Genomic DNA, 288358 nt, shown 5'->3' on the forward strand with positions numbered 1-288358 from the left:
ATGGGTATTGAAAAACTTTTAGATGGTATAGGATTATGTTATCTAATCCTATAATAACCTATCTTAGTTCTAGGATATTCCAAATGGATTTAATTTGGAACAACATCTTTTTTGATGCAAAAACTTGCAATATTCCTCAATGAATTGGTGCACTAGTGCACATCTTTCCAACCATTCATTGTGGTATCAATTTGGTTGTGTCATTATCTCTAGAAGGGATGATGAACCCTATTTACAACCTTATTTCAACCGAAAAGTGTCTATAATGTTTGCCACCACCATGCACCAAAGTGTCCCCAAGGTGTACTAAGCATGATTCAGCTACAATCTTCTAAGGGTCATAACTCAGAGCTCATGAGGGGTATTGAAAAATTGTTAGATAGTATAGGATGACAATTTTGAACCCTAAAATAAAATATCCAAAGTTTGAAAGATTCTAGACATTTTTAATTTGGCAAAATATTCTTGCTTGATGCTAAAACTTACAGTTTTCCTCAGTGAATTGGTGTAACAGTGCATATATTTCCAACCATTCATCATAGCATCAATTTGACTATGTTTTTATCTTTGGATGTGTGGGTGAACCCTATTGACCCTCTTATTTTGATCATGGAGTCTCTAGAACATTCATGACCACAATGTAATAAAGTATCTCCAACATGCACTAAGCACGATCTTTGATCTATGACCAACTTAGAAGTAGACATATAAACATGTTCATTGACCTCTGATCTTTCCGTAAGACGTCAACAAAAGAATAGTATACCATGAAAAGGAAAACATAATTTTAGATATCTCACCTCAATTGATGTCACCAGTTTTGAAGATTTCCTCAAACTAGACCTCCTTGTGTTGTTATAGTTCCTATATGAAAACAAAAATCTAAACTTCAGTGATAAGCTCAATAGATACCTTAGAAAATAGGTGCATTGAAACACAAATTAAGTTGATCTTATAAAAAAAATATAGAAGAGATGACAAAAAATAAAGCATTCTAGTTGTCAAAAACCATATCAAATCCATCTTGATTTAAAAATAGTATTTGCATCAACTTGATACCTTTGTCCATTTACACTAGTCTGTTCTTGTTATGTCCACTTTGAAGAATTTTTTGAGTTAGGGTTCAATGGTTTTAAAGAGGCTTCCTAAGAAATTTAAAAGAGAAATTTATTTCACCAAACAACACTATTAACATAAAACTGACATTAATAAAGAACTACTTACCCCATTAACATGTAGAGTCATAACTACATACTTCAACCCAAATACTTATACAAACATTTGTTACAATGGAAACATGCTCAAATACAAGTGACAAAATGCTTGCAACATATGAAATTAAGTGTACCACATAGGATAATGATGGTTGCATTTCCATGCCCTCCAGATATGGTGGTGGTAGCATATTGACAGGTCATAATGATTCCTAAGATTTTTGAGACTGGAAGACCTTTTTAACATTCACCTTGGTTGCTTAACACATGGTATAACTAAAACTTGTGATAAAGTTCACACCTACAACTAATAGACTTTCATGAAAATTTTTACCTCTCTTGTTTCAAATTTATTTTTTGGTTACACATGCATACAAGTTTGTTGATGGGATTTTAATTTAGAAGACAATTGTTGTCTATTTATTAATTATGTCTTCATTGCTTTCATTAATTCGTAGACAATTAGTTGTTACTTTTGTCGAGTAATGTGATTTATTAGTGTGAACATTTTTACAACTTTTCTATACAAAATTTGGCATCTAAATATGAACATGTTACATTTTTACAACTTCTCTATACAAAATTTGGAAGCTAAATATACACGTTATATTTTTACAACTTATCTAATAAAATTTGGCCTTCGAATATGCACATGTTACATTGTTACAAGTTATCTATACTCAATTTGACATCTAACTATGCACATGTTACATTTCTTCTCAATTCCTATATACAAAATTTGGCTTCTAAATATGCACATGATAGTAAAGTTACAATATTTCTCATAAGTTATACACACAATTTTCAAAATTATTCTACTAGATAGTGTAGAATCATTACTCTGGATGACCCAAAATCAATCAAGATAGCTTTTTGGATCAACTCTAATCCTTATTATGTTAGGTATTGCCTCATGATCAAATTCACAAACTTTCCACAAATTATTGTTAAGAGGTCTACCACAATATTCATCAAATGAATATTTATTATAACAAGGTTAGAGTAATGAAGAATATGTCTATGTGTCTCAAAATCCTCAAACAACTAGACATTAGAATTCTTGATAAGTAGGAGATTATTTCCATAGCAAGTCAAATTGTGATATTACTATCAGGATTTAACTATGTGATTTTGAGTCAAACTCATTGACCCATGTTTCATGAGTAATGATTCAAAATGAATCCATCTCTCATGAGAATAAATGGAATACTTAGCACTCATTGGATCTAGGTGATGTTCATAGGGGTGAAGCACTAGGACTTCCCAGAAGGTCACCCATCCTAATATTACTCCAACTTGAGCATGCTTAACTATGAAGTTTCCTACATGGTTAAACCCAAAGCTTGCAACCCCATTTGTAAAACCTTCACCAAGTGTTGTGCCTTATGAACCATTCATTAGAAAGCCCCTTAAGCTCATCAATTGATAAGTAGGAAATAATTTCCACAGCAAGTCAAATTGTGATATTGCTATTAAGATTTAACTGTGTGATTTTAAATCCATCTCTCATGAGAATAAATGAGTTTGACTCAAAATCACATAGTCAAATCTTGATAGCAATATCACAGTTTGACTTGTTGTAGAAATTATCTCCTACTTGTCAATTGATGAGCTTAAGGGTCTTTCTAATGAATGGTTCATAAGGCACAACACTTGGTGAAGGTTTTATAAATGGGATTGCAAGCTTTGGGTTTAACCATGGAGGAAACTTTTTGGTTAAGCCCGCTCAGGCTAGAGTAGTACTAGGATGGGTGACCTCTCAGGAAGTCCCAGTGCTTCACCTTGGTAAGCATCACCTAGATCCAGTGAGTGTTAACTTTTCCATTTATTCTCATGAGAGATGGATTCATGTTGAATCACTACTCATGAAATATGGGTCAATAAGTTTGATTCAAAGTCACACTGTTAAATCCTGATAGCAATATCACAATTTGACTTGTTGTGGAAATTAACTCCTACTTATCAATTGATGAGCCTAAGGGGATTCCTAATAAATTTTTCATAAGTCACAACCCTTGGTGAAGGTTTTTTAAATGGAATTTCAAACTTTGGGTTTAACCATGGAGCAAACTTCATAGTTAAGCGCACTCAGCTGGAGTAGTACTAGGATGGGTGACCTCCTGGGAAGTCCCAGTGTTTCACCCCTGTGAGCATCACCTAGATCCAATTAGTGCTAAGTGTTCCATTTATCCTCATGAGAGATGGATTCATTTTGAATCACTACTCATGAAACATGGGTCAATGAGTTTGACTCAAAATCATACAGTTAAGTCCTGATAACAATATCACAATTTGACTTCTTATGGAAATTATCTCCTACTTATCAATTGATGAGCTTAAGGGGTTTTCTAATGAATGTTTCATAAGGTACAACACTTGGTGAAGATTTTACAAATGGGGTTACAATCTTTCGGTTTGACCATGGAGGAAACTTCATAGTTAAGCACGCTCAGGGTGGAGTAGTACTAGGATGGGTGACCTCCTGAGAAGTCTTAGTGCTTCACCCCTATGAGCACCACCTAGATCCAATGAGTGGTAAGGTTCCACTTATTCTCATGAGAGATGGATTCATGTTGAATCACTACTCATGAAACATGGGTCAATAATTTTGACTCAAAATCCCACAATTAAATTCTTATAACAATATTGCAATTAGAATTCTTTATGGGGTACTTGCATTTGATCAAAAATATAATTTATTGCTAATATTAATACATGTAGTTTCATAAAATCATTTTTAGTTCAGTGTTAGTGAAACTAGACACAATAATAGTACCTTCTAAGCCATGTACTTATAATGACAACAAATCTTATTGGGTAATTGATACCCTCATTATTAGTAACTGTAGTTGTCAATTTATTTTTGGCCTCAATATAGAAAAACACAAATTAGTATGTTCCTTCTTCATTATTCTCATCTATAATAACTGCATATACAAGACCTATGTTTAATACAAGGATATGTGAATACCAAAAATAATGGAGAGCACAATTTTAAAGAAGTGTTAAATTGACAAATTACCTGACTCAACTAAGTTAAGTACATGGTCAAAATTTATTGATACTTCAATATGGGTAAATTGTAGTTCTCTAGGGAGTTCATATGAATCAAGAGGTATCAAAGGGTTACAAGACCAATGGTCAACCCAGTTCCTTGATTCACATTTTCCCATGAAAAATGCATACATGGGGAGAAGAAGCACATGAGATGTCTAGTATAAATTTCTAATGATGTTGCATTTGAACTTATAAAAGAATTAATTTCACTTAATACCCTAAGTGTACAACAATATTGCAAGGTTTCAATGTCATCTTCACGTATCAACTCAAAATAGAAACCAAAGACTTACATGCATTACCTAGTTTCGTAATAGAGTTACACCATTTCTCTTTTGATGTTACATCTTCTATCACTACACCACCTTCATACTTCAATTCCTCTCTGGTAAGTTCTCTTTTAACACATGCTCTTTCACCATCATGCTCTCCCTTTCCATGCCGTACCTCAATGAAATTCCAAAAATGGTTGACATGAGTTGTCACGTGCATCCTAGACAACTGGTAGAAAATCCTTGCATTCTTGAATTGTGTCACACAATTGTCTGACCATATCTGTGTTAAATGTAACTAACATATCTTTCTCTTAAATTGTCATAGAATTTTATAAAACAACCTCGCACAAACTCTGACAAATGAGTTTGATCATCACTAACATAGAAGTGATACTCTCTAATAACCTTTCTATCTTCATTTGTTCTGTCATGTGCATGAATGAATGCTATGTGCATAAAAATTTATACTTTTATAGAGTGGTTGTGCATTTGTTGATCTAACTTCAGCATATAATTTTCTGAAAAATCAACAATGAAAACAATTGTTCCCAAGGGAAAAGTGTCCTTACACATCTTAAATTTCTCATCTAACCATCTATATCTACATGTATGACATATGTACTCATATACTAGTTTATCTTGTAACACTTTTGTAAAATCAGCCTCGTGTATATCCTTTTTCACTAACTTGCACCTCTTTAATTATTTTCCTTCTTTAACACCATACATAACCAACTTATAATTTCCAAAAGAAACTATTTTTTGACCAATTTCATGTGTGCTATCTATATGTGGGTATGTTTGCAACTTTTTTTAACCACCACATTTATAACAAGACCCTTTCAAATACATCATCTTATAATAAATTTTGTTATCACCTCATGTGCATAATATACTTATAATAAACTCTCTCAATGAATTTGGAGGTTCTTTTAGATCACATTCTTGCAAAACATCATTAGTGTGCATGATACAACATATAGAACGATAAATATCATAATGCATGGAAAATTCAACATGGATCCTACAAAAACACATAGTTCTTTTAAATTGAGGAAACCTTTAAAGAAGAAAATCATAAATTTGTGTTTGAGTCATATCTAAAAAGTGCTTTGGATGTAGGTCAAGGTTTCTACTCCCAATTTTCCTTTTGATAACATCTTTTTTGGTTTGGTGAAACCCTTGCACTGTCAAACCAAAACTTTACAATCAATGTTCTTAGTGCATCAACAACAACCTTGTCCTTGCATGGGAATCTACTTGAGAATGACAAAAAATTATCATTACTGTTAGTATCCTCAATTTTCTCTCACCTCTCTAAGGCTTTGTGTAATGTTTTTCTACTTATCCTTAATGATTTGCTTGTTTTGCTTATTATGCAATTTTTTCTCATTTCCTTTCTCATTATGGTTGATGTGAGGAAACATCGAGTAACATTAACATATTTAGTGTGTGATTTAGAACCAATTACTTGATACACATCAAAAAAATTTCTCACAATGGTTCTTTCACTACTATTTCCAAATGTTCTTAACCCCAAAATTCTTATCGTCTCTCTAAATTTTAGATTTTTAATCATTTCAACAACTACTTGACATCTTCCACTTACATTTAAATTTTCAAAATAGTTATTCCATATCTTTTTAACAGTTGTCCTACAATTTATTTTTGATATTTTTTCATGCATTGGCCTCAAAGTATTTTTATCAATGCCAATTAGAAACTTTGGCTTTCTATTATTTATTCTAGGAGGTGTAGGTAATGGTGCTCTATGTACATTAGGTGCATTAGGTGATTTAGGTGCATTGTGAGCATTAGATGAATTAGGTGCATTAGGTGAATATGGTACATTAGGTGAGTTAGGTGCATTAGGTGTTGTTGAATTTCATTTGCTACATAGGTGCATTAATTTCAATTGTTGTGTGCTCCTTAAGTTCATTTTCTACATTAGGCACATTCATCATTTTAATACCAATTAGTGCATTCTCACCACTCGCATTGTGTGTGTTTGATTCTCTAGCTTGACATAATCTCCTCATACACTTGCTATATCTTTCCTTCATTGTCTCTTGTCCCTCAATTGATCTCCTACTATTCTTTCCCATTGTTAATAACTTACAAAATATGAAAAAATTATTACATTTTGTTATAATCCTAGCTAAAATTGGTATAATAATATGAACTTAAACTAAAAAAACAATTTAGTTCAATAATTTTATGAAAAGGTGCAGTTGCAATGATTATAAAAACATGAACAAGATACCCAATAAACATGAAATTTTTTTCATTTCAAAGAAATAAGACATGAAAAACATGCACCTATTGCAGAAAACCATGTGATACAATATGGTACCTTGCAACGAGTTGCAATGGTTGTTTAAGGTTGATAGGAAGTGAATATATGCATAATGGACAAAAGATCATTGCATTATGTAGAGCTAAACATTATGTTCTAATTTTCCCTTAACATGGTCGTGTTTTATTCCTAACAAAAAACTATCATGTTATTAAGAACTAAAAACATTGCATCTAGTTCTCCATAACTACATCAAGTTATGCGGAAATAGAAGCAATGAGAGAGATTGAGAGTGGTGTGTGTGTGTGTGTGTGTGTGTGTGTGTGGGTGTGTGTCTAGAGACATATTACATACATATTTCTATAAATATATTTATATACATTTAAATATAAATGAAATATAAATATGTCAGTATGTGTGTGTGTGTGTGTGTGTGTGTGTGTGTGTGTGTGTGTGTGTGTGTGTGTGTGTGTGTACACATATAATGTCAACAACAAGTGACGATTCACTTTACTTTTGCACAGATATATAACACAATCATATTTTGTTAAACATAAAAGTGTGATCACATTTAAGCTTGGTAATAGGCCTTTTAAACTACCCAAAGGATTTGGTTGATGTTTTCCCTCCATTTTTTGTTGCTTTAGACATTTTTCATCTTCTTAGATCAATTCACATCTTTCACTTCATCAGGTTTGCTAATGGCAAAGTGGGTATCTCTAAAATTACCACCACAATCTCACACATTCTCTTACCTTTTTATCCATATAATTTTTTAATTTTTGGACAACATTAGCATTGTGAAGTTAATTTTCTGTATTAGTGTCATGATAGTCCTCTCAGATATACATCTACCATTTTTGTAATAAATTTTTTTAAAAGTGTTGATTTTAAATTATTTTGATGTAATTTATGCTCAACACATGAAGAGGTACCAAAATTTTAGGATGGGTGACTTCAAAAATTCATAGAAAAAAATACTTGTTAGAAAATTATGAAAAAAATACAAAACTTCCAGATCTCACTATTATCTATCATCCTAGAAAAGGGTTTTGTTAAATACTAAATATAACGATATATTTTGTGGAGTGCGTGGAAATATCTATCTTATGTTTTTTAGCAAAAAATAGGAACTATTTTTAGTGTGTGTGGGGTTTGACCCTCTTAATCTTATCCATTTAAAAAAAATCTTAGTAGTTAAAAGATTAGATTCAATGTACAACAATTTTTGTGTTTCACACATTTTATCGTTTTGAGTGCATGACCCTCAAGTGTCTCTTCCAAGATCATGTTTACCTGATTTCAAGAAAAAAAAAGGTGTTATTTTATACCCCTATTTTGCACACCATCTTGGTGCACTTACCCCCAATATTGTACATAGCTAATGCCAAGGTATTTGCACCACATTTTATATGGCTCCCCTTTTGCCAAATTTGGTTCCCAGTGTCATTGATCAAACAAACATAAAAAAGGGATTAATGCATAAGAAAAACATATTAAGTCAAATGAAAGAAGAGAGGAAGTTTGTTCAATCTTAAAATAGGGAAATTGGGTGAGTGCACCACGATGGTGTACAAAAAAGGGGTATAAGTGGACACCTTTTTCATGAAATTAGGTAAACTTGAACTTGGACAAGACATTTGAGGGTCATCCACTAAAAATAACAAGATGTGTAAAACATATGAATTGTAGTACTTTGAATCTATTTTCTAAACTACTAGATTTTTTACAAAATAGATAGGATTAAGTGGATCAAACACTACGCACATGAAAGAATGTTCCTAGTTTTTTAAGAAAACATAACATAGTTATTTTCGTGTGTAGCACAAAAGACCAGTTATATTTAGTATATTGCATATCCCTTTGGTAGGATCATAGTTAAGATTCATATTTAGAAGTTGTGTATTTTTTTGTAATTTTATAATGATTTTTTTTAAAATTATGAATTATTGAACTGACTACATCCTAAAATTTAGGTACTTGTTTGTGTGCTGAACATAACTTGCATCAAAATAATAAAAAATGATTTATTTTTTTAAAAGTGTATAGAATCAAGTGTAGAATAGTAATATTTAATTTATTTTGAATTTAGTTAAGTATATAAAAAGTTATTGAAAAAATGGTAGACATATGTCTGTGAGGAATGTCAAGGCATTGATAAAAGTACTTAAAGTTTACAATGTTAATGTTGTAAAAAAAAAGCAAATATCATATGGTTATAAAGCTAAGAAGATGTGTAAGATTATGGTGGTGATTCTAGAGATACCCATTTCACCATTAGAAAAGCTGATGAAGAAAAAGATGAGAATTCATCTTAGAAGATGAAAAACATCTAAAGAAAAGAATGGAGGGAAAAAAATCTCCCAAGCCTTTGGGTCACTTCCCTAGTCTATCACCAAGCCATAACCTGATAAAATTATGAAAATAAAAAATGCATTTGGAACACAATCAGGTTCTACAAAATCCAATTGGGTTCTACAAAATCCAATCAGGTTCTACAAAACTCAATCGAGTTTTGTATTACTATTTCACAAGGTTACATTGAGTGTGTGTGTGTGTGTGTGTGTGTGTGTGTGTGTGTGTGTGTGTGAGAGAGAGAGAGAGAGAGAGAGAGAGAGAGAGATCAGCTTAGATATTCTAATAATAAAATGTCTATCATATCCCCCAATCCTTCTCTCCATCCCATCCTCTCTCTACATCAATCCCTCTCTCTCATTTTCACTCTTTATCATATCCCTGTCTCTCTTTCTCCTATCCCCTTCTCACTCTCACTCTTTATATCATATCCCCTACTCTCTCTCTCTCTCTCTCTCTCTTTCTATCCTTTCCCCAAATTTCTCTCTCCCTCCCTCACTCTCTCTTGCTCTCTCCCTCTCTCTCTCTCCCCTAATCTCTCTCTCTTGCATCCCCTCTCTCTCTTTCTCCTATCCCCTAATCTCTCTGTCTATCTATCTCACACACATATCCCCTCTGTCTCTTTCTCCTTTCCCCTTCTCTCTCTCTCTCTCATTCTCTCTAGCTCTCTCACACTAGTTCTATATCATTATCCCTAATCTCTCTCCCTCTCACTATTTCTATCATATCCCCTAATATCTCTCTCTCTCTCCCTTGTTCTTCACATATATATATCCCCCTCCCTCTTAGTATCTCTCTCTCTCTCACACATAAACACATTCATACCCCCCCTCTCTCTCTCCCTCCTATCCCCTTCTCTCTCTCACTCTTTCTATCACATCCTCTAATTCTTCTCTCCATCCCCTCTCTCTCTCACACACATTCATATTCCATATCTCTCATCTCTCTCACTCTCTCCTATCCCCTTCTCTCCCTCTCTCTCATTCCCTCCATTTCTCTCTCACTCTCTCTATCATATCCTCTAATATCCCATACTCTCTCTCTCTCTCTCTCTCTCTCTCTCATATCCCCCTCTCTTATCCCATAATCTCTCTCTCTATTATATCCTCTAATTGTTCTCTTTATCCCATCCTCTCTCTCATTCTCTCTGTCCTATCTCCTCCCTCTCTCTCTCTCTCTCTCTCTCTCTCTCTCTCTCTCTCTCTCTCTCTCTCTCTCTCTCTCTCTCTCTCTCTCTCTCTCACCCCCATTCACTCTCTATCTCTCTTATTCACTCTCTCTCTTTTTATCCCCTTCTATCTCTTTATCTTATCCTAGCCCTCTCTCTCACATTCTCTCCATCACCCCCTCCCTCCTTCAATCTACCTTTGTGGAGTAGTAAACCCTCAATCAAGTTATTTGTCCATATGGATAATGAAATTAGAACTTAATAACCCGTTCAGGTTATTGAAAATTGTAAATAAAACAACATGCCAATGGTTATTATGTTGTTTCAGTGTAGTTTGGACCATATTCTATTGTTGTTCATATGTATTTGTATACCCGGTATGCAAGTGTAAGGTTTTTTGTGCTTGGAAATGCTAAATTTAATATTTTTCATGTGCCAACATCTTATTTTATGTTAGTATCTTATGATTGAGCATGAAATAATCATGTTAGTATCTTATTATTTATTTTATTCATTTTATTATTTGTAGGGTAATTTTCATCTACAATCATGGTAAAGAATAAGAGAGGGACAATTTAAAAATGAAAGGCAGCAAAGGAAAAAAAAAAAGGGAGCGTATGAGGAGATTACATGAAGGTACATCATCAAATGCCTCCAATGTAAGTGATGAAAATATTGATATTGATGTTGAAAAAATACCTAATTTGACAAACAAAAATGTTCAACATACCCCAATTGAAACAATTCTCACAAATACACTTACATCACCTGATGCCCCTAATGTGACATCTCAAGTTGAAATGATGAATGCACGTGATATAACTAATGAAAATATAGAGCATGCATGTACAAAATATCTCCTAAAATAATTCATAGAGAACCAAAGTTTCTAATTGACATTGATGAAAATATTTTGAAGCCAATGCATGATAAAATGTCAGAAAGAAATTGTATGAGAATTGTTCAAAAGATTTGGAATAACTATTTTGAAAATTTAAATCAAAGTGGAAGATCCAAACTTCTTGTTGAAATGGTTTAAAATCTGAAATTTAGAGAGACAATGAGAATTTTGGGGTTAAGAACATTTGAAAATAGCAGTGAAAGAACCATTGTTATAAATCTCTTTGATGCATACAAATCCATTGGTTCAAAAGCACATACTAAAGATGCTAATACAACTCAATGGTCCTCACATCAACCATAATGGGAAAGGAAATGGGAAAAACTTTTATGGTAAGAAAAACAAGTAAATCATTAAGGATAAGTAGAATAATGTTAGTCAAACCCTTACTAAGACGAGAGAAAATTAAGAATTCTAATGAGACTTCTTTATGGTCATTCCAAGGTAGACTCCCACGTACGAATAAAGTTATTGTTGATGCACTAAGAACATTAATAGAAGAATTTTTGCGTGACAATTCAAGAGCTTCATCAAACCAAAATGATGTTGTCAAAAGACAAATTGGAAAAACAAACTGTGAGCCACATGCAAAATATTTTTTGGATACGACTCAAAAATTTTTTTATGAAATGTTCCTTCAAAGATTTCCTCAAATTAAAATCAGCCAGAGATTTTTTGAGATGACAAAACTATTCTATGTTAAGATAAATCATACACACACTACATGTTGTTTTAGGATTCATGTTGAGTTTTCTATGCATTATGATGTTTATCGTTATATATGTTGTACTTTGCATACTAACAAAATATTGTAGGAATGTGGTCTACAATTACCTCCTAAGTCACAAAGAAAATTTATTGCAAGTGTACTATGTAAATGATATGATGGGTGCATTTATTATAAGACCATGTGTTTGAAAGGTTTTTGCCCTCCATTTTGTGGCTTGCAAAAGTTGCATAGATGCCTACATCTAGATAACATACATGAAATTGGTAAGACACAATTTTCTCTTGGGAAGTAAAAATCAATTATATATGGTGTTAAAAATGGAAAAAAATTGAAGAGGTGTGAATTAGTGAAAAGTGATGTATGTGTAGCTGATTTTATGAAATTATTTCAAGAGAAAATAGTTTATGACTACATAGGTCATACACATAGAGCTAGATGGTTAGATGAGCAATTCAAGTTGTGTAAGGATACTTTTCCCTTGAGTACAATTGTGTCGATTGTTGACTTCACTAAAAACTATACACTAAAACCTCAAAATCAAGTTCAACCAATGTATTACAAATCTATACAAGTGTCAATTTTTGTATACATAGCATTTATTAATGCACATGATAGCACAAAGGATGATGGAAAAATATTAAGAGAGTATCACTTCTATATCAACAATGATTGAACTCATTCATCAAAGTTTGTGCCTGGATGTTTTAGCTTTTTCCATGACAATTTGAGGGAAAGAGATGAAAGATACATGTGAACTCCAGAATTTGCACCCTAAAACTAAGCACTAAAGCACTTAGATATTTTGGATAACATGGGAACAATCACGAGTTTGTGGGTAAACTATAAAAGTGACTAAACCTCTGGATTCTAGGCCGGTCCCTATTTGATGTTATGTGATGCCTCACCTAAACTATTGAAAACTGTAAACTTGTGAGGAAAAGGGATAGGAAGTATAGAATGAAATTTTTCTTAAACCTAAGAGGTGATGCACCCAGACAAGATAAGGGATTTTGATATTTTAGCAACACAATGATAGGAATACTGACAACAATAAGATACAACTTTGACGAAAACCTTTGCATAACAGTGTTTCAAAAGAAGGCTCAAATGAATAACATCAAAAAGATATAAACCACAATTGATATTATTTCCATTAAGACGCACAACTTATGACCTATGCATGACAATTTTACTAACTCAAATAGATGCAGAAATGAGACATAAACTTAAAGGTTCTTTAGAAGAACACAAAAAATAAACATCAATCATCAATTTTGCACACAAAGAATGAGTCCCAAAGTAGATCCAACTCGCTATATTATTCCTTCAAAGGCCAAAAGCATCAGCTCCCAATGATACAATCCAGAAAAGATAAATGCAGAGGACCATAAAAATGGCACAATAGCCTTCTCCTTCTCCAAAACTGAACCCCTTTACAATCATAATCCCCAGACTAAATATCAACCCCTTAGGGTCGAATCCATGACAGAAAGCCCTAAAAAAAAGCATGCAAAACCTATCCAAATGAATGATAAGTGACTGATGAAGTGCGCCAAGTCATAGAAGAAACTATGACACACTCATGATCACCCAGAAAAACACTCCACCTAACCACAAGGACTCCAAGTTACCATTACAAAGCTCAATTTTGACCCATTATGAGTCCACACAATACTCTTTAAATGACTCGAAAGCCATTAGTTAGAACTCCAAGTTCTCCCAGCTAACAACTAGGTAATTAGAGTGCTCACCTAGTTAACTTAATTTCAACGCGAAATTAACTCCACCTCCATTTCACATTGCATTAAAAATTTATTATTAAATAACTGAATTATAATTGGTCAATTAATTTAATAATAATTACAATTATTATTGTGCAAATAGTGAAATATAAATAATAAAAGGTTTAAGAATAATCCTTAAATCATATTATGACAAAAAAAAATCAAAGCAAAAAGAAAATGTGACTTCAAAAAATCACTTTGTGGACCCGAAATTCCTTTAGAAAGGAATTAATTTGCAATGTCAAATTTCAAAAGGCAAAAGGAAGTCTTCATTTTCTCATTTTCAAGCCCTAAAATGCAGACATATAGGGTTTGAAACCCTAGCCGCACTCCTCACTCCTTTGGACCTGCATGTGAAGCCGATTCTGTATTCTTTCAATGGAGGCACATATATTTAGCTTGTGGTTCACTTTTCTGGCTGCATTTTGCACATACACTGGGCTCTATTTGCTAGGCACCGCTTCTTCACTATTCTGGCTTGTTTGCTAGAGCCGACTTTGCATTTGTTGTTGCCATGAGTTCTGTTTGTTGGGAATAATTTGATGAGGGCATTCATGGCATAGAACTGTGAGAAATGCCATGTTGAAGACATGGCATACACTTGTAAGTACTCCTGTCTTGTTGGTTGCATACACGACATTAAATATGTAACTAGAAAACATTTCTTTTGCTGTTGATATTATTATTGAGGTTGCCATTTTTGCAATCATTTTCATCAGATCTTGGAAGGAAAGAACTAGATGTTTTAGCTCCTATTTGTAGGTTTCATTTTATTGTGAAACATCACCCATGGGGTTCAAGCACGGGCTTGTGACTCCCATGGCCATATTCATGACATGAAGCTCATTTCCTTTTAGCATGTTTCCAATCCTTGTCCTTCAATAATAGTCCTGTTCACCATTCATCAATCATGCATACTGTATTTGTTATCTGAAAATATATAATAGCATTTTAATTGACTATTATTTTGTTCTGATATTTTTCCATTATATTGATATCAGTGATAATCGTGCAATCATGGAAGTTTGATTAATGCATGTTGTTTTTAGGCTTTCATGTATTTGCTTAGATCCAATTGGATCTAACAACATTTCTTCATGATGCAGGACATGGGAGACATAGAAGACCTAAGACGCAAGACAAGGCCAAGAACATGAAGATGAGACAATGCATCTAATCAATTCATGAATGTAGAAGACCTCTTACAGGCAATGCATGGACCCCTATACCTCATCGTGCATTAATCAAACTTTCTTCATTGTATATGCACTATAATATGTAACCTTGAAGGGACTCTTGTTTACTACATTCAATTTGAATGCACAATGTAATGGTCACTATGAATTTGCAATCTTGAGCATGATCAATACTTAGAGTACATAATCTGATAATGTAAATGCATTGTAATGTTTAATTCATCTTCATAAGTTGAATAGTAATTTTGAAGAGGTGTACCTTTTTGTACTCTTTTAATGTTTATGGTTATCATTCTGTATTTATATACTTCATTTTTGCATCAAAGCCATTCTGCAATATAGGACAGCAACTATTAAGTTCATATTGCAATTTAAAGGTGAAAGCAACTTACCAATTTAGTATGAAAACTAAATAGGTAACATTTTTGGAGACCTCTCAAGGGTGTTTGCCTACTAAAAAAAATAGACCAGTTGCCTTTTGCAATCCATTGTGTACAAAATCTTTGAACTTTGATAAAACTGAAACCTTCTTAAACCTTGGAAAACCTGTTTGCCTGCTAGACACCTTATCCAGTAGCCTTTGATACCCATTGAGCATGGAGTCTGAAAATATGCATCCTGAGAAGTAAACCTAACACGACACGACTCTCTAAAGTTGTTGGTTGGGTTTGGAATGCATGAATAAACCTAATGAGACCTAGACTCTGATTGAGTTGATTGATGCATATGACCGAACTCAAGTAGCAACTTTAGGAGCCGAAACTTTCATAGTTGGTCATCTGATATATGCATGGGTGAACATGTGTATTGAATGAATGCATATGAATGGTAGATATGTGGGTATACATACATGTATGGTTGGCGGCATGAACCTAGAAGGCTGCAACTTTATATGGATGCATATGCATGTGTGTATTTGATATGTATGCATTCAACACATACATTGATGTATGCATGTGTGAGATGGGTGGGTATGGAAATGTACATTGAACAACCCAAACCAGCAACCTGACTAACCTGAAACTTAAGGAAAATGAGAAACTAACCTAAGAAAGGAAACAACTGACATGTGCCTGGACAACACTTAGGAAAACTTAAACTATTATGCAAATGCATTTATTGAAAGCATGAAACCTAACATAGCATACACAAGATTGGGCTGATAGATCATACCTCAAAGCATGGCTTGAGCTATATCCCATTTATAGGGATAGGTAGAATATCTCCCTCCATGGTAGCAAGTTGAAATGCATTGTGCTCTTTACATTCAGCTATCAAGAATGGACCAGCCCACATATGATCAAACTTGTTATGGTGTCCTGGCCTGCTCTTCAAAACATCCCACTTCAAAACTAGATCACCCTCCTTAAATGACCTTGCCATTGCTTTTTTGTCAAAAGTACGTTTAGCTTGCAGCTGTTGATACTCCATTGTTTGCAATGCTTTCCTTCTTTCTTCCTCCAATTCAGTTAATTTAGCATATCTTAGATTTAGAGGATCGTCTTTCTCAAACAATAGTAATTGATCAGCCAACTCAAGTAAAGAAAACTCAGTGGAAATAGGTAACCTTGCTTGTTTTCTATAGACCAGGACATAGGAAGAATTACCAAGAATCTGCTTTGGGGGTAATTCTATCCAGCCATAAGGTTGATCTTAGCTTTGCATGCCAATCCCTCTTATTCTCTTCCAATGTGCTTTTGATAATGCACAGGAGATTCTTATTAGTACTTTCAGCCAAGCCATTACCCTGAGGGTAATAATTTGACGAAGTGTTCAGATAAATGCCATTTCTGAAACCCCACTCAGCTATTTTAGCCCCCACAAATGCTAAGGCATTATTAGAGATAATTGATTCTGGAACCCCAAAACGGGTGACCAATTCATCATAAAAGCTTAAAACAGAACTTTCATTGGCATCCCTTAGTGTAACAACCTCTATCCAGCGAGTAAAGTAATCTGTGGCAGTTAGGATCCATTTGTGACCAGCACTGGAATTAGGATTTATAGGCCCCACAAAATTGATACCCCACCTCATGAATGGTTGTTCAACCAAAATGGGCTGCAAAGGCATAGCTGCCAGCCTTTCTTTTCCTGCAAACAATGCACATTGCTTCCACTTTCTTGCCCAGGAATGGGCATCTTTGAACAAGTTGGGCCAAAAATACCTAGCCCTCATGATTTTGTAAGCTATTGTTTTAGGTGAAAAGTAGCCACTTGCTTCATGAAACTGCTCTAAAAACTTGTTGGTCTAATTATTATCAATACATCTGAGCAGAACACCATTCAAATCCTTTCTAAACAATATATTGTCAATTAAAACATAGGGTATAGACTGTAACCTGAAGTATCTTCGCTTGGCTCTATCAAGCAGTGGAGGACACTCTCCTATTCGTAAGAAATGGACCATTTCCTGCAACCAACTAGCTATTTGTTCCTCTGCAACATTCTCATCACCATTAAACAGAAAATTTTCATCATAAATAGCTAGAACATTATTTACCAGTGCATTTCCTCCTTCTTTTCCTAAAATTTCAAATGAGTAATCTGCCATATGCTCACACAACCCTTTACCTCTCACCAGTTTAGTAATTTTGATATCAACATCACATTCCATCACCTTAGTTAACCACCTAGCACGCTTCTCATTAATATCTCTACTAATATCTCTACTAAGAAAGAAATCTTCGACACTAGGATGTGAGACCATTAGGTGTACCTTGTAGTTTGACAACAAACGCCTGAACTTTTTGAGACTTTTAATGACTGCAAATGCATGTTTCTCCACAAAACTATAACGTTGTTCATAGCCTTCAAGCCCTTTGCTGTAAAAAGCAATAGGTTGTTCATACCCTTCATTATTTTTCTGTACTAGAATAGCTGAAATAGCATCAATAGATCCATATGCATATAAAATGAAGTCTTTGGAAAAATCAGGATTAACTAACATTGGAGCTGATGATAGGGCTTCTTTTAACAACTGAAAACTTTTTTTACCTTCCCTAGTCCAAGAGAAAATTGCATTCCTTTTAAGCATTGTTGTGAGAGGCTTAAGTAAGGCAGCAATGTCAGGCATGAATCTTCTTACAAAGTTGATTTTTCCAATGAAACTTTGTAAACCTTTCTTATGACTAGGTAGGGGTAAATCCATAATTGCTTTAACTCTTTCTGCATCAATTCTGATACCATCCTTCAAAACAATATGGCCCAAAAGCTTTCCCTCGTGTACTGAAAAAACACACTTCTTCGGATTAAGTGAAATCCCGAACTGTTTGCACCTTTCAAAGACCTGCCTTAGATGAGAAAAATGTAAATCTACAGTCTTAGAAAAATCAGTAATATCATCTAGATATACAAGAACCATTTTATACAACAACCCTTTAAAAGACATATCCATTGCCCTTTGGAACGTGGCACCAGCGTTGGATAAGCCAAATGGCATTCTTTTGTAAGCCATGGTGTCGCATTTTGTAGTAAAGGTTGTCTTATATTGATCCTCGTTTTTAACCAATACCTGATTATATCCTAAAAAACCATCTAGAAGTGAAAATATCTTAGATCCAACAACTACTTGTAGAATTTGTTCCATAGAAGGAAGCGGGTAATGATCTTTTAAAGAGGCTCTGTTAAGATCTCTAAAATCAACACATAGCCTAATCTCCCCATTCTTCTTCCTAACGGGAACAAGATTAGAAACCCAGTTGGTATGTTTGATTTCATATATAATACCCCCCTCAATAAGCTTGGTTAATTTCTTAAACATTAAAGGCTCTAGCTTTGGATTAAGAGGTCTCTGCTTCTACTTTACAGGCTTGGCATTAGGAAGCAATTCAATTGTATGTTGGGCTAAATTTGTGTCAAAACCCTTCAAATCTGAGTACTCCCAAGCAAATATATCAGGAAACTCCTTATACAGTTCAATAAATTCAGACTTTTCTTGCTGTGTACAGAACTTACCAAGCTTGAGGAACTTACCATTAGCCACCTCAAGCTCCTCATAATTATCCTTTTTGACTTGCATACTTGTTTTTCTCCTTCTCAATTCGTCATCCCTGCTAAAAATAGACTCCAAAGTGACTAACCCTTTTGGAAGTTTATTGGATTTGAGTTGAATAATTTGATCATCGTAATGCTTTTTCAGCTTGTTCTAATTTGAAACCGAAAAAACATCCTCTTCTAGCAAAAAACTAAGTATTTGCTCATCATTATCAAAAACTTGCCAATTAGTGTTGTTATCAGGAATAGAGGGTCTTACTACAATCTTGACATGCTGCTGGATATTCTCCTTACTGATTTCTGCAGGTATGTCAAATTGTGCACCAATTGTTGCCAGTCTATCTGCGTGCTGATTCTGATTTCTTGGAATAGAGACTATATTGAAGGCAGAAAAAACTTCTATGATATCCCAGACTCTATGCTTATACAGCTTCAAGGTGTCATTTTTTGTTGTATTCAAGCCTCTCACCTGCTTGACAATCAATTCATTGTCCTCGTATACCTTGATACATTCAATTCCTCTTTTCCTAGCCCATTCCAATCCTTGAACTAACCCTTCATATTCTGCAACATTATTCGAGCATGCAAAAGAGAAACGAAAAGTAGAAAAATATTTTTCACCATGAGGTGATACTAACATAGCACCACCACCAGCACCGTTTTTACTCTTAGATCCGTCAAAAAACATTTCCCAAAGCTGATTCAGCTCCTCTTCAACCAAATTTTCTGACTTGACCAAGTTTGGAATGACTACATCTTGCTCCTGAATAACATAGTTACCTAAACCAGTATGATAAAAATCTAAATGATGATCTTCAGTAGTATGACTTGCTGCCCATTCATCAAGGAGGATATCTGGAATATCATCCAGATGGGCCTTATCTTCAAAATCACCAGCATGGTCTTCTTTCTCAAAGGAAACTAAGTTTGCATTTATAGCACAAGGTACATAAGGCTCTATGTGATCTTTTGCGAGCGACTCTAACTTAATTATGACCTTAGTCCCGTACCTAGTCCTAAACAACATATGTGACCAATCAGATGATAAATACCCCCCAATCGTAGCAGTAAAGTCTCTAGATAAGCACATGGCGAAGTATGGAGGTAAATCTATCACATAAATATCCTGTTGAATGGAAAAATTAGGACAGGCATGAAGGGTAAGATTTGCATCTTTGATAAAACCCATAGTATTAATAGTTGTTCCATCAAGCTGAAGAACTCCTTTCTCAAGAGGTTGATAATTAAGACCTAACTGATCTGCTGCCCTTTTAGGCATGACCGAACTCGTAGCTCCACTATCAACTAAACAGTTATGAACTAGCTTATTGCCAATAATCAATGAAAGATAGAAAGGAGGAGGCTTAATACTCTTACTTGATTTACTATTGACCTCCTTAGCACTATCTCCTATTTCATCATTATGGTCAGCATTGGTCAGCACAACTTCATGAGGTTTGTTACCCGTCACCTTAGGAATCACTTCATCAGACAAAGCCTTTCTTAGAAGATCAGTCTGCCTTAGAATTGCCAAAGTATCCCACATAGACATAGTTATATTCAACTTCTTCATATTGTCCACTATGTTGAAAGGTACAACAACATGCGATTTTTGATGTATTTTAGCAGCAACAGGCTCAGCTTGCTTGTGAATAGGATCCTTTGTGGCAAAAGCAGGAGTAGCAGCCTTAGCATTTGTAATAAATGATGATTCAGCAACATTAGTTACTTTGTCTTTACTTGATATTTGCTCCATCTCTAGAGCCCTCTTTTTTGCTCTAGTATTAGCTGATATTGGTACATCATCATTTAGTGTGCAAAACTCCTCTTTTTGCCAATTGAGAAGACCAGTTTCAGGAGCACGTGTATCATGTTGCTGCTCAGGTACATCAGTATTGACATTCTGTTGTCCTGTTGTGATATTTTGTACCATCAAGGCCTGATTAATCATCCCATCCGTACAAGTGGATTGACTATGTGGTTCATTGCAGGGGTAACACCATTCAAAATCTACTACCAGGTTATTTTGCATAGGAACGATGTCCCTTACTTGTTTAGCAGCATTAAGTGGTGTTGGGTTATAAGGCCTAAAAGGTCTTTGATTAACATTTTGCCTATAACTAGTTGCATTGGCTGGATATGGTTGTCTATTTGCTTGAACTTGGCCTTGGTTATGCTGCTGATCAGGCTGATCCAAACCTTGACTTTGCTGTTGATGAGGTTGTCTAGCTTGAAATTGCTGCTTTTTCAGATTTATCAGTTCATTGCTAAAGGTCTACATCAAATTCTAAATCTTAAGCTGACTACTCTTAATTTCTTGCAGCTCTTGTGACGGGCCTGGTATAACTGTTTCTTGGCTATGAACAGTAGGCAGAGCGTTTAGAGGTGGAACTATCAAAGGCATATTTGACTGAATGTTTGGAAAAATAGGCATTGGGGGTCTAGGGGCTATTTTGCCTACTTGAATAAGACTGTTCTTAGCTCTAACAACGATATTATATGCTTGAGGCAGTGAAACACCTCCCATAGATTGGATCATTACAGAAATATCATTGTTTAAACTTTTTAAGTAATATAGATATGCATGATCTGCTAAGGGTCTTACCAAAATAGGTATTCTTGTCCATGTCCTTTGGAATCTATTGTTGAAATCCATCATTTGTTCTTGAGGAGCACGCTTTATGGTTGTGAGCTGCTCTACCAGAGACAAATGATCAAATTTGTCTTCAAAATGCTTTGTCAACGCATCTCCAAGAACATCCCATGAGTCAATAGATCCAATGGCCAAACTTCTAAACCACTAAAGCACTTTTCCTTTGAAAGAAGTTGCAAGCAACTTGACCGCAACATCTTCTTCTGTGACGTGATGAACATTACATAATGTTGCCACGTCTCTTATGTGCTCAAATGTTGTAGTTTGAGTTTCACCAGTGAACTCTGGTAAACTCTTCAAGGCAGCCAAGGGAACGTCATGGCATTGTACAAGGTTCAAGGGACTCCCTTGATCAAATGGCACAAACGTAAAAGCTCTTTGTGCATCCATTTGTTGTTGTTGAGATGAATGAATTTGTTTCTGTTGTGCTAGATTTGCACTTGTTGTTGACACAATAGAAACAGTTGAATTCCTAGATTCAAAGTGCTTGGTTCTGCAAGTCAGGCTCGCTGAATGCCTGGTATCTCTTTTACTTGACTGATTTCTTCTTTTGTAAACTTGAATACTAGGAACCAAAAATTGTGTCCTTTCGACTGACTTTGTCCTGGTAAGAGTTCTACCACGCCTTTTTGGAGTCTCCAACTATAAATATTCAAAAGAACTGGAACTCTTGGTCTGAACTTTTCTCATAAACTTTGATTATACTAGTCTTTTGATAACAGAGTCGCCAGATACATAAAAACTTGCTCTTTTAGCTGGTAATACTTTGTTGTTTGTGTATTAGAACAGCAAGCAACTTCAGAACTGATCAAATGCATCCCACCGGGTGTGCCAAAACTGTTAACTCCAGAATTTGCACCCTAAAACTAAGCACTAAAGAACTTAGAGATTTTGGATAACATGGGAACAATCACGAGTTTGTGGGTAAACTATAAAGGTGACTAAACCTCTGGATTCTAGGCCGGTTCCTATTTGATATTGTTATGTGATGCCTCACCTAAACTATTGAAAACTATAAACTTGTGAGGAAAAGGGATAGGAAGTATAGAATGAATTTTTTCTTAAACCCAAGAGGTGATGCACCCAGAAAAGATAAGGGATTTTGATATTTTAGCAACACAATGATAGGAATACTGACAACAATAAGATACAACTTTGACGAAAACCTCTGCATAATAGTGTTTCAGAAGAAGGCTCAAATGAATAACATCAAAAAGATATAAACCACAATTGATATTATTTCCATTAAGATGCACAACTTATGACCTATGCATGACAATTTTACTAACTCAAATAGATGTAGAAATGAGACATAAACTTAAAGGTTCTTTAGAAGAACACAAAAAATAAACATCAATCACCAATTTTGCACACAAAGAATGAGTCCCAAAGTAGATCCAGCTCGCTATATTATTCCTTCAAAGGCCAAAAACATCAGCTCCCAATGATACAATCTAGAAAACATAAATGCAAAGGACCATAAAAATGGCACAATAGCCTTCTCCTTCTCCAAAACTGAACCCCTTTACAATCATAATCCCCAGACTAAATACTAACCCCTTAGGGTCAAATCCATGACAGAAAGCCTTAAAAAAAAGCATGCAAAACCCATCCAAATGAATGATAAGTGACTGATGAAGTGTGCCAAGTCATAGAAGAACCTATGACACACTCATGATCACCTAGAAAAACACTCCAGCTAACCACAAGGACTCTAGGTTACCATTACAAAGCTCAATTTTGACCCATTATGAGTCCACACAATACTCTTTAAATGACTCGAAAGCCATTAGTTAGAACTCCAAGTTCTCCCAACTAACAACTAGGTAACTAGAGTGCTCACCTAGTTAACTTAATTTCAACGCGAAATTAACTCCACCTCCATTTCACATTGCATTAAAAATTTATTATTAAATAACTGACTTATAATTGGTCAATTAATTTAATAATAATTACAATTATTATTGTGCAAATAGTGAAATATAAATAATAAAAGGTTTAAGAATAATCCTTAAATCATATTATGACAAAAAAAAATCAAAGCAAAAAGAGAACGTGACTTCAAAAAATCACTTTGTGGACCCGAAATTCCTTTAGAAAGGAATTAATTTGTAATGTTAAATTGCAAAAGGCAAAAGGAAGTCTTCATTTTCTCATTTTCAAGCCCTAAAATGCAGACATATAGGGTTTGAAACCCTAGCCACACTCCTCGCTCCTTCGGACCTGCATGTGAAGCCGATTCTGTATTCTTTCAATGGAGGCACATATGTTTAGCTTGTGCTTCACTGTTCTGGCTACGTTTTGCACATACACTGGGCTCTATTTGTTGGGTGCCGCTTCTTCACTATTCTGGCTTGTTTGTTGGAGCCGACTTTGCATTTTTTGTTGTCGTGATTTTTGTTTGTTGGGAATACTTTGATGAGGGCATTCACGGCATACAACTGTGAGAAATGTCGTGTTGAAGACTGTTAGTGTGGTTTTCTTGATTTCTCCTCTTTATAGAAATTTTGTTGTGATTGGGTACCTGATCTGGCCTTGTTGCCAGGACCCAATTCTCTTTCATAGCTGTGCTAGGTTAGCTTCCTCCCAAGCTTCGCTTAAGGGGGGGTGTTAGAGTAATTATTTGTTCTAACTTATTAATTAAATCACTTTGATTTAATTAATTAGTTTTGCCTATTACTCTAGTTTTCTTAAGCTATCTTGTAGGTGCATATAATTAATATTTTATTAATTATATTGTGCAACCCTAGCTTTTTTAGGATTTAGTTTCCCTTTCCAGGTTTCGTGATTCCTTTATAAGGATTTACCTCTTTGTATTTTAAACATTCACTTATTGGATTATATGTGATATTGCTCTTTGCATGTCCATAAGATGGATCTGGCTTTTTGGCCTCCTTGATTTTTCCTTGCCTCTGTTCTTTGCTTCATCCATGTGACAGGGTTATGCATGCAGGTGTTCTTGGGAGATTAGTTTTTCACCTAATCTTTCATGGGAGATTATTTTGCTTCTAGCATTTGCATTACTCTCTTGGAGACTAACTCTATGATGCTATTTTGATTTTGTATCATTTGCATTCATAGTTTAGATATTGACTCTTTGCACTAGTTTTTTGGGTTATTAATCTTTTCAGATTCTAACATGGTATCAGAGCTTTTCTATGTGCAAGAGTAGATTTTAGTTTCCTTATTTGAGAGATTCGGGAGGGGCAAATAAACTTTATTGTAGTTTTTTGAAAAACGAAGTATGCTCTTCTCTTGCATCTTTGGATGATCTTGAGAATCAGAAAAGTTTTGACAAAAACAGTTTTTCTCTAGGGTTTCAATCTCAAATCTGACAACCAACTTGCATATTTGGAGTTTTCAATCAGTTTTGCAGGTTCCAGCATGCCATTGATGGACTTAAGAAGCTGATCCAGCATTTGCATGTTATATTTTGGTTGCTAGGGTCATTTATTGATTTTTGGAGCCGTTTTTTACTGTTAAAGGCGTCTGATTTACACTACAGCAACATCTTCTGTACATCAGCAAGAAAAACGCTTTCTGGGTTTTGTTTGCAGACCCGAAAAACCATCTGGGTATCTTTTAGATTTTGCATGCAAGCTATATATTTTGCAGAATCGAGCATGCAAAGCTACAGCCATACCCCTCTCCGTTGGCAGTCGCAGATTTGAACGCAGTTTTCAATTGTCTCATTCTTGCTCATACGGACTCCAATTTTGATGATTCTTGTTATGAACTTTGCTATTTTTTTGTGCTCTATCCACTAGTGGAGTTGTTTTATGATTTTCATGCATGAATTCTTCAAAAATTGCAGATTCTCAGTCGTGACTGTGCACAGTTCTCATTTTGGAAACTTCGAAAGATCATAACTTTCTCATACGACCTCGTATCGAGGCGATTCTTTTTTTGAAAGTGCATGATTTTTCGAGTAGATCGCAGTGGTGCTATTTTTTTCCTTGATTATTGTGCTCAAGTTTCACTTTTAGCATATGCTCTTCATGAGAAGGCCTTGTCGGTTTTTCTTCCGTAACTTGAGCATACGGACGTATTTTTTCGATCTAAAAAATGCGTTGGAAAGCTGGTTCTGAGATGGAGATGATGGTATAAGGTTTTTTGATTTTTGCTACAGTTGAGTTGCCTATTTTGGCAGTCAAAGCCAGATGTTCTATTTTGCCTTTCGGGAGCCATATCTCGCTCATTCAGTCTCTTTTCTGGGCTTGCCAGATATCGTTGGAAAGTTGGTTCTATGAGTTATTCATCTGCAGAGGTCTTTTATCCAGATTTTGCTCCAGGTTTTTTTTCCTTCCAGTTTTGCACTTTCGCACTCTGGCGGATTACTTGGATTCTACAGGTCATGGAATCTCTTCTTCTGTTCTTTTGGCTCACTCTTCTTTCTAACTTTTGAGCATTGTATGATTCTATTCTATTGCATTCCTTTTTTTGTAAACGCACTGAGATAAAGTGCATGCTTTTGCATATCTTGGATCTTGTACACCTTGTGCTTGTTTGTACTCGCACTCAGTTATAAAGTGCCATGGGGGGTCATGATGTTTTGCCATTTTGTGCTCATCCACCTTTGTCAAGTGAATTTTTCTTCCACGACATTAGCCCATGCAGTGTGTCGGTGACACCACCCTTTATCCTGTGCTTGTACTTCTATTGCACTATTGGTGTTCCTGATTCTTCTTCTTGCAGATGTTTTTGGCATTGCATTTCAGTGTTCCTATCACCCCTCTCCCTGTTCAACATTATGGGGGGGTTCACTTGTTGTTCTATGCTTCTTTGGTTGATGGTTCGTGCCTTCTATTTCCATGGAGGTTCTACAGATCAGCATTTTGACAGAGTTTGCAGCTTCATGCTTCGGAGATGCTTCATGCTCTTTTTTGTTTCTCTCTTTGGGACATTTCCTAGATTGGAGGCTTAGTTTCCTTCATCTAGTTCTTTTTCTTGTATTGGGTACCTGATCAGGCCTTGTTGCCGGGACCCATTTCTACATCCACCTAAGCTTCGCTTATGGGGGGTTGTTAGTGTAGTTTTTTATTTTTCTTATTTTATTTTTCTTATTTTGCTAAGTTTTTCCTACACTTTTAATAATCTCGCTTAGGTTAATAAAGCATGTCTTATTAGGTGAATGGTTGTGAGGTGTCACCTTCCTACATGTGAGCATCAATTAGCTATCTTGGGAAGATACTTTGCTATCTTTAGTCCGATAGATGGTTGCTCCTCATTGGTTGGTGTTGCCACCTCCTCCCTCTTCCTAGCCTATATAAGCATGCTACCTGGCTTGTATTTGTATCTCTTGTTTTTGCATCCTCTTAATGCTATTTTGCTTCTAGCATTTGTATTATTCTCTTGGAGACTAACTCTATGATGCTATTTTGATTTTGTATCATTTGCATTCATAGTTTAGATATTTACTCTTTGCACTAGTTTTCTGGGTTATTAATCTTTTCAGATTCTAACAAAGACATGGCATACACTTGTAAGTACTCCTGCCTTGTTGGTTGCATACATAGCATTAAATATGTAACTGGAAAACATTTCTTTTGTTGTTGATATTATTATTGAGGCTGCCATTTTTGCAATCATTTTCATCAGATCTTGGAAGGAAAGAACCAGATGTTTTAGCTCCTATTTGCAGGTTTCATTTTATTGTGAAACATCACCCATGGGGTTCGAGCACGGGGTCGTGACTCCCATGGCCATATTCATGACATGAAGCTCATTTCCTTTTAGCATGTTTCCAATCCTTGTCCTTCAATAACAGTCCTGTTCACCATTCATCAATCATGCATATTGTATTTGTTATCTGAAAATATATAATAGCATTTTAATTGACTGTTATTCTGTTCTGATATTTTTCCATTATATTGATATCATCAATAACCGTGCAATCATGGAAGTTTGATTATAGCATGTTGTTTTTAGGCTTTCATGTATTTTATTAGATCCAATTGGATCTAACAACATTTCTTCATGATGCAGGACATGGGACACATAGAAGACCTAAGACGTAAGACAAGGCCAAGAACATGAAGATGAAACAATGCATCTAATCAGTTCCTGAATGTAGAAGATCTCTTACAGGCAATGCATGGACCCCTATACCTCATCGTGCATTAATCGAACTTTCTTCATTGCATATGCACTATAATATGTAACCTTGAAGGGACTCTTGTTTACTACATTCAATTTGAATGCACAATGTAATGATCACTATGAATTTGTAATCTTGAGCATGATCAATACTTAGAGTACATAATCTGACAATGTAAATGCGCTGTAATGTTTAATTCATCTTCATAAGTTGAATAGTAATTTTGAAGAGGTGTACCTTTTTGTACTCTTTTGATGTTTATGGTTATCATTCTGTATTTATATACTTCATTTTTGCATCAAAGCCATTCTGCAATATAGGACAACAATTGTTAAGTTCATACTGCAATTTAAAGGTGAAAGCAACTTACCAATTTAGTATGCAAACTAAATAGGTAACAATATAATCAACACATTATATGGTCCGACAGTTGCACCTCACAATTCAAGAATGCAAGGATGGTCTATTGATTGAGTAGGATGCATGTGACAAGTGGACTGCAACATTTTTAGAATTTCATTGAGGCAGGACATGGAAAGGGGGAGCATGATGGTGTTGGAGCATGTGTGAAAAGAACCCTTAGTAGAGAAGAATTAAAGTATGAAGGTGGTGCAATATTAAAAAATGTTAAAACAATTTTCCAATGGTGAAATTCTATGATGGGATTAGGTAATATAGGTAAGTCTATGGTATCTATATATTTTTGGTTGATATGTGAACCTAACATTGAAAATTTGCAAGATTATTGTACACTAGCAGGATCAAGTGAGATGCATTCATTTTGAAGTTCAAACATGTCACTAGCTATTCATATTAGAAAGCTTGCATGCTTTTTCTCTTTGTGTATGCTTCATTTATGGGATGAATGTGAATCAAAAAAGTGGGTTGACCAATGGTCTTGTAGAGCTTTGCATCTAATTGATTAATATCAACTTCCTACAACACTACAACTCAAACAAGTTGAAGCATCAATAGATTTTGAGCATGTATCTAACCTAGTTGAACCAAGTACTAAGTTATCAATTTAATACTTGGTTAAAATAGATCACTTTCAATTTTTCCATTAACATATCCTTCTATTTAATGCATATCATGTATATGCAATTATTTCATATGAGAATAATGATGAAGGAACATATTACTTTCTATGTCGGTGTATTAATCCCAAAAAGAAATTGATAGTCGCAATCATTGATGGTGAGGATATTGAGTACCCAATAGGATCCGTCGTTGTGATAGGCACATGGCTTAAAAGGTAGTATATTTTTTTCCCCTACCATGAATATCTATTTAAGTCAAATTTTCATGTATAATGTATTGAAATTCTAATTTTAAATTGTCTTTAAAATTAAATGTAGGTACCCCATCAAGAAATCTACCACATGGTTATTTGAGGATTTTGAGACACACAGAAATATTCTTCATTACTCTAACCTTATTGTTGCAACAAATATTCAATTGATACCATATTGTGGTAGGCCTCTTAACAAGAAGTTGTGAAAAGTACGTGAATTTGATCGTGAGGCAATACTTGATACAATAAGGGTTAGAGTTGATCCAGAAGGTTCCCTTGATTGATTGTGTGCTACATAGCTGAATCATTCTACATATGGTAGAATAAATTTGAAAATTTTGTATATATGTTATGTGAAATGTTGCAACTTCGTAGTAATGTGCATATGTAGATGCCAAATTTTGTATATAAAAAAGAGAAGACATGTAATATGTGCATGTTTGTAAGCCATGTTTTGTATAAAAATCCAATAAGAGATGTCATATGTGCATATTTAGATGTCAAATTTTGTATTAAAAAAAGAGAAGACATGTAACATGTGCATATTTGTATGCCATTTTGTATAAAAATTTGATAAGAGATGTCACATGTGCATGTTTAGATGCCAAATTTTGTATATAAAAAAAGACAAAACATGTAACATGTGCATATTTGTATGGCATATATTCTTTTTTGTAGGTTTGATGATATCCTTAAAAAAATATTTAATTATGTTCAACTTATATGGATTTAGATTGTTGTCCTCTTGCATTTTTCTTCCAGATTTCCTAAAACACCAAGAAAATAAATTATAGATTTGGATACTCATTTGGCTTCTCTACAACATATGCAAAGCTTGGACAGGGTTGTTTTGGACCATGTCCTTACCGTCACACTATGTCACCCCTTTTTAGGCTTAAAATAGCCCTCTAATTGGCACAAGGCATGATGATGATGTCATTATGATGTCAATAAGTTCCATGAAGAGTTAGGGTTATGCTTTTATGATAGATAAGGTTTGTGGTTAAGTTTAAGGTAGGGTCAATTTGTAACTTTTTGCAAAAATTGCAAAAGTTTCTCAAGCAACTTTTTGAGCAATTTTTTCTCTTGACATCTTTTGGTTGAATGGGTCCATCTAGGACTATTCTAGGATCCTAGTTAAGATTCCTAGGACATATTAAGTAACCTAATACCTCAGTTTCCCATCCCTAACAAATTTTAACCTATTTAACAACTTTTGGCTCATTAAGCACATTTTTTACCAACTTAGGACCTAATCAACAATTTTGGCTTTTCCTAGCAATCCAAAACTACTTCATTAGCTCCAGTTGGTCATGTTTAGCCTAGGACCAACCTCATTTGAGCCACAATGTCCTTCCAACAATATCAATCACACTAAATAGAATGTCCCTAATGGTCTCTAAGCACCATCAGGCTACGATCTTTGATCGAGCATTTCTCTGAGCTCATGCAAGGTCTTGATAAATTATTAGGTGTTATAGATCATGTTATCTAGGCTTACAACAACCTATCTCAATGTTTACAGATTTGACTTTGTTTAGATTTGGCATCGATATCTCACATATTGCCAAAAGTTACAATATTGCTTAGTTAAAATGAACAAGGTTGTGTACATTTCAAACTATTGGTCCTATGATCAAATTGTTTGCTTCGTTAGCTCGAGTTGGTTGGGTTTAGCCTACAACTGACACTGTTTCAGCCATAATGTCCCTCCAATGGTATTGACCATATTGAATAGAAGCATCCCTAATGGTCTCTAAGCACCATCGAGTTGCGATCTTTGATCAAACATTTCTCTGAGCTCATGTAAGGTACCAATGAACTATTAGGTGTTACAAGATCATGTAATGTAGGCCTACAACAACCTATCTTAGATTTTAGAGATTCAATTTTGTTTGGATTTGGCATCCGTATCTCGCCTATTGCCAAAAGTTATAATGTTGCCTAGTTAAAATGAGCAAGGTTGTGTATATCTCAAACTGTTGGTCCTAGGATCGAATCATCTACTTTGTTAGCTCTGGTTGGATGAGTTTAGCCTAGGAACCTCATTTCAGCCACAATGTCCCTCTGACGGTATCGACCACACTGAATGGAAGTGTCCCTAAGGATCTCTATGCACTATCAGGCTACGATATTTAACACAAATACAAAAATCATGACATATTTTTACTTTTATGTCTTATTACATCAAAATAAGTGACATATGATTACATGTTATAATGAATTTGATAAACATGTTACATTTTCTATATAAAATAATGAAAGTCCATATGTTTGATTTATTGCAAGAAAGTAAGTTGAAATACAATTTTGTATGTACACATTGTACAAGTTGGATGGAAATCCAAGTTTAATGTATATCAAAATGAACAATATATTATGTCATATCAATCATATAGTTACAAAAAAGATGTTATGTCTCATCGATACAATACAAAAATTGAATACTCGACAAATTCCATATGTGTACAATAGAAATGTCGAATGTGCACAATACAAATATCAAATATATACAATACAAAAGTTGAATACTTGATAAATGTCGAATGGGTACAATATAAACATCAAATGTACACAATACAAATCTTGAATATATATAATATAATATTTGAATATATGTCAATGTCATGTGATGACCACAACTACATATGTATATCACTATCAATATCTATGACTATGCAAAATCATCAAAATTGAGCCTCTTTGATGCAGTTTGTGGCTCGCCAAGTATCTGTAGAAGAAAAATTAAAATACACTATCAAATATCTTATCTATAAGTAAAATGAAAATAACTAGAAATTGGGTTCTAAATTGTCAATAGTTGAGTTGTTCCTTACCTCATCCCTTTGTCCCACAATTGGACTGAATGATAGTAGTAATGGGTTCCTTCATCGATGGGTGGAACTCCTCACAAAATGATGAGGTAGAGTGATGATGGAAGACACAACTACTAATGAATCAATGCTCACAGAAGGCACAACCTGTATGATAAGTGATAAAATGTTAGCATTATAGAGTGGCATTAGGGATTACAAATAGAGTAAAAAAACAAAAAAATGTACTGCAGTGTAAGCTAGATCTCTTGTGCTAGCAGGAGGTACAAGCATTGATGAATCAATGTTGGTATGAGGCATAACCTATATAGTAAGCGTTAAAATGTTAGAATTGTAGAGTAGGCGTTAGGGATTTCTATCACACACACAAGCAATCCAAATTGAGATCACAAAAGGGCTTCAACTATGACTCTACATACATACCTCTAGTCTTTATTGTGTTTGACCCCATCTTTGACACTCGGGACTCATAAAAAAATGAAATGGGAAAAATTTGCACGAAGTCTCATAGACTGTTGTAATATGTAAAAGATAAATAACACATGTTAATAAGATAATTTTTTGATAATTATTATAAAATTGAAAAAAAAAATGTACTCATTTGTAAATGCAACTATTTAATATGTATATAGAACAAATGCATACTATGACTTAAAATTTTTGAGAAGGAAAATATGAAATTTTACCTCTTCCATTGCCTTGACATCGACATTCTCGAGAGCATTCATCAACTCTACGAAAGTAAAGTATTTCTACATATATTAAACAATCAAGTCAACATGTATTCATCAATATTGAGTACATGTATATATATTCATTCATAATAAATTTCAAAAAATAAACTTGACTTGTATTTAATGCCTTTTTTTGTTTTATTGTTCTTGTTGATTTCTCTCCCTTTCCTTGAGACCTTAAGCTATGTGGAGTACCCTAAAGAAGAAACAAATATAACATAAGAGGAATCAATAAGACACTTCACAAGTTTAACTCAAATCATAAACTTGATATGTGTGAAAGTTATGATACCACATAGCTCTCAAGGCCAAACTTAATAGCAAAAAGTGTGACATTATCAATTTGAGAAATTTCAGCCCCCAACAAGCCCTATAGAATAGTAAAGAGTATTTTTATAAATATGAGATAATGTTATAAATGGAAAGAAGGCACAATAACAACAAGAAGATCATAGGAGGGAAAGAAGACAAAATGACTTGAAGGATGATATTGAAAGGATAGTACAAGGCCTAGAAATTGAAAACAAAGAGATCGAGAAGGAAAAGAGAGATGCGAATGAACTTTTGGCACCTTCTTAAGAAATAAAAGTGGAGATTCATGATCTCCACACTCCTTCAAGACACCCTATGTGATATGGAGATTCTTCAATGTGGATGGGTATATGGAGGATGAATTCACATGAGGTTCATTAGATGGAGTTTGGGTATGCTAGGAGCAAGATAAGTGGATGGGAATTGGATGGATTTGATGAATTTGGGAGTGTTTCAATGATGGTAGGAGATGGAAAGGTATTATTGAACTTTTAAGAATACCAATTAAAAAACAATATTTCAAATCCAATGTATTATTTTACCTTTAAGAATATTTTAAAAACTTTACCTTAGGTGTTCTTGCTCCTAGCCTCGCACCTCTAGCAGAACAAGCACTATGCGGTGTTCTCATGTTGCTTATTGCACCTTGCATTACATATTGTTTAAACATATCAATCTAAAGTTATCTATACAAATTTTTTAAAAAATTACTTTTAGGATATTCATAGGTGATTAAATAATATCATGTCAAAACTCATGAGGTTAATTAGATGGGGCTTGGGTAATGCTAGGAGCAAGAGATGTTAATGGGAATTGGATGAATTTGATGAATGAGAGGGTCTCAATATTGGTAGAGATGGAAGAGGATCCATAAGTGGGTTGTTAGTTTCATACCAATTAAGAAACAATATTTTAAAGCCAATGTATTATTGTACTTTTAAGAATATTTAAAAATATTTACCTTAGGTGTTCTTGCTCCTAGCCTCGCACCTCTAGTAGAACGAGTACTCTGTGGTGTTCTTGTACTGCTTGCTACACTCTGCATTGCATATTGTTTACATATCAATCTAGAGTGATCTATAATTTTTTTTATTAACTTTTATGATATTTAGGTGATTAAATAATATCATGTAAAGACTCAAACAAACAAACAAACCTATGTCCCCTATCCACCAAAGACCATCACCATCAAATCATCTGTGAGTGTGAAATTCCCACCCCATATGAATAGCAAGTATGCCCACAATGTACACATGGATGAGATGACATTCCATCCTAAGTCATCTCCATATCAATCCCATCACACATGCATTGACAACTAAAACAAAAATTTTGATTAGGCCCCAAAGACTGTAATGATGCACATGATGACGATGCAGGTGGCACAAGTGAGGATGACAGCTAAAACACAAATGTTGATTAGGCCCCAAAGACTATAATGATGCACATGTTGATGATGCAAGTGGCACAAGTGAGGATGACACTGGTGGTGCAAGTGACACAAGCAGAGATGACACTAGTGGTACATGTGACATAAGAAGAGATGACACTGATGGTGCAGGTGATGGTAATGGAGTTGTTGTAGACTGTGATGACTGAGGTGTCATAAGTGATGATGATGGAGTTCTTGCATGCTGTGATGACCCTGGTGCCATAGGTGATGATGATAGAGATGTCACATGTTGTGATGATCCTAAAGGTGCATCTGATGATGGTTGGGGTGCCAGAGGTGAAGAAAAACCACCTAACTATGAGCCATGTTGAATGATAACATCTGTCAATGATGCAGCGCATGAAGAGTCTATAAATCAATAGACTCCTTTACAATTGATGGGAGCACAACATGAGTTATAGTTTTTTGTGTTGTACGTCTACTCTCATGTTGTGGTACCACCCTATGAGCCCCAAGTCTATCCTACGCAGAGCCTCTCCCTCTACCTTGGAATTGATAGATGTCAAAGTAATTTGGCTTCTCACCAAGGATGATTTCACAATATAGCTTTCTCAAAAAATATAGAGGCACCTCATAATTATTACATGGTGGTAGGTCAAATACCATATACCACCTATATTTTGAAAAACATGATCTCATCCTAGCATGAGTGCACCAATGAATAGGAAAAGTTTTGGTTGTGTGTAATAGGAAGTTGTCAGATATAGGATCGGTGAAAAGAGTACATATAGTACCTTTTTTTATGTCTTTATCTTTCACTTATTGATATGATGACCCATTGGCATAAAATACACGAGACCTATCCCTCCATGTACCCCATTTTGTAACCTCCCTAGACACCCCATTTCCATTTTTGGCTATATTTTCAAGTGTATTCACTAGGTTTGAGTGGTGATCAAGTGTAGATGACCGCAACCTATTGACCATTTGGGTAATATTAGTGCTATTTTGTGAGAGGTAGTTTATGAGGTCCTCTTGTGTAGTAGTTAAATGATGTAATTGTATGCATGGAGGGTTTATAGGAGGCGGTGGTTGTTCAATGGGAACATTGAGTGGAGGTTTTGTGGTTGTGTCACTACGGGTGGAGGGTTTTGTGGTTGTGTCATAACAAGGCGAGTGTTTTATGGTTGTGTCATGATGGGTGGAGGGTTTGATTATGTAGGAGGTTGTCTTTTTTCTCTCCCTCGTTTTCTTAGATTCCTTGATACATCTACATTAAAAAAAAAAATTAAAAAATTACAAAACTTATAAATTATAAAACCAAATTACAAATTTGATAAAAAAAAATACATAAACAATGATTAGAATAAAAACTTACCTTGTTTGTGGGGCACCATAAATGGAGATGCAATCGAAAATAATTTTCTATGGTAAACCCAATCAAATTTTGGTGTTCGCCTACACAATTCACATTGTTGTTGTCGTTTAAGGGTATAAAAATGCCCTCAAATGCAAACAATAGTAAAAATATATACTTTAGAAAATTTGATTGAGTTTTGTAAGGTATAATGGCCAGGCTTGGATACCAAGCCTGGCTGACATTTCACTTTTAAATAACTCGATTGAATTTTCAAAAACCTGATCAAGTTATTAATTTTTTTTCTTTTTTTGGGGGGTGTCCACTTTTTTGTACACCATCTTGGTGCACTTACCCAATTATATACATTGGTGCTGTCAATCATAGTATAAATGACAATAAAATGGGAAGAAAGAATTTCCAATTTACAATGCCTCTAAGAATATAAAGGGGTCTGTGAGATCTTCTAGAGATCTCCACTCTTCCAAAGGACAACACTTTCCACACATCATCTCCATTATTTTCTCCACTCCCAAAATGAAAATGTTGAGCAAGACTCTGGCTTTCTTAGAGCATAAATTCCTTTAACAAGTTATCTATCATTGATCTGTAATTAATCCACACATAAATCTACATTATGAAAAAGAATCATAGGGATAAAGGCTAAAAAGTGTTTCTCTTTCCTAACAAAGCTAGAAAAAGAGACCCTTTGTCCCAAATGAAAGCTAAAGCACATTCTTTTTGCATCCTTATTAAATCCAAAGGAAAAAATTTCCTTGATGAGTTTTAGATTATTCAAGCTTAAAACTCCAAATAAAATTAGGCCAACCTTCAAGGAGTGAGAGGGAGTGATGGAGAGAAGGGGATAGGAAGAGAGAAAGGGGATATGATGTAGAGAGAGAATAGGGGCTATGATGGAGAGAGTGAGAGAGAGAGAGATGAAGAAAGTGATGGGTACAATGGGATATAGAGAGAGAGAGGGGGGGGAGGGGTGTGTGGTAAGGGGAGAGAGAGGAGTGATAGGGGCAATGAAGGAGAGGACGAGAATGGTAGATAAATGATATAAACATATTTTTATATGTATATATAGAGACATATTGTGTGTTTGTGTGTGTAATGTTAATGACAAGTGACAATAGACTTTACATTTACACAGATATAACACAATTGCATTTTGTTAAACATAAAAGCACAATCACAGTTAGACTTGGTAGTAGTCCTTTTAAACTACTCAAAGGTTTGGGTTGATGTTTTCCCTTCATTTTCATTTCTTTAGAAATTTTGTCATCTTCTTAGATCAATTCTCATCTTTAACTTCATCAAGTTTGCTAATGATGAAGTGTGCATCTCTAAAATTATGACCACAATCTCACATGTTTTCTTACCTTTCTAACCATATATATATTTTAATTTTTGGACAACATTAACATTGCGAAGTTAATTTGTCTATATTAGTGTCTTGACTGTCTTCTGAGACATACATCTACCATTTTTTGTAATAACATTTGGTTTAATTAACCAAATGGAAAATAAATTACATGTTATTGTTCTAGATTTGATTCTATACACTTTTAAAAAAAAGTGTTCATTTTAGAATACTTTGATGCAAGTTATGCCCAACACACGAAGAGGTACCAAATGTTCAGGATGAGGTCACTTCAAAAATTCATAGAAAAAACTACTTGTTAGAAATTATGAAAAAGTACACAACTTCTATATCTCAATGCTATTACTATCATCCTACCAAAGGGTTTTGTAAAATACTAAATATAACTATTATTAGACTAATAAAGTATTTTCTTATTAATTAAATCATATTGATTTAATTATGAAGTCACTTATTATCTCTAATTTACTTTTAAGCTAGACTTTGGGCATATAATAATTAATTATTCTCTTAATTATTATCATGCAACCTAAGTTTTACCTTTTAGGGTTTTGATCTCCTTTATAAGGATTGATCTCTTTGTAATAATTCATTCAACTTTGATTATAGAAATTTCTCTTTTGGCTCATCAAGAATGTCTCTTCCATGGACCTAGCAATACCAGCCTCCATAGCTTTTGCTTCTTTCTTTTTGTGATAGGTGTTTGCATGTAGGTGATTCTTGGGAGCTATGGGGCTGATCTTTCATCAAATTCAACATGGTATCAGAGCTCTAGATCTCCATGCCCCTGTTCTATTTATAAGAGGTTTGGCTTGGCTTTCAGATCTATGTGTCTGTGAGTGTGTTTTTTTTTTTTTTTTTTCAGTGGGTTTTGGTTCTTCATAACATTTTTTTTGGATCTAGAGGGGTCACTATTTTCAAAGTTAGTTTGAGCCCAGAAAGATATCATCATTGAGCTTAGAGTGCCCAAAAAACCCTATTTCTATATAAGGCACATCCAATTTGGAAATAGTTGCAATTAAGGAAAAAAATTCTCCCCAAGGCCTCGACACACAAATTGAGGCGACCTGTGCATTCAGCCACAAAAATTGAGCTTTTTTTGGCACATAAAATAAGATTTTTTGGCATAGAAACTAAGATTTTTGACACAAATTAATGTGAGTTGGCACAAAAATTGAGGTGATCTATCATTGTTGGTACAAAAATTAAGGCATATTTATGCAGAAACTGAGGTGAGTTGGTACATAGATTGAGGCAATTTGTTTAGAAATTGAGGTGCATTTGCATAGAAACTAAGGCGAGTTGGCATGAAAATTGAGGTATGTTGGCACAAGACCTAAGGCACTTTAGCATTGATGAAGGGTGCTCCCCTTAATACCATAAACTCATAATAGAAACAAAGAAACAATAGCAAATGTGAGATTAAAATATGGACTTCTTATTTGTGTCACAAATGCAAAATTATAGAATTCATAAGTACAATATGCTAACCCACATGGGCGCCTTCATTACAATAATCTGCAAACTATCACCCAGAGCTATTCTAGACAATGTTCGAGTCTTTCTTAAATAGGTAATTTTATCTTGCCTGAGAAGGTTCTAGATGCTCAAACTTAATACCTAGGGCTGAAAGACCCTAACAATACATATAGAGTTGGCCAAATACATCTTTGACATTTATTTTAAAAATTTTGGTAGCCCAATTTCGAAAGGCCATAACTCTTGAACCATTGCTCTGATTGGCTATTATAAGCACTTTTCGGAAATGCCAGCTCTTGGTCTACAGGCTCAAAATTGTGCAAGTTCCCTTCCATCAAGTTTTCAAACCTCATCCAGGCACTCTAAGACCTCCAACGGTGAGCCTAAAATTTTTTTAATAAATTTTTCCACTAAAAATCCACAATAACTTCTTCGATACTTATGCTTGAGCAATGAGATTTTTATGGTAGGGTTACAACTCTAAAATGAACCTTCCTATAGAAAATAAGAACATTTTGAGCTCATACCAACTTCAAAAGGCCATAACTCTTGAACCATTGCTCTGATTGGCTATTATAAGCACTTTTTAGAAACACCAACTCTTGGTCTACAGGCTCAAAATTGTGCAAGTGCCCTTCCATCAAGTTTTCAAACCTCAACCAGGCACTCTAAGACCTCCAACGGTGAGCCTAAAGATTTTTTTATAAATTTTTCCACTGAAAATCCACAATAACTTCTTTGATACTTATGCTTGAGCAATGAGATTTTTATGGTAGGGTTACAACTCTAAAATGAACCTTCCTATAGAAAATGAGAACATTTTGAGCTCATATGACAAACTTACTAAAAACAACAAGTTCCCATAAATAGTAACCACCCTATCTACCAATCCTTATTAAAATAGAAAAGACTAAAAATAAAAATATTTTTGAGTGATGCAAGATTGCTCTTACACCCAGGATGCCCTACATCCGACACCCAGGGTAATTTGAGAAGTGACCCCGTCACGTCTCAGATGTTCAGAGGAAAACCAAGACGATTAACCTCCTCCTTTGCTAGCCATGATGAATCCTCAACTGGCCTCCCTTTCCATTTGACTAGATATTCCTCATAAGTTTTGTTCTTGGTACTTTTGTCAACATGATCATCTAGTATCTCCTCAATCTCCTTTGTAGCTGAACTAGCTGCTAGAATAATCCACTGCACTTCTGCAACTTCATCTCCATTACCTCCTTCATAATATTCTGTCAAGTCTGAAATGTTAAATACTAGTGAAATATTCAATTCAGCAGGAAACTCCACTTCATACGCATTTCTAGAATCATGCCTTTTCACTATCTTACACGATCCAAACTTCTTCATCTTTAGCTTATTATACGTACCCACTGGAAAATGCTCCTCTCTCAAATGAACCATGACTTCATCTCCAACCTAAAATTCCTTATACCTCCTTTTCACATCTGCCTTAGCCTTATACTATGTATTCATCTTTATGATGTGCTTCCTCACCTCCTCATGGATGTTCTTCAAATATGCAGCAAAATCTTTTGCCTTAGCACTACTTATCTCACCTTTAACCAATTGCCTCAATTTAGAAGCATTTTTGGAACTACTCCCATATACAATCTAGAATATTGATTTACCAGTATTTGTATTGACATAATTATTATATGAAAATTCCACCTGTGGTAAAATCATATCCCATCCTTTTGGCTTGTCTCCAACCAAACATCTTAACAAGTTTCCCAAACTGCAATTCACAATTTTTGTTTGTCCATCAGTCTGTGGATGATGTGATGAGTTGAACTTCAAATCTGTCTTCAACTTCTTCCACAATGTATGCCAAAAATACCCAAGAAATTTGGTATCTTGATCTGAAACTATACTCTTTGGTAGACCATGTAGTCTCACCACTTCTCTGAAAAATAATTCTACTACATGAATAGCGTCACTAGTCTTCTTGCAAGGAATAAAATGTGTCATCTTTAAAAACTTGTCAACCACCACTAAAATAGAGTCATACCCACATTGCGTCCTCGGTAATCCAAGAATAAAATCCATGTTGACATCCTCCCACAAATTCTCTGGTATAGGTAATGGCTGATACAACCCTGTATTTTTCTTCACTCCTTTTGCCATCTAACATACTCTACAACTCTGTACAAACTTTTTCACATCTTGCTACAACTATGGCTAGTAATAATTCTCAGTGACCAAAGGAATGGTCTTATCTTTGCCAAAATGTATAGCCAATCCTCCACTATGCTTTTGCTTGATGAGATTGTCTCTTGTTGAACTTCTAGGAATACACATTTGGCTTCCTTTAAACAACATACTAACCTAGATCATGAAATCCAAACACTTTGTCCTATCAAGTGTAATATTTTCTATACAAGCCTTCCATGCTTCATTAAAATTAGGATCATCTTGATACAAAGTATTGAGTTCCTTGAACCCAACCACCTCTATCTACATTTCTGTTAGTAAAAGTTATCTTCTTTTAAGAACATCTTCAACTCTGTTAGACTTCCCACTCTCGTGTTTCAATACAAATGTATAACTCTGCAAAAACTCAACCCACTTCAAATGCCTTTGGTTTAATTTTCCTTGACTATTCAAATATTGCAAAGCTTGATGATTTGTATGCAAAACAAACTCCTTAGGAAGAAGATACTGTCTCCACTTCTTCAATGCTTAAACTATAGCATAAAATTCCTAATCATAAACAAAATATTTTCCTTTTGCATCATTCAATTTCTCATTGAAATAAGCAACATGTCTACCTTCTTGGCTCAAAATAGCTCCTATTGCAATACCACTAGTGTCACAATCTACTTGAAACACCTTATTAAAATCTAGAAGTGCTAAAACAGGTTGCTCAGTAACTTTTTGTTTCAATAGATCAAAACTCTTATTTGCTACAACAGTCCACTTAAATTCTCTCCTATCCCCTCTCATTGTTTCAATCAGGGTTCCATAGATACTACTAAAACCTATTATGAACTTACTGTAAAAACTAGCCAGTCCATGAAAAGATTTTACCTCGGTCACACTCCTTGGAGTAGACCATTTAAGGATACCTTTCACTTTCTCTATGTCCATTTTCAAACCTTCTACTGAGACTACAAATCCCAGGTACACCAACTCCTTTACAAAACTACACTTCTTCAAGTTTATCAGCAACTTTTCTTCCCTCAACTTATCAAACACCTTGCAAATATAAATCAAACGCTCTTCCAATGTCTTACTAAAGATCAATATATTATCTAGGTAAATAATGACAAACTTACCCATAAACTCCTTCAGTACCTCATTCATGAGCCACATGAAAGTGCTCGGTGCATTGGTTAGCCCAAAAGGCATGACTAACCATTTGTATAGTCCTACTTTGGCCTTGAAAGCAATCTTCCACTCATCACCTTCTCTGATATGAATCTGATGGTACCCACTCTTCAAATCTATCTTTGTGAAATACTTAGCTCCACTCAAATAGTCTATAATATCATCCATCCTTGGGCAATGGAAATCTATACTTGATTCTTATCTTGTTGATAGCATGAGAATTTGTGCATATCCTTCATTCTCCATTCTTCTTTGGTGCTACAACACATGGACTCAAACTCTCTTGAATCAACCCCTTCTGCAACAACTCATGAACTTGTTTGTTCAACTCTTCACTTTTTGTTGGTGTCATTTTGTGCGCTACCTTGTTTGACAAATTGACTCCTAGAACCAAATCCATCTGGTGATTGATCTTTTTCATTGGGGGCAATCCATTAGATACATTATCTGACACAATATTAGAAAACTCTCCCAACATATCTACAACTTCTGCAGGTACCTCCTCTACTTCTTCTTTACTATCTTTAGGAATTATAGCAAAACACATATGCTCATGCTTCATACCTTTAAGAAATTCTTTTCCATCAACAAAACATATTCTAGTAGTACTACATACCTTTTCTTCTTTATCATTCAACAACTTTAACTTATGTTTCACTCCATCCTCGGTTAGAGTGTAGGTATTTTCTTGCCCATCATGTACAGCATGCCTGTCAAACTGCCATGGCCTACCCAACAACATATGACATATGTCCATAGGTATGATATCACATAGTCCCTCATCCTGGTAGCTTCCAATCTTGAACTTCACTGAACACTGCTCATTGACCATGACCTTGTGGTCATCTTGCACCCAAGAAATATGGTATGGAGGTAGGTGTTTCTATCTCTTTAGCTTCAACTTGGTGACCATCATATCTAATACCAAATTGTCAGTACTTCCACCATCAATAGTCACATCACAGCATTTCTCTTCACTTTTATACCTTGTGCGAAACAAGCTTCTTCTTTGATCAAGTTCATTCTCACCACTCAATAGGACGCTTCTGTTAACTAGAACTTCTCCTCTTTTAGCATCTATAGCATGTGAGGATCTGGCATCTTCATCAACATGTGCAACTCTAGTCTGGCCTTCTATTATGTGATATGTCCTTCCTTGGTGTTAGGTACATTCAAATGCTCTATGTTGTTCTCCTCCACAATGAAAACATTTCCCACGAAAGCCTCCTCTTCCAGATCCTTGTCCTTTTCCTCTTTCTCTCTAATCTCTATTGTTCTAATCATGGTTATGATTGGAATTGTCACCCCTCTAGTTCTGACTGCTACTTCTAAACTCATCCTTTTTCTTCTAATCATTATTATGACCTCCATAAGATTATCCGCTAGATTTCCCACCGCAACCTCTTCCACTATTCTTGTTGTCAAACTTCTTGCTCAAATTTTCCCTGACTCTTAGGGAAAACTGGTATGCCTCCTCAATATTGTTCATTCAAACTAGACTCAGCTCGTCTTGAATGCTTGGCCTTAACCCATTAAGATAACATGCAAATTTCTCCTTATCAGCTTCAACATGGACGGTTATGATGAGAACTCAATAAAACTCTTTGGTATACTCTTCAACAGATTTTTTTGCTTGCTTCAACCATTGCATCTTCTTCAATAGATCAAGCTCATAATCCATGGGAATGAATTTTTGCTTAGTTTAGCTTTCATTTGATCCCATTTGGTGATTTTATCCTTTCCCTTTCTATTTTTCTCCAACTAAACCTCCTGCCACCAGATGTTCACATGTTCCTTTAGTTTTGCCTTCACAAACTTGACCCTATCAGGATCCTCAATATCTTCATACTCAAAGTACTCCTCCAATTCATTGATCCAATCAATCAACTACTTGGGGTTAAGATTTCCCAAAAATGTGGGAACTTCAAACTTAGGTCTTTTTCCAATCTTGGAAGTGGCCCTAAAAAGCCTCTCTTCCTTTGAGTTTAGAACTACCTCTGTTTAGCATTTTCTTCTACTTCATCGTCATCCTCACTTTCATCTCTTACAGGAAGATTCATTCCTCTACGTATTTGTTCTTTCAATGCTTGGATCTTTCTTTAGAGGGCTCAAAAACCCTTAGGTGTAACACTTATAACTCTTCTACCATGCTCTCTTCGTGGAGGCATTTTCACACTTTCACTAAAACCCTAGTGCAAACTGCTTCACAATTAGTGATCAATCTACACGCTCAGCCCAAACCACGGTCCTGGTGCGAATTGCCTCACAGTTGGTGATCTGTCCACACACTCAAGAACTCTAGCTCTGATACCACTTGATGAAGGGTGCTCCCCTTAATACCATAAACTCATAACAGAAACAAAGAAACAATAGCAAATGTGAGAACAGAATATGGATTTCTTATTTGCACCACAAATGCAAAATTAAAAAATTCATAAGTATAATATGGTAACCCATATGGGCACCTTCATTACAGTAATCTGTAAGAGAAGTTGCAAACTATCACCTGGAATTGTTTTAGACAATGTTCGGGCCTTTCTTGAATAGGTAATTTTATCCCACCCAGGAAGGTTCTAAATGGTCAAACTTAATATCTAAGGCTGGAAAACCCTAACAATACATATAGAGTTAGCTAAATACATCTTCGACATTTATTTTAGGAATTTTGAATAGCCCAACTTCGGAAGGTCATAACTCTCAAACCGTTGCTTCGATTGGCTATTATAACCACTTTTTGGAAATGCCAGCTTGTGATCTATAGGCTCAAAACCATGCAAGCACTCTTCCATCAAGTTTTTAGACCTCATCTGGGCACTCTAAGGCCTCCAATGGTGACCCTAAAGATTTTTCTGTAAATTTTTCCATAAAAAATTTACAATAACTTCTTCGATACTTATGCTTGAGCAATGAGATTTTTATGGTAGGCTTACAACTCTAAAATGAACCTTCCTATAGAAAATGAGAACATTCTGAGCTCATATGTCAAACTTACTAAAAATAACAAGTTCCCATAAATAGTAACCACCCTGTCTACTAGTCCTTATTAAAATAGAAAAGACTAAAAAGAATTTTTTTTTTGGGTGATGTAAGATTGCTCTTACACCTAGGATGCTCCTGCATCAAGCATGTAAATCAATGCACTTTGGCATAGAAACTGAGGCATGTTGGCATGGAAACTAAGGTGTTTCACCTCTCCTTGTCATTCTAACTTTGTTTGGACCTACCTTCACATTTTTGCTCATATCTCAGGCATATAGACTCCCTTTTTTACAAATAAGATATCATCAGAAAGCTTATTCTGAGTTGAACACATTCGCACAGGATTTATTGGTAATATTTTCTAGAATGGTACCTATTTTTGCTATTGAATCAAGGGTTTCTATTTTGCACTCTAGGAGACATATCTTGAACATCCGATCTTCGATTTGGGAATTCTTTATATCATTGGAAAGGTCTTTTTGTACTATTTTCATTAATGCTGGCTATTTTTCCAAATTCTAATCCAGACATATTCTATTCTATTTTTATTTTTATTTTGCATTATGGTGGATATCTTGGTTGTTCTAGTTCTAGGGATCAATTTTTTACTTCAGATAATTTGTCATGGTTTGTACTATCTATTGGATTAGCCCTATATCTCTTCTAGTTTATTTAGACATCATTTGTATGTATTCTTGCAAACACACTGAGATAAAGTCATGTATTGCATTTGTATTTTTGTTTCAATAGTCTTGCCTTGTTTTACCTTCTGATTCAAGTAGTGTCATCTAAGGACACTTATACATATTATTGTATTCTTTGGGTTCACCATATCTTGTGCCTTATTTTACATGTAGTACTCTAATTAAAGTGCCATGGGGGGTTGATATTTTACCTTTATTTGTCATCTTCCTTTGTCCAGTAAGTTCCCCTTCTATGACATTAGCCACATGATGTATCTAAGATTGATCACCTCGACACACATATATATTCTTTTGCGCATCTTGATCGTGGTTCTTTGACATGAAATTCTTTTGGCGCACTTCTCTAGTTGCTTGTCGCCTCACCCTTGTTTGCATGAGGGGGGGTTTTTCTATTGTTCCCCATGCTTCCTTGGTTCAATTGAGTGATCTATGTATTCAATATTTGTTTCTTTGTAGTAGGCAGAGGCAATGGCTGGGTACCTATGCATTTTAGTGATATGGATCATTTACTATATAGACACTCTTCTTTTTGTTCCTACTCTAGATGCAACCTTCCATATTCAATTGATAAACTCTTTAGGCTTTGGTGTTTTATACCATTTACATCTTCAAGTTCAATTGTTTGCCTCCTTACTTGAGTAGTATCTTTTGAGAGCACTCGTGCAAATTATACTCTTCTCTACCTGGTTAGGTTCTATTTCAGTGGAGGTTCTTCATATCAATAGTTACTTTTGACAAAACTTTGCAACTTCTACATGCTTCAATGGTGTTCTTCATAATCATTTTTGCTCCTATCTTCTGGGACATTCCTTGATTTGGAGGCTTCTTCAATCCTTCACTAGTTCTTTTCAACATTATTTCCATCTCTTTTTGGAGTAGGGTTTTTCCCATGTGGTTTTCTCTATTTCTCCTATTTTCAAAGATTTGGTTGTGCTTAGGTACCTCATCAGGCTTTCTTGTTAGGACCCAACTTTACTCTGGCTAGTAGCTTCTAGGTTTTTAGCTACTCCCTAAGTTTATCTTAAGGGGTGTTATCTAGTAATAAAGCATTTTCTTATTAATTAAATCATTGATTTAATTATTAAGTCACTTATTATCTCTAGTTTACTTCAGCAAAACTTTGGCCATATACTAATTAATTATTTTATTAATTATTATCACGCAACCTAGGTTTTACCTTTTAGGATTTTGATCTTCTGTATAAGGATTGATCTCTTTGTAATAATTCATTCACTTTTGTATATAGCAATTTCTCTTTTTGTTTATCTAGAATGTCTCTTTTGTGGATTTGATAATTCCAACCTTCGTAGTTTTTGCTTCTCTCATTTTGTGATAGGTGTTTGCATGCAAGTGATTCTTGGGAGCTATGAGGTTGATCTTTCATCAACTTCAACAACTATATATTTTATGGAGTGCACAAAAAATAATTATGTTATGTTTTTTAGAAAAAAAAAAATGAACTATTTTCCATGTGCATGGGGTTTGATCCCCTTAATCTTATCCATTTTTGAAAAACCTTAAAAGTTTAGAAACTAGATTAAGAGTAGTAAACTTTTTATGTTTTACACATATTCTCATTTTGAGTGCATGACCCTCAAATGACTCGTCCAAGATTGGGTTTACCTGATTTGAGAAAAAAATCCACTTAAACCCCCCTTTTTGCGCACTATCTTGGTGCACTTACCCCAATATTGTAGAAAGCTAATGCCAAGATATTTGCACCACATTTTATATAGTTCCCCTTTTCCCAAATTTGGATCCCATTGTCATTGACCAAACAACCTTTAAAAAAGGGATTAATGCATAAGAAAACCATTTTAAGCCAAAGGAAAGAAGAGAGTAAGTTGTTGAATCTTAAAATAGGAGAATTATATGCATTGATGGTATCAATCATGGTAGAAATGACCATAAAATGGGATTAGAGGATTTCCAATTTTCAGTGCCTTTGAGAATATCAAGGGGGTTGTGAGATCTTCTAGACATCTCTACTCTTCCAATGGACAACGCTTTCCACACATTCATCTCGATTATTTTCTCCACTCCTAGAATGAAAATGTTGAACAAGACTCTAGCTTTCTTAGAGCATGAATCCCTTTAACGAGTTATTTCTAACTTATATGCAATTAATCCACGTATAAATCTAAATTATAAAAAAAATCATAGGGCTAGGCTAAAAAGTGATTATCTCTCCCAACATAGCTTAAAAAGAAAGCCTTTAATGTCCTGAATGAAAGCTAAAGCACAATCTTTTTGCAACCTTATAAAAACCAAAGGAAAACTCTTCCTTGACAATTTTTAGATTATTCAAGCTTAAAACCCAAAATAGAATTAGGCCATCCTTCACAACATACTAGATGTGATTGGCGTGAAATTTCTAAAGCTTGGAACATATGTTATCATTGCATAAGCATTATATCTTGAATTAATGGAATGCACTTATCATATTGAATTGGGTTTTACCCATCAACACATTACATAACAATGTTCGCATTAACAATGATAACCAAGAAAAAATACTTATAATGTTAATTAAATCACAAATAATGAGAGACACGGCTATCTGAAAGTTATTAGAAGTGTGTGAAATCATACACTTTTCAATTGTCGAGACACAATGAGAAGAAGAATACCATATTTTGATTAGACAAAGGTGAGACATAAACCATCAAATGTAAGGTCCAACCATAATTGTACAAGGAGTTATATAATGTGGGTTAGGGTTAAACTCAACATTTTCTACCTTCACAGGCAAGTAGACAACCAAAAATAAAACAAACAAAAAAACAACATAGACTGCCTATATTACTTTCATGTCCAATATATTCTTATTTAAGAAGAGAAGACAAAAATGGTAAACAAACATCATGATGATGGCTACAAGAACTAGTGTGAAATTTTCAATGTACCCCATTGTCAAATCTCTAAGTAGAACTCTTGATGAGAGAACCAAGGGAGTATTAACAAATGTTTTACAAAATGTAATGTTTAATGTCCAAAGAAATAACTAGATTATGCTAGCCTAGCTAGAAAGCAATAGGTGTATATGACTCTACCGAAATATGAATTTACAACATAAACTTGCAAAATATCATGAATTAAGCTTTTGAATCTTTCAATTATTAGATTTCTTTAATTAGCCGATAGGCTTTCCCATTGGGATTGCTTGCAATCGCGATTTGTCTCACACCAAAAATATGGAGTCAGTTAATAGTGTTTCAGATAGTTAATAGTTTTTTAGACAATATTAAAAACTTTTCCTCCTACGCTGGCAACCCAAGATTTCAACTCACGTCAAAGTAAATGTATAGGTGGGAAAGTAAATGCTAATTCAGGTCATCATAGAAATCATTGAACCTAATCTAGTGATATGACTGCTAGCGGCCAAAAATCTACTCAAATCATGAGCTCGATCTCATTTATGGGCATCATGAGTTATTTACAGCACTATCGCAGGCTCCACGTTATGGAAAGCCAAGAATATCATTAACTGTTGCATCTAATATTCACCCATATATTAGCACGACTATTTCTTAATATGGATATCTAAACTTTATATAAGTTAGATGCATACAAGATATCCAATTTATTTCTTAAGTAAGCTGTATTGAAATCTAAACATGGATACAAAATTGATTGGACTGCTCCCATCACGTAACAAAGCCCATCACGTTAGGATGGATCATCATGTAATAGAGTAATTACAGTAATCCTGCTTTTATGACTTGGTGTGATAGCTCTTTACTATCATTAATGAGAGTTAAATACTGTACTCAAGTGTTAGCGCTACCATAGGGTCTTTAAATAGTGAAACTTTTTTTCATATTTCCAATATCCACAATCAGGCACGAGATTATTGCATAAGACTTCTGGCAAAATTTGCAACTTCAGGTTGACATTTATAATTTTCTATTTTAGTTTTATGTTTTTGTCAAATTTTTAGATTGAAAAATACTTTTGTAGATTGCAGATTGCTTTAAATTTGAGTTGGAATAGCTTGTTTTGGAAGATAACAGTTGAATTAGGTAACATAAGTTTGTTATGATCTATATATCTCAATAATAATCAATTTTTTTTATCAACTTCCTCCTTCATTCTGTAAGCTTTCAAGTTTTATAGTATGCAATTTTTCATACAGTAATCTTATTAGGCTCTAATATGACCCCTGGACCTACTGGATTCACATTGAGGGATTAACGTGGGCACTCAACAATAGTTTTAATTTTGTACTTTCCGTTATTGAAAAAAAAAATCCATGAATCATCCCGGGCCTTTGTTTATCCTCTTAATAAACTACATCATTACCTTTTTTGGATCTCCTTATTCTAGATGTATTAGCAGTTGTGAACCAATGATCTCATTATTATCCCATTTCATCATATTAAAAAGAGGGAAGCAATGATTTTGCTGAGTGAATTCGAGTTCTTGTATCATTGCCAACCTCAATGGACAGGTTCTTAAACATGGTCATTTACAATTGCAGGTATTACGAATCTGTCTTTTACTAGACTAATTTTCTAACTGCTACTCTGTTTATAGTTGGGTTACTCTACATTTTGATTCACATTTACAACAATTACAATTGAAGATCTCGGACCTTTCTATTTTTGGTTGGTTTTTCAACTAAATCCTTGCTGGGTTCTTCAGTCATTCGAATGGTCACATTTATACACAAACTGTTGCTTAGAGAAGTTTCTAGAGCCCATGCATTACTGCTATAACATCTTTTAACATTTCTGTGCCTATCTATATGCAGTATTCTCAGAAGGTATTGGTTGTTATGTGGGCTCTCGTGTATAGTACCTTTTTGGTGTTTAGTATGTCTGACACAAGCTATTTGTTTCGCTCACATTCATACGAAAGGGAACCCATGAAAATTTTAAGCTCAGTTAGATCATATATTGGTGTGTTGGAGGGGGTAGAAATATCATGTTATAATTTAAGAAGTCTTGGTTCCTTTTGCTATAGTACTGGCCATCCAAATAAAGATAACATGTACTTCTATTATTCCTTAGTTTTAGACCTATGAAGCTATATGTACTAGACTAAAAGACTGATTAGGTGAGTTCCTATATTTAAGATATATTCTCCATTTTTTTTTTCAAATCTTTTATTCATCACTTCAGGAACTCTGTAATGACAACAATTATGAAGTAACTAAAATATCAGTGGGCCAAATCATGGCAATAGCTGTTATGGTAGTAGGAAAAATTTCACAGTTTATTATTGGTAGCATTTGGTTTTTTTCTTAGGCATCCAGTGTATATGATTATCCCTTTTGAAGGCCGTCATCTTGTTACTTCAAAGGTTTATTTTTTCCCACAAGCGAGATTTATGCACTAAAATCTGGTAAAATCCACAGATAATCTGATGATTTTGGCAATTAAAACATGACAATTCTCTACTATTTTTGCTTGCAGATTAAGTACAAGTTGTTTAATTGAATGTTGAATCATGTTGATTGCTAGAGTACTAACACATTTCATGTTTAACAAATAAATACGAAACCATCTTTTATATCTTATTGAACACAATTTCCAAAAAAAAAAATTACTTATGCATTTTCCCATTCAAAAATACACATGCCTGTATTTTCTAAAATATGCATGCATTTCCCCGGTAAATAAATAAACAACATTTAGATTCTTAATAGCTACAATCTTCTCTAAAATTAGATACATTTTCTTCCAATTCAATGGGTAGCAAAATCCATAGTTATATTTGAATACAGTTATATCGGTGGCACAAGGGGATTCTAAAATTCTAATTAGTTGCCTATGTTTGAATCATAGTTATATTTGAATATTTAAAAAATAATTATATTATAGTAATTTAATTATATAATTTATGTTATTAAAATATTTTATAGAAAAATGTTTATACTAATAGAATTTATCATATAAATTTATTAATAGTTTTTTAGCTATTTCTGAATATTTTATTATTTTATATAATAAAACTTTTAGTTAAAAAATATATTTTATTATTTTTAAGTACAAATACTTATGTTATTATAAATTAAGTTTTTAATTATATGTGACAAAAATGTTTTAATGTCAAGCAGCCAACACACTATTATGAAACACTACCACACCTTTTCATTTTATGATATTTTAATATAGTAAGATGATTTTAACTATGATACATTCAAAGAAAGAAGTTCTACTTGTTATAATTTTGAGCTGCGGAATTTAAATTACAATGTTATGCTTCAAAATTTAACATTTGTAATTGTTGGTTTTGTTTACCATGTGTTTTGGTTTATGGCATTCTTAACTTCTATTTTTTTAGCTATGTACGTAATAGATACATACATACATACATATTCTGTATATACTATTTTATTTTTCGTATGAATGAAAGATTTGGACCAAATTTGATCCAATTTTTATTTTTCTTTCTTTATGGATGCAGCTTGGGGTTTGTGTTTGTTTGCAAATTGTTATAGTTTGAGTTTTTGATAAACTAGTTCAAGTTATTTTGATAAATTTGAAATCTTGTTCAAATATTTCCATTGTAAAGCATTTGGTTTCATTCTTAACCATTTTCCCTTTATGTACATGTTTTCTACATGTTTTTTGCTCACCAACCACAAATAGGGGACTCAAACTATTAATTTTAGTACTTATACATTACAACCCAACTCTTTAGAATAGCGTTCATTCATGCATTTACACTTATCTTTCTTTAAAAATGACACTCATGCAAATTAGTTATGATATATGGATAAAATTAATTTCCATTCAATACTATCAATGTTCCTATTGGTTCTCTTTTTTATATTTAACATTTGTTTTGGTTTTTTAGGTCATGGCTAATCCTCCCCAACCTCACCACATAATAGACATCTCGAGTAGTACATCAAAGGTCAATACTCCACAACCATCTACGGGGTCTAATGGGTCTATCAATTGGAATGGGTATCCCCAAACTAAAATACAAAGTCTTGCAAATTGTGCTTGTCAAAATTGTGCTCAACTATATGCACAAATGAAAGTGGCAAGCATACATACATGTGATGTTCAAGAATTTGAGATCATTAGGGTTGAGGAAGTTTTACAAGAAATCAATTTACAACAACTTGATTACTATCATTATTGAAATTATCTAAGGGAAATTCATGCTAACGAGTATTACAGACCAGGGAATGCACCTATTATTCGTCATGCTTTTCAAGACTATCTTAACTGTCCATAAAGCACGCTTCACTTGTGTTATCCCTTTTTGGTGATTATTAGTGGTTACTCTATTACAACTCTCCAAAAAATAGGGGTTTTTTGATACTTCTCCTATTACTGTAATACACGAGTCGACCTTATGTTCCTCCTCTATTATGTCACATGTTGATTGAAACTTAATTTATACACACTCGGTTCTATTTTGAATACAACTATTCATTACATATATCTCCAACAACTATTCACTTTTCTTCTTCCTTTACCCTTACATATTTTACTTTTCTTAAAGAGATGCCACATTTGTTTGATATTATACAGTGAGCTACAATATCTATGAAATAGCTCATATATATTTAACTAGAATGATTTTTTTTCATGGCACAATGTTTTATATGCTATTATGTCTGTCACATCTTCATGCATCTTTGCACACTTTTGTCTTATTTTTACATTTGCACACTTTATAATACAAGTTTGAGCACTCTTTTCAATCTAATCTCACACTTTATTCGACAAACTTGGGCTTCACCAAAGCAATTTTGGTGTATCGTTTCCTTGTATGTCCTCTTATGTTTAGACAATTGCCACACATATATGTTTTGGTTTGAAAATAAATTTAATAGATACGATTAGAACTATCTCTTTATTATAAATTAATATCATGTTCCTAAGTAGTTCTATATACTAACATCAATAAATGATATTCTACCCTTTCTAAAAACCAACTATTCTTTTCAATCATACTAACCACTTATGGAAAACATTACTTCTCGTACAGGAAAATGCTTGGCAACAAAAAATGTGTATCTGAAGAAATTACTTTTGCATTGCACATTCCTGGTATGCCTTCTTACCTATATTCCTTTTGCACATGTACATGTTTTTCTATATAATTAAGAATATCCGAGTATGCCTTGCTTTAGCACAGAGTTAAATTGATGTTACCTTCCATTTTATTTTGCTTAAATTCATAGTGGGAGTTCACTATAGTTACTAATTCATTTCCCTCCTACACTTCACCATAAGAATTCTTTCAACCATATCAAAGTCACCTATAACTACTCTTATTATACTATGACCACTATGTTCCCATGCAAAGTGGTACCATACTATAATGCTTAGGTCCAACCCTACTAATGTAATGTGGCCTATTATGACATTGACAACCACATGCTCCTCTAAGTTGACCACTTTTTCTGACTACTATGTTTGTAAATCTGAACAAGATAATGATAGTTATCTCTCTCAGTTTAAAGGGAAAATTCAATCTCCCCAAATGGTGTCTCAAACTCTTATGGAAGATGCTATCAGACTTATCAACAATGAAAACAATTAGTTGCACCTGCATCTCCAAGTATTTGGCATTGCACCGTTTGGACAAGGAACTCAAGCAATGAATAGATACAAGTTAGAGTTCTCTGATGGCCTTCACCTACAAAAATAAACCTTGCCAAGGAAATTTAATGATCTTATACTTTCAGAGGAAATCCAAAAAGGCTCTATAATACATGTCACCCACTATTCTATTCCCACCATTTGCGAGTCGAGGTAATTCCACTTCCACTCCACTTCTATTTAATGAATCCCTTCATGTTTTATTATGCAAATATGTACCCTTACTAATATTATTATTTTACCTACCTTTTTAGGTGGATTGTAATCTCTGACTTAGAGGTTTTGTGCACAAAACATGATATCATTGGTGTTTCCATCTTCTTATTCAAAGAGCCAGAGAAAACTATAAACCAGTCCTTTGTTAGTCCATTGAGCACAGGAAAAAATTTTGATCAGATAAGCTTGAACCCATATCAAACAATGTGGACTATTAAAGGCCGTGTGACCATGAAAAAGAAAAAATACCAATTCAAATCAAAGAATGGGAAAGGTCATATGTTTAGTTTTGACATTATCAATACTAAAAGGAATGAAGTCCGAATAACTTGCTTCAATGATGTTGTAGACCTCCACTTTGCTAAAGTCCAGGTTGGGAGTGTCTACACATTGTCTGGTGGTACCATAAAATCTGCAAACAAGTTCTACAATAAATTAAACAGTAATTTTGAAATCACCTTAATAGAGGATTCAACACTTTCACTATGTGACGATGACCTATTAATTCCAATACTTCAATACACTTTTACACCCATTGCAGAGATTATGAATATGAATATTAATTCTACTCTTGATCTCATTGGAATTGTCATTTGCGTGGATCCTGCCTCTACGATAAGAAGGCGAAATAGAACTGAGGTTGTAAGGAGTCTCAAGATGGTTGATGTTTCTACATCCACTATCAATGTAACTTTGCCAGGGACATGCAATTATGAAAGAAGGTGCACAATTACAAGAAATGTATCATCTACAAAAGTCAACTGTGCTTGTTATAAAGGGTGGTCGTTTGGCAGAATACAATGGTAGGGTCGTAAGCACACTTGCCGCTTCACAGATACTTGTAAATCCTAATATTGATGAAGCCAACCAACTACAGTCTTGGTTTTTTGAACATGGGCATACGTTTCTTGCAACAACACCCACCCTAATAGATTCGCCTCTGATTTTAGCACGAAAAACCATTACCAAGATTGAAGAGGAATGTCCAACTTCCTCAAAACCTCTCCAATACATTGTTAAAGCAATTCTTATTTTTGTTGTGAGGAAGAAATTTTGTTATCTAGCTTGTCCCCTTGTAATAGCAAGAAAGCAATGCAAGAAAAGGGTTGAAAAAAATAGTGATTGCAGGTGGTATTGCCCAAAGTGTCTAACCACCTTTTCAGATTGTGATTATAGATATGTACTTCAAGTCAAGATTGAAGACCATATCGGATCATTGTGGGCAACTACTTTCAATGAAACTACAACTAAACTCCTTTGTATGCCTGCAAAAGAACTCTATATGCTACAGTTTGATGATAATGAACCTGACCGTGCAGAGTTTTCTATATGAACTGCTCAATATAAACCAATTTTTATTCACAATTACTAGCAAAATGGAACCATATAATGATGAGTTGCGTATGAACTCAACGATCCTAGAAGTTGCTAGGTTGGACTTAATAAGTGAGTGCACCTCACTCTTTGATGGAATTATAGCCCCTGTGCCTGCAACGGAAAAGATAATGCACCACACATGAACACCCATGACTTCCTTTTTTTCAAACTACTATTGATACATGAAAATGACATCTTTTTCGTGTAAGTATATTTTATATGAATCACAAATTTTGGTGTTCTCCTTACTATCCATTCTCTATTCTTATCGCCTCCTCTTTGTTGTATTGACTACTATCCCCAATAATGTTTACTCGTCAATAGGGTTTCAAGACCCCTTCAAAACTTGTCTTTTAACCTTTTCCTAGAAAACATTTATAGGTTATGTTTTTCTTATTATATCTATTATTTAATGTCTTTCAATGACTTACTTTTCTCTGCAAATTATGTACTCTTTGTTATACTTGTACCCAATGTTTAATTTCTATTTGCAACTTCATTATTATCTAATATGTTTTACATTTGGTAATACCAAATACGTTCTATAACAATAATCAACCCTTTACTTAGGCTATTTTAACATTTGTAAAAAGAGGTCCAACACAACTACTACTCTTACTCTTCAACTTTTTTTTCCACCTATACAACTTCTATTTAAGGGTGGTTACTCTTTTGATATTATTGTTATTATTCTTGCAATTCCTTGCTTTTGTAATTTTATAATGGTGATAGAAATGCATTTTTCTTCTTACTATACAATTCAAGATATGGCTCCCGTTGTTCCTAATCAAGATAGACAACCCATCCATAGTAATAGTGTTGCTATGCAATCACGCAAGAGAAGTTATGTATACTATGGCTGACATAAAGAAGAAATTAGAGCACATCGTTGCATTCAATGCTACCAACATTTGCAGGCAACATTGAACCAAACATTCCCCTACCACCTGCACGATTCTACAGATTCTCCTACACCAAAACCTTCCATGAATGCACCACCAAATCCTAATGAGAAAATCCCTCCTTGTCAACAATCAATGAACCACATCGATTTCCTGTTTTCCTCTAAATATATAGATGCAACCCATAGATTTAGAACTAGGATAGATGCTGTCTCACAATTGAAAACATGTACTACCTGTAAGGAGTGTTACTCTGGTATGAATGTGTGTACATCAAATGGAGTTATAACTTGTAAGAGATGTTTTTTTTCCAAAATGGGAATACATTGCTTCTTAGAAGCCAACAACATGGACCCCTCTGAGCAACCAACTGTGTTAAGAGTTCTCACTCAGGTAGAGGAGATGTTGATTGCATGTGTTACTCCCATCTTGCAAGTAACCCATGGTCATGGTGGGCAGTACAAATATAGTGGCCACACAATAAGCTTTCCCCAAGATATTCAAACAATTACAAAATATTTACCACTTACAATTGACCAACTAGATGTTTTAATGGTTCGAAGACTAAATACAAGTGGGAAGAATTATGATTGCCATGTTAGTAGAAGCCATGTTCACAATGCACTCTCATACAAGATCAAGTTTGACCCTTACTAAAAAGATGTAGAAATAGACAGTTTGGCATTATCAATGCTTCCTGCTTGCACTACTAATATTTGGCAAATGCTACATACAATTGATGATTGTAGCGAACCTCTACCTTCGACAACTGCTTCAGTTGAAAACATACAATGTGACATGGAAGATGCCTCCCAATATTCAACATCATTTATTATGAGCCTACCAAACAAATGTCGTCAACTACAGATCATAAAAGATTCTTTACAAATGGAACAAGAGATAGATGCCATTGTGGTTTGGCCACCAATAGATTCAAACCCCATTAATGAGTATACTACTGAGGGCTTGTTTGACATGGCCTTCCCCAAACTTTTTTCAAATGGTACTGCACTACCCATGCAACCTCGCACTAGAGAAGTCAAAATCCATGAATATGTTGTGCATCTTATTCATTACCATGATAATAGGTTTGGCCAACATCCACGCTTTAGATACTTCCTCTTGAATCTTATGATGTGTCATCGTAGCCAGTCTATTGCATCTGTATTTATTAAATGAAAAGTGGAAGACAATACACTAGCCACTATAGAAGACCTTCGCTCCCACTTAACTAACCTCCCTGACAATCAACTTGCAGAAGAACTGATGCACTTTGGGTCTACTTTACGAGGGACAAGAGCATTTCTGGAATACACGTCGTATGGAGTTAACAAGTTTGATAACCCAAATAGGATCTCCAACATTCTTCTTTACATTGAGTGCACCAGACACTAAATGGCTTGATTTGCATAGTGTTCTTTCCCCAAATGTACCATCTTCATTGCTTACCAACAAACAACATATTGATAATGTGATTAATAACCCACATACAACATCACTATATCTACACCAACGCTTCAAAAAATTTCGTGAAGAGATCATTGAGAAACTCATGGAGGCAACTAATTATTGGTATCACTCTGAATGGCAAGGAAGAGGATCTGCGCACATACATGGTGTCATTTGGATTAAAAATGCTCCAAATATGGACACACTTGATTGGGAAAACCCTGAAGCAGTAGAAAGGCCAAACAATTCTTTGAGAAATATGTTTCAGCTATGAACCCTTGCTCAAAAGTAGACATAAACAACTTTCAACATAGGGCTCCAACAGAAGATCCATGTCTTCTAAATACAACTGAAATAACTTCTATTGATCCTTTAGTTGATTATGAAGAGTTGGTTAATCGTGTTCAAAGGCACACTCAATGTACTGAGAAGACATGCCTATGTGTGAAAGGTAAAGAAATGAAATGTAGATATAAAGCACCTTGGAAAGAATGTGAACAAGCATCATTATACCATAATGAAATAGGGCACAAATGCTTTGAACCAACTAGAAATGATTGTAGGTTGAACATTCATAACCCACATATGCTATCAATATGGAGAGCAAATATTGATTGCCAACCTATTACATCTCGAGCATTAGTTCTCAAATACATTGCTAAGTATGCATCCAAATCTAAAAGAAAAAGTGAAAACTGTGTTCAAATGTTGGCTAGAATTTGCTCAGATTCAAATGTAGATGATAATGCCATCAAAGCATACTAGAAGTTTATGGCTGAAATTGTTGCCGAGAGAGATATTAGTGCACAAGAAACATGTCACATGCTTCAAAAATTGCCCCTTGTGAATTGCAATTGTCAGTTTATGTCTTTGAATCCGGGGTGAAAAGTTTTGCACTGCCTTAAACAAACAAGTGCTGGTAGGAGAATAGAATCTAGCTACATACAAGCATACATGGAACATCCAACTGAGCTTCAACAACTTACACTAATTGAATCAGAAAGATCATACACATATGTTGCATCTCTCAAATGAGATAAATGGAGAATAAGAAAGGAAATAGCAATAGTACAAGTGTATCCAAAATATTTTGCAATTCCCAATGAAGACTCTAAGCATTTTGAAACCTTTTGTTGGACTGAATTGATCTTGTACAAACACTTTTGTGATATCCGCGTAGATATAGGTGTGGACAAAGATGACATTATTAGACATTTGAAGCAATTAAAAATAGAAAAATATAATGTTTGGCATGTAGACCACACTGATCAAGATGATGAGATCTTGGAAGAGGAGAATGATTCAGATGGTGACATGGATATACAAGATTCATTGCAACTGAATGAGTGGGAATTTCTATCCCAACTAGGCCTTGCCAATAGTTCTAACCTAGATGATCTTGACATGTTGGGACAACATGACTTTGACAACAACCATCCATGGGAAGACCACAATGTTCCTTTGAATTTGCATGACCATGCCATTCAATTTATACATAGACAAAAAAATGTTGGCTCGATTGTTTGCCCTTCTACCTCTGTCTCTGCCAACCGTTACACTTTATCACAACATCAACAAATTGCACTTTCTATCATTAGAAAACACTTTGCATCTAATTTCTCCATGGAACCTTTATACATGGTCATACAAGGAACTATTGGAACTGGTAAATCATACCTTATCAACTGCATAAGAAATGCAATACACAACTCAATGCCAAATACAATAAATCCACTCCTTGTTCTTGTACCCACATGCATTGCAAATTTCAATATTCATGCATCAACCATACATGCAGCCCTCAAAATCCCAATTCGAGAAATGAAATCACTTCAGGGTCAAGCATTAACAAAATACCAAGAAGACATGAAAAATATTCAATATATTTTAATAGATGAAATGAGTTTCATAGGTCTCAAACTACCTCTTAAAATTGATTCCAAGCTAGGTGAAGCTATACCCCAAAAACAACACCTTTTCTTTGGTGGCATGTCGTTGATTCTTGTAGGTGACCTAGCCCAACTTCCACTAGTTATGGATAAACCACTCTATGCATCTCACACAAATACAAAACAATTGTGGTGTAGCTTTAACACAGTGGTAACATTAGAAATGATATTTAGACAGGAAGGTGATGATCCACTTCAAATACAATTTCGTAGAGTACTACATAATATCCGCAATGCTGAACCAATGCTACATGATTGGGATTTGTTAATGACTCGCACAAACATGAACCTCACTCCAGATGAACAGATTGAGTTTGACCGTGAAACACATTTGTTTTCTACCAATGAACGAGTTTCACTTCACGATAAAAAAATGCTAAAAAAGCTCAATGTCCCTATTGCACTGTGCACTGCAACAAATACACATCACAGGCTTGAAGAAACGATTGATGATGACCAATTACCCAAATAAGTTTTATTATGTAAACTTCAACGTGTCATGCTTATAATGAACCTCTGGGTCACTGCTGGTCTTGTTAATGGGTCTCTTGGAGAGGTCAAAGATATAGTGTATCCAATAGGATGTAGACCTCCTTTGTTGCCTTCATATGTCACGATAGAGTTCAATAGTTATACTGGTCCACCTTGGGATCCTAGAAACCCAAAAACCGTTCCGATAGAACCCATTTCCTGAGGCAATCGTACATAAATACCTCTTGCCACAACTTGGGCTATCACTATACACAAATCACATGGTTTAACCTTAGGCATGGCTACCATTGATATAGGTAAAACCGAAAGACAAGGCCTCACCTTCACGACAATCTCTAGAGTCAAATCCATCCAAGGGCTTCGTATAGAGCCCTCCTTTTCTTTTGAGTGCTTTTGTAAGATGAAAAAGAATGCGTACAATATTCTTAGAAAGAAAGAAGAAGCACGTTTGCACTCAATCTCACATCAAAACCATGGTATTGAAGCTACTTCTACAGAAAATGGTAATGTTTGTCATTCTACAAATATCCATTTTTTTCATTTACTTGTGTGTTTGTGTGGCTTCCTAAGTAATTCACTACTCTTTTCTACAGGTTGACACTTGTTGGATTCAAAGAAGGTGTTCACACACAAAAATATGCTCAAGAAACTTTCAGTTATTTCAGGTATCTTTTTATTGCTTCTAGAATTTCATGCCTACTACATTCCCTATAATTGCCTCATTTCTACTTCTTATAAAGAATTAATCCTATTTTTTTGCTTACACACAGGTCTTTGCTGCCTTGCCACAAATAAGACTCCTATTACATTTCTACTTACAATTTCAAAAAAATCAAAAAATGTGCAATTCAAATCAAGTATGAAGTCTATTTTTATATCCTCAACACTGAGGGAGTGGACATTTTTGGGTTCCATCAGTCAAAAAATAATGTGAACTTTACCATTAAGATATGTTTCAAGACCATCTATTCTAGCGTTGGATGATCCTTGTAGTTACATCATTATGATTTATCTTTTGTGACTTGTTCTATCTTCTCATCTTATTCTTTGGTACATATTTATATATTCAATGTGCCTCCTTGATGAGATTTATGTGTATTATTACGTTTCTATTTACAATTTCAATAAAATAATAAAATGTGCAATTCAAATCAACTCTTGAATTCAATGTCTTGCATTAAATCAAATAATATAGTTCTACATTTTTTTAACCTCCAAAGAGAAATGTCAAATATATATCCCTCTATTCTATATATATAATCTACACTATCAATTAGAAATATTTGTTTTAAATTTACGTCTTTTAAATTTGCCTTTAAAAAAAAAAAAAAACTATCGGCGTACCTCTTGCACCTCTTTGTGGAGCAAGTGCTAGTATAATGTTTTTAAAAATAACTTTTCTACTTAATCTTACCCAAGAAAATCACATCTTTAAATTATTAAAATTATAAATTCTATGCAATAAAATTTAATTTCATTTTTTATTGAATAATGCAAAAAGAATAATATACAAAAAGTCAATCAAAAGTTCCAAAAGCTCATAAAGTGGACAGCATGATCAACAACTAACCGGCTCTAAAGAGCTACAACCAATCAGCAACTAACTGGCTCTAAAGAGCTACGACCAAACAAAGAACATTACAGCTGAATGTTAACATAACCAGCTCTAAAGAGCTACAACCGAACAACGAACATTACAGCTTGAATGTTAACATTCGTTGAAGCTCCTTTGAGCAAAATACATCTCTTTTGAAAAGCTGTAGCAGTTGGTATTTAATTCTGTCAAGCTGGTTACTGATCTTCAACTGGGCCTTGTGTCCTCCCTACAAAAGGTTACACAAAAAAATTGTCTGGAAAATGATGTCAGAGTAAAACTGAAAAATTTCTCCTTCAAGATGCATTGTAGAATTAGAAAATACAACCCTACATATGCACTTCCAAATGTTAAGTAAAATGATTTGTCGCAAAGAGTCACCCACAATATTACTTTTAAGATTAATACCAAAAATATCTTCCTTCCAACTTAAAGAATGTTTGAAGATAGCTGGAAGAAAGGTGAAGACAACAGTCCACTTTTTCTTAGCCCATATACAATCCCAAAAGAGATATTTCATATCTTCCTCTCGCAAACAAAACGGGCATTTAGCAAGTTGGGTCAGCAAACATCTCAGCCTACTACCAACTGACAATTTGAAATGTAAAACTTTCCAGGCCAAGAGTTGAGCATTAGCCTCAGCTTTAAAAAGCCAGATCTGGGCACTCAAATTACTCCAAGTGGTTTCATTGAATTTGCAATTCCATTTATTATTAAGTCATGGATTTAAAGGCATTGGCAGCACAAGATTTAAATAGATTTTCCTGAGGGGGAAGTGGCCAAATTGATGAGTAGACAGCCATGACCAGTCCTTTGAAAAGTTGCATTCCAATGGAGTGCAGATTTTCATGGCAAGCTCGATAAGGAGTAGTGATTTAACAAATATAATAAAGTCCTTGAACATGCTATGCAAAAGAAAACTGTATTTAATGGTTGTCCAAGATGCCCAATCAAGAGAATTGAAGTCCCACAAATCTTTGAACTTACGAACTCCTTTCTTAAAAAGATAATGAGCATGTTTATGAAAAGCTACAACAAGAGGTTGTTCATGATATTGAACCAATTTGTTCCACCAAATAGAAGAATCACTGAAACTGAAACCATGCTGTAAGGAAGGATTTCTCCAATTCAAAAACTTGCAAACTGATTGCCAAGCTTTCCAGATAGACTGCAAAGGAAAGGAAGCTTTAATTTGAAAGGAAGGGGCCAATATAATTTTATCCACCCATCTAACTGATTGCCATCTATTATAAGCAAATGCTAGAGAAATACGAAACCGAACCAACTTCTTCCAAGGTTCCTCCCCATCAATAATTCTAATTATCCACTTGGCAGCTAGGCAAACCCCTTGAGTTTGAGGGTCCAATAAGCCCAAGCCACCCTTAGATTTAGGTTGAATACAATGCAACCATGAAGTAACTGTATAACTAGCATTACCGCTCCATTTAGACCATAGAAAGCCTCGAATAAGTTTAGTAAGATCATTATAACATTTTTTGGATGGCATCCAACATGAAGAATAATAGACATGAGAAGCCAAAAAAATACAATTAACCACTTGAATCTTTCCAGCTAGAGATAAGTACTTATTTTCCCACACATACAACTTGGATTTGAATTTGTTAAGAAACCATTTCCACATATCAGCCAAAGAGACGCCCAGTCCAAAGGGAATGCCCAAATAATGAGAGATTTGGCCATGTTTTATTTGCTTCCATTCTTTAGGAAGCCAAGAAGGGACTACATCTATATGAGTCATGATAAATTCTATTTTATGATGTGCTAACTTAGAACCAGAGATTTCGCAATAAAGATTGATCACCTCCATAGTATTAGAAATCTCAGCTTCATAATTCTGCAAGAAAAGATTTCGCAATAAAGATTGATCACCTCCATAGTATTAGAAATCTCAGCTTCATAATTCTGCAAGAAAAGCATACTGTCATCAGAAAAGTGAGAGTTTAATACCACCAAATTATCAGGGATGGAAATACCCTTAATAAGATTCATTTGGTTATATTTTTGGAGCAAGTAACCGAGAGCATCAGTTGTGAGCACATAAAGGAAGGGGGATAACGGACAACCTTGTCTAATAGAGCGCTGCAAACGAAAGGGATTAAGTAATTCCTTATTTATAATCAACTGAGCATTGGCATCAGCAAAGAGCATTTCAACATGCTTGCACAGCTTAGGACCAAACCCCAACCATTGTAACATTTTAAGAATAAACCTCCAACGCATTCGATCATAAGCTTTGTCAAAATCCAACTTCACAAGGATAGCATTTTGGCCTGAGTGTTGAGCCCAGTCTATTGTTTCCCATGCTAGAATTAGATTGTCAAGAATAAACCTCCCACCGAGGAAACTTGTTTGTTCTGGTCTAACAATGTTTTGAGCCACGGGTTTGATCCTAGTAGCCAAGGCTTTAGCAATAATCTTATAAGAAGTGTTTAATAAGGAAATAGGTCGCCACCCGGATATAGTATCCTCATTTTTCCCTTTAGGAATGAGCTTAATAATGCCTCTATTGATATCAGCTCCTAATGAGGAAACCTCCACAACCTCTAAATAAAGACAATAAAAGTCATCCTTGATATATTCCCACATCGTCTGGTAGAATTCTATTGGGACGCCATCAACTCCTGGGCTTTTATCGCTTGGCATAGAAAAGACAACATGTTCTAATTCCTCTATGGTAAGGTTTCAATCCAAATATTGGCTATAGTCCTTATCCACTTTCATAGGAATGTGATCTTTAACGTTATCTTCTAATATTGATTGGACATCTAGCCAATTATTATCCTCTTTAAAAAGATCCTCATAATAATTCTGAAACAAATTTTTAATCTCCTTGGGCCTAGAATGGATAATGCCATTATCATCTCGAATAGCCCCAATGTGTTCCTTCTTATGTTTATACTTAAGAAAATTAAAAAAGTATTTAGAACCCCTATTCCCTTCCTTGGCCCAATGTAATCTTGCCCTGATTTTAGCACATTGACCCCTATAATTGTCCATTTTCCGAATTTGGGCTTCCAATGCAGCTATAGAATTTTGTAAGTTGATGTCACTAGGTCTGCTATTCAATAATTTTCTATCATGTTCAAGTTTTCCTTTTAGATATTTCTCTTTGCATTTACTTTGCCATGCCATCCTTCTACCAAAAGCACGAAGAAAATCAACACACTTGAGAATAGCCTGATTCCACCAATCTCGTTGAGAAACTTGCTCATTGTCCTTAGATATGGACTTCCATAATCCAATGAGAGTAGCAATGCAAGAAGGATTCTTTAGGTGAGAAATATTGAGTTTGTAAGGCAACTTGGAAGTCTCAATAACCATAGGAGTACCTAAGACAGAACAAATAATAGGAAAATGATCAGATAGAGTGCGGGTGTAGTCTACTCTAACCGATAGACCAACAACATCTTGAGCAATATGAAGACTGGGAGAAATATAAAATCGATCAAGCCTGCTGAGTTTTCTCTCATCACCAAATCTGCAATTTGACCAAGTGAACCAATTATTGTCATGGGTGGAGCTTTTGTCATGGATAGGATCTATCACCCCAATGGAATTACGACATAAAAGCCACTTGTCAAATTCCTCAATACTAAGCTTAGAATGGCTGGGCCAACTATGATCATTTTGGAATTCTACCATGTTAAAGTCCCCGCCTATTACCCAATCAGCCTGGGGGAGGTTCCTAGCCATCCAGTCCCACAACTGACCTCTATCTTTGGAGAAATTTGGAGCATAAATAGAACAGAACCCAATAGGCTGACCATTAACGAAGGTAAGAACCCACACACAACTATGAGAAGGATCCTCACCATGGTTAATGACAAACTTACGGATCCAAGGAGCCAAACCAATAAGAACACCACCCCTACCTTCACAATGAGAAGTTTGAAAAAAGAAAGCATCTCTCCAAATATGAGAAAGGGAAGAAGAGAGGCGAGGACCACTAATTTTGACTTCCTGGAGAAAAACACTATCCGGTTTCCATGTTACTACAACATCTTTGACACCATATTTGCGGTGAGGGAGAGAAATCCCTCTGACATTCCATGAATTTTTTTTGAAATTCATGCCAATGACAAGGTAGAAGGAACATCTTCTTGTGGCAAGGCCTCAAACTGATTGGCTAAAGCTACAGCATGATCGAGACAACCTGAATCAGGCCTGGCATTAGGCAGGGACCTAGATCTAGGCCTCTCCAAAGGACTTGCTAAAGGAATGTTTGAGTCCTTAGGAGTAGGAGATTTAGATCTTTGCCTAGAAGAAGGGGAACTAAGAGAGGGGCGAACCAATGAACTAGAGGTATGATGGGATTTGTAAGCCCCTTTTGTGGGGTGACTAGTCTTCCTACTAGAAGGCTTAGACCACTCTTTCCTTTTTCGAATTGTTGTCCAGCCATCTACCATAACAACATCTTTATAAGAAGATGCTAGAAGAACATCATCTTCCTCCATGTTAGTGACAGAAAGATCTCTAGTATGCTTTTGTTCTTGGTTGGTATCTTTAGGCAAGGAAGAATCAGATGACTGGTTCATAACGTGAGGCTGTCTAGGAAGAGAAGAAACTTGGGCATGACTCATTCAGAGCCTTCTGGTAGGACAATCCTTGATTAGATGCCCGTCTTGACGGCAATAAAAGCACGCATTAGGCTTGTTCAAGTACACTAAAGGCTGTAGAAACTCAAAGCCTGGGCCAACGAGCTTAATGTTATCTAGCAAAGGATTAGTTAAGTCCATTTCAACACATACTCTTGGGTGCACCCTTAAGCTAGCAAATTTATCAGTATTATTCTTGCACTAGATGACCGTACCAAGTTGGGCAACAATTTTGTTTAAAAAAGGTCTAAAGGCAAGATTTAAGAAAGGAAGCTCCACCCACATTGGATAATGTGACCTAGAGGGCCCTTCTGGATGAAAGTCCAAAGTCCAGGCTTGCAAATAACAGATTTGTCCACATATAACCCATGTCCCATATTGCAAAATGGCTTGAGCATGTCATGTGTGCTTGAATTTACAGGAGACATAACCCTTACCTAGGCCCCTCAAAGCTTCAATCTCCCATCCCTTGTTCTCCCAATTCATTTTGGCTCATTTACAGAAGTCAGCTTCAGATGGAACCCCCCTTAAGAAAAATAGAATAACAGATCTGTCCTGGCAATCAACAATGCTATCGATAACATCATCTAGAAGGAAAAACTTGAGGGTTTTACCTGGATCAACACCAGAGAGATCCTCAGATTGGGAAGGCTCCTTGTCATCAGGTTCACCTGAGACCTTAAGAATCAAGCAATCACCAATGATGCTTCCCATTTCTTTATTACCTAGTTCCTCAGGCATATTAATATGAAATCCGTTAGGCTTGACACATCTAGATTTATCAGCAACAGCAACAGCCCCGAAGCTCGTGGAATCAGTACTGACGACAGCCGAGACATCCCCATTGTTGGCATGGGGCACTAGCTACGGTGCAACTTATTTGCACCGTGGATAGCCATGCCCACTCTTGCCCCTGCCTCGCTGTGCTGCCAACTTTCAGATTTCGCAGTGATGGGACGGGCATGTCAGGGTGTACCATTCCTATGTCTGTTCAACTGTACAGCCATGCAGTATCGTAATCATCCAAATAGGGAGACTGTTGTGCATTTTCTATATTAAAAAAAATAATACATTCATTCGCTTTGCTTATATCATGAGAGATAAGAAAAATATTAAATTAAAGTTAGTATAAGTGAGAATTTTATTGACTGATTTGATAACAAGGGTTTCGAAAATTTAAAGTGAAAATTGATTTTTTCATTTTTTCCATTTATAATATAAATTAGTTTTTCATACGTGAGTAAAGATGTAAAAATGGTGAGAATGCTAATTGGAAAATATTTAGAATGGATTGTTTTATAGATATATATTTGGAGAATTATTTTTAAAAAAAAGTTTATAATATAGAATTTAGAGAACAATAAATTAAACAAAAAATTTTAAACTATATTTTATATTGAATATTGGTATTTATTTTGATGAGTCAATTATAGATAAATTTTAGAAAAGAATTAAATTTAGTAAATCTAATATAAAATTAAAAATATTAAACAATTATTATTTGTTAGGTGATTACTATATACATTTGTGGTTTCTTAGTAAAATTGGCATTACCTTCTAGGTTAAAGTAAGAATGATTGTGTGCATATTTTTTCAATTTTCTTATAACTAATTTTAAATTAAGACTAATCATAATTGTTCATAAAACATAGAAACAATAGCTAAAATAAAATAAAATGAAATGAAAATAGATCATAAAAAGTTTAACAAACTACATAAAGAAAATTGTATTTTAAGAAATAGATTGAGTTGTATTTATTGAGATATAGTTTACATCATTGTTGGAATCTACTATTTTATCTTTGATATGTCTATTCTGAAAAAACAACTAATAATAATCATTAATTGTGACGTTATTGATACATTTAAAATAAAATGAAAAAAATCATTAATGGTGATGTTATTATGATATTTTATTAAACCATTAAATATCACTAAATCTAACCCATCCAAGTTATGATCTATTTTAGTGTTTACTTTGATCATGTCACCATGGTAAAAAAGAGAGTTAAATTGTTTTGTCTATGTTATGTCAAGCAAAAAGAGTTTATTATAACTAATATAAAATACCAATAATCAATATAGAATATAATTTAAAAAATAATAATTTATTTTTCTCTAAATTCTATATTAATTTTTAAAAAAAATAATTCTATATATATAAATATATTCATTCTAAATATTTTCCAATTAACTTTATCACATTTTTACATCTTTACTCATATAAAATTATTGAAGTAAATAAGAAAGACCTAATTTGTATTATAAATTAGATTTCAAGGATGATTACAATATATCTCAATCTACAATTTGGAGAAAATTGAGCAAAAAGAAACAATGACTTACCTCAAATTCTTTTGTTCTCAATTCTTCAATGAATTGTGATCATTATAATAAAGAATCATAGAGGAAATGCAAATATGGTAGTAGAATTGAGTTTGAATTTAACAAGTGCCACATAGTGACTTATAGACAAGAAAATTTAACTCCTTTTTTTACCATGGTGACATGATCAAAGTAAACACTAAAATATATCATAACTTGGATGGATTAGATTTAGTGATATTTAATGGTTTAATAAAATATCTTAATAACATCACCATTAATGGTTATTCTTATTATTATTATTATTAAAATGTCTCAATAACATCACAATTAATGTTTAAATTATTAGTTTTTTTTCACAGTAGACATATCAAAATAAAACATTAGATTCCAACGATGATTAAAATATATCTCAATGTACAATTTGGAAAAAAAATGGGCAAAGAGAAAGAATGACTTACCTCAAATTCCTTTGTTCTCAATTCTTTGATGAATTGTGATCATTATAATAAAGAATCAAGACTAGAGGAAATGCAAATATGGTGGTAGAACTGAATTTGAATTTAACAAGTGCCACATAGTGGCTTGGTACCTCCCTTTAGTTTTTGTATAAATATAATTATAATTTTATAAATTTATTAAATATTTTAATTAATAAAAATATTAGATAATTATAGTTTTTTTATAATGATATTAAGTATAATTCAAATTTAAATTTGATTTATAAATATAATTATTAATATATATGTTCAATTGCATATTTGGTATTATAAAAATTATAATATAAAAATATAAAAAATTTAAATCAACTCATTTACATTAAAAATAATTAAACATTAATGACTCATATTCATAACTAGGCAAATGAACCCAATCAAATCTTGGAAAAATAATTTCGTAAAATTATAAAGTTAACAATCTTGCATCTATTGTATACAACATATTAGTTAGAAAAAAAAAATTATGAAAATTTATTTTAATGAATGAGTAAAATTGATTGGTCTATAAGAAAATTGTCTTCACTCTTCAATTTTAATTTCATAGCTATTTTTATTTCTTAAAATACAATTTTCTTTATTTAGTTTGTTAAAATTTTTATGATCTATTTTAATATAATTTTATTTTATTTTAGCTATTGTTTCTATGTTTTATGAACAATTATGATTAGTCTTAATTTAAAATTAGTTATAAAAAAATTGAAAAAATACACACACAACCATTCTTACTTTAACCTAAAAGACAATGCCAATTTTACTAAGAAACCACAAATGTATATAGTAATCACCTAACAAATAATAACTGTTTAATATTTTTAATTTTATATTAGATTTACTAAATTTAATTCTTTTTAAAAATTTATCCATAATTGACTCATCAAAATAAATACTAATATTTAATATAAAATATAGTTTAAAAAATAATTGTTTAATTTATTGTTCTCTAAATTCTATATTATAATTTTTTTAAAAATAATTCTCAAAATATATATCTATAAAACAATCCATTCTAAATATTTTTCAATTAGCATTCTCATCATTTTTACATCTTTACTCACGTATGGAAAACTAATTTATATTATAAATGAAAAAAATGAAAAAATCAATCTTCACAATTTTAGAAAGCCTTGTTATCAAATCAGTCAATAAAATTCTCACTTGTACTAACTTTAATTTAATATTTTTCTTATCTCTCAAAGCAAAGCGAATGAATGTATTATTTTTTTAATATGGAAAATGCACAATAGTCTCCCTATTTGGATGATTACGATACTGCACGGCGTACAGTTGAACAGACATAGCGAATGGTACACCCTGACATGCCCGTCCATCACCACGAAATCTGAAAGTTGGCAGCACAGCGGGGCAGGGGCAGGAGTGGGCACGGCTATCCACGGTGCAAATAAGTTGCACCGTAGCCGGTGCCAAAAGGCCTAGCAATAAAATTTGATTATTTGTTCTCATTGATTGATTGAACCATTAAATTAAAAAAAAGTAGACGACCCAGGTGAGTCTACCTGTCATTGACCTGAATTAATAATCACCGCCACCTACTCGAATATCAAAGCTATTTAAGACTGACTGAGTTCGTCAGTGTTGTTGTTTTATCACGTGAGTCAATGAATGAACAAAACATGTGAAACTACGATTATTTTAGCACCAAGCGAACATTACATTAACAGCTCTGGTGGGTAATGGATAGCAGAATTAAACAACCACAAAATTATTTACTCGGTTCGGCTTGTTGTTAGTTTAAATAATCGTCTTCGAATTTAATCTCCAACTACTAGAATTAAAGATCAGAAATTTAATTTCTGAACAGATATTTTTCTTTATCTGAAACTCGAAGAAGGCTGGATACCTACCAATTAATAAAAGATACTTTTAGTTCGAACAGAGTTCGGTTTGGGAATTTCCTGTAGTGAATTTAGCTGTCCTTTGGATCTTCGGTAGCGGTCATGTGAAAAGCCTTAAGAACAATTCTCCTCATTTTTCAATGGATTTGTGTATCCACGATTCTGGTAGATGCAGAAATAACTATTTTTCTACTTTAATCACTTCGTTCAGACAAATAACTGTTTTTCTATTTTAATCACTTCGTTCAGACAAACAAGTTGGACGTTTCCTCATGGTTTTCTTTCTTTCTGCAAAAGGGACATCAATAAATGTTGAAGATCCCGATGATATCAAATTTGATAGTTTCATATGGTTTGTGGAAATCATTTTGATCCCGATGATTATTGTGGGCTAGATGTTGTAGTCCCGGAATCATACGGCCGGCTATTATAAAAAATCCCCTTCATATCCCCTCTGGCAAGTAATCAGATGTCGTTAAAAGCCAGTTGCATCATATGCTACAAGAACGCACTTTGGTTGGAGCCCTCCGGATAATATGAAGATGTTCAATCTTTTAATAGGTATTCGTAATATAACATTGATGCGTTTTTTAATGTAAAAGAGGGATAATGTCAATGGATTCTTGTCTATCGTTAAAATGCTCTTTAAAGAGCCAAGGATCTAAGTGATTCTGAAATTGAAGACCTCCATACAAAAATGAATGATGATGATAATGGTAATATTTGAATAATTTAAAAAAAAAAAAATATTATAATTTAATTGGTTGAGTAAAATAGACAGAATGTTAACATATGAAAACACCTTCTTTACAAAGGTCTAAATTTCCATAGACATGTTTGAGTGAGCTTTAACATTTAAGTGACTATTTTCATTAAAAAAATATAAATATGATTTGACTATTTCCATATAATTATATATATATATATTAATTATGTCTAGAGATGTTTATAAATTAAAATTTGAAAAATATTATTAATTTGTTCAATATACAAGTAAAGCTTAATAATGTGATTGATATTAATACTCAGAAAATGGAGGAAGTGGCTCAGATACCGCCAACATAGACCGGGAAGAGTCTAGGGCTACAGTTGAAATCAGTGTTGATGGTGATTGTTATAAAGTGATCATGGATTTTGTTGTTGATTAGTTGTTTATTGACATGAGTTTCAATATGTGGTGGTGTCTAAGAGCATCTCCAAAATAGTTATATGTTAATTTCATTTGATTGATTGTAGAGATTGTTCATTTTTGATGCTAGTCAAATAATGACTAATATACTTATAAAAGAAGATATCATATAGTTTCAAAATGTTGTTTCATTATTATGTGGTTAGATGATGTTAATGGTCATTGTCCATTGATAGTGTCTTAGGATGATCTTAATGGTAAGTAAAATCTCAGACATTAATTTACATTTTTTTCGTTTACAATAAAGGGTCTCAATTGAATACTAGTAATGTTAGCCTTAGAGTATGGTAATTCAAATATGAAAGAGAGGGACATGCTTGCATGCCAATGATCTTATTAGGGGAATATTTTTGTGATTAAAGGGGATAGATCGTGATTACAATTTTGCTAAGATGAATTATATATTTAAAAATTAGGTTAGACAATTTTGAATAAAATGATGCAGTATAATTAAGTGTTGCTAGACAATTTTGAATAAAATAGCATAATACACAATTAAGTGTTAGATTCAATCTCATGTCAACAAGTGTGTCGTTGGAATCAAAAGTGTGTTAAAAACATGTATCAAAGACTCAAATGTGATGACTGCACTTTTTCTTATGTACAAGTAAATTTTGATTAGTATTATTTAGATCTAAGATGTTTGGGTATTTAGGTTTGAGAACCCAGGTCACAACTTTTGCAAAATTTTGAAATTAAGTTAAGGCTCATTAGTACAAAAATTATATACATATAAATATTTGAATACACATGCACATACATTTATTGTATGCATGTATATCTATCTATGTGCATGTGTATGTATGAGTATGCATGCATATCTATGTGTGTCTAGTCTAGAACCATTCATTAAAATTAGATCATCACATGATATCATATAAATAATAATAAAAACACCATAAACTTGTAATCAAGTAGTATCATTATCATTTATTGCCAAATTACCTAAAATACCATGCGTAAGAAATTATAGAATGAAGCATTCAAATTAAAGAGGACAGGTCACCTTTATTTAATTGACAATATTTGCCGTTCTTGCCCAATGCATGTGATAATTAGGATCTTTTAGATATGACCTTTCCTACACTCTTTAAAATTTCATTTCATCCAACAACCTCAATATAGAAAAGTTAAGATATTTAAATATGTTTTTTTAGTTAATAGATTCTACGACAATAAATTTAGAAGCCTTCCAAAATTTTAATCGTGTCTTGAACTTTTTGATGCACCATTGAATCTAAGGACTTTCCACAATGTTTATCAAGAAAAATGTTGAGGATTTTAAAACAATCATTATAGATAACTTTTTAATGCATATACTACAATTGCTTGATACTCATCTAGTTGGACATTTACATTATTTTGCCTCTTTCTAATGACAATTCATTATCATCTTAGAACTATAAGCTTCTACAAAAAGAAATCCCAACCAAATATATTCACAATTTCATGGTGTATCCCAACATGCTTGCTAGTCATATATCTATGCATTGAAATAACTAAGAGATAGTCCACTAATATCTTGTTTAAATGTGTAGGAACCAAAGACATGAACAAGCAAAAATCTCAATCTAAGGTTGTTTGATGGAAGTAAAATAAAATATCAATCACAAATAAACAAAATTGATTTTAATCAAATATGTAAAATAAATATTTTTTCAAATGCTATATACTATGTTAAAATTATTTCAAGATTACATTCAAAATAGTAAAATATATAAAATAAAAATATTGTAGACATATTGAGTATATTTCAAGACTGAATTTCAAAATTATAAATATAAATAAAAATATTCTATATAAAAAATTAATATTTCTTCCAACCATTACATAATGGTTCATGTAGTGTGATCCAAAATGTTGATGATAGAAAAATCGCACATCATCTAATCCAAAAAATACTATTTTACCATTGTATCCATTAATATGTTAATAATATGTTTATATAATTATCTCTTAAGAAAAAACGTGTATTAAATCTAATAACTAGCTAAAATAACCACATTGACGTACTCCTATATCAACTCTATTTAAGAACAGTTAATAAATTATGTACACTTTTCAAGACAAGTAAAAATGATTTTATATACAAAATATTAACATAAATAAATTTCTCCTAAACTTACATCAAAACAAGTGCATCCAATAAGTAACTGAAATAACCACATCTACTCAACTGGCTACCCTATTTAAGGGCGACTAAATTCGTCAGAGGCGCCGTTTTGTCACGTTAGTCAATGAACTAAATATTAAAACCTACGATAATTTTAGCACCAATCGAACATTGCATTAACATCACCGATGGGTTAGGCGCAGCGGATTTAAACGACCGCAACATTATTTCTTGGACCGGCCTGTTGTCGGTCAAATTAATCGTATCAATTTTCTTCGAATTTAATGAATGCGAGTAGGTATGCAATTACAGAAGCTAGAAAACCACATTCACTTGGGCAGCCATGACAGTCTGTACAATCCAGTCTATAAGTTCCCGCTTTCCAGCGAATCGATCTGCGGCGTGGAGATTATTATTTGTGAGTGATTGAATTTCAACCTTTTCCGCTTCAGTTTCAGTCAAAATGTGGAAGAAAGGGCGAGTTTATAAACCAGTAGAGAATATGGATGTAAGCGATACGAGCAAAGAGGAATATATTCAGGATAAGGTTCTAGGTACGCTTCTTTTCAGTTTTCTAAGCGTTGTTCCTTTGCATTTTGTTTCCGCGCAATTTTTTTCTTTTACAAAATTTAATGACGAAATCGAGCTTATATTAACTTGAAAGTTGAAAAGCCCCGAATTTGACAAACAGGCGTCGATTTTGCCATTTTTAAGAAATATAATCTTTAGATCGGAGATTTAATGTTTTCAAAGTCCAAAAGCGTTGATCTCATGAGTGCTTCCGATCTAAATTGTGTGTTTATTTTGCCAGCAATTTTAAACCAGAAGCACTCAGATCATAATAGCCTTTCAATTTCAAATTTCAAGTACTGCGTGGTTGCGAATTCGCTTTAGTAGTTTGAATTAATAGCGCTCTATGTTTATTTCTAAAATTTGTCATTTCCCTTCTTAAGAAATATTCTTTAAATCGTAGATATGATGTTTCGACAGTTCATAATCATTGATCTGAGTGCTTGTGATCTAAATTGTGTATTTATTTTCTCAGCAAATTTAAACCAGAAGTACTCAAATCAAAATAGCCTTTCGATTTCAAATTTAAACTACAAAGTGGTTGCGAATTTGTTTAGTTGTTTGAATTAATAGCTTCATTTATTTTCTAAAATTTGTCATCAAATTTAGACCGTGAGCTCTCAGATCAAAATTGCCCTATGATTTTAGGTTTCAAATTTGAAGTACTGTGTGATTGTTAATTTGTTTTGTTTAGTTGTTCCAATTATTAGTACTTTATAGTTATTTTCTAAAATTTGTCATCAAATTTAAACAAACCATGAGCTCTCAGATTAAAATAGCCTTTTGATTTCAAATTTTATTTTATAAGCATGATAGCTACATTTCCACTACTCTCCCCTGCTTTACAAGATAGCATTTAAAACTTTATTTGATTGGCTAAATCATATTTTTTTTAATGATCAAATAAAAAATTACAATAGAAAGAATAGCAGTTTGAAGGGAAATAGAATATACAATACATTAAACAGACAACCTTATAGAACAACCTGGGCTGGCCGCTGGAGCAAGTCATACGAGGGACATAGTAAAGACAAATTACAATCTAGAATTATTTTTATACATAACAGTCTTGAATTTAGAAATTTCTAGCTATTTTTCTAATTGCATAAAATTGAAATTTAGTTAAATAGATACCCCTCAATCCTTGATTAAATTACTGAACCTTGATTAAAAAATTAAAAAAATTATAATAAAAAATAAATAACAGAAGCTGTGTGTAAGATATAATAAAAACTAACAAACAATTAAAAGTTATCAAAATATCACACACGATGAATTACCTAGTAGTTCATTTGGATCTTTGCAAGCGGTCATGTGAAACGGGGTCAATGAGTGTTTGCAAATATCTACCCTTTTCTTCTTTTTCAATGTATTTGTTTATTCACGTTTTGGGTCGATGCGCTAATAATTGCTTTCCCACTTTTATCACTTCGTACGTTCAGACAACGTGTTGACGTTTCTATTTGTATTTAGTGCAAGTTGGGACTCCTAGTTGTCATTCACTGAATTTTTCAAATTGCGGGAATTTTTGCGAAAGGGACTTCAATAAATGTTGAAGTCTCGGGATCTTACGGCCGGCTGTGAAGCTCTGGCAATAATGTTTGGAATCAGAAATCATTAGAAGCCACTTGCATCACATATTACGAGAGTGCACATGTATTTTGGTTGCAACCTTCCTAATAAGTGGAAGTTATGCTTGTGTTGCGACATTGATGTCTTTTTACATTTTCTCTAAAGCATTTAATGGTGATGATGATAATATTTGAATAAAATAAAAAATGTTAAAAGAATTATAATTTAATTGATGGGCTGAGTGGAGATTGGAGTTTCTTACTTAAGGGTCTGTTTGTTTGTGGGTATAAGAATAGAAAATTAGAATGAAAAATTAAAATAGAAATGAAAATGTGGTATGGGAATGGAAAAGAGCAATGCCGTTCTTGTTTGGTTAATTTGGTATTTGATTGAGAATATGTTACTCCTTTGTTTGGTTGTACAAAAATGAAATAGGAATACAGTGAAGTTTTATATTTTTAAAAATATATATAATAATAAAAAAAATTTAGGAAAAAAAAGAAAAAAAGAAGAAGAAAAAAACCCAATTAAAAAAAATCAGATTGGGAATAAGAATGACCCATTCCAATAACAACTATTTTTTGGAATGGACATACGCTCATTTTAGGGGCACAATTGGAATATGTTTGCCTATTCCCTATTTCGATTTGGGGTACCAAACAGAGAATACATTTTCTATTCCTATTTTCCTATTCCTATTCTAGCAATCAAACAGGCCCTAAAAGAAACTATTTTAGCTTTAAGTTGTTCTTAGTTTATTATTGAGAAAAATATAATTGACTAAAATTTTGATGATGAAAATATGAGAGAAAAATCTTGTACAAAAGTTAAATAAAAATAAGAACTCTTTGCGAGTTGGAGTCCCTATCTTTTGAGGTCATAGTGGGCATTGTAGCTGTGAGTGTGGGTTCATAAAGGAAATCATCTTGCAATGTTTATGTGTGAAACAAGATGTGTTGTAGTGTGCCATGGATGTGAATGGATTAGTTTTGGATACAAGTCGGTAGTGTTTTCTATTTTTAGTTGGAGAACAGGTCTGGTATTAACTTGTAACAACAAGAGTTATGTATTCATTTGTACCAAAAAAAATAGTTGCAATGATGCATGCCATATTTTTACTCTACCAATATTCAAGTAGTCCAAGTTCAAATCAGTTTCCTACATCTGTATATTTCAGATAATATTATAAACTTTAAATTTGATACCCAAATATATATATATATATATATATATATATATATATACTAAAAAATAATACATAATCATATATAAATAATCTCAAATACATAATACTAAAAACACTATTAAAAAATCAATACATAATCATATAATCATACATCCTACAAATATATCTTTTATTTGTATTAAATGACAATCAAATTTACAATAATAATATTTAAAGGAAAACTTGATTGCAATAAATACTTTATCAAATATTTTGTGCATACATCTCATTAGATATTGTTTTAATAGTTATTGATTTAAGTTAATGTAGATCTATTAAAAATAAATAAAAACATCAATATTGTTAAGCGGGTAAAACCAAGGTGTTTCTCCAAAACGGGCTGATGTGATTTTGGGGAGAGGCAAATCATGTACGTACACTATTGAGTGCATTGTTTTAGGTGGAATCCGAATATGCCCTTTTAAGTATTCTTCCTGAAAATTCATATTTGTTAGTGATTTTGACAACTATTATATACATGTCAATCTGTTACTTTTAAAAAAAAATTACAATAAAATGATATATGTTAAGCAAAATAGCTTATGACCAATTAGAAAAAAGAATGTTGCTTTTGATAAATAAATTAAAAAATAAAAAGTCCAAAAACGAGGATGATAATTGTGTAGAAAAATCCTTTACAAATGTCTAAATTTCTATAGGCATGTTAAAGTGAGCTTTAAACATTAAATTGTGTATTTCTTTTATAAAAATTCAACTATATAATTTGATTATTTCCATTTCTTTTTAATTTAATCAATAAGCACTTAGTGAAATTGCATTGAAATTTGACTAGGAAAACATTTTTCGAAGAGCATAACTAATTGCTGATTAGTCCAAGCAGCCATGCGCTACCTCTAGGTTGTTTAATTCCTGTCGCACAAGCACAAGATACAAACTGAATGATGTCCACGTACATATGCAATATTAGTCTATTGTTGCAAGGTAGTTGCAAAAACACTTGGTGTAGTCTTCCTTGTTGAAATGTTAAAATGATGCAAACTAATACTTAGGATAGGTAAATCATAATAGGCATAACAAAAAGTTTAAAAAGTAGCTTATGATAAGTTTTTTTACTACATTTTATAAGAAATGAATATTCTACACATTTTTTCAATTATTATTATTAGATAATCTTCATTGTGATATGTAATAATTTTAATTAATAAAATATCTTTTCATTGTTATGGTTAATAATATTTGTACTACTATTATTTTATACATATGAATATTATTATTCAAAATTAATATTTACTTCTATGATAATAATAAAATAAATTTAATTGCTAAATTTACTATAATTATTGATGATTTAATTTCTTTTTTTGGGATACTCTTATGTTTAATAATACTGTTGTGTACCATTATCACTTTTCAAACATTAACTATTCACATTGTCCAAGCATTATTTATAATTGTTTAATCAAAATATAGGAATATTAATATTTTCTAATATTATAACTAAGTAATTTTAATTACTAAATTTAATATTATTAATTATCAAATTAGTTGTCAATTGAATATTGTTATGTGTAGATGTTATCTATCATACGTACAACTAAAGTATTCTAAAGGCAGTTTAGGTGACTTGAAGCAGTGCAAAAGTGGAAAATTGGGCAGAATTGAAAAAAATTCTAGTTTTTCAATATTTCAGGAAAGTGTATTTTTAGAGGCCTTTAAAGTAGAATTTGGGGTCAAAACTAGCATTCATCCCTCAACACGATAGGATGACAAGCAACTCAAATTACATCTCTTGAGACCTTTCCAATGATATATGTCATTACGAGTTTTGAGTAGCGAGCATAAAGTTATGACCCTCTAAAATTCGGGTAATAAAATGTCAAAATCATGTTATTTCTTAAAAGTCTTTAACCTCATTTCCTTCAAATGCTTCATCTTCCAAAGTGCACTCACTCTATCAGCACCTCAATTTTGGTGGGGAAGGAAGGGCAATTTCTTGCCAAAGAAAAAAACCCACTAGAGCACCACGTATCTATCAAGCGGTAACTATATTCCACTTTTTCCTAGTGATCTCAGGCATCTCTTAAGCAAGACATGTAGATGTTTCACAAGTGTTCGAAGGAGTTCGATATTCTTTTCGCTAGCTAAAATACTTTTGTGGTGGATACTAATACTTTCCAAAAGTTTGTGGAGTTTCAACTATTGCTCAAGGGGAGTTTTTGCGCCATTACGCAACATGTTTTCCTAAATGACAATTGAATGCTTCTACACCTCCAACTTTTGCGAGCCTATTGTTTCTTCCACTTTTGCGCAATTTTTAATAAAACTATTACCACGATTACAAAAGAGATGGTAGTTGAGTTGCCATAGTTTTGGAGGGTGGTAATTGAGCATAATGATGAAGTATCTGATTTCGTAAACGGATTGAGAGCTATCTGTCAGTTTTTAGAGAAAACAATAAAGATCTCACTTTCTCAAGCCTTGCGAAAATGAAGACATGGCACACTTTTTGATTTTCCTTTTTGTTAGGGTTTTCATGGCACCACTTCCTAGCTAGTATATATTGCCAAATTCTTTGTAATTGTAAGAGGACATCCAGTTCAATGAAAAACTTCTTTTTGCAATCCTTGAGTTGTATAAATTGTGCATTTGAATCAATATAATAGAATCAATTGTGCTTTTGGTCCTTTGGTTTTCTTAAGATTCATTTCTTAGATAGTTTTTTCTATCAGTTTATTGACTTTAGTGTATGCATTTTTAGTTTTTAGCAAATTGTAGATAATGCTTTAGCTTTTCTGCTTTATGATTACCATTGTATGATTCATTTTATGTCTATGCTTTAGGGGGTTTTGAATATCTGTGATTGAGTCTAGAATAATTATTTAAAGATTGCCTTGTTATTTCATTTTATGGAATAGCCTGTGTATTTTAAAGTGTTCTAAAAGCTTGACAAATCATCTTTTATCATTTTAAGCATTCTTTTCTTTTCCCTCGGCATGAAATGAAGAGTCAACTTCTAAACTAGAGGTTTTTTATTGAAATAACTTAAGGTCCCCATTCATTAGCTTCCCATAGGTTGTTTACCTTAAAATAAGTTTTAGGTATCAACATGTTTAATAACATTTGTATTATTATTACTTTTAAAAATTTAACTATTTACATTGTCCAAGCAAATTTACAATTGTCTAATTAAAATATAGGAAATATCAATATTTTGTAATTGCATACTTTCTTTACAATAGTGGAGAGAGATGATGAAGATGAAGAAGAAGACAAGGAAGAAGAAGAAAAATAAGACAAAGAAGGCAAGGAAGAAGAGGAAGAAGAAGAATATGATGAGGAAGACGAAGACGAGGAGGAGGAAGAGGAGGAAGAGGAAGAAAAGGAAGAAGATGAAGATGAGGAAGATGAGGAGGAGGAGGAGGAGAATGATGAGGGGGTGGAAGAGATAAAGAAGGAGAAGTCCAAAAAGAGGAGGAGGTTAAGAAAGGAAAGACAACAAACAAGTAGGATCACAAGAAAAAGAAAAATAAGATGATGATAAATCATTGTTTGATTATTTCCATATTTTTTTTTAATGTTTAAAGGTGTTTAAAAATGAATTTTTATTAAATTTTTAGATATATTAGTTAAGGTTAATGATGTGATTAATAGTAATAGTAAAAGTAAGAGACATGGAATGGTAATGGATGTGGATGTAAGGTGACAACGAATTTTGTTGGTGGTCAGTTGCTTGTTGATACGAGTTAATAGGTGGTGGTGTCAAAGAGCATCTTCTAAATATAGTTAGGATATTAATTTCATTTGGTTGAGTGTAAAAATTGATTATTGTTGATGCTTGTTAGATGATGACTAATGTACCTATAAAAAGAAGATATCATATGCTCTTGCAAATGTTATCTTCTTATAATCATTATGTGATTAGATGATCAGTGTCCCAAGCTGATGTCTTTCAATGTACAATCTTGGACATATAATTTCACTTTTTCCTTTTACATTAGAGGGTCTCAATCAAATCCTAGGAATGTCAAGCTTGGATTGTGATAATTCCAATTTGGAAGAGAGTGAAATGCTTGCACGACAATGGTCATACAGGGGAAAAGATTTGCAATTTCAGTGGGATAGATTTGCAATTATAATTTTCTAGGAAAAATTATATATTATTGAAAATTAGGCTAGATAAATTTGAATAAAGTGATGTAGCATTATTAAGTGTTATATTTGGTCTTAGGTAAATAAGTGTGTCAATATAGTCAAATATGTGTTAAAACCATGTATCCAAGACCCAAATAAATACACTTTTTCTTCCCTACTATTTATTGGTCAGTATTGCATGTATCTATGGTGCCAATTTGGGTTTAGATTCAAATTCGAGAACCCAATTCGCTACCACCACAAAGTTTTAAAATGGAGTTAGAATTCATTAGTACAAAAATCACACACACACACACACATATGTATGTATGTATATGTATATTTGTAGATACACACATAGACATACATACTTGTGTGTATGTATGTATATGTGTGCATCTACATACATACATATTTATATTGTCTATGTATTTGTGTATGTATATGTATACACGTGTCTGTGTGCGCGTGAGTGTGTACAGTCTGAACTATGAAGTAATATTAGAATGTCACATAACATCACAAATGTGTGTGTATGTATATATGTATGTATATAGATTTACATAATATACACACATACATGTATAAGTATATAGATTTACATAATATACACACATATATGTATATGTATATGCGTGTGTGTAGTTTAGAACTATAAATTAATATTAGAATATTACATATACTTATCATATAAACAAGAAAAAACCTTAAACTTGTAAACATGATATCATGATCGTACCATTGTATCATATACTTCAAGGACTAAAGTAGGAGTAGGTGTAGGAGTACAAGTAGGAGTGATATTAGGTTTAAACTAGATTAGTATGAGATGCTGTAAGGGCGAACCCTATAAATTAGACTTACATAATTGGCGAATTATGTTATAAATATCAAAGTTCAAAGTTTTGGTGCACTTCATAAAAACTTCGGGTTTCATTCCCTCAAAACATGTTTAATTGAAATCAAGGTAAATGTTAGGGTGCGTAAATGAATTCTAATATTTTGCTTCAATGTGCTTCTCCCACTCCCAAACATGCTCAAAGACACAATTTGATTAATTAAAATATAGTAGTTTTCCCATAAACTATTTTACTTGAAATGATATGTCATTGTTTAAATAAAAACAAAAACAAAAACAAAAAAAACCTAAAAATTTATCTTCCTTCCAATTTTTTCATGTCACATTGTCCAAAAATTCTAAAAACATGTTTTAATAGATCAAAGATTTTAGATTTTGAATAAATGTTTTAATTACTATTAGATTTTTGTTTTCAAAGTATGTTGTCAAAATTGACACAAGTCTAATTAGAAATTGCTAAAAGTTGGTATGATTCCAACAAGATTCCCTAGTTGGTTCTTTCCATTTCACGAGTTCGCTCGTGTAGTACTAAAGAAGAAGAAAATAATGATGATAGAAAGGGTTCTCTTACAAATACTCAAGACCTTGTTGATGTATGGGGAAAGTCCAATGACGAAGCCCCTCGCTTCCCTTATGTTTTACATTAGCCTTAGCTTATTTGTTTCTACATTTTATACTTTTAACTTTACCTTGTCTTAATTATAGGAATGTGATTTTATATCTGACCACTTTTTTTGTGAATGTGTCATATTAAATAATTTAGATATTGAGTGGAGACTATCTAAATTGTTGTATTTTTTATAAGTTGACTTGAAAAAAGTTAGTTTAGTGAGAAAAGTAACAATAAAAAAAAAACTATTAAAATTGAAAAGCTCATTGACCACATTGTTTGAGCTTTGTTTTAGTTATTTAATTATATTGTTGTGAATTTTGATGACATGATACCATATTTGTTTATGTTAATATTAATCATCACAATCTTTAGAAATTAACATATTTTATAAATGAGTATTGAAGTTTTAATTTGGCAATAAGAAAATGGACGGTATAAGAGATTAAGCACATTTTGGTCTCATTCAAAAAAAAAATATTAAGCCTTTTCTAAAAAAAATTGTAGAAAGAAAAAGGCAAGAGTCTACAACACAATGATAAATTGCAAGCCTCTTATCTGAGAGGTCTTGAGATTGAGATTGAATCTACCCGAGTTAAAAAATAATAACAATTAATCTCAACAACTTATAATAATAAATAATCTAGGCTTCTCCCATTGCCTATAAAAAAAAATGTAGGAAAAAGATGTTTTAATTTTGAAAGTTCTTATGTTTTAAAGGAATAGGGACATATGTAACATTTATAAAATCTATAATTGACTTTATTTTAGAAACAACAAAGGAAATTTAATTATTGAAAGCTTTCACAAAACATTCTAACATATAAAATATTACTTGTACATTTCTAAAACAACTTTTTTAGATTATGGAATATTCCAATTTAATTAAAAAATTTATTTTACCATCACAATGTTCAATAAATTAAAATTAAAATAGTTATTTATAACTTGTGTATGATAAATACTATTAGATGTTTTAATCATTGAGGTTTAAATAGAGAGTTGACCCATTTTTTCATAGTGGTGGATACTTCAACGATCCAAAGTTATTCTGATATTCATGAATGACCACATGAATTAAGCAAATTACAAAAACTAACTAAATTGGTTTGAGTATTAACTTGACATCAAGCGAGATATGTTGAGTCGTGATAATTAGATGGGAAAGGTGAAAGCTATATTAAAATGCTCAATAGGCACAATGAAGTTTTTGTGTCGTAGTTGGATAACTTACCTTCCTTAATTTCTTTTTAATTTTAATTGCTAATGGTGACAATAACATGATTTGAGATTTGTCGAAAACATTCTTAGCACTCTACAAACTTATCTTTTTAAGTTTTTCATTTTCCTATTTGTTTATTATACAAGACATGAACAAATGCTTTTTAAAAAAAAAAACTTTATAATGTCCACAATTTTAATCATAAACACATAGTTTGTCATTGCAAATGTGGAGTGAAAGGGTCAAAGTGTTGAGTCTAGTTGGAAGGCTTATCATTATGAAGAAGTAGCATTAACATATGTGGAATCTTACTAATCTCAATTCTATCTGTCACAATGACAACTAGTGCTTGCAACAAATATGCATGGTGATGTGTTGCACCAATTGTAATAGCATTTCCAACTTTGACAAAAGCAATCACACCTACCTTTTGTCATCTTGAGTAAGAGACTTCCTCCAAAAATATTTACCACCCATGTTCTAACTAGACTTTTTTATTTATTTCAAAAGAGATTACACTCCACATTTAAGTAATCTACATATTTAAGTGTTGGTGCATGAATGCCCAGACACTTTGCCCCCTTTTGAGTTTACAATCATTCTAGTGGCCTCCAATTTTTTGGGAATGTAGAACACTAAACTCAAAATAAATGAGAATTTTGAAAGAAGAATTACCCTTTATTGATGCCATAAATTTTTTCTAAGTTTCTTTGTTGAGGAAAATATGCAATATGCTCTCTATCATTCCAAAGGGTAGTAAATCTAAAAGGATTTGAATCTTCCAAAGGGCAACCATGATGAAAGGTTGCGGCTCTTCTAAAGGGTAACAATGATGAAGGATTATGCCCCTCTTTTAAAGTGTGGTATTTTTGAAAGGTTGTGACTCATACAAAGGGCATAAATGATGAAGGTTTGTGACTCTTACAAAATTAGCAATTGTAAACAAGTGTGACCATTGCAAAGCGTAGATGTGATGAAGAGGTGTAACTCTTCTCCACATTGGAAGATATATAGGGACGATGTTTCATTTGAGGGACATGGAAGTGAGAGAAATTTAGGAAATAATATATTCCTCTCAAAGGCGACAATAAAATGTGGTGACCTTTTCTATAAAGTATAAAGGAGATTCCGTTCCAAGCCAAAAAGAGGAGTAACGATAAAAATATTATTATCCAAATTGTGAGATAAAAAAGAAAGTAAAAAATAATTTGAAAAAGGGGACATTGCAGTGCCACCAGCCGAAAGGCCTCTATTGTGCTTGATAAGTAGGTCTCGCATCACTAGACTCAATCCTCTTCACCTTGGTGCTCTCCCCTTATGCTCGTGAGGCACTTTGATGCAAAGAGAATATTTAAAGCCACTAAGGCTAATGGTCGCAATTGCTCTTCAAACTTTTGAATCATTATACATGTTCCATATTAGAAACGAGTTAATTAGAGGGTTCCCTTCACCCATTTGGAACTAATTCTCCTCTTGCACCCCAAATCCCACCCTAGACCTAGCCCGGTCTATAATTTCTTCTAGTTCACCTCTCCATTCTTCAAGGATGCAAGAAGTAATTCACCACCTTTACTTCGCAACTGGGCCTAGCTCCAAAAACCATTCTAGGAAGAGATGAAATATACACATTTGTTCTATAGTGTCCCTCTGTTGCTAAATAGCTGTCATCTAGATTCATTTAGATTTTGTGGATGAATATTTTGCCCTAAATGTAAAATGTTGGGCAGCCTATTAGGCATGTCCTTAATCCGAAATGCAACCATGTGTTTTGAAGTGTGTAGGGAAAAGTTGCTCAACATTTTGTTTTTAGCAACAACCATTAATTGCCACTACAAAAACTATGAAAGCTTCTTTGTTGTGAATGGAATGGGGAAGTGGTGTCTAAAATAAGGAATTAACCCTTCATAGGTAGACAAGCATCTCAAGACAAATAAATGAAGAAAAGAATTTATGACTAATAGTTTGGCCTATGTGTCGACCTCGAGGATCCCCCCTTGTCACCTTATGTGATTGTACAAAGATCTTTGGTTTACCAACTCATCATTTGATAGGTTTTCCAAGTTGTGTCAACTCTTCAACCCCCATTCACCTTCTTCAAAATTGATACATTTTGAAATTGTGAATGTTAAGAGGTGCATTTATGGAGGTGACGGTCAAAACTAAGCTTTGTTTCATCACTCAATTATCTTGGTTTCAAAACCCAACATAATCAACATTCATCTACTTGACTTGAGTGATAATCGATTAAGACATCACAATATTTTGTCATCTCACATTCAAGAATTCCGCTGTGTCTATCTTAGCCAATGAGTCAACAACCACCTTGATTGTGATTGTCTTCACCACCTTATCAATCCTCCAATCCTTTGAGTTCCCTTTTTTATTGCATTTACAATAATTTGGGAGTCTCTTACAAGATAGACTTGTAATATTGGAAGTATTTTTGCCAATTCAACCCCTAAAATAACCTTTGTTGCCTCTAAACTTTTGTTTGTGTCTAGAGCTAGACGTGCATACTCCATGCAAGGGGTAGACCTCTCCAATCTTTAGCAATACACCCCACGCCTGATGACCCCAGATTGCCTTTAGGGGTGCCATCTAAGTTCACTTTAACCTAACCTTCTTTTAGGATGCTCTAGACTGGCGAGCTACTTGTGTTATAAACCACTTAGGCTCATTAACCAACTTATATGTTTCACTTTATGGTCAATTGGAAAATGCATGCTTTTTATTGTTTATTTGACTCACTTATAGCAAGTGAGCTCTAAAGTATTGAAGATAACACAAACTAGTGATTTGTGATACTTTAATTACACACTTTATTTCAATTTTTTTTCAATTTCTTGTTTTAAACATTATTTGTCTATAATATCATAATAATTTGTCGATTATATTTTCCTATGATGAATAACTTGAGCTACAAGTTTGTTATATAATTTCATAAGTATAGAATATTAAGATTGATATCTTAATTATTTCTTTTTCTGAAAATAACCAATGAACATTTTATTGTGTCCAGTAACACTAGCACGACATGCCCTTTAGGGTCATGTGAGACGCTTTTGAATTCAAACTATGAACTAGTGAGGCCGTAAATGGGGAATCTCGTCCCATTATTACAAAGCCTGGAGCCCAAACCCGTGAGCAAATTGGATTAGCAAAGGCACAACCATGTAATCATAATGGCCCAATGGGGGTTTAAACTTGGGGGGGATAACACCACCACCGCTACTTAAGCAACACAGTAAGTGGTGAACCCCAAGATATCTTAATATTAAACATAAAATATATTTATACCTCTTATCCTATATTTTAGTTATTTACAAATTCTAAGATTAGGACAACTATTCATCTAGATACATTTCCTATAACACAACTCTATTTGTATATTATACAAATTAATTAATATTATTATTTTGAAAGAAGGGCATCAATACAAAGGGTGATCTTATTTTCTTATGAAAATAGGAAAATAGGAATAGAGAACAATTCTCAAATACAAGGACAAGTGTTGGACAATTGCATGTTGTATTAGGCATAGACAATAGCTCACAACTAAGTAGATGAAAACATAGGTGACCTAGCATATGTAGTTGTACTAACTTCAAACTCAAAATTTAAACAATATAGATATTAGTTCAGCAGGTTAGGATACTTGCTCAATAGTGATTAAAAATAGTAATAATAGAGCTTGTCACTCAAATCATTACTATTTTGGGATTGAGAGTTATGTATGTTTTTGTTCATTGGAGGAGAAGTAATAGAAGCACAAAGCAAGATTTGCCACTTCTCATATCTCTTCACCAATAATAAAAGGAGGGTAGTCACTTGGCACATTGCCATTATGAAAAGAATTGATTTTTCCTTCAAATTAAAATTTTTTCTACCAAGTTGTCGGTTCAGATGCAGGTTCAAGATTTGTCCAACCGTTTTTGGATTGGGTTTGGATTGTTTTGGGTTCATCTGTGCAAGATCTCTCTCTCTCTCTCTCTCTATATATATATATATATATATATATATATATATATATAATACAATAGAAAATAAGTTCATACACATATAGAGGCAAGAAGTTTTTCTTTTCATTCACAAATGCACAAATAACATATAAAACAACCCTTTTAGTCTTTTTTGTGGTCATTTTTAGGGTTACAGGGGTTGAATAGACCTAAGTTGACAAAAAATCTTTTGTGTAAAAGTCTATAAAATGATATTTTTAGTCAAAATTGCCCTAAATTTCTTTTGGGTTCCTTTGTCCAAATCAAAATTCTTCCAAATTCGTCCAAATTTCTTACAGGGTTCATATAAGAGAATTTTGAGCAAATTTACCTACGTATGGCAACATTTTGAGCAAAATCGAACATAATCCAACATTGGAGCGAGTTGACTTTCAAATTCCACCTTCTAGGAGCAAATCTTGTAAGTTAGGTTTTCTGTGATAGAAACATTATGCCATGAGTGTGTCGAGTATTTGGAGGTAAGTAGGAAGTAATAAAATTTGGTTGATTACATATCTATAGATTAAGAGGTCATATATTGATTTTAATGGATTTGTTGGACGATTTGCATAACTATAAGAAGATTTCAAAGTGAAGACATGAAGGAGTCAAAATCATTGATGACAACTATAGAAGGCAACCAAATATGCATTTTGGAAACACAAGAGTGTTGAGGTAGCAACTAGGAGCACAAAAAGGGAACAAGATAAAATGGTAGAGGAAAAAACACACATTGATCATTTGGTTAGAGCTATGTCAAAGGAATTTGATATTAGTGTGGATGACATGAAAGAACAATAATTTTAAATGAGCTTAATATAGGAGCAACAATTTGAGTCTTAGGATTGAGATTAAAGTTGAAATCAAGCCTTCTAATAGATAAAATAATATGGAAATATATGGTACATTAATTAAAAAATTAGAAGTTATTTTAGTGTGCATGTAGCCAATGATGCTCAAAGAATTACTTCTGCATGTGTAATTTCTGTTTTCTCAACAATAATCAGCCTAAGAACGAGTAGTCTATGTCTTGAATTTTCTTAAGGTGCAAGGGAGATCTCTAAATTTCTTGGAGACCACCAAATTGATCAAGCAAATTTTTTTTATCATGGGAGTGAGTTTATGTAACCATGGTAAGCCTCATGATGCTCACATGCCTCATGATGCTCTCAAAATGTGACTTTGATCTTTGAGGAGCTCTCCAAACTTCTTGGGAAAGCAAACTAGTTTAAGAATGACACCAAAATGCTTTAGTTCATTATTCTAAGTTGGCAAAAGCATTATGGTTTGGTAAGAGTTCATATTCATCTCATTTTGATACTTTTTGGAAGTTGGATAAATAGTTGAACTTTAAGATAGTTATAACTTAAGTTAGTTGGAGGATGGTAAATTAAAAAGGCAACTAGGGTATCATTATTTAATGAAAAAAAGTGTCGTAAGTTGTGCTTTTAGGGGGACACCTAGGTGCAAGGGGACTTTGTTCATAAAAAGATTATCGACCTTTTGAAAAAAAAAAGGTTTTGGAGGGAAAAGAGAAAACATTGTATTTCCTTTAGTTTGCTATAAAAGAGCTCATTGGACTGATATTTCCTTTTGCACATGGCATAATAGTCGGCTAAAAAAATTGTACGTCATTGACCACAACTTACAAAATTTTGACTTTAGGCAACATTTCATGAGATTTCTCTCTCCACTTAGCAAGAGGGAAGCTCCCTTCTTAGTGCAGGTGGCTCCAACAAAAACTTCACTAGATTACAAAAATGGTTCTTTTAATCAATTCCTATTTTTTCAGGAATGATTTGCAAGCAATTGCGACTTTCAAGCTTAACAAAAAGGTCCTATTGCTATGATAATACTAGTGGCTTGGGGTTGATGTAAGAACAACACCAAAGACAACAATTTACTTATATATTTTTGTGAAATAAATACAAGAACCCAAAGTCTCTTGCCCTTGTCTCTTGAGAATTCAAGCAGAATAGCTTATAAGGCACAAAATCTCTTATTGGACACTCTAAAATTTAATTAGAAACACTAACAATTGAATCCCAAAGTCTTAAACTCTAATTAATTGCAACCACTACTATCTATCACAATTTGTCCTTCTGCAACACAAAATTTTAAAAGTTCAAATTGGCTTTGAATGCAACAAGCAACTTCTAAGTCTGCGCAATTGAATCCAAATCCCTCTTGAATCAAAACGTTAAAACTACAACGAACTCAAGAAAATGTCGTCACATAACAATTTGAATTGGCACAAAGTCTCAAAACAATCTGCCTCTTTTTTTGAAGCAATCTGATTTACATCCAAGGTCAAATTTCAACTTGTTACTACAAGTATGGAGGTATTTTATGTCTTTTGATAAATCATTTTGGTTTTCTAATTTTTTATAGTTGACCATTCAGTTGGAGAAGTGTCAAAGGAGGTCATAGCATAGCTTCACCTACTGGCTATACCTCTGTACTAGGCCATACATCATGCAAATTACAATCATGATTGACATTGCTTATTTCCTTCTTGTTTGTTGTGGGGTCAATAGTTTTAAGGAGGTTTGTGAAGGGGACACACTAGTTGCAGGTATGTTGTACATGCTAAGAAAGGGCGTGTGAGTTTGCAAAAAAAGTGCTCCAACTTTCATCACTTTATGGGCCGTTTTGTTGATGCCCAACACACATAGCTCTTAATATTTCGGTGTTGAACTTCTAAGTTTCCATGGAGTTTTTGTGAGTTTCTATGACCTTTTAACTTGTGATCTAGCCGTACCAGCAGCAAATGATAGTGTGTTTAGAATTCTTTTTGGCTGGTTATTGTTACTAAATTTTCACACATGTCAAAATTCAGTCCTAAACAATGTGCAAGTGGAATTAAGGTACACATTTTTTTTTTAATTACATTTAGCTCATATTCATTGCCAGATCATTTTTCATTCAGAACAAAAAAAATATGTATGTATTATTCATCATGATAGATACAACTGATATTTACAAAGCTAAAATGAAATGAATGCTGAAAGTAAATGCCTCTCGCACAAGTGACTGTAAGAGTAGCCCCTAAATGCTGATATCTATCGCTATTCTATGTAAAGTACATAACATGAAAAGAAAAGAAACATAGAATAAGAGAGGGCCATAGGGAGCCAGTCATTGCCTATAATGACTGATTGTGCTGCATTTTTTTAATCCTATTTATCCACTGCCCCAAATCGTATCTTTTCCAAGTGTCTGAGTCCTACATAGATAGAAAAGATGTGTTAGATCCAATGGATCTAAGCAATGATGGAAATACCTTACCGTGTTAGATCCAATGGATCTAAGCAATGATGGAAATACCTTTCCTCATGCATCAACATTCTATGCTACTGTCATGTCACGTACTTGCATAAAACGGTAACATATACCAGCAATAAAGGCAATCAATGACATCAAATGTTTTATTACTAACATGTTTGCTTCGTATGTGGAATTCTATCTCTAATAGGTACGTGGATATAACCGTAGGCTCCCACAAGGGTTATTGAGCCCGATGTGCCAATTAGAGATAAGATCAAAGTAGTGATCAAAAAGTACGATATAGGTATCAAAGGGACATGTTCATTTATGAAACCTTTTACTTTTACAACAGAGATATGCTACAAGAAGTTCAATGCCAGAGAAAGAAGACATTGAAAGGGACAAGCTATTTTAGCTTGAAACCTTTTGTTTCAGATTAAACAAGCAAAAAATGCAATGAATACTACAGCTGCAAATGCATAATAAAACAGAGAGACGTGACAAAGTACAAGCTACAAAACAAACAATATGGGTAGCAGGAACAGGTATGCATCTACAGGAAAATGCAGAAGAATCAAGAAAATTCTATAACAGTGGTCATTTATCATTAGTAAGGCATATATCAAGCTGGTTGAAGATTCAAAATCTGCAATGAAGTTATAACAATTAGAGCAAATGAAAGGAACTGTATAATTGTTAAATGAAAAGAGTGAGACCAGGAAACTTAAGGGGGTTATAAGATTCACAGAAGCAATAATTTTCACAAGTAACTAGACTTGTAATCTTTTTCAATGGATCATAACCTGCTTCATCTACAGAAAGAATATTCGCAAGAATTTTCAATTTTCTTTTGAATGATTACAAAAAGAGAATATGGATAACAAACTGCAATGAAAATTTTAAAGCTGCCATGTAAGGTGTTTTAACAGTTTTGGCTTTCCATATGTATTTGTATTATGTATAGTATCATCCCGAGTGAAGCAAATACAATATTTCCAAATTGCCAAGAGCTAGCTAGCTGACATTTCCTAAAAATCTATATGAAGAATGATCATTTTAGACACAAAGATAAGCAATTTTAAGCAATGTTCCCATAAAAATATCCACCTTCGGGATAGCACAATAGAGATGAAAGAGACCATGTTGTTTATGGTACACACTTGTGACTCCTACAAGGGTTTGGGAAGAAGATCTAGTTATGAGAATACATCAGGCAGCTATGTAAAGTCAACAAACATTGGAAAAAAATGAAAGAATACAGAACCAAGTGTGGCTTATGAAAATGATGGAAAACTTCAGGCTGAAATAAAGAGATGTTCTTGCAAATAGGGAATCACGTTTACAGAGAATGAGGGTTCGAGCTGTAAATAATTGGATATCAAATGGGTTAACAGAGTAAAGGAAATAAAAGAAGTATTGCTCATATTCAAAGCATCTCATAAGCGCTTCCTTGCATGAGATGCAAAAGAAGTCCTCAAATGGTAGATAGTAGCAACTACACATCGATTGAGAAGGATATCAAGCTCCAAAATGAGCTACATGAACACTTAGAAAAGGAAATAAGAAACATAGTAGCAACAACTTGGAGGTATTCATCGCCCATGCAGAAAGCAATTTCACCTTTTGTTCTATTAGAAAGAGATAAGAATTTAAACCCTGTTGCCGAAGAACAAAACCATGAAAAGGTTTTAAATACGTGGATTTAAGTTTTGAACAAATAAGAGACGCAAGAAGTTTTCAAGATGACCCTAGATTGTATTAAAAAGTTTGCTAAAAACCCTCAATTCATACCAGCGGGATTTTTTTTCCGTTCTTTTCAAAGATTTCTCTAGAAAATTAGACAAAGATGAGAGCTGAAGCTAAAAATGACAAATCTCAACAAGATTTTGATACCCAGAAATAGGAAAAAACGAGAATCTACTAGGAAGGCTTCATGTAAAGAAACTTGCAAGCAAAAATATTACCGTTTCCACATAACCCATAATAAATATGAAATAAATAAGAACTTAGAGTCCACATGTAAGAGAATATACAACATATCCACAAAAAGTGACACAAGAGATACCTTGGAAAATCCTCATTGAGGGAAAAACCTAGCCTCTAAAAGCATCCATCACCATGTATTATTCAACAAAATACCATTGCAATACAACCATGGAAGCTTTCAAAGCCATAGCCATAACCAAACAATCTATGTGAACAAACATGAATCCACACATCCCATGCCATGCTTCCAACCTTCAAAAATGCTCTCTTGGCTAACCTATCAAGCCTTGTCTTGCTTGACTTTCTTTTTGCCTTTTGCCCTTTTGTCTTGTCTCTACAACTACCACTGTGGTTGCTTATATAGTAGAAAGTCCCACAAAACCACTAAGTAGTGTTAAATAAACTATGTGCTACTTAACCCATTGATCCCACATTTAATATTGGACATTTAATTTTCTCCCCAATATTAAATAATAACATCAAATATTATCACACTGTTAGAGTACAACTCATCAAGTATATCCCATGAGAATCTCTACATGTTGCATGCCCATCTAGGTGCTCCTAGGTATAACATTACATAATAAAATAAAATAATACAATATAACAATATTATGCAATGTGTGCAACACCCATTATCTCAACAATCTCCCACTTGTTGTATATATTGCATAGGGTCAATCCTTAGCCACATAAATGAATAAGGAAATAATCCCTTCTAGCACATCCACCATCTTGGATCAAAGTACAATATGTGCTCCATCCTGGTACCTACAACAAAATCAAAGTATCCAACATCTCAAACATGAATAATGCTACTTTCTATTATGCCACTTCCATCGGACATACATATAATCCATCCAAAGAGAAAGTCACCCGACCTGTCACATAAGATTCGTGAAATCTTGTACCAACCGAAATGCCAAGCACTAACACTTGGTCCAAAGGTAATCACATTTATTCGTAGTTGTCAAAATCCATAGTTGAAATAACATCCACAACAGTTGCTAACGCATCCAACTATCCCTACCTCCAAAGGTATAACAAGTGAATCTCATGGCACCAACATATCCAATCTGTAACCTACAATCACAAGCCTCAAGAGCAATACTTGCCAAATATATACCAAGAAGTTTCGACTGCAAAAGATAATGTCAAATTTGTGACCAATCCACTCACGACATCTCATAAAAGTGAATCCATGTAGTCTCAAGGACATCTACAATGCATAAACCAATAACCTGCAAGAACAATTCTCATAACAAATCTCCAACACTCTCCTAAGTTCTCCACAACCAACAAAGGAAAGAGATAAAGGAATAACCATGTCATCTCTTACATGACATACATGAGCACAAACCAGTGATCACAATCTCTAACCAAACTCAAATCCAATTTAAGTGAATCCAAACATCTAAGAAGATAACCAAGACCAAAGAAAAACCATGCAAATAATAACCTGTAACATGTCCTACACACATTTCTAGATGTAAACTGTGCAAGTATGATCTTCGTAAAACCCCAACCAAGAAGCGACAATTGTTTACCGTACTGGTAAAGAAATCAATGCATCCAGACAATGGAATAGAATATAGAATTATATTCGCATATGCCAGAACATACATTAGGCTTCATAATATCCGTAATAGTAGATGATGATTTACAATGATCCCAGACAGGATATAAATACTACCACTGAACCTTCCCGAAGGAGTCCGTCGGCCACAACATTACATCCGCTACAAACTATTTACCTGTCGGCTACAAAATACAAAACACCGACGACAGTCAATCCGTCGGCTACAAAAACACCGCCGAAACCATCCAGTCGGGTGACACCATCCCCCCCAAAAAAAACAGTCGTCTCCTGACGACTAACAAAATTAGGAGACAACTTACAGACAATAGAAGAAATACTATAGAGAAGGGGGTGTCCCAGAAGTGTGCTGCTGGCGACGTAACTCATACACTTGCTCTGTCCTGATGCGGAGATCTGTCTGAATCTGAGAATTTACCTCGACGGCCTCCTTTAGAAGAAGCGTCGCATCCATAGCTTGCCTCCTAGCTAACTGCATCTCATGCTCAGTCGCATCCTTATCTCGGACTATCGCCTTTGTACCTTGCCTAGCCACGTCCTTCTCCTGCACCGCTGCTGCCATATCTGCTAGTAGTGCTGCCCGCTCTACGGCCCATGCTACCTGCTGGTCGGCCAAGTCGGCGGCTAGCTTCTTTTTAGCCTCACTCTCAGCTGTCAATGATCTCTCTGCTGCAACCTTGTCCGCCTCCGCATGTCGACGACCATAGTAAACATCCTTATACAATCCCACAATCTCATGTGCCAGCTTCATCATAGGGGTGTCATTGGGTCCCAACTCCGGCTCAGTAGCCCAATCTGCCAACATCTCAGCTGTCTCCATCGCCGGCCAGCCCCTGTCTACAAAACAAGTCTGAAATCGTCGAGGACAGATCCCATAGATATATGCTCTGATCAAATGCCACTCCGCCGAGTCAGGGCCTGAATTACCACATCGTGTCCCTTCTTCAATGCAGACTTCATAATCCTGAGGTAATCCCGACACCTGTCCTCATCTGACCTGTAATCCTCCTTGGCGAAGTCCTCTAATGACCATTCCGCATCATTGTTCTCCTCCTCATCAGCAGGAGCCATGCCCACATCCGGTGCCGCCTTCACTACTGTCAGCGCAACCACGGCATGTGGCATTCCCTCCTCCTGAAGTTGAGGCTCTGACACTACTGGTGATGTTCTTGAATGCTTAGGAGACTGAATGGACGGACCTCGCTTGGCAGGAGTGAGTCGGAACTGCTACCTCAGAAACACACTAGCTCTATCCATCACCTTTGGTTGGTCTGATTGTGCGAGCTCCATGTTCTCCTCTGGTACTAGCTGGGCTGACTCGGCCTCTGCTAAAAAAGATGACGAAACAGTGACAACTGCATCACAATCAATGACCTCCAACCGAACCTGCGGCTCAGGCTCCGGTGGTGGCAACTGTGCTCTTTGTGAGACTGCGACGGTGACATCTGCTGGTACAACTGGAATCAACTTCGCTACAGCCGTCGGCAATATCTCGGCGACTGTTCGCGGGACAACATCTGTCGCTGTCTGTGGGACCATCTCCGTCATTGTCCATGGGACATTTGCCTCCTCTGGAGGAGTCATAAGGACCGAGGCATGGTGCTGACCAAACGACGGAATGACTGTCGAAAATGTAGTCAAGTGCGTCGAAGTTGACAGCTGAGGAGGGGTAAAGAATGTGGGCCCACTACCCATTGCCTCACTGTCAACTTCTGCCGATGTGCTCACCTCTTCTTCAACGGACTCAGCCCCGTCACTCACCGAAGTGCCCTCCCGTTCGCTATCTGTCCCTCCGGAAGCATCCAGTCCGCGGAGTACTTTCTTGTGGTCTACTGCTGATCCTCCTGTATCCAAGTGCCAATAGAATATGGGAGGCTCCCCGTCTGCCAACTTGCCTCTTGGAGGAGCCTCAAAATCATCCAGTGGAATCTGGCTAGCTGCAGCCTCCAGAAACAACCCGATGGCATGGTGCGGCATAAAAAATGTTCGGTGCTGAAGCGTCATGAATTCTTCCATCCTGTCGGCAAGCACTGAGGCCCAATTATACATAAACACAATCTGCGGCAATGCTATATCTGAAGTTCAAGTGGCACCTGTCAACCGACTCTTGATGACGTCCATGATACACCGCCAGTGACCCTCCCGAATAAAGTCCCTGCGAAGCCCTCTGCACTTTGTCCCTTGAACCGCTGCCTCCCTCTCCACGGGTGTAAGATCCCGACACACTAGATCTATCCAATGCTCTTTCCGTTCCCGTGAGAGTTTATGGTTCTTGATCTCCACTTTCTTACCATCGAGGCCAAGAATGCTGAAAACCCTAGTAAAATCTCTAGGTTTAAAGGACACCGTCATCTGTTGGTTCTTGTATAGGAATGTACTTGTTCTGCTCCGCGGGCTATATGTCTTTATCATGGTGCGCAATACTGACTCAAACAAACGGATGGAGAAAATGGGAAGCTGAATGGCCCAATGTACGTGTGCCCGCATCAGAATTTGCTTAATCTGGTCTGCCTCTGGGGTCCCCTGCCACCACCTCCGGCATTCGCTGCCACTAAGACTCTCGAACTGAATGGTGAGATAAGTGAGTTCCTCCTTGGTCTTCTGCTTCTTGCTACTAGAACTCGAGGGGCCTGCGACTCGAATCCCTGATGCCAAAACTCTTGAATTCTTTTCCATATTTGCTACCAATTGACTCTTCCACGACTTTCGCTTGCTTGCCGATTCCATATCAAGGTGGCCTCTTATTTCTTATTTCTTATATAGTTCCGCTTACTCTTGCGGCAACCCAGTGAAGTTTCGTGGAAAATTGCCTGTCCAATCCCTTGCAAGCCGAGAGGAAGAGAAATATGTGCAAAGTGTATTTATAGTATCTCGCGAAGAATCCTGTCTAGAGGAGAATGTGAACTCAACAATTTTATTGCTGTTGTAAGGTCCAGATTGAATGCACAATATCTCCCTGCGCTGTCACAAAACCTTCCTTAATATGCACTCCATTCTCCTCTTTACTCCTCTCCTGCAACAACTGGTTCACAAATCCACCATGAGCTGCAGCCGTTCGGATCGCACGTGCAGAACAGGGCATGGAGAGTTTTCCCATCCAAGCAAAAATTAACAGTAATACCCTACGCTTCTATTAGCTCGAACCACAAAAACTGTCACGACAGCACCATGCACTTCTGTAGGATGACAGTGAAGAGGCGAGCACGCACTGAGAATGGAGTAGCAAGTAAACTATGTGGCAACCAAACCTTTCGCCTGCCCCTCTCAATCCCAAGACTCTATCGATCGGCAAAACACTCTTAATGCACTCGTGCAACCTTCCGAAGTGTTCTGGTGGTGACAAAGGAATGAAGAAGTTTTATTTTTGTTGAAGTCTGTAGATGGTGGAGCATATATTTTTTTTTGTTTTATGCTTGCGGACAGGCTGCCCGCGGGGCTTTTCAATTACACGTGGACAGGCTGTCCGCGGGGCCTTTGCTTCCTTTACACCCGCGGACAGACTTCCCGCAGGGCCTTTCTTCTCTCTTTTTTTTAATAATTTTTTAAAAAAATTTTTAAAATTTTTTATTTATTTTTTAATTTTATTTATTTATTTATTATTTAAATTCTTAAATAACAGAGGTACCTCCAGTTGGCGTCGCTGCGTCACAGTCCTTTAATGACGATGACGGAGGATTCATGTGAGTACTGGGCGACGACAACATCCTTCTTGCGCGGTATATTTTTAGTTTGGATCTGTTAACCGCTTGAGCCATCTCCTGTCCGTCCAAGGTCACCAGTTTGATTGCTCCATTGTCGCTAACCTCCCGGATCTGGTATGGTCCAACCCACCGCACCTTGAATTTTCCTGGCTTGATTTCATTGCGGCCATCATACTTCAATACTAACTGTCTCGGTTGGAATCTTGTACGTTTCAGATGCTTATCATGCTAGACCTTGCGTTTGTTCTGTGCCACTTCCGTCGCCCACTGTGCCAACAACCGTTTCTCCTCCAGCTTATTCAAATTATTTAATCACTCTTGTAAGCTTCCGTCATCATCCAACTTGTTTTCCAATGCTATTCGGAGACTCAGGATCATGAATTCCGCTGGGACTACTGCTTCCTGTCCAAACATTAACTGGAATGGTGTGTGCCTTGTCGTCACCTTGTACGCCGTGCGGTAAGCCCACAGGGCAGTGGGTAAGTTTTCCTCCCAATCAGCACCTTCAACTGCGCAAGATTTGTAGATGATGGATACTAGGATTTTATTGGTGGCCTCCGCCTGTCCGTTTGCTCTAGGATAGTACGGACTCGACAGTGAATGATAAATCTTAAATTGAGTGGTGAGCAGTCGAATAACATGATTAACAAAATGACCTCCCCTATCACTTGTTAATTGTAACGGGATTCCATACTTGGTAATGATTTGTTCATAAATAAATTTCGTAGTGTTGACGGCCGAGTTATCTGGTAACGCACATGCCTCCACCCACTTGGTCAAGTACTCCGTTGCAACAATGATGTACCGGCACCGTCGAGTCTTGCTCACCCTCAATGGTCCAATGAAATCTAATCCCCACCTCTCAAAAAGTTCCTGCGCATGGGAAGGGTGAAGTGGCATGAAATCTCTTTTCAACGGCTTCTCGGCCCGTTGGCAAGTGTCACATCCGACGACCCATTCCCGCACGTCATTATACACTGTTGGCCACTAGAGATCTACGAGCAATATCTTCCTTGCAGTGGTGTCGGGCCCCATGTGTCCTCCCACGGGACCCTCATGTGCTTCTTTTAACACCTGCGGTATCTCCTCTTCCAGCACACATTGCCGAAGAATATGATCCGGCCCCATTTTGTAGAGCAATCCATTGATCAATTGAAACGTGCGACTCCTGATTATCAACTTGCGCCTATCATTCGGTGACATCCTCGTGGGAGACTGTCTTATTGACAGGTACACGCCAATACTCCTGTACCATTCCGGTAGTACCCCAATCTGAAACAGTTGTGCGTCAGGGAAGTCATTCACACCCTTCGCTGGTTCTCTTGTTTTGATTTGTGACAGGTGGTCAGCATTGACATGTTTCTTTCCTAGTCGGACAATGATTTTGAAGGTAAATTCCTGCAATAGGAGTAGCCATCTACTGATCCTCCCTTGGATGACAGGTTTATTAATCATGTATAACAGGGCTTGGTGATCAACATAGAACACAAACGGTGTAGCAAGCAAATAATGATGGAATTTTTGCACAGCATAGACCATTCTCAACGCTTCTCTTTCAGTCGTGCTGTAGTTCTGCTCAGCCTTGGATAGCAACCGGCTGGCAAAATATATTGGATGATCCAGTCCGTGATTACCTGTCTGTGCTAGGGTCGCGCCGATCGCATAGTTGGAGGCATCCACATGAACATGAAACTCTTTATTCCAGTCCGGATATGCCAAGATGGGTGTCGTAGCCAGTCGTACCTTTAGCCCTTCAAATGCCTCGTCCTGCTCTTTATCCCATCTAAATGATTCTTCCTTGCAGGTTAACTTATCTAACAGTTGGGACACTTTGGCAAAATTTTTAATAAATCTCCTGTAATAACCTATATGCCCGAGAAAAGATTTTACCTCCGTCACATTAGTAGATGGCTGCATTTCAAGAATAACTCTCACCTTGTCGGGATCCGTCTTTAACCCTTCCTTACAGACAATTTGTCTGAGTAGTCTTCCGTGCGGAACCATGAATCTGCACTTCTTGGGATTCAATGCTAGCCGGGCTCTGTGACATCTCTCCATGCATTCACCAAGTGCTGCCAGGTGTTCGTCCTCCGTGCTAAATATTGACCAATCATCGAGGAAGGCTTTGACGTTTCCTACAGACATCCTATCGAAGATATGCAGTATAATCCGCTGGAATGTGGCCAGCGCGTTACACAACCCAAATGGCATCCGGTTGTATGTGTAGACCCCATCTTTGACGACAAACGTTGTCTTCAACTTATCCTCCTCCATGTAACATCCAGTTTTTCAAGGTCTAATTTAACATTCAACATACTCAAAGAATACAGTTATAACTTCGATTTCATAGGAAGGCAGTTACATCATTCATGTTCATGTGAAGAAGATTTACCGTTAAAATCAGTTAAACAAAAATTTCTTATCCAATTACTTGAAATACCATTAAATGAAATAACTTCAGGAATTGAAATCACATACCTTGGAAAACTGAGACTGAAAAATCATCTAAGTATGCTTCTGCAACCACCTGAGTTAGTCCACCAATACTCTAACAATTTCTCAAATCGACTGTTATCTCAAAAATCAATTGATGAATACCACTAAATACCAATATAACTTAAATTAGGGCATCATATATCATCTTACCAATTAGGGCATCAATTACCATCGGTTTATTTAGGGCTTTTGGTAATGCTTTACCACTTAGGGCTTCCGCAACCACGGATTCAATTTAGGGTTTCCGCGACAATGGATTCAATTTAGGGCTTCCGCAACCACGGATTCAACTGGGGTTTTTTGATACCACGGATTTAGTTAGGGCTTCCAATACCACCATATCAATTAAGGTTCCAACTGTCACACAATCAATTAGGGCCTCGGATTTCTTTTCCTTCGATTGCTTATCTGTGACAAATTCTCAAGATTAGATAAATACTTATATTCAATATTCATTTATATGAAGTAAAATGAGGATAGCAATGAAATACTTCAATTAAATCTTACCTTCTCATAAACAAAAATGATAATACCTGTTTCTGATAAACAATCGAGTGCATGACTTATCTTTTTCTGATGCATATCCGACATCTTGAGAGAGGTGAAATGTTGCCAGGGGCTTTACCACCCAACCTCGGACCACAATATATATCCCCACACAATCTCTAACGAGAAAGGCCCTCCCTACCCGGAATTGTCAGGGAACATCCTACCAATCACTGGGCTTCAAGGTATAAACACGCCATACGTCTTGGCAACAGGAGATCACAGTAACAAGAATATGCATGAGCTATTAATTAATTTTAAATGGTAAGTATTGAAATGTCACAAATGATATTGCTTCATATTATTGATGAATCCTTTCTCACACCACATCACCCATCTTTCACAACTGGGTGAGTGCTAGGTATTTGGAATTCTCAGAGCAGACGGCTCCTTTTATTCAAGAAGATTACATACAACCATCATTACATATTCTATGATTATTTTATTAAGAGATCTCATAATGTTATTATTCTTGACAACATTATTCATGCTTGAGATAATGCTTTATTTAATTGTCTTGTTATTATAACATTTTTATCATTGTAGATATTTTTGCACCTCTTCACCTATATCAGGCCTTTGAGCCAGCGATTCTCTGATGCCAACAAATTATATTTAACTTTTCTATAAAAAGAAACTACAACATTCTTAATCAGAATAAGGGAAGCAATATATTATGATGGACAGGATTTGTGGTTTTCCAAATTTAAATACAGTTTTACATTCTCTGAATAACAAAGACATTCATATGATTTTTTGGAAAATATACTAGTATGATAACGAATTCTTGTACAGCTATGGTTAAGGATCTATGTCTTAATCCATTCGTCCAGAAATTCTAATCCCATGACAGTATTAACTCTATTAACATTTATCTTTATCGCACCTTCATCACCTCATTCTGACTTTAACTTGGTGATATCCTTGGTGTTCCCTTCGTGGCTGACTGCCCCACGGTTGATTGCCTAACACTAGGCTCTAACACCTCCCGCAGGTTCCATGGAAACAATTGCTTGAAGAAACAAAGACGTATCACTCTAATCTTTCAAATGAATAACTCTGTGTATCCCCCCTCCCATGTGTTCTGGATGCAATGATATATGAACTCTATTACGTATGGAGACAAATGAAAAATGGTGTATGAATTCTTGATTGCTAATATGAACCGAAGCAAAGACGTATTGTCCTTAGGCTATGGCACCGTAGCAGATTAAATAAAGGAAAGTTGGGTTAAAACTGTTACACACCAAGAATGCGCCATCCGTCCCCTATCACAACTTGCGCTTGATTATATTTGTATTCCCCCCACTTATGCCTAATTTTGGTTCGCTTCAAGACATTTCACAAGAAACAAGAGTTTAATTTGGCTTCCACCGGTTACAAGCAACCATACGAATTCCAATTACCTAAGGAAAAAGAAATGAAAGAGGGTTGAAAGATTATAACTCAAAATAATAATTCAAATGTTGTTAAAATTCAAACATTATAATCCCAATCATTATTATAGTTTTGAATATTATTGAAATCGATTATTAAATTATAGTGTTATTATATCATTTTTATGTTTAAATGCATGAGTATAAATTTTATCAAAATAATAATGATGAAAGATAATTTACAATCCTTTGAGGGATGTTTTATATTTTAACTTAATTATTTTATTTAAATTATTTGTTTAAATAACTCATGCAATTCCACGGATGTGTCTTGTTTTCAAATCGCTAGGTTCTCTATCCGTCTGCCAGTGATGGTAATGCCCTGCCTAATTCTTTTCTGACAATGCTTCCACCCCTTCAACATGCTCCTTGCAAGGAATCTCTCTGTAATTAAATTATAAATTATAAATAATTGTATCAATTAACCTTTCATCTTAATTCCATGAATTCTAAATTAACGATCAACTAACATGTCATCTTCACTTGAAATCATAATGACCAACTATCTTACCATTTCACCAGATTATATCAAATTAAACTGCCAAGTGACTTCATAACGTCTATATTTCAAGCTAGGTCAAAAATTGGGATGTAACACTCCGCTATAGAAATCTAATTGTATTTGGAGAACCTGTCCATAAAGGAGTAGATTTCATGTCCCGCGACCTCCTCTAGAATGCTATCTGTGAATGGAATTGGAAAAGGGTCCTTGATCATTACTGCATTCAGGCATCTGAAATCAACGCATATCCGGATCTGAGTAGTATCCTTCTTCAATGAGATGACTATCGGCGAGACCCATTCGCTAGTCTGTACCTTGAAGATAATGCCAGCTTCCAGCATCCGATTGATTTCCTTCGTAACTTGTGCCGCATAGTTCTTGTTCATCCTGTAGGGTCGCTTTCGTACAGGTACAGCTCCCTCCACTAGTGGGATGCGGTGCACACACAATTTCGGCGTTACTCCCTTGAGGTCCTTGTATGTCCATGCAAACACATCCTTGTACTCCAGAAATATCTTAAATGCCGCGGCCTTGAGTACTGGATCCCAATTATCTCCGAGCAGTATGTTCTTTGGCTCTGCCTCGTCCCCCAAATTCATTGTTTGCAGTGTAGCTTCATTATACTTGATTGTCTCCCCTTCACTGAATGCATGGGCGAGTGTAACATCCAACGGTGCCTCCCCCTCCTTTACTTCGCTAAACTCCTTCGGATATTCATTCTCAATAGACAGAACATTGCAGCTGTGAAATAATTCATAGTCCTCCAGTTGCCAGTGGTTGAAACCGTTGATGGAATCCAAGTCGTCATCTGTTGATCCCCCGTCCAATCGGAGGACGCCCTCTTGATTCGGTTCCATCCGTTGTCTACCTTCATCCTCCTCTCCCTCAAAATCTGACGACAGGGCCTCTTCCCCTACCATTTGGATATGCAGATCAATGATGAATCGGTGGCCTTTACTTTCCAGTGATAAGGTGTTCTTCCAGTCATGTCGAGCTCTTACTTCGATAAGCCACCTGCGGCCCAGGATGGCGTCATAGCCTTTCCTCTTCAAAGGAATCACCACGAAATCCATCAGGAATGGCTGAGTGCCAATGGTTACCGACTGTGCCATGAGAATACCCAATGGTTTAATGCCATGTTGATTGGCAGTCAGTAGCTGAAATCTCGGAGGCCACAATGTCGGCTGTCCAAGTTTCCTCCAGGTTTCTTCTGGAAATACATTTACGTCGGACTCTCCGTCAACTATGGTGTTTGTGAGAACATGTCCAAGTATCCCCATCTCGACGATTGCAGGGTGCCGTCCGGATTTCAGTGCCAGCAACATTTGATCTTCTCCTCCTACAGCAATTTCCTTTTCCTTCCCTCGACTTGGTTCTCCCGGTGACTTTTCCTTCCCTTGACTTGATTCTCCTGCAATATTTGAAAGAGCAGATCGAAGTTGAGGCATGGTGAGAAGCAAATCATTTACCTTTACTCGCACCTTCGTTTGCAAAATTTGGCGTACTATGTTTTGTTCTGCAGAATTCCTCGCTGAAGTGACAGCAGTGTTCGGACGTGTTGCTGCTTGGGATACTTTTCCAACCTCCGCCCGTGCTTTCACAGATTTCCTCTTTTCTTCGGCGGGGTCTGAGTATTCTTTTGCTTGTTGCCGCGTAATTGCCAGAACTTCTTCCTCATCCGCCCCGACAGTGATCAAGTTCACTCTGGATTTTGGACACTTTGAGTTGTCGTGATCGCCGGGTCCACACCATCGGCACAATAGTTGGGGTGTATTCACTGTTGGACACTCCCGCGCAAAATGCCCCCACAAGTTACATGCGCGGCACTGAATAATCAGCCGTTTGTTTGCATTATATTGGATCCGGCTTTTGCTCGTATTGGTATTATTATTGTTGTTATTATTCTGTCCACGCCGATTATTCCTGTATCCTTCGGATGTAGTGCTAGCGGTATTCGTGTTTCCGCTACTACCTGACGGGGAAGCCTCCTGTGTGAGAAGCACCTGCAGAGATCCTCTTGTCTTCATGTTAAAAGGGTAGTCTTTTGTCGAATGGCCCATGATCTGACAAATGTCACAAAATTGGTTCTTTGGACACGATCCTTTAGTATGACCGTTGGTCTTACACTCCGTGCACCATAGTTCACTACTTTTTGGCTCCTTTTGCATGTTTTTAAACTCTTTCATCATGCGAACCATATCCTTTTGTAGGGCACGAACCTTCTTGCTGCTGCCTTCGTCGTCGCTGCTATCATCTTCGGCAGGCTCGTCGCCATCAGAATTAGAGGAGCTAGTTTTCTTCTTTTTTGTCTTCTATTCACTTTCAAGGTCCAGTGCTTTGTTATACGCGTCCACATATGACGACGGTGGCAAAATTTTCATTTTCCTTCGCAACTTCGAGCGTAGGCTGTCCACGAACCATCTTTTCTGCAATTCGTCCGCCGGCTTGCTTTCCATTTTGTTTATTAAGTCTTTTAATCTCTTGGCGTAGACGCGGACAATTTCGTGCTTCCCCTGTTTGGTATTGAAAATCTCTGCTACGATTTCATTATCATCCCGCAAGAGTTTAAATTCGGCTAGGAACTCCTTTTTAATGTTATCCTAGGTATTCAACTTTTGTGGATCCGTATCCAAAAACCAATCAATCGCCACACCCCGTAGAGTTGCCGGAAATTGCCTGACCCATTCATTGGCATCTGTGATTCCATTTGCCCGCCAAATCGTCTCACATGTTTTACAATGTCGGATGGGGTCGGCTGTACTGTCACCCTCAAACTTCGGCAGCTTTTCTTTGGGTCCCGCCATCACAACACTGGAGGTTTGCCCTCCCACACCGGAGGTCTGCACTCCCACACCGGCGGTCGACACTCCCACACCGGCGGTCGGCACTCCCACATTGACAGTTTGAACTCCCACACCGGCGGTCTACACTCCCACACCGGTAGTCTGAACTCCCACACCGGCGGTCTGCACTCCCACACCGGAGGTGTCGACAACTACGAACCTTGGTGAAGAAGAAGGATCTTCTGAAGTTGTTTCCCACGGAAGTCTATCCTGGACGAATAGGTCACTCCATGCTCGTGCTCCCTCGGCACTGCGAGCCGTGCGAGTTGATGCTCTTCCGTCTGAATTTTTCTCCTTCGGCGAACACAAATTCAAGAACTCCTCCCATGCTTCTTCCACCAATTCCACCCGCTGCCGCGTCTCCTTCAACAATTCTTCGGCGCGTCGGTTTCTGTTGGCAATTTTCTGAAATCTCCGTCAATGTTCGGCTTGCTGTGCCAGAATTAATTTCTCTTGCGCAGTACGAGTTCCATCTTTTTCCTTGACCTTATTCCGATCTTTGTTAAGCTGATTTGGCATTAATCTTCATTCCTCCCACCTTCCAGATTCATAAGGCAACGACGCCAAATGTTTACCGTACTGGTAAAGAAATCAACGCATACAGACAATGGAACAGAATACAGAATTATATTCGCATATGCCAGAACATACATTAGGCTTCATAATATCCGTAATAGTAGATGATGATTTACAATGATCCTAGACGGGATATAAATACTACCGCCGAACCTTCTCGAAGGAGTCCGTCGGCCACAACATTACATCCGCTACAAACTATTTACCCGTCGGCTACAAAATACAAAACACCGATGACAGTCAATCCGTCGGCTACAGAAACATCGCCAGAACCATCTAGTCGATTGACAACAACAACACCCAAATCATACAATATAATTAATAATGGATGTAAGCCTCTCACAAGAAGATCAAACTCATAAACCATTCCTAAACCAAGGAATAACCATTCCTAATCCAAGGAATATGCCCAATATAAAACAATCTCCCAAACTCAACCTGCGTAACAACATATGCTCAAGGAGATTACCAATGCTAAATCAACTCTCAAATGAACCGTCTAGAAGTAACTCATGTACCACAGATCAAAATCCATATCCATGAAAGACAAGCATAAACATTATGCACCTGAGAGAAACAATGGGCTATAGCTCTCAAGTAGTAAACCGTCGAGTAGACCAAGAGTGGGGAATGAGAATTCTCATTAAGTTATCCATGTCTCCATCCAAGACTAATCTAAGAATAATGTCCTCTCAATTCCACATCTGGCGAATGCCCCTCGGACTTCCTATTGAAACCATCAACTATCCGAGCAAATACTTCTCTAGTCCAAGAGAAATCAGCATCACCGCCGTTTCTAAGTATCCATGAGCACTAGTAAACAATCAATCCATGCCAAATCCAAATGCAAGATAGCAATATCATAAAGTATCAAACAAATGATCAATGCACTCAATATTAAGAAACTAAACCATGGCCTTAGCAGAATAAATATGAAAACATGATTTAACTATCTCAACCAAAGAGATAACATTCTCCATATGAACATAACATAATATGTCAAAACTCTAAACACGTATCAAGAGTATACCATGACATAATAATGAAACCATCCTCACATCAAGGAGAACATGTCAAATGAAAGCATAAACCACACTTTTACCAAGAACCCCATGCTTCCTCAAGATGCAACCATCTCCACACACCATGAAGATAACAAGTGCACCATACAAATGTCAAAGATGCTTCTCCAACAACAGGATCCAAGACATCCTCCAACATCTGCAAACACTCAATAAATATATCAATGCTAGCAACTCCCACTCAACCGTGGTACAGAGTCAGCCATGACATGATAACATCCATCTCCTACATGAAGATCATCCAGGTCTACACACACACAACCAAAGTGTCAGTACCAAGATCTTCAACCCAAGAAGATACAAACCAAACCAGGAACTAATCCTGTACTGCCACTTCATCACTGTCACAAACTCTTAGTAAACCATGTATCCAAACTATCTATGACATCATGATGAAAAAATAAATCATCCTCTAACCATGAGAATCAACCAAAGTATCAAACCATCGAAGAATTCAAAGTGCACTTCATGAGCTCCTCAAAAGAAACCAAATAACCATGATCCTCAATCAAGAAGATATATCACCACAACCAAAACAAAAATCTAAGACAAACAATCATCAACAAAGTACTTGTATATCGAATCATGTCATACCAAAATTCATGACACCATGATCACATCAATGAATTGAACATCTAACTCTCAAAGTTTCCAACCTGACAACATAAAATAGTCAACTACAATTTTCCACCTTAAGTGTAACTGGTAACAACATCTCATACCTTCTATATGAAGAAAAATCAACAAATCATGTGACTAAGGGCACAAACAACCCAAATCTAAGCCACCAATCTGAATATGTATCAATAATGAAAGATCAATGGGCAAAGACAACCCATATCCAAGCTACAAATGCAACCTGTAAGTATAGACCACTTACAACACTGCACAACTTGTAGACCTAACAAGTAATCATATATATTCAAACCAAATATTGATAACCATATTATCATAAGACCAATTTGAAATATAAATTGGATATACAATGACATAAAATCTCAAATCTCCAAAATATACAATGTCATAAACTCACAATGTTACCATAGTCAATATATATCATAAATTGTTAAGATCAATATATCACCAGATAAATCATGCCAAACCTACACCAAATCTGAACCAATCTGTAGAGCTCTTTAAGATCTTTCCGTTGACTATTTGAAGTCCAAAATCCAATTCCATATGCCCAAATCTGTGCTCAAAATAAACAACACCTAATTTTTGGGCTCTTAAAACCTAATAAAATTTTAAAATCACATAATCAAACCTGCGCCAAATTGTGGTGCTTCGAATTAGCTTTCCAACAACAGTAAGAAGTCCGAAATTTGATATCTTGAGTGAAAGTTATGTCTTTTTTACTAAGATAGTCTTTATACCATTTTCATTGTGATTTTTTTTTGTGACGAAGATTCCAACGGGATTAAGTTTGATGGCTGTCACAAGATGAAACTAAAAACCTTTTTGCATTTTCTATCGACATGGCCAAACTAGGGTATATTTTATACCAAAACTTATGAAAAAACTAATCCAGATCCAATAGAGAGATCTGTTTTTGCCCAGGGGGTCATTTTTGGAAGCTCTCCCCTAAAATCTTCATTTAAATGAAACATTTGAAAAACTCTTTTGACCAACAATTTCACATGTGCAATATCTTCCAACATTCCATCATAACAACAAATTCAAAATCTTCAGATCTGCAATAAACAACTTACAAAAATCATATATCTTACCCTTTCTTTTATCCTCTCATGCATTCCCATAGATTCAATCTAGGTTACAACAACAAAAGTATAGCTCTGATACCGCTTGTAAGGAAACTTGCAAGCAAAAATATTACCGTTTCCACATAACCCATGATAATAGATTTGAAATAAATAAGAACTTAGATCCACATACAAGAGAACAGACAACATACTCACAAAAATGTGACACAAGATATACCTTGGGAAACCTTCATTGAGGGAAAAACCCAACCTCCAAAAACATCCATCATCATGCATTATTCAACAAAATACCATTGCAATACAACCATGGAAGCCTTTAAAGCCATAGCTACAACCAAACAATCTATGTGAACAAGCATGAATCCACACATCCCCTTCTATGCTTCCAACCTTCACAAATGCTCCCTTGTCTACCCTATTAAGTCTTGCCTTGCTCGACTTTCCTTCTCGCCTTTTGCCTTTTTCTCTTGTCTCTACAACTACCATTGTGGCTGCTTATATAGTAGCAATTCCCAAAAAACCACCAAGTGGTATTACATAAACCATGTGCTAGCTAACCCATTGACCCCACATTAAATAATGAATATTTAATTTTCTCCTCAATATTAAATAATTACATCAAATATTATCACAATGCTAGAATACAACTCATCATGTATATCCCATGAGAATCTCTACATGTTGCATGTCCATCTAGGTGCTCTTAGGTGCAACATTACATAATCAAATAAAATAATACAATATAACAATATTATGCAATGTGTGCAACACCTATTATCTCAACACTTCATGATTCAAACAACAACATCTCACGATATAGAATTAGCAAAGAGCAAGAGCAATTCGTGGTTAAGAAAACTTCAATGAACAAGAACCAAAGGTGTAGCCTCACGATTTGTCATAACCTGTGGAGGATTCCATTAGAAGAAAGAAAAAAACAGAAAGAATAACTAGAGAATAAACGCCTATTCATAGATCAAAACTAGATATAAAAAACCTTGTAAAAAGGAGGCAGAAGAAGTGCAATTGTGAAAAGGAAACACGAATTTTCTCCAAGTGCATAGAAAATACAACTGTATAAAAGCCCTCCACGTGAACCATAGAAAGCTCCATTTTAGCTTGCGCAGACCCAAAATTCACGTTTGCTCAAGGAAAAGGACCCAATCACATTTTGTTCAAATCAGAAGACCTAACCCCATATCGACATTTTGGGTGCCAGATGCATGCTAGATCAAGTGCCAGATGTATGCTAGATCAAGTGCCATAGCAGCAGACAAATAGCAAGGAAACACCATGAGAACAGGCTCGAATTTTTTTGGGAAAAGAGTCAAGTTTTCCTAATAAACTCTATTCGAGGTGCTGATAACAGTCATGGCAAGCAAACAAGAGCCAAAAAGAAGAAATGAACAAACTCTAAGCTAAGACGGCCTCAGAAAGACCAAGTAAAATGCATAAAATCTCCATGATAGCGATTGAGGTTTCTAAACCCTCGATCACTATGTTTTCCTCTTCGAAACTCCAGATTATTCTAATGACCCAAAATACTTTGTATTCCACTTTTTATTTTACCTTATATTTTATTGCATTGTCATTTTGGGTCTGCACATAAGTTTTTGGAGGAAGCATAATATTTTTTTATATAGTTTGTGACTTTATTTATTTGATGCCATATATTATGTAAATAAATATATTATTGTTTTGTTGTGAATATATGATAATGTAATTATAAATCTCCATGATAGCGATTGAGGTTTCTAAACCCTCGATCACTATGTTTTCCTCTTCGAAACTCCAGATTATTCTAATGACCCAAAATACTTTGTATTCCACTTTTTATTTTACCTTACATTTTATTGCATTGTCATTTTGGGTCTGCACATAAGTTTTTGGAGGAAGCATAATATTTTTTTATATAGTTTGACTTTATTTATTTGATGCCATATATTATGTAAATAAATATATTATTGTTTTGTTGTGAATATATGATAATGTAATTATAATTATTATTATAATTGATGCTCGATAAATCAATTATATAATAACAAATTTTGGTGCAACAAAACAATAGTTATGAGGGGATTTGAATTTTAAATCCAAGATAAGGATAATGAGTCATTTGTTGACTAAAAGTGTCAAGGGATAGGTGGCATTCTAATTGACTAAGTTTGAGGAGTTGGAGTTCAGTTTTAAATTGTAAGTTGTGTGATTTGGTAGTGGTGGCATCTTTGTTGCTATGTGTCCTAGTGGTTGTATTAGACTAGACTTTTGACTAATGAATTTTCAGTCATTTTAGGAGTGATATTTGGAGATTTTGGAGTTTTCTTTGAGTTGTCATCATGGACACTTGGTATAAGAAGAGGTTGAGATTATTGAAACACTTTTTTGGAGTTCCTTGAGTCCTCTGATATCCAACCTGCACTCTCTGATTTTGTGGGAAGGTGATTGAGTTTGGAGATTGTTTTATACTTATCATTTTGAATGATAAAGGGTTCAGTTTAGGGGAGCAAATTTATGCATACATGACAGATATTTGTCCTTGGCATTATTCTTCTTTTTCTGGATGATTCATGTGATGATCCATTGTTCTTTTGGCCTTTGAGCATGATACAGTTTCTTGGACTCAGTTTTTTGGAGAAATATCTGGTTGCATACTTGGTGATTGATGCTACTTGATGTGTTTTGTTTAGAAACCTTTCGGTAATGTCTCATTTTTGCATCTTCCACAATTAATATCTGTTATTCATAGGTCATGATTTGTGCATTTAGGTGATATATTTGAATGTCACTAGTTTCCTTTCATTATATCCATTTAAAGTCTCCTCTTGAAATACTTATATGTGTAATGAGTTTTTCAAAGTGTGTCTGGTGTATATCTGTTAAGGTTCTTCATTGTGTGATGATATAAGATTGGTCTACATTGCTTATTTGGTGTATCACCTTTATTTTCTGCATTCTATTTAAGTTTTCCATTTTAAAAGTTTCTTCTTCCCTTTTCCATCAAGTTTGTAGTTTCATTAGGTTAGGTGACGTATCAAGTTGATATCATATAGGAGCTGGCCTAGAACCCGAAGGATCAATCATTTTCCTAGTTTACCAATAAGCTCATGATTGATCCCATGTTACTCCAAAATTGCTAAGTTTCACGACCTTGGCAATCAGGTGCAAATTTTGGAGTTAACGGTTATAATATCAGATTGTTGAGTTAACATTTCAATTTGTTGGGTGTGTTTAAAAGGGGTTGGAACTGTGTGTTTTCAACAGTTTGTAGTTATCTGGTGTTGGTATGCTTCTAAACAATGTTTCAGGGCGTGGAAATGTGTATCTCAGACCTATTTGAGCAGTGTTGCTAAATAGGGTGGCATCCTTACAAGGTATTCTAAAGTTGGTTCATGATTGGATTGATTGTTTGATGTTATTTGGCTTGTTGCAATAGTCTAAAGTTGTGATCAGAACTTTATATCAGCAATAATCTTTCTAAATGAGTTTTTGCAATGCATTGTATATGGTCTTGTAATACCCTGGATGATAGTACTGCCAATGATTTTATATTTGCATTGTTATGTAATTGCACACCTCATTGAATAAGGGTGTAAGTGTTTTCTCTGAGTCTTTCCATCAAGCACACACCACTAAAGAAGTGGTGGTTTGGCTGACTCTACCCTCTAATGTATTTACTTTCAATTTCATGCATAGAAATACAGTCGACTAAAGAAGTTTAGAACTAGCTATCTTTGCCACCCAGTGTGCTTTAGTTGATTAGATCATTTCATATGAAGATTTGGTGGGCTCTATCTTCATAGAACTAACCTATTCTTAATTTTTTATATATTGTTTGAGGATTACAGTTGATATCTCCTTTATAAATGTCAAACTAACCTCTCCTTAATATTTTATTTGTTGTTTGGGGATTATAGTCTAAATCTCTTTTACAAATGTCAAACTAATCTATTCTTAAATCTTTCATCTATTGTTTGAGGATTACAGTCTATATCTTTTTTATAAATGTCATTCTTTTAGATGTGAAATAAGGTCTACGAGCTATTTAAACAAGCTCGAAGAACTAACCTATTCTTTATTTTCTATTTATAGCTTGATGATTACACTCTGTATCTCTTTTTTGAATTGTCCTTTCCATCACTCATGTTTTTATTTTAAAAACTTAAGTGCATTCTATGACATTTTTTTATTCCTATTTTTAGTACCACGAGCATTTGGGATCCTTTTGAAGCTTTTCTGTTGGGTTTTAGAGACATGGATAATTGGTTCAATTGCAATGTCCGTAATCAAATGGGGGAATATGATTCCTGAGGTATGTAACATTTATCCTTTTGTTTGGGTTCATCCTAAAGTTAAATTGTTTTGTTGAAATATGCTTTACATGTTTCACTCTTAGTGTAAAGTTACTACAGAGAATAAATTTACAATGATTGCTGAGAAGCAGAATTTTTCTGGTCACCGTGATCAACTATCCATGCTGTTTGGTGTTTGTCAAAGCCAATTTGCTAGTCAAAGGTAGCTATATTATTTTAGAGAGTTGTTCTCCTAGATTGTCTACTCTCAGAGTCTTCACTCTTAGATACCGTGGTGCTGGTACATCTAACAATGCTAGAGAAGAACAACAACAAATATCCATGGATGCCATATCGTATAGAGCTTGATTTTTCCTAAAGCTTATTTTTTTGTTTATGCTTTACAAGTATCATTCATAGTATAATGCTACTACTTTTCTTTCTTGCAGTCATTGTGTAAAATTCCACCATCAGTCGAAAACTTTTTTTTTTTTGATTGCCAAATACCCACCTATGGCACAACTGTTAAAAAAACTCATCATCTATGTGGGAGTGAGTTGGAGAAAGGTGAGGATGGATGGGTCCTGTAGAACCTCTTCCTACTTACAGTTGACAAGTCAGCCTTGCACAGACTGAGTGCAAAGGTACAATAGATAAATATCTCTCCCAATTCAAGCATTCAAATTCACAGAGAATATATGTTTATAGATTTATTTTAGTGATTTGGGTTGTTTTAAAATTTTAATTGTAAAAGGTGGGTATGCAACCCTTTCCAAGATTTCATCCCTGGACAGTCCAAGTTCAGTTGTTATCCACCTATCATGGTGGGAAGATACAAGTCATCCTTTAAGTAGTAGCATGTCAGAAAGCTCCTATTAATGTAACAATATTATTCATTGAAGTGTATCAGTAATGTAACAATATCATACATAAGTGTATCAGTAATGTAACAGCAGCATTACACATAAAGTTTATCAGTTCTCTAACCATATTAAACATGCTGTCTCATACTTTTCAACCCAACAAGAGCATTCATACCATATAATGATAAAGAGACTGTACATCGGGAACAGACACTGTCACATTCAGCCCTTCATCACAGTTGATACTAACAGCGCACACATATACATTCTTTTCTTATTTGTAAAAAATTCAATGACAAGTTTTAAATCTCTATCTTCCACTGCTCACTCAAAATTGTTAGAAAATTAAAGGCCATGATCCAAGTGTTTATACTAAGCTCAGATATTGAAGATATGGTACAGTCAAGTTACAGCTGCTGCATTCTAAGTGCACTGAGAATGTTAAACTCATGTATTCCCAACCTTAACCTACAACTCTGACTTACTGAAATTGTCAAAAGGATAGGAGCCACAGAACAATGTCATAATTTTCACCCAAATGTAATCATGTACATTTGTTAATGTAAATAGGGCCATTTAATATCTAGTTAGAATATCAATAAGACATGCTCCCACATTTTCCATTTGAGCATGCGGTGTTGCACCTTTGGAGAGAGTAATTCATTGAGTCCTACCTTCTTACTTCTTCTACCTTACCTATATATGCAAGACTCTCATTGTACATGTACACACCTTCACATTATATGATAGGCACATTCTTGTTGTCATTGTTTCACTACTGGAAGATATCAAGCGAGTGTGTGTTTAGATCTTGGTGTCTCCAACATGGTATTACAGTCATGATTGCATGTCTGTTTTTGCATCAATATGCTCTAACACAGCCCTATTATCAAAGCATTGTGAGTGAAACAAATAATGCCATTAAATGTAGAGGCTTGAGAAATGAAAAATTACTTTTCGTTTTGTCAAATATGATAATATTCAATTTTTGCATTTCTTGTCATTGTGCCCGACAATATCGCACAAATCCATACAATATGAAAAAACAAAAAAAATGATTTTTTTTAGTAGAGGGCTAAATTGCTCTCTATACATTTCACCAATATGATTGCAATTTTTTAAAGGTTTTGTGGGCTATTCAACTTGTTTTGTAGATTTTATCAATCAACCCCTAAGGTTTTCAATCATATATTGCGATCCACCGTTGCTACGGTACCTTTTGTTGGAAGTTCAAACTAGGGATATGTGCTAGTTGTACAAAGCATTTGGTCAAGATTTTTGAATTGCATCTTGTACATTATGTTTCTTGGAAGGCTAAGTCTAGATTTGTAGTCTAATTCTCGTAGGAAAATTTGTCTCAACCTTGCATGTTTGCATTTGAGCACAATTTTTTCGTAAACACTCTCTAAAGCTTCGAATGGGCTAGATAAGCATGCCGTCAAATTTTTGTGGCAAGATCATGTCTAGATTTAAATATATTAATGTTTTTGTTTTTGAAGTTGCTAGAGAAATTTTACTAATTTAATTTTGAAGGCCTTAGAGGTTCCTAAATAGCTTGAAAGTGTCCGTAATTGGGTTATATCTTGATAGAGCAAGTCACAAGTTTTTTGGTGCTTCAAATGGTTTGTCAATCAGACACCCAGTTCAAAAGTTATGACCTCTAGTAGTTAGGTCTCCTAAAACAGAAAATAGAAAATTGTCTTAAACAATAAATGAGTTGTAAAAGGGAGTTATACATGTTGATGTGTGTTTGACGCATCATAGGGTACCTTAGGTTGGATATAATATGTGTACCAATTTTAGGTTGTTTTTAGCCATTGTTTTGTAATAATATTCGATGATTTCATGTTTTGTTTCCCTTATATATATGATGCATGAGATATAGGTTTGTGTGAGAGTCTAATAGTTGTTAACTTTGGATCTTTGTTGGTGACTCTTCCGGGAAACTTGCTTTGTAGTATTTTGTAATTTATTATTTGTTTTTGATGATATCTTGGATGAATTTTGGAGTGTGGGGTTTTCTTCTCAAAAGGATTTTCCCCACATAAATCATTATATTGTGGTGCGCATGTTACTTATGTTTATTTTTGTTAGGTTTTAGTAACTATTATAAATATTTAAGAAAGTTTTTGCATGATTCTCCTTTCAAGGCTAGTCTAGAATTTTTTTCAGCAAACTTAGTTTCCATACAAGAGGTTTCAGAGCCCGATTGCATTTGCCTTCAGTTGTTGGTTGAGTTTTTGAAATAATCCATATTTGAGTGGGAGTTTGTAAAGAAGATACTTTGTGATGTTTACAAGAATTTTCAGATGACAAGTTTGTAAAGGAGAATAGTGGTGGAGAAATTTTCTGCAAATAATTTTGAAATGTGGAAGCTTAAGATGGAAGATTTGTAAATGTATTGAGATTCATGGGATGCTGATGTGAATGTCATGAGACTTATTTCGACTGAGGTTGCTAAATTTGATGTTATGGATCGTAAAACTAAGTGTCTAATTAGATTGTTAGTAGACTTTGTTCTTATCAATGTCCATGAAGAGACCTCTAGAAGTAAACTATGGAAGAAGATTGATAAGATGTATCAATCAAAATCTTTGGTCAATAAGATTTTGTCAATAAAGAAACTATATTCCTCGAGATTGTAAAGATAGATGGGGTGGCTGTAGGTGAGAGCTCTGCTTTGAAGGAATAGAGTTCTGGCCTAAATAATGATGTAGGTATTGATGGGGTTGAGAAGGCTAGGTCTCCTCTCCAAAAGCAGCAAAATAGTATAGTTTGTGATGTGGAGGATGGTCACTCTAGGCTTGATTTAGCAGAGGTGATGGAGAGAGGCTTGGAGAATAATGCTCAGAACATGCTGGAGATCACTAATAGAGATAGTTTGAAAACGATCCCAGCTGATAAGGATGTTATTCCTAAGGACGAGATGGGTTTTGTAGAAGATGGGACCGAAATGGAGTCTGTTCTGCCTTCGGGTCCTGTTGTCAAGGCATCTTTAAAGAAAGGAAACTTTGTTAGAGGTGTAGTTGAGGACCTGCTTTCTGTTTCTCAAGATGAGGAAGCTCAGTGGGAAGAGGAAGGATTTGTTGCTGATTGGATTCCAGTTGGTAAAAAGGTCAAGGGCAAAAATAAGGGCAAGAAAAATGAAGGGGAGATTGTGCCTTCTAAGAACATGAAGAAAGGTCCCAAGGCTAAAGGGGAGATCCTACAGAGTAGGTCAGATGGCCTCTCATCTAAGTCTCTTGGGGCTACTCTTAAGAATGGGGATGTTGGGTCTTCCCCCTCCCCGGTGGGCAGACCTCCCAATATGCAGAAGAGAACAGCTGAGACCAATAGGAGCATTGCTGATGGTAGTTAGAGAACCATCCTTGAAGCAAAATTTTTTCATAAATTATGAAGCTAATTTTGTGGAATATTCGAGGGTTAAATAACCCTCATAAACAGGATATACTGAAGAATATGATAGGAGATAATAGGTGGGATATTTTGGTCTTTCAAGAAACAAAGATGCTTAAGGATAAGGTGGAATGTCTTCCAATTTTCAAGGGTGGAAGGATTATTGGAAATCATTCAGAGGGAGCTTCAGGTGGTATGGCTGTTTTTTGGATTAATAGATGGATTCAAGGGGAGATTATCTCCCAAAACACAAATATGATGAATATTAGATTCAAAAATTCTAAAGATGACTTTAATTGGGTCCTCACTAATGTCTATGCTCCCAACTCTAAATGGGGTAGGAAGGCATTATGGGCTGAAATCTCTAATCAGAGGAATCTTTTTGCTGATGAGAATTGGATTGTTATGGGGGAGTTCAATACTCCGCTAAAAGAAAATGAAAAATGGGGGGCGAGCCAGACTAATCTGGAGAATAGAATTGATTTAATGGAGTTTATTGATAAGCATCTTCTACATGATATTGATTTGCATGGGTTTGAATATACTTGGACTAATAGAAGGTCTAGTAAGGATCTAATACAGGTCAGGTTGGATCATGCTCTCATTAGCAGTGACTGGCTCCTAAATATAAATGTAATCTTAGTGCCCAAGTGAGGGTGGGATCGGATCATTATCCAATTTTTTTGGTTGCTGAAAAGATTAATTTTCATAAGAATTTCCCATTCAGGTTTGAAAAAATGTGGACTCTTCATCTTGGCCTGGAGTCTTTCATTAAGGAGTGGTGGGGCCTTCAAGTTGAAGGCACAACAATGTTCAGAGTTGCTGAAAAACTGAAAATGTTAAGAAAAATATTAAGATTTGGAACAAAAGTGCTTTTGGTAACATTTTTGAGAACAAAAAAAAGATTTTGGAGGAACTTAAGGACATCCAAGATAGGATTCAGATTGAGGATTATGAGACTTTTTCTAGGGAAGAGGAAAGTGGCAAATTGGTTGAACTTCATGACATCATCTCTAAAGAGGAAACTTTTTGGAGGCAGCGCTCTAGAAAGGTCTTTTTGAAGGATGGTGATCGTAATACTAGGTACTTTCATGTGACTACTCTCAAGCACAAGATGGCAAATAGAATTTGCAGACTCTATGGATGAGGGGCCTACAGATAATGAAGAGATTCTCAAAAGGGAGGCTGTGGATTTCTTTAAAAATCTACTACAAAGCTCCAATCTGGACTTGGAGAAGCAAGTAGTGTTCCTTGAGTGCATCCCTTCTTGTATCTCTGAGGATTAGAATAGGTTTCTTTATTCTATCCCGTCGTCAAATGAGATTTCTAAGGCCGTTTTTTCCTTTGAAGGAGACAAAGCCCTTGGTCTTGATGGATTCCCATTCCTGTTCTTTCATAAGTACTGGCATATTATTGGGGAGGATATTTGTAATGGTGTGAAAGAATTTTTTGGGTCTAGGAACATCCTTAAAGAGCTGAATGGTACCTTCCTTGCTCTTATTCCTAAAAAGCCGGGTGCGGACAATATGGATTTGTTCAGGCCTATCAATCTGTGTAATTCGTTTTCTAAGGTTCTTACCCTTAGGATTTTGTCTCTTCTTCCTCTCATTATTTCTAGACAACAAATTGGGTTTGTTCCTGGTAGACAGATTGTGGACTCCATTATTACAGTTCATGAAATTATCCATTCTCTCTCGGTGTCTAAAAAGGAAGGTTTTTTGCTCAAGCTTGACCTCTCTAAAGCTTATGACAGAGTGGATTGGCACTTTCTTCTCCGTGTCCTAGAAGATTTTGGTTTTAATAAGACATGTCGGGATCTTATCTATATGCTAGTGTCGTTGGTATCTTTCTCGATGCTTGTGAATGGTTCACCTACCTCTTTTTTCAAGGCTTCCAGGGGCCTCAGACAAGGTGACCCTATTTCTCCAATTCTTTTTATCATTTTGGTAGAATGTTTGGGGAGATTTGTAGATAATATGGTTCGTAAAGGGGACTTTGTGGGCCTTAATCCTTCCTCGTCGGCTCTAGTGTGTTCTCACCAACAATTTGTTGATGACTCTATTGTTATGGGAGAAGCTTCGGTGAAGAATGCTAGGAATATTAAGAAGGTTTTGGTGGACTATGGTAATGCTACTGGTCAAATTATTAATTGGAATAAAAGCCTAATTTATTTTATGAATGTCAGCGTTGAAAGACAGTTGAAGATAAAAAAAATTTATTGGCTATGAGATTGGTTCTTTGCCTGGTTCTTATCTAGGGTTACCCATGGGGTTATCCCCTCCTAATAGTTTCTGGAACTCATTGATTGATAAAATCCATTCCAAACTTGTGGGCTGGAAAGGATCCCTTCTTAGTCAGGCAGGTAAGGTTGTTGTTTTGAAATCTATTTTGCAAAGTGTCCTGCTTTATGCTTTGAGTCTATTCAAAATTCCTAGAAAATATGCTCTTGCTATTGAAAAGATCCAGAAAACTTTCTTATGGACGGGTATGGAGAATAAAAAAAGACTCCCTCTCATTGCTTGGGAAAATGTTTGTATGCCTCAAAAGAAGGGAGGGCTTGGATTATGAAGGGTTACTTTTATGAATGATTTATTAATGGCAAAACTTTTATGGAGATGGCATAAAGAGGTTGGGGAATGGAAGAATATTTAGACTGACAAATATAACATAGATCACTTTGATTTTTACCACTTCCTTAATAGTAATATGGATCGAGGGTGATCTATGATTTGGAAGAATGTTCAGAAACTTAAACATATAATTAGAAAAGGGGTTAAATGGAAGGTTGGTAATGGTAGGAGAGCTCTTTTTTGGGAAGACATTTGGATTTGGATCACCCCCTGTGTGATGACCCAAGGTGGAATAGGTATATGGAGCTTTGTAAGACTCAGATTGGAACTCTTGTGGCGGATTACTGGAAAGAGGATGAATGGATGGACCTCAATAGAGTGGACTCCAATTTGGTCGAACTCAGTAAGTGCCTGAATGCGTTCTTCCTAAACCAAAATGAGGATGAGCTGATTTGGAAAAATGATCTTAGTGGTGTTTTCTCAACTGCTTCAGCCTATGCTGATTCTTTTGATGATTTTGAAGAACCGTGTTGGGCTAAGGCTTGGATGAAGGGTATGATACCCAAAGTCAATATTTTCTTTTGGATCCTTTTGCAAAATAAAGTTCTCACTTTGGATAATCTTAAAAAAAGAGGGAATATTATTATTAATAGATGTGTTCTCTGCAAGAATAATGGGGAATCGGTTGATCACATCACTTTGCATTGTCCTTTCTCTAAGAAGATTTGGGATAAAATATGCTGTTTATTGAGTGTTGAATGGGTGTTCCCTTCCACTATTCAGTTGTTCTTTACCAGTTGGAAGGCTCCTTCAAAGAAATCTTTGATTGTTAAATTGTGGGACTTCATTCTTCCGTACGTGGGTTGGGTATTTGGAAGGAGCGTAATGATAGGATCTTTAGAGATGTGGAATCTAGTTCGACTCAAGTCTTCCATAAGATAAAGATTCTTATAATAGAGAATATTAAAACTTTGGGCTCTGAACAACAACCTTGCAATGACTGGGAAGCCAGTGTTCTTCATAATTGGAATTTGTAAAGTATGAGTATGGGTGTTCATAGACCTAATCCTAGAGAACATGCAAGATGGGATTGTCCTCTTGACAATTGGTTTAAGATAAACTTTGATGGGGCCTCGAAAGGAAACCCGGGCAAAGCAGGGTGTGGTATTGTGATTAAAAATTCCAATGGAGATAATATGGGAAGTATGGCTATACCAATTGGAAATCAAACAAATCACGTTGCTAAAGCCTCGGCTGCTCTTCATGGTCTTATTTATGCTAAGAAAATGAAATTGAATAATATTTGGGTGGAGGGGCATTCTCTCAAGGACAATTAGTAATATTATTAATGAGGCTATTCATATTATTAATTCCTTTGATACTTGCATTATTACCCATAATTTTAGAGAAGCTAATGGTGTTGCTGACTGCGCAGTGAATGTGGCGTGTAGAAATGATCACACTATCATTTGGGGAATTCATGATCCCTTACCTCTGGATGGTCACCAACTTTTTCATTATGATAAATGGAGGTCTTTGCAAAAGGTTTTTTAATTATGACAGTGCTAGTATAAGGTTATTATGTGGAGTTATGTGGCCGCGGGCTTTGGGCTTTTATTTCCATTGATTTGTGCTTGGTTTCGCACGGATTCTGGGTCTTTTGTGCCATTCTTCTCTTTGTTTTCTATGAGACTCTTTTCTTTTGGGGGTTGCAGTCGAAGAAACTTTGGGTTTGTAGTGAAAGGAAAATGGGAGGAAAGAGGAAAAGGGTGGAACCAGTGAGTTGTATGGAGTGGATGAAGAACGAAGAGGTGTGGGATATTTTGAGGCGGGGTAACTTTACTAAGTAAATGAAGAGGCTTAACGGCAATAACCGAGCCATTACGCATCAGTTTATCAAAACTTGGAAGGAGGGCTCTGTTATGGTAGGCAACCAGCGTATGGAGATTTCGGAGGAGGTGATTGCAGAGGCCACGAGCTTGGAGCTTGAGGGTATCAATTTCTACAGGGAGCGGAAACTTTCAGACAAAGCTATTGAGGAATTCGAGCATGAGAAGAGTTGCCTGGTTAAAATTGGTAAGTCCTATATCAATTCGGCCTCTGTCTCGCACCCATGGCACTTTGTTTTGTTTGTGATTATGGAGTACTTAACCCTGGACGGGAGATTTACGAAATGTTATGGGTATCATTTTATGTTGGCCAACCACTTTAGGCATAGTGTCAAGATTACTTTTCCTTACTATCTGAAGCAGTCTCTTAGTATTTCCATTCAAGCCATTCAGAAAGACCCCAATGGCGAACACGTTTGCCATGAGGGTCTCATGGTTCTCATCATGAATGTTCTAAAATCTAAGAGGATAGTGAGGAGTAGAGGCCGCATGAAGGATGCTGATTATGAAACGGAAGGGAGCATCCTGGAGAAGGTTTATGACTCTGAAACTCAGGATGAAGCTGAAGTGGGTGAGGAGAATTTGAACAAGGGCATTGGGGGCAGTTCAAAGAAGAAGAAAAGAGTGGTTGGTCACTTTGATTTAGAGAAGGAGAGTGATTTTGTGGAGGAATTGGTGAGGGATTATAAATCAAAAAGTGAGAATAAGGGTAAGAGGATTAAGGGCAGTTCGGTTAGGAGGGCTTCTTCCCCCTTGGATGATGAGACTTTAGCTCGCAGGTTGGAAAGGAAAAGATTTCCTTCAAGACGTTTGGAGAAGCATTTTGGCTATAAAGGTGAGTCGGGAGATGAGGATTCTTAGGAACAGGGGATCCGCCCTGAGTTTGGTGAGAAGTATGTAGATACACCAGGGGCTTTTAAAGGGATGTATGGTAACCTTGGCGCTATTCTGAAAGAAATTGGGGTTATGAAAAATCAAATGCAGACGCTTGGTAGGGATATGCAAGCTTTAAGGAAGGAAGTTGGGCATGCCAACAAAATTGCTCGTGGAGAACGCACTCTTGGGCAACACATTAACAGATTAATGGAGGTGGTCGGGAGTGCTGAAGATGTTAAAAACCTAATGCAAAAGATCCTGCAGCTAGAGGCAAAGAATAGGGCAATGGACAAAGATTTTACTGCCAACCAGGGAAAGATCACAAAGATGGAAACCAAGATGAGCAACCTGGAAAAACTGATTAAACAAAAGGCTGAAAATGTGAGTACTCTGCTGAAGAAATTGGAGATGGAGAAAGGTTAGGACTCCCCTCAGGTTGTTGACAAACAAGGTCCCAGCAAGCGAACTAGGGCTCACTCAAAGAAAATTGAGGACACGGGCAAAAAGGACGAGGTGAAGGCAGTGGCTGAAAACATGCAAATTCTGGCGGACCAGGCGTTGGACTTGATCAAGGCTACCTAGCTGGTTCTTTGGTTTGCTATCTTTTTGCTTTCTTTTTCAGCAGATCTCTTTGTGACCTCTTCTTTTTTCTTCTTGGAGGTTTGTTTCATGTTTGCTCTTAATCCCTATCTCTGTTTCTAGCTAGACTTTTTGTATAAAGGTTTTGGGTCCTTTAGAACCTGCTTTTACTTAATCAAACCTATATTCCTTGAGAATGGAAGAGGATAGATAATTACATACCACTTGGAAATATTTGATATTTTGGTGTCTCAAATGGCATTAAGATGGATGATGAGAAATGTCAGATCTTACTTTGTTCTTTGCTTAATTCGCAACATTCTCTTGTTATGTCCATTGACAAGACTTCTATTATTTTGAAGATTGGAGATGTGGTGAGTGCTTTTCTTCCGGAAGGATGAGGAGGAAGGTACCCATTAGTGCTATGTAGGTCCTAGTTGTACATGGAAGACCCAAGGATGAGGGAAAGAAGAATTACAAGCATAATAAATCCAAATTCAAGGGGAGATCCAGATCTCCTTATTTGCTGGAATTGTAGCAAGTGTAGAGTGTGGACACATTCGTAAGGACTGCAAAGAAGAAAAGAAGAAGAAAAAGAAGAATTTTGATTTTGATTTTGAGTCTGAGAAGGAAGATGGTGATGCATTCATTTTGGATTTGGCCACTCATGCATGTGATAATGCGTGGTTAATTAACTTAGGTGCATCTTTTCATATAACCTCTAATAAAGATTATTTTTTTGAATATGAAGAATTTGATGAATGTAAGATGTAGTTAGGTGTCAATTCTCATTTAAGTATTGTTGGTCATGGTAAAGTTATAAACAATCTTGATAGTAAAATAAAAAGGATTAATGAGGTACATCTGCTTAGTCTAAAAAAATGTGTTATCTGCAAGAAAACCTTAGTTATCGGTTCGAGTTCTAAGAACTGGTTCAACGATACAACAAACTTTTGAAAAGGGGTTTGGGTTCGTTCGTACAAAAACGTGTAAAATTTTATATATATATATGAAGCCTAGAAGCATGAGATAAAAGTAGAATGTCACATAGTATCATAAAATCATATGATATAATCATTTAAACAAGAAAAACACCATAAACTTTAAACTTGTAATCATAGCATCATGAATCATGATCATATCATCATATATTTCAAGTTCAACATCAAAGATTCAAAACATTAAAATTAAATCATATATATATATATATATATATATATATATATATAGCCTAGAAGCATGAGATAAAAGTAGAATGTCACATAGTATCATAAAATCATATGACATAATCATTTAAACAAGAAAAACACCATAAACTTTAAACTTGAATCATAGCATCATGAATCATGATCATATCATCATATATTTCAAGTTCAACATCAAAGATTCAAAACATTAAAATTAAATCATGATTCATAACAATAAGTTCAAGTGTCATTGTTTCACGTTCAACTAATGGATTAAAAATTTATTAATATTCATCTTCTTTATCATCATCATCTTCTCGTCCTCCTCGTTCTTTGGCATTAGTTGACTCAACAACAAAGTTAAGGCCTATGGGATAAGCAACAACAATAATAGTATTGGCACCAAAATATTCAATTGTAAGTTGAGAAGAATTATCCGAGTCCACCAACTCTACATTTATATCCCACCCCTTCATCTCCCCTTCTTTGTATTTTTTTGTCTTGTGCAAGAGGAGACACATGTTGTAATGGACATATACTAAGTTGACCGCTTTTTTGATTGCAACCTATTGCGCTTCATTGAGTGGATGAAAGAATATGTGGTCCAATGTCTTTACGATGTAGATGAATTGGCACCCTATGAAGACATAACCAAGTAAACAATTAAAATAAAATTCAAATTATGTATCTTGAATCTTAGAATTTCTAGCAATTTATGAATACAAAGTAAACTATTAGTAATATTTTTAAAATAAAACTTTATAGTGATATCACTTTGATTGCAAGGGGCTGCAACATTTGGAATCTTTGGCTACGAAGGTGCCACCAACTATGAGCATCGTTCCTAAACCGATGACGAAGGGCGTCATTACTTAGATTTTTTGCATCCACAAACTATATAAACTCATCCGTAATCAAATCTTGCATATGATCATCTGCAAAGAGTCCTCCTTGAATCTGTGATGTCCACGCTCTAGTCAGTTCTCGGGAACAGTGTGTTAGCCCTTTTATTGGACCCTTGTGGGCTAGCTAGATTGGTTAGAGGGTTGGTGGTACTTTTTGGAGAGTTGGATCGTTCTCGTGTTTGGAGCCTTGTGTAGGTTCACAACAGCCATGAGTAGTTCAGGAGTTGATAGCTTCTGATGACACGGGATTCTGTGAAGATTTGTGAAAGTTATGCCTATTTGAGTGATTTAAGTTATTTATTAACTTAATATTTTATTACAAAGTCAAATTGTAATAAAATATTAAATCACTTAAATATTCTCTAAAAGTGATTTAATATTTAATCACTTAAATTAATAAAGTGCACCCACTTTATTTAAGTGAAAAACTATTGAAAGTGACTTAATTTATAATTTAAAAGATTTAACTATCAAAAGTGGCGTATCTTTCTTGGAAGTTGTGCCTTTTTTGGCATATATGGGCAATGGGAAATTCATCTTTGAATGTTTTGACTTTGCCTTTGGCTTCTTCCTGTGCTCCTCCTGTGATAGGGTTTTGCCCATTTTTTTTGGTCTATTGGAGAACGATACCTCTTCTGTGTTGAGCACTCTTGAGATTGTGAAAGATCAATCGAATCAGTGCAGTTGAGAGCTTCATTCAGAGGTTCTACATGATTCAGATAGAGTATTATATAAAGATTTACTGTTGATTGCAATAAGAAAGGGGTGTCTTCCTTGTGGCACGTTCTTCAGATCAGTGGCATCTAGCAAGGTTATTACTCATTCTTCTTCTTGGCCGTACGACTTGCAGTGAGAATTGTGCATTCTAGAGAGTTGTGTGAAGGGTTTGGTTGAAACGCCTTTCTTTTGGTTGCCTTTTGACTTCCATCCTTGGCATCTAGTATTTTCAGAGACTTGTATCCAGTTTTGAGGCAATAGAACCTAAATCTGGAGGCCAGGCATCCTTTACTGTAAGTTTTCAGCATTCTTGGTAGGCGAGCTAGCTTACTGTTTTAAATAAAAAAATTGGAAACATTCTGTTATGTTTATCATTCATGATCTCATTGTTTCAATAAAATAAAGTCTTTTGTATTTCCATTCTGTAGGAAATTGCTCTGTATTTCAGTTTATAAGCTTTTATATGCTGCGCCCCTTCTCTTTTGTCTATGAACTTTTCTCTAAAAAACTAAAATAACACAATAAACTTAAGAGTTTACTGGAGTTTGAGTCGAGAGCCAGTAGGGCTCCTCATAGTATCCATCAGGCGCTTCTAAATCTCTATTTGGTGGTAGCCTTCCTGGTAGATCAATAAATTGGGTGCTATAGTATTTGGGAGTGAATGTATAGGTAAGAAAATGTAGAGGAGTGGTCATTTTTTTCCATCTTTTTACATCAATTACTTACAAATTGTTTGAAGGTCTCTCGAGGATATTGCTCTTTTTCATTTACAATTTTCTTGATCTTCTCAAACATTGAGTTTATGACATCATAAATCTCTCCAAGGCAAGGCCAATCCATGTCAGCATACCTAAGCATGATCGTAATGGACTCGATGAGCTTAATGAGATATTCCACACGTTCCCACCCTAAGTCATTATTTATCCTAAGTTTTATTTTGGATGCCCTCTCACTATTGCTTTGCCTCCATAGACCCAATTATTGCTGATTACCATATTGGAAAGTGCCTCTTTCACTTCCATAAGCTATCTCAAGATGATTACATTTGATGCAAAACGTGTCTCAACAACCTGTAACATAAAATAGAAAAAAAATACAACTATTCGATACATACTTCAAACAACAATACACATGACACAATAAAAAAATCAGAAAGTGTAAGATTCAATTTTTTAAAATTAAATTACTAACTTGAGTTCAAGTTCACTTACTTTTAGTTACTCCAAACTTGAGAACATTTTGAATATTCCTTGAGTCATGTAGTGGTTTGTGATGAACATCTGAAGTCCTTAGCTTCTGCATATGCCTCCTCTATCCGCTAAATACTCTTCCCAATCTTTGTAGCATAAGATTGAGTGAATCAACCGCACAAGGTTGATGGGATAGGCAAGGATAGACTGGCTAGTCTATGCTCTTGATCCTCTACTAGGATCTAAGTGTTCCTCTGACACCTCTAATGGTCTCTAGGATTCCTTACTGACCCAAGGATCGCCTAACCTGCCCTAACCCACCCACCAAGTCATCTATTCCAACCTTTCTGCATTCGAAGCTTGTTCTCTAGCAACCAATTCCCTAATAGGCTTATAAGGGTCTTCTAGGATTCTACACCATTCCCAAGTTCCAACAGGGATTGTGATAAGAGTTTTAAAATGGTTTTACAACCTATTCCACATAACCAAAATGAAGGCAAGGATGGGTTAATACTCGATTTAAGAGTTTCTTTACAAATAGGGCTACTAGAGGAGCCCCAATTAGGCCTCCTTCTGCATTTGTAGGGCTTTTAACATCTTTCCTTCAAGGTTTCACCACACCTGATCTAAAGGACATTTGCTACAAAGGACAGACTCTTAAAGATTTTTGGGGTCTCGTGCCTCCATTTGACCTTACAACACCAGTACCAAATTATAAGGGTTTTGAGGGTTTTGTAGACTCCCTGCTGTCCCAATCTTTCTAGCACCTTCCAAAGCTTCTCCAATCCTCTCCTTCACAACACTTCATCACCTAGTACCCCTCTTGACTCCCTCAAAAAGGCTTATCATAAAACCCACTCCTTTGTATTGTTAAGACTCTTTTTATGCTGTCTGCTCCTAGCCGGGTGCTGCTGTATGCACCTAGGGAAAGGTTAAAGAATTGCTTGCACATGCATCCAAGGGCCCTGCATTTATGTACAATCAAGATAGGGTCTGTACTTTAGGAATCCAAGATTCCGTGGCTTTCCCACGCTGGAAACTAAAGATACAGCCCTTTATCTACATGGCACACCAAAACTGGCAGAACACTGTACAAATGAAAGAATTTAATAAAACACTCACAAGACTACAAGAATCTAAACTAATACACACATATGAAGAAAAAAAAACTCTTAAACTATAACTCATTGAAAAGTTTCACAAAACTCCAGTCTATTCACAAGAAATCAGTCATAACAGTGACTGTTCCTTCCAATTTGCTGCATACAGTCTGGTATTTCCGTACAGTGGCAGTACCACAACAATGCCAATCCTTGCATTAGGGTTTTTCCAGACTAATATAGGCTTCTCCTCGGGATTAGAGCCTAAATAGGGTTAGGAGCCCCCTTGATAAGGTTTAGGCTTTTTCAAAAGAAAAGTTGTTGAGCAACTTTTGAAAAGTTGCTAGCAACTTTTGGAGCAATTTTTCTTGCTCGAGCAACTTTTTGCATATCCACTCCTAAGGCCTTTCTAAGGTCTTGTACATGCTTGGATATTGAAAACAACTCCCCTAACCTCTATGCTAAGACCTAAACAACTCAAGAAAAGAAAATGACCCTAGGAGATCACAACAAAACTAAGACCTCTGTTTAGGCCTTCACACACAAATGAGTCAAAAACTCTTATTGTACTTACAACCTTCATTAAAGAAGTGCTTCACACAACCGAAGTGCTTCACACAACCAAATTGGATGGTGGGAGCCCTTAGAAGGGTGCTCCTGCACCAAAGGTGTCCAAAAGATATGATGGTATCTCTCTTCAAGCAACAAACCAGCAACTCTACAATTCTTTGCATTGTCCATTTCAACTTGGACAACATTTCTAGCACCCACTTCTTCAATGGCAGAGATCAGAATATTAGCAATAAATGACCCATCTTTTACTTTCCCCTCACAATCCACTACACAAAACAACATATAACAACATATAGATGAAGAGAGATACAAATAGAAGAAAGATTACAAAATGTTGATCACTTTTTAACCTTATGACAATGAAGAAATAAGGATCATTTAAAATAATCTAGACATAGCATATAACAAGAAGTACATCATAGGGAGAACATAGTGCGGTGAGCAAACACAAAGACCACTTCTATAGAAAATCTAGTCGAGTGTAATACCTACCCCCTACCACTTTCTGCTCCTCACAATCCACTGCTTTAAAAAAACATTGGCCCTTTAGGGGACACTGCCAAAACATTGATCAATGGACAAATTCTACCATCTTTCCACTTGTTAGAAACAATTATTACTCTTGTCCCAGTTCATGAATCCTTTATGGGCTTCAATTGCCCATCAATCAACTTGACCTCTTGATCCAACAAGGTGGTTCGTACTCTCTGAAAACTGGGACTTCAATATCCTGTAGGAGCTTCATTAACACTTCTCAACATCCTTTTGTAATATGGGGAGCCAATAAGATTAGAAGACAATCCATTAGCATACAAGCATCTTGCCGCATCAATGTCGGCAATTTCCCTACTCTGATTTTGACATGCAATGTCTAGTGGTCCCTTTCTTTTTTGTGTAAGGGGTGTTTCATTTTGAGAATAATGGGCAAATGAGGTAGTATAGAAGGGGTGATCTTCTATCATAACATCTCTATTGGATTAATTCCTTTTGTTTTAAAAAAAAAACATTATTGCTACTGCCATCAATGGTATTTTGCCTACGTTCTTGTCTCTTCTACTTTCTCATGTTCTTGAATATATTTAAATAATAATGAATTTGGCACATGTGCATTTCTTTTTCCAATCATTTTTGACTCCTCTTCTAGGGTATCCTCACAAATGACCCGCCATACGAAAATATGAACTATTCCTTTCTACATCACAACCTCGACATTTCCAATGGAAAGCACCACCTCTTGGACGAAGACATACAATATCCACTTACTTCCACAAAGGAGAGTTAGAATGTGTTTCTCTTCGTTATTGAGTATTGGCTATTGAGGAAGAGGTAGATCCCATTGTAGTTCCCTTTCCTATGGCAAGCAATTGTATATATTTTGAGAATAAACTTATAGGGAAAATAATGGCTAGATCTTATTGGCAACAAAAGATAAATGAAAAAAACATAAAGCTTAAACAAAACAAAAAGAAAATGGAGCAAGGACTTACCTCTTCCATTCATTTTAAGTTTGCAAAGGTTTAGGAATGAGGCACAAGCACTATGAGATAGCTCACAAACCAATGTTCCAACTCCTCCTTGCACAAATAAACTCTTGCTCAACCACCTATTTGCTTTTTCTCAAGACAAAATAACCTACTTGCACACCACAAATGAGTGTTAGAAGCCAACATAAGCCTTCACTTTTCACATTTTAGGGTTAAGGAAGTCAAAATATTATAAGATATGCAAAAAAATCACTTTTATGTTGTCAGTGGGGCCTAGTTTGATGGAATTTGCAAGTGGTTGATTTGTCTATGGCAATTTCGCCTACATTCGATCATTTATGGTACCAATTCAAACTTGGGCACAAAATTTCGTACCCTATCTGAACTAGTGTTCAAACTGTACCCAAACCAAGCATTAGTTCAAAACCTAACTTGATTCGGAGGACAAAGTGATGAACCTGGGTAACTAAGAAGAAAACTAATAGGTTCAAGTATGTAGTTAGCTTTTTATGATGTAGGATGCAAAATGGTGAGATTTGTGGTGTTTGCTAGAGTTGTCATAATTTGCACATTGCTTGGACTAGATTGTAATATCCGGTTTTTTCGGGTCTTAATTAACAACTAACATATCAAAGAAATACAATTATTACTTCATTTTCATAGCAAGACAGTTGTATCAGCTATGTTCATCTGAATGAGATTAACAGTTACAATTAGTTAAACTGAAATTTCATAACAAACAACTGAAAACACCATCAATGAATTTACTATGGAAATTAAAAATCTACATACCATGGAATTCGAAACCAAAATCAATCTAGGAATGCTTCTGCAAACACCCAAGTTAATCCACAAATACCACTTAGGATCAAATGATAATTACCATCCAATACCACTATATCAAAATCAAATGACGATTAATATCAAATGACAATTCCCATCAAATACCACTATATCAATTAGGGTAGCACATACCGTTGTATCAATTAGGCCATCTATTATCATTGGATCATTTAGGGCATCACATACCACCGTGTTAATTAAGGCATCAATTACCATTGGATCATCTAGGGCATCAGATACCATTGTATCATTTGAGGCGTTAGATACCACTGTATCATTTGGGGCATCAGATACCACTATATCATTTAGGACATTAGATACCACTATATCATTTGGGGCATCAGATACCTCTGTTCCATTCCTTTTCTTCCTATTGCTAACTGTGGCAATAACATAGGATTAGAAGATACGCCCATAATCATTATTCTTATAAATGAAAGACTGAAATAACAATCCTATAGATATATTCCATATTCAATTGGAAGGTCAACCGATCTAAATGGTTACCAATTACATTGACGAGAAATGTTGCTTTCATCAAAGGAAATAACCAAATTCTACGATATAAATTAATCCATCATATCTTCTACTTGTGTAAATATCATAAAAGTAAAAATACTTGTTACCAATAAATGTTTTAATGCTCAACTTATCTTTATTTGATGCACATCTTGACATCTCGTGGAGAGGGGAAACATTGTCAAGGGCTTAACCACCCAACCTCGGACCATAACTTACCCCCACACAACCTCTAACGAGAAAGACCCTCGCTACCCAAAAGTAGACATGGAACAAGTTAACCAGCCACTGAGCATCCTGGTACTAGGGTATCATTCCCACCGCTCGACTAAGCATAAGGATTTGAATATTGGACTAGCATGAACCGACTCTTGTTAATTAGTATCTCTTTTCTTTTGAGCTTACAATTATTATTAATAATGGTCCATTTCTTTTCACGCAGGAAATAATTCTATGGTAAATGATTTTCAACTCACCCTTGATCTCAGCAAGGATGGCCCTCTTGGATGAATTTTTGGGTGTATGCTTAAGCGTCCTTTCTATATTATAGTCATAGTCAATTACCAAGAAAACACAATAATTCAAAATTTTTGTACATGCACTTTTAAAAAAGCCACTTTGCCGAATGACTCTATATAGTTATCCTTTTTAAGTCGCTCATTTCATTTTTCTTGTCGTATAGATCCCTTATTGATTCATATGTTGTTGAATTTATTAAAATGTTCTATCCAAATGCAATGAAACATGGGGACTTGCAACCCTCCCAAAACCTCAAAGTACCTATCCCCGAGACGTCCCCCATTAGATATATGGAATGCCCGAGTACTCCCACGTCTGCCATTCTGCAACCATGCTGCAACCGGGATGGGTACTTGAATTTCTATTTGAATTTTGATGTTTGAATGTTACTATTGGTTATGTACTATGTTACTATGTTAAATGTTCAACGGTCCTGGTTAGTGTTGTGATTTTCTATGTCCAAGTATTTTCGATTGGTATCTCATACTTAAACATCATTCAATAACTAGTATTTCAAGTTTTACATGTATAGGATACAACACCCCCGTGCCCTGCTGCTGTCCCCCCACTATCCCCCTGATGTCCTGAAATTTAGACCCTTTGCCCAACCATACCGGAAACTTGTCCCAGCACCTTGTTGTCCCGACGTACCCCAATACTGGTGTTACACTGTCCAAATGTAAATGGTGGTATTTTGAGGTCACTCTTATTGCTCTCGTCGAACTTCTTTCCTCCTTATTGTAAAAGAAGTTAAAAATTCTATATTCCTTAGATTGTAATATACCCAATGTTGATTAGCCTATAATGATTCTGAGCAGAGCAAAAAGAATGTTGTGTGTGAACAAAAGCTATGAGCACAAAAGAGAATGTCCTTCAGCAGCAGAAAATAGCTCCAGACTCACAGAGGAGAGTTAACCACAGATACAGTCAGTTGAAGAAATCAGTTAAGGGTGCAGTTCAAGATCATTGGAGATAAATTGTTTGTATTAAATCTTGTAATTTGAGTTAGCAATCAGTTATGAAATTATTTCATAAATGTTTGTTTTATGATAAAGCTATTTTTTTATAGTTTTAATATTCTGTATGCGTTGCCAGTTAGTTGGGAAGCTGAGTAGCAGTCTCCAAGGCTTGTGTTTTTTGGGAGTTTAAATTTGTAACATAAAATACTATCAAGCTCCCCAGTTGACAATTTATTTTCTGTTTGTTGGAAATCAAGTTAAAAGAAAAATTTAGCTCTTTCTGCAGGTTAATATGCATATCATATTTTCATATTTGAGGGTGCAAAAGAACATCTAACCTCTTGCATAAATTTAGTGTCTGCTACATATCCTATTCATATTATTTCTCTATGTCTGTGTAGTCTCTAATGGAAGATCTGAACTTTATGCAGTTTTTTACTTATGCTCAGATTAAGGAGCCTCCAATGTATTATCCAAACTTTCCTGAAGAAGGTATTGTTTTATTCTTTATTGAATATTAGTTTTTAATTTAAGGCACTGAAAAAATGGATTAGATAATTCAAGTAAGGATGACATATTTGTTCTATTTTTTTTTGTTCTGCATTGTATGATATTTATCATTCCAGGCATTGAGAACTCTTAGTATTTCCCAAATTTGTGGAAAAGAATGTTGTTTTTGTTCTACCAAACAGCATAGAATATTATTTGATTATACATTTATCCTTCCCAATTTTCACCAAGTTTTCCTTTTTGATCAGTGGTATAACCTATTGTTTTTTCTGGCTTGGTTGTCATTTTATTAACGTTAAGTATTTATTTTTGTGATCTCAATCGATAATATTCAAAAAGAAAGATGTCTCAAGTTAATATTCTAACATATTAACACAATGGTGGCTTTATGAGCTACGCTTTTGCTTATGACATCTGAATACACAGATAAATAAAATATTAGGTTTGTGCACCTTGGTCTGTCTCATTAGCTCCCAATGGATTATCAGCCTTCAAGAAAAAAACAGTTTGCATTGTAGATTATGATAGGACGTGCTTAAAGTTCTTATATCTAGTTAATATCAAATGAGTATTGAAATGAAGAATCTAATTTAACCTTTCATTCTAGAATTTGATGAACAGGACATAATATGTATGCATCCTGATTCAACTGCACAAGAAAAAACAACACAAATTCTTAGCTGTCTTATGGATTATACACCAACAAAGAAAACAGAAAATGAACTATTTTTCAGACGTTGGACTATTCGGGATTTTTCAAGAGCTTACATATCTGGAGGTGTCACCCCAACAGAGGTATTTTGTAATAAATATTTATGGCCCTCTTGTAAGAATCAATAATAGACAGATGAATTTTACTTGTTTCACTTAGTATAGAATAAGATAGTAAATATCTGTCACACCATGACATCAAGTACTTATCTTAGCCTTCGGATTTAAAATTGTTTGGTGAATTTAAGAGTATTATCTTTAATATACCTTGCTTCTAATATGTTTAAAAAACCTATTTGTCTTATGAACTAATTAGCATGGCATTTGGCATGAAGAGCTCCCTGATTTTCTCTTTCTATCTGTTCACGTGTTTGTTTACTTTTATTTTCTAGGTTGCGGAACGATTTTTATCTGTTGTTGAACAATCCATAAAACAATCCCCACAGATGTTTATTTTCATAAGTTACAGTTCTGTGGACATTCTCAAACAAGCTGCAGAGTCAACATCACGATATAAAAAAGGTATGCACTTTACTAGATTATTTGTGTGAATTGTACAGAACATTGCAGCCATTTGTGAAAGATAATTAATGGTGCACTAAATTGATACTGTAGCTTGAAGTTAGGCTTTCTCAAGTATCGAGTTATTCTTGCTTCTTACTATTTTATTTTAAGCTCCATTTCATTGGAAATGAATGTAGGATGTTGTGAAAACAAAATTGTGTCCAAGGTTCTTTGGAAAACTGAATAACATTCATTACCATTTCTTATAGATATATTGTAACTATTTGGTACTTTCAAGTTGTGTTAGAAGTTAGAACCTCAATTACTGGCAAAATATCAAAGTTTGGGTTTATCAAATTTTGAAACCTAATTACCAAGAAAACAAAATCATTGAAGCACTGTTGTGCGGCGAATGTTCCTTGCCATCCCTACCATTATGCTGCTATCATTGCCAAGCCTTATCTTGTGAATGATTTTCTATGCATTAGTAGGGAAGTTTTATAACTGATGTAAACTTTCCATAAAAGACGAAACTCTTACAGTTTGTGCTACTTGGTCTTGATTACTTTATTATGATATATGGCTGCTTGGTAAACATTGATACTGCAGCTGAGATTGAGGTTTTATAGTCAGGAAGCTTTTATTGTCTGAGCACATTGTGATCTGGGTTTCATATGACAAAGTGGAAGAGTCATGCGCAAGACATTACATTCCCATGAGGGTTGAATGTCATAGCACAATATTGAGTTGTCCATTAGAACAATCATTCACCATATGTTTGTGCTGATGATAAAGCTTGCCTCGACAGCACTTTTTCGTGAAATTTTTCAAAAACATGAATTAAATTGTTGGTGCTTTCATAATCCCATAGCTTTTGCATGATCATGGATTTATCCCAATCCTATGATCACGTACCCTTGAGCTGTAGATTGGGGTTGCTTCCAGGGGTATTTCTCCCGTACAAATTTATTAGATCAAATATTGATGCTCTCATAATATCTCATCAGTCTGTATGTCCTACATTTGTTCTAATCTTGAAATCATTCACTTACTTGCGCATTGTAGTTTCAAATGTAGGACACCTGGTCTTGGATACGTGATTGAAATGATGCATCAACTGTAGAATTTTGCAACTTTTTTTGGAAGATGTGAGGATAGATACTGTCATACTCTTATTTTCTTCAGCTTAACTTTTCTTTTATTGATGGCAAGCAACTCTCTTTATTCTGATACACACATTAACATATTAGAGAAAGTGAAGAGATTTAATCTAGTTCTTTCTTCATTTAGCTCTTTAATTGGGAATCCCTTTAGAACAATTTGTAAGGTGGTATGAACAGGTATATCCTAGATAGCTTGTTAATTGTTTTCATTAAAAGACCATTTTTATCTCAACATTTTCCACACGTTAATTATGGCTACTATACTGGACTTGGTAGCTATTACTCTTCTCTCTTTTTTTTGCTACTGTCATAATGACAAATTTATTTCAAAACTTGAGCTCAAATATAGCAATTGCAAGCCAAATTGTTTATTGGGAGGTTATTCTCCATATTGTTGATTGCAAATTGAAATTGACAAACTAGAGTTTAAGAGAATTTGAAGTCATTTTTGTGCCAAGTCTTATTGCAGGTGAGCCACTGTCAGTTCTTGATGGAGTACCAATTGCAGTGAAAGATGAGATTGACTGTTTGCCATATCCTACCACAGGTATCAGTCTTCCCATCCTGACATAAACAGTTTAGTTCATCAAAGTTGTCTTTGATGCAACTCCATCAGACAAGGAACTAATGAATGTTGTCATACCTGCAGGAGGGACAAAGTGGTTGCATAAGGTAAGAAAAGTAACAGATGATTCTTCTTGTGTCAAGCAATTACGTGCCTGTGGAGCAGTTCTTGTTGGAAAAACAAACATGCATGAGCTTGGAGTGGGAACCACCGGCATCAATCCTCATTATGGGTACTCTTTTCTCAGTAACTAGTACAAAATAGCTTTTGGCTTAACTTTATATTTTCTTTTGCTAATATGTTAGAATTCCATGCAATCACTAGTTAATTAAATATATTTTATTATTTCAATGCATTGCAGATATTGTTGACTATATGGCAACATTGAACTCTTTTTATCTAGGACTGTAGTCATGTATGGAATGCGTAGCCATGAAGATGAGTAATAACACTTTTTAATTTCCATTGACCTGCAGAGCAACAAGGAATCCATACGACACTGAAAGGATTTCTGGGGGTTCTTCTAGTGGTTCTGCTGCAGCAGTATCTGCAGGGTTATGCCCTGCTGCACTTGGTGTGGATGGGGGAGGTTAGTTGTGTTTTTGTAAATATTTAAAAATTTAGTGAGGTGCTGTGATTAGTGGAATCCTTAGCTCAGTAATAGAGGTAGACAATGATACATGTTCAGAATTTTAATTTTTCATAGATCAATAGAAAACATACAACCTACAGGTGCTAATTTTTTGTCCTGGTTGAGACTCTGGAAACATGTTTTGTAGCCCAAAGGGTAAAAGAATATTGTCATAAAATAACTGTTAATAAATAGATATAGTGATCCTGAAAATCAATACACAGTCAATAGGTTTAAAGTTACCAGGTTTCTCCAACCCCCCTCCCCTCCCTCTAGTACCCAAATGTGTATGGTTTGGGTCCAAGATCCCTCTCAAATTCCTTTCTGTTCCTTCCAAAGCTTGTAGGACCCAAGGGATGCGCAAAAAAGAGAATTTTTGTAACATACGAATTTTCATAACCAAATTTTAATCTCAAATTAATCTATTTCCACAAGTACCTGTTTTCATTTCACATGACAATGATTTCTACCAACTGATTATAACTGAAAGAAACTCTTTTCAATGTATCATACATATTCAACTGAATTTCACGAGGAACAAAAAGAGATATTTATGTATTGCTAACAATTTAACTATTTCTAATTGTTCAAGTGAAAATAAAGTAACGATTAATTATATCAATTGAAAAACTTATTCAACATAAAAGTAAATGTTTTCTCCATCTTAAAATGAAATTATCTATCTATTTTTACAGAGATAAAAAGTGAAAGGGACATACAGTAATAACAAAGAATCTCTTTAACTCATTGTCCAAGCCTCGGCATTGGTGAGAGGAGAAGCATTGACATAGGCTTAACCTCCCAACTGTGGACCATTACTTATCCCCACACATTCTAAATTAATAGAACGGCCCTCCCTACCTCGAGATCGGGCTTGTGATGTTCATAAGCCCAGCCATCTGAGTAATCAGGTGGGTTGAAGTCCCAACAGTTATTCTTCAAAATAACTGAAGCGTCTGGACAATCAACAAAGATCACATGTTCGACACATCTGCCTAATTTCTACCCTGGCCAAGGATTTCAAGTTGGGTCTACAAACCCGATCTCCACCACTCAACTTGACAACATATTACATAACTGAAACGTGCATGAGCTATTGTAGTTTTGTTTATTATTATTCCTTTGTATTGATTCAATTCTTGTATATGTAGACTCGCTACACCTCCTCACCTTCTCAGGCTACCATGCCGGTGATTCTTAGGTGCACACGAGTTATATCCGCTATATTTGATTCACACCTCTTCACCTATATTGGCATTATTGCCAATGAATTCCTCCGTGTTGGATTCCATATTATTATTTCATTTCCATGTGATATAAATGAAAGGAATAAATTCTGAGCTGAGATAAGTATTCATACATGAATAATTCACTATCATGAATGTATAACATCATTGATGTAATCAACAGTTTCCATGTTCTAAAATCTAATTGCTGTTCCCTAGGTTCGGTCTATATTAGACATCAGTATTATGAAATTTATGCACAAAGGGTTATACGACTGGTGCAATATACAAGATGGTATCTAAACTTGGTTTGAACTTGATTCACAACCGACTTGGAACTAAGAGAGATTATAAAGAAAATAAGGAACATAGATTGGCAGCCTTACGTGACACTTCTGTTCTGATTTGGATTCGATGTGGTTGGAAATATTGGTCTCCACTCCTTGTTTTGTATCTCGCGGTTATGGAAAGTGAAGGTAATACAGATAAAAACAGAATGCAAAGGATTTTTAGTCAGGTTTTACTCTACGTAAAGGTAGAGAACAGAGAGCTCGAGAGCAAAGAAAGAAGAAAAAGACAAAAGATGAGTTGAGACACGATCATGAGACTCAATAAAAGGATTTGTTTGGCTCTTCAGCTCCCATTGGTTATAAGAAACCTTTCGAATGCAAAATGATTCAGATTTTTTAAAAGGAGGAAGAAAATAGAGGGAAAGAATAAGAAGTTGAAAAGTTTGGTTTTGTTATTTTATTATTATTGTTCATTTTTAAATACGTTCATGTGTACGTATTGGTAAAGTGGCATCATTAGATTATAGCTTATAATTTATTGGTGTCACCTTATTTTTATGTACATATGTTTGTAATTAAATAATGAATTCATTAATAATTCCTTCAAAGATATATTTTTAATTTTTAATTGATTATTATATTGTTCTTTTAATAGCTCATGCAGTTCCATAATGCAACATGTTATCAAACCTTAGATCCTTGCCAGAGTGGTCTTAGGTCAAACTTGTTGATTCAGATGACTGGACTATTCGACCATCCCCTTCTGATGATCCCGTTTAGCAATGCTTCCCCTCTCTTTAGTCTTCTTCCTACAATCATTCAAAACAACATTCTCGCCAAGACATCAATTCAAGATTTATTAATTGTTAATTCAAAACCATTGTTGATCATCTAATGACTGTTAAAGATTTCATCAACGTTAGAATAACTAACTCATTTCACATGTTCATGAAAATATCTCATTATCAGTTAATACAAAATATATATTTCAACTAACTCATTTCACATGATCAAGAAGAAATAAATTGATACAACGGCTATAATTAACTAACTCACATCACATGATAATGATTCGTTAAATCAACGGCTAAGTTCAATTTAAAATTTAGGGCAAAAATTTGGGATGTAACGATTTTTTTAAAATCATTTTTTATAACAGAACTGTTTGGGTGGTTTTGAAATCCTAAATTTGAGCTTGGTGGTAGGGGCCTTGCCCCTAGACCCTTATTTATGTCGCAACATGGTACGTTGCCCCTTGACCCACTGGAGGTGTTGCACCAAGTTTTCCACAAGGGCAATTGCCCATCAACCTTGTTAGGAGCATTGCATTCTTGAACCAGCTAGGTATGACGGGAGACTTTTCATTTTCGAGTAGTGACAGGGACCTTACAAAAATCTTCCAAATTCACAAGACATAATGCAGTCTTGTTCAACCTTGTTTTTTCTGTTAGTTTTCAATTTGCAATGTGTTTATAGGGCAAGAAAGATGTGCAATATATATGTTTGACAATTCTAATATTTGGAACAAAGAAATAACTCAGAAAACACAGTATTCAAGAAACCCTATAGGCTAAAATGTCTTAAAATTAATTTCAGAACTATAGGTACAATATCTCATGTAAATAAGAGCAACCAAGTTCGTGAAATTACATTACAAACATAACCAGAAAATTTGATTGACTACAATAATTTTCAATACTTGCAAGCTTATAATACTAGGATACTAGATTCGCACCTCCTACCTGTACATTCGATTTTGGATTTGTTCATGCACAAATACAAAGGGGAGACGTGGCTAGGAAGTGCATCCACACCCTGTGGATCATCTGGATGTGCAATAAAGTGCATCCTTGCACATCCATAGGGTGTGGATGCGCTTCTTGGGCTCATCTCGGCACATCTGGACAACATCTAGATGCCACTGCCCAAAAAACATGAAAAAAATGTCACTTAAAACAAAAGCATATTACAACACTTAAAAATTGTCTAGGCTGCAAGTTCTTCTACCGCTGAATGGAATTGGAGTACATACTCCTTTATCCACTTAGTGAAGCATAAATAGTTGGGTTTAAACGAAGCTAACAACTTGGTTCATATTCATTCCAACTTGCATCTTCTATCACGTAAGGAGGAACACTACAAGGATGGAGCAGCAAAGCTTTGGAATGTAGCCCATGAATGTCTCAACTTGCATGCAACAATTGAGGATCTTACTAGATTCACTACAGCTTATGATGATGATTACATCCCTACACATGTTGCATCTACTGTGAGTGGAACTGCTTTAGATTCAAATGATCCTCAACTTGCAGCAGTTGAAGATGAAAATCCAATAGATATTTTTTTATAGTCCTTTTAATGATTGATAAATTATGAACTACATATTGTAATTGTAAATGAACATGGACATATATGATATGGCTTATTTGAATATTTGTGAACTATCAATTGGAATTTAATATTTATCTTTGGCATTTTGACATTGATCAATGATAAAGTATCATACTATCAAATGATTTAATTTTGGATATATATATACACACACACACACATGCACACACTTGTTGTGAGGCTTTCAGACCATAATCCCATTGCAAATGTGACTTCCTTGTTCTGATTTAGTAGTAGTAGTGGTCTTGGTAGCAATTTTCAAGTCTCCAAGCCTTAGAGATGAGTCTTAGCAATTTTGGTCTACTGGGAATTCGAGTTTGTCATGGACGTGTGCGAGAGTTGGTTAAGTCTGTTAAGGATATGGAGTTGAAAACCAAAAGATATGTGATGAAATGAGTTAGAATCATTGGGAAATTCTTGTTCCAGCTTCAATTTGAGCTTAGAAAGTCAAATAAGGTTGTGGAAGGTAACTCTCTTGAAGGCATGCCAGATTCTGAAATTTGCTCAAGGGAAGGGCAGAATCTGCCTTGCGTTTGAGATTCTTAATCCCAACAACCATGGGATTTTGCCCCTTAACCATACCATCAATAAGGGCTATCAAGAGATTTATCTTTGAGACGATAGAAACCAATGCAATGACCCCAACTCACAATATATAGTCAGATGAATCAAGGATGAAATGATAAGTTTGAGGTCAACTAGACAAGTTTGGGGTCATGAAACAATCCTAGAGTGTAGTTCACAGCCTTCTTGGGATTCCAAATTCTAACTAAGGTCAGATTTCCGCCTCCATGTTTCTTTGTGACCAAATGCTCAATCCAAAGCATGAGGCGAAAAGGAAAATTTCAGGTTAAGAGTAATAGTTTTCAGCTCACAAGAAGACCAGATCCGGTCCAAGTAAACAAGTGAGATTGAGGATTTAGAAACATGATAAGGCCTAATGCCAAGGAGATAGCAGAATCTACGACCCTCCCAAGACCCATAAGAATTCCACCCTCCATTAGTACTGGGAAACATGAAGGTATGGGGGCGAAGAATTCAGATCCATGAGGGCTAGAATGTGGGGATTAAATAGTGACCTGCAAAGACACCGTCCACCTAAACCAAGTGTAGGGAGTTGAGTGAGTTTCAAGCTAAAACTTACTGTGACAAAATGATAAAATATTAAGAAGTGACGGATCAGCCCCAAGGAGAGGGCGGATTCTACTCTCTACTTGGGATTCTCAATCCTAAGAGAGGCTGAATTTCGCCTCTAGCAAACAATAAGCTTTAAAACTTCACCCAAATCAAGACCAAAGCAAGATCGAAGGGAATGATGAAATGTTTGATTATGATCACAAGAATGGGCACAAAGTAGCTGTAAAATGAGAATCCTAAAGGGATGGAAGAAGTCATTGCCCTCTTAGGATTCCAAATCCTATAAAGGGTAAGATTTTCACTATGCTACAAGTAAAAAATTCCAGCACATGTAATTTCTACCTTAAACTAGGATATTAAGGCATGTTTTTAAGGTAGAAAAACCATAAACAAAAGAAAATGTAGGTGAATTTGGGTGAGAATCGCATGAGACTATGTTGTTGAATCTTTCAAAGATACTTAAGATAGAATAACCTTCAACAAAAGGAAATGACAATGACTTTTGGGTGAGAAATATGAGACTACATTGGCCATGTTTTCACAAGGTGTGTCAAGAACAAACTCAATGGCTTGAAAAGATATAGATGGTGTGATAGGAGGGATCAAGACTATGGAAAAAAAATTCAACATTAGTATCAACTATAAAAATAGATGCATTCACAAGAATGTCTGGAGTTTAAATGGGGGTAGGTTGTACATTTGCCGCAGTTGAAAGCTCTTTGCACTTCTCCTTGTTGATCTTTTTCTTCCTCAACAATTTCCTGAATCACTTGTTATTTCCCTGTGACAAAATGACCTTTTCGAGTCCTCTGCTTAGATCTAATCTTGAGCTTTATTCTGGTTCTAGAGGTGGAGGCATTATCTCTATTCTTGGTTCTCAACTCCAATTTCTTATGTACGGGTCTAGTATATGATCAGCAAATCTCGATTTGAATCTCCTCATCTCAATACACTTCCTCTTAAGGAAATTGTCGGTATTAGCCATGATGGATAAAAATCTGATAGTAATTAAAGTACATTCTTTCAATGACCATTGGATTGAGGGGAGGTCCTGATTTGCAATCCTCTCTTCTTTACAATTTGGATCTAGAGTGTTTCCATCATCTTCTATTCGTTTCAAAATGTTGGCAAGATCTAGATTAATGATCTATTCTAGGGTAAGTCCACGATAATCCTTTCTTTTGATGTTCTTGTTAGCACAAAGGTCTATTTACACATCTTCAATACAATGGCATAAGTGAATGCCCTCTTGATCTTATCCTTCATGCCTCAACAGTCAAAATATCTTTGGATTTCAATCTTCTTCAGCTTTATTTCCTAGAGTTATGTTTCCATATCCTTTGCCTTCGTAGTAGAAGTTATAGAATATGTACTAATGACTTACGGGATGGGTAGAAATTGCAAAATTGGACTTGCATGACACGAATTGTTTAACATGTATGCACATTAGCTATCTTCTCAACTCCATTGTTGAAGTTTGCAGCTATGATGGAGATCTTTATCTCTGATTTTATGAGATAGAAAAATATTTGTTATGACTGTTATGGTCATCTTCAGTGTAATGTCCCCATTTTTAGCAGGTTCCTGCATTTGGCCAGGTCAGTTCACCATCGCGACCCTCGTGAGCTAACAGTTGTAAAGTTTTTGCAAATTCTGATTGGAAATGTTCAGTAAAATCTGCAACAAACTCTGTCCTAAGGTATTTGCCTTTATTTTATGTCTGTTCTTGATTGCTAAAAATGATCTTCTTGTTAATCTGAATAAAGAAGAAGTTGTGGCCTTTACTTCTGATCGAGATATTATATATATATCTCTGCAATAAATCGATAGAATTGTATTGCTTGAAGAAGCAGGCTTAATTGTAATTGTGTGTTCTTCAATCTGCAATACTAACCTTCCTATATACCTGACTAAAGGTCATAACACTCCAATGGACATGTTTCTTACCTAGGTCAATACATATGCCTCCTCCTTAAATCGGCGACTTACAAGTTTTAGTTATAATTAAATACTAACACATAGTGATTAGATTAGTTTTAATGTCACATAACACTTTTAGGAAGTTGCCGTTTCATACTAGGAATAATATACAAGGCCATACGTAGTATACAGGTTTAGAAGAATAAGTGTGAACTGCACTTCTAGACCTGTAGGTTATCAGGTTATATTCTTAACACTCCCTCTTAACCTGATAATCATACAGAGAGATATCATATATAGCAATATCAATACAGATGAATAAGTAAGAATTAATACTCTATATCTATCTGTATCTTTTTAGTATTAGGTGTCATAGAACAGATGATACAAAGTCATATTACTAAACCTGTGATATGACAAATCACTGTTGCTAATGATTGTATATAGGATAAATCTTAAGAGTAATTTAATTTCTTCATTTATCCAAGTTGCGACTCATAGAAATTGGTATTTCTATATCACAATAAGATCTTGAGTTTAAGATCTACCAGAAAATAGGATAAACCCGGAGAATACTTAAATTCTCCCTTTATCCAAATTGTGGCTCATAAACATAGCAATGTCTACATCACAATATGATCTTGAACTCATCTAGATTTTACAGTAGAACTCTACTCTTTAACACATTATCTAAGAGTTCGTCACCTCTCATAATGTTTTGATGCAAGTTTTTATCATTTCAAAGATCATCACCTCTAAAATAATGAATACAAATGGTGGAGTCCATAACAGTCAATAGCCTGACAAAAAAATTATTTTATTAATAATTTGAAGAATACAAATGAATTACAATTCAACCATACCAAGTCTTCTCTTGAAGTGGTCTATTTTAAATCTAGATAGAGGTTTGGTGAGAATATCTGTTGTCTGATCTACAGTGCAAATGTACTCTAATTTTACAGAATTCCTGTCTACCATATCTCTTACATAATGGTAAGGAATTTCAATATTCTTGGACCTGTCATGAAACACTAGATTCACTGAAAGCTTGATGGAACTCTGATTATCACAATGAATAATCGTAAGATTCATAGCTTGTCCAAATAATCCTACAAGTAACTTCCTTAGCCAGACTGCTTCTCGAGAGGCCATTGTTGCTGCAATGTATTCGGCTTCTATGGAGCTCTGAGCTACTGAAGACCTCTTTTTGCATATCCAAGATATCATAGCTGATGCTAAACTAAAACATCCTCAAGTACTTTTTTTGTCTTTAACACTTCCACCCCAATTTTAGTCGGTGAATCCATACAAGTCTAAAACAACTTTTTCATATTTGAGTCCAAAATTAAGAGTGCCTTGTAGGTATCTCATAATGTGTTTAACTGCAACTAGGTGAATTTCCTTTGGCTCACACATAAATTGGCTTAAGGCATTAACAACGTAGCAAATATCTGGTCTTGTATTTACTAAATACATAAGGGACCCAATCATCTGTCTGTAGAGAGTAGAATCTATGGAAGGTGGTTTTGCTGCTGCTTCTTTAAGTTTATGTAAATTAGTCTCCATTGGAGAAGACATAGATTTGCAGTTCCACATTCCAAATCTGTTCAAAATATCAGATGTATACTTCCCTTGATTAAGTATGATACTGTCAGAATTCTGTCGTATTTCCAATCCTAGAAAGTAATGGAGAAGCCCCAAGTCTTTCATCTCCAATTCTCTAGTTAGATCTTTCTTGCATTGATCTATAAGATGATCATCACCTGTTATTAGTAAATCATCAACATACAGTATCAAAATTACCATATCATCTTTATCTCTTTTGTAATATAAATTTGGGCTTCATTCTTGGAGAATCCTAAGCTAGTGAGATACTTATCAATTCTTTCATACCAGGCTCTTGGAGCTTGCTTAAGCCCATAGAGAGCTTTCTTGAGCCTGCAAACAAAAGTGTCAGGATCATGAGTTTCAAATCCTTCAGGTTGCTCCAGATATACTTCTTTTGTAATCTTTCCATTTAAGAATGCTGTTTTTACATCCATTTGATGTACTTTCCATCCTTTTGATGCGGCAATTGCTAAGATTGCTCTGACGGAGTTATAACTGGCAACAGGAGCAAAGGTTTCTTCAAAATCAATCCCTTCTTTTTGAGAAAATCCTCTAGCTACAAATCTAGCTTTATACTTCTCAATACTACCATCAACAACATGCTTTATTTTAAATATCCACTTGGAGGAAACAACAGATTTTCCTTTAGGTCTTGGAACAATTTCTCAAACATCATTTTTCATAATAGATTGGTATTCTTTTGTCATAGCTTCTTTCCACGCTGTATGTTTAATAGCATCAGAAGGATTGGTTGGTTCTGTTTTGGATAAATCACTCATGTTTGTTGTATGATTAGAGAATCTTTTAGGTCTTTTGCTTTCTCTGACTGTTCCGGAAGGTGCAACAAAGTCTTGAGTTGCTTCAATTGTTTTAATTGCCCAAAGTGGTTTTTTCTTTGAATTTTGAGTTTCTTCAAGGTTTAGATTTTGAATTTCATCCTTAATTTCTTCTAAGTTCTCCCTTTGGGACCTAGATTTACTATTTTTTTCAAAACTAGATAAAGGAGAAGGCTCTTCAGAACTTAGGGCTCTTTTGAATGCAAGATCTTTTTCAAAAATCACATCCCTACTAAGTTCAATACTTTTCTGTCCAGGTATGAAAATCCTATATGCCTTAGATGTTTCGCTATAACCTACAAAAATACCTTTCCTTCCAAAGGGTTCCAACTTGGTTCTCTTTTCTTTAGGAGCATGGATATATATGGGATACCCAAAAATTCTAAGATGACTTATATTGGGTTTGACCTTAGTAAATACTTCTTCAGGAGTTTTATCTCTAAGGTAAGAGTGAGGGCTTCTATTTTGAATATATATAGCAGTAGAAGAGGCTTCTACCCAAAGATAATACTCAAGATTTTGATCAAAAATTGTAGCTCTAGCAGCTTCTATAATTGTTCTATTCTTTCTTTCTGCTACCCCATTTTGTTCTGGATTATAAGGAATGGTGTACTCCCTCTTAATCCCTGATTCTTTACAAAAACTTTTAAACAAGTCTGAGGTATATTCTCCTCCATTAGTTCTAAGGGTTTTAATTTTATGTCCTGAAAGATTTTCAGTTAATGTTTTGAATTCTTTAAACCTCTTTAGGATTTCTTCTGATTCTTTGGACTTTAAGAAGTAAATCCATGTTTTCCTAGAGGTCATCTATGAACAAAATGTAATACCAGAATCCTCCAAGAGAAGGAATAGACATAGGTCCACATAAATCTGAATGAATTAATTCTAGTACATTATTTGTTCTTCTAATACGATCATGAAAAGGACTTCTGGGGTTCTTACCCAGAGCACACCCTTTGCAAATACTTGAGTAGTCTTTATTTAGCTTAGGTAATTCAGTAACCATCTTTTCCATAGTTGATAGAGTTTTGAAATTTAGATGTCCTAATCTTCTGTGCCATATTTTATTTATATTTGCGGCTTCATGAACTAAGGCTTGAATAGATCGACTATATTCTGTATTCAATTCATACAAATATCTTTTTCTTTGACCAATTAACTTTGCTTTCTTGATGGAGGAGTTCTTTGCCCAAGTTAATACTTTGCCATCCAGGAATGCAACATTATGCCCATCATCTTCAAGTGTTGTAATTGAGATTAAGTTCCTTTTAATTCTTGGTACATAGAGTACACCTTTAAGAAGAAGAGTATTTCCTGATTTTAGTTTCAAAATACAATTTCCAATTCCTTCAATGGAGTGTGCTGAATTATCACCAATGGTAATTTCACCGTTAACCTTCTCTGATAAAGAGTCTAGTGTTTCTTTGTATCTCGTTATATGTCTAGAAGACCCAGTATCAATTACCCATGCTTTATTTGAAATTTCATTTGATAGTGAGGAATACAAAACACGATTCTCAGGATCATAAGTATCTTCTTCCCTAATCACATTTGTACAGTTTGCTTGTTCTTTGGAATTTTCAGGACAATTAGATCTGTAGTGTCCAAATTTTTCACATTTGAAACACTTTATTTTAGATAGATTTTTCTTGGGTTTTCTATTTTTTGATTTCCCTTTTTCTTCTTAAAATGCTTCTTTTTGCCCTTATAGGAGTTTGTATTAAGAACATGTAGTTCATCTTCTGTTTTCGGTTTCCCTTCTTTCTATAGTTTTCTGGATTCCTCTTGAAGGCAATCGTTTTTAACTCTGTTAAAGTCCGGAAGATTATCTCTAGCACTTATTCCTTGTGCAAATGTCTCCCATGAATCTGACAATCCATCTATAGCCATTAGTGTTAACTCTTTGTCTCTAATAGTGGTTTCTATACTTGATAGTTCATCTCTAATGCTGACAACTCTTAGGAAGTAAGAATTTATCGATTCCCCTTTCTTTATCTGAATGTGATTCAGTTGCCTTTTCAGTGCAAGAACCCTAGTTGCATTGTTTACTTCATATGCATTTTGTAATGTATTCATCATATCAAAGCCAGTTTGATGTTTTGTAAGCATAGGTACGATATCATTTTTTACTCCATCTAAAATGATTTGAATGGCCTTTCTATTTCTTCTGCTCCAGATAGATTTGTGAGGTTCAACTGGAGGTTGTTTGGATGCTCCATTAACAAATTGTTTTACATCATTCTCTTCAAGAATCATCATGATTCTGAATTTCTAGGCATCGAAATGTTCCTTCCCATAAAACCTGTCCTCGGGTCTGATCGTGTATGCCATTGAAGATAGGAGATTGTTGCTAGGTATATACAAAGTCCGATTACTGAATTTTATAGAGCCTAGTTTCGACTACCAGAGCTCTAATACCATGTAAAGTTTCTGCAAATTCTGATTGGAAATGTTCAGTAAAATTTGCAACAAACTCTATCCTAAGGTATTTGCTTTTATGAAGATTTTATGTCTCTTCTTGATTGCTGAGAACGATCTTCTTGTTAATCTGAATATAGAAGAAGTTATGGCCTTTACTTCTGATATATATATATATATATATATATATATATATGCAATAAATCGATAGAATTGTATTGCTTGAAGAAGCAGACTTAATTGTAATTGTGTGTTCTTCAATCTGCAATGCTAACCTTCTTATATACCTAACTGAAGGTCATAACACTCCAATGGACATGTCTCTTACCTAGGTCAATACATATGCCTCTTCCTTCAATTGGCGACTTACAAGTTTTAGTTATAATTAAATACTAACACACACATAGTGATTAGATTAGTTTTAATGTCACATAACACTTCTAGGAAGTCCTTGTTTCATACTAGGAATAATATATAAGGCCATACATGGTATATAGGTTTAGAAGAATAAGTGCGAACTGCACTTCCAGACCTATACGTTATCAGGTTATATTCTTAACAACAGTAGGATTTGAGGGTCTCAGTTGTGTGATTATAGACTTTCCAACAGGCTATGGTGTGTTTTGGCTCCGTTTGAGGGACTTACTATTTATAGTAATTCAAGCTATTGGTTCCGATGAGCTCAATTGAGTCAGAGGAGTTGTAGGATGCTCTCAGTTTTTATTTTGGTCTTCCGGTTTGGGGTCCAAGAATTTTGAAGGGAGCATCTATTTATAGTAAGTCACCTTGCCAGGTTCATTCATCGTCTTTAATTATCAGGATCACTTTGGTGTTGTTAGATTTTGATTTTGATTCTTCTTCAGTTGTTTTCGCAAGACGGGTGAATTATTATTATTCATCTAAATACGCTGAGGTTGCTATTTTTGTTAGTGTTGTTGGTTGGTCACTTTAGTATCATAGCTCATTGGAACTGGGACAAAAAGTTTTAAATCATGGGAACAAAAAACAATGGCCTTAAATGTCAGAATTTGAAGTTATGGTGAAAAAGGTCATTTTCGGAGCCGAAAGCGATTAATAAATTAGTTTATAATGACACTTTATTATGTTTTAATGTTGTGTGGGAAGCTTCTTAAGTGAAGTTCAATTGGGAAATTTGTGCCATTTGGAGATTATAAATATGAGCCCCTTTGGTGAGTAAAGCATCTGATTGATTATTTTCTTTTGTTGCCTACGAAGAGTTTTTGAGTGTACTGATTTCTTTGCCCTTGCTGAAGTATAAGGGTTTGGAATTAAGAAGTGCCTGGTAATTCACAGTTGAGGTATTGTGAATTAATTCTAAGAATTGTCTTAATTAAATTATAGTATTTCCCGACTGTTATGCATTGTACTTGAGAATTTCATTGTAGCTAAGGAATTTGTGATTTGGAATGCCATTATTGTTTGTTGTTTGGCATGGTTAAAGAGGAATGTACTGTGGCTATCGTCTTTGTATTTGGCAGCGGTTTCAGACTTTCAATTATTGGAGGGCAGCAATTAAGTTTTAGAGCACCTGCGATTATAAGCGAGGAGCATGTATTTCTGAACCTGTGAGTAAATTGGATTAGTTATTGAGAGTTGCAATCCATATTTCATATGTTAGAAGTCAATTTCCAGGTTCATTATTGCATTCTTATAAATTTCTAGAAGTCAATTTTTAAATTGGATAATAGTAGCATTGCCATCAATTATAGATTTACTTTTGAATTGTTTAGTGGTGGTCATTTGTCTAAATTGATAAAGACGTAATCAATTAAAATTGTGAGCAGTTGGCTGTGAATTTAAAACATTATTTATTGAGTGATAATAATTTGCCTGCCAAATGTTTGACAAAATATCAAACTGTTGATTAGCAAAAGCAAATTGATGTTTGTTAAGAATATAGCCTATTGAGGGTTTTTACAGTGGTATCAAAGCTTGCCTGCAAAGTGTTTGACGAAATGTTAAACAGTTGAATTATAAAAGAATTTGGTGTCTGATGAAGTTATAACCGGTTGGGGTTTTTACATTCAGGTGAAAGAAATATTTGTGATTATATTTAAGCTAACATTATGCAAAATGACATGTGTCATACGTCATGTGAAGAGGCATGCGTATGGAATGTGACGTGTTGAATATGTGGAAATATGAAGGGTCTTATTTTTGGGACTCAAAGAGACCTTCGTGTGAAATATGAAGTCTTATGCAATCTATTTATATGATTGCTTGATGTGTTATAAATCAATCAAGTGGAAAGTCATGTACTTGAATATTTTATGATCAATAAAAGATATTTTTGCTGGTGTGCCTGGATTTGTCCCTTCATGTGGAAGGGTTTTTCTAGGATAAATGCTTTGAGTGTTCTGTGTATTGTTTATACTCTTTTGTTGTTGTTTATCTCTAATTCTGGGCTAAAACATTAACATGGTATTAGAGCCAGGTTTGGATAATAGCAATAAAGAAGCGTTGAGTTTGTGTAGCTGTGAGTACAATCAGTCCATCTTTGGTGCTTGTCTTTAAGTTTGTTGGGGATAAGATGCCTCTTTGCAATTTTGTGATCCTATGAGATTTCTCTATATTTTTTTATGAGATTTCTTTGTTTTTATATGTTGAATGTGTGATCATCGATTGGTTAGTGGGATGATGTTGCTTTATAAGAAATTGAAGAATTTCCTTGTAGTTAGGTTGAGTATTGTCAAGCTGTGAAGATCAAGTTTGTTGTGTATTGCATGATGGAGAAGAGGGAAGGAGGCGAGGTTTTTCAAAATATTTTAAATTCAATATGCATTATATTGAAATGGTTAGGAGTATCCAAACATATTCAAATCTTCTTGACCTAGGCAAAGGTTTGGGAAATCTAGATCAAGGTGTATCTTCTCGAGTAAAGGTTGATGGTAGTTGTGGAGGTGTGGTATTGCAAGAGTCGTCTTCAGAGATTTCCTTGCCTACCAAGAGATGTCTATACTTTGTTCTTCCCTTTGGATTGCTGACAGTTGTTGATTTCTAGGATCGCTACAAATGTACTAACAATTGCCATTGTATTGATTGTGTTCCAAATGCAAATGAAGGCTTATAAATAAGAGAGGATGAGACATGTCTCATGAAGAGACATGCCTCTACGGTTAATCATCACTAGATAGCATATTAACATATTAGTAATATAAATAACCATATATATATATATATATTATATACAATAATGTATATTATTAACATGGATAAGTATATATAGGAAATGATGATTACCAATAACAACAATGAATATCAGATCGAATTAATCCGAATGAAGCTACAACTTTAACACTCCCTCTTCGCTAGGGAGGATTTGTAGAACACATTATCCTCTCAAGTATATGAAGAGATATCATCTCAATATCATATTCAATTCTCTATAAGGCTAAATTTCTCAACACTTCCTCTTTAACAAAAAGAATTGAAGCAATTATAATAAAAGATTTGAACACCACCTTAAGTGTGGTCTATGACAGATTTAAGTTATGGTGTTCGGCAAGATCCGGCCCAAAGAATCATAACAATTGATTTTCATGGTGTCCGGCAAAATCCAACCCGAAGAACGATGATGAGTGGATTATCAAGGTGTCCAACAAAATTTGGCCCGAAGAACCATGATAAGTTGGTTATCAAGGCGTCCGGAAAAATCCGGCCTGAAGAACCATGATAACACTTGCTCCAACACATTTTGGTGTTAAGAGATAGATCAACTATTGATAAGGTCGTCACCTTACAATAGTTACCTTCTAGTTGATATGTTCATTATCATAACTTCCAGCACTCTAGGACAACTTAATGAAGTCTTTCATGATAATTGGTCTACCATTTATAAGATTGTCACCTTACAATGATTACCTTCTGTTTATATATGTCAATGAAAGATCGTCATCTTTTATTACATATCATATGCGAAATAGTAACCACCATAAACCAAGTCAGAGGGTGGTACAAAGGCTTTCACCTTAAATCTCTTTCATACAAAACAATGCATTACAAGAAATTTCACTTCGAACTTTTCCCTTATAGAGAAGAGATCACACTTCAAATTTCTCCATCTGAACAACAATCCTGGGAAGTCCTCTAATTACTCCCTTAGAGGTCTATTCGCCTAAGGATGCCTGTTGAACTCCCTTTGAATTTGATATTGATCTTCCTGACTTTCTATTGATAAGTCATTACTTCCTCATTATGTATACAGGAGTAGGCCCATCAAAATCATGCAGTCACACACGAGTATCTCTAGACTCCCTCTAAGTATCAATTTTTTGAGCTCCTTGTACAAGGTTATCTCTGATGAAGTATTGAACTCCCTCTTGATATGAAAGGATACTCATAATCTCAATCATCAAATATATTCGCTTCATGAGCCTCACTTTATCCACCTAGATCATTAGATGACTACTGAATTGTAGATCACAACTTCTTAGAAGCTACTATCACAATACGCCCAATTTACCATTCTTTTCCTGCAAAATCATCTTTAAATACAAAGGAAAAGATTAAGGAAAATAACTCATATAGTACATATAAAACTACAAATAGGAGAGAGAGACTACAATGAGTAGATTAATGTAAAAGGTAAGAATACTTATCTATACATGAGGGTCCTTAGAGATTTGATAATGGAACATCTCCTTTCTAAAGATGGTTCAAGTGGGAATGAAACATTGTTCATTATATTTGCCCCCTACAACATGAAATTCCCACTCTTATGTTGTCGAACAATTTTGCATTATATTTAATATATGATAGATTTCATCTCTGACATTGATAGTGGTAGATGGCTAGAACATACCACCTATGTCCATACATTGGTTTCATACCATCGGGTGTTTTGTTTACAGTGGATGTATAGATAATGCCTTTGATTTATTTGGACCCTCTATCAATACTAGCTCAACATGTTATGCTTCACAAGTATTGTACCCTACATGTTTAGTTGGAGTAAATGTTTAGTAAATTACATTCTACATTCCTTTTGAACTATATTCCTATTATCTTTGTTAATGGTCCTCTATATCTGATGCTCATTACACACTAAATATACTCTAGAATGTGATCTTTTCTCATCATAGTAGGTCACAACAAAGGAATGTAGGAACTGATCTCCTTTATACACATTGAATAATGATGTGTAATGCCCCGCCAAGGGATCCAAAAGAATTAACCTAAAGTTTCACTAAGTTTGCTAAACATTTTTTTTTTTTTTTTTTTTTTTTTTAAAGTAAGAAAGTATGACATACACATCAAACAAATAGTAGCGGAAGCAATAACATGAAATCATCGACAAACATACATTGCAAGTTACATTTCTTAAAGATCCCAAGACGTTGAGTCACGTTTAAATTTAATTAATTCTAAGTTTAACAACTATCACATACATATAAAAGAATAATCAGAAACTCCAATGTCCATAATATACATTTGTTCCGAATGCTCCTTGGCAAATTAATTCAGAATGCTCATTCATCCACTGTACATGTCACAGGGTATGAAAGGCTTAAAAGAATATACATATGTAAAGATCAAGATACAACATCCTCAAATCCATGATACAAAGTACAGTAAAAATATATGAAACTATTCACCATACATGATACATCCATACATCCATAATGATAAAACATCTATCATAAAATCTAACCATCCATCATATTAATCCAAGAACATAGTGTAGGTAAATGCCAATCACGAAATCTCCAACCACGGTGACCACGGAACGGATCTCAATGGTAAGAGTAAAAAGCACTACCACCCGACCGCGTGGAACCTAAATGGTCCACTCCCACCGCGCTGAGGAGATAGTCTCAAGTCCCAAATAGGATAACAAAACCTATAATCATAAATACTCTCTAAGTCCAGGAAAACCTATAAGTATGCTAACTCAAGGGTTCCTAAAAAGATCGACATCTAAATCCCAGAGGTACCACAAGACACGTAGGAAACCTAATATGCAAGCGGGAAAGTGTCATCGCAAAAGTCACGTAGAAGTTACCCGAGCAATCCCTTAGGAATCCCGGGTCCCTACTGATCCCTGCGGCCATTAGTATCCTCTCGTATTGACGAGGCATACTATGGAATGCAAGGTCGTAACCAAGCGTTCTCTCTACCCCATCCTAGTCTGTACTAGCAGTCAAGGCATGGGAGAGCACATACAATTATCTTGTTAGGTTCATTTTCTCCCATTTAGTGTAAATGTTTTCACTTATTAAATCAACTTACAATGGGTTACTCCAGGCAGCCTCTTAGGGCCCCGATCCCCATTGCAAGCCACTTCCCGACACTACACATAGATAACCTACCCTAGGCTCATGAAATTACAAATCAAGAATCATAATAAAATCACCTCAGTCCTATACAAGCAACTGAAAAATATCATAAAAGATAAGCCACAAAATTACATCATTTCTTCATGAGCAACCGATAATATCAAATAGTAATCATATGATCACGACAGTTCTCTATCAGTAACTGAAGGCATCAATGATAAGTCACAAAATCCAATGGTTCTCCAATGAGCAACCAGAAAGTATCCCAATAGTAAATTACAATACTGATCGAAGACTCCAAAATGGTCAAGTCAAAACATGACATCATCAAGAACATAACAAACACTTCAGTCCTCTCAAGCGACCGAAAAGCAATCCAAGTATAACTGATCGAGACTCAAAAATGGTTATCAATATAACTGATCGAGACTCGAAAATGGTTAAGTCAGGTATCTCAAATACATACATCTCAGCTTCACACAAGGAAACTGGAAAGCAATAACAAATAGTAAACACAATCATGTCATAGAGCACTTCATCACATTACCATGGTCAGGTTAAGAAAGATCGAAACCAAATCATCATGACATCACATTCACAACCTCGAGCCTTTGGTAACAACCTAAACTGGTCAATACTAGAACAACCCCAAAATACTCAAAGCACAAGGACAACATCAAAGTCTCGGAGATTGGATTTGAAAGTATATTATTGAGTTAAGGTAAGGTTTATGTTTCAGTTTAATGTCAAATTCAAGTAACTAGGTTTTCTCAACTACCCTTTACGATTAACCCTTTTCTATAATAACTTTCATTAAATCAATATCCAAATTTATAATTTAGTCAAATAAAATTCATTATTAATTAACTTAATTAAACTAATTTTAATTAAATTACTCAATAATTATTGTTCTAATTACCTATTTTAATATCTTCATTAATTACTAATTTATTAATATTTACCCAAAAATTATTAATAAATTAATACTTACAAAAAAAGACTATGAAATGCATTAATATTTAATTATTAAATATTAATAAAGATTATTATTAAAACATTATAAAAACATATTAAAATTTATAAATAAAAATTTTAAATATTCATAAAACCTTTTTATGAATAACCTAAAAAAAAAAATCGAATTGTAAAAAAAAAAAATGCATATTTTTTTATAAGCCCGCCGGCTTAATCCTAAAGGCCGCCTGCGGCCTACCACAGAGGACTGCGGCCGCCGACAGTACTCTGTACTGCCGATGCCGCAGTACTCTGCGGCAGGGACGGCAGAGTTGCCGGAGCGGTACGGGGGGGGGGGGGGGGTGTGAGTATTCCCGCCCCCTCCCAAAAATTTATTTATTATTATTTTTTTTTAAAAAAATTTGATCTCCACATTACTCTGATAGAGAAACTATTGCCAACTATCCAAATTATCAATTTAAAATTTCGTTAAAAGAAGGGTGCAACACCGGGACTTCCCGGGAGGTCACCCATCCCAGTACTACTTCGGCTATAAAAAAAATTCGAACCCTTCCCAATCCAATCGTGTCTTTTTTAAGCTAGAAGATGAGGGTTCCTAAGTAAATTTATTTTTCTACTATTCATAATTTAACAACACCCTATCGTAGATACAAAACCAAAGAACAAGAGATTCATGCAATGGAACCCAGAGACTTGATTTTTCTTTAAAACACTCACGAAGAAAACAGGAATCTCAAATTGCATAATTTAACCAGTGATCAAAGCACAAGACCCTACCTGATTCTGATGCTAAAATGAAAACCCCGAGAATCCGCTCCTCTGAAATTCGCTTCTAAAAGTTCTCTCCAAAATTCTTTGTCTCCCCCTAAATTCCCAGTCCAAAATACGTCTCCCTCAAAAATGAACCCCCAAAGTTGTGATAAGCAATTTCTCTTCAATTCAGGGCACTAATTGTGCGTTTACCCGAGAAGACTCTTTGCACAACTCAGTTAACTCCAATTTAACTTTTATTATCTTTTCTTATTCTTTTGCATTCAACTTTCATGCACATTAAGTTGAAGTATTAAATAACTTTATTTAAAATTTCACTTGACTTCAATTCTTAATTAATTTATTACTTTAAATCTTATGTGCACTTTTAAGAAATTAAAATAACATTATTAATTTTTATAATTTAATCTTTTAATTTAATTCTTGTATTTAACTCATGTTTAGATCATGCGATCTAGAATTATTAATAAATTAATATCTTTCAACTTTTTAATTTATTTTAGAACTTAATTGATAACATATTTATTTAATTTTAAATAACAATAATATTTAGCATTTATTTAAAAATGAACTCCAAATATATTATTATTAAATTAAATAAATATTATCCTGTTCTAAATATATCTTGAACTTTAATTTCCAACTTTAATTCTTTTATTTAATTAATTAATTAATTAAATATAAAGATATCATAATAATTCTTTATTAAATTAAATCATTAATTAATTAAATTTTTTTTTTTAATTAGACTTAATTAATAGAAAATACACCAAGGACTCATAAAGCAATATACGAAAACCCATCATAGAAAAATACATACCAAATCAAACAAAAGGGTTATAATCACGAAATTACATCATTTGATGCATTCGGAGGGCACTTAACTTAGATACTTGTCCTAATTATCAATTAGGACAATTGGCTAAAGGGTTTAGGATTTGGACTTAAGAGTTTATCTCCCCTCTCTTACCATTGAGATAGTGCGATAGGGTACGCTCATCCTGACAATTCAGGGAAGTCGATACCCGGTACCTGCAACCTGCATAAAATCCACGCATGTACAAACACAATATTCTAAGCTAAACAGGCAATGGCAGGAAGTGGTGCATCGTGTAGATCCCGACTAGCAGGTGACTACGACTCCCTTCCTTAACCATATCAGAAACACTATACATAAATAAAACAACACGCACACCATACACATGCAGTATGGGGTAAGTATCCATAAGAGGCACATGAAATAATAAGCCATCTAACTAATCATCATCGATAACTAAAACCATTGAATAATCATCATACATGCACGAAATATAGAGTACCAAGTAATCTCATCATATAATAAACTGAGTGTAAACATCCTCTGATAATCTCTAAAATAATAATACTACTCATCAAACATAAATTGGCCTAAAAGAGTTTGGCAATCATATCATAAATGTAGCTCGAAAAATGTAAACTAGGAGCAGGCACTACATGATGACTTAGTGTAGATGTATCACTGTCTCTGTTAGTTAGTTATAATATTATGGAAAACTCCTCTTACCCAATAATCAGGTTGTCAATAGTATGCTTTGATTTTTGTCTATTAAGCAATGTTTGATTCTGAAAGTACTCAGAGCTAAAGGGAATATTCTCTCAGGGGTCATCATTGAGGTTTACTGGCATTGGGAGTTAACATCACCCTTTTTATCAATGTGACTTCAAATAGAGCTTTGCGGTACTTTAGGATCCCTTGATAATGCTGAGGTCCGATATAGTCTGCAATACATGGTTATGATGAGTTCTAAACATTGGCGAAATCCTATATATGACTTCAATTGCTCATTCAATGATCACTAGCTATTAGTGGCTTTTAAGAATATGGGAGACAATCTATCTCTAGAAAACAATTCCAATATAAAGTAACTGCTTCTTATGTTGTGAGTCAACGATAGAATATTGTGATTATTTCTACCAAATTGAGTATTCTGTCATGCAGACACCCTCAACTTATTCCAACTAGAATTTTTGGGCAATAATATTTGCATTAAGTAACCAATTTGATTTGTTTCAACTGAAAAATTCCTATTATTGGGAGTAGTCAATGACAGATTGCCTTGCTGTTACCAATTGATTTTCAGTCCATGTTGGACAGAGGGATTGACAAACGAGTCTTTTGATCTTTCATTGGAGGATGAGGTGCATTCACGTGGGCTTCTTGTTCTTGACATGAGATTTCCCTTTGTCTCTATGACTGAGTTAACGATTCATTTGATGGGCATCAATAAAATTTTGGATATAACTCACTCATTAATGATCTTCGGCAAATGATGGGGTTATAGTTTCTTGAGAATATTAAATTCGAGTGTTATTGATTATAGAGATATAATGGTCTTATCCAAATGTATGATTTCAGTACCACATATGGCTCTCTTTAATCTTCAATAAACTCCTTGTTCAACATTAAGACTTCAGTATATAGATGCTCCTCTTAATTGAATGAAATGAATAATAATTTACATATGAAGTTTTTGATCTTTATTGTTTTAGTTGTCCTAATGCTCTGACTATTGCCAGTTGCCACATTCTTAATGTAGACCAGTTGGTGTGATCGCTAATGATAAAGATGTACTTTTTATTCTTGATATGTGTCTTTTTTCTTTTTTTTAATTAAATTTTTGTATTGCAAATTGTTGACTGGGTTATGAATTCTTGTTTTGGTAGTATATTTGTATAATTCTCTTGTTTGTTGGTGGACTATTATACAGTTGACTTTGGATATCCAACTTATGCGAAAGTATTCAAATCAACGATTTTCTGTTACCATTCCTATACAGGCTACACTTGTCATAGGACTGCCACTAGGTATGCCGAGAGTTTTCATGAATCGAATCTCATCAATACATGCAATTGTCCTGAGTTCCCACTCCTATAATGAGTTATCATAGGAGGATCGTTCAAAATTATAAACACTTATTTCTTCTAAGCACATCTCGAATCAAGGTCAAGACATATAGCAATGGATCTTTACTTATTAAGTAAAATGTATCAGATATGATGGGATCATCATGCCGAGTCGAGTTTCTTCTGATTGACGAGGTTGCCCAAACACTCAATCCTTGAGCATGAGTTTCCATCATTGATAACGGTTCAACTTACATCCTTAATTACCTAAGTCAGTAGTCTCTCCTAGGTGCTTAGTGACTTCAGTGCACCTGACATTGGTAGAACTAACTTCGACACATCTGTGAGCAGCATTCAATCTCATCTGCACTGTGATCCAAGCCCGATCTGATCCAAATCAGGAGCACGCACATCTGAGGCTGACACACATCCATAGACAGTTCGATCTTATAGGCAAACATTTGGAAACTGTAATATGAATAAAGAAAGCGATTGAGCACCACGGTTTCAATTTGACATCTGATATGTTACACAACATGGATTATTAGATGACAATGTGCTAGAAATCACTGGTAGTGGAAAGGATGAATTCCCCCCACAATGGACACTCAAATTCTTCAACTCAAATGTAGAGTAATAATCAAAACCTCCACCTTGATGATTATGGTTATGCATCAATGCACGTTAAAATCAGGACTTTTCATGGTAGCGCTGAAGCGTTTTCTCCTGAATTTGACTCATCACTGGTTAACTCTTCTTTAAATCCCTTTCAATTGTTCAGAAGTCCTACTAGTTTGCATTTGTGTATCCTTGTTAATTGATAACTTATTTTCAGTCTGTCATTGTCCATTCTTTAGATCTTCAAACTAATGTAAATAATTTAGCTTCACTAATTCTACAGAATTTGGAGTCAATGAAATTTCTGCGAGGGTACCTGTCAGATTTTACACCGGATAACAAAGTTTTAATGCTTATGTCCAATCAATTCCACAAGATTTGAAAGGGTTAAATGATCCAATTGTCTACAAGGATAGAGTGATAAATAACAACATAACTTCTTATATCAATGGGTAGTGTTTTTTTTTTTCGGAGTGAGTAGCCTATGAATTATGGTCTCTGCGAGGTTTTATTATCTCATAAGTATAGTCATGACTGTGCGTTTACACACATCCATTATCAAGATAGATAATTGCACATAGATATTGTTCATCATCACAACTACCCCTATTAATTACTCAACTCCAATGCTACACTTCTTATCATCTCTATGATATGAATTCCAAATAAAATTAATTTGGACAATGTCATTTTCTGCACGTTTGATATATCTAGCTATTATTGCATATAATTACATTTGCAGATGGCTTTGATACCATGTTGATTTCTAGGATCACTGCAAATGTACTAACAATTGCCATTGTATTGATTGTGTTCCAAATGCAAATGAAGGCTTCTAAATAAGAGAGGATGAGACATGTCTCTACAATTAATCATCACTAGATAACATATTAACATATTAGTAATATAAATAACCATATATATATACAATGATGCATATTATTAACATGGATAAGTATATATAGGAAATGATGATTACCAATAACAACAATGTATCTCAAATCGAATTAATTTGACTGAAGCTACAACTTTAACAACAATTTGTGTTTGTAATCTTCATTCATTTTGTAACCTATGATGAGTGAATTTGTGGGAATGAGGTGGTTGTCGTTTTCCTCGAGCGTGAAGTTTTGGTGTCTACGTGGAGTATATTCATACTTTGGTGGAGCTGTCTTCTTTTTCTCTCCCATTGTTTCCAAAGGCTTATAAGTTATCCAAAGGCCCTTCAATGGCGACAAAGCTCAAGCATGCACCAAAAATAGAAACTGATGGGGAATTCTCCTGTTCATCCTAACACTTATAGGTGTAATCTAACGAGCAATTAAGAATTTGGGATCTCCAGCGATGCTATGCTAGCAAGTCTTATATCTTTGTTGTGGTTGTGCGTATGTTCTCATATCAATTGCATTGTAGCCGTTACTACATGTGATCGTCTATGTTGGTCAAAGACGTTATATTTAGTAATAGCTCATGTGCATTCAAAATCAGACTTTGGGATGCTTGTGGCTTGGTCTTTGTAGTAGTTGAATAGGCGCATTTCAGTTATTTTTGCGTATGCGTCAATTACTTCCGTGATTGTATCACATGTCAAAATAAGACATTTGGCAAGTGTTTGGGTTATGCGTAATTTGTCTAAATGGCATTTTCATGCATAAACGACATAGTCTTGTGCATATCTCCTGGACGAAAAAGATATGATCATTACAATCGATCAAAATGGGGGGTTGTGGTGATCTAATTAGAAAGTTGATCTCAAAACGATGCATGTTGAGAATACCTCATCTCAGATTGTGCATGGTGGGTGATGAGGAATGGCATTTCATCTATGATTGCAGGCTTGTTGGGAGGAAAGGCAAGTTGTCACTATCTTTGCCAAGCTATAGCTTGCTCACATGAGGAATATAAGTTAGTACGAGTAACTTCTTTGTTCAAGGTGATTGGATGGAGAATGCAATTTGAAGTGTGTAATTGCTGTGGATAGAGGAAGTAGCATCAGGTGGTATTTTGTATGCATGAGAATATATCATGTGATTTTGTGAAAGACGATGTGATAAAAGACAGTTCTATTTTTCTTTATGATTATCGTGAGGTTATTTTTGTTGACAAGAGTGTATATAAGTGACAGAATTTCAAGAGGGCTTGAGTTGTGTAGGCACAATCCGCTTGTAGTATTAAGGGAAAAGTTCAAAACTTTGAATGAAGTATAGCAGTTTGTGCCGAAAATGGCAATCATTCTAATGATGTCTGCGACTATGGTAACAACATTAGGAAAGTTTTTTTTATTCCCCATTTCTTCCAATATAACTTTTGGATGACTTTTATTGTTTGAAGGATAATTGACATGAATTGTAGTGTTTACATGTATGCATGACCATTAGGAGTACTTGCTTCTTCTAGTGGTGAATAAAGTTTTCATACCTGCAACATCATGCCATTTTTTGAGATAGTGGATCCTTTTGCAAAGTCAAGTAGCCATTAATCAAATTCTTAGTAATTTCATGTTAGAGAAGTCTTAGGTTCTAGCATTGCGAAATGTGACGGTTTCATATTTTTATCTATTGAGTCGTTTATGAGCTCCTGTAGTGTTTGGGATAATTATCGGGCTTTACAGTGTGATATATAATATATTTGAATTTATCTTTCTATTTTTCTATCATGGTTTTGGGTATGAGCCCAAGTTATATAATACCTGTTGTAAAGTTAGATGGCTTATTTTTAGAGTCACTTCTTTCATCAGACAAAGGTTCATTCCTTGCTTTGATCTTTCATTATTGAAAGCTAAGTTACCATGGTACCTCCCCCCCTAGACTAGAGGAAATTTGAACTGGTCCACGGTACTAGTCCGGTTCGAACTCTATTTTGGCTAGGGTTCTATTTTAGGCTTGTTGGTAGATCGGTTATGAAACTAGTTCGTTCTCGGGCGAACCAACCCCAAAATGTTCAAACCCAATTCAAACCCGCAACGAACTAGGCCCCACGGATGACTGTGGTTTCTTGGGCAAAATTGAAATGTTTTTGGTGTCCACAACCCTAAAAGTTGTTATGAATTGCCTTTGGTGGCCTCTCATTGTCATTTTATGTTTCCAAACAAGTTATTTTGTCTTAAGGAAGAGAACATAAGTGGTTGAGCAAGAATTTGGTTGTGCAGTGAGTTTGAAGATTGATTTGTGGGTGTTCTTCAAGTGCTTGTGCATCATTCATACACATTTGTAAGCTTGCAATGGCTGGAAAAGGTAAGATCTTATTCCATTTGCTATTGCTTTTGTTCTAGTTATTAATTTTTCCATTTCTCTTTCAATCTTCATATAATCTTTTCAATTTTTTCCAAATTTGTCATTTTCTTGCATATAAATTGTGAAAATGTATCTAATTTCTTGTCATAGCAAAAGAAATGACATCTACCTCTTCATTAGTAGGCAATACCAAACAAAGAATAGAACCCAACTTTGATTCTCCTCTGTGGAAGTATGGAGATATTATAAGATCCCTTCTAGGAGGTGGTGCATTCCATTGGAGATGTTGGGGTTGTATAAAAAGAAATAGTTCTTATTATTGTGTGGTAGGTAATTTGTGTGGATACATTGGAAGAGGAGTCAAGAAATGCCCTGGTAAAAAAAACGCCTCTATACCAAATGAAACCGTGTTAAAATATATTGAAGAGCATGAGACAGCAGAAGAGAGACATGGACGTAGAGCAATAAAGCTTAGTAGCAATCAAAGTAAAAGTAAAAGAGGAAAGGGAATGCAACCCCCCGCTAGATGTTATCGTACAAGACCATCCCTTTTTAAGTACCACAACGGACATGAGACTGAATCTGCACCCCTTACAAAAGAAAGGGACCAGTAGGAACTGTTTTTTAAAATAAGAGACCAAAAATTGCTAACATTAAGGTTGGAGGATGCTTGTATGCAAGTGGGCTGTCCTTTAATGTTGTTGGCTCTCCATATTGGGTGGACATGTTGAGGGGTGCCAATGAACCTCTAAGAGGGCATTGTGACCTCGGGTATGAGAAAGTGTGCACCAACTTGTTGGATCAAGAGGTCCAACGGATTGAAGATCAATTGAAGCCCATAAAGGACTCATAGGTTGAGACAGGGATGACAATTGTTTCAGAGGGGTGGAAGGATTCTAGGAATTGCCCCTTGATCAATGTCCTTGCGGTGTCCCCTAAATGGGCAATGTTTTTGAAAGTAGTGGATTGTGAAGGCCAAGTAAAAGATGGGCCATTTATTGCTAATATCCTAATTGAGGCCATTACACAAGTGGGTGCAATGGACGTTGTTGAAGTCATAACGGACAACACAAAGAATTGTAGAGCAGTTGGTTTGTTGGTTGAAGCGTGATATCAACATATCTTTTCGACACCTTGTCCAATCCATTTACTCTTGTCTTATGCTATAAAAGATTGGTAACAAAATTGAGTGGATCAAAATAGTGTATGAAGACGCTGAGGACAGCCAAATGTTTGTCACAAACCACCACATGCCTCAATCTCTTTTCAAAAACCACTCAAAATTGGAGCTACTAAAGGTAAATGAACTTGAACTAGAGTTAATTTAATTTTTAACATTTGACAATTTTTTAGTTTTCATATTTTGCTTGTGCAATGTATATGCTTTTCTAAAATATGTATCTAATAGTTGTTTTTTGCTCTAATTTATGTTAAAGGTTGCCAAGACCCATTTTGCATCACATATAATCGTCTTGAGACGACTTGTGCAAGTGAAAGATGCACTTCAAGGTATGGTAATCAGCAACAACTGGGGTGTATAGAAGCAAAAGAACACTGCTAGAGAAAACAAAATAAAGGATAGGGTATTGGCTAAATCATGGTGGGAACGCGTGGAATATCTCCTTAAGATCATCGAGCCCATTATGGGCATGCTTAGGTACACTAACATGGATAGGCCTTACCTTGGAGAGATCTATGATGACATTGACTCAATGCTTGAGAAGATCAAGCAAATTATAAATGAGAAGGAGCGGGATCCGCAAAAGATCTTTTTCAAACAAGTGCAAGCAATTATTGTTGAAAGATGGAACAAAATGACCACTCCACTACATTTGCTTGCCTATGCCTTGACGCCCAAATACTATAGCTCTCAATATTGTTGTATACCAAGAAGGTTGCCACCATATAGAGATATGGATGTGTTTGATGGGTACCAAACAACATTTAAAAGACTATTTCCTAATGATGATATGAGAGATGTAATCATGGATGAGTTCATAGAGTTTGTCAATGCTGGAGGTCTAAGTAACGATGCTCTTCGTCATGGGTTCAAGAAGGATGCTTATAGTTGGTGGTACATCCATGGCCAAAGATTCCAAACATTGCAGCCCTTTGTAGTCAAAATTATATCACAGGTAAATTTTATTTTAAAAAAATTAGCTCACTTTATCTTCAAAAGAATTATGACTTGAAAGTGATTTTAATTTTTTTATAAGATTGAATTAATTCCTTTTTAATTGCTTACCTTGTGTTGTCTTCATAGGTTTCTAGTTCCTCTGCATTAGAAAGAAATTGGAGCACCTATTCTTTCATCCACTCCGTGAAGCGCAATAGGTTGCAATAAAAAAAGCAGAGAACCCGGTGTTTGTGCATAACAACTTGTGCCTTCTTTTGCACAAGAGTAAAGAATACAAAGAAGAGAAGACAAAGAAGTCGAATATAGGTGCAGAGATTGTGGACTTGGCTGCTTCCACTGCTTAGCTTACTGTTACTCAATTTTCACACATGTTCAAATGGAGTAGAGCATACATGCTTATCAAAATGTAATACTCAAGATTGCATTAAAGGAAAGCATTTTATTCATATTGAAATAATATACAATGTTTGTATGATGGAACAAATCATGATGGAAAGAAGATGCTGAAAGTAAATTTCTCCCGCACATTTGACTGTGAGAGTAGTCCCTATTTGCTGATATACATCCGTACTCTACTGAAATCAATAACATGAAAGAGGAGTAAAAAGAGAAAAAGGTCATGGGCACCAGTCATTGCCTGTAATGATTGGTTGTGATGGAACTCTAAAATTTGACAAAATTTAGAGTCCCAAATCCTATGTCAAATAAGTTTTTTGTATGAATGATGAAAAGAATACAATATGGGGGATGATGCGTTGAAGATTCGTTACTAGTTTGTAACATATATACAATAATTTTTTGTACAGGAGCTTTAAGATTTTGGATTGAGTGCAACAATGTTGATTTTGAGGGTGCTACTCTGGTAGTGTGGGAAGATGAATCAGTTTCAGTTTCTCTTGATTGTGCTGCATTTTGGATCAATGAATTACCTTATGCTATGTCTTTGAGTGGTTATTGGAATTTCTTTCTGGTTCCAAATCCTGAAGAAGCCCATTGGTTGCTATCGAAGATCTTCCATTTTTTTCTAATGAGTGGAGAGATTGCTATGTGTTTCTACACTTTGAGGCGGTTGATTCAGCATTCTATGCTTGGATAAAAGGTGTGCTTATGGGGTACAGTTAAGATAGTCGGTTTCTTGCAGAATTTGAGATCATTGGAATTTGCTATGAAGCCGATTCCTCCAAAGAAGATATATTAGTAGTTCAAGTGATAAGGTGGAGTGTTGAATTTTATTTGGAAGACCAAGATCATTGGTGGCTATCTGGTATTCACCATGATGTTCTTCTCCTGCCGAAGCCACAGTTTTTTATATCAGATTACCATTCTAATACACGTCCTACTTCACAGCCAATTTGGGCATATTCCATGTTGGACCGTGTAATAAGCATGATGGAAGGAGATAAAAACCATTCATGCATTATATCATGGTCACTAGGAAATGAATTGAGATATAGACCAAATCATTCAGCTTCAGCAGGTTGGCTGCGTGAAAGAGACCTCACAACGGCATTACATTATGAGCATGGTGGATATTTCATAACATGGATGCTATTCTTGACACTCATCGGGCCATTTGAAAACTTCTGAATCATTCACGGTATAAAATGATGACAGCGGTGAGACTCGAAGCGGGAGAAACATGTCTTGTGCAACACAATATTTGTGGAGGGCGAAGGAAAAGGTTTCGCAATAACCAGACACGGTGCTAGGAAAAACGTTGCTAGAATGTTGAGACGTGAATGTTTCGGACGGATAAGGGCATTAGTGTGCGTTGAAACTACCATGCGCAGGTCCATTTCGGATGAAGATCTGAGGGGCGGCATATCATAGGAGAAATTGCATGCCTCCATACAATGGTTTTATTCGCAGCTCTCACCCAACATCCTGCACAAGCAAAAGGACGATGGAAACACAAGGACGCAATGATAGAATGGACAGCTGTGGAAAGTCGTCATACAGTTTCAGGCATCAAGCGCTATTGCATTTGAAGACTCCATTCATGCCATTGAGGGCTCTCATAAATTCATGAAAAGGGAAAATTATAGGTTAAATATATCAATGAGAGTAACCTTAGAAAAGAAGTTAAATTAAGATATTAAGAAAACAATTAATTTGCAATTGAAAGTTATTTACTGAAGAGGTGTGATTAATAAAAGTGGTGTAGTATGACTTTTCATTTGAAAAGTTACATCCAAAAACATATAGAGGATATAAATAAGGCTAGAAGTTGGAGAGTAAGATTCAATATATCCGAACATTCAGATATTGAGAAGAAGCATTTTATATTTATTTTATTGTAAGGAGGGATAAGGAGTTTATTACGACTTTATAATAAAATTTCTATTATTTTATTTTAATAATAAAATAAAGTCTTTTGTTTATTTTTAAATGCCATGGAGATTTAAACTACAGGCAAATCGTCCTTCATAATTATATTTTAAAATTCTGTATATGATTTTGTTATCAGATAAGTTGGACATGGTCAATTAGCATTTTAAATTTGATCATCATATGTGTTGTGAAATATTTAATTGTTTTGGCAACTGTGTCCAGTTTGTTTCAATGGAGTTAAAATTCAATCTGGACTAGTTTAAAGATTGCATTATAATTGGTTTGTCGCATCTGGATTATCAAAATTATTGGCAGTACAAGTGCATTGAACATTATGAAATTGTATGTAAAAGTTCACTGAAGTTGACTCTATCGCCTGGATGAGCAAAGGCACTGGTCTTTTTATTGAAGTCAGAAAATCTATATATTCCTCCTGCAAGCATCAAATTTATTATTATTCAATTGTTCAAAACATTTAACCATTATCCAACATTTTAGTTTCATTCTAATCAAGTTCAAGGACCTTGCCAGCCTAGGAATATGCAAAGTTTAAATTCGCTATAGAAAACCCTTGAATTGAGTAGTCAGTGTTCAAGGTGAAGGTTTACCCGCCTGGGTGTAGCGGAGCCTGAAGTGCAGGGGAATCTAAGCGATTTCTGTTCGTTGGCAAAAATTTGATTGAAAGATCCTACTAGAGAAGTGACAGGCTCTTGGATTTCCAATCTGCGGTTTTGGGAACCAACAGGTTGAGTGGCATCCGTTCGCATCCATTTTTTTGCTGTCCTAAATCTTGCCCTTTCCATGCTTCCAATTCCTGCATTCACAAAAAGAATAGGTTAGATCCAATGGATCTAAGCAATGTTGATAACTCACTTCACCTCACATTCATCATCCTAACATGCTACTCATCTTAGCAAAATAAAGACGTACATCAGCGAATAGAGAAGCCAATCACGAAAAGTAAAAGTATTAAAAGGACAAGTCATTTCGATTTGTAACCTTTTGCTGGTAACAACTAGAGAAAATAGAATAAGCGTAGCAAGTGGGATTGATATGCATGTTAGAAACCCATAAAGAGAAAATGAAACATCAAAGGGATGAACTTTAAAGTTTTGAAACCTTTTGTTTCACATATGCAAAAAGAATGAATGCTACAGTGGAGGTATGGTAGAATAATGCAGTGTGCGAAGACAAATTCAGCTATATTTATCAAAGAAGAGAAAGTCAAATAAAATTTTTAGAGCAACAGACTGATTCTATGTCAAAGCATCAGAACTGAATGAGTACGCTATATGCAGAATGGAGAAAATAATCAAATCTATATGTTAAATTTTCTCAAAGATGAACAATACTGGAAGATTGAAATGTCAAATCTTGATTTCATCACGGAATGGCGATAACAACAACTGAAACATCAAAGGGACAAACTTTTAAGTTTTGAAACCTTTTGTTTCGCATATGCAAAAAGCTACAGGTGGAGTTATTTATTACAGAAAATAACCATTTTCAGCCAGTGACAAAAATGTGTCATAAAGGTAGCAGATGCGAGTGATAACAATGATAGAAACAAATAGTGTTCATTAGTACCAGTTCATAAAAGAGTTATTAGTCACAATACAAATAAAAATACAGCATTATATGGAGCTTCAAGATTGATTTTTGAATTTGCAAAGAGAGGGCAGCAAGCCAGAACATATCAATAGAGAAATAATTGTGTTATCAACAAGGATTCAGCTTGCATTTTCAAAATCTACAGGGCTGCTGAAGGAGATCAGAAATCATCATAATAATGTTGTCTTGCCTATAAATCAGTTACTCTGTTGGTATAATTCAAGTGATGGAAACACTGCAAAAAGAATGTATGAGACTTTTGGTGCTTACATTTTCCCCCCCAATAATTCAAGATGCTTTCCTATCGAGGATTCAAAGAAACAGGTTATATAGTCTGTCACCAAAGACAATGTTGTGAGTGAAGTATTTCAATGATAATAAGGGTGTTGCTTAAAAATTGAATGAAATTGTATGCTTCAATAACAGTAAGACATGTGAAGGCTTAACTATACAAGGTACAATAATTCTAAAATGTAAATCCTACAGAATAAGTTTCAGAATGGAGACGTACAAAGGGACAGAAAGAACTTTTTCATCTACAAATTTTCTTTGCAACTGTAGAAGATGAAAGTCAGATTAAGGAAACCCCAAGTTTGAAATAATGGTAATTCATGGCATTTACCAGAAACCCATGAGTAAATATAATGATGGCGTCCAAAACTTACTTACAACAGGAACCAAGAGAAGAGATGGAGTTTATGTTAACTTTCAGCAAAAATCATTACCTGCAGGCATTTAAAAGTGTAGTAGAAATGGGTTTCACATGCTCAAATCCGCAACCAAGAGAAAAGATGAAGTATGGCGCCCAGAGTATGACCACAAGCTCCAAGTGTTCAAATAAGCAGGATAAATTCATGAGTAATTTCAGCACCCACAGTTAGCAGGAAAATCAAGGAAGAAGCCCTAAATCTGAAGAAGAAAAAAACACCAAAAGAGTAGATATGTTTTCCACAAGAAGCAAAGAAATAACAAGCCGGCGGCCATTAGAGGTTACCAATTTTCATGAAATAAGAAATGAAGAAACTCACCTACAGCAAAAACTTCAAGAAAACCTGGTATAAATGATTCTTACACATAATAAATCCGCGGCTAAAGAGAGAAGTGTTATGGTGCTCACGACTTGCAAAACCCAGCAAAGAAAACCCACGAAAAAGGGCAGTTTCGGCTTCAAAGCAGCAACAGACCAGTTGGCTTCACTCAAAAAAATCACCATTTTTCATGCCAGGAACCCATGAATGCACTAGGTGTCTAAACAACAGCAAAAACCACAAGATAATGGCATCTTTCAGCAATGAAATTGCAGGATCTGGGCCTTCATGGCGGCTACGGTTTCACAATAACCTTGCCGTGTTTTGTTGCTGCTTCCTCATAAACTTAAAATAACAAATCAAACTCTTGACTTCCCTTTTGTCTCAATTCCTTAATTGCCTTTTAATAAGATTTCGGGTCTATGAAATAGTAATAGTAAGGATGTTTTACTTTTTATTAAAATAGTAATATAGATTTTATCTTTTAATAGCTATGCTATTATTTTAATAACTTATTATTATTGCATTGCATTTCAAGTAAATTGTAAATGTTATTATTTTTTAGTTGATAAATTATAAATCAACTAGTAAATGATAATAATTTTTAAAATGCTATTAAATAATAAGTTAAAAAAGGGGAGAGTTTGATTTTAAAAAGGAGTTTGCATTGTAATTTTAAGTTTAACTTGAAGTGTCAAACAGTTAAGAGGGTGTTGACGTCTTTAATGCCAAATTTCAAGGGGGAGTCTCAGTTGCTATTTTTGGAAGCCTAGTTCAAACTCAAGAGTTTGGAGTCCATTATGGAGTTATTTATGACAGTTTTGGGGTCTTTTTTAGACTTTTTATATGCATGGATGGTCAAGACTTAGTTTGAGATATATGAGACATATTTTTGGAGCTGTTAGGGGTTCTTGATAAACAGTTAACTCATTATTTCGACCCCGACTTCCTAATTTTATTGAAGGTGGTATTGTTTTTGGAGATTGTTATATACCCTTCTTGTTTTGAAAGAAGGGGTTCAGATTTTGAGGGAAGAAGTATGCTCATGTCATTTTGGTCCTTAATATCTTTTTCTCCATTTTTCTGAGCTATTATGCAGAAATATTGTTCTTTGTGCCTTTGATTGAAATATAGTTTTCATTGAAATCAGCTTTGGAGTAAAGGATTTGGTTGTATGCTTTGAGGTGATTGATGTTATTCAATTGTGTTTTGTTGGTAGACCTTTTGAATTATGCCTTGTTTTGCATCTTCCTTATCTGATATCTGTTTTCATAGGTTTTGAGTTGTGTTTTCATTATTGATATATTCAATTGTAATTAGTTTCCTTTCGTATATTTTCAAATCCTAACCTTCTCTTAAAATATTGATATGAAATAGCAGTTCTTCCAAGCTAAGTTTTTGTGATTATCTGTCAAAACTTTCATTGTGTTTCAAGTATAACAGGATTTTGCATTATCAATTCTGGTGTATCACCTTATTCTTATCTATTAGCTTTTCATGTTCAGGTTTGTCTTTTTACCCTTTTCCATACAAGTTTTCATGTCTCCATTAGCATAAGTAAAGTATCAAATATATCAGATAGGAACGGGCTTAGAATCTAGAGGTTCAACCAGGTCATAGGTTACCCACAACTTCTGGTTGATCCAATGTTTCTCCAAAATCGCTGAAGGTTTTAGGACTTAAGGCAGATTAGGGTGCAGATTTTGGAGATAACAATTTTGGCACGCTCGGTGGGACACTGGCCTTATATTTTAAGGAAGTTACTGCTGTTTTTGATATGTGAACAGTAGGGTATAATTATTGTTTGCTCAAGAAAATCTGCATATCTGGCGACTTTGTGGGAAAGAAAAGTGTAGATCAATGCTGTTAATGAGAAAGGTACAAACTAGAAGCTCAAATACATTTGAATACCTACAGCTTGAAACACCTAAGAGACGTGGGAGAACTCTTGCTAGGACAAAACCAACAAAGAAAAATCAGAAATCAGCACAGGGTACTCGAGTTTATCAAAGGAAAAGTTGTAACACGCTTTCAGCAAGTCCCAATTGGAGAACTGAGCCTTTTGAATAAAAAATTTCTGCATCTTTTACAGATACAACAACAAGCTCAAGTTCAACAACAAATTTGTTTTCACAACCAGCTGTAGTTTCAATACATCAACAACAGATTAGTTATCAGTCACCATTAATGGCACAACCAAGAGCTTTTGCCTTTGTTCCCTTTAATAAGGGACTCCTTTAAATCTCCAACAACATAACGACATTCCTTTGGCAGCGTTGAAAGGAGTGTCGTACTTCAGTGGAGAGGGCCAAACCACAACTTTTAAGCATGTTAGAGATGTAGCAACCCTATGCAATGTTCATCATTTCACACAAGAAAACGTAGCAATCAGATTATTGGCAGCTTCATTCAAAGGGAAATCGTTGGAATGGTTTAGAAGTTTACTGGTGGCTTCAATAAGCACATGGGATGAATTGGGTTATGCATTCACTAAGTTTTTTGAAGATAAGTCTGATCACTTGTCACTGGTGGAACAATTGACAACTATAAAAAGGGCTCCACAAGAACAGATGATTGATTTCAATACATGTTTTCAAAAGACATGGGATAGGATACTTGTTGCTGTTAGACCAAGTGCTGATCACGCATTTTTGTATTACCTTAAGAGCTTGCACAACGATATTTTTGTTATGATTTAGTCTATGGGAGGTACTACACTGCCACAATCATTTGCCATATCATTAAAGTTTTTAGATCAAAGGAGGGCAAAGCTTCTATGAGTTGCAAAGGATTTGGAAGGCATAAATTTGTATTCATCTTACTTCTAAGAGAGTATTCTATGATATTTTTTGTATTTAACTGGAAATAAATGACATCCTTGCATTGATCTCTATGATAAGAAAATCTTATGAATTGTGATAAATCTCTCTTGGTTGCAAGATGCAATGGGATGGTGAGAGATTATGCAGATTGTATAAGACAACTACTTGCAATTTTGATAATAAATTGGTGGCACATTATCTTCATTAAAAGAGGAAGATCACATTAAGATAGAGACTATTTAATGAAGATAACATTAAGATAGAGACTATCCAGCTTTAGAGGGAGGTTACGTAACAGAGGTAGATGTCCAACCCTTCACAAATTTGAGTCAACTATCTTATTCTTGACGATTAAAGATGTCCATGCTAAGAGGGTGTCTCTGTTGAAAGAAAATCTCAATTATTAATGCATTCTTCTTCAGAAGAAGTTTGAGGTGAAAGCCCTTGTTCCACCCTTTGCGAGTTGGTATGGTGGACCATCCTCTATGAGTAGGCATGGTGGAAATGAATTCTTCTCTAGGAGAAGTTTGAGGTAAACGCCCTCGTTCCACCCTCTGCGAGTAGGTATAGTGGACCACCCTCTGAAGTAGGCATGCTGGAAATGTATTCTTGTCCGAGAGAAGTTTGCGGTGAAATCCCTCGTTCCACCATCTACAAGTAGGTATGGTGGATCACCCTCTGCGTGTAGGCATGGTGAAAGTCATGTTTATGAATCCATTTTTATGTACTTATGAAGTAACTATGGTGAATTATGTTACGTTGAGATAACACATGTTATGTCATGTGAATTTATCATCTTTGGTTGCAGCTATGAGTGCCTGCCTTACTAAAAATCTCTCTATTGCTAAGAGGGAGTGTTGAAGTTAGTAGCTGCGATACAAATCTTTATCTCTGATTTTATGAGATAGAAATATGTTTGTTATGACGGTTATGTTCATTTTCAACTGGGAGAGATATTTGTGATTATATTTAAGTTAATATTATGCAAAAGACACGAGTCATATGTTATGTGAAGAAGCATGCGTATGGAATGTGAAGTGTCGAATATGTGGAAATATGAAGGGTCTTATTTTTTGGACTCAAAGAGACCTTTGTGTGAAAGCTGAAGAGGTTATTGCATCTATTTATATGATTGCTTGATATATTGTAAATCAATCAAGTGGAAGTCATGTACTTAAATATTTTATGATCAATAAAAGATATTTTTGTTGGTGTGGCTAGGTTTTTGCCTTCTTGTCGAAGGGTTTTCCTAGGATAATTTTTTTGACTGTTATCTGTATTGTTTATACTTTTTTATTGCTGTTTATTTCTATTTTTGGGATAAAACATCCATTAGAATAATCTTGTCAATTAGGTACTAGGTAACATATATGGTTGATCACCAGAGCATTTAACTCTCATGTAAGTGAAAATCGGGGATTGTGTGAATAAGCATCCACATTCATTAGCCTTCCTCTATGCCACCTCAAATACCAATCTGTTATCAAGTGTTTTATCAAACAAGAACATGAAATGACCAAAGAAGGCATGTTGAAGTTTATGGTAATTATTCCTCCTTGTAGCCATGGGGAAATCATTGAAGTATTTCCATATGGGCTGCTCACTTCTCTTCCTATAGGAGGAGAGCCTTGACAATGCTCCAAAGCATGCAACTATGTACACAAAATATGAATTCATGTAAAATGCCAGTATTAGGCACTTTTGATAGTTGTTCAAATAAAGAATCATTGATTGATTTCGCCCAATATATATGTTGCGCTCTCTTCTTGACAAAGGCAATTTATTGATACATCCATGGCTCAAAAACATTTTCTTTCTTTTAGTCCCTACTTCCTACTTAGAAGAGTGATCATGTCATTGATCTCCTCCTTGAACTCAGTTCTTTACAAAGTTCCAAGCTATTGGGTCAAAATTGATTTTGTTTAACATCACCCTTTTGCAATCTTCTTCCCTTTTGTTGTAGTAATTTGAAGCCTTCTCATAAGAGATGTTTGCACACACAAGTGTGGCAAGAACATGGAGGATCGTCTTAAAGGCTTCTGCATCAAACCTCGTGATTGCTTACTATTTGCATCTTCGATTATTTGGTTTTCTTTATCAAAGTGTTATGCATATGCTGAAATAAACTTGGATTCCAATATGCTATAGGAAAGCTTTAAAGCATGTAAATATGATGTGACATCCCCTTTTTCTGAGTCTTAGCTAACAACTAGCAAATCAATGAAATACAATTACTACTTCACATTCATGAGAAGACAGTTATAATAGTTTTGTTCATGCGAAAGAGATTAACGGTTTAACTTTAAATAGAGGATTTAAAGAGAGGATTTAACTTTTCCATACCCTAAATTTTGAACTTGAAATCCGCCTAAGGAAGCCTCTGCAAAACCTAGGTTAGTCCACATATACCACTTAGGGTACAAATAGTTATACCATTGTATCGTAATGACAAATACCATTTAAGGCATCAAATACCATTGTATTGTTGGAATGTGTAATTTCCCCTCAAATGAAATGTAAAGGCATAATACAAGATTCTAGAACCACTACAAAATGATTAAAATTTAATTTGCAACACCAAAAACTATTTATATTTCCTTTATCTCTATTTTTTTTCATTAATTTAAACTTTTTATTATAATTTGTAAAGAAAATTGATGATTTTAAGATATCTCCAAACATTATAATTTTATCAAATATTTTATGTGGTGTTTATTAAATTATTTTTAGAAGTATATTATGTTTATAATTAAATTTAAATTTTGACATGTAGATGATTGTCAAATTTAACCTAAAAGAATAAAAGTTAACATTAACACGCTCACACTAGCCCACTCCACCCATTTTGCCATTGTAGAATGCCTATCAGCATTAATTATTAGTACTTTCCAGTAGGCTAAGTACTATTGTGATACTTTTTGAATTTCATGCTTTAACTAGTGATTAATTTTTTTTTTTACTAGTTAGAATTAATTAGTTTTAATTTTTCTTATCAAACTAATACATTGCATAGAATAGATGCAAGATTTTTAATTTTACAATTTTTAAGAGATAATTTTCTAAATTTGATTGGGTGAATTCATATAGCTCTTATATTGGCCGGATTTGATGGATTGTAAAACTAGAGTTGTTTTTTATTAAGTTGAATTGATTCATTACTGTTTAGTATTATTTTGAATGAAAGTGCATTGATGTAGATTTTTATATTTTAATATTGTATTTTTTATACTACATTCAATTAAAAATACTAAAAAAAAATATTTCTTATATTATATAATCATTTAAAAAATATTTTAGATATTGTTATTTTCATATTATTATTTATATATGCAATAGAACATATATATCAATAATTATAATTATAAATAAAATGTAAATTTAAATTATAATTAATATCATTATATAAAACTATAATTTTATAATATTTTTATTAATTAAAATATTTAATATACTATAATACATTTACTAATTTAAAACTAAATTTATATAAAAACTAAAGACAAGTACTAAGCCACTATGTGACAATTGTTAATTATTACAAAATCAAATTGTAGGAGACATTACAAATACTTGCTTGATTTCTTTAGTCCTCTTTTTACTCTCTAGCTCTTTGTTGTTATTATTTAGTCTTAAGTAAAGCTATATCTAAGTTCATCAACCTTTTCATTCTAAAATCTCTTCTGCAAATTTGGTATCCATACCTCTATCTTTGATGTATAAATATGACATTTTCATTTATTCCAATGTACTATTAACTACTTATAAATAGCTGATTGTTTATGCATAATTTTTTTAATGAACCTTCTAAAGCTCCCACTTAGATAAGTTTTACATTTTTTTTTCCAATTATCACCATCAATTGTTCATTCCACTCTTCTTCGTCTCAATGAATGTTAAGAGTCTTTTTACATAAATTTTTAATGAACCTTCTAAAATTCCCACTACTTAGATGAGTTTTGCATTTGTTTTCCAGCTATCACCACTAATTGTTCATTCCAGTCTTCTTCGTCAATGTTAGTCTCTCAAGGAGGATGATTTGATGCTGGAAATACAGAAGTCAGAATTTCTCTTCATACCTCTCCTCTTTGTGGTGTTATTATAGATGCCATAAGTCTCATGCTCCTCCGATTTTTATCTTTTCATTTGCTCGCTTCAATACTCATCATTACTTGTAATCCGGAATTCATAGCGAACGATATAACATCGTTAGTCACTTCAAAACTTATCATTGCCATACCTTTCGTTTGAGTCATCCTGGACCTCGCCCTCAAAGTTTGTCCTATTTTTAAAGATTTTTGGTATTGTCCTTTATTCTCCTAGGACCTGCAATTGATTCTTCAATTCTTGCTTTTTTTGTAAGCTTTGGATCCAAATCAGCAAAGACACTTGCAGGCTCATCATACAAAGAGGTTTCATGTGTTTCTTCATCAATATCTTCATAGGCTCCACTTTCAAATTGATCCGAATGAAACAAACTTGAGCTTAAGCTAAACACAACTCTCTCATTAGGAATATTTCTCCCCGTAGGTTTTGTTTGGAAGTCGTCATGGATGTCAACCACTTTAGAAGACTAATATTGGTAGATTTCATCTCTCTCATCCACAATCAAGGTCATCATGGTATGCATGAAAGATATGATCTTTCCTGCATGATTTTCGACAATACCCATGAAAAGACGAAAACTTTCGAGGATGTGATATGAAACTGTAAATTAAACTGAGAATGCGAAAGCAAATACAGAACAACAAAACACATAAACACAGTAGTTTTTCGTGGTTCACCACAAATTGTGGCTACGTCCACATTGAGAGTAGAAGAATTATATTAATGAGAAAATGAAATTGAGTTTACAATACATGCCATTAGCATTTATAGATCACAAATGATCAGCTGAAGAGACAAAATTAAATGGAGGGAAAACACGTGTCTGTTGGCCTTCATTATTCAACAATCTCCCACCCGAAGACAACAGATACACTAGCTGATCATCCATTCCCCTGCTCTACATGCTGACCTACTTCTTTTTAACAAGGCCAAGAGAAGTCCTGGCACATTCAAACTTCTCTTTGGCAACAACCTTCGTCAACATTTCCGCCGGATTGATCTTGGTATCAATTTTGGCAACCTTTAGTTTTCCGTCTTCTATCACATAGCGAACATAGTGAGCATGCTTGTCAATATGTTTGGAGCGTCGCTAAGAGGAATGATTGTGAACCATAAAAATTGCACTTTGACTATCTGAGAATAAAACATAATCATCTTGTTGCTAATGTAAATCACTGAATAAGCGTTGCAACCAAATCATCTCTCTAGCCCCTTTGGAAAGAGCCAAGTATTCGGCTTCAGCAGAAGAAAGTGCATCACAATGTTGCAGTCTTGAGGCCCAACTAATGGCAGCCCCGACAAATGTGAAAACATAACCAGTAGTAGACCTGCACTTTTCTCGATCTCCGGCAAGATCTGAGTCACTGAATCCTTGTAGCTGAGCACGATTTCTACCAAAACACAATGCATAATCATAAGTACCCATGAGATACCGCAATATCCATTTCACTGCTTCCCAATGAGGTTTCCCGGGATTGCTCATGTATCTACTAACTACTCCCATCGCATGAGCAATGTCAAGATGTGTAGAAACCATAGCGTACATTAAGCTACCAACCGTTGATTTATAAGGAACATTATTTATAAAATCCTTCTCATCTTGTGTTTTGGGACACAAATCAGAACTTAGGTGGAAATGAGGAGCAAGTGGAATAGGAACGTGCTTAGCTTCAGCCATGCCAAACCACTCTACAACTTTGTCAATATATGATTTTTGTGACAAAGTCAACACCTTTTTCTATCTATCTCTAGTGATAGTCATTTCAAGAATCTTTTTGGCCACCCCTAAATCGTTCATGGCAAACCGAGAAGATAACTCTTTCTTTAACTTGCTGATTATTTGAGGAGAAGTACCAGCAACTAACATGTCATCAACATAAAGTAAAAGAATAACAAACCCACCACTAGGAAGTCTTTTATAGTAGATGCAAGGATTTGATTTGCATTAGGTGAAGTTATGTTCAGCCATGAACTGATCAAACTTAATGTGCCATTGTCTTGGAGCTTGCTTGAGCCCATACAAACTCCGCTTCAGCCGACAATAGAGATGTTCTTTCCCCTTTTGAACAAAGCCTTCAGGCTGTTCCATGTACAATTCTTCATTGATGTCACCATGTAGAAAAGTTGTCTTGACATCAAGCTATTCGAGCTCAAGATCCCAAATGGCTACCAATCCCAAAACTGCCTGGATTGTAGTCATCCGTACAACAGGTGAGAAAATCTCTTCAAAATCTAAGCCCTTTTTTTGAGCATATCCTTTGACAACGAGTCGACCACGGTACCTCTTTCTTCTGCCATCTTCTTCTTTAACCTTATATACCCAACGGTTTTTTAGAGCTTTTCGATTGGGTGGAAGTGGAACTAAGTCCCAAGTTTTATTTGTTTTAAGAGAGTTCATCTCTTCTTCCATCACAATCATCCACTAATTTTTATCAGTACTTTTACAGGCATCTCTGAAATTAGCTGGCTCTACTTGATCAAAGATTAAAATCTCAGGTTCTACCTCCTCGGAATAAAGTAGCTCATAATCTGAATACTTCGCAGGAATCCTCCTCTGCCTTGTAGATCGCCTTAACTCTGGATTGTGTTGCTCATTCTGAGAATTATTTCTTATTAATTCATATTCACTGCCCTGTGAAGATGTGCGAATGGGCTGAGGAACATCAAAGTCTTGTTCCCTATGACCATAAACACCCAAATCCATGGGGTTCTTAGAACACTTTTTATTTGTCACTTTTTGGTGGTGTAGACAAGAATCCCCATACCTTTGAGCTGCAAACGCACCTTGAATAATGTGATGAGAAAATTCTATAGCATGGTCATCGTGAGTTGAAACTGCAGGAGTGTGTGGAAACAAGTCAAATTTACCTCCAATACCGTGATTGGCCACTAGTCTGTCGGCAGGAGAATTAACGTTTCCACCTTCAAGAGATGTCTGGCTATGGAGAGAAACTTTACCCTACATATTATTAGTGACGCAGTGTCTCCTGTCTGCAGATTGGTGAAGACTATTATATGAACCGGAACCTGAGACATGTGGAGGAGTTGTAGCTAATGTTTCACCTAGCGGGCAGTGACTGTCATTACCATCATGGCTATGTTTGTGCATGTGGCTTATGTGAGCGGGAGATGGAACAAATTCTGCATTAGTAAATTCATACATGCCATGCTCTATTTGCTATGGATTGTGCCAATTTCCAAAAACGTTTCTTGCACCCTGCGCATCATAACAGTGACCATTGAAGCCCCTAAACCCGTAGACACTCTACTCAATGCCGTGAGATGCATTAAGACCAGTGACACCGCTTTCATTGGTGACTGGTTTGTTGTTAAAACTAGTCTCCAACAATCTGCATGAAGGAGAAGACTGTGATTGAAGATTAGATGAAGGAGGCCGTGAGTTTATATTAACATGTCCCTGGTGGTTGGTATAATAAAAAACAGAACCATCAACCCTTTGAACGACACCTTGTGTATCCCTGGCTGATTGACATATGCCATGAGGTAAAGTTTTAAAATCACTGTTGACTCCATGACTTGACTCTGGACGCTCATTTTGATTGAACGTGGAGTACCGACCAACAGAGCTATCAAAAAGTGTTTACTGTTTAGGGATACTTGAACATCTTGTGCATTGGAATCTCTGGTTTGTGAGGTATGTTCAAATAGTTCTTCATTAGGCTGCCCATGATTAACATGATCGAGATCCATGCTCGAAGCAGAGGATGAGGATAGAGTAGGATTTGGTACCAGAACAGATGTAGGAGTGGAAATGATGGGCTAAGACTGTGACTGTGAGTTCAATGAAGAAGTATTCTTATTAAATAAAGGCATAGGAATAAAATCTTCAACAACTCTTTCCTGTGGTGTTGATTGAAGAGCCGGAAACTTCGTCTCATTAAATACCACATTTCGACTCCGTACAATCTTCTTTGGAACAGGATCCCATAATCAAAATCCATATTGATCTTCACCATAACTCAAGAAGATACATTCTTGTGATTTTGAATCCAGCTTGCTCCTTTTTTCTTTAGGAACATGAACAAATGCTTGACACTCGTACACTCGAAGATGTGAGTAGGAAATCCTTCTACCCAGCCATTCCTCCTTCGGAATTCCAAAGTCCAAACGAGATGAAGGACTTCGATTAATCAATTAATCAAGTATACTGCTTTATTGCAGGCCTCCGCCTAGAATTCTTTTCCTAAACTAGCATTAGATTGCATACATCGAACTTTCTCAAGTATAGTTCGATTTAGTCTTTCCACTGCCCCATTTTCTTGAGGGGTGAATGGCACAACTTTCACTCGTCGAATACCATGATTTGCACAAAAGTTATCAAACTCCAAGGAACATAATTCACCTCCATTATTTGATTTTAAACATTTGATTTTGTGCCCGCTCTGATTTTCAACAAGAGTTTTCAAAATTTTAAATTTGGAGAAAACTTCAAATTTTCTAGACATCATATAAATCCAAACCTTTCTAGTACAATCATCAAGAAAGGAAACAAAGAAATTTGCGCCTCCATGAGAGGTTTCCTATGTTGGACCGAAGACATCCGAGTGCACCAACTCCAATGGTGTAGTCTTCTTGTCATGACCATGCTTCAAAAAATTGACGCATTTTTGTTTTCCATGAAGACAATGCTCGTAGAATTCTAAATCTGCTGATTGGAGACTCGGAAGTTGCTCTCGATTAAGCATAACCTCTAACCCCTTCTTGCTCATGTGGCCTAATCTTTGATGCCAAAGTGCGGCATCACTGTCCGCAATAGTCATCGCAACTCCCACCTCATCATTAGTTTCTACAACATATAGATTGCCAACTTTATCCCCTTTGGCAATAACCATGGAACCCTTGGTAATTTTCCATGTGTAAGAAAACCTTGAGCATATAACTGACTGATGGAAATCATTTTTTTTAAAATTTGGGAACATGCCTAACATCTTGAAGCAATAATTGAGCACCTCCTTTAATTGATAACAAAATATCCCCCTTTCCTATGATTTCACAAGCCTTGTTATCACCCAAATAAACAGTCCCAAATTTACCTTCCTTGTAGTTTGTGAAGGCTTCACTGTAGGAAGATGCATGAAATGAAGCCCTAGAGTCAATTGCCCATGAATTCAAAGTTGTGTCACTTGTTGTAAGAACCAAAACACCATCACCGGGATCATGAATGATGTTTGCTCTGCTGTCCAAAATTTTTTCTTGAGTTCTTTTATATTTTCTGCAGTCCTTTTTAACATGACTAGCCTTTCCACAAAACGAACAACCGTTTTGTCTACTTCGGGACTGCGACCTTCTAGCTGATTGTGACCTTCGGTTGTTGTTATTATTTCTGCCTCTATGTTGAGTTCTTCCTCTATTTTCCATACTAACCATTGTTAGCGCATCGCCGAATGAAGACTCTTTATTAGTTCTCCTCATATCTTCCCTAAGCAACGTAGGAGCCACCTCATCATAAACCAGCTTGTTTTTGCTGGTTACAGAAGTGCTAATTGCTGTTACCACACCATCCCAACTATCCGGTAAGGAACATAATAAGATGACTGCCTTATTTTCATCATCTTGAGGCATACCAATGGAGTGTGCTTGACATAAAAGAGTATTCAACTCATTTATGTGATTTGGCATCGCTGTTCCTTCCTTCATCTTCAATTTGTAAAGCTTCTTCATAATAAAAGTTTTGTTTGCAATAGATGCCATTTGATACATACTATGAAGTTTGTCCCATATGTCCTTTGCTAATGTTTCATTGTTCACATTGAAAAACACATTCGGAGATAGTGAAAGAAAAATCTTTGCCATTGCCTTCTCATCAGTTTTAGTCCAATCTTCATCTGATATGGCAGTAGGCTTCTTTGCTTTACCGTCAATTGCTATTGCAAGATCATGCTTGACCAAAAGTGATCGCATCTGTACCTTCCACAAACTGAAATTCTTCCCCGAGAATTTCTGCACTCTTGTTTCCTCCATGACTTCGGAATTTGATCACCGAAACCGATTACAGCTCTGATACCAATTGTAAATTAAACTAAGAATGCGAAAGCAAATATAGAACAGCAAAACACATAAACACAGTAGTTTATCCTGGTTCACCACAAATCGTGGCTACGTCCACACTAAGAGCAGAAGAATAATATTAATGAGAAAACGAAATCGAGTTTACAATACATGCCATCAGCATTTATAGATCACAAATGATCAGCTGAAGAAACAAAATAAAATGGAGGGAAAACACGTGTCTGTTAGCCTTCATTATTCAACAGAAACATGCTATCTTTTTAATGTCACAAATTCATTTAATTGAGCTTGTAAACCACTAGCTTTTGGGAAGATCATCATCAAACTTAAAAGAATGGACTTTTCTACCCTGCAATAACACGATTATGGTAAATATATTTTAAACGAAATCTTGAATCTAACATAACATCCTTGTGCAATATTTATGAAAAGGATCGTTGGAGATATTATAAGAGATTCCAAATGTTGATAATGCTCTGTTAATGTCGTGAGTTCTAAGCACCATTTTATGGCATTGCTTCATTCTTAACCATAATAAATTGACATAATTGCGACGATAATAAAGACACAAACCCAATTCTTGTTCTTTATCAGAAAGTCCTTTCTCATAACAATTTTTCTGAAATGTTGAGCTCGAGGATACTATAGATTCTGAAATGTTGAACTCGAGGATGATATAGACTTTTTAAAGAAATATGATTTTGACTGGAAAGAAAGACAAAAATAATAAAAATAGTTTAATATCTTGTAACATGAGTAATTAAAGATAAGTTGGTTCTATGTTTAGTCGAAAATGATTAATGTACAGGAACTTTTGAAGAGTACGTCAATGATGTTCACATATTTAATTAAAAATTATAATGGCTTTCCAAAAATGTATCAGTTGAATATGTTTACCAAATTTTTATGGTATTATGGCTTTTGTAAATGTCTGTTATAAATCGAAGAGGTCGGGGAAATGAAAAATCGCACAAGATGGATTGTTCAGCTTATTTGATCATTTTTCAACTAAAGACAATAGACCTACCATAAAAAAACTTGTTTTCAAAACTGACCAAAAGAGTTTCTCCTAGGATCTGTGCGAATGCCTGCAGCATTATGTGGAGTAGCCGGTTTTAAACCAACATACGGACGGTTATGCCATTCAGGGTGAATTTATGAATATTTTGTTTCATTTTCGAACGTGTATCTTAGTTAAGCTCATTCAAACGTTCTTTGCTTAAAAATACCCTAAATTCAAGATTTTGTATGCTACAGGGTGCTTCCTTTAAATTGGACAGTTGGAATGCTTGGCATATTGGCTTCTTCCGTGGAAGATGTGCTAATTGTGTTAGTATTGAATACTTAATATTAATAGTGACATGTATTTTATTTTCTTTCAAACTCGGTGCTCATAATTGTTGGGTATTGTTTATTCATTTCAGATATGCGGCTATCACTGGACATTCTCTATCTAAATCAGTTCCATTGCCGGTGAGATTATCTGAAGGATAAAGTTGTTTTATTTTCAAAGCAAGTAGAGATTGTTTAAGAGATTCAAGGCAAATTGATTTTTATGACTGTCTACATAGCTGCGTATCCTTTAAAAAAAATGATATTTATTACAGGATGCAAGGATGTGAAAAAGAAAATTCGAAGACTAGCCACCTTTTCTTAAGCATAAATTATGTGGTTTGTTTCCTGTGGAGTGTTGGGATTATTTACTGAGGGTGCATAATAGAATTCTTAGCACACCAACAATCATCCAATTCTTAGCACACCAACATATCATCCACCAAAGGATATGGTTCTCTGACAAAAGATCATCCAGGTTATCTAGAGAGGCCAGAAATCCGTTAGTTAAAGGAAGAAAGAATGACTATCACAAAAATACATGTAGATAAACAAGAATCAAATATCGATTGCACATTATGTAGTAAAGTGTATGCTACATATAGGTTGTCATTGGCTATGAGCAAATAAGCTCTTCGCCTATAATACAGGCTATGTTCCCCAAGTTTTCAGGACGGGATGGCAGGGGACAGGGATGGCAATGTTTTTTTGTCAGATGGGGAATGACAAATAGAGAGGGCTATAGAGCAATAGGAAAATTAAAATATATAAAGAAATTTAAAATATTTATATGAAAAAATGGATAAAGTATGTACTTATACATAATAAAATCTTAAAATATAAAAATAGGCAGAATTCATATGCCAAATTTGTGTTACTTAAAGAGTCAAAATCGAATTTATTCTAGAAATCAAGATCAAAGTCCCCTAGGTGTCTCCAAATCTCCCAGACATTTTCGGCTAAAAGACTGAAACTATACGAAACACACATCCCCAGATAACACTGAATACAGGTAACACCAATCGACAAGGACTCTGGTCATAGCATATTCTACTGTGCCTTGGTCCTTAGCCCACCAATATGGTATTGGTAATTGATTCGCGAATTGTGATTGAAGTTCTTTAAAGTGTCTCTGATGTTTCCTACAAAGCATTTGTCGTTACCAACCTCCCTATGATTTCTTGATTTACAACATGCTATAATTGGGTCATTAGGTTTCTGTTGCATTTTCAAGGTTATTGTAACCAGACAGCACCTAAATTGTAAGGCAAATTATTTTCAGTGTCCAACATAAAAGTCGATATAATTAGAAATATAATAAACTGTTGAACATTGTTTTAAATACACTATATTTTTATTTATTTTTAATTCTTTGGATTTTACATTTTTCTCAGCCACATATAAGACTACCATTGTTGGAAAAGAGCGAAGGTATCCGAGATCTGAAGCTTGCAAAATACACTAAGGTTAGATTTTAGAGGACCTGCTGTAATTGTTAGTTTTGTTACCATCTATTGTCCTATACTTCATGATTCAAAAGCTTTTCACTTAGCACTCTTTGAGAATAACAATTACTTAAACATCTAGAGTTGCAGGTTTCATGAGGGATATTGATTTGGCAGCTTAGTGGTGACCTAAAATAATTAACTACACATTTTCACCTTAAACTTGTTTACATGTTGCAGTGGTTTGATGATTGTGATGATGCCGTAAGAAGTGCTTGCTACAAGGCACTAAACCTTATAAAACTAAATTATGGATGTGAGGTATGGACACTTAAATTATTCGTTGTTGCTGACACTGATTATATTTTTATTATTTAAAATTGTTTTCTTTTGTCCTGTTTTGAATATATAATGTTGTAGTCATTTAGTTGTAAACCTCTTATTATTCATTATACATATCCTTTATAATCTGATAATTTTATCCTCAAAACAGAATTATTGATTATTGTAAGGAAGCTTAAAACTTAACTAGCTTATAGCAAAATGTACATAATGACATTTTTAACTTTGTGAAAGATTAAATTATTATTACCGACACTGATCACCATATTTTTATTTATAATCATTTTCTTCTGTCCTGTTTTGAATATAGCCATTTAATTGTAAAGTCGAATATATGAAAATTTAATTGTAAGGTCAAATATATGAAAATCATATTCTTGAAACTGAATTATTGATTGCAAAAAGTTTAAAACTCGACTAACTTACAGCAAAATGTAATGGAGGTGGATGGATTGGATCTACAACAATAATCAAATACAAAATACACAGTACAGGCACTTATAGAAATTATAAACTGATTTCATTGTCCTACTCATCAAAAACCATTACATTGTGCCTCTTTTATAGGGTTCACTAATAACCTTTTGCCTCTTTGATGCCTTGCTCTAATATGTTTCCCAATGCTGGTGCATTCCTTCTTACACTTAAGCATTTGTATATGAGTGGACTGAAGCATGTGAGAGAGCATTTTATTTGTTGAAGCAAAAGCTTACATCCACTCCTATTTTAGTGATTCCAGATCCAAATGGACATTTTGTGGTTATGACAGATGCTTCAGGGGATGGACTGGGAGGTGTACTTATGCAAGATGGTAAGGTAGTTGCCTATGAGTCCAGGAAGCTTAAACAGTATGAGGTAAACTATGCACCAAATGATCTTGAATTGGCTGCAATAATACATGCCTTACAAATGTGGCGGCATTACTTATTAGGAAACCCTTTGAGTTGAAAACCGATCACATGGGGTTGAGGTACATTTTTACTCAACCAAATCTTAATGCTAGGCAGAGGCAATGGCTTGAGTTTCTTAGTGAGTACGATTTTGACATTGAGTATATATAAAAGGGAAGGAGAATAGAGTGGCAAATGCATTGAGTCGTAGACGACATATCACCTCTATTACTACTTCTAAAACTCGCTTGAGGGAGAACATTCTTCAGTATCTCCCTGGAGATACTCATTATGATTGGATGAAATCAGTTTTGGATGTGGATTCTTCAGATTTTCGATTTGAAGATTATTCTTTTGATGATGATGGTTTACTTAGATACTAGAACAGGATATATGTCCCTGATCGTGAAGGATTGCGGAAGGTGATTTTTGAGGAGATGCATTGCACTCCGTTTGCAAGGCACCCTAGGGTAAACAAGATGATGGTTGATTTGAGACCATTATATTTATCATTCCTGCAATTTTCTGCCAATTTGATCCATAGCTCCATCCACAATCCATTTTGATGCAACTTACCGTAAAGTCCTTGCACTCTCTATTCCAACATGTCTTATTACAATGATTTTTCCAACCAAAAATACTACATAGATTTGAATCCCAACACCTATCTTTTGTATGCCCTTTCCTATTATAGTGTGGACATTCCACAATCTTTATGCTTTCAATTGGTTCTCTTGAACCTTTATTCATCTTTCCATTATCTGTAGCATATCCAATACCTGCATATTTTGGCCTGACTGGAGTCTCAATCGGATTCCTTAATCCATGTTCATCCTTTCCTAGACCTTTACCTTTGAAACCCATTCTTTCCATAATCTTCAAACCAATACTATTATTATCATAACAAACGAAATCTGCAAACTTCTTGTCATTTTCATTCGTACATTTTTCATAAACACTTTGAACTTCAGCAATCGCATTTCTTAATCATATAATCACTCAAATGACTTGTGTCACATGATACATCACATACAGATGGTTTCGCATTCAAACATTTTTTCTCTTGTTTCAAAGTAGACAATTCCTTTTTTAACATAGTATTTTCCTCTTCCAATTATTCACATTTTCTTCTAAAACTTTGTTCTTTTTCTCAGCATCATCAAACAACTTTAACTTTTCTTCTAATTCTTTATTTTTCTCTCTAAGCTTGCATGTTTCCTTCACCTACCAATTATGTACTTCTTCCACAAATTTTAACATTTTTTCCAGCGCTTCAATTTTCTCTATGTAGACACTAATTTCATTTAACAATTTAGACTTTTCTTCTCCCATTTCATTTCTTACTTTTGCCAATTCCTTTTACAAAATTTCTTTTTCACATAATAATCTTGCATCTCTTTCGTCACCATCACTAATTCTTCTTATAACTTATTTGTCTTCTCTTTCTGAACTCTACCAGCTTTTCCCATTAACACACCTTACTCTTTCTATCAGATAATTCTAAATGGCTTTTTATTTCCAAGTTTTTAAATTAAATCTTCAAATTACTTGAAACAAACCTTACATAAATATCAAAGTTGACTCCATGTCATATCCTTTGTTTTCTTGTAACGGCAATAGAAGAATTTCTCAAATGACCATACCTTTTGTTCTTTCCTCTCTTCTTTCTTCCATTCTTTACAAACACTTTGGGACCTTAATAATCTTTAAGAAAAGTCTTCTTTCCACTGATTCTGCTCTCAATAATGTGCTTTCTTGCTGACTTGCCCTCTTGCATTGCTCAACACTTCCTGTGTGGTCTTTTTCAAAATAACTATCTTTTTCATAATACAAAGCAATCCTGCACAGTTATTTGACACCTCCTGAACATCACTTGCTCTTTTATCAGAATCAACAATTTTGTCCAACCTTCTATCCAACCTGGCTCTGATACCAAACTGATGGAGGTGGATGGATTGGATCCACAACAATAATCAATACAAAATACACACAGTACAAGCACATATAGAAATTATAAAATGATTTCATTAGCTCATCAAAAACCATTACATTATGCCTCTTTTATAGAGGTCTTTGATTGTTTTTCCAGAAACATCTAAATTAGCCGACATAGAACAAATAGACTTTTTTAGAACTATCTAAACATAAATAACTTCTGCAACTTTACAAATCTAAATATTAATTTGACCTAACCCTATTCGGTAATCCAGGAATTTCTAGAATCCTCTATTATGTTTTTACATTTCATTTGAGAGAAAAATTACACATTCTAACAAAATGTTCATAACAATATTTTTAACTTTTTGCTGTTATCACACCAAATATTTATTTAAAATTATCTTTTCTGTTCCATTCTGAATATAACTATAATTATATTCTCGAAACAGAACTATTGATTATTCGTAAGGAAGCTTAACACACTTAACTTATAGCAAAATGTACGTCAAGACAGATTAAGTTATTCGTAGTAGTATTTTCTCGCTTAAAGAATTTCAAATTAACTATTGTAGATTCTCGAGGTGACACTGCCGGAGCTGGAAGAAATGCGCCGTGCACATTATATTACAATTGGTTGCGAATGTGACTCGTCCTTTTCTCATGATTTTAAAAATCTGTATGGCATCGTTACTTAACAGCTATTTTGTTTGTCAATAGGTTTTGTAAATTTTGTGTTTTGTTAACAAGAGTTTGATTTTGTTATCACGTTGTGAGCTTTGACTTGTTTTGATGCATTTCTTATAATGAACACTTTGATGAGCTAGAGGTCGAGCAATGTCAGGTGGTGATGCACGGGTCCAATTATCAGCATACGCTTCTTTTAGCAGTCGAGAATTCCTCAACGCTCAGCGACATAAGTAAGCCTAAGATACTTGATTATTTATGTGTTTAAGTATTTGGTTATTTATAGTTTTGTGAGCTCATGCTTTTACAAGTTTACAATAACAATCTACCTTTGTAGCACTGATGTTAATGAACAGGCTATCCTGTATTTTGTCAATGGAAACAATTTCTGACCTGAAATAAGTTATAACTGAAAATTCGAGCATTGACTGTATTTTGTAGATGGCCGGAGTGAGTATTAAATTTAAAAGAAAAAATATATTTTAAATTGTTAAAATATTGATGAATTAGAAAATAACGGCTCTTAGAAGTATTACGTAAAATATTTTCTTTCTAGATAGCTTCAATTACTAATAATAACAAGTCAAATTTAATATTGGATGATACAAGGGTAACATTGATTGAAAATGGGTCAGAGTTCCGGAGGCGAGAAAGGGCTGCTACGGTTTGTGGAGGAGGCCAATCTTCAAAGGCGGGCAACGTTAAGGAGTCTTAGATGAAGAAGATGATGTGAGTTTTTTTCTGGTGGGGGTCCTTGATGTTGGCTCTCATAGCTTTGGTGTTTTTCGCAGTGGATTGTGAGTTGTGTGGATGGACACTTTCCCCTCCCTTGGCAGTCACGTCATTTTATTTGTAGCTTGACCTGAGACTTTTCCTGGGGGTTTTGTGCTCCGTGTTGGGTGGGGATTGCCTGTGGTGGCTTTGTTGGGTGTCTATACAGTTTTGATGTTGTTGCAGATACCTTTCTTGGTGTGCTATGGTGTGGAAGGGTTTTGAGTTTGTGGGTGGAGGTGTTTTTTGTTGGTACCCTTGTTCCCCACTTTGGGCTTTGGATGTATTGGGTCTTTTGGCACAGGTGTGTTGCTAGTCTCTACCTTTGGTGGGCTCTCTTGTATTTGGAGTTTGTTGGAGATGAAGATGCAAATAGGTTTGGATTGGATGGCTATGTGCAATGGCTTCAATGATAGTGCTTATTCTTGGGGCATCTTGTGGCTCACGGGGTTCTTGTGATTGCTAGAGTTTGTAGGGGCTTGGGTGTTGATGGTCTAGTTTGCAAGGAAAATGTTATCCCTGTCCTTGTTGCTAGTTCTATTGACATAGTTGTTTTCCCTAGACGGGTCTTCATTTTCATGGGTTTTCCTATTAGTAGCTTGCTTTGACTGAGCACTTTTGGGGATGCACTTTTGTTCATCATTTGGGGATTCTCTTGCCTTTTGGCGCTTGTTGCTTTGGGGTTTTCTTCAGTTTCTAATGCTCTGAGGTGAAGGCTTCCTCTATTTGGTGGTGGAATCTGGTTGAGGCGATCATTTTGGGGCTTCTGATGCATGTGTGGTGGAGGTGTCCTTTGTTCTATTCTTTCACTTTGCTACTTCCTTTTGAGATGGGGACAAAGCTTATGAAGGTAGCTAGTTGCCGGGGAAAAGTGGTGGTGAATGGGTTTAGCGGGTACTCTCCTTCTGTTGTTTGTAAGTATCTATTTCTTATTGTAAGAGATTTGGCTAGACAGAGCGTGTTTGGACAGTATACTTCACATGGTGAAGGAGGGATGACTCTGTAGCTAAACGCTTGGGTGTGGAGATGTGTATTACTTCATTCGAGGATGGCCTAGGTCTTCCTCTTTGCTTCTACGTTCACAGTTCCTATGGAGGTGGAGCAATTTCCTATTGAGGTGGAGATCATATTTAGGTGTTGGGAAGCAAAGAAGACTCCTATCGGGATGTTGTGTACTTGTGCTAGTTTTAGTAGTTTTGTTAGCGGGAGAAGGGGGAGGAACTCTTACCTTTGGGGTTTGGTCTTCCCCCTCCCTACTCCTCTCATTTCTATTTTGGTGATATGGGAGTTTACGAGGGGCTAGAAGACTTTTGACTACATTTGCCAAGGCTGGAGGTTGAACCTTGCCTGGACCTATGGTTGGAAGATATGTACTATGTTTGCCAAGGCTAGAGGTATAGTCTTGTTTGGACCTATCTTTTGCATAGAGTTCTAACAGGCGTGGATGGTCTAAGTTTGTTCCCTTGTTATGATGATTTCCTATTTTAATTTTTCTTTTCCCTTTGATCAAGTGATTGCTGACAGTTTTAAAGGGCACACTGTGGTCCTTTTTTGTTGTTTTTGGTTTAAGTCTGCAGCTATTGTGGGGGCTTGTCCCAAGTTATTCATTGACAGCATTGACCATGGTTACTCGTGGACCTTTGTCTTTGACAAAGGAAGATCTGATGTATCTACATCTTTCACTACTAGGCATTGGTAATGTTCTTTTACTAGTGTCTAGAGATCTGATTGTACTTGGGGTTGGCAACAATTAATTGTTGCTTTTCCTATTCAAAAACATTAAATAAACTTAAGTACTTTGGGGGCTCTCTAAGGGTTCATTGGTTTGAATTTGTAGATTTATAATTGTTGTCTTCTTTGTGTCTTATTGTATTAATTGTTGATTTTGTTTTTTTTATAATTTTCTTGGCTAGCTTCAACCTAGTAGTTGCTACTTGTGTTAATGCTTTCGCAATTGGCGACAATGACTCCTATAAATAAGCACCCCCAAAATTGTGCCAAAAGTTTTTAGCAAGGTATGCCTTTTGATATGGCCTTATGGATGTGGTTCTATGTATTTCGGAATTTGATTCTGCATGTCTTTGGTCAGAGAAATACTTTTATGGACTATTTTGCTAGGAGGGTCCCCTTTGAAAGTATGATCCATGATTGTGTTGCTACTCAGGCATGGATCCCTCATGGGATTTCCCTTGACAACATCTTGAACCTTGCCAAAGGGTTTTTACTTCTACACTAAAGTTAGACATGTTCAAGTCATCTTTTAGAATGGCTTGTGGTATGTTAGTTTGTCTTTTCTTGTTTTCTAGGCTTCATCTCAAGACTTTTCTATATCTGACGACAACAAATTTGGTTTTGTTTCCATGTTGACATTTTCTTTCAGCTATTTTTCCTTCCCTTGGAAAGGTTACTTGTGTCAAAGCATATATTAAAATTTTTGTCGATTTATCTCATGATCTCAAAGATAAGTTTGACATTTAGGTATGAGATCTTTGTCACATCCAGAGTGAATTTTGTCCAAATTTTCTTAATATGCAATTTGGTTTTCAATCCTTAAAGCATAAAAATTAAGAATTGTTTTTTGGTTGCTCCAAGGGATGTCTCATACTGTTCTAGATTGTCTATATGTTCAAGAGGCTGCAAAGTTAGAAGATAAATGGATGGCATCAACTCGTAGGGGGAAGTATAGCTTGTCTAGTAGTATGCCAAATAAACCACAAGATTTTTGTACTGTGCAGTCGACGCCACAAGTTTCAAGTCCTTCAGAGAAGGGGACGATAGTTTTAATTTTCCTACTATTGAGGCTCTTATTCATCCCACCTTTGTGGAAACAAGTCAACCACCCATTGTGCTATAATGCTATTTTCTCAACTGCATAGTTTGTGTTAGTCTTGTAGCTCTTCCAGACATGTAGAGGAAGGCAAGATTGTTTTGTTAACTGCTAGGGCAACCACTGGACTTATAGAAGACACTAGAGGCTATTAAACCATTTAATGAATCCAATGAGGCATGTTGGCCCATTGCCAACAATCCCTCTTCCAGTGTTACCATGACCTACAAGGATTTGAACCTGTAACCAAGCTTTGATACCACTTGTTAATTGTTGTGGTTGTTGTTGCACCAAAAGATCAACCTACAAATGCTAGAGACAACCACTAGACTTATAGAAGACACATGAGGTTGTTAAACCATGTCATGAGTCCAGTGATGGATGTTGGCCCATTGTCAACATGTTCAAGATAAATCAAGGAATAATTTTATGTGGTTTTTAAAAGGCTTCAAACTTCTTGCAAATCATCAATCCCCTCTTAGGGACAAGGATAATAGGTAGGACTCCCAATCATACATTTTTTTTTTATGGAATGTCTAGGGTCTCAGTGACCTTTCCAATAAGTATTCTAGTCAAGATATTTGACAAAACTTTTCTTGTGTTTTCGAGAAATTAAGATTTGCTTCTTTTCATTCTTCTTGCACCATATTGGGTTAGTTGGCTAGTTGGTCTAGTGTTTCCCTCCAACCATGTGATGAATCATGGAGGGGTTTTCACCCTTCTTACACCATGGTGACATTCTTGTGTGATTGATCACGAGTCAAATCCTACTTAGTGGCTTGTTTGAATCCTTGTCACAATTGATAATCATTCTTTTGGAATCATTAATTTTATATTCCTAATGATGATGTTGGGAGATCTTCTCTCTAGCTATGGATTGCGGATTCAACGCCTTCTACCACTTGTGTTTTTTGAGAAGGCTTCTAATAAAAATAAAAGTGTGCCTCTTGGCAAACAAGTGATATGCTTCTACATGTTGCAATAGTTTGGGCCTTTATGACCCCAATACACTTTGTTGTCAGTCTCAAAATGTTTGGCATGTAGAGTAATTTTAGGGTGGGAAATAGTAGATTCCTTGAACGACTTGATCTTGCGAATATACCAACCAAATCATTATTCTTGTTTTCTTCTTTCATCGTTTGTCTCATTTCTCTCCCAATTTGCGAGTTTGGGTGGTTCAACTCTATTGCTAACATTAGACTAATGAGAATCATGCAACCATTTTAAGGGGCTCATGTTGAAGCCATATTATATACTAGTTATAGGTGGGTGACCAAGCTTCCAAAAACAAATTCTTGGCTCTTCATGTTCATGACTCCTCAGTAAGCGAAAAAAAATCAAAGAAGGCTAGATGATGCTTTTTGAGCCACTTGAAAGTGTTTGTTTACCACAATGATAAGGTCTTCATTGGTCATGCTATTTCATATGAGAAATATAGAATTCATCAAGATTTCCTTTCGGTTGTCTTGTTTTGGCTTTCTTAGGTATACCATTCCCCCTATGAGCAATTGCCCTCTATTGAGGAGTTGAGGAGGCTGTGAGCTCTACGATGGATGATAAAGCTCTTAGTTGTGGTGTTTTTGCTTGCAAGTTCTACAAAGCATTATGGCCTTGCATGGGTCATTGTCTTCATATGGTTTATCTTGAGACTTTTCAATTTAGGTAGACTCTAGGAGCTTTGATCAACAATTTAGTAAAATTAGATTCATATTTAATCTCTAATCTAGAGGATATTTGTAACTAGGATCTGATCATGTTGTTGCATGTCTCCTGTGACATTATCGATAAGGCTTTGGCTTTTAAAATTCACCATTTGCTTCATCAGATTAATCATTTTGAGCATACTAGTTTTATATCTTGACAAAAACATCTTCGGTTGGGATCTGCACTTTAAGCAACAAGGACTCTTTCTAAAAATTGACTTCGCCAATGTCTACAAGTGCAAATTTCATACTAGATATATTGGGTGCTCTAGGGTTTGGCCCTTGATTTACTCAATCTATGAATTTTTTTTTTGAGAAGTCTCTATGTGCATCGCCATTATTGGTTGTCAAACTCATGCTTTGATCTTCACTATCCTATTTTCCAAGGATGTCCTCTAACTCCCTTGTTGTTAGGAAAATAATGTCTAATCCTTGCAAAAATATAATTTTATTGCTAATACATGAGTGATAGGGGTGAGCATTGGGTGCAGCCCCTATGACTTGGGGGTTGCAAGCGGTTGACCTCTTGCTAGCACCAATACCATGCTCAATTTGGGGTCTAAGAGTAGCACACCTTGGCAAGGGTTTTAGGCGGAAATATCATTGAAACAAAGTTTCATATATAATTTGTCATTGTGAATCTTAATCATTTTATGTCAAAGATCCAACTGTGGATATTTTGTGTGCCCTTTATGGGTGGTTTTGACGATGGTTTTATAATATTGTTTGATGTTCTTGTTTTGTATCTCTTATATATTAGGTGTATTAGATGCATTGTGATATAATCTAAGACTCTAATAGCTATTGAGCTTCCTCTAGATCTCAATCGATGATGCTTCTAGATGAGAAGTTTGTTTGGCAGTATATTGTGATTTTTTATTGATTTCTTAATAATATATTAGGTAAATTCTGGAGTGCATTTTTTTTCCTGAAAGGGTTTTCCCCATATAAAATCAGTGTACATTAAATGTGTATGTTATTTGTGTCTTTTCTATTAATTTTTTGTTATTATTAAGAATATCAAAAAAAGCTTTTACATTAATCTCCCTTCGAGCTTATTGTTGGAAATTGTTTCTCTACTTATTTTTTGTACACTTGTTGCTAAAGGGTTTAGGAGTTTGCTGGCAAACTCTATATCATCAAGGTAGGTTAGAAGAATTGTCCTACTCAAATTATCTAACTATTTGTCTAATGGGTATTCTATGAATGACTCTTCTAACACTTCTTAAATTAGAGAAAAATATCAAAGAGGGCCTTCAATGTCTCGACACCTTGTATCTAGCTTCTAGTTTGGCCATCAAGTGGTATAGAATTTAGGGTTATCATCAAGCTTTCCTTCTTGTGGTCACATGGCTTCTTAGCTACAACTAGAAGTGGATTGGCCATTGGGAGCTATTTTTAATTTCTAGGCATGTCATTTTCTTTTCAAGCTTATCTGATGGACCTTTAAAATACAATCGCCATGAAAATTGAGGAAAAAATTACTATTGGGCTACCAAGCACGTTTTACTAGCTTGTAAATTTTAGGTATAAAGTTCTTGTCGCCACCCATCTATATAATTATTCCTATTGAACCCCTTCTAAAGCCTCATACATGGAATTGGAAAAGATTCCATTTGATTTTTTTAGGCATCTTCAAAAGATCACAAAGGTTTTCACTGAGTTGGCTTGTAGTTTTTTGTCTCTCGCGCTACTTCATCGGTCTTGGGCTCCTCGCCACTTAATTAGTTGCAAGGGTTGGCTCTTTGTGTAGAATGGATTGTGCTTGCCATTTCTGGGACAGGGCTTGGAAAGTTCCCAATTATAACATATTTGCCTTTCTTGTCAATTGGCTTGGCTGGAAGGGGATTGGTTTTTGAACTCTTTTGTTCATGGAAGTCGTCCATATTGAGGGCATGTTTGTTGCCAAAAGCATTTGGAACTCCTGTGAAATCATCAAGCCTTGGATTTGGTCAGTTGGATCTAGCTTTCAAAAAGATATTTCTTTCAACCATCATAATCTCTAGTGGTCTCCACTTATTCAAATTTAAGAGATTTCTCTTGTTCATTTCCTTGGATTCATGCTTTGCAATTTCACAAAAAAAGCACTCATATTCTTTGTGACTTATTCTCTAGAGTCACAATGAATTCTTTCTCTTGGGAAGATACGAAAATGTAATGAAAATTCCTTAATTGGGATTTCTATCATAGAACTTGTCTGAATGGACAATTGGCACGTGTCATTCTAATTATGAAATCCAACCATGTCATTCTATCCATAGAAAAAGATCTCAAATAAGATTTCTAGACCTTTGCAGAGTTTGGATCTTTAAGATGCATTATTAGCTCATTAAACCCAATAATGACTATCAACAAATTTCACCTTTGCTTTAACACATTCATAACTTTGTTTGTGTTGGAAATTTGTTCAGCACTCCCCTCAGGGTTTGTGACAAGGGCTTAACTGCCTCCTGTGTACTATAAGTTGGGTGGTTGTATCGGACATTGATAGATCGATCTTTTGGTGCAGCGGAAACCCCACTCTAACAAGTGGTAGCAAAGCTTGGTCTTAGGTTCTAATCCTCAGACTCTGGGTAACGTTGAGAGGGAGATTGTTGAAAATTTTGTCAGCACCCCCCTCGAGATTTGTGACAAGGGCTTAACCATCTCCTATGTACTATAAATTGAGTGGTTGTATTGAGCATTGATAGATTGGTCTTTTGTTGCAACGACAACCCTACTCTAACAATTTGAACTTTCATTCTTTTGATTCAGTAATAAAGTATACAACTTTGCAAAAAAAAAAAAACTCATTAGGTACCTTTGATTCAACTTTCATTCTTTTGATTCAGTAATAAAGTATACAACTTTGCAAAAAAAAAAAACTCATTACGTACCTTTGATTCAACTTTCATTGACTATAAATTACTGCAAAGTTTGATAATCAATATATAAGCAAAACCCATTTGGGAACAAGTAATGCCTCTCTTTCTTCAAGGTCCGATCATTGAACTCTTGATCATATACATATTACTTTTTCTCGGCATCATTTAGCTTTTGACTGAAATAAGCAATTGATCTACCTTATTGATTGAAAATAGCTTCTATGGTACTACCACTAGCATTATAGTCTATTTGAACTACCTTATTAAAATTTGTAAGTGCCAAAATAGACTGCCCCATGACTTTCTTCTTCAACATATCAAAATTCTTAAATGCTCTTATAGTCCATGAGAACTCTATTCTAGCTCCTATTATTGTCTTGGCTAGGGGTGCACAATGCTACATAACTTATTAATAAACTTTCTGTTAAAAACTTTCAAACCATTAAAAGATCGTATCTCCATAATACTTCTTGGTGTAGGCTATTTAATGATGGACTTCACTTTATTTGAATCCATCCTTAGACCTTCAATTGAAATAGTTGAGATAACAAATCCCTAATACACCAAATCCTTTGTTAAAAATTGCATTTCTTTGAATAAATCAACTTCTCCCTCTTAGCTTTTCAGAAATTCTTTGATTATGCTTTAGCACTTTTCAAATGTCTCTCTCATTCATAAGCCAAATAAATCTGTTTGATGCATTGGTTAGACCAAATGAAACCCTCTTTTGTCTTGAAGGATGTCTTCCATTTGTACCCTTCTCTGATTCTAATTTTGGGATATCCACTCTTATAGTCCAACCGTTGGGAAGTATTTGCCTCCACACAAGCAAGCCATAATGTCATCCATCTTTGACAATTGAAGTTTATTCTTGATTCCTGTAGTCTGTAATCTTATTGCTAAAACAAAATCAATTACAATCTTCGTGGTCATTGCTATCATAATTGTTCTTTCAATTTGCAATTTATATTCTCTTATAATTTACAATTAACAATTTTATATTCCATTACTCTATTTTGCTTTGACAAACAAAATAACTATATACTTAAAAAGCTTCCAAAAGTAACTTTAACCAATATAAAAAATAGTTTTATTTCTTTCTTCAACATAGGAAAAACTTGTTCTGTTCTTTGAAGAATTTGACAATTTCATTTCAAAATAAAAATTCTCCTCTCTATGAAACTAAGATAAGATATTATCTCTTAATTTTTATTATTTTATTATTTTATAACTTTATTGCTATATTATTCTCACAATCCGCAAGTCAATGCTTGTACTTCGTTGGAATGGCTTGAAGTATTTTCTAAAAGCTAACGTATTTTAAGATTACATTTATTATTGTGTTGTGCTGATCGAAAGACTATAATAGTAGCGTGGGTGAAGTTTACTCTAAATCTAAATTTAAAGTTACAATAGTAACCGCTGTCATTGTTCAGATGTTTGCTTTGACAGACGGATCAAAACATGCTTTCTTTTAGTTTCTCTATTATATTCACATGTTCATATATCGTAATCAATTTTTATTTCACATTTTCAGGTTTCGTCAAATGCATTTCCACATGGAAGTATTCAAGAAAGCGAGCGTGATTGTCACGCCCACAACAGGGTATATTTATGAACTCTCCTCAATAACATATTTGAAAAATAAAAACTTCACTGATAGTGTTTGTAAGCTTACCATTTTCTACTTTGGTAGAATAGTATGATAATCTGTACATGTCATTCGTGCCACTACTGTGAAGACGTGGCTTATTCTGGAGTTTTTTTTTTTTGGGGTAAAACATGGATACTGTGGGATTAAACCGATAGGGTACAATCTTTGATTAGAATAGTTAGTCTTTGGATTTCAATAACATTGGCAAGAGGCGTTTTAAAATTGAATCACTTTGTGAAAGAGATAATCCATTGATCTTGAATTAAACTGGCTCTAAAATTACCATATTTGGTGCCAAATCAGAAGTAGAGGCACAAGTATGGTGAAAATTAAAGGAAATAGTCAAATTTTAATTCTTAAAAAGCTATTCGCATGAAGATAAATAGCTTGCTTGACATTTACTTTATGTAAATTTTTTTTTTCAAATTTGTTTGTAAAGTTTTTGACATTTCAAAGTGTTGAAGATCTTCTGATTTTGTTTTAGCAGAATAACTGCTTATCCAATACAAAAAGATGCTCTTAAATATGGAGAGATCGATTATGGCAATTGTGGTAAGTTGACTCTTAATTTCTTGTAGTTATTGTTGTATAAGCACAAAGTTTTCTCAAAAGCTAGCTATTCTGGTTATTCAATGTTGATAGCTTCAGCATATCAAACTATTTTTTGTGCAGATGGTTGCACCCTTCTTTAGATTTACTAACTAGTCTTTTTTGGCTTTGTAGCTGAACTAATGCGGTATCAACTAGCTGGAAATTTCCTTGGGCTACCAGCAGTAACTATTCCGGTTCGTTCTAACATTTCCAAGGCCTTCTTTTCATTAAAATAATAAAATGTAGTACAGTAATAATGTAGCTTTCTGAGCATATCGAATGAGAGTATATTTCTCACACTGTTCATGTTAAACATGTGCATGGTACCTCATTTTTTCTATGAAGCACATTGTACATAAATAATTTAACATGTTTTTCAATTTTCTTTATTTTGTGTCTTTAACAGGTCGGATATGATGCATTTGGAATGCCAATTGGACTTCAGTTTATTGGTCGCCCTTGGTCAGAAGCAACACTACTACGTCTTGCTTGTGCTACAGAGGTATGACCATCACATACTTTCAAATCCCGTTTAAACCCTAATTATATTTGCATGTTTGGTCTTCAATATATGAACTGTAAAATTTTGTTATTTGTTTTTCAAAATTCGTTAACGTGCTAAGATTATATTTTATAATGAAGGTAAATTATGAAGAAGAAAAGCATTTTGTGAATTTTTAAATAATCTTAAAGTTTATTTGATATGGAGTAATATTACAAGACAAAAGTTTATAACAAAATGGTAAATAATAATAAGGTTGACTTCAGCCTATATATAAATATAATAAAACGAGAAAATTCATGTTTCTATTATCGTTATACAATTGGTAGAAAAAGTTGTTGAAGATTACAAACACATCTCTCATGAGAATGAATTTTGTTTTCTTCTATTGATATTATTTAGGCTCCTCATTTAACAAGAAATTACACCACTTAAATATTGTTTTCTAAAAAAATCCACTATTTCATAATTCAATTAGAAAATATTTTGAAATTCAAAGTTGATCCCAAAAAATAATTTCTTATTGTGGATAGCTACTTAGAATAAGTTATTTGTTTAATATAATTTATCTAGTATCTAGAAGAGGATCTCAAGTACCAATAGATATATTTAATATCAATTTGAAAGAATAAAATATTTAATCATTTGATTTCTCATTGTTTAAATTTGACAAATCATTCTAAGAAAATACAGTTTGAATAGATAACATTTAAAGAATAGAGAGATAGTATTTCTATTTGATTGGTTTTAGAGAATATTAATAATTTGAATAAAAATAAATAAGTTATTACACCATATCAAAGGTTTTGATTATATAAAAAAAAATTGGAACATCGATATGGACTCCAAAATTTGTTAATAAGATAGATTATATTAGAAAGAGTACATTTTGGAAACTTTTTAAAATCTTTAGGTTAAATTGAATTTTGATGAGGTTTTAAAAGGTATTCTTGAATAATTAGTTTTAAGGGATGATTGACAAGAGCTTAATAAAGTTATATTTTACCAATACTTGATTAAAAATATATAGTACATTTGAGGGACCATAATTGTAGGATGAGGTGTACAAAGAGTTCTTAATAGTAGTATTTGAAAGCTATGAAGTAAGCATCATATTTATAAAGAAACAAGATTGTTGAAATTACAATAATTGGTTCAAATATGGTTGAATGAAGTTATTAGATAATATTAATTCACTCTTTCAATTTAACTTCTTTTGGAACAAGGGGTGAGAGTTTATTTAACTCAAAGAAATGATGCAAAGTAAAAGGCCACAAACCCACTAAAGAACAAATAACAAATAACATAAGAAGTTTGATAAAAAATCTTAATAATAGAACTAACTATATATTATTGTCCTCCATTATCAACTCTTCAAAACCTTTGAAACATTTGGGGGCAAGAGTCCTTAGTCATGAATATGTGACCTATCTAAAACTTAGAAGCCCCTTTGTCTAGGTTATTTGCCACCATATTCCATTCTCCAAGAATTTGACTAAAGAAAAAGATAAAAGGTGGGCGTAGGTCTACAAGCAATACTTCACCACCCATAAACAAGGTTAGTTTTATTTTGATAATCCTTGGTATCTCTCTTATTGGTGCAAGCAATAGTCATGAAATTTTGAATTTAATTAGTTTCGAAGATCTCGATAGTTTTATGAAAAATGTTGTTTCTAAAAATTTATTCAAAATCCTTTTATAAAGATATTTGTAGATATTTACAACTCAATGTTGTGAAGTTTCATAATTAATTTCTTATTAGTTAGAAGAATTTTAAATTGTTTGTTTCAATAACCAATTTATGGAAAATGTTATTTATAACTTGATATATATCACAATTGAGATGAAATGGTACGGAGGGGGCTTTCATTATGCCCATTTTTACCAATTTTCAAGTTATCTGAGCTTTTCATTTACATAAACAAGTATTCCATTTAAATAAAGAAAATCACTTCTTCCAAAAAAGCACTAGCCTTCAACCAATATATTGTTAGTTAAAATCTTTATAGAAAGAGCAAGTTATTCAAATTTGACTTTTTTTGTAATTGAATTCTTGACAAATTTAAGAAGAATTTTAAATTATTTGATTTTACAACCAATTTATGGAAAATAATTTTATACAGATATATTAGAGCTGGAATGAAATGGTTCGAGGGGATACATTATGTACAATTTGGTCAATTTTCAAGTTGTTTGCTCAAAATTTCATTTACATAAACAACGTTATCCTTTTACAAAAAGAATGAATATTTCTTTTCAAAAAGCACAAATTGTCAATCAATATGTTAGTTAAATTTTTCATAACAAGAGTAGTTAAATAGTTAAATGAATGTGACATATTTTTAATCATGTATTTGAATGTAAAGAGTAAAATTTACAGCTCAAGTTTTGACTCATTGGTCTTTTTAAGAAATTAAATATTAATAAGGGATACTTTCAATCTTACCCCTTCTTATGAATGAGATAGATCAAGAGCAATTTTCTTCTCAATCCCCAACTTGAACATTTGACGTGCTAGATGTACAACATAAGAGCATCACATGTTACGTTTAGATGTTGCATCAAGAGTGGTCTGGCATCTCCTTCACATCGCACGAAGGAGAATGAGAAACTAAAGAGTGAACTTGCCTATGTGGACAAACAATTGTCTAGGCAATATTATAACTAGGATCACCATGTGATTGAACATAAGTGGTAACATTGACAAAGTTACACATCATCAACCAACATTCCAAAATAAAATGAGAGCAATGTGTTGTAGAGGATCCACATGGTAAAACTAGGCCACATTAACAACAACAGGTGGATTTAGATCTATTAGGTTCAAGGAGGCTAAATTAGCAATAGGAGCATCATCTTGAGAGTAGTCATCATTAACGTGTAAAGAGTCATTAGAGGAAGAGCGATAAGCTAGGACAATCAAAATATTACCATTAGTGTCCTTACACCAAGTGGCAATGCCTTCACGATGCATGACAAAAATCTATGGCCACGTGACTAGTAGAGAAGCACTGACAACATCAAAAGGTAAGACTTGTATATTTCAACAAGGAACAATATTTATTGTATTGATGGACATGGAGGCTTTGTTAGGCCCCCTTACCTTGATTCCATCATGTAAAAGTTCTCCTCTCAAAGCATTTAAAAAAGAGCTTTTCTAACAATATCATTTCATTGAAACATGATTGTTACCATAGATCTAAAGAATGTAATTGTTATTATCTATTTGTTGTTGATTTGATTACATTAATATAATGGTAACTTTAAAGTAATTAATAATAGTTAATGTAAAATTGTTGTTTGAGTTTATAAAATGTAATTATTGATAAGTTTTACATTTTTATAATTAAATCAATGAAAGAATTATTTAATTGATGTTAAAGTACTAATTTTCTAAAATCTGTGATTGTTTGTTACTTATTGCAGGTCCTATATTATAAAGAAAACAAGCAACCAAAAGTGTTCTACAATTTGCTGAAATGAAAAAATATTAATTTATTTCTTAATTCAATTTTTCTTGAGAATATTTTATATATTGAGAGAAAGGACAATGTAATATATATTAATAAAATAAACTAATTAGTTAATTAAAAAGCTCCATTTTTATTTTGTTTATTTAATGGTAACTACTCATTTGTACATTAATCAAACAAAAAATAAATTTTGATGATATAATTATAGTTCTAAATTTAATTTTTTAGTTTTATAGTATATATATCTATGTAATAAAGTTAACAATTTAATTATGTCAAACTTGTTTTATCAATATATATGAAATGGGTAACTTGATATTCAAGATCAACAATACATGTTTATCAAGATATGTGGATGATTATTAAAATATTTTGAGTTGTCAGGTTGCTTGATTGATTTTTTTCGTGAAATGTTATTTTATTTCTAATATACCAAGCCCTATTTTTTCTTTTGGATGACATTGACAACACGACACACTTTATGCAAATTTCTCAGGGGGTTAACATGGCTAGATGTTTAAATGTCATTTAAGGTTTGTTTTTTCTTTCCAATTCTTCTATGTGGTACCTCATTTCTTTCTCTTCTAAATCATGAATGAGAATTCATCGCTGTGATTGTAAGGGTCAAATCTACTTCATTTTGCTAACAACATGAGTTGAAGTTTCATTTTTGAGTTCAATGCTCCCATTACGATGCACTATAAATCCAATTTAAAACTTTGTAACTTATGATTCTTATCTCTCTTTTTATCTAGTTGAATATTGTTGAACTAATCATTGACTTATATTTAATATTACATTCAAATCATATTTATCATTGTATACTATATCAAGATTTGTTTGTTTTTACAAAATAACGGTTTATTATTATTTTCATTTAGGTATATAAACTCTTCTCACAATATGGGAGGTTTTGGTTGCTATTGCTTCATCTATGGCTCTCAAGGGCCTATTTCTAGTCCAAGTTTATTAGGCTTATTTTGTATTTGTCTAGCAATTGTTTAGTTTAGGCTCTCTAATTATGGGATGGGTTTTTTAACTTATTTGTTTTGTGAAGAACACGAATTTGATATGCCCAATAATGGTTGATATCACCATGAAAACATAAAGATGTGATTCACCAAGTGTGTGCATGTGTGTGTGTGTGTGTGTGCACTCAATAATGGTCCATATCACCATGAAAACTTAAAGAGGTCATTCAGTATGCCAAGTCAAATCCTTTTTCTTAACAAAACAAATAAGTTTTAAAAAACCCATCCCATAATTAGAGAGCCTAAAAACTAAACAATTGTTTGAGAAATACAAAATAAGCCTACAAATTTGGAGAAGAAATAGGGCCTTGAGAGCCATAGATGAAGCACTAGTAACCAAAACCTCCCATATTGTGAGAAGAGTAATGGGGAAAATGGAAAGATACAATAAATGTTTGTTACTTTAAAAAAAAATTGTGAGAAAAATTGGGTATTGGATATAGGCTTGGTAGTGCTTTGGATACCAAGCCTTATTAGCATGAATGTTGATAATATTCCTTTAGGGAAGTATTCTAAGCATTGGAGAAATGGATAACATGATTAACATGTTGTATTGATGACTATGTTTGTCATTGATGTCAACATAGTATTGTTTCTGTGAAGACTGATAGAGAAGTAGACAGAGAACTAGGTCATACAAATTGTGTGTTGATGATAAGGTCAAGCGTAGTTAAGGATATGTTCTACATCGTGTACTGATGAAGTGGACAAGTGCGTGTATAGAGAGTCGAAGACATGTGAGAATTATTCAAGAATTATAGAGGATAGTGTGCAGAGAGAGTAATTGATAAGTGGTTTTTGATGTTTGGATTGTATCTCTTAAGAGGGATAGAATCGTGATGAGCATAGTTAGACAGTGACAGTAGACAGTCTAATGATGACATTAGTGAGTGCACAAGTTCAAAGGTCACACGTGTAAGCTGACAGTGTTGTGTAATTGTAAAATGATTATAATATCTTAATGAGGTCCTATTATAATTAATGGGGAAAGCCTCAAGGCTGACTCAAGGAATTATTTTGAGGATATGGTATAAAGGAAGGCTATTTTCCTTGTGATTTGTGTGATGAAGTGCGAATTGAGCAAGTGATATGTGAAGTTGGTAAATGCATGTAAGTAGTCGAAGGGATTATTAGATGCGAAGTTGGTGATCTAGTATTTGAGATCAGAAGAGGTTTGGTCTAGTCAAAATGAATGATAAGGAGTTCAAGTTATTTTATTTCTATTATTCTACAAGGAATAATACAAAGATCAATTGGACAGTGAGTTCAATGGTCTTGCCCTTGAATTTGTTTAGACAGTGGGTCCATTTGTCTTCTACAACTCTTAACAGTGATTCAAAGTCTTTTAATAGGGATTGATATGTACTGAATGTATTTCATTGGCTCCTAATAGAGTCCATCCTCTTACGAGAAACATTTATATTAGTACATCATTTTGTGGGTACCATCTCCATTGAAGTTTTCCCTTCGATCAAGGGTTTACTTAGTTAACATATCTGGTGGTATTGTGTATGTGTATCTTTTATGGTTGCTGGTTATACTGTTCACATGGTTAAGGATTAATAAGGTTGATAAATATTTTAATGATTGGATAACTGATTCTTGAAGGATTAACTTTTAAAAAATTTGTATCAAAGCATTAGGTTATTGAAGGAAAATCTTAACAACTTAAGGAAATCAATGGTGTGTTACGTCAAAAAAGAAAGTCCTACATTTGATGGAGTTAATTATGACAGCTACAAGGAAAAGTTGAAGACTCATTTGCTATGTATTGTTCTAGGGTATTGGCCGATGACAAATAATGAAAAGAACATTGTGGAAGAAAGAAAACTTGAAGAATGTAGTGAAGTCGGAAAGAGATCTATTTATGTGCAATGTGCTCGACAAAGAAGAAATATTGTCAACTCTTCTTGAGAACGAATATAGAGAAGTAAAATCCTTAGAGACATCATAAAATTTGGAAAGCTTTAGAAATTACATTTGAAGGTGAGGTGCAAGCTAAAAGAATTAGATTGCAAAATTGGATATGTTTTCTTCAGGATGCTAAAATGATGGAAGATGAATCTATAAAATGTTATATTGGTAGAATAATAGAAATTGTTGTAAGTATTAAGTCTTGCAATGGATCAAAAACTGAAGATGAGATTATTTGAAAGATCTTGAAAAGTTTGACTCCACCATTCAAACAATGCAAATGATTGAGCTGGTGATACCTTGCACTAAGAAGTTTACTAGAGAGAATTTACTTGGAAGATTGAAGGCAACAGAAGTGAGCTTGAAGCAATTTGGAGATTTTCCTAGAGTGGAAACAACTTTTAGTGCATTAAGTGTTAACCCTTCTTTATCAAGAAGTGCAAGCATTAGTGGAGACTATGCTAGCTGCAGAAGATTTAGATCTGAAGAGGATAGAAGAATTGAAGAAAGAATTGCTTTGCTTGTAAGAAGAGAACCAGACGGTAAGAGAATCTTAAAATGTTGGACTTGCAATGAATTTCATCATTATGCTTCTAACTATCCTAAAAGAGAAAAATTATAAGAAGAATTTCAAATCTAGAAGGCCTAGAGATTGTTTGTATGCAAATGAAGATGAGTCTGAAGAAAGAGTTTAGTGTAAAAGTGATGATGAATTAGGATTTGTAGCTACAAAAGAAGATAATCCTAATGGGTAAGTGCAAGAAATTGGATCTCACTTTTGGGCAAAAAGTGGAAGTATTTTTCCTATTTTTCAAATTTCTTGTCAATTGATGTCAAAATTTGACACATTTAGACATTGAATATAAAAAAATTTAAGAAATAAAAATTGTAGAGTTCAAAATTTATTTTTTGAATATGTAATTTATTTATGTACCCATATAATAGATTTTTTTTTAGGTATGGATATTTAAAAACCACTTTTTCAAAATGTCTGTTTCAAGACCATATCACACTCGTGCACGAACATCATAATTTGACACAAATAAATGAACTTTTGTAAGTCCTTTTAAACAAGGTTACCTAACACACCAAAGATTGAAGATAATCCTTAATTTTTTATTGAATAATTTTATTATTACTAATTTTTAATTGGTTATAAAGGTAAATTTTAAAACCATGTACGGACACCATAATTTGATCAAAATTTTACTTTTTCAAAAAAAAATTAACTTCAAAAGAATTGCATGTAGATTGATGACATAAATTAATTTAAGAAATATCATATAATAAAAAAGTTATTGAAGTTTTAGTGAACATCACTATTTTATATTTAGGAAATCATTATAGTGAGAGCTCTAATGGGTTTTTGTTTTGTAAAAAAATTTGATAGGGAAGACCCTCAAGAAATTATGGCAAGGCATGAATTTGTCTGTTCAATGCCTTAGCCAAATCTTGAGAGGTCAAAGCATAGGCTTGGTCTCACCAACCTTATTTCGATCCAAAATCTGAGGCAGGAAAAAAAATCCCGCCACATGTAAGAAACAGGAACCCGTTATTTGAAATTCAAAAATTGGGTACTCGTTTTGAAAAACTAAAAGTGGCATTCAAAATTCCCTTAAAAATTAAAAAAATATTTTTTAAAGAAATGGGTACCCGTTTTATACTTTTAACAAGTGGGTACCTGTTTTTAAAGAATTCAAATTTTTTATTTTTTCAAAAAGGAGTACCCGTTTTTTGAAAATAAAAAACAAGTGCCCGTTTTTTAAATTTAGGATCAGGTACTCGAATCGAAAATGGGTTCCCGTTCTTTAAAATCGGGTACCCATTTCATAAGAGGTCTCATTCCGTGGAATTGACTTTGGTAGAATTGTGACCCAACTTTGTGCATTTACCCTAAACTTGTTATAGAAAATGTTGAAGTTTTTTTTGAGACTAACAATGATTTGCAAAATGATGCTCAAGATGTTGAACATAGAGAAGAATCAAGATTTGAACTTCGAGAAGAAGAGTTGAATCAACAATGCCTACAGGTAACAAAAATTTGGCAAAGAATCACCCTACTAATCAGGTTATTGGAAGCAAAGTGAAGCACGAGAATCCTGGGTTTCCTTGTAATCCTGCACTTTTGTTCTTTTTGCCTGTTGGTGTCAAGTTCTTAGTGGATGTTGAGTGTTCAGTTGATGCCGAGTCATTTGTTTGTTTTCTGAGTTCCTGTGGTTGTCGAGTGAAATTTTTGGATGCTGAGTCATTCTTAGTTGCTGCCAAGTGAATTATTTTGGATGCCGAGTGAATCCTTTGGTTGTCGAGTCCCTTTGGTTATCGAGTGATTTTCTTTGGTTGCTGAGCTTTAGAGGATGCCAAGTTTGTAATTGTTGCTGAGTGATTCCTTTGGATGCCGAACTTGTGTGGGTGTCAAGTGCCAGTTTTTTGGCAGTTTTCTTTTGCCAATGTATCTGTGTTTGGTTCCAGTTTGGGCCGACTTTGGTTGCATTTAATTTTGGCATTAGTAGTTAATATATGTTATGGGCCGACCTGTGGCTTTCTTTGTTCTAGAATCTTCTGTAAGCTGTTTTGGAAAGTATAAATAGAGTTCTTAGGCTTAGATTAAAAGCAGAACTTAAAGGATCAAGTTGAAGATGATTCAAATGTATTTGTAATTGGCTGTAACCTAGAAGGCCTTAGAGCTGGGCATGTATGAAGATATTTTGATGAATCAATACTCATTTTCCTCCTTGGGTTGTTGTTCCTTATGTTTGCTTCCGTTGTGTTAACTCTTGCAGGGTGATTTGGATAGCTAAGTGAGCCTTTGGTCCTAGTTATTCATCCCTTACCTGCGTCAGGTGGTATCAGAGCTTGAGGTTCATCCTTGTGGAGATTGGATCGTGTAGAACCTTGACTCAGATTTGGTTGTAGTGTGGCAAATTTGTGGATTTGACGTATGACTTGCAGAGGGTTACAATCTTGCTAGAACCTGATTTGCAAAGATGGTTCAAGGTAGAGGAAATTTTGATAATGCAATACTGGATACATTGAGACAAATTGCAACCAAATTAGATGCTATGGAGACAGCCTAGAGGAGAGGAGCACATCTTGATGATGTAAGTGATGATGAAGCAGTAGCACCAAACCCTAATCAACATCCTGAAGAAGGCCAAGATGAAACTAGATTGTTGAGAGTATTGTCTAGAGCGAATTTAAAGCCTGTTGTGGAAGTTGTTCCTTATGATGGAAAATTGGATACCAATGTTGTGTTGGATTGGATCTCAAATATGGAGAAGTTATTTGAGTATGAAAACACTCTTAATAATAGAAAGGTGAAGATTGCAGTTACTAGGTTGAAAGGTCATGCATCACTATGGTGGGAACATTTGCAAACTAGTAGACAAAGGAGAGGAAAGGAGAAGATCAAAACTTGGCCAAAGATGGTAAACAAGGTAAATAACAAATTCCTTCTTGCTGATTACCAAGTTAGCTTGGTAGAAAGATGTAAAATTTGAGACAAAGAGATATGAGTGTGAAAGAATATACTGAGGAATTCTATAGATTGGACATTAGATCTAGACATGTGGATGATCATGTTGAGAAAATTGCAAAGTACATTAATGGATTGAGATTTTGAATTCAATATGAAATAATTTTTGTGAAGTTGGAAATTGTAGAAGAAGCATACCAATATGCCTTGAAGGCTGAGGAGATTTTGACAAAGAAATATGAACAAAGAAAAAGAGGTAGAGGTGGTAGATTCTAGAGAGGTAGAGGTAGATCTTATGGAGAAAGTGGTAGATTTGACAATTCTATGCAGGATAAAAGAAAATCTGAATGGAAGAAAGATGAAAAAGGAAAGACTGAATGGAAAAGTGCTAATTCTTATCGAGGAGGCACTAGTTCGTACCGAGGAAGAGGTAATTCTTATTCTAGAGGTGGATTTCATGGTAATTGTTTCAGATGTGGTAAAGAGAGACATAGATCTTTTGAATGTAGATCCTCTTAAAGTGGGCAAGGTAATAGAAATGTTGTGATTCAAGGAGATGATGAGGGTTCAACAAGTGGACCTAAGGCTGGAGAGAATTTGATGGTGAGAAAAACCTTATGTAATAAGGGAAGTGATGAGGAACTTGTTTTAAGGAGAAGTCTTTTCAAGACAAGATGTAAGATGATTAGAAAATGCTGCAAAGTGATAATTGACAGTGGAAGTTTTACGAATTTGGCATTAGAAGAGTTGGTTACCAAGTTGCAGTTGCAGAGGCTGAAACATCCCAAACCTTTTCATATTTCATGGATCAAAGATGAGCATAAGATATTGGTAAGTGAGCAATGACTTGTGAAGTTCAAAATTGGACATTACTTTGATGAAGTTTTGTGTGATATTATGGCTATGGATTGTTGTCATATTTTTTGGGTAGACCTTGGCAATATGATAGATATGATGTACATGATGGAAGATTGAATCAATATACTCTTTGGGTAAATGGGAAGAAACAAATATTTCTACCTTTAATTGAAAGCCCAAATGAGGTTAATTGTACTGCTGTAAAAATTTGCATGGTTAATGGGAAACAATTTGAAAAGGAAATGAAAAAGAATCAAGTCTGTTTTGCCATAATTCCTAAAGGACCAAGTGTTGGTAGTAATGAACGAGCAGCAGAAGCTAGTAATGACCGAGTAACAACAGATAGTGATAGTCGAGTACTAGTAGAAATTACAGAATTGTTGAATGAGTATAAAGACATTATTGATGATGATATTCCTAATGGTTTACCTCCAGTAAGAAGTATAAGTCATTGTATGGATCTGATTCGTGGAGCTAGTTTGCCAAACAAAGCACCATATAGATTGACACCTGCAGAGAATGAAGAACTTAACAGAAAAGTGCATGAGTTGTTGCAAAAAGGTTTGATTAGAGAAAACTTGAGTCCATGTGTTGTACCTGCTATATTAGCACCCAAAAAGAAGGGAGAATGGAGAATGTGTACCGATTCCAAAGCCATTAACAAGATAACAGTGAAATATAGGTTTCCTATGCTGATGATGGATGACATAATGGATTGTTTGAGTAGAGCAAAGTATTTTACCAAGATTGATTTGAAGAGTGGCTATCATCAGATCAGAATCAGAAAAGGTGATGAATGGAAGACTACTTTCAAAACAAAGGATGGTTTGTATGAATGATTGGTTATGCCTTTTGGTTTGACTAATGCACCTAGTAGTTTCATGAGATTGATGAATGAAGTTCTGAAAAGATTTTTGGGTAAGTTTTTGATTGTTTATTTGGATGATATTCTGATATTTAGTAAGACTAAGGAAGAACATCTTGAGCATATTAGTTAAGTATTGCAGAAGTTGAAAGAGGAAAAGTTGCCGATTAATTTGAAAAAGTGTTCTTTTATGCAAGAGGAGATTGTGTATTTGGGATTTGTGATTTCAACTGATAGATTGAAGATGAACCCCGAGAAGGTTAAAAGCAATTTTGGAATGACCTACACCTAAGAATGTGGGTGAGGTGAGATTATTTCATGGTTTGGCTAGTTTTTGCAGAAAGTTTATAAAGAATTTCAGTGTTGTTTGTAATGCTATGACTAAAACAATAAGGGGAGATAAAAAGGAATTCAAGTGAACACATGGAGCTGATAAGAGTTTTGAGACCTTGAAACAAAAGGTTGTTGAATTACTTGTATTGGCTTTACCTGATTTCAAAAATGTATTTCAAGTTGAATGTGATGCAAGGGGTAATGCAATAGGAGCTGTATTAACTCAAGAAGGTAAACCTGTTGCTTTCTTTAGTGAAAAGTTGAATGATGCTAAAAGGAAATATTCTATATATGATCAAGAATTTTATACTATTGTCCAAGCATTGAAGAAGTGGAGACATTATTTGATTCCTAAGGAGTTTGCGTTGTATACTGATCATAAAGCTTTACAATACTTAGGAAGTCAACATAAATTGAATCAGAGACATATGAAGTGGGTTGAGTATTTGTAAAGTTTTACATTTGTCATTAAGCATAAGAGTGGAGTTACTAACAGAGTTGTTGATGCATTGAGTAGAAGACGTTCTTTGTTGACTGAAATGAAGTTTGAAGTTTTTGGTTTTGTTGAAATGAAAAAGTTGTATGATACTAATCCTGATTTTTCTAAGGCGTGGAGAGAGTACAGAGCACCAAATCTAACAGATCACATAAGGAAGTATGATGAGTATTTCATTCAAGAAGGTATGTTGTTCAAAGGTATTCAGTTGTGTATTCCTAGAAGTTCTATGAGGTTGAATTTGATTAAGGAAAAACATAGTGGTGGATTGGCTAGACATTTTGGAATTGATAAGACATTGAGTTTGCTGAAAGAGAAGCATTATTGGCCACAAATGTATAAGGGTATTCAAAAATTTGTGAAGAGTTGTGGATTTTATCAAGTTGCAAAGGAGTAAGTCAAAATATAGTTTGTATACACTTATTACTGTTCCTGAGAAACCTTGCAGTGACATCAGTATGGATTTTATTCTTGGATTGCCTAAGATAGTGAAAGGGTATGATTCCATATTTGTTGTAGTGGACAAATTTTTTAAGATGGCTCATTTCATACCATGTAAGAAGACATCAGATGATGAGCATGTTGCTAAACTTTTCTTTAAAGAGATTGTGAAATTGCATGGATTACCAAGAAGTATTATTTCTGACAGAGATAGTAAGTTTGTTGGCTACTTTTGGAAGACATTGTGGAAGAAGATGGCTACTGCATTGAAGTTTAGTTCTACATTCCATCCACAAACAAATGGTTAGATAGAGGTTGTGAATAGAAGCTTGAGTAATTTGTTGAGATGTTTAGTTGAGAATAAGCCAAGTAATTGGGAGATGGTATTGGCACAAGCGAAATTTGCATATAATAATTCTATGAATAGGATTACAGGGAAGACACCTTTTGAGATTGTTACTGGAATGCATCCTAGAGACATATCAGATTTGAGAGATGTTGCTAGTGAAGAAAAGAGAAGTGCTGCAGGAGAAGAATTTGCTGATTTTATGGAATCTTTGCATAAGGAAGTGAAGTTGAGGTTGGAATAAAGTAATCAGAAGTATAAGAAGAATGTTGATCAGTCTAGAAGACACCATGATTTTCAAATTGGTGATGAGGTGATAGTTCATTTAAAGAAAGGAAGATTTCTTGTTGGTACATACAGTAAGCTGAAGATGACGAAATTTGGACCTTGTAAGATCGTGAAAAAATTTGACAGTGGTAATGCATATGAAGTTGAGTTACTTGATGACATGGATATATCTCCTATATTCAATGTTGCTTATTTATACAAGTATCATGAGTTTGATGATGAAATGGTTGTACCTGATGATTATCCTAAGAAGCAGATTGAAGAAGTTGAACAGATTTTGGATTAGAGAATTGGCAAGAGTACAAGAGGAAAAGATTACTATGAGTATTTGGTGAAATGGAAGAATAGACTAATTGAAGATGCTACATGGATTTCTCAATCTGAGTTGGATTTAGCTCAGGTTGTGACACTTGCATGATTCAAGAGAATCGTTTCTCCAACTTGGTTGTCTGATGTAAGAGCATCTTGGGTTTCCTTGTAATCCTGCACTTTTGTTCTTTCTGCTTGTTGGTGCCAAGTTCTTAGTGGATGTTGAGCATTCAATTGATATCAGTCATTCCTTTGTTTGTTGAGTTCTTGTGGTTGTTGAGTGAACTCTTTAGATACCGAGTCATTCCTAGTTGTTGCCGAGTTCCTTTGGTTGTCGAGTGAATTCCTTTGGATGCCAAGTGAATCCTTTGGTTGCCGAGTGCCTTTGGTTATTGAATGATTTTCTTTGGTTGCTGAGCATTGTAGGATGTCAAGTTTGTAGTTGTTACCGAGTGATTCCTTTGGGTGTTAAGCTCGTGTGGGTGTCAAGTGCTAGTTTTTTGGGATTCTTCATTTGCTGAGTTATTTGTGTCTAGTTCCAGTTTGGGTCAACTTTGGTTGCACTTAATTTTGGCATAAGTAGTTGATATTTGTTATGGGCCAACCTATGGCTTTCTTTTTTCTAAGATCTTTCGTAAGTCATTTTGGCAAGTATAAATAAAGTGCTTAGGCTTGGATTAAAAGCAGAACTTAAAGGATCAAGTTGAAGATGATTCGAATGTATTTGTACTTGGCTATCCTAGAAGGCCTTACAGTTGGGCATGTATGAAGATATTTTGATGAATCAATAAAAATATTTCACTCTTTTTCCTCCTTGGGTTGTTGTTCCTTTTGTTCGCTTATGTTGTGTTAACTCTTGCAGGGTGGTTTGGATAGCTGGGTGAGCCTTTGGCCCTAGTTATTTATCCCTTACCTACATCACAAAGAAAAAGGAGTTATAACAAGAAATAGAGTACATGAAGAATTGTGTTTAATTTCTAAAGTTGAACCAAAGAGTGAAGATGAGGCATGCAAGGATGATCATTGGATTCAAGCAATGAAGGGAGAACAAGATTAGATTGTGAAGAATGAGACATGGGAATTGGTTCCTAGACCTAAAGACAAGAATTTTATAGGAACTAAATGAGTTTTCAAAAACAAGATGAATGAACAAGATGAGGTTGTGAGAAATAAAGCAAGATTGGTCTACAAAGGATATTCACAACAAGAAGCTATAGATTATAATGAGACATTTGCCCCTGTTGCTAGAATTGAAGCAGTAATGATGTTTTTTTGCTTATGTAGCAAGTAAGAAGTTCAAAGTGTATCAGAAGGATGTAAAGTCAACATTTCTGAATGGAGAACTTGAAGAAGGATTTCCTTTAATAAAAGAAAAGGACATGGTATGTAAATTGAAGAAGCATTGTATGGCATTAAGCAAGCATCTATAACCTAGTATGCGATATTGGACAAGTATTTGGCAAAGTTGGGATTCACTAAATGTATGGCAGATAGAGTTAGAGTAATTATATGTTTATACGTATTAATTAGATTGCTTTAATTTAATTAATTAAGTTGTCTATTACTCTAGTTTACTTAAGTTGTCTCTTAGGTGCATATAATTAATATTTTATATTAATTATAATGTGCAATCTAGCTTTTTCCCTTTTTAGGGTTTTGTTTACCTTTAAAGTTGAACTCTTGTAATTATGGTTTTTACATCTTGGAATACATTTTTCTCACTCCACTAAGATTTTCAAGCTTTTCTTTTTCCACTTTGGTTTCTTTCTAGCAACAAGTTATTTTGCATACAAGTGTTCTTGGAAAATTGTGAAGTTGGTTTTCTCAACTTCTACATGGTATTAGAGCCTTGGTTTTCTCAAATTCTACAGGTAGCAATTTGTATCTAAAAGAAATTGAAAATGGATTGTTGATTATTGTGATATTTGTGGATGACATAATCTTTGGAGGTAATGATGAAGCAAGCGATAAATTTGTTGATGAGATGAAAAATAAATTTGAGATGAGTGTGGTTGGTGAAATGAAATAAATTTCTTAGGTCTACAAATTGTGTAGAATTGTGATGGTATCTTCCTATCGCAGACTAAGTATTTGAAAGACTTGTTGAAAATATTTGACTTGGAAAGTTGCAAGCCTGTTGGTACACCTATGATAAATGGTCACAAGTTATCTAGCAAAGATGAGACACCTACAGTTGAACATAAGAAGTACAAATCAATGATTGGAGGTTTGAAATATCTAACTCACACCAGACTAGATATAGCAAAAATGCAGTTAGCATAGTAGCTAGATTTCAAGGAGATCCTAGAGAAGCACATTATACAGTAGTAAAGAGAATATTTAGATATTTTAAGGCATAATATTTGGGAATGAATAAGGAGAAACATTGATGTTTATATCAATGGGGGAGAAGTGTGAACAATTGATATCCATCCATGTAAAATAGATAAGAATGGAGAATTTTTCCTATGAGTTAGAGTGTGAACAGCTAATGTCGACCCTAAAAATGAGGAAGCACAAACATAACAATGTTCCTATGAGTTTCAGATTTGATTGATGAAGAGGAATTGGAAAGAAAGAAAATAGTAGCAACAACAGAGTTAGATTTGGTATTCTTGGAACTTAGATGTTTTCATCTATGTTGCCATCAATGCCAAAGGGGGAGATTGTTAGCATGAATGCTGATGGTATTACTTTGGGGGAGTGTCCTAAACATTGGAGAGATGGATAGCATGACTGACATGTTGCATTAATGACTGTGTTTGTCATCAATGTCAAAATAGTATTGTTTCTATGAAGACTGGCAGAGTAGTAGATAGAGAACGAGGTTGTACAAACTATGTATTAATGATAAAATCAAGCATAGTTAACAATATGTTCTACATTGTGTCTTGATAAAGTGGAAAAGTGTGCGTATAGAGAGTCCAAGACATGTGAGAGTTATCCAAGAATTATAGAGGATAGTGTGTAGACAGAGTACCTGATAAGTGGTTTTTGGTATTTGGATTATATCTCTTAACATGGATAAAATTGTGATGAGTGAAGTTAGACATTGACAATAGACAACCTAATGATGATGCTAGTGAGTGCACAAGGTCAAAAGTCACATGAGTTAGAAGTTTTATTTGTTGTGAGTCGAAAATGTTGTGTAATTGTAAAATGATTGTAATATCTCAATGAGATTCTGTTATAATTAATTGGGAAAGCCTTAAGGCTGACTTAAGGAATTATTTTGAGGATATGGTATAAAGGAAGGTTATTTCCTTGTGATTTGTGTGATGAAATATGAATTGAGCAAGTAATATGAAAAGTTGGTAAATGAGTGTAAGTGATCCAAGGGATTATTAAATGTGAAGTTGGTGATCTGATATTGAGATCATAAGAGGTTTGGTCCAGTCAAGACGACAAAGAAGGAGTTCAAGTTATTTTATTAAGTCATTTCATTTCTATTATTCTGCTAGGAATAATACATAGATCATTTGGATAGTGAGTTCGATGGTCTTGCCACTAAATGTATTTGGATAATGGGTCCATTTGCCTTCTACAACTCCTAGTAGGGTTGGAATCTCCTACCAAGGATTCGAAGTCTCCTAACATGGACTGATATGTACTTAATGTATTTCATTGGCTCCTAACAGAGTCCATCCTCTTACAAGGAACTTTTATATTAATACATCATTTTTTGGGTACCATCCCCACTTGGATTTTCCCTTTGATCAAGGGTTTCACTAGTTAACATATCTAGTGTTATTGTGTATGCATATCTTCTTATGTTTGTTGGTTATATTGTGCGCATGGTTAATTAATAAGGTTGATAAATATTTTAATGATTAGATAACTTATTCACCCCCCCCCCCCCCCCTCCTCAGTTATATTGGTGGACTTTACTTTCTCACAAGCCTTTATGGTCAACGCCAAAAACATTCCAAAAATGTGTTTTTATCATATTTCTGTGAGTTTCTAACTTTGAGCTTGTAGCTAATGACTTTTTCTTCACCCGAATTTGATGAAATGAAATGAATTTATTAAGAACGTTCTTAGATTTCCATCTATATAATGTCTGCCAAATTACAAGTTCAGTAAACAATTTTTACTTATTTTCTAATGGAGTTAGCTATAAAGTGTTGATTGACATACTGATTCAAGAATAGTATAAATTTCAAACCGTAAAACATTTTTTAAATTCAAAATATGTCTCACATTCTATGCTTCGTCTACTATAGGAAAAAAAAGATCAAATTTTTAATGTTTTGAATTAGTTAAGGTGGTCAGATACAAGCCTTTTGTTTTTCTGAAAAACATTGTAGCAAAAAATACATAATTAATTATTTTCTAAGAATAAAAATACCCAAAAATATGTGTCACATTTGAGCATGAGTCTACTTCTTATATCTAGAATATTATTAAAATTATTATTATTTGATTGTGATTAGGGTGGTCAAACATACATCTACTTCTTATTTTTGTCCTGAAATTTTTGTACTACTACATTAAAATATGAAATTTTGACCTACTAGATTAAATCATTTTTAGATAAGCCCTAGTAGTTTAGAAACTAAATTTAATTTTCTACAACTTCTATTCTTACAAAATTTTAATATAAACTTCATAACTAGTTCAAAATTGCACATCAAGTTGACATAAACCTGATTTGCTAATTTTACACTACCACTTAAGGGTATAGTTTGACACACCATGATCCTGCACATACCCCCCACCCCACTCACATCTCACTTCCAGTTCTTAAACAATAGTTTCTCCACTAAAGTAGGACAATATTCCAAATTATCATTTTCCTACAAGTAAAAATTTGCATGAGAACACTTCAACTGCTTAAATTTAAGCAGAAATTGCAAGATAACCCTACAATAGTGGGTTAGACTTATTTGGAGGAGAAATTCCTCCAAAATAATGCTACCACAATTTTTAAGTCAAGTAGTTTTGATAGAAACAAGCTTGATAGTTTTGATTGAAAGTAAATGATGTAGTTAGTTTTGATCAAAACTGGAAAAGTATGTTAATACGCGAAACTTTGACCACTTACTTTCGATGAAAACAAATAAAAAGTAGTTTCTATCGAAAGTAAGTTTCTATTGAAAAAGTACCTAATTAAGCATGTTTTAGAGAGGCCACTAGAATCCTATTTTTTTGATAGCTTGCAAGCACAATTACCATATTCAGATGCAACAATGAAGATATGTCATTTTGCATGACATAATTACTTGAAATGAGCTTTCTAATAACTATTGATTTGATACATTTTGTGTTTTTTAGGTATATATTTTTGAACGTCAATTGAAAATAGGTTTATTATCAGAAATAAAAACCTTTGTATTGTATTCTCATGGAAAAATAGTAAATAAGAGAATACTTTTTTGAAAAATAACTAAAAGATCTATATTTGAGTCTTCTTTCTATTACAAAAAGAAATTTAGGAAATCAAACAAATACAAAATAAGTTACATGCATAAAAAATAATGTATGTCAAAATTTGCATTAGATAAACTTTGAACATCAATAGATTGTGAAATACCATGGATAAAGACATCACACCACCTTCATGAGCTTAGTATGGATGTTAACAAACTAATTTCAAAAGAATAACATTGATATCTATTATAGAAAGAAAGTTATGCGTGTCAAAAATAGTGTCACTCTTTAAAAATTAGGTTTTGGACAACATACCAATTTTCATAGGAGAAAATACATGTGCCCCAAAAATGGTGAGAATTATAGAAGTAGCGAATCAAGAGAACAAAACAACATTTCTTAGATTCATAAACCAAACTTTTTCTAAACAAGACCGAAATCAACAATCACTGGTGAATAAATTTTGCCCTAATAAGGGATTTGCTTTTATCCAGTCAATATGTAAGCAATATGAAGATAGGCTGAAAGAAAAACATGTGATCCCTTGTATTCCAGTCAGCAATAGATTTGCAGCTTTAAACAAAGATTATTCAAAGCCAAACACATTCAGTGCCTTGGTTAAACAACATGAAGCCAAGGATAGGAATATGATAAAGTTGGATAAAGATCTGTGCGAAAATAACAATGGGTGGCAAATTGTAATATCAAATAGGAATCGAAGGAGAAACACATTGCAACAAAAAAGAGGCCAATGATGGAAGAAAAGAAAAATAAGCATAAATAGTCTACCCAAAATATCAAACCATTAGGGGAAGAAACAATAATGGAAAAATTGGTAATAATCCCACCAAAAATGGACAAAGATTGTAAGCAAGCAATATATAAACCTACTAAATTTTATGAAGCTAACTGTATTCTATTAGGGTGGAAACAAAAACAAACAGTCTTAGAAAAAGTATTTAGGGTTTCTGAGCAAAATCAAAAAATCTATATATCACCACATAAAAGGGAGAATGGTATTTCATATTATACAAAGCTTCCAACACATAAAATATTACCCAATATCAAAGGAAGTATGATAACCTTGCCATCAGACAAGGTAAGGGAAACTAATTGCTATAATTGTTTAGATATATTAATTATCAATGGTAGGTACACAAAAGAAAAGTAGAAGGAATGTTTAGAGCTAGGAATATATGTTTACTAGAGTGGACCAGACAAGCATTTACCAAAATTGTCAAAGAAATTAGAGAAGATCTACAAACAATAGGTAAGTATTAGTACTTCCTTAAAATCATCAATTTATCTACATTGCAAAAATAAAGAAATTATGAATAAATACTTTTGATATCAAATTGTTATTATAAAGGGCATGTAGTTAAATTTTAAACTTGGATACCTAATTGGAATGAGGAAAAAGAGCATCTAATACCAACCTGGTATGAATGTAGTAATCTTCTAGAGGAAATTAAGAATTTATATACATTATTTAGAATAGGCAAATCAAATGGTAAAATTATAGGTATAGACTCAAAGTATGATAAAACCAATAATGCTAAATTTCTAATAGATGAGGAACCAAATCAAAAAATAATGAGGAGAAAAAAGATTATAACAAATAGATCCATTTATGAGATTGTATTTGAGAAATATGAAGGGGAAATTAAAGGCATTATTAAACAAAATCTAGAAATTGATCATAATATTTCAAACATAGAGGAATCCTTTAGAAGTATCACAATAAAGGATCTAAAGGAACATAAGATTAAGGTAATTAATAAGGACAAAAATAAGAAGATAGTAAAATTAGATGAAAGGAAAAATATAGAGCAAAGCACACAAATAGTAAGTACACCTACAGTAAAAAAAAGTAAAGAACAAAGATAACAAGAATGTTCTAAAGTACTAAAATAGAGAATCAAAGGTATATACAAGAAAATGACAACAGTAGCACTGTTGAAAGAATGCAAAATTTGTCACAAGGAGAATGATAACTTGAAATAAATAGAAAGAAGCATTAAAGAGTGGTATAAAATGACACATGAGATTAAACTACTATAGGTGGACATTGAAGATCAAACTATGTTAGGAGAAAAATTTTATCAGAAACACGAGGTAGGAGAACAACTTAAAGATATGTTAGTGAACAAATTGTCCTCCCAAGAAATTGTTGGAAATATAAGAGGAGCAACTGAGAGGGGAGGGGTGAATCAGTTACTAATAATATAAATCCTCGATCCCTTAGATGTCAAATAAAACTCAGACTGATAAAACTAGTTACTGATGATACTCAATAATCATTCAGAAATTGTTGTAACTCGGTAATTACTTAACAAATCTTTAGATATTGTCAATAATTTATTTGCAAACATGAAAGAAATAACATGAACATATGACACCAGGATTTAATGTGGAAACCCAATTTGGAAAAACCAACCAAATGCAACTAGTTACTATTTTTCACTCTTCTGAAGTGAGCCCTATTAGGAGCCAACCCTATTAAAGGTTACAAAACACACTGTTAAGTGTGACCCTGTTAAAGGATTTAATCACCCTGTTAGGAGTGGCCTTGCAAGAGATCTTGAAATGATTCAAATGAATTGCCACCTTATTAGAGGATTTACAAATGGCTGTTAAACCAACTATGTTAAGATATTTTAGATCACTGCTACAATGGTTAGAGATTAACAATGAAATGACCTAATTGTGATGCAACTAAATTGTTGAGTACAGATCTCTATCCTGGAATTATACTTAATCCTTCCTGATAAAATAACATTTTTCTACTCCACAAGGATACCTACTTATCCTGCAAGTTCACTTCCTTTCTCTTTATCTCTTTTAACTCATTCAACTTGCATACATTGCAATCACGAATTGACCTTTTTCTTATACCTTCCAAATTGTCAAGTTGGCTCAAGTACAAACTAGAATAACCAATATTCATCACCTCAATTGGCTAATTAAGCTTTACATGCCAAAATAAGAAAATTCTTTGGTAGCCAACCCAACTCGGTAGAAACTAATTCTTAAGTGATTTCCTGTGTTAACCAACAGAAGCTCGGTTAACACTACGAACTTAAAAATTCCTTTGATAACCGAGTGAACTTGGTTAATACTAACTTTTTTCAACTTCCCTTTGTTAACCAAGTGAGCTGGGTTAACACTCTTTTCTACATAACTTCCTTTGACGCTCGAGTGAGCTCGATAGATATTGCCTTCTGTACATAGAAGACTCAGGAGTGCTCGATAGACTAGGAAAATTGTCTTCACTGACCAAATGAACTCGGTATGCATAGATTGTCAACTCATATGACATTTGTGTAACATCAAAAACAACAAATAATTAATCAATTGTATCCAATAATCTCCCTCTTTAGCATTGATGGCAACAAAACATGTCATAGCACAATGAAATTTTTAGAACAAGACTCCCTCTGTCAAAAAGTTTCTCCCTCTTTGATTTTAAACTGAAAAAATCTCTTACAGTATTCTCCCTCTATGAATTACAAATTTTCAAAAAGATATGACAGTAAGCTTCTCCCTCTTTGACAATACATGCCAAAGACAATTCTGATTAGTATCAATGTACCTTGATGAGTACAAGCTCATTTGCAATATGTCCTTGTCAATACTGCATCAACTGATTGATCTTCAACTTAGTTCCTATTGATGCATCACTAAAATTTACTTAGTGAGCTTCAGATAGGAAAATGACCCCTAGCTTACCTCTTAGATACAAAAATGCATCCTTAGGTAATGGCTTTGTGAATATATCTGCAATTTGTTCTTTCATATGCACATATTCCAATCTAATTTCTTTGTCCTATACTAATTCTCTTACAAAGTGATATTTTATAGAAATATGCTTTTTTTTGGAATGCACCACTAGATTTTTTGATATGTTGATTGCACTGGTGTTATCACAATACATTACTATTGGCTCTTTTATTTCAACCTTCATTCCTTCCAACAATTCTTTGAACCAAACAACGTTAGAGCAATTTACTGCTGCAGCCACATATTCTGCTTCTGCTGTAGATTGAGATGTGTAGTTTTGTTTCTTGCTTGTCCAAGATACCAGCCTTTTACCAAGAAAGAATGCTCCACCACTGGTGCTTTTTCTATCATCAAGATTTCCTACCCAATCAGCATTAGTATATATTTTTAGGTCAAGGTTGCCTCCAAGTTTGTACCATAAGCCATAGTCTTCAGTACCTTTCAAATATCTCAAGATTCTTTTTATTGCCATCATGTGGTTTTCTCTGAGTTTTGCTAAGAATCTTGCCACTATTCCAACTGCTAAGGCAATATCAGGCCTTATATGTACTACATACTATAATTTTTCAATCATTTATCTCTATAAGGTTTGATCTACTTCTTTGGAGTCATTATCTTTTGTAAGCTTAAGTGTAGTACACATGGGGGTTCCAACTAGTTTTGAATCCTCCATTCCAAACTTCTTGAGTATCTCTTTGATATACTTAGATTGAGTGATATAGATACCATTCTTATTCTTCTGTATCTACAATCCAACAAAGAATTTTATTTCACCAAACATGGACATCTCAAATTCTTTATTCGTTTGTTTTGAGAATGCTTTGCATAAGTCATCATTCCCTATAAATAGACTATCATCCACAAATATTTCTACTAACACAATCTTGTTATTTGGTCCTTCCTTGATATACAAGCTACTGCTATCATTTGTTCTTTGAAAACTAATCTGTATCAAATAGTTATGTAATCTTTCATACCAGGCTCTAGGAGTTTGTTTTAGACCATATCGGGTTTTATGTAATTTTCAGACAATGTCCCTTTTGTCAGGATCAACAAAACCTTCTGACTATTCAATGTAGACTTCATCATCAAGAATTCCATTCAAGAATGCAAATTTAACATCCATCTAATACACTTTGAATCCTCTGTGTGTTACATAAGTTAACAGAGTCCTAACACCTTCCAATCTTGCAACAGGGGCAAAAGTTTCATTGTAATCAATACCTTCTTCTTGAGAATAGCCTTTACATACCAATCTTGCTTTATTTCTTGACACTTTTCCATGTTCATTTAGTTTATTTCTGAATACCTATTTTGTACCAATCACATTTTTATCTTTGGGCCTAGGTACAAGAGTCCAAGTTTTATTCTTTTCTATTTGTTCTATTTCTTCATTCATAGCATCAATCCAACTTTCATTTTCCAGTGCATCCTTAACACTTCTAGGTTCAAATTCAACAAGTAAACATGTACCTTTTAGTTTTCTTCTTGTCATTGTTTTTTCTGATTTGTCTCCAATGATCTGATCAAGTGCATGATGTCTTCTGACATATTTAGCCAATATGGGTTCTTTGAATTTTGAATGAATTGTACTATCTTCATTTTGAATCTCAACTTCAGACTCGGGGCCTTCTATCTATGGCTTAGGTTCTTCAAACTTGGTATGCACTAACTCGGTAGCCTCTAAATTTGACTCGGGTCCTTGTGACTCCTTGGTAACTGTTGGAGACTTGGAGAGCTTGGGAGATGAAGTCTCCTTTTTGTCAAATGTGTTTGGCAATGTATTAGGTTCACAGTAAACAAATATTTTGTAATCTTTTGGCTCCCTTTTGCTTTCTTCTTCACTCTTTTCTGCAAACTCATCAATCCTCACATGTTCACTTTCTATGATTTTGTGAGTGGACAAATTCAAACATTTGTACATATGCTTTACTTCTGTACGAATATCCTAGAAATATACCTTCATCACCTTTTACATCAAATTTTTCTTTTCTAGATTCTTTCAAAATATAACATTTACTGCCAAATACTTTCAAGTAACTTACATTAGGTTTGTAGCCATACCATATTTCATAGGGAGTTTTGTTTGAGTCCTCTTCAATTGAACTCAGTTCAAAGTATGAACTGTAGTGCTGATAGCTTCCTTCCAATATTTGATAGCAACATTCTTCTCAATCATTAGTGTCCTTGCACAATCCATGATGGATCTGTTTCTTCTTTCAACTATTCCATTCTACTCAAGAGTACTAGGGGCTGATACTTTTCTTTTGATTCCTCTTTCAATGCAAAAATTGTTGAATTCATTTGAGATAAATTCACCACCTCTATCTGATCTTAAGCATTTCAATCTTTTTCTAGTTTCTTTTTCTACTCTAGCCAGGTACCATTTGAATTTTTCAAAAGCTTATGATTTTTTTTTGAGATACATAATAGTCATCATTCAAGAATAATCATCAACAAAAAGAATGAAAACATTTTCTCCACTATAAGTATGCACAATTTCCAAAACATCTTCTGACTGGTAGTTTTTCTCTTAAAACTAGTCTTTCCCATTTTACCAATTTGATAATTTTTGCATAAACCAACATTAGGTTTCTTCATACTAGGGATACCTCTTACTCTTCTGGGTTTTCTTATCTTGACCATATTATCAAATTTTATATGACATAGTCTTCTGTGCCATAACCAACTTTCTTCTACTTGAGCAATAAAACATGAGCAATCACCAAGATCAAGATCAAATATGTTACTTTTTGTTTGCATACCTAATCCAATTAGATTTCCTTGGTTATCGAGCAGTCTTGCTTTGCCATTCATGAATTCTACCTTGAATCTAATGTTGTTTAGTTGTGCCACACTCAGTAAATTATATTTTAGTCCTTCAACCCAATAGGCACTATCACATACAAGTTCATTGGTTAATGGAATACAACATTTTCCTTTTATGCAACAAGGTTCATTGTTTCCAAATCTTACACTACCTACATCATAGTATTCAAAATGTTCAAACTTAGTTTTATCTCTAGTCATGTGATGTGAACATCCACTATTTATGATCCACGTCTCATTTTTACTAACATGAGAGACAAGTGCCATATTATCTCCTTCATCATCGGATTCATCTTTTACAGCAATATACACTATTTCATCTTCATTGTTATAAGAATCTTTAGCCATACAACAAGTTTTCTTACCTTTGTCTTTGTAGGATTTGTAACCTTTGAATTCCTTCCTGCCTTTGTACTTGTGGCTTTTCTTCTCGTCCTTGCTTTCTTTGTTTGGACATCTAGCAACAATATGACCAATTTCTTCATAAGAAAAATAGATTAAAGAAATTTTACCTTTTTACTTTCCTCTGCTCTTAGAATATTTCTTTGCAAGTAGGCCTTCAACAATTTCAAGATCACTATCAAAACTTTCTTCAATTTTTTCCTCACTTTCTAATTGATTGTCTTTTATTTTCTTGCCCTTTTCTTTGAATGAGAGTTTAGCTTCAAATGCAGACTCAATATTCTTGGATGCAGGAACATAGTTGTCAAAGTTGTCTAGTTCAAAAGCTATCAATCTTCCTACTAGGGCATCCAAGCCTATCTTGTTATTTGGGTCACATCTCTTTTCTTGAATAGCAGACATTCTGATTGTATAGATTGGTAGCAAAGTTCTAAGTATTTTACTTACAACAGTTTCCTCTTTGATTTCTCCTCCAGATGCTCTGATTGCACTGACACTGGCCTTAATTCATTCCACATATTTTGCAACATTTTCATCTTCTCTCATTCTCATTTGATCAAATTGTCCTCTAAGGCTTTCTACTTTGGTTCTTCTTACATTGTCATCTCCTCCATAGATTTTTTTTAGTTTGTTCCACATATCAAAAGTAGTTTTATAGTCTTTGACCTCATCAAATTCAACATAACTAAGAATAGATGCAATATCAATCATCATGATGTTATGGTTCTTCTTCTCAGTAATATCTTCAACTGACAATGTTCTAGTGGGAGTTTTATATTCTTCATCAAGATATTTGCAACCTGAATCACTGATGATAGCTAGATGAAGCCTCATAAGTCCTTGCCATACTACTAAAATAAATCCTGGATCCCTTAGATGTGAAATAAAACTCAGACTGATAAAACTAATTACTATTGATACTTGGTAATCATTCAGAAATTGTTGTATCTCAGTAAATGCAGAAAGTGAATTACTTAACAGATCTTTAAGATATTGTCAGTAATTTATTTGCAAGCATGAAAGAAATAACATAAACATATCTGACACCAAGATTTAATGAGGAAATCCAATTTGGGAAGAACCACCAAATGCAACTAGTTACTATTTTTCACTCTTCTGAAGTGAGCCCTATTAGGAGCCAACCCTTTTAAAGGTTACAAAACACACTATTAGTTGTGACCTTGTTAAAGGATTTAATTACCCTATTAGGAGTGGCCTTGCAAGAGGTCTTGGAACAATTCAAAGGAATTGCCACCTTGTTAGAGGATTTACAAATGGCTATTAAACCAACTCTATTAAGAGACTTTAGATCATTGCTACATGGTTAGAAAATAATAATGAAATGACCTGATTGTGATGCAACTGAATTGCTGATTACATATCTCAATTCTGGCTTTATACTTGATCCTTCCTGATCGAATAACACTTTTCTGCTCCACAAGGATACCTGCTTATCCTTCAAGTTCACTTCCTTTCTCTTTATCTCTTTCAACTCATTCAACTTGAATACATTGAAATCATGAATTGACCTTTTACTTATACCTTCCATATTGTTAAGTCGGCTCAAGTAAAAATTATAATAACCAATATTAATCACCTCAATCGGCTAGAATCAATAGGTAAAATAATTAAGATTTACATGCCAAAATAAGAAAATCCTTTGGTAACTGACTTGGCTCGACAGAATGTAATTCTGATGTGATTTCCTGTGTTAACCAACAGAAGCTCGGTTAACACTGCAAACTTACAAAATTCCTTTGGTATCCGAGTGAACTCGATTAATACTAACTTTTTCCAACTTTCCCTTTGTTAACCAAGTGAGCTTGATTAATACTCTTTTCTGCATAACTTCCTTTGACACCCGAGTGAGCTCAGTCAATACTGCCTTCTATACATAGTAGACTCAGGAACATTTGGTAGACTAGGAAAACTATCTTCATTGACCAAGTGAACTCAGAATACAGAGACTGTCAACTGATATGACATTTGTGTAACATCAAACACAACACACAATTAATCAATTATATCCAACAGAAATAAATACAAATTAACTCCAAAATCCTAGATAGGAAGACTGAATATGCACTAACAATTGGGTCACTTCACTATTGAAAATCGTAAGCACCCTCTGAATTTATCTGGGTATAGCTCCCCGTGTATGATTTACAATGAATTCATAGGAATACATATTTGTATGCTTTTAACCATAAATCACAAAGGTTTACAAACATCTATCTCTAAACACGAGATAGATGTAGAAAGACTAAGCAGCTAAAAGAAAATAAATGACACAAAGTCCACTTATTCAGATTTTACATAACAGAAAGAATGAAAAGAAGGAATAAATCTTCCATCTTCCTGAGAAAGTCAAGAATTAGAGCTTTAAAGATATCTTGAAATGATAACATAATTAGAAAATAATGACATTAAAATGCATTTAGAGAAAATTGAAAGCTATACAAAGATCATGATTAGTGGAAAGAAAGTTACCCAAACTCGAAGGTTTGATGTGCAATTATCTTCCATGTCTCCCTTCTCTAAAGCATAAAAGATTACACAGACCTTATTACACATATGCATCAAAGTCACTACCTAGAAGAAACAAAAATTTCACCCTTACAATATGCTAAAATCAAGGTTTCCCCTCTTTTCCTAACACACAATTCAAAAAAATAACAAAACTTTTCTCTTTCATAGCCCACAGTCTGCTCTCTTTCTCCTTGAAAAAACTAGAAAAACTTTGAAAAATCTCCAACGAAACTAGAACCCCTGGTGGTTTGAAATACCTTCATAAATAGCCAATTTATGTGTCTTTTCAATTTGCATAATTGATTCTTGGAATCATGTAACTCTTATTTGACTACCCCCTTTTCTCTTCTTATGTTCTCTCATGTATATTTTGTTAACCTTATAAAAAATTGATGTAAAAGTTTTATAAGAATAATTTGACATATTAAATGAGACTTGGACAAGTGACACATTACTACATTATTCCAATATTAAAATATTCTTGATGCTGGGTAGATTTAAAATAACTCTAACAATAAAAATAGGTCTCGGTATGCATAACTAATTATTCCACCATTGGATCTTTCTGATTTTTGGATATGTTGGCACAATCCTAATAATCATCCTTTCCATCAAAACGATTTGCAAAATTATGCCTAAGTCAAAAGTTATAGGTCATTGTTTGAGGGTCTATATGACTATCAGAAAATCCAATTTGTTGAAGTAAAATTCCCAACCATTGACCATTAGAGGTTAAGAACCTTGCCAAAAATTTGATTTGCAATCAATGAGAGGTGATTATTATGATATTTCACTATAAAATCTATACATGAAGATGGACTTTTGTTCCAACTAATTTTTTTGCTCATTTTGCCATTCAAAATCTACTTCTATTTATGACTCTATGGTAGTAAGAATGTCAAAAAAATTATCTTTCTCACCTCCATCATTTTCAAATGAAGTCAAATCATCTGGAGCTTGTATCTTCCTTGCTAGATACAATTTGTCCTCCATGTGCATGCAAGAAACCAAAACACTTCCTCTTTTCTGTTTCCTCATGACACATGATAATAATATTACCATTATGAATAATTAGAAGATACCATAATATTTATTCACTTCATCAAAGCATATTTCTTATTACTTTGGGATGACATACTTGAAAATGAATTGTGAGTTGTCACATTTGTGTATTTTTAAACTCATTTGATATAAACCAAACATAATATAAGCTGCCTTGAACCATTTGAACCAATATGTACATGGATGTACCTAGAAGCATCTTTGCAAACTAATTTGAATCATATGTTTTGAGCCAGAGAATCTGCATTCAATCTATTCTTTGAATATGAATGTTCTAATTTAATAGGTGAGTTTCTTGAATCTGCATGCTTCTAAATTCTGAATCATACAAATTATTAAACCTCTAAAATCTAGTTTTCACCTCTAAACAATCTATACCTGTAGGGTGAACTACCTCAAACTAAAAGAAGCAAGACAAACCAAAATAAACCATTTAATCTTGCTTCAAAAAATTGAACCACTTCGAACTACTTTGAACCTTAGTTCGAAGTAGTTCAAGACTGCACATTGAAAGTTTAAATAGTGGGTCCATATGGGAACCAACATGGGCTCTAATTGTGGGATTGCTTTTGATTCAAAAGCAGAGAACTCTAGCAATCATTGGAAAAAGACAAGTGCCTTATCCATTGTGTGAACAGAGTCACCAAGAAGAGAAAACCAAGAGCTATTTGCAGAGAGGGCAGAGGGGAGCAGGTAAAAACCAACCAACCTAAACACCTAAACTGCTAGCAAGCATGAAGCTTGCACATTATTCAAACTAACACTATGCACATCAAAGCATATCTACAAGGTAGATATAAAGGTAGGAAGAAAGCCTACCACAAGAAACAGAAGAAAGAAAAAGAATCACATGAATTCATTTACTAGCTGGGAGAAGTAGGAGCCTTTATGCATCAGCAAACCATGTCTCAATGATGCAGCTCCCAATCATTGCTTATTGAAAACTTCTTTAATATCAAACCTCAAACTAAAAGAACACATGAATATATTGACCCAACACTTCTTCTCGAGCAGCCATAACTCATAGTAGCACTCTTTTTCACTTGAGAATTAATCTTCCACATTCATCAAGTCAAATTTCAATTCAAACTGAAAAAATGAAAATAAGGAACTTCATCAAGAAATGGCATACAAGGTCTGAAAATGTTGTCCTCAAGAGTCACCTTTTGCATATGGCTTTTAGTATCATGATTAGTTTGTAGACAAAGAGATGCCTTATCTAACATAGGATCAAATTTTGAGTATGTGATTTCTTCCTCTCTTTCAAGAAACAAGTTTTCATCAGACATGCAATACATTCCATCTTTTTCCTTTCCCAAGGTGCCATCACATTTTCCAACACTACTTCCACAATTCAAATCAGCAAAACCATAAATAGAGGAAAGAAAAGAAGACTCACTTATCAGTGTTTCATTTTCAACTTGATTTGAATGAATACCTGAGCCATCATTAAAGAGATGATCTGGTTTGAGTGATGATGGAAATCTGTCTATAATTTCCTCTTTCTCATTAAGAAGGGCATTCTTCAACACAACAGCCGAGTCACCATTAGGTTGGAAGTCAACTTCATACCTCTTTCTCTCAAGAAGAAATTCAGCACTAGGAGTTTCATCCAAAAGTCTCTTTACCTCATCTCTAAGAAGAATTAGATTATCATCAAATGGGCTAATTTGAGAGAGGCCTTTTGGCTAAAGAGACAATAGGAACATGCTTATGATTTCTTTTTCTTGAGCAAGGAACATTCCTCTCCATGTTTCATCCAAGTAATCTATGGGCTGGGTGTTAACTTGAACACCTCTTTCCTCAATCAAAGTTTCAACATGAGAAGGAAGCTTTTCCACATGCACTTTCACCTTGTCATCATTACAAACTTCATCCTCAAACTGGCCAAATTTTTCCATGGGATGATCACAAATTTTAAAACATGAAATGGTGTCTTTATTATCTGTGAAAGTGCAAGATTTAGTCTCAGACTGCAGGTTATTCTAAATCTTCTTACAAACAAAACTCACCAAAGAAAGATGATTAATACCACTTCCATCCATTTTAGTAAAATATTGATAATTTGGTAGCATGTTGTTGTCAAATTTTTCACAAACAGGAACTTCTGAAATGGGATGACTATCATCACTTTCAAATCTTAAACTTTCAAAACATGGAGAGAAAAAGGTTTTAGGAGCACCTTTATTTATGTTTCCATGAGTGCCAGCATAATCAGCAAGAACAGAAGGGTAGTGAGAAGTGAAGTAAGATGATGTTATCGGAGATTCTTCCCCCCTTAATGGACAACTTGTCTTTACCTTCATTATCATTGTTGCCATGGTTTTCACTTTCAACTTGAGAGTCTTTATCTACCCTTATCTTATCTTGTTGTGGCTATACCATTTTTTGAAGTAAGAAGGCCTTTTCTTCCAATTTTGTTTCTAGATTTAGCCCTTTGGCCAAATATTCAGTCACAACAAAGTCCTTTTCAAAGGCAATTTTAGCATCATTTATAAAATCAACATCACCAATAATATCTACTACTGTATTATTTTTAAAACAAAAGGATTGTAGAATAGGGCCTTCCTTGACATTCACATACAAATAGTCACTAGTCTTGCAATCCTTCGTGACATTTAAAGATTCATCTTCTGGTAAGGCATTGTCAAAAAGCATTTCAAAAAAATCTTTAAGAAAAAGATGATCATCATGATCCTCAACTGTAAAAATTTCTATATGAGGTGAAAAAGGAACTTGAGGCAAGATTTCATCATTATTGCTTACCCTTACTCTGGTGTTGTCACAGATATTCTCATCTTTAAAAATTGGATTAGCATGAGACTGGAGTAAATCCGGCTGGACTTCTTGGTCATTCATGAAAATTTGATTGAAGTACATGGGTGAAACTAGGATAACCGAAGCTTTTTCTTCATCAACCTTCAACTCTTCACTTAATTGGGATACCCCTTTCTAGTATATTTGCAGTATTTTGCTCTTTTCTTCTAATTCTTTCAACTTGTGGAATCTAACACAAAGGCTTCTCCACAATAGCCAAGACATGGCATCATCTTCCAAACTTATGTTATTCTTGATAGCACAAGAAATTCTTTCTTTAAAGCTATCCACAAATTCTTGTAACACTTTATCATCCATTTGATAAAGTTCTGAGAGATAAGGGTTTGGCCTGATTTTCTCATGACTTTAATATCCAACATGGTCTTTATAGAGTTTCCAATCTCTTGCACATGGAGATAATCATAAAACTGAAGAAGCAAATATTATGCATTAAATCTTTGTTTTTGGATTCCCCAACAGAGTTGCCAAAAATTTGTTTGTGAGAAAATTGTCCTCCCAAGAAATAAATACAAATTAACCCCAAAAGCCCAGATTGGAAGACTGAATATGCACTAATAGTTGGGTCACTTCACTATTGAAAAGTGTAAGCACCCTCTAAACTTATCCAAGTACAACTCCCCATGTATGATTTATGATAAATTCATAGGAATACAAATCTGGACGCTTTTAACTAGAAAGCACAAAAGGTTTACAAACATCTATCTGTAAACATGAGATAGATGCAGAAAGACTAAGCGACTAAAAGAACATAAATGACACAAAGTCCACTTATTCAGATTTTACATAACAGAAAGAATGAAAAAAAGGAATAAATCTTCCATCTTCTTGAAAAAGTGAAGAATCGAAGCTTTAAAGATATCTTGAAACGATAACATAATTAGGAAAAAGTGACATTAAAATGCATTTAGAGAAAACTGAAAGCTATATAGAGATCACAATTAGTGGAAAGAAAATTGCCCAAACTCAAAGTTTTGATGTGCAATTATCTTCCAAGTCTCCCTTCTCTAAAGCGTAAAAGATTACACAGACCTTATTACACATATGCATCAAAGTCACTACCTAGAAGAAATAGAAATTCCACCCTCAAAATATGCTAAAATCAAGATTTCCCCCCTTTTCAAAACACATAGTTCAGAAAAATGACAAAAACTCTACTTTTTTATAGCCCACAGTCTGCTCTCTTTCCCCTCAGAAGCTGAAAAAACTTTAAAAAATCTCCAATGAAACTGGAACCCTTGGTGGTTTGAAATACCTTCATAAATAGCCAATTGATGTGTCTTTTTAGTTTGCATAACTGATTCTTGGAATCATGTAACTCTTATTTGACTACCCCCTTTTCTCTTCTTATGTCCTCTCACTTATATTTTGATAGCATTATAAAACATTGATGTAAAAGTTTTATAAGAACAATTTGACATATGAAATGAGACTTGGACAAGTGGCACATTACTAGATTATTCCAATATAAAAATATTCTTGATGTTGGGCAGATTTAAAATAACTCTGATAGAAAAAATAGGTCTCATTACGGGAGGCATTACTAATTATTCCATCGTTGGATCTTTCTAATTTTTGGATATGTTGGCACAATCCTAATATTCTTCCTTTACACTGACGTGATTTGCAAAATTATGCCTGAGTCAAAAGTTATATGTCACTATTTGAAGGTCTATATGGCAGTTAGAAAATCTAATTTGCTGAAGTAAAATTCTCAGCCATCGATCATTAGAGGTTAAGAACCTTGCTGAACATTTGATTTGCAATCAATGAGAGGTGACTATTATGATATTTCATTGTAAAATCTATACATGAAGTTGGACTTTTGTTCTAGCTAATGCTTTTTCTCATTTTGCCATTCAAAATCTACTTCTATTTATGATTCCATGATAGTAAGAATGTCAACAAAATTATCTTGCTCACCTCCATCATTTTCAAATGAAGTCAGATCATCTTGAGCTTTTATCTTCCTTGCCAGATACAACTTGTCCTCCATTTGCATGCATGAAACCAAAACCCTTCTTCTTTTCTATTTCCTCATGACACATGATAATAATCTTACCATTATGAATAATCAGAAGATACCATAATATTTATTCACTTTATCAAAGCATCTTTCTGATTACTTTGGGATGACATACTTGAAAATGAACTATGAGTTGTCACATTTGTATATTTGTGAACTCATTTGAAATAAACCAAATGTAATATAAGCTACTTTGAACCATTTGAAGCAATATGTACTTGCATGTACCTAGAGGCATCTTTGCAAACTAATTTTAATCATATTTTCTGAGCCAGAGAATCTACATTCAACCTATTCTTTGAATATGAATGTTCTAATTTGATTCATGAGTTTCTTGAATCTGCATGCTTCTAAATTTTGGATCATACAAATTATTAAACCTCTGAAATCTAGTTTGCACCTTTGAACAATTTGTACCTGTAGGGTGAATTGCCTCAAACTAAAAGAAGCAAGACCAATCAAAATAAACCATTTAAACCTACTTCAACAAATTGAACCACTTCGAACTACTTTGAACCTTAGTTCAAAGTACTTCAAAACTCCACATTGAAATTTTAAATAGTGGGTCCATATGGGTACCAAAAAGATCAAAGAAAAGAGAAGGAGAATAATAACACTGAGACAAAAATTTGGGTCGATCTGGACAACAGTTTGGCAAAAAGATCCGATATAAACTATTTTGAGGAAAATGATAGTCAGATACTTTGGGATGGAAAATATATGATGAATAATAAGGATATGAACCAACAAGCAGACTTGGCAAAGGAAAACATAGAAGAAGAAATTTTAAAGCCAATAGAGAGTGTAGAAGACCAGGAAGAAGAATATATAATTCCACTAGAAGATTTAGAACAATGGAGCAATATAACAATTAGAAAGAAATCAAAGAAGAAAAGTTACAAATTTTGGCAAACACCAATAGATGGGAAAGATATCTTTGGAATTAAATCTACAGAGGTTGAAGCTTTCCTAAAGGAATCTAAAGTGTACAATTAGGAAGATACTATCACAGAGATTGAACAAATTGATGTGTCATGGAACTAGGAGGAATTCGAGGTACTAAAACAGACCCCAAGAACACTGGAAAAGGATAATTTAGAAAAGGATACAGATACAGATGAAGAAGAAAATGAGATAACAAAACAGATAATAGAAGATTTAATAGATGAGGAAGAAGATAAGGAATTAAAAAAGAAAACAATAACCAAATAAATATAGATAATTTGGGTATTTCAATCAACCAGGAAGGATTTAGAACTCGAAAATGTGGTAGATCAAAATTGAAAAGAGGAAGAAAATCACTTAAGGAATTAAGAGAAATAGATGGCCAAGTCAAGAAACAAAAAAATATATTTGAGTTCCTTAAAACAGGGAAGGGGAAGAGTCTTCCCAAAGAGCAATGAGAATCATAACATGGAATACTAGGGGCCTAAATGCTCCTAGTAAACAAAGAATGTCAAAACATAACCTAACACTCTTTGAATCAAATATAATTATGGTACAAGAAACTAAACTTAACAAAGAAGAAGGGGAGAAATTAAGAAAAAGACTAGGTGGATGGAATACAGAAATGAAGGAATCAAATGGGAGCATCAAGAGGAATGAGAATCATTTGGAATACTAGAATAGCTAAGATCAAAATTATAGTATCAAATAATAACTGGATGGGGAGTGTGGTTTCAAGTAATAAACATAATCTTCAGTCCATTCTCATTGATGTTTATGGTCCAATACAAACTCCAAAAAAATGGTAAGTTTGGGATGATATATCTGCCTTTATGGAGTTATATCCTGAGACTAACATGGTCATAGCAGTTGACTTCAATGCCATTCTTGACCTCAAAGAAAAATTTGGATGTTCTCATAATTTTAATAAGAACCACAATAAAATTTAGAGAATGGGTCAGAGTTAATAAATTGGTAGAAATAACAACAAGCAATAGAGTATTCACATGGAATAATAGAAGAAAAGACTTTAGTTATATTCTAGAAAAATTGGACAGATTCTTTTTCAAAGGAGAATTAGTTGAATCGGATCTCTCAATCACAACTTCCATTTAGCCTATAGCAGGATCAGATCATTATCCAGTCAAAATTGAATTAACAGAACCTAAGAAACCTAATAGGAATCCCTTCAAATGTGAAAAGATGTGGTTCTTAGATAAAACATTCATGGAAAACCTTAAACAATGGTGGGATGAAGGAAAGTTTATAGGAACAAAGATGTATTGCTTTGTATCAAAACTTAAAATGCTCAAAGAAGATATTAAAAAGTGGAATAAAACACATTTCAATAATATATTCCAAGACAAATTGAATAACGAAGAAGATCTTAAAAAACTAAATAATGAAATTACAAAAAATGGTATGGACAATGAAAAATTCATTAAAGAAAAAGAACTATTAATCAAATAAGAAGACATTCTAGAAAAAGAGGAAGTCTTCTGGAGACAAAAGTCAAGGAAAAATTGTTAGTAGAAGGAGATAGAAATACAAAATTATTTTACAATATTACTATACACAATAGAGCTCTTAAAACTATTGCTCAAACTAAAGATAATAATGGTAGTACTATTGATAGTCCAACAGAAATAGCTCAAACCTTCATCACATACTATGAGAATCTATTGGACAATTATGACTCATCCAATTTAACCAAGAAAGAAATCATGCTAAATAATATACCTAAAGTTATCATAGAATTTGACAACATGAAGCTCAAAAAACCTTTTATAAAAGAAGAAATCAAATTAGCCCTTTTTAAGCTTAACCCAGATAAATCTACAAGGCCTGATGGTTTCAAAACTTTTTTCTTTCAAAAATGCTTGAAAATCTTAGGGAAAGAATTGTGGAAAGCAATAGAGGTAGCTAGAAATGGGGGATCAATCATACTTTTCTAGCATTAATCCCAAAAAAAGTTGCAGCTGTGTTACCTTTAGACTTTCGCCCCATTGCATTATGTAATACAATATATAAAATTTATTCCAAAGGAATAGAAAATACAATTAAAACTTTGCTTCTAAGAATTATCTTAGAAGAATAAACTGGGTTTGTACCTAGCAAATCAATACTTGATGGAATATCCATCATTTAGGAAACTATACATTCAGTAGTTAAAAACAAAGAAGCATGTATGTTTATGAAGTTAGATATACAAAAAGCTTATGATGTAGTAGATTGGAGATTTTTATATAAATTCCTAGAAAAGTTTGAATTTTCCAAAAAATGGATAAATGTAATTTTTAACTGTATATCTACTCCAAAATTCTCTTTACTTATTAATGGTACTTCTAAAGGTTTCTTCAAGATCTCAAGGGGTATCCGACAAGCAGACCCCATGTCACCTTTTATTTTTATAATTATGGTTGAAGCATTTGGTACTACTATTCGAAAGGCACAAGGTGTAGGATTAATTAAAGACATTACTATTACTGAGAATGTTCCAAACACTACCCATCAGCAGTTTGTTGATGATACCATTCTTCTGGGAATCAATACCAATGAAGAAACCAAAGCTTTTAGACAAATTATATTGGATTATTCAACAACATCAGGACAAAAGGTTAGTGAACAAAAAATGGAAATTGTCTTTTTAAACACCCCAAGGAACATGGAGGAATACATATATAGTTATATGGGATACAAAAAGAGTAATTTTCCATGCAAATATTTAGGAATGTACTTAGAAAAAGGAGTTAGGAATAAAAAATGATGGGACAATATCTTAGAAAGAGTAGAAAAATAGACAGAATCATGGAAAGAAAAATGGTTGACTAAAGCAAGGAGAGTAACAAAAATTAAATCCGTTATGTCAGCTATTCCTCCTCACCCTCTATCTTGCTTTCCACTACCAAATAATGTTAATAAAAAGTTTGAAGGAAAACTTCAAATTTTTTTTCTGGAGTGGAACAAAAAAGAAAAAGAAACAAGCACTAATAAAATGAGATAAGATATGTCGTCCTAAGAATAAAGGAGGATTGGGCATAAAAAAATCTCAGTTGGCAAAATGAGGCATTAGGAGCAAAGCTAGTATGGTGTCTATACAAGGATAAAGATAAGAAATGGACAAAAAATGTTTATAATAGATATGTTAATTCATTAGACCCTTCCACTCTCTTTAGAATCAGAAATCCACGAAGTGGTTCATAAAACTAGAATTTTATGATAAAGTGCAGGCCTCTAGTTAGCAAGTATCTAACTTGGGATTTAGGTAGAGGTGATGAGGCATTATTTTGGGATGATTCATAGGATGGTCAACCTCCAATTATTAATTCTAGAATATTCATAAACAACATCAATGTCATTACTAATCTTTGGGGACCCAAGGTTTTAGATGCCAAAACATTTATCAAGATTGATTTGGGTATGGAAATCTTTGGATAATATAAATATTCCAAGTATAGACAAAACTATCCTTGAAAATATCCTCAAGGGTAGATTTGTGATTCACAATAATCGAGCAAATAAACTCATTTGGGGAGCATCTCATGATGGAATATACATGGTTAAGGTAGGATATGATCTTATAATTAACTCACAAAGGTGGGATAATATTGTTATACCCTTGGATCTATGTTGGAATTTAGTGTTCCTACCTAAGGTAGGTATCTTTCTCTAGGCGACAATCCAGAATCAGATTCTTACAACTGACAAATTCTCTAAAATTGGATTTGAAGGGCTATCCAGATGCAGTCTATACAAAAATGACTCTGAAAATATGGAGCATATTTTATTTAAGTGCCCCTTTGCACAAGATTGTTGGTATTGGGTTAAGAATAAATTGAATTGGACATCCCCTATACCTCAGGATATCGAGGAACTTCTTAGGGATTGGCCTATTAAGGATAGGGTTAGTGTTTATGAGAAATTACAGAATATCACACCTACAATCATTATGTGGTTAATATGGAAGGGAAGAAATAGACAAATATTTCAAAATTTAGAGCTTAGCAAGACAATTTTTTTCAATAAAGTTAAGGCAACCATCACAGAAGTTATGAATTTTTATCTTAGGAACACACCTAAAGCAGTAGGTACATTCTCAGAATGGGATGAGAATATGAGGGAAAATTGGTTACGTTTGATTAACCCTCCCTTGGTTTATCCTAAAAAGGATAATATAGCCAGGAAATAATGTAAATGGGTTGCACCTCTGATATCCTGGAAGAAATATAATTTTAATGGAGCATCTAGAGGGAATCTTGGGAAAGTAGGATTGGGTTGTATAGTTAAATCAGAAAATGGAGATTGGATATTAAAACGAGCTAATCCATTAGGTAATGTAACTAATAATATAGCTCAACTGGAAGCATTAAAAGAAGGCTTAAAATTAAGAATAAAGAAGAATATTATGAAGTTAATCACTAAAGGTGATTCACAAATAATCCTAAATGCAATTTAAAAGTGACAAACATCGAATTGGATCTTAAATGCTAAACTAGAAAGTTTACTTAACCTTATAGATCAATTTGAGAAGATTAGAATTCAACATATTTATCGTGAAGGTAACTCAGAAGGTGATAAATTGGCAAATCAAGGAGTGGAGGAGAAGACTTTATACATTTAGTAGGGCAGAATTAAATTACGTAGAATACTAAGGATTAGAGAAGTTTAGTAGAATTATCATGCACCTTTATTAGTAGAAATTATGAAATAGACATTCATAGTGAGAAGATCTACTTATATTTATAAGGTATCTGAGATATTATCATGAAACATTAGGTCTAATCTTTTTTAGTTTCTCTTTATAATTCTACATACATGTGAGCAAGCATCAATCAATGCTTAACAACCCAAGAGTCGCTATCTATTATTTAAGGCACAACATTCTAAATCTTTTTACGACTCTTTTTTCTTAGCAACCCCTATAGTTTATCTATTAGCATGGAGTCTTCAATTTCCCTCTTTCATGCTCTAGAAGTGAGGACAATGGTGTTCAAGGGGTTTGTCAAACAAGAAAGGTGGAATAGGATCCTTAATCTAGTAGAAGATTTCTCTAGGTTTGCAATCTCTTGGGCAATAGAGAAGATGTTGTTTAATTATGATTATACTTGGTGTACCAATAGTTCTGTCATAGGTTCTTTTATAGGATCTCTAGTTAGGGCTAGAGTTGAGAAAGGGGAAATTGCCAAGCTTTGCTATAAAATCCTTGACATCACCTGGCTTGTGGGTTTGGAAAATGCTATCATGAGCATGGATGAGAAATTGTGTATTCCACTCCCTAAGGTCTACATGGAATATGAACTAGATGAGCTTCAGCTTCTCAATGCCGCTAGGAGGTTGTCTATGTTTATTAGAGATAACATAATATTCTTCAATGTATGGCTAACGATGGAGGCCAGTAATAATTTCCTACTAAGGTGGAGAGGAGTTCCTAAAGACCCTAGCGAGGATTGGCTAATCAACTTTCTTCAAGTGTTTGAAGCCTATGCCAAACCAGCTATCAATTTTGATGATCTGGGTAGATTGGAATTTACACTGCCGAATTATATTAAGTCTAATAGAGAATTTACAGCATATGTGTTTCCACCAAGACCAACAGCTGATGAGGAGGACAAAGCCAAGGACATTGTAATGGTGTGTCAAAAGAAAGAGGAGGAGGCTCGACGTTAAAAGTTGTATGGTGGCTCTGGGTTAATGACTACTCATTAAAGCTTAGGGTTAAATTTATCAGATTAATAGTATAGAATGGCCCTTTTGGTTTTTTCTTCTCTTTTTTTTGCCTAGAAACTACCTCTGTTGTATCTAGGATTCTTATAGAATAGTTGTTATAATATAAAGATTAATGGTTAGTATATAGGTAATATGAATCTAGTTTGGAAATTTTTACATATTCTGGCATTTTAAGAATAAGACAGGGTTCTATTAGTATGGAGAATACAAATGGTTTTATTGATATATAAATGGTTTAGTTATTATGGAAGAACTTTGATCTATGTTCTATGGTTTTATCTTACAATTAAACATAAAGGAGGCCAAGATATAGTAACATGATACTCTATAAATGTGAAGGATTTATTTATAAACTTGGGATTTTTTGTTTCCTTCCCCTCCACATCTCTAGTTTGAGATGGTGCTTTATTTTGAACCTAGCAGTGTTGTCCTCAATATGAATATATATATCATATCTTGTTTGGAATTATACCTTTTTGGTATCTCTCCTATCACAACCTCATTATATGAGTAGCATCAATAGGTATATTGAGTAGCTCAGCCTTTTAAACTACTTTTAATGTTCAAGTATACTTATGACAAACACTGAGTATGTGATATAATGAATATTTGGAATTTAAGTGTTAACTCTAAAATGCGCTAACTTTGAATATGTATTTTGAGGTGTGTTTAACTCAATCTAGGAATGAATTGAAATTACTTCTTAGTAACTTTGATATGAAATGTTTAATAGTTTGATGTTTCATTTTCTTCTTTTTTCATTTTCTTTTTGTGAATATATCTTATCCCTATTGGTAGAAAGTTGTTTATTATCTTGTAGATGCTTGGTGGAGGTTTTACCATGGATGGGCTCTCGTTGTACTTTGTTGGATCACTGCCTTATTTTTCACTCTATTATCACTAAAATGTTACACTATGGTCTTACATTATGAATAACTAGGATTATTTAGGCTTTATACACATAGGGGTATGCCCTTTTATATTTGTATAATATAGGACTTTGACCTTGGGCTAGACTGGAAGTTTTCTTTCTCCATTCCTTCCTACCAGTGCCTATTTGAACGGAGTAACATGTTACTTCATATTTATTCATTTAATATAATTCAAAGGCTTAGATCATTTATCAATAATAATAATAATAATTGTAGGAGAAAAAATAATTCAATCAAAAGAACTACAGAGAGAGAGAGAGAGAGAGAGAGAGAGAGAGAGAGAGAGAGAGAATCCTAAATACTCTAATTTACTTTATAAATGACTATTTTCATTTGAAAGTGAAAGTTTAAAAAAAAATACACTTCATTTTCCATTTAGGAATAAAAGTGTAACCCACTATTCCAAAGTGATATAAAAAATCATAATTGCTAGTTGAGGAGGAAATGGTTGTGATGTTATTGGGAACTTCCAAGGTGCACCATGACCCATAAGTAGTTACATGGGAACATGGGGTTACAGAGTATTGATGACCAAGGATTAGTTATCTTCTATTTCAACTATATTTATGATCAGATACTTACAAATGAGAAGATTGGGAATTGTGGCTAGTAATTTTTCCTTATAGTTCATTCCCCTAGGAAGCAATTTTGAGGAGGTCTAAGCCAATGCTCCATCAAGATTCATCTTATATGTACCAAGTTGAGGTGAAGAAATACCGTGTGATGCAAAACTAAAAGAGAGATGGAGCCACCAAACTTGAACCACAAGAATACTCTGAACCCTTTCCAGTTAAGGCTCATTTTGGCATCACAATATATAACTTAATTAATTTTTAGAGCCATTTGAGATAGTCTACTATTCACTACCTTCACAATTTTCACCATAATCATTTTTATTAACGAGATGAGATTCATTTCCTTCTCTTGAAGCAACCTCCTTTTTTTGTCCTCCTACAATTTGCATAAGAGGGTGGAAGTGCTAGTGACCCAAAGACTACCAAAAGTAGCAAAATTCTCATTTGTGGTCAACATTAGAGAAACACAAAATGTCACTTGGGACGACACTAGACCATCCTAAATTGGATAATGTTAATGACAAAATTTTGGGGAGAAAAGATAATTGAAGACAAGATGATCAATAGAATCCTCAAGGGTTTTATATAATATACATCAAAAGGGACTTTGAAACCCCATCTTCTTAAACTTCATGATTACTAAGACCCTTGTTTTTAGAGTGACCCAAGTTAATCTGCATGCTTTAGAGAGACATATTCTTCTCTAGCACAACTTTAAGGGAATGTTAGTCCTAGTCAACTCACGATCTTATGTCAATAAAAATACCTAACCTTGGCATTTTGTGGATCCAATTGAAAGGCACACCATATAAATTTATTCTATCAATGTCTAAACACGATGTATGCATCGACTAGAATCATAGTGAAGAGCGTAGAATCCCTTGTTAGAAAATGAAAAGAGGGGAGATCCTTCCATTTCCAACCCAAATTTTGGTTGTTACAGGAGAAAATGACACAATTTTTACAAAGTCACCCAAAGGTGTTTTAATAGGGAAATACATACTTTATGCATGTTTAGAAGACTATCAAAATTAGGGAAAATTTATCATGAGTCTTCCCAAATGAAGACCTTGATACCTTTGTGTATGTACCAAGATATATAATCACTCACAAATGGTTTAACTTACACACTTGCATCAAAATTTAAACTCATGAGCCTAGTGGAGAGTTGGATTTGTAAAAATTCTAGAACAATTGTCTAGATCAAGATACTTGCTAGCTATATATTTTCCCATTACCTCCTAGGTTCTTGTAGCATATGCCAAACAAACTTGACACCATGGGCCTATTTGACATCATAGTCATGTTTGTTATTAGTGACATACACTTATTCAAATTGTAAGTATCTACTGAGTACATTGTACAGTCAACAGTATTAACCAAGCATTTTAGTATCTATTGAGTTCTATAGTTGCTAATGAGTCCAAGGGACTGTATTCAGTTTGCGCTGAGCAATTAGTACCAAGGTGTTGATCAATAGTATAAATCAAGCTTCTTAGTGTATGTTGAGTTTATCATTGCAAATTGAGTCGTGGAGTGCTTACCGAGTTCACAGTTACTGTGATGTGAGTCTAGTATTAATTGAGCTACTCAGTTCTAACCAAGTAACTCAATTTATACCAAGCTCATAGTGATAGCATTGATTGAGCTATGCAATGTAAATCAAGTGATTCAGTTTATATGCCAAGTTTTACTGTATTTGCCAAGTCACCAATGCTGACTGAGTTCAATACTACGTGGAAGTGATCAGTATGGACCTAGCTTCTACGTCTACCGAGTGCATGACAATGCCGAGCATTGATAGTGGATTTTGAGTATTAGAACATCACCAAGCCAGTCTATAGAACCCGAGTTCCTATAGTTGGGCTGACTTTGTGGTTTTTGTGAACTTGTATTGTGGCTGACTTTGTAATTTTTAAATTGGATTGATATATATGTAACATATTGTATCACATCCAACATGAGGAGATGGAAGAAATATAATAAGTAGAAGAGAGCAGAAGAGTGAATTACAAAGGATACAATAGTATAAGGAGTTGCAAAGATTTATCTATCACAGTAAGGTGATTACTTTACTCAAAGGAATCTCATTTAGTAAACCAAGTTGCAGATTAGAGATCAACTATTGTTTCATCCTAATAGGTTGATCAGTCAAATCCTTTCACAAGGTACACTTAACAGTCTTATGTAAATCTCTTTACCGAGTGCATACTTCATTGTATGTTTGTAAATCCTTTTGCAAGGTGGACCTAGTAGTTCTTATTGCTCCCAATTGGGCAGATCATCAAAAGTGATCATTGTAAGCCTTAACAGGCCAACTTTATACTGCAGTACTAAAGCTTGTGGGTATCATCACCACCCCAATTTTATTTCTATTATGAAGGTTTCTGGGTCACCAAATTGTGTGTCAAATCGTTATGAATGTTTTAATGTTCTCATTTTCTCATGCATGCAATTAGATCAAAATACACATGAAGGATTAATTGCTAATTAAGGATTAATTTTTATTGGTTACTGATTCATCCCTCCCCTCTCAGTAATAGCCTATCATAATATTTCCAAAAATTGGTATTAGAGCTTTGTGGTTATTAGGAGAAAAGTTTAATAGTTTGAGCTAAGATCAAACACTATGGAGGTATTCAGACTTGACAAGGTTATTGACAATGAGAAGCTAGACTTGGAATTGGCTATTGAACAACTGAAGAAAGCAAAAGAGCAACTCTCTCAATCCTTGAAAAGAAGAAAAGATCTTGCAATCCAAATGAATGACCAACTCTACAATGAAGAAAGAATTGAAGACATCCATTCAAGCAATTCAGATGAAGCTGATGAAGCAATCAAAGAACTATTTGAAAAGAATAGTAGTTTTCAAAAATAAGTAAGAAAACTAAGAAGAGAGCAAGAAATTTAGTTAGTAAGACTGTGTGAAGTCGTGGAAGAAAAAAAAAAAGATAAAAGAAGAGACGGAAGGAAATAACAATGAAATTCAAAACCTATCCCTTCAACAGACAGACTTCATTGATCAGCTCACCAATGCAAATGAAGAAATCATGAATCTAAGATCAGAGAATGAAATATTGTAGAATGATCTAAATGCTAAAAGGAAAACTAATGAGAGGATGATGAAATCTCAAGCAGGCATGAATCAATTGAATGAGCAAAGCAATTATAGACAAAAGAGAAAATCAGGAATTGGATATATAGAAGAAGGTGAATCATCCGAGCAAGGAGCTCAGAAGAATCAAAGACCTACCTGCAGTCACTGTGGTAAGATAGGCCATACATCAAACAAATGTTGGAGCAATGGGAAAGGTAAATTCAATGGAAAGTGCTACAATTGCAATTAGCATTGTCATAGGGAAAATGAATGCAAAGAGAAACCTAAGTTTGAAGGCAAATGTCATAAATGTAAGAAGCATGGGCAAAAATCCTCAGAATGCAAAACTAAGATATTGAACCCAGTAGAACAGATTGTGAAAGCTATATTTGGTTGGGACTATAACACTTGATGCATATGTCATTACTGTGGAGAATTTAGACACGTTGGAATGAATTGTGTAAAACATCACATGAGGACAAGAGACACTACCAGAAGATGTTTCATTTCTATAGAACTTGGTCATCTTGCCAAGAACTGTATGTATACTAAAAGAATTGAAGATGAAAAGAAGGCAAAAGCTAATAACATCATAAAGTAGATGAGACATCAATGGATTCCAAAATCTTTTGAGAATACAAGTTTGAGCAATGATGATAATATCACTCAAGAATTGGGTGACTCCACCATTTCCACTTGATCTCTCATAGGAGAATTAGAATTAGGATTCCAAAGAAGATATCTCAGATCAATTCCAGTTAGCAGAATGAAAGATCCAAATCAGCATTTAAGATGCAAAGGGATCACCGAGTAAAAGATGCAATCCTTACTGAGTGAGGTCGAGAGTAACTAAGTTATGTGTGGTTACCAAGTTATGGAAGACTCTATCGAGCATTCTATGCAAGTGAAGTGGATGACAATCTTTTGTTTGAGCAAACAATTGTACTAGGAATTTATGGAAAAATTTGTTGAAAAGGGGAGAAATCAAAGTCATTTCTCACCACAAATTTTCTAGAGCTACTGTGCAAGGTGATCTTTAGAGCATTCATGCAATTTGAGCAAATTGTTATTGAAGATTTTCATATTCTCTCAAACCCTACCAAGCGAAGATGGCATCCACCAGCAAAAAATCAAACAAAGGTTCAAACATGTTAGTTTGAGGCATGGAGTGGAAGGTACTAGATTTAAGCCAAGCCCTACCATTGTAGAAACCCTAGATCTGAGCGGAGCTCAGTTCCAAATTCCACCAAAGGTACTATTAATCAATGATATTTGTTTGCATTTTAAATGTGTTATTCAAGATATTGGAACATTGGAGATGGATGAATAATTGAAATAATTATGCATTAATGGTATGTTAAAATCAGAACATCAACATCTTGAAATAAAAGGTTTAACTCACATTCCGCACATGCCATAGGATTTTCAAATAAAATGGATAAGATATATTCTTAGTCATGTGCACAATGGTCAACTATGGTTGGAACAACCTATTTTGATAACCAAGATGATGATCCATAGGATCACATGTCTTCCTATGTTGACAAAAGCAAAAATGACCAAATCCCTAAGTCGGGTTAAATTGGAGAAGAAAACCCTTGTCGAGTGGAATGGAAGGGGAATGAAGATCAGCTATGTTACTGACATGGAACTCAAGTTTAGGATACATGTCATCATTCACCATATTTATAGCTCAAGTAGACTAAACAATGTGTCATGTAAAGCAATGGATTTAGCATACAAAGTGGTCAAGAATAATCTATCACTTGACCTTGCCGATTTGATGCTAAACCAGTTCGACAAGAACATGAAGAGTATAAGAACTACCAAGAATAATCCTTGTAAGCTCGGTTCACTCTTGACTTGTCTATTTTTCTATGTACAAATTTTTTTCCCATCTAAAGGTACAATAGTATGGAGGAAGGATGTACCTGTTCTTTATCAGATTAATGAGTATATAGCTGAAATGGGAGAAAACTATGCAAGTATTATGGATAATTACTCTAATGCATTCAAATAGAAGATGAATAATAGATTTAGGATTCCTAATAAACTAGTTGAGATTACAGAGATGATGTTTTTTTCATGGTTGATAGTGACAAAGTATATATTCAGGTAGTTAGACCAAGGATAGTATGGGTAAAACCTCTTGGTTATGAGATAAACATAGATGAAACTAAGGACATTATTGAGGCATTAATTAATGAGCCTATTGGCCTGAAAGTGACATACTTTTGCACTTATGATGAGGCAAAGGCTAGAATTGAACTTAAAATCAAACTCCATCAGGCAGTCAACAAAGGAAAGAAGATAATTGCCAAACTGAAAATTGATTCAACTCTTTTGTTGACTAAAGACAAAGGAGATGATATTACAAATGAAGAAGAAGATGAACAAAAATGAGAGGATGAAGAGCCATTGAAGAAGAAAGGTAAGGTAATTATTACCAAGCCTACCAAGACATCTACTACTGTGTTTACAAGAAGATCATCTAGGAGGAAAGTAGATAAAGAAGGAGGGGATATAATCTTTATGAGGCCTCCACCTATTTTTGAGGAAAGGTTGAAATATATTGAATCAGGATTAGGCATACCAAATTTCAAGGCACTGAAGTATGAGACTAGGACTACAGAAGAGCAAAGGCAAATAGAAGATGTGTTAATGTCTAAAATGGGTAAATGGAAGTATTCCCTAGACCAGCTTGCTCAGTAGTTTCTAAGTGATCTAGTGGAGAAGATCAAGCCAAGATGGGAGAATGCCATGAAAACTGCAATAGACATATATGAATAGACCCTAAGGAAACTCATGCCAAGTTTGGATGACAAGGAGGTAAAGGAATCTCTGAAGAAAAATGAAGAAAAGGTTACTTTGAGATTCAATGCTTGTCTTATATTGTTGATGACATTGAACGTATGGTAAGGAATGCTACAAACACATGGAAGAAAATTTATGTTCTTCATAAGCTGAGTGATTTTTTTGTCAATGTCAGTGACAAGGATGAAGGTGGTGATAAATAAGAAAAAGATGAGGAAATTGATAGTGAAGAAGTTACTCATTATGACAATGTAGATGATGATGAAGAGGATTAGGAGCTGGAAGCTACCAAGGAAGATTTTCTAGATGTACAAGATACTGAGGAGATTGACCCAATGAAAATTGTTGCAGCAGTCATAGCCTCACTTCTTCATTCTTCAAGCAAGGCACTGAAAACATCAAGCCTAGAGAAAGCTCCAACAAGATTGATTGTGACTAATACTAAAAGCACAAGCACTCAATAAATCTTTGCACCCATCCAGCTCAGTACTTCATTGACTGAAGTAACAAGCACTTCATCTACTAAGTAGCTAGCACTTCCCTCTACATCAATTTTGGTAAATCCAAGTATTTCTACTATAGATATATTGACAATAAGTATAGTATCTACAATTAGTCCTACTATTTCTACAATTGTTTCCATTCCTGGCATGCAATTAATAAGTGCAAAGATAGTTGAGACCAAGTCTCAACTGAGTACAAGATTTTTGAGTAAAGGAAAAAAGAAGGAAGAAGACATAGATCTTGACGAGGAGATTGTAATTCCAAATTGGGACATCTCAAATCTCAATCCTTATCAAATGCATGTTTTTGGAGAAATTCTTCAGAAGAAAGCCAAGTAGGAGAGGCTTAGAGAAGAAAGGAACAAGGAATTCCAAATAATATAAGATGCAAAGAATATCCTTCCAGAGGTATTAACTATAGAGGTTGATACTTCTCAACCAATTTTGAACCAGTTAGTAGAGGTAGTCCAAAAATTCAATAATGATTTGAATGGACAAGAGAGATTGTTGCAGAGAGTTGAGAAGAAGTTTAAGAATAAAGTTTTGGAACTTATTTCTCAACAAATTGCTATCCGTCAAGTAGAATTATCTACTATTCTAGGCTCACTGGAAACCTCTTGCAACAATATGTCTTCTCTATTCGGTAAACTCCATGATATCTCAAATATCACTAAGGAAATAAAAGATAAACTGTTAAAGATTGATGAAGATTTGAAGGTAACTGCACAACAGTTCCAAGTTGACCTAAGCTATAGCTATGCCCATTAGAACAAGATCAGATTCCTAACTAATATGCATGCATAATTTCTAAGAGAAGAGGTAAGAATAAGAGCTACATTGATAGATATATAGGGTGTGATTCTCCCAAACATGGATGCAATGCAAAAACACATTGCACATGCTAAAACGCTCATCCATGACAACAACTTCTCCATTGTAGACCACATGATAAAATTGTCAACAAAAGTGCAAATTGCATTGCACACAGGCAAGGTGTTGCAAGAGAATTGGGATAAGACATTGACATTAATTTTGAAGGTACATTTAGATTTCTTGTCACATTTTGGCATTACTGTATAATATATATAGCATACATCTTTAGCATTAATGTCAAAAAGGGGGAGAAGATGTATATTGTGTAAAGGGGAGAAAATGAATAGAAAAGAGGAGAAAATGAATATATCAAATGTAAAAAGATGTATAGTATACTATATATTATGTATGGGGGAGCATTATAATATTATTCATGTACAGATACTCAGAGGTACATCTCTTACAAAACCAATTTTGAAAAATTTCAAAAATAGTATACTCTACTAATTTAGAGGCATATGGTGATGGATAAAAGATGTTCTTGAACATTTTGAATTCAATTTTGACTGATAAGTTTTTTTTTCACTAATGCCAAAGGGGGAGATTTTTGACATTATAGTCATGTTTTTTATTAGTGATATACACTTATTCAGATTGCAAGTATCTACCGAGCATATTGTACAGTTAACAATGTTAACCAAGCATTTTAGTATCTACAGAGTTCTACAATTCCTACCGAGTCCAAGGGACAGTATTCAATTTGTGCTGAGAAATTAGTACCAAGGTGTTGATCAACATTATAAATCGAGCATCTCAGTGTATGCCAAGTTTATCAGTACAAACTGAGTTGTGGAGTGCTTATCGAGTTTGTAGTTACTGTGATGTGAGTCTAGTTTTAACCGAGCTACTTAGTGTTAACCAAGTAACTTAATTTATACTAAGCTCATAGTGATAGCATTGACCGAGCTATACAGTGTGAGTCGAGTGATTCAGTTTATATACTGAGTTTCACATTATTCACCGAGTCACCAGTGCAGACCGAGTTCAAGACTACTTGGAAGTAATTTGTATGGAATGAGCTTCTATGTCTATCGAGTGCATGATGATGCCAAGCATTGACAGTGGATGTTGAGTATCACAACCTCATCGAGCCAATCTTTAGAACCCGAGTTCTTGCAGTTGGGTCGACTTTGTGGCTTTTGTGTAAACTTGTATTGTGGCCGACTTTGTAATTTGTAAATTGGATTGGTATATATGTAATGTATTGTATCACATCCAACATGAGGATATGGAAGTAATATAATAAGTAGAATAGAGCAGAAGAGTGAATTACAAAGGCTACAATAGTATAAGGAGCAATAAAGATTTATATATCACAACAAGGTGATTACTATACTCAAATGAATCTCATTCAACAAACCAAGTTGTAGATCAGAGATCAGCTACTATTTCATCCTAACAGGTGGATCAATCAAATCCTTTCACAAGGTAGACTTAATAGTATTATGTAAATCTCTTTACCGAGTGTGTACTTCATTGTATGTTTGTAAATCCTTTTGCAAGGTGGACATAACAGTCCTTATTGCTCCTAAAAGGGCAGATCATCAAAACTGATCATTGTAAGCCTTAACAGGCCAACTTTATATTGTAGTACTAAAGCTTATGGGTCTCATCCCCACCCCAATTTTACTTTCTATCTGGAAGGTTTCTAGGTCTCCAAATTGTGTGTCAAAGTGTTTTGAATGTTTTAATGTTTTTAGTTTCTCATGCATGCAATTAGATCAGAATACACATGAAGGATTAATTGCTAATTAAGGAATAAGTTTTATTGGTTATTGATTCACCCCTCCCCTCTCAGTAACTTAGCCTATCATAATATTTCCAACAAGGCCTTATTTTGGCCAATTTTGTTAATGATTAAAATACATCACTCTTTTCATTTGTGAATCTTGCTGCAAATTCTGGTGCTTTTGTCCTTATCATCATTTTGTTAGACAATGAATTCCTCCTCATTTGTCTTAACTTCTAATTTACTACAATAGGAAATATCATGCAAGACAAAAGATAGATGTGGATAGAAGAGATGATAGACTTCAACATTATGATATTTCCTTCGCAGGATATGCACTTATCATTTCATCACACACACACACACACACACACACACACACACACACACACACACACACACACACACACGTTTCTTTTTTAGAGCATAAGGTATTTGGATGTCCCCAATATGACGATGAGTATGACATTATTATTTTCTTATGTACTTTCTTATTTGTTCAAGATCTTTTAGACCCAAAAAAATTCTTAGATTCACATGAGTCAAAATCTCTATCTAAGAGTTGAAGAAATTTATACAATAGCCTAATATGTGTGTGTGTGTGTGTGTGTGTGTGTGTGTGTGTGTGTGTGTGTGTGTGTGTGTGTGTGTGTGTGTGTGTGTGTGTGTTGCACACCCCCAATGTGTGAGAATACACCATTAAAGGTGAAATCACAAATTAAAAAGCTAAATTCTGGATCACCAAGATCTTATAATAATATGATGTAAAATTCAAGCCCACTAAGCTCATTCACCATAGAGGACTCTATGAATAGCTAATCAAGGGAAATGAGGAAAGTAATGAGCTTATTCTAATTATTCAAGTAATAGAAAGGGAACATTCCAAGTCATAGCCCGAATCAACATTTTGAAGATGAGTTAATGTCCACACTATCTCCCTAGAAAATTAAATGTATTATAGGATACAAGGAGTTAGATATATCCTAGTATATGGAAATATATTCAAAAAGAATTTGGATGGAGTTCTCCATTGTGTTAATAAGAGCTAATGCAGAAAAAAAAATACAAAATGGTCCTAAAAGAGGACATTTATCAAGAAAAGATATTCCATTAAAAACTATTTGTGTTGAATAATTTTGGTCCAAAATGCTTGTGAATGCTACTTGTTAATAGTTAAAAGAAATATGAAGTGCCTATTCTTTGGTAGCAAGAAAAATTATTCAACTATACCTTTGAATTCAACAGTAGTTGGTGAACCTTTTTTCCAATGGGGTCTAGATTTCATTAAAATTATCGATCTATCTTGCAATGCATGGCACAAGTGGTAATAAACTTATGCATATTATTTAACTCATTGGATAAAAGTTGTCTTAGTGAAAAATGCCACTAAAAATGAAATTGTTGATTAGGTCACCAAAACTCATTATCTCTAATAATGCAATAATGTTTGTCAAATAAAAATGTGTGAATTAGCACTCAGAAATGGTGTCTTCTTGAAAACCTATTCTAATTATTACCCATAAGGATATGGTCTAGTAGAATCAAGTAACAAAAACCAAATCAAAATTATCAAGAGGTTGAGATTATAACATTAGAGAGAAGGGCATCGATACTTGCAGATAACTCTATGGGATAATTCTATAGTGCCAAAGAAAGTCTTGAAGACTTATCCCTATTAGCTTATATCTTATAAAGAGCTAATCCCAACAATTTCTATGAAGATCCTAGCGTTTTAGCTCCTTTAAACAAACACAATTGAATAAACTGACATTATGGAGTTTATTTAAATAAAATGGCAAGAATTACATGAAAAGGATTTCAATGCCATGACTAATTGCTAAAAATTTGTCAAATATTGGTTTCATAAGAGGTGTTTCTATCCCATTTTAAAGAAGGATGGTAAGTCAACATGTCGAATTCGAAACATTATGGGAGGGACCTTTTTGTATCACAAAATGTAAATAGGACAACGCTTTTAAACTAAAAGATCTTGAAGGTAACCCTTTTGAGATCTTTGTTAATGAGATCCACCTCAAGATTTTTAAAAAAAAATTCAGTCTTCTTGAGCCTTATAAATGAGTTAGTACTATTTGTATGTTTTTAATAAATATTTTAAGGTACACCCTTATGTTGTTAGGCCCCTAGTCTCTTGGTTTCGTGAACCTTTTTTCCTTATGTGTGGTTGTCCATGTCATCCAACTCTGTAGAAGAATGAGAAATAAAATGTCTTGTGATGTCATTCCTTTGCATGATAAGGGGACCACTCTTAAACATCACACACTAAGAAAAAAATAAAGCTTGGATTTAAAGTAAGTCAACTTCTACTATTTAACACTTATGGTCTAAAAATGAAGCTTACTATGTGATATTTAAGTCATATGTGATGAGTGTGCCTCATTTTTGGAAACAACAACATAGTAGGTTTCTTGTACCACATCCTTAATCATAGAGATTTTAAAGGCACCAACAATTAGTATGCACAGACTGGCAGTTGTCACCCAAGTTTTTGTTCCATTTCAAAGTATCAATGATAGAAATTGAAAAGTTGGGAGGTTGCAGAAAATTCAAATTAAGAAAACAAAGAGAAGAAAATGTCATGATGTGTTTTTAAGGAATTATTGAAGGAGGAATATTAGAATTTCAAATTGCCTCTAAGGAAGCTTGCACTAGTTAAAGACCTGTGAATTGGTTCTTCTGCGTGTATTATGAATGTTTATAGAGATATATCATATTCTTTGGGTACATGGGTACTATAGCCTAATATTATAAAGACAAGGAGAATGCAGGATTATACGACCCAAGTCCTAGTTTTTGTTAAAGATTAGTTGATGAGATTTGTGATCCTTAATCAACATGGAGCCAAAACAATCACAAAAAGGGACTCCTACACTAGAACATGGGCACAAAAATATTAGTTATAGGTACATTGTGGGTTGGTTTAGTTATGTTTCCTTATGCTTGTGTCTAGAATTAAATAAAACAATGGTCACTAACTTTAATCTTGGAGATACAATTATTCAAATGGGAGGATTGAAGCTTGTCATTGTTGGTATTTAATCCTCTAATAGTTAGAGAGTTAGAGAAGGAATTTAAATAAGATTATAGATATGTTTGAGTTAGTTTTCAATAAGTTCTAGTTAGTTTTCAGTCACATCTTGCATGTTCTTAATTGTATTAGTTTTTTGTCATCTGTATTAGCATAATTATAGGATCTTGGTGAAGTGATATGGCCCTATATATTTGCAATTTTCAATAATGCATTATAAGCTGCAAGTTTAGTTTCTCTATTTTTTGATTTGTTGTTCTATTTTTCTAATATGGTATTAGAGTTGTCTTTGTGTTAAATTATGTGTTTAAGAAGACCTTTTGTGCTACTGGAATAAATTAGAGAAGAAGCTATCAAGGAAATAAGACCTAGAGAAGAACCACTAGATCTTGATGGTGATTACAATTTCATTAAAGATGAAATAATCACTCTATTTTGAATTGGTCAATACTATCACCTGGAACTACCCTAGACAACCTATGGATCTTCCTTATATAGGCTCTTTTTACAATTTGAGAAGGTTCTAAACACTAAGCCCTAACACTTGAGGCCTCCCAACCTCATATTATATCATTTCATTACACTTTATTACATAGGATTAACTCAAGACAATTAGAAAATTTACATTTTTGGATGGGTCCACTTTTAGAGACCATAACTAGCAAACTATTGACTCGATGGGCTATTATAACCCCATTTTGGAATCCTCGACTAGTGATCTATAGTAATTGATTGTACAAGCATCCATTAGGCATGGTTTCACCTCATTTTGGAGCCATTTAGGCCTTCATCATTGGACCTGAAGTTTTGATAGCCAAAATTCATATTAAAAATATGTAATAACTGCACCAATACATATGATATGACAATAAAACTTATATGGAAGGTTGATATGTCAAATATGAATCTCCACATATGAGATTAGAACAATCTGAGAACATAATACCAACTTGCTAAAATTACCAAGCTCCCTCAAATAGAAACTCTACACAAGAATAACCCTTATTGAAAACACAAAACTGGAAAACTGGAAATAGAAATATTTTTGGGTGATGCAAGATTGCCCTTGCATCCAAGATGCTTGTAACACCCTACCAAGGAACCCAAAATAAATTAACCTTTAGTTTCACTATGTTTGTGAAACATCTTTTTTGTTGAAATATTATAACAATAAGAGATAATATAGTAGAAGCAATAACTCACATACAAACAATCCATAAACATATTACATCTCTTAAAGGTCCCACGAGGTTGAATGACATATAATGTTTTATTAACTCTAAATCTGATACATAACAAATCCAAATCATAGAAGAATCACAAGTATGAATCTAATTAAATAGTATACAATTACATAAGATGCCATGTGGCATAACTAGAATGCATAGTCATCCATTGTACAAGTCACATGGTATGAAAAGATCAAAGAATATACATCATGAATAAATACATCATATCATAATATATCTAGATAATCAAGTATAATACATTAGAAAATAAGCACTGAAACAAAAACACAAGATCAAAATGAAAGAAACAACTACACAAGTACATCCAACAACAACATCTAGCTATCAGATCACAATGGTATAAGAAACACTACCACTCAACCTTGTGGAACCTAAATGGACCACTCCTACCATGATGAGGAGCTAATCTCAAGTCCCAAATGGATATCAAGTTCAACAGTCATAGTGAACATCTAGGTCAAGAAAAATCCGATAGCAATCTATCTCAAAGATACCAAGAAACAAATAACATCTAAACCCATAGGCAACAAAGACACATAGAAATATTTTATGTAAGTGGGAAAGTGTCATCGCATGAGCCATCTCTAAAGTTACCCTAGTAGCCTCTCTGAACTTCAACCGCCCAGTGTCTCTATGCGGCATCAGTATCCTTTCGTACAGACAAGGCATACTAATGAGGCAAGGTTGCAACAAAGCATCCTCTCTACTCCCATCCTAGCATGTACTAGCACTCAAGGCATGGGTGAGGAAAACATTGCCTCTTATTAATTCATTTTAAACCCATTTAATGAAATGCTATCACTTATTAAAAAAAACTTACAATGGATTACCCAGACAACCTCTTTAGGGCTCTGAACTCCATTGCAAGCCACTTCCCAACATACACATAGATTACCTACCCTAAGCTCATGAAAAGTCCAACTAATAAAATCACAATATTCACCTTAATCCTTTACAATCAACTAGAAAACACCAAAAGATAACTAATCAAAAACTCAAAGATCACAACAATAAAATTGTAATAATCACCTCAATTCTATACAAGCAATTGGAAAGCATCAAAAGATAATTGGTCAAAACTCAAAGGTTACACTAGGAAAATCACACCATTCACCTCAGTTCTATACAAGAAACTGGAAAGTACTAACAAGCATCTGATCAAAAGTCATCATAAAATTATGTGAATACATCACAATGGTTGGGAACCAAAGGTCGTGACCAAATAATAAAATTTGATCCATATCTCAAAGATCAAAACATAAACCATGACACCTCATATGACATCATAAAACAATAACTCCCAAGCCTCTGGCAAACATCCAAAATTGGTTAACATACTAAGTCAAACCTGAACCCAACACAAGGTAAAACATACATCACAACAAGTGTAGTTTCATGATTTGTTTGGTTTTGAAAACATAAGATTTCAATTTAAAAACAAGGTTCAAGTTTTTCATTTCCAAAGTGTCAAAGTTACTAAGGTTTTCAATTTCACAAGTATATCCAAAATTCCTTAATATTAGAAACCATTTTCATATAAAACTGAACCATCTAAGCCAAATCTGAGCTATTAAAAACCATCAATTTTCCTAATTGAATTACGATTATCAATTTACTTTATAATTATAGTTTAAATAATAAAGTAATTAATAAAATTCTCAAATAAATATTCTTAAAATTTCAACAATAATATTAATTATTAATGATAATAATTATTAACTATCAATAATAATAATATTTATAATAAATAATATTATATATATATATATATATATATATATATATATATATATATATATATATATATATATATATATAATTTAAAACTAAATAAAAAATAACTTACCTCACCTTTTAATGTTTAAAGCTCATAGGTTGAAAAGGGCATCGCGCCAACCCTACTATCCCAATAGTAGGACTATCGTGTGTGGACCAATAAAGGCCGGTGACAGAAAAGAAAGGAGGGAGAGGTGGGGGTGGTGGCCTGCCTCCCATTTAAAAAAAAAAAAAAAACTCCAATTCAAAGTGCCCCCGCCCCTCCCCCCCACCCCCTGCACAAACAAAATCATTCTTTTTCTATATTTTATAATTGTTATAGTAATTACCAATTAATTTGGTAATTACATATATATATATATATATATATATATTTCATAATAGATCTGATAGGAAGAATAATCACAACCACTCAAATTTGGAAATGTAAATTATGGGTTTCTTTTTGAAACCCCATCTTGATTTCAATCAATCCAATTATGAATCACCAAATTTTTCAAACAAGGGTTTCCAATTTAATTTTGTTCACAGATATTTTTAAAGAACTGTAGTTTTTAACACTAGCATTTCAACCCAAGAAAGTTTTGAAACAGATCCATGTAACAAACACAGAGAAGACGGAGAAATTTTGAAGGGAAATTACTATGCAAAACTCAACAAGATCCTACCTTGATCTGATGCTAACCAAGCTAATGCTCAAAGCTTGCAAAAAATTCCCATCTTCTTGAAAACCCTCTTTCTTGAAATTTACTCCTCAAAACCTACGTGTGGATGAATGTACTCTAATTTCTTAATAAAGAGCTTTCTCCTTTAGGGTTTTAGTTTTTTTTACAATCACACAAACCCTTTTCTTTATTATTTTATTTGATTTTAATTCCATGTGTAAACTTTTTGCATTTTTAATTAAAATAAACTTTATTTAATTTATTCTCTCTCTCTCCTTTATTAAATCACAAGATATCTTTAATAATATATTTATTAATTTAACTAATAATAATATTTAGAGTTTATTATTAAAATGAAACTCCTAAATAAATTATTATTAAATTAAATAAATATAATTATGCTAGAATTAGAACTTTAATTAAATCTTTTAATTAATTAATTTCTTAATTAATTAAATACAATAAAAATTTTATTTTTCTTTATAAAATTATCATTAAATTAAATCATTTAATAATCTTTTATTTGATTTAATTATAACTAAATATCACAATAGATCCACATATCCAAATAAGAAAACTCATTTGAAAGACAAAATACTAAACCAAACTCAAGGTTCAAAATCTCGAATTCACGTCACTTGACAAATTCACAAAGGTAAATAATTTAGATACTTGTCCTATATTTTAGGACAATTGGCTTAGGTATAGGATTTGGACTTAGGAACTATCTCCCATCTTTATCATTGAGATACTATGATAGGGCATACTTATCTTGGCAATTCAAGGAAGTCGATGCCCAATACCTACAATTTGCATAAAATCCAAGCATGTACACACACACACACACACACACACACACACACACACACACATATATATATAGGCAATGGCAGGGAGTGGTGCATCATGTAGATCCTGACTAGCAGGTGACTACGACTCCCTCCCTCAACCACATCAAAAATCACTATATGAACATACATGTATCATCATCGAAAGAATAATCATGAACACATGAAATAACAAAGTATCAAGTAGCTTATCAAATATATAAACTGAATATGAAATAACATCCAATCAAATCTGGTAGTCGAGTACCACTAAATCATAAAACATAACCATAAAGCTGGACTAAAAGAATTTGGCAATAGAACATGAAAACTAAACTAGGGGTAGGCACTACAATGCTCTTGCATTAGACACCCAAGGTAATTTGAGAAGTGACCTTATCACATCCCAAGTAGTCGAGGAAAACCAAGACAATCAACCTCCTCCTTTGCTAGCCATGATGAATCCTTCACTGACCTTCCTCTCCATTTGACCAGATAATCTTCATATGTAATGTTTCTTGTGCTTGTTCACACACGACTGTCCAATATTTCGTCAATCTCCTTTGTAGTTGAAGTAGATGCTGGAATACTTCATTGTACATCTGCAACTTCATCTCCATGACCTTCTTTATAATATTTGGTCAAATCTAAAATGTTGAATAATGGTGAAATATTCAGTTCAATATTTTACAACTCTACTTCACAGGCATTTCAAGAATCATTCCTTTTCACAATCTTGCATGGTTCAAACTTCTTCATTTTCATCTTATTATATGTACCAAATATCTCCTTTGTCAAATGATCTGTGACATCATCTCCAATATGAAATTCCTTAGACCTCATTTTCACATCTACCTTAGCCCTATACCATGTATTCATATTTTTAATGTGCTATTTCACCTCTTCATGGATGTTCTTTAAATGTTTAGCAAAATATTTTGCTTCAACACTACTTATTTCTCCTTTATCTAATTGCCACAATTCAAAAGCAATATTGAGTCCTGCTCACATACACAATCTAGAATGGTGATTTACTAGTACTCTTATTAACACAATTATTGTATTCCAATTTTACCTATGGTAAGATTAGCTCCCAGCCTTTTGGCTTATCTCCAACCAAACATCTCAAAAAATTCCCCAAACCTCGGGACAACTTTTTTTCCATTAGTTCATGGATGATGTAATGAACTAAACTTCAAATGTGTCTTCAATTTCTTCCACAATTTACACTAGAAATACCCAACAAACTTGGTATATCAATTAGATACTATGCTCTTTAGAAGACCGTGTAGTCTCGCCACTTCTCTTAAAAACAACTCTGTCACATGAACTACATCACTAGTCTTCTTGCATGGAATGGAATTTGTCATTTTTGAAAATTCATCAACCACCACAAATATTGAATCATGCCCTCATTGTGTCCTTGGTAACCAAGAACAAAATCCATGCTAACATCTTCCCATGGCTTCTCAGGTACAGGTAATGGTGAATATAATCCCATATTTTGATGCACTCCTTTCACCATCTAAAAAACTTTGCAACTCTTCACAAAATTCTTCACATGTTGCTAAAGTTGTGGCCAATAATAATTCTCACCAACCAAAGCAATGGTTTTATCACTACCAAAGTGTCCAACCAATCCTCCACTATGCTTCTTCTTAATGAGATTACCTCTCATAGAACTCCTAGGAATGTACAATTGACATCCCCTGATCAACATACCATCTTGGATTATGAAATCAAACCACTTTGTCTTGTTAAGTGTAACAGGTTCTATACAAGCTTTCCAAGCCTCACCAAAATTAGGATCCTCCAGATACAAATTCTTGAGTTCCTTGAACCCAACCACCTCAATATATATTTTTGTCAGCAAAACTTGTCTTCTACTCAAAGCATCTACAGGTCTATTAGACTTCTCACTCCCATTTTTCAAAATCAACGTATAACTCTACAAAAACTCAACCCACTTCAAATGCTTTTGATTCAATTTTCCTTGACTATTCAAATATTACAAATCTTGATGATCAATATACAAAGAAAACTCCTTAGGAAGAAGATATTGTCTCCACTTCTTCAATGCTTGAACTACACCATAAAATTTTTGATCATAAACATAATACTTTATTTTAGCATCATTCAATTTCTCACTGAAATAAGCAATAGGTCTACCTTCTTTGCTCAAAATAGCTCTCATTGTAGTACCACTAGCATCACAATCTACTTGAAACACCTTATTAAATTTTGGAAGTGCTAAAACAAACTACTCTATAACTTTTTATTTCAACGAATTAAAACTCTGATCTGGTCCTACAGTCCACTTAAATTATTTCATATCTACTCTCATTATTTTAATCAAAGGTCCACAAATACTACTAAAACCTCTAATAAACTTTATGTAAAAACTAGCCAGTCCATGAAAAGACATCACCTCTCTTGCACTCCTTAGAGTAGGCCATTCAAGGATAGCCTTCACCTTCTTAGGGTCCATTTTTAGACCTTCTACTGATACTACAAATTCCAAGTACACCAACTCCTTCACAAAACTACACTTTTTCAAATTTATCGACAACTTTTCCTCCCTCAACTTATCAAACACCTTATAAATGTGCATCAAATGCTCCTCCAATGTCTTACAAAATATCAAAATATCATCTAGGTAAAAAATTTAAAACTTACCTAGAAACTCCTTGAGTGCCTTATTCATGAACCTCATGAAAGTGCTCAGTGCATTGGTTATCCCAAAAGAAACGACTAACCACTAGTACAATCCTTCCCTTTTCTTGATGGTAGTCTTCCACTCATCTCCTTATCTAATGCAAATATGATGGTACTCACTCTTCAGATTTATCTTTGTGAAGTACACAACTCTACTCAAACGATCCATAATATCATTCATCCATGGAAATGGAAATCTATACTTGATTGTGATTTTGTTGATATCTTGTGAATATATACACATCCTCCATTCTCCATTCTTCTTAGGTGCTAGTACTGCTAGTACAAAACATGGACTCAAATTCTCTTGAATCAAACCCCTTCTGCAAAAACTCATAAACTTGTATGTTCAACTCTTCACTTTTTGTTGGTGTCATTCTATGTGTTGACTTGTTTGGAAAACTGGCTCCTGGAATCAAGTCCATCCAGTGAGTGATCTTCCTCACTGGGGGTAATCTAACAAGTTCATTATCTGACACAATATTGGGAAACTCTTTCAACAAATCTGCAACTTCTGCAGGTACCTCAACTCCTCGACTTCTTCTTTACCTTCTTTGAGAATTACAACAAAATACATATGCTCGCACTTCATACCCTTGAGAAATGGCTTTCCATCAACAAAAAATGTTATGGTAGGGCTACATACCTTTTCTTCTTTCTCCTTCAATGGCTTCAACTTAAGTTTTGTTATATTCTTTGCTATAGTATAATTATTTGCACGCCCGTCATGTACAACATTCCTATCAAAATGCCACAACCTACCCAACAACATATGACATATGTCCCTTGGTATGATATCACAAAGCACCTCATCCTGGTGGCTTCTAACCTTGAACTTCACTAGGCACTGCTCATTGACTATGACCTTGTGGTCATCCTACACCTGGGTGATACGATATGGATGGGGGTGTTTCTGCCTCTTGAGATTTAACATCGTGACCATCTTTTCTAACACTAGATTGTCAGTTATTCTACTTTCAATGATCACATCACATCACTTATCTTCATATTTGCACTTGGTACAAAATAATCTCCTCCTTTGATCAGGTTCATTCTCAACACTCAACAAGACTCTTCTATTAACTATGAATTATCCATTCTCAAAATCTTCAAAATGTTAGGATTTGGCATCTTCGTTAATGTACACAACTCTATCATATCCTTTCGCTCTTCTAACAGTCCTTCCTTGGCACCGAGGACACTCAAATGGCCTATGTCATCTCTATAGTTTAAATAGATTCCATGAAAACCTCCTCTACCATATCCTTGCCCTCTTCTTCTTCTCTCTGATCTCTATTATTATGATGATGAGGTAAAAGCACAGATCTGTATCACCGTTTGTGATACCAAAACTTGCTTTGGTCAAATCTCATTTCTCTTTCAAAACTCAATTTTTTTCAAAAACTAAAAATACCCTTTTATAGATCTCAGATTCAATATCATCATTATATAAATTTTTTAGTGTTTTGATTAGTTATAATATGTTATAATTTGAAAATATTATAAGTCAATATTTCAACATTTCAAAAGATGCTCCCTCAAAAAAGGAAAAAAAATAGTAAATCATATCAAAAAAATTTAAAAATTATATTTATCTCTAGAGAGAATCTTCTTCACGAATATGTAATTTTTTTTCAAGAAGGTATAGATTTGATAGGAAAGTTTTGACGGGAGAAAAAAACTATTGGATTCTGATAAGGTCAAACTTAAGTGCTTATAACAAAGAAAATATACATAAAAAATAATTATTTCTTTTTTTGTTCACTAGCTATACATGTCACCTATAAGATATTTTCAAATTAGAACAAAAAAAGATGATTTGCATATATTTGTTTGATGGGAACTACACCCTATATTTTTTACAGTTAAAAAAGGGACTTCAAAATAAAATAAAATCAATAAATTCTTACTCAAAAAAATTATAAAAATTATAGGGATAAAATTCATCCAATTCTACACATTTCATCAGTTTACATCATCTTCATATTTTAAACACAAATACCATTTTTTTTTCATTAATGTTGAACTATCACGTTCTGATATCACGTTTCTTTATAAAAGGTGACATAGGTTTGTGCTTTTACCCAATGGAAATGATTATTTCCCCTCTGATTGTGATTTTTGCTGCTAGAGTCATCCTTCTTTTGATCATCATTTTGGCCTCGCCAAATCTTTTGCCACGACCTCTTTCACTATTTTTGTTATCGAACTTCTTGTTCACCTTTTCCTTAACTCTTAGTGGAAATAGGTATGCCTCTTCAATACTGTTCATTTGGACCAGAATCAATTCCTCTTGAGTACTTGGCCTCAACCCATTAAGGTAACAGACAACTTTCTCCTTGTCAGCTTTTGCATGACCTATTATGATGAGAACTTGGTAGAAATCCTCAATATACCCCAAAACCAATCTTCACGCTTGCTTCCACCCTTGCATATTCTTTAGCAAATTATGCTCATAATCCATGTGAATGAGTTGTCACTTGATTTTGGATATCATCTGGTCTCATCTTGTGACTTTTTCCATTCCTCTCCTATTTTGTTCCAACTGAATCTCCTGCCACCAAATCTTCACATCACCCTTCAATTTGGCCCTATCCAAATATTTGTTTTCTTTATACTCAAAGTATTCCTCCAATTTGTTGATCCAATCAATCAATTCCTTTGGGTTAAGATTTTCCAAAAATGTGGGAACCTCAAACTTAGGTCTTTTCAAATCATTGAAATGACAATTAAACTTTATATCATTTCATTAGAATACACTTTATTAGACATGATCAACTCAAGACAATTTACAAATTTCATTTTTGATGGGTCCACTTATGGAGACCATAACTAGCAAATTGTTGGCTAGATGGGCTATTATAACCCCATTCCAAAATCCTCAGCTAGCAATCTATAGTGGTTGATTGTGCAAGTGTCCATCAACTAAGGTTTCACCTTGCTTGGGAGTCATTTAGGCATTCATTGTTGGACCTGAAGTTTGGATAGCCAAAATTCATACCGAGAATCTGGAATAAATACACCAATACATATGATATGACAAATAAACTCATCTGACAAGTTGATATGGCAAAGATGAACCTCCACATATGCAATTAGAATAATTTGAGCATATAATACCAACTTACTAAAATTATCAAGCTCCCTCAAATAACAACTCTACATGGGAATATCACTTATTGAAAATTGGAAATAGAAATATTTTTGGGTGATGCAAGATTTCCTTTACACCCAGGATGCTCCTACATCATAGGTATTAATGGATTGAAGAAACCATACCTCATTGGGGCCATGAGACAATCATGTGAGGATTGGTGTCCAATAGTTCAACAATATTTAAAAATCTAGAAGCTTAGTATTGTACCTTTAAAAGGGTTATGAGACATTTCATGCACAAATGGGGTCCAATGATGTTGGAAGCTTGGATGATAGTTGCATGAGTATACCAATAATTGGGAGCAACTTGATGGAGTCTTATTGATCCAATAACTTTCTTCAAAGAAAAAGAATTTGCATATTTTATTTCATATTGTATGTCAGCTTAATTTTGTAGCCTTAAGAGGGGGTGTTGGAATTTAATGCTCCAAGAGTTAGAGAGTTAGTGAACAAATCAAATAAGATTGTAGATGTATATGTTTTGGATATCAATAAGTTCAAGTTAGTTTCCAGGCACATCTAGTTTGTTGTCAATTGCATTATTATTTTGTCATGTGTATTAGCATAATTATACGATCTTGGTGAAGTGATATGACCCTACATATATGTAATTTTAAATAATGAATTATAAGAGGCAAATTTAGTTTATTTAGTTTTGAATATGTTGTTCTATTTTTCTAATAATCATAAGCCTACATATAATTAGAGAGATACTTTGAACCCGATATGACCCTAGAAATTTAGAGATTTTTAACAGATGGAAAAGAGAATTATTATTGGGAAAAGGAAATTTCAACCATCTCTTTCCTCAACAAAGAGATGGGTACATAGGAACCCATGTTATCTCATTTTCCCTTGAGCATTAAAACTTTCCAAAATGATTTGAATGATATTTTATCAATGTTAGCTTTTGTATCTAACTTGAATATTGATAAAGTAAAACCTTATTAAACATGAGGTTGATTGTAATAAATGCATAAGGGAATATAATGAGGAAGCAAATTAAGGATCACATAGGAAATGCTTTCAAGGCTATGGTAACAAGTATGCTATTAGATAAAGTAAAACCTTAGTAGAAATGAGGCTGATTGAATCAATGAATAAGGGAATATAATGATTTTTAGGAGTTAATGTGGGTGAGTGTGGTTAAAGATAATGTGGACTAGATCATGATATATGGATTATGTTGGGGGAAAACAAATGGATGGTATGATGAGACAAAGGGAATGAAAAGAGTTACATTAAGGATAGATCTTAGTTCTAAAATATTCTAATGACTCCAAGGTCTCTCAAGAAGACTACAATAGGTCCAATGGTTGTAAAAAATCCAAAGTTAAAGCAAGGGGAAAATGTAAGATTTATGGTACAAAAGGATAACAAATGTGTTTCTTCGAATGAGGGAAGGGGCAAGAGGAAAGAGGGAGTCTCTATCTATAGGTTTTGATGGAATTTTAGCCAAGCAAATGTGAGAAATGGATGAAGAAGTTATAAATTACTCAAATTAAAAAAAATTTATAAAATGGAGGTACTTGCAAATTTCTTTGTGAGAAAGTGCAATGCGGAACCCTTTGGTACTCTCCTTAAGTGACCAATTCAACTCAAGGGATTTAACAAAAGGTTTTGAACATCAGTGAACATATTTTTGAACAAGCTTGTTTACCAATTCCCACAATGTTCTACTAGTGCTCTCAACTAGCTCTAACTTAGGTCTTAAAGTAACTCCTAAACATGTTACCATTTAAAGAGATCAAATTTCCACAATCCATAGCAAAAAATAAACTGATATATTTCTGGATTCGATTGTGTAAAGATTTTTTACCATCTTTACACAATCGAATCTAGAAATATATCAGTTTATTTTTTTATGTTACCATTTGTTTACTAGGTGTCCCAAATACACTTCTTGTCCCCACAACCATAAAACACATGCTTGATTGCTCATGGGACTTTATAATCTTGGAAAAGGTGTTACTTTAATTAGAAAAATGTATTGGACAACCATTAGATTTTATTTCCCAACTCATTTGATAATTCTTGCTTCACAAAGGGCCTAATTTCCTTATAGCCCTATTGCATTAGTTATTTTGGCCTAACTCTTATTTTTTCTGAAGGACTTAAGAAACTGATGGGTCTTCCAAATACCCTTTTGGAACCTCATCCAACTTCAAACTATCCAACTCTAATAGTCAATACAAGTGTCAGAATGCTACTAACTTTCACAGATATAATAGGCCTAATTAGGTCAGATTTGTAAAGCAACTCCTAGATAGAGATAAGACTTAGCCACAAAAACACTTGGGGCATCACCGTGAAACCAAAAAACTTCTAAATCCCAAGTTTTGGCTTCCAATTATATACCCATTGCAAGCTATGGTCATTACTACCTCTAAATTTAAGGTAGCCACATGACAATGTCCACCTAGGGCATCATTTTACTACTATGTTCCTATAGATAATGATAAAAGAATTTTAAAAACCTAAAATATAATGGCCAAGAATGAAATTATCCAAGGGCTATTGAAAACCAACGGTGAAAACTTGAGTTTTGGCCATTACTTTTCAAAACCCTAGGTACAAGTGCAATTCTACACTTATCAGCACAACAAATCTACCTATCACACTAATGCTAGCATTTGAGAAGTTAAACTTGATGCAAATGAAAGCCAAATAAGCACTCTACCTCTTCCAGCTCGTTTCAACCTTGTACCAATCTGTACACCCCCATGTGATAGCTCTTTTACACTAATTTTTCAAGAAAATGATAGTTTTTCATTGCTCTAACAAACTCCATACATGAACTCAATATACAATGACTCTCCCTTGACTTCATTCGGCCTCTAACATTTTCTAAAACTTAAATTTCTTGGTTTCTAGCAATTACACCTAACCATGACTGTTGGACTTCCAAATTCTAGCATCTTGCAAAAAGTTGACAAGATGCATTTTTTCAACTTTGTAAGATTGATGAGAAAAGTTGTCAATGACAACATTTTTGGAGCTTGATAGACAATTTATTCTTCAACCAAGACTTAGACCTTCCTAGGGACTCAAAAAGAGCCAATCAACCAAGTTCTAACATCTAATGTCCTCAATTTGGTCATTTACCCAAGTTGGTTTAGAGACATGGACATGTACAACATGGAAATGCCATTATAGATTATGACTTATTGTTCAACAAGACAAACATGTGCACTAATTGAATACCTTGCATCAACCTAAAGTCCTAATTGACATTATCCTCTTCTTGGCCTTCAGTGAGTGTCCCTACACTAAAGTGGCATGCAAGATGACATGCATATGCTTCAATACTAGAAATTTCAAATGGCATGAAACATTTTTTTTTACTACCTATAATAAAAAAAGAAAATAATCAAAACTCTCACAGACCCAAAAAAAAAAAAAAAAAAAACATAAAAATATCACTTACATAAAAAAATATTCAATTTAAGATTTAAGGTTTAAAATTATAATATTAAAAATTAAAGTAAAAAGACACACATTGCAATCAAATATTCATAGGAATGATGTTCCTACCGAGGTTGCATAAAATGAAGATGAATACGCTCTAAAGTCAATAGAATAGCGCAAAAAACATCCGAGCATGCTAACAAATATAGATATCGTTATGAACGTGGGAATTTTACCATTACCTCTAGATTAATAATAAACTACTTTTCCTCTCACTAATATTCAACTTAAACATTAATTTATAATTGAAATACCACAAAGCAAATGATATGGAAAAAATAAAAATCATTTAACAATATAAAATCTAATGGCATTCAATAGTTTAAAATTTTCAATTAAATCATTCTACCCAATCAAAGTCTACCTTTTATTATTATAATCCAAACAACAACAATGCAACTTTATTAACCGATAAAAACAGCTGTTACCCAAATTCCCGGTTGTCCCTCTGCCGCCAAATCCGGAATGGTGACGTCTGCGCCCACCAGTTTGCATGTCTATGCATGACGTAGACATCCAGATAAATAAACAGATTAATTATCGCATGTTGATTGTCCACGTCCCCATCGTGAGGTTAAGTGGGAGCTTTCACTTTCTACTTTCGAGACACCCGTCAACCTCAAATGAGCTGGCACTGCTGACGTAGACGTTGTCGATAATATCAATGGTAGGTCCCACAACGGCACGTGTCATAGAAGTTTGGGCCGTTAAAGCGTGACAGCCTGTCAACTGGCAGATAGTTTACCTATTGACTTCACCAGTTTGTCGTTTTCTGCTCGGAGGAAACATTTATGTTTTTTCTATATTCCAACCGTACGGAAAATGAGGTTGAATAAAGCGTGTTTATTAGATGAGAGACGAAACGTAACGTAACGGAACGGAAAACTAAGCTAAGCTAACGGCTGCCGTTTTGTTTGTTTGTTTAGTTTGTTGGAATACAGGCTGTCATATTGGATAGGTCATATCGGCGATCTGATTGCGGTATGTTTTATTATAATATCAACTTTTATTTGTTTGGTTGTGTCAATGTATGGCAATAAATTGTACTTTCATCTCTCAAAAGTAAAATATTTAATTTGCATATATCATATTAATTGAAAATATTATAGTTTACTCTGGAAAAAATTAAATATTTGATTTGAATAAATGTATAATCGGTTTTATGAATTTGATAGAATAAATAATCACGGATATCAAATTTTACCATCTACATAATTATGTTATAGATTTGTTATATGGTATATGATTTGGATTCTAGTTAATAGTTATTTTGTTCAAGAAGTGAAAAGTTTTATCCCCCCGCCCCTCTTTCCAATAAGACTTCCACCATAACACTCTTTTACATTTTACATATAGATCAAATGGTATTTATGGATCAAAAAATTTGATGAATCAACTACAAAAGATATGATTGATGAGAGGGTTAAAAATGAGAAAATTATGTGTAATAAGTACATTATATCAATATGGTGATAATTTTATTAGTCGTATGGAAAACATAATAAATAATTGCATATACAAGATAGAGAATTATATAGTATATTATTTGTATCAATTTTTTTAAACTATTGAAAGTGAAAATTAAAAGATAATATTTATTAGGAAGAAGAAAAATTGAATTTTCTTCAAAGTGATAGAAATTTTCTCCAACTTACAATAGTAAAGTATGGGTAAAAATGTTGACTATTATTTTCACGTGGAATGAATTAGTAAAATTAATTACATTGTTTTCTAATATGATTATTTTATATTCTAATATGATTGTATTAAAACTATATGTTTATACATGTTAACAATTTAAGTTTAAAATTAATTAATAAAGAATTAAAAAATAATAGTACTTTTTTGGACTGCCTTGTAGGGTAACGGCTACCCCCTCCACTGAGAGTGTTAGAGAGTAAATCATGCACCAACAGAAAGAGGATCGACTGCCTGGATCGCCGAGTTTCTCAAACGTCGTGCCAATTCCTGCCACGCCCTACCCCCTTCACTGACAGTGTAAATCGTGCACCAACAGAATGGAGATGATTTTTCTTTTTTTTTTATGAAGTATTAACATACTTCACATTGCATGGTTTTTCTTGAATAGTTTTATGATTGTTAATATAAAATTAAGTTTTTATAATTGTTTATAAAATATTTTTATAATTAAATTAATTTCTGTAGACTTAATTTTATGTTTTATTACTTTTTAAAATTATACAGTATATTCATTTTATTTTATAACTTAATCTATTTTGTATTTATTAAAACATTTGTATTAATCGTATAAATAGTTTCAAAATTACAATGTATAAATAACATTTGTATTTATTGCAATAATAAATTTATTGTATAATTTTATAAATATTAAATAAAAATAAAGATTATTATTTTTTGATTAAAATGAATTGTCAAGAACTTATTACTTTTTATATTTAATATCATTTAATAAAACATTACATTCAAATTTTATTATATTTTTTATCTTATTAAAAAGAAATCATTTGTAATACTTTATCATAAATTTTGCTAGCTAAATAAATAAATAATTTTGTTTAATACTAGCAAAATTTATAATAAAGTATTAAAAAAGATTTCTTAATACTAGCAAAATTTATCTAATCGTTTTTCAATTACACTAAAAGATTTTTATTTTTTTTCATTTTCTAAATTTTAAATTTATTTTGGAATGGTTCAAATATTTTAATTAATAATCATATAAATAATTAAGAAGTAATTATTTTCATTTTTATGTGTAAACTTTTAAGTATTTTAATTTTTAGAAAAAAAAAGTTTTTAAATGGTGTATTTATTAAATTATATAAATAATATTAAAAATTTTAATTAAAAATTATTCTTATCTATTTATTTGTGAAATATATAATTAGTATTAATTTAATTGAAATAATTGTGATAGATTTTTTTTTTATTGAATTAAATAATAAAATTTAACAAATAAAGATATAATAAAAAATTTATGTAAATTCTATAATCATTAAAGGTGCTTCATTGTTCTAATTTTCATGTCTTGAACTTGACATTTCCATTGTTTTTGTCCTTTATGAGATGGTGAATATATTAAGTTATGCAAATAATATAGTCACGATTTAAATAAAATTTATATAACTTAATATAGTCTTGATTTTAAAAAAAATCTTCCAAAAAAAAGTTGTAACTTCAACAACTTGAATATTAATAGATTTGAGTTCATTTTTTCAAAAATTTATAAATTTGTTATATCAAATAAAAGATATTAATTTTAATTAGCTTTATTATGAATTAGAATTTAATTAAATTCAAATATTTTTTGTAAAATTTTACTAAAATATTTGTTCTAAAAAATAAAGCACTACAAATTTAGAAAATGAAAAAAAAAAAAAAAAATTATCTTTTAGTGTAATTGAAAATAGATTAAGTTATAAAATAAAATGAATATACCGTATAATTTAAAAAAGTAATAAAACATAAAATTAAGTCTATAGAAATTAATTTAATTATAAAAATATTTTATAAACAATTATAAAAACTTAATTTTATATTAACAATCATAAAACTATTCAAGAAAAACCATGCAATGTGAAGTATGTTAATACTTTATAAAAAAAATTTAAAAAATCATCTCCATTCTATTGGTGCACGATTTACTCTCTGACACTATCAGTGGAAGGGGCAGGGTGTGGCAGGAATTGGCACAGCGTTTGGGAAACTTGGCGATCCAGGCAGTCGATCCTCCTGCCTGGGTAGCCATTGCCACCTTGTAGTCATTTGGAACAGCTGAAAGGGAGATTGATGGGGTAAAAATATTGTCGGCTGTATAGTGAGTGCTCCCCCTCGTGCACACACTTCCCAAGATTATTGTTGGAAACCATCCAACTTTTTTTTACCAGCTTAATTAGTTTCCATTTTTAACAAAGACTAAGCTAAAGATAAAGATCAAAAAGTATTAAATAGTGTGGCATCATAGATTTTTTTAATATTTTTTGTTACAGAAAATTAAACTCCATCCCTGTTTGGTCCAATCAAATCAAAGATTAAAGATATTATATAATCATATAAAATTAAAATTAGATTTAGACTAGAAATTGTGGTGAAGGTTTTAAATCTACATTATGATTGGTTGATTTAATTAATGAAAGTAACTCAGTGGATACAACAATAGTATCTTGTCTTTTTAAAGTAAGATGACATATTTTTTATACTAATTTGTTAATTTATCTAAAATATTAATATAAGGTTTATAGGTAAATTATATTTATTTTCATAAAGAGATCAAATTTATGTTTTGCATATAATGCTAATTGTGAATTGACATTAAGTTTGAGTGGTCAAATTAATATAGATAATGTATAATGAGTTTTTATAGATTATTTTAAAATGTTGATATAATTTAATATTAAGATTTAGAAAAAATTTGCATGTCAAATAATAAGATTGTGCAATCTAGAATTCATTTGAATGGACAACAACATTACATTGTATTTAGTATATTTCATGAAATATTTAAAATTAAAAAAAACTATATAATTGGACTTCAACTAATTTTTATTTTAACTACTCAAAATTTGGTAAGATGATAATTTATAAATGATTTCACTACTTAAGATTATTTGAATTGGAATCTCTCCTATGCCTTCAAATCTATTTTTCTCAAATAATCTCATGAAAATTCATTAAAAAAAGTATTTTGAATTATATTATTAAATTTACAAAGAAACTATTTCCTCATCTACATTTCACTGCCATACACATATTTAGGCTTGGTTTATATGAGTGTGTGTCAGTTGAAAGTAAAGTAAGCAATTTGTTTCCAATAACATTGGCAGAGGAATTACAACATACCTATTTCCACCTACTACTTATTCCAGTCATTGACTTCCATGTGCCATCATACATCATTCAATCAAAGCTTCATGCTTTAAGAAAGCCTTTAACACGGTGCCTAGAAATAAATTATGGAACAAAGTGAAAGATTTGGGCATTCCAAATGAGTATAGAGCAGCAATACATAGATTATATGATAGAGTTAGAGCCAAAATCAAAACTAGTGGTGGAATGTATGAATATTTTGGGAGTGAGATTAGTGTTAAACAAGGATGCCCTTTACCTCTTACCTTGTTTGGGTTGTACATCAATAAACTAGAATCTTGGTTATTAGTGGCACAACTGAGGATGAGATCTCATCACCTCAGGCGCAAGATAAGAATATGGGAGAGGTGTAAAGAGGCTTGGGAGGAGAGAACTTGCATATTTTGTAGTTCAGGAGAAGTTGAAATGGAACATCATTTTCTCTCAAAGTGCATAGCATACGACAACATTTGAACTCACTATGATGTCAACTTGAAGGTGGACAACATGCATAGCTTAATCAAAGTGGACAAGATAAAGTAGGCTACTGGAGTTTTGGTTAAGATCCATATCAAAAGATTGCAAATGGAAAGAAATTTGGAAGCTACCTAGTGCAGTTTTCCTTTAGTCTCTTATATTGCTTTGGTCTCATGGATGTCATCAAAATCATTCATTTATCCTTATCCAAAGTTTCTACATTTTTATGCTAATTTATTGACAGCAGATTTAAGCAGAAAAAATTAACATATTTTATTTTCATTAAGAGATGTCATTTTGAATTTCACCCATGATCTTACAACTTGTGTGTGTGTGTGTGTGTGTGTGTGTGTGTGTGTGTGTGTGTGTGTGTGTGTGTGTGTGTGTGTGTGTGTGTGTGATGCCACATATAAGACTTTAAATAAATAGACTACCATCAACAAGATTGGTTTTCTCTTAGATCAAAATTGGCATACAAGACTAATTTTTTGATGGTACAAGTTTACCTATGTCCCCATTGGGACCATTAGGACCCTAAGGATTGGAAACAAATTAAACATGGACAAATCACAAGGTACTTAGGTATTCCCTTTGGGTTGGGTGTGGGGTTATATGATGTGTGGAGATAGTTTGTGTCCAAGCTGAAAAATAAACTATTTAATTGGGGGAACACACTTATTTCTTTTCTAGGAAAAAATCAGGTGGTTAACAAGTTATTTTCACTTCTCATGGACTTACTATTTGTCATGTTGGGTATATTCTAACAAAGGTTTTGAGGATATCAATAATATCATTTACCACTTTTTATGGTCAAATTGGAAGGGGAAAAATGGGTTCAAAGAAACATTTTGGCTACATTGTATTTAGCCTAAAGATAGAGTTTGTTTAGGTATATTGGATCCAAAAGCATAGAAGATTTTTCTTAGTAGCTAAATGGATTGTGAAAGTAATCTCAGTAGATGAGCAATGAAAGATTTTGATCTGATGCCGAATTACTAGTGAAACTTCAAATAATAAGTGGCAAGGAGTGGCATGGTTAGAAAAAAAATTCTTACTCCATTTTTCAAACTAAAGCTTCTTTTCCTCTACAATCTATTTGGAAAGCATGACAATACTATTGTAAATTTATGACTTGGAAAAATAGTCTTTTCAACATAGGTCTAGTTTTGGGTCTTCTTCCATCTAGTGAGATATGTTGGTGCAATTGTTGTAAATATAAGAGGAGTAACTAAGAAGGGGTGAGGGGGGCGTGAATCAATTACCACTAAAATAAATCCCAGATCCCTTAGATGTCAATTAAAATTTAGACTGATAAAAGTGATTGCTGTTGATACTCGGTAAACACACAAAAATTGTTGAAACTCGATAAATGCAGAGTGTTAATTACTTTAGTAAATCTTAAGATGTTATCAGTAATTACTTGCAAGCATGAAAGAAATAACATGAACACATGAGACACTAGGATTTAACTTGGAAACCCAATTTGGGAAAAACCACCAATGTAACTAGTTACTATTTTTCACTCTTCTGAAGTGAGCCTTATTAAGAGCCAACCTTGTCAAAGGTTACAAAACACATTGTTAGGTGTGACCCTATTAAAGGATTTAATCACCCTGTTAGGAGTGGCCTTGCAAAAGGTCTTGAAACAATTCGATGGAATTGCCACCTTGTTAGAGGATTTACAAATGGCTGTTAAAACAACTCTACTAAGAGATTTTAGTTCACTACTACAATGGTTAGAGAGTGACAATGAAATGACCTAATTGTGATGCAACTGAATTGCTAATTAAAAATCTCTGCTCTGGTTCATACTTGATCCTTCCTAATCGAATAACACTTTTCTGCTCCACAAGGATATATGCTTATCCTTTAAGTTCGCTTCCTCTCTTCTTATCTCTTTCAACTCATTCAACTTGCATATCACACTTTGAAATCAGAACTTGACCTTTTAGTTATACCTTTCAACTTGTCAAGTTGGCTCAAATACAAATTAGAATAACCTATATTCATCACCTTAGTCGGCTAGAATCAATAGGTAAAATAATTAAGCTTTACATGCCAAAATAATAAAATACTTTGGTAGTCAACCCAACTCGGTAGAAAATTGATTTTGGAGCGATTACTTGTGTTAACCAACAGAAGCTCGGCTAACACTGCAAACTTACTAAATTCCTTCGGTAACTAAGTGAACTCGGTTAACACTGACTCTGTTCAACTTTCCCTTTGTTAACTGAGTGAGCTCGATTAACACTCTTTTCTACTTAACTTCCTTCAACGCCCGAGTGAGCTCAGTAGAAACTGCCTTCTACACAGAGAAAACTTAGGAATGCTCGGTAGACTAAAAAAATTGTCTTCATTGACCAAGTGAGCTTAGCATGCACTGACTGTCAACTGATATGACATTTGTGTAACAGCAAGGACAACACACAATTAGTCAATTGTATCCAACAATCTCCCTCTTTGGCATTTATGGCAACACAACATGTCATAGCACAATGAAATTTTGAGAACAAGACTCCCTATATCAGAAAGTTTTCCCTCTTTAATTTTATACAGAAAACTTCTCTTGTAGTATTCTCCCTCTATGCAGGAATTTCTTAACTTCTCCCTCTACAAATTTTTAGAAAGATATGATAGTAAACTTCTCCCTCTTTGACAACACATGCCAAATACAATCTTGATTAGTATCAATGTACCTTGAGCACATATTTATTTGCAATATGTCCTTGACAATACTGCATCAACTGATTGATCTTCAACTTGGTTCTTGTTGATGCATCACTAAACTTTATTTAATGAGCTTCAAATATGGGAATGACCCCTAGCTTACCTCTTATATAAAAAAATGCATCCTTAGGTAATTGCTTGGTGAATATATCTGCAATTTGTTCTTTTGTATGCACATATTCCAATCTAATTTCTTTGTCCTGTACTAATTCTCTTACAAAGTGATATTTTATGACAATGTGCTTTGTTTTGGAATGCATCACTGGATTCTTTGATATGTTGATTGCACTAGTGTTATCACAATACATCACTATTGACTCTTTGATCTCAACCTCATTCCTTCCAACAACTATTTGAACCAAACAATGTTAGAACAATTCACTGCTACTACTGCATATTTTGCTTCTACTGTGGATTGAGATGTGCAATTTTTCTTCTTTCTTATCCAAGATACCAATCTTTTATCAAGAAAGAATGCTTCACCACTGGTGCGCTTTTTTTCATCAAGATTTCCTACCCAATCAGCATAAGTAAATACTTCTAGATCAAGGTTGCCTTCAAGTTTGTACCATAAGCCATAGTCTTCAGTACCTTTTAGATATCTCAAGATTCTTTTTATTGTCATCATGTGGTTTTCTCTGGGTTTAGTTGAGAATCTTGCCACTATCCTAACTGCTAAGGTAATATTAGGCCTTATATGTACCACATACTATAATTTCCCAATCATTGATCTATATAAGGTCTGATCTACTTCTTTGGAGTCATAATTTTTTTTAAGCTTAAGTCCAGTACACATGGGGCTTCCAAGTAGTTTTGAATCCTCCATTCCAAATTTCTTGAGTATCCCTTTGATGTACTTAGATTGAGTGATATAGATACCATTTTTGTTCTATTGTATTTGCAATCCAACAAAGAATTTTATTTCACCAAACATGACCATTTTGAATTCTTTATTCATTTGTTCTAAAACTGTTTTGCATAAGTCATCATTTTTTGTGAATAGAGTATCATCCACAAATATTTCTGTCAATACAATCTTCTTATTTGATCCTTCCTTGATGTATAGGTTGTTGTTATCATTTGTTCTTTGAAAACCAACCTGCATCAAATACTTATGTAGTCTTACATGCCATGCTCTAACAGCTTGTTTGAGACCATATAGGGCTTTGTGTAATTTGTAGACCATGTCCCTTTTGTTTGGATCAAAAAAACCTTCTGGTTGTTCAATGTAGACTTCCTCATCAAGAATTCCCTTCAAGAATGCAGATTTAACATCCATCTGATATACTTTGAATCCTCTGTGAGTTGTATAAGCAAGTAAAGTCCTAACACCTTCAAATCTTGCAACGGGGGAAAAAGTTTCACCATAATCAATACCTTCTTCTTGAGAATAAACTTTACATACCAACCTTGCCTTGTTTCTTGATACTTTTCCATCTTCATTCAGCTTATTTCTAAATACCCATTTTGTACTAATCACATTTCTCCCTTTGGGCCTAGGTACAAGAGTCCAAGTTTTATTCTTTTCTATCTGTTCTATTTCTTCATTCATAGCTTGAATCCAACTCTCATTTTCTAATGCATCTTTAACACTTCTAGGTTCAAATTCAGCAAGTAAACATGTACCTTTTATTTTTCTTCTTGTCATTGTTCCATCTGATTTGTCTCCAATTATCTAATCAAGTGCATAATGCCTTCTAACATATTTAGCCAATACAGGTTCTTTGAATTTTGAATGAATTGCACTGTCTTCATTTTGAATTTCAACTTTTTGCTAGGGTCCTTCTATCTATGGCTCGGGTCCTTCAAACTTGTTATGCACTAACTCGGTGGCCTCTGAATGTGAATGTGACTCTGGTCCCTGTGACTCGGTTTGAACTTCTTGCAACTTAGTAATTGGTGGAGATATGGAGAGCTTGGTAGATGAAGTTTGTTTTTTGTCAAATGTGTTCGGCAATGTATCAGGTTCATAGCAGACAAATCTTATGTAATCTTCTGGCTCATTTTTGCTTTCTTCTTTAGTCTTTTCTACAAACACATCAATTCTCACATGTGCACTTTTTATGATTTTGTGAGTGGACAAATTTAGACATTTGTATGCTTTACTTCTGTAGGAATATCCTAGAAATATACCTTCATCACCTTTTACATCAAATTTTTCCTTTTCTAGATTCTTTCAATATATAACATTTACTGCCAAATGCTTTAAAGTAACTTACATTGGGTTTGTAGCCATACCATAGTTCATAGGGAGTTTTGTTTGAGTCCTTCTTCAACTGAAATCAGTTCAAAGTATGAACTGTAGTGTTGATAGCTTCCTTCCAGTATTTGGTAGGAAAATTCTTCTCGATCATTAGTGTCCTTGCACAATCCATGATGGATCTGTTTCTTCTTTCAGCTATTCCATTCTACTCAAGAGTACCAGGGGTTGATACTTGTCTTTTGATTCCTCTTTCAGTACAAATATTGTTGAATTCATTTGAGATGAATTCACCACCTCTATCTGATCTTAAGCATTTCAACCTTTTTCCAGTTTCCTTTTCTACTCTAGCCAGATACCATTTGAATTTCTCAAAAGGTTCTAATTTTTCTTTCAAATACATAGCAATCATCATTCTAGAATAATCATCAACAAAAAAAATGAAAAAAAATTCTCCCACATAAATCAATATGCACAATTTCCAAGACATCTTTTGACTGATATTTTTTGCTTTTAAAACTAGTCTTTCCCATTTTACCAATTTGGCAATTCTTGCATAATCCAACATTAGGTTTCATCAAACTAGGAAGACCTCTTACCCTTCTGAGTTTGCTAATCTTGACCATATTATCAAAGTTTACATGACACAGTCTTATGTGCCATAGCAAGCTTTCTTCTACTTGAGAAATAAAGCATGAACAATCACTAAGATCAAGATAAAATAGGTTACCTTTTGTTTTCTTGTGTGATCCAATCAGATTTCCTTCATTATCCGGTAGTCTTACCTTGCCATTCATGAATTCTACCTTAAATCCAATGTTGTTTAGTTGTTCCACACTTAGTAAATTATGTTTTAGTCCTTCAACCCAATAGACATTGTCACATACAAGTTCATTGGTTAATAAGATTCAGCCTTTCCCTTTTATGCAACAGCGTTCACTATTTCCAAACCTTACACTACCTCCATCATAGTGTTCAAAATGTTCAAACTTAGTTTTGCCTCCAGTCATATGGTGAGAACATCCACTGTCTATGATCTGTGTCATTTTTTCTAACATGAGATACAAGTGCCATCTTATCTCCTTCATCATCAGATTCATCTTTTATAACAATATACACTATTTCATCTTCACTATTATCAGAATCTTTAGCCATAAAACAAGTTTTCTTACCTTTTTCTTTGTAGGATTTGTAACCTTTGAATTCCTTCTTGCTTTTGTACTTGTGGCTTTTCTTCTCTTCCTTGCCTTCTTTGTTTGGACACCTAGCAACAATATGACCAATTTATTCATAAGAAAAATAGATTAGAGGAATTTTACCTTTGTACTTTCCTCTACTCCTGGAACATTTCTTTGCAAGTAGAGTTTCAACATAATTATCAGAACATTCTTACATTTCTTCCTCACTTTCTAATTGATTATCTTTTACTTTCTTGCCTTTTTCTTTGAGTGAGAGTTTAGCTTCAAATGCAGACTCAATATTCTTGGAAGAAGGAACATAGTTGTCAAAGTTGTCTAATTCAAAAGCTACCAATCTTCCTACTAGGGCATCCAGGCCTATCTTGTTATTTGGATCACATCTCTTTTCTTAAATAGCAGACACTTTGATTGCATAGATGGGAAGCAAAGTTCTGAGAATTTTACTTACAACAATTTCTTCTTTGATTTCTCCTCCAGATACTCTAATTTCACTAATAATGGCCTTGATCCTTTCCACATATTTTGTAACATTTTCATCTTCTCTCATCCTCATTTGATCAAATTGTCCTCTAAGGCTTTCTTCTTTGGCTCTTCTTACATTGTCATCTCTTCCGTAGACTTCTTTTAGCTTGTTCCACATATCAAAAGAAATTTTATAGTCTTTGACCTCATCAAATTTAGCATAATTGAGAGCAGATGCAATGTTAATCATCATGATGTTATGGTTCTTCTTCTCAACAATATCTTCAACAGATAATGTTCCAGTGGAAGTTTTATATACTTCATCAAGATATTTGCATCTTGAATCACTGATGGTAGCCAGGTGAAGCCTCATAAGTGGTTGGAATCTCTCTCTTGTAAGACATCCTGATCTTTAGCTTAGATCCTTGAAACCTTCTCTACAAGCACCAAAAGATCTAATACCAATTGTTGAAAATATAAGAGGAGTAACTAAGAAAGGGGGGGTGGGGGGTGAATCAGTTACCACTAAAATAAATCTCAGATCCCTTAGATGTCAATTAAAATTTAGACTGATGAAACTAATTTCTATTAATACATGGTAAACACATAGAGATTGTTGAAACTCGGTAAATGCAAAGTGTGAATTACTTTAGTAAATCTTAAGATTTTATTAGTAATTACTTGCAAGCATGAAAGAAATAACATGAACACATGAGATACCAGGATTTAACGTGGAAACCCAATTTGGGAAAAACCACCAATGTAACTAGTTATTGTTTCTAACTCTTCTGAAGTGAGCCCTATTAGCAGCCAACCCTGTTAAAGGTTACAAAACACACTGTTAGGTGTGACCCTGTCAAAGGATTTAATCACCCTATTAGGAGTGGCCTTGCAGGAGGTCTTGAAACAATTCAATGGAATTGCTACCTTGTTAGAGGATTTACAAATGGCTGTTAAACCAACTCTGTTAAGAGATTTTAGTTCACTGCTACAATGGTTAGAGAGTAACAATGAAATGACCTGATTGTGATGCAACTAAATTGCTGATTACAAATTTCTTCTTAGGTTCATACTTGATCCTTCCTGATCGAAGAACACTTTTCTGCTCCACAAGGATATATGCATATCCTTTAAGTCTTCTTCCTCTCTTCTTATCTCTTTCAACTCATTCAACTTGCATATCACACTTTGAAATCATAACTTGACAATTTACTTATACCTTTTAGATTTTCAGGTCAGCTCAAATACAAATTAGAATAACCTATATTCATCACCTCAATTGGCTAGAATCAATAGGTAAAATAATTAAGCTTTACATGCCAAAATAAGAAAATCCTTTGGTAGCTAACCCAACTCGATAGAAAATTGATTCTGAAGTGATTCTCTATGTTAACCAACAGAAGCTTGGTTAACACTACGAACTTACAAAATTCCTTTGGTAACCGAGTGAACTCAGTTAACACTAACTGTATTCAACTTTCCCTTTGTTAACTGAGTGAGCTCAGTTAACACTATTGTCTACTTAACTTCCTTCAACGCCTGAGTGAGCTCAGTAGAAACCGCCTTCTACACAGAGTAAACTTGGGAATGCTCGGTAGACTAGAAAAACTATCTTCATTGACCATGTGAGCTCGGCATGCACTGACTATCAACTGATATGACATTTGTGTAACATCAAGGACAACACACAATTAGTCAATTGTATCCAACAGCAGTATCATGAACAACCACTTGATGTCACTATTCCCAAACAAGCTTGTTATTTTTCAAAAAATGTTTGCACCAATTTGGGGATATTTGGGATTTTCAATCTCTTAATTGGGAGATTAAAAAAAATACCAAAGCTACATTTTGTTTAAATAATAAGGGTTTTTAATCTTCATTCGATCATTAGTGCCCATTGAACTACTCAAGAAATTGTTTACTCCTTTAGAATGCAAATTTTTTAAAGATTGGATTGGTTAGACAAATATTAGTTCTATTATTTTCTATTGAAAAGAATCTATCTTAAGATTCTTCCAAAAAAATCACTAAACTTGTGACTTAATTTGAAATGGGGTTTAAACTTTTGGAAACAAATGGAGAAACTTGGGTGCTCAAATTTGGATGTCAAAATTTGGTGTGAATGCTCAACGCATTGCTTAGAAATTTCTTCATTGTAAGCTATTAGTGGCTGATAGGCTGAAATAATTGAAGATTGTGTTGGCTATGTGCCCATTTTGGATGCAAAATGAGAGTCTTAATCATATATTGTGGGGTTGATTTGTGTCAAAAATAAATGGTTGATCATAAACTCTCACTTCCCTACAATATTTAATCATACTTTAAGCTAGAATAAAGCCTTATTAGTTCATGAACAATGTAGTGGTGCTATTTTTAATACTCTAAGGAATTTTATTTTTACATTTGGAAATGTAGATGCTCAACAATATTTTCTAATCATGTTTTGCATCAAGAATTGGAAATTTTGAGGTTTTGTTTTGATATATTTTCAGGTGATTTTCCTATGTTCGCAGCTAAAGAATGATGCATCTTTTGAAAAGAAATTAGAAGAAATAGAATATCCATGTAGTTCCAAGATGCCTTTTGTGCAAGTCAACTTCAAAGACTTTTCAAGTTTAATTTTTAGAGATTTCTATGTGTTTCCTATTATATCTTTTAAGTCTTTCTTGTATGTAAATCTTGTAATGTCTAAGTTGGTCTTAATGTATATCCAATTTAATTGTGTACTAGTTATCTACTATTTAATAGATAGGTATTTTCCTTATTCCTCATTGTCCAGTTCCACTCCTTTGAATTGTCACTTTTTTATGTAATTTTTAAATCTCTATTCAATAAAAATGACTTTAAATAAATTATTAATATATTAATATATTTAACCAATAGGTTTTTCTAGTGTGGAAGAAATCACCAAAATTCAATGGCATATGCTAGAAAATTATTGTTGTTGAGAAATGGTTGTCACTAGAAGTTTCTCTCGCTCTCAAAAAATTATATCTTTGTATTTATGTAGGTTGTTTAAAAATTGTAGGCTTTGACAGCTTCAAAATGGAGGTGATTCCATCCATATATAAGATCTTGGTGATCAAGAAAATCACATTTAGTATAAATTAGGTAATTGTGATATGCCATATCCACATTTACCACTGTTGTTTCCTTCTATAAAGAGGATGGTTGAGTTTCTTCCAATATTTGTGTAACATTTCCTTTAATAACCCTCCCTACTACAATTTCTTTCCAAATGTAGCCATTTGTTGATATTTGAAAAACCCTCAGTTTAGTAAAGGTCAATGCCAAACAAGTAAGGAGACTTATAGAAGAATAACATTTTTAATGTGAACTAGTAAACGAGACATGTTCTAAGAAGGAACTAGTGAGATACCAATATAGAGTAACTCAAATAGTTTGACCATGTGATGACACTCCCTAGTACATATCCTAAGTCTCTTTTGTAGATTTTGTATTTTCCTTTGCTGGTGTATTAGATGCTGGAGTTATTGACTAGCGATTTAATTTCATTGTTGATAGTTGTTTATTTGTTGGTCATTGTGCTTTTGACATTTGGCATTTGATTTGGGAAGTTAGTATTCTTTCTATGATTGAATCTCTTTGGTTTTTTATACTTGGTTTGTACTTGGTATCTGTTGTTGACATTGGTATGAGATGTTGGTATCGATTGATTATCTTTTTTATTTTCGTCATCTTTTCTTTATCAATAGTTTGTGGTACCCTTGAGGTATAATACACTATCAGGATTCATTTCCTAGGATTTTCTTTTGTGATTTGATTATTTCTGTGTGAATCATGTAAGGAAACTTGCAAGTAAAAAATATTACCATTTTCACATAACCCATAATAGATCTGAAATAAATAAGCACTTAAAATCCATATGCAAGAAAATAGACAACATACCCACAAAAATGTGACACAAGATATACCCTAGGAAAACCTCATGGAGTGAAAAACCTAGCCTCCAAAAACATACATCACCATGTATCATTCAACAAAATACCATTGAAATAGAACCATGGAAGCCTTCAATTCCATAGCCACAACCAAGCAACCCATGTGAACAAGCATGAATTCGCACAACCCATGTCATGCTTCCAACCTTCACAAATGCTCTCTTGGCTAAATTGTAAAGCCTTGTCTTTCTCAACTTTTCTTTTTGCCTTTTTCCCTTCTCACACAACAACTACCCTTGTGGTTGATTATATAGTAGCAAGCTCCCACAAAACCACCAATTCATATTACATAAACCTTGTGCTAAAATCATGTGCTACCTAACTCATTGACCCCACATTTTATTATTTTTCCCAATATTAAATAATTATATCAAATATTATCACAATGTTATAATACAACTCATCAAGTAT

General features: G+C 34.2%; 3 protein-coding genes across 5 annotated transcripts; 1 reads left to right on the forward strand and 2 right to left on the reverse strand.

Annotated features, from left to right (window-relative positions):
* Window positions 1–16167: 16167 nt before the first annotated feature.
* On the reverse strand, window positions 16168–17152 carry LOC149550591 (uncharacterized). Its single transcript, XM_089794489.1, has 2 exons — window positions 16705–17152; window positions 16168–16607 (listed from the first exon to the last, which is right to left on the reverse strand). Exons 1-2 carry the CDS (start codon window positions 17150–17152, stop codon window positions 16168–16170), a joined length of 888 nt encoding a protein of 295 aa, XP_089650615.1.
* Window positions 17153–74790: 57638 nt separating this feature from the next.
* LOC149550592 (fatty acid amide hydrolase-like) lies at window positions 74791–206946 on the forward strand. The gene is made up of 20 exons (XM_089793578.1): window positions 74791–75233; window positions 114783–114892; window positions 135473–135533; window positions 136159–136346; window positions 136655–136784; window positions 138399–138476; window positions 138579–138726; window positions 138971–139083; window positions 186864–186939; window positions 187048–187119; window positions 187215–187263; window positions 188517–188588; window positions 188808–188888; window positions 192310–192413; window positions 192562–192654; window positions 202124–202192; window positions 202728–202792; window positions 202964–203025; window positions 203238–203333; window positions 206760–206946. Exons 1-20 carry the CDS (start codon window positions 75143–75145, stop codon window positions 206814–206816), a joined length of 1815 nt encoding a protein of 604 aa, XP_089649704.1. The 5' UTR covers window positions 74791–75142; the 3' UTR covers window positions 206817–206946.
* On the reverse strand, window positions 170462–173232 carry LOC149550593 (uncharacterized). 3 transcript variants are annotated; one of them, XM_089793581.1, is made up of 4 exons: window positions 172879–172967; window positions 172532–172715; window positions 170808–171009; window positions 170462–170628 (listed from the first exon to the last, which is right to left on the reverse strand). In XM_089793581.1, exons 2-4 carry the CDS (start codon window positions 172539–172541, stop codon window positions 170616–170618), a joined length of 225 nt encoding a protein of 74 aa, XP_089649707.1. In that variant the 5' UTR covers window positions 172542–172715; window positions 172879–172967; the 3' UTR covers window positions 170462–170615. The 3 variants fall into 3 exon arrangements, with proteins under 3 accessions (XP_089649707.1, XP_089649705.1, XP_089649706.1); XM_089793579.1 differs by having other exon boundaries at window positions 170804–171009; window positions 172532–173232; XM_089793580.1 differs by lacking the exon at window positions 172532–172715 and having other exon boundaries at window positions 170804–171009; window positions 172879–173014.
* Window positions 206947–288358: the final 81412 nt, after the last annotated feature.

The sequence above is a fragment of the Cupressus sempervirens genome, chromosome 7, assembly GCF_028749045.1.
Source record: "Cupressus sempervirens isolate cs-2001-9-10 chromosome 7, ASM2874904v1, whole genome shotgun sequence".
Taxonomy (NCBI): Eukaryota; Viridiplantae; Streptophyta; class Pinopsida; order Cupressales; family Cupressaceae; genus Cupressus; species Cupressus sempervirens.

Coding starts and splice junctions, on each gene's coding strand:
- LOC149550592 (XM_089793578.1), top strand. CDS start 75,143: ATGTGGAAGAAAGGGCGAGTTTATAAACCAGTAGAGAATATGGATGTA. Junction 135,534..136,158: donor TCCAAACTTTCCTGAAGAAG/GTATTGTTTTAT, acceptor CTTTCATTCTAG/AATTTGATGAACAGGACATA. Junction 138,477..138,578: donor TTTGCCATATCCTACCACAG/GTATCAGTCTTC, acceptor TCATACCTGCAG/GAGGGACAAAGTGGTTGCAT.
- LOC149550593 (XM_089793579.1), bottom strand. Junction 170,629..170,803: donor GCTCCGCTACACCCAGGCGG/GTAAACCTTCAC, acceptor TGATGCTTGCAG/GAGGAATATATAGATTTTCT.
- LOC149550591 (XM_089794489.1), bottom strand. CDS start 17,152: ATGAGGGCTAGGTATTTTTGGCCCAACTTGTTCAAAGATGCCCATTCC. Junction 16,608..16,704: donor GGGTAATGGCTTGGCTGAAA/GTACTAATAAGA, acceptor ATGGCTGGATAG/AATTACCCCCAAAGCAGATT.